General features: G+C 40.9%; 1 protein-coding gene and 1 pseudogene across 3 annotated transcripts; both read right to left on the bottom strand.

Annotated features, from left to right (window-relative positions):
• Positions 1-35,029: 35,029 nt before the first annotated feature.
• On the bottom strand, positions 35,030-138,249 carry GRAMD2B (GRAM domain containing 2B). Of its 2 annotated transcripts, none has more exons than XM_082652398.1 (14): positions 138,046-138,249; positions 58,997-59,116; positions 56,004-56,115; positions 53,888-53,954; positions 52,676-52,779; positions 48,319-48,414; positions 46,366-46,437; positions 46,171-46,251; positions 43,387-43,498; positions 42,612-42,734; positions 41,916-42,003; positions 40,905-41,009; positions 38,310-38,403; positions 35,030-35,289 (listed from the first exon to the last, which is right to left on the bottom strand). In XM_082652398.1, exons 1-14 carry the CDS (start codon positions 138,171-138,173, stop codon positions 35,248-35,250), a joined length of 1,344 nt encoding a protein of 447 aa, XP_082508524.1. In that variant the 5' UTR covers positions 138,174-138,249; the 3' UTR covers positions 35,030-35,247. The 2 variants fall into 2 exon arrangements, with proteins under 2 accessions (XP_082508524.1, XP_082508525.1); XM_082652399.1 differs by lacking the exon at positions 138,046-138,249 and adding an exon at positions 100,583-100,803.
• Positions 138,250-148,087: 9,838 nt separating this feature from the next.
• On the bottom strand, positions 148,088-148,498 carry LOC309820582 (large ribosomal subunit protein eL27-like; annotated as a pseudogene). Its single transcript has one exon. The product of its transcript is annotated as a large ribosomal subunit protein eL27-like (transcript).
• Positions 148,499-214,703: the final 66,205 nt, after the last annotated feature.

Below are 214,703 nucleotides of genomic sequence, written 5' to 3'. Positions count from 1 at the left end.
CTGCATTGGCAGGCGGATTCTTAACCACTGCACCATCAGGGAAGCCCTAGTGTCCCACTCTTCTGAGCTGCTTTCCATTCCAGCACTACTGGTTACCTGCCTTCCCTTCTCCCGTCTGATTACGCGGATCATTTCTGCTGCAGTTGATTACTATGCGCAAGTAAACCATGAGCCCCGAAATATCAGAGAAAAAATGATGGCTGTAATCAGAGTAGTGTCTTTTAAATTTAAAATATTAAATAAGCTTTATTTTCCATCCACTCCGCCCCTCCCCACAATAAGCATGCATGTGAGGTTACTCCATTTTTTAACAACTCCAGGGGACATTGTGTTTTACTTAACCATGGTCCAGGCACTTTTCAAAGCACTTAAATATAAACCCATTTAATTCTCATAACAGTTCTACAAAGTAGGTATTATGATCCTCATTTTACTAATGAGACAGGTACAGAGAGGGTAAGCAACGTTCCCCAGGTCTTACCGCTGATAAACGATGGGCGCTGAAACTGGCACCCAAGCAGTCTGGCTCCAGGTTCGTGCTCTGGTGATAGGAACTGCAGTCCCTGAAACTGTGGAGCTCTTACAGTGCCCTCCTTCCCTGCCTGCCTGTTTCTCAATTGCTGATATTTCCTTTTTCCTTTTGTATTGTTCTTTATTTTTGACATAATCACGAACTTAAAAATGGAACTTTTCCCCCCTAAACTGAGAATATGTTGTTGACCTGATTCCGCAACAACTCCAAATACTTTAGTGTATATTCCCCACAAACTACATTTTCCTACATAACCATGTACAAGCATCAAAAGCAGGAAATTGATGTTACTAACATTCTAATTCTTAGATCCATTCACCTGTCGTTTGAGCCAGTAGAGTCCTTTATAGCAAAAGGAGCCATGCTGTCATATCTCCTTAGTTTCCTTTAGTCTCTCCTTAACTCTTATGGCCTTGATACTTTGGAAGTTACAGACCACTGACTTGGTAGGATGACCCTCAACTTGGTGTTTCCTCATGATTAGGTTCAGGTTGCGCACCTTTAGCAGTACGATTGCAGAAATGGTGCCGTATTCCCCTAACTGAGTCCCATCAGGTGGTGCATGATTCCGTTTTGTCTATTATTCGTGTTACCATCGATATCTTGACTAGAGTGGTGTCCACCAGCTTTTTTCATTGTAAAGTGTTTCTCCTTTGTAAGTTAATATGTCTTGTAAGGAGGCACTTTGAAACTATATGTTCAGTTCTCCCTCAGACTTTCCATTTATCCACTTATTTGTCTCTGTTTTCCTATTTTATCCAGTAAGTGATAATCCATTTATTTCATTCCTTATTTGGATGCTCAGAATGTACTTCGATGTCCCTGATTTGGCCAGCAGGACTCCCTTCAAGCTGGCTTCTGTGTTCTTTGGATGTGTCCCCATTCTTTGGGCGCTTCTTTGCTATTTGAAACAAGATGTCTCAGGTGGTTCTTGTACTTTTCCTTCTCCAGCCCTGGAATCAGCCATTTCTCCCAGGAGCCCTGATTCCATTTAGTCAAGAACCGTATTTAGGAGCCAAGATCTGGTGTACGTATGCCTATTGACATGAAGATGTCACTGCTCCCAGGTCCTCACAGAGGACAGAGCTGGGAAATACATGTACAGTTGACTTTTTTTTTTTAAATAAATTTATTTTTTATTTTATTTGTTTTTGGCTGTGTTGGGTCTTTGTTGCTGCCTGTGGGCTTTCTCTAGTTGCGGCGACTGGGGGCTACTCTTTGTTGTGCGCGGGCTTCTCATTGCAGTGGCTTCTCTTGTGGAGCACGGGCTCTAGGCACTCGGGCTTCAGTAGTTGTGGCGCATGGGCTCAGTAGTTGTGGCTTGCGGGCTCTAGAACGCAGGCTCAGTAGTTGTGGCACATGGGCTTCATTGCTCCACGGCATGTGGGATCTTCCTGGACCAGGGCTCTAACCCGTGTTCCCTGCATTGGCAGGCAGATTCTTAACCCCTTTGCTACCAGGGAAGCCCCCCTACAGTTGACTCTTGAACAACAGAGGTTTGAACTGCACTGGGCCACTTACACTGGGATTGTTTTCAATGTCATTACTACAGTACTGCAAAATCCATGGTTGGTTGAACTTGCAGAATTGGAACCTCGTTTACAGAGGGCCAACTATAAGTTTATGCGTGGATTTTCCACTCTGCAGAAGGTCAGCACCCCTAATGCCCGTGTTGTTCAAGGGTCAACTGTACACACAAGTATGTCTATATTTACTTCTGAATCTGTCTGCTTATACTGAGAGCCAGGAGTTCACATCAAAACTTCCACATCCAGCCCAACATTACAGGGTTCGTTTTGGTTTTTTCCCTTTCAATATTTGCAGCTCTTATCTCTGATAGTAAGAAACTGCCTCTCATTACCCTTGATGTACTTTCTCATTGGAATAACCTGTTTCCCACCCTTCTGAGGACACCTCCCTCACCTCCTGGTTCTGAGGGTGCTGGTCTCATCTCCCGCATGGATGTCCTCCTCACCCACCTAATGGCTTTAGGCCTGAACTGTTCTGGAAGAAATGAGGTAGAGAAAGAGGAACTGGCCTTTCCTTAAATGTAGATTTTTTAGTCAGAATTAAAATGTTACTTGACTCTCCCCCACCTCGCTTGTTTGTCCAGGAGCTGAGCTGCCCAGGGGTTCAGCCGGATAAATGGGTGGCACGGGTCTGGGAGGTGGAACACCTGAGTTCTAGGCACAGCTCTGCTTCTAAGGGGCTGGATGCTCTTAGAGGAGTAATCTGACCTCTCCGTGCCCTAGCTGTCTTGTCTGCAAAATGAATACTCTGGACCAAAACTGAAGTAAAAAAATTGGTGTCCATGGGCCACAATCGATTAAGTGGTTGAGTCATCCTTGGGAGTTAGCTTTCAGAAAAAAATCAAATTGAAATTTCTTCAGATGGAGGCTGTGCACGCCAGTTAGCTACAGGTGGGCCACAGCTTGGATGATCTTTTCCAGTTTCACACATCTTCCAGCCCAAGGATCCTATGGCTTTATTCTTTAGGCTCTGATGAATCAGGCTTGCCCAGCTCTAACCCTTCTTGGCTAATGACAGCGTTTCTACCACGAAGAGCGAAACAGCCTATAGACTTCCAATAAGGGCCCTGCTATTATTCAGGATATGATTTTATCTCCTCTAACAGACTACAGAGAATGAAGGCTCAACAAGGTAGTTTGTCTCTCCTATTTAACAGTCCAGGTGTAAGTAGTCCAGGGTGGACTGGTGACCCCATGGTGTCTGGGCCTTAAGCTTCTTCTGGTTGCTGTTCTGCTTGGTGAAGATGGCTCATTGCTACCACCTACATAATTAGGGGAGGGCCCTCTTCCACTTACAGGTGTGACCCAGAAGTTGCATACCTCAGTTCCACTCACATCACATTGGCAGAACTTAGTCACATAGCACATACTATATAGCCAAATGGGAGGTTGAGAAACAAACCTTTGTTTTTGGGAGCCGTGTACTCAGACAAAACTGGGGTGTTCTATTATGTTGAGAGAGGGAGAGAGGACAGAATGGATACGGGGGAAAATTAGCAGCTTCCACCACAGTATTTGTTAAAAATATTCTCCTCCTCCCACTGTCTGGAATATCCTCTGTCACCTGCCATTTTACTTCCTTATGCTATCTGATGATCAGCCAGTTAAGAATTCATTTAGATTCTGCTATCATTTCCCAGGGCTATCCGTTATTCATCCCTTTGGTAAAAAAAATAGAAGTAATCAGCTTCCAGAAGCAACCAGTCAGGGAAATTTCAAAATTAGTTAGGACAGAGTGGGAGGTGGAAGAGATACGTTTGGACAAATGAGACAGTTGGAGGAAGGGTTGGCAAAGATTGGCAATCCTGTAGGGAGCCAAGAGGCCAAATGGAAAGAGTGGGACCTAGAAAAGTCAGTGCTGGTAAAAGAGAAGTGGGAAATGGGAGAGGGGCTGGGTGGGAACCAGATGTGAGCTTCCTCTGCATTACCTCTTTGCTCCATTTTTCTACTCTGACTCGGTGGATTCCTAATCTACCACATTGGGGCTGTCAGAAGAGCTGGATTCGATTCCCAACTCTGGAGCGTGTAACACTGGGAAAACCACATCTCTTCTAAGGCCCCCCATCTTCCTCTGTAAAATGGGCATAATCTTCCTACCATACTTCTTTTCCCAGAACCATTGTAAAATACAAATGCAATATCGGATACAAGAACTTTCTGGGTAAAGTGTAATAGACACCTGGTATTATTGGTTGAAATGATGGCACTCCCTGTGTTCTGTGTGGAGCTGTTCTAGGCCTGGGCCAGCCCAAGGGCTCTGATTTAATTAAGAGAGGCTTAGTGGTCTGGACCGATGGGGGACTGATGGGGGCATCCCTGATTCAGAGGTCATTCCTTTGGCAAATAGGGTCTGGGGGAGATGACATAGTCTGGGGGGTTAGCCCTACTTGGCAGGTCCGGGACCTGGGCTATTAGAGTAGACACCTATCTGGAAAGGAGGAGGGGGAGATGGGCATGTCCCAGGTGTATGGTCAGAGAGAAGCATGTTAGGCTGGGCTCCTGTAGCTGTGGTGGGATCTCCAGTGCTTTCTCTGATGAGCTCAGAGTCTCTTTAAGGAAGTCTTAGCCCAGGACGTTTGAGAGAAACCCAAGAACCATGACTGGAACTGGTTTGATCTTGGATTGCAGTGAGCCAAATACCATACCACTGAATTTCTCTCCTCTTGACCTGATTTGAGCTGGTGAACTCCTATTCAAATTGTTCCGCTTTCAGCTGCGAAAATCTTCTGAGTGGAAAGAGGAGACATTTTCTCCAGTTTAGGGATCATTTAAGTATGCAATTAACATGAGGACATTCAGCTGTGAGCCAGGAAATGCGCTTCACTCCTGATCTCAAACAGAGCCTGTGAGCCTCATGTTCTGTGAGAGGCTTTGCCCGTGTCCTTTTTTGGGGAGGAGATGACACATTGCCTTATCTTTTCTGGGGATAACATGAGGGGCCAGCGTCTTAGGGATACATCTTGTCTTATTTCAAATTGCAACTTGGAGAATCAGATGTTAGTTTTATACTACTTCCCTCAGAATTAACAGCTTTCATTAAAAAAATATAACAAACTGTGTTAAGAATAACCAAGACAACTCATTGAAGGTTTTTTTCTTGCCTTGAAGTAATGATCTGCCCCAACTTAAAAAAAAATCATGCGTAATCATTGCAATATTTCGTGGTGTTTTAAATCCAGACTCTGTCTACCCAAAACAGAGTGATTAAATGATTTTAACCTCTTGAAATGGAAAAGAACCTCTAAGGAAAAAGTACCAGGCTTTCTACAGCTTCTGGGCCGTAGACCCTGTGGGAACGACCCAGTGAATTTTTATTCCCGCAGTTTGCCCTGAGCAAGGAGTCAAAGAGAAGACGTCTTCTCACCTCTGCCTACCTCTGCCGTCGGCCTTAGTTGCCAAGTAAGTGGCAACTCATTCCAGTATCTCCTGTGAATACCGGTAAGCTGAGCCCGCATTCCCCATTTGTATTGTTTGACCTCTACACATTTACCAAGGACTTTCTCGTGACCACACTGCCTACCTTCCTCCTTGAGGGATTTCGTTTTATTCTTTCTCACAAAAGCTCAGAGCCACGCTGGCTGCGGCTGCTATGGCCTTCCCGGCAGCACTCTCCGCCTGGCCTCCCAGGGCTTCCCCACCACAGAGGGTCCCCACTCCCATCAAGATGTCACAGCCTATGTGCTGCTCAGGCTGAGTGACTGGAGTCACGACATCCCCTCAGTCCTGGGTCTTTATAAAGAACCTAGTCAGTGTGTTGTCCTCTTTCTCCCCCAGCAGCATTCATCTCTGTAAAGTACATCCTCTGAAGAAGGGAAAAGCCCAATTGTTCCCTCTAAGCTGCCTAAATGACTTGAAGGGCTTGGATTTTTAGTAGCTTCCAGAAACAAAAAGGGCTTTTTAACTGGACAGACCATTTCCTCCAGCGAAATCTCACTGGCTGGCCTTTGTTTACTAATAAGCAACATAGGGCTGCTGCTCTGCGGCTCATAGTCAAAGAATCACTACAGGAAATTCGCTTCTGGGTTATTATTGGACTTATAAGGTCTACTTCTGGTTTGTTATTTCTTTTCCTTCTGTGTTCCTTAACAACCATAAGGAAGGTTACAGAAAACTTTATATGATCATCCTCACCCCAATGTGAAATTGATTGCTCCCTCTTTTTGCACCCCCATGGTTATGATGTACCTGTAATTTTTATTTATTTGTTTGTTTATTCTTTTGGCTGCATTGGGTCTTCGTTGCTGCACGTGGTCTTTCTCTGGTTGTGGCGAGTGGGGGCTACTCTTCATTGTGGAGCATGGTCTCTAGGCATATGGGCTTCAGTAGCTGTGGCACGTGGGCTCAGTGGTTGTGGCTCGAGGGCTTAGTTGCTCCGCGGCATGTGGGATCTTCCCGGACCAGGGCTCGAACTCGTGTCCCCTGCAGTGGCGGGCGGATTCTCAACCACTATGCCACCAGGGAAGTAGGGAAGTCCCTACATTCCATTTTAACCAAGGGCAATACATTGTGGAGAAGTGACAAGATGAAGGAAAAGGGTTTGGGCTTCTAGGCGTAAATTGTGGGATGCTAAGTATACGGGGGAAACATGGAAGACAAGGGTTATCTAGTAAGGTTTAGTTTATGCAGACTCATCTGGGTGCTGTCTCTACCTCTGGTGATAAAGGTTGTTCTTTCCTTCTGGGTATGAGAGAGGAGGACACCTTCACAAGTCAAGTTAAGCTTTTAGGCAGATGGGGGATGGACAGAGAGCTTTTCCTGTGTCTGCTTTTTCTCAACTGCCTTCAGCTCAAAAGAATCCTTCTGCCAAAGTGGCATATTTTGGGGTGGCATATTGTGATCCCTTTCATGTTTTTGGTAGAATTTGGATGTAGTAGAGATGGCTCATTTCCTAATCCAACATCCATCCTCTCCCTCTTGTGGTGGCACGATTGCCTAGAATAAAGACAGACAGCATCTTCTAGTCTCTTGCAAAAAGGTGTGGCCGTGTGTGAAAATAGCTTGGGTTCCTGAGGACTTTTAGGTGCAGCTCTGGACTGCCAACCCCTAGGCTCTTCTGAAACAGAGAGATAATCTTCTATCTTGTTTATGCTGTTGTATTTTTGGCATTTTATTACTTGCAGCCACAACTAATTGTAACAGGTATGTTGGTTTAACATTTGCATTTCCAAGGGAAAGATTGGGAGTAGAAACCTAAATCTAGCTGGGATGATCACAGAAAACCATGCCAGTTAGAGGTGTTCTGAATCTTATGACAGCCTCAGCTGAGGTTATTTTCTTTGGTAATTTATTTCATATTTATCCACTTACCAATGTGGATCATGTCCCCTCTTTCCTTCTTAGCCTTTGGATTAGAAATATTAATAACAAATTAGTATATTAAGTGTTGACATATTGATGTGTCCTATTAGGCTGAAAATAGCTGTGCACTGACAACTGGCAGCAAAGAAGTCTGATATACCCATCTTAGTATTTTTCACTCTTAGGCATAAGAAAAGAGCAAGCAATTCCTTTTTTTTTTTTTTAAGGTTTTCCCCTTTTATATTTATGTCATCGGAAGCATTTTCTGTTTCCTGGTGTCCTTAACAGGATTTGAATTTCTTTACTGCCTAGTCTAATTTAGCTCATATGAATAAGAATTTCTTGACAATGGTAGGTTTCCTTATGTTGTGAACTAGTTGTTTCCTATATAGACTGGTTGTCTAAACTATGTTTCACTTACCTTAACCATAAAGGAACAAGGAAATTCTGTTGTTTTTCAAGGAGTGGTGGCTATGGTGACGTGCAGACAGTGTGGAGGGGGCAGTCTGTGAGCTATACCTCTAGATGAACAGGTTTGTGAGCCATGGCTCTACCAGAAAATGCTTTCCCTTCAGTTTTAAGTGAGTAATATGTTTTTTCCCCCCATTAAGCTCAGACAATCATGAAGTTAGGAACTTTCTCAATCTAATTGGAGTCATGAAACATTAAAATAAGAACTTTTACCTCTGCATGCCCCTGCCCCAAAAGCAGATTGGGTCATCAGGTTGGCCGTTTTGGGAATTGTTATTGTTAATCTCTCTTTTGTCTGTTCAGTTCATACACCCAGCTACAGAAGCTGAGACGGTGGAGGAGCCAGGCCCTCCTCCCTTCCAGCAGGAAGGAGGTTGGCACATGTGACAGACTTTCCAGGAGGAGGGAGGCGAGGCCAGTGTGGTTGGTCTGGAGTGAGGCAGGGGGTGTGGACTGAGACCCGTGGTGCACACTTTCATGGACTTGGAAGAGAGCTGGAATTCTGTCCCATGGCACTTTAATTATATATGTAGTTTTAAAAGCAAAAATGGAATAATTCTGTACCCATAATCATTTGTGACTTATTCTTTGAAATTATCTATACCTGTGTTTTGGGTCCATAGTCTTTCTGATGCACGAGTGTCCTTACCTAGGTAGCCCTAGCCTGTTTCCTGCTCCCTTACTGCCTTTGTAAGAGAGAGAACTAGTCTAGCTTTTCCTACCAATATAAAACAAATTAGGAAAAAGAAAAGCTGCCACTTTCCTGTGTATGCATCTATGAAAGTAGTTCCCCTGGAACTGAGTAAAAACCCACAAATGGGCATTTTCCTGATAGGAAAAGATTCTTTTTTTGTTACTGGCCTGTCTCCTGCCTTCTTTGAAGCCCAGAGAGAGGATAAAATTGAATTTGTACACAGTATATTGTTTTTAATTTTTACTTTTGGCTACGTTGGGTCTTCGTTGCTGCGTGCTGGCTTTCTCTAGTTGTGGCGAGCGGGGGCTACTCTTCAGTAGTTGTGGCTCGCAGGCTCAGTAGTTGTGGCTTGCGGGCTCTAGAGAGCAGGCTCGGTAGTTGTGGCGCATGGGCTTAGTTGCTCTGTGCATGTGGGATCTTCCCGGACCAGGGCTCAAACCCATGTTCCCTGAATTGGCAGGCGGATTCTTAACCACTGCACCACCAGGGAAGTCCTGTACACAGTATTAATACCGTTAGTTAAATTGTAACACCTTAAAATAACATTATCTATCTGCTCTTATTTTCTTCAGAATCACACGTAACTCGGTATTTAGTCAGAGTGATACTCTGATTTCTCTGAGAAATTAATATGCCCCTCTGCCCTTCAGCTGGTATATCAGTGGGGCATTTGGGGAGATAGTCTGTTTGCCTTGCATCACTAGGCTCTTTTTTTTGTCATTGTCACTATTGTCAGTTGATAATCACCAAAAGGGACACAGGGATTATGGCATGTGCCAGCCTGGGACATGAGTTGCTTTCAGAGTTTCAGCACTGAGAATCTCAATATCCAGTCCTGACTAGTCAAACTTCATAGCCTCAAGTGAAAAAGACAATGTTTTGAGAGGCAAGTACAGCAAAAATGACTGGCGTATTTTGGGTGGTATTTGATGGCAGGTTTACCCAAGACAAAGCAAACAAACAAAATAAGCCAGGGATGTTTTTTAATAGGTGGGTGATTTCCCAGGGTTTTCACAGGTGTCAGAGAAGAGAAATTCTTTTCAGGTGTGTTTGTGCGTTGGAAAGCTTTGCTTGGTTGATAGTGAGAAAAAGACACCTCCACATTCTCACACACACAGTCTGAGGGGAAAAACCACTCACAATCCCCACCCAGCTGGAATTCCCCACTTGATCCACTTTTTGGTGAAACCTGAGATCTGAGATGGGACAGCTGTTTCCAGCTGTAGTCTCAGGAGCCCAGTACATTCCGTGATTGGTGTGGACTTGTTGGGGCAGGCGGGGCGTGGCCACATGCACTGCAGATTCAGCCCAGGTTGCGATTTAGAGGATTTGGGAGCAGTATTCTTGGCAGGTATTTTCCTGAATTATCATAAGGAAAAAAACCCATCAAATCAATACAAAGAGGTTTTTGCTTTTAGTGCATTTTCTTTATATAAAACCTAAGCTTCCTGGTTGTCCCATGTGGAAGGAGTAAGACATTTGAAATATATTTTATTAAAGCAATCTGAGGCCCAGAAAGGGGACAAGAAACCTGCCATTTGTAAGATTCAGAATCTCGGGAAGCGGTAATTCCCAAGTGGGCGCTCTTGGGTGCAGAATCTGAATGGATGGGTGGAAGCCAGAGTGTGGATTTTCTCCACTGAATGGCTTCCAAAAATGCAGAAGGCTCTACTTAGCTGGGATAACTTAGAAGCAACGCCCAATAACAGGAAACTCACCACTAGAAAAATCCAGGGAGTTTTCACTTGAACACTCTAATGGATTCTTGAACAATTTAATGGATTTGTACTCCCAGGAGACGCTAAAGAAATGGGAAGTTTGGGCCCCTGGAACTCCTGTGTGTGAGGCTGAAATGAGGAGCAGCTTTGGTTCCTTACGTCTTTGGTTCCAGGGCACTGGGTGCTGGCTGTGCAATCCCGGCCTCAGAGGGAATTAGATGAGGGTCCCTGTGCTACTGCAGGAGCCAAGGGTGCCCGCACTGACCTCCAGAGCTGGGGCCGGACAGCAAGTGGCAGGCGGACACAGTTCAGCCCGAGATGAGATGGAAGGCCCCGGGCAGCCCTTGTGCAGCATTTGTTGCCAGGGCTTTCAATTCTGTAGTCCTTTCTCTGAAAAAGAAACCTTTTCTAGAAATGTTTACTTTTAGGAAGTAAACTTAGGGTGGCGAGACATGTTTCCAAGCCTACAAAGAAAAGCCTCGTCCAGTGATACAGGACTATTTACCTGGTTTGTCATTCAGAGTTTGGTCTCATTTGGTCCTAGATAATGAAAACGTATTTCAGATATTCTAAGATTTGAGGAACCTAATGAAATAGTAGAGTTTACTAATGTTTTTGTGCTCTTAAAAAGGAATAGTGACCAGACAGAGAACAGACTTGTGGTTGCCAGGGGAGAGAGGGTGGGATGGGAAAAAAAAAAGAGAGTGGTAATTTCAATTATCCCATATTATGGGCCCAGGAGTCATTCTGGATGTGTAATTTTTTAGATTGCTCTATCTAGGCTTGGGAAATAATCTCCTAATTTGTTCATTTGTAAACTTATTAACTGTGCTTTGCTGGATATCTGTTTAAACTATTATAACTTCTTTTCCTTGAATGCTGTTTTCCCAGTGAAGCATGTGTAGTTGTCTGTTAAAGACAATGTTGTGAACTTTGGACAGTTTCTGAAGGTGCAGAAAATGTGAGTTTAGACAGGAGACAGCGTAGCATAGTGGTCAGCAGCATGGCTTCTGGAACCAGAGCGTCAAATCCCTGGCTCCTCTAACTAACTAGCCCTGACCTTTGAGAATTTACTTAATTTCTCTGTGACTCAGTTTCACTACCTATCAAATGGGGTGGGGGACGTGGTGGCCACTAGGAAGTGCTTTGCAAACCTCCAGCTGCAGAAAGCATAACGGACCACGGGCCCCAGCCACTGTGCTCTGACATCCGTCACCGAGGTTCCATGAGGCCAGGGGCCCACGGCTGCTCCTGGCCTACTGAGCGTGGCAGGGATATGGGGCAGACCCAATCCTGGGCCACATGGAGCTCCTTTGTTTGCCACTTTGAACTAAGGTCTCTTTGATGGCTTTGCCTAACCCACCCTTTGTGATGGTTCCAGCCAATGTTCTCTGCGTTTCCTCTCTGGGCTCAGACTTACATTGTGGTCTGAGGTCTCTCCTGGCCTGGTCTGGCTCCCAGCCTTCCTCCCAAAGTGAGGTGGGGACTGGTTGGCCTCCAAACTATGTGCCAAGTTCAGGGCACCTCCCTGCTCTGGTGTTGGCACCCACAGGGCTGGTAGAAGCCTGGGTGATCCACTCAGAGAGGGGGACCCTCTCAGTGGGGCGCCTCTGCTCTCTTTTCTGCTGAGTGGACACTGCCTGGCTCCTCAGCCCTCACTGTTTCCTCTCCAGCAACACCATTTCTCACTTCCTTTGCTCTTTTTGTCTAATCATCTTCTGTTTCCCCACTGCTTTATGGCCTTTATACAGAGAGCCAGGCCTGGTCATCAGAAAACCAGAATGCTCTTTCTCTTCTGATAAACCTCCAAAAGTTGTATTTCTAGTTATTCTTCAGGCTGTTTCTCTCTCTCTCTTTTTTTTTTTGGATTTTGATCTATATATATTTTTAAAAATTTTTATTGAAATATAGTTGATTTACAGTGTGTTTCAGGTGTACAGCAAAGTGATTCAGTTATACATATATATATATATATATATATATATATTTGTGTGTGTGTGTGGTACGCGGGCCTCTCACTGTTGGGGCCTCTCACTGTTGTGGCCTCTCCCGTTGCGGAGCACAGGTTCCGGACGCGCAGGCTCAGCGGCCATGGCTCACGGGCCCAGCCGCTCTGCGGCATGTGGGATCTTCCTGGACCGGGGCATGAACCCGTGTCCCCTGCATCAGCAGGTGGACTCTCAACCACTGCGCCACCAGGGAAGCCCTATATATATTCTTTTTTTACATTCTCTTCCATTATCAGGTATTACTGGATATTGCACATAGTTCCCTCTGCTATACAGTAGATCCTTGTTGGCTATCTATTTTATATATAGTAGTGTGTGTATTTTAATCCCCAAATCCTAATTTATCCCTCCTCCCTTTCCCCTCCCCCCCACCCTGGGCTGTTTCTCTTTTTAATTGTTTGGTTTATTTTTGCCTCTTTATCACTACTGCTTGCTTTCTTTGAACTATCAGGGTCTGCGATAGTCTTGTTGCTTGAATTCTGGAGGGTTGAAATCCGGATAACTGAGGTGATATGAGTGAATTATGTAAGAGTAGAAACTAATGGAGCAAATGAACAATTTCTTGTTATCTGGGAGATGCAGAGAATCTTTTAAGCTCAAAACAAAATGTCCTGGATGCTTGGAATAGAATCTGGATATTTAAATCTTATGTGTTAGGACCAGATTCATATGAGATTTTTGATACCAGTAATACATGAATTGATTTACATTTCCCTAAAATCCAGAAAATAATAATTTCAAAATACTATGTGGACATCAGTTCTTATGAAAGATAACTTTGTAATGAATTTGCTCCCCCCTTAAAATATTAGCCTTCTATGTGCATTAAACTTCATACTGATGCAAGTTACCAGTGGCAACACTATAATCACAAATACTGCTTATACAATTGAGCTTAAACTTCAGGTCTCAGTAAAATCATAGGATCATTGCACTAAATGAATTTTGAAAGATTATTGGACCCAACACTTTGCAAAGGCAAGTTGTCCCAACAAGATCAAAATCAAACTTATTTCAAAATTTCTGGAAGATGTTTGCATAACTTGACGCAAAATGTAAATTCTTATTTAACAAAAAATGCAAACTGAGTTATTTAAAGAGTGGTCGTATTAATCTTGTCCATATAATGGTTGGTTTGTGACATATTTGATGCTTAATGAGATATGATATAACATGCAGTCTACAATAATTTTAATTTTGAGAGAATTTTGGAATTAGTTTTTTTTTTCCCTAGTGGTTATGAGATGTTTCAAAGCTTTGCAGTCTGGGGATTCCCTGGTGGCGCAGTGGTTAAGAATCCGCCTGCCAATGCAGGGGACACGGGTTCGATCCCCAGACCGGGAAGATCCCACATGCCACGGAGCAACTAAGCCCGTACACTACAACTACTGAGCATGCGCTCTAGAGCCCGCGAGCCACAACTACTGAAGCCCATGTGCTAGAGCCCGTGCTCTGCAACGAGAAGCCGCTGCAATGACAAGCCCGTGCACTGCAAGGAAGAGTCGCCCCCGCTCGCCGCAACTAGAGGAAAGCCGACGCTCAGCAACGAAGACCCAATGCAGCCAAAAATATAAATACATTTATTTTTTAAAAAAGGCTTTACAGTCTGGATTTAGGATAAACTCATGAGGCATGGCATATGGTAGAGGCAGAGGCTGGGATTTTGAATCAGAACACCTGGATTCAAATGTGTTTCCCTGCCATTTAGTCCCTTGGGAAAGTCATCTAGCTTCTCAGAATTTAGATTCCTCATCTGTAAAATTTTAATACTATATGGGAATGAATTTTTTTGGCCAGATTTTTCTGTGGCTTGAAGGCATATTATATAAAAAAGAGCTTTGTAACAAGTTCCTGTTACTATTTGCGTGAGGAAGACAATGTTCATATAATTTGTCACTCATAAGGAGAAACCTCGGGTTTGTTTTTAATTACATTCAATTATGAGGTGCTCAATTCCAACAGAAGTTGATCTTTTTTTGGGAGGGTAGGGCACATCAGTCATTCTGCTCTTACAAGTGATCCTTAATCAAGGAAAAACAATCATAAAGGGGGACTTATGCATATTATATTCCTGGTAGGTGAGGCTCAGCCTCTCTTCCCATGATGCCATCAACAGCAGCAATGCCAAGCACTCGGTGACCCTGTTACTGAAACGTTGTGCTCGTTATCTCACTGACTGCTGCCAACAAACCTGCAGAATTGAGTCATTATCTCAATTGCAGGCAATGTAACTAATGCCAAAAAGATAGGGAACTTTGCCATACCTCATTATTAGTAAGTCACAGAAGAAAAATTTGAATGTAGAGATTTGAGTTCCAGAATCTATGCTCTTAACACTTATAACTGCCTTTGAGATCACAAGTCACTGGGTTTAGGAATATTGTCATCATGGGTATCTCTCTTTTCCAAGAACTGGGAATATCAAGAAGCTCAGTGCCCTTTGGCTGGGCCAGTTCTGCTCTAAAAATGCAAAATTCTTCTTGCTGTTGTTCTACTGGGTGAATGGCATGAATTTCTGTGGACTTTACTTGACATTGTAGGGGAGGGAAAAACTTTTCCTCTACCCTCTTAGGTTTAGTCTATGAGACCTGCGAATTAAATTGATAAACAGCAGCTTCACAGGAGAAAAGCTATACAGATTTTACTGATGTAAATAATTTTACATGTATGAGGAACTTCACAGAAAAAAAGTGAAAACCCCAAAGAAGCAGTTAGACTTGGAGTCTTATATACCTAGCTTAGTAGGAGAAAGGGAGGGAGAGAAAAGGCATTCAGGGGAAAACAAATGAAGTTTTGGAAAGATAAAGGGACCCTTAGGAGACTAGATGGAGGTATGCTAGTCTTGCAACAATGTCTGTTTGGGTGTGATTAGATTAGAGTTCTTCTCAGAGAGGGGATTTATGACAATTGAGTTCTTTTGGGAGGCTCTGCTTTTTGGTAGATAAGGGATTTCAGGGACTCAAAAGCCTTCAGTGCAAAATAATTTTTATGCCCAAATGGGATGGTATATTGTGATCCCTTTTAGTATGTTTGACTGAGAATGAAGTTCTTAAGTTACCTAATAAAGTGATATTTAGAGTTATTATCATTTGGTGCAATCTATGAAGACGATCTTATTCACTTTGTAGCTGCTAAGCAAATTCCTTGTGGGGGGACTTCATCTTTGTGGAGGCAATGCATGAAGCACCCTTGGGGACAGAAGATTGGCCTCCAGGCTGGAGAGGCTGGCTGGCTGGAGGCCCTGCTGCCTGTGGTGTGTGCTTGGGAAGATCAGATGGTGTGAACAAGGACCTCTGCAAAGGGCAGACTCTGAGAGATCAGGGGAGAGGAGGAAAACCTGTGCAATACCACAAGTCTGGACAGTGCATGATGAATGCTTTCCCTGGGACCCCTCAAATTATCACGTTTATATCAGTACATTTATATGCCCAGAAACTTGTACTGGATCTTTTGAGGAAACCAATGAAGACAGTGGTATCCAGGTCACCAGCACCCACAATCAGAGAATTGGCAATACAGGTACCAAGAGGAAGTAAAAAATGAGGGCAGTAAACATGTCAAACAGAAAAATACATCCTTTTGAGCAAAAACTAAATATTAAAAAAAAATAATAAACCACTCATGTGATGGTTCATTTTGTGTGTCAGCTTGATTGGACTAAGGGATACCCTGCTACTTGCTAAAACGTTATTTCTGGGTGTGTCTGTGAGGTAGTCTTGGGAAGAGATGAGCATTTGAATCAGTAGACTGAGTGAAGTAGATCACCCTCACCAGTGTGGGTGGGCAGCCAATCCTTGGGGTCCAATAGAATAACAAGGCAGAGGAAAGGCAAATTTGCTCTCTGTTTTTGAGCTGTGACATCCTTCCTCTCCTGCCCTTGGACATTGGAGCTCTTGGTTCTCAGGCCTTTGGACTTAGACTGAATTATATCACTGGCTTTTCTGGTTCTCCTGTTTGCAGACAGCATATGATGGGATTTCTTAACCTCTAGGACCACAAAGTAAATCTCTTATATCTGCATATATCCTATTGGTTCTGTTTCTCTGGAAAACTCTGACTAATAAAATGCAGTAGGCCATATAATATACCTTAATATATTACAAAAGGAACAGTATCATCCAGACTATGTTATCTGACCATAATTGTCAATAACTTAGAAACCAGTAACAGAAGAATAGCTTAAACATCTCATATGTTGGAAACCAAATATTATTAAAGAAATCTTAGCTTTAAAAAACTCATAAATTTAAAAAGAAGCCCAAATTAAGAAATATTTGGAACTGAGTGACATGAGAGGTGAGGCAGTTACAGATGGGAACCCTCATGGCTGAAGTCAGGTTGACCTAAACTTCTGAGGTGCAGGAAGGCCAGAATTGTCATAGTTGTCTGGACACTAGAATCAGCCTGCTGTTAGAAAATTCCGCAAATTTTTTTGTGGTGTCTTTAGGATTTTCTATACATAGTATCATGTCATCTGCAAACAGTGACAGTTTTACATCTTCCTTTCCCATTTGGATTCCTTTTATTTATTTTTCTTGTCTGATTTCTGTGGCTAGGACTTTCAATATTATGTTGAGTAAAAGTGGCAAGAGTGGGCATTCTTGTCTTGCTCCTGATCTTAGAGGAAATGCTTTCAGTTTTTCACTATTGAATATGATGTTAGCTGTGAGCTTATCCCATATGGCCTTTACTATGTTGAGGTATGTTCCCTCTATGACCACTTTGTGGAGAATTTTTATTTTAAATGGATGTTGACTCTGTAATGGCCTGTATGGGAAAAGAATCTTAAAAAAAAGTGGATATATGTATATGTATAACCTATTCACTTTGCTGTACACATGAAACTAACACAACATTGTAAATCAACTATACTCGAATAAAAATTTTTTTAAAATGTATGTTGAGTTTTGTCAGAAGCTTTTCCTGGACTTCCCTGGTGGCGCAGTGATTTAGAATCCGCCTGCCGATGCAGGGGACATGGGTTTGAGCCCTGGTCTGGGAAGATCCCACATGCCATGGAGCAACTAAGCCCATGTGCCACAACTACTGAGCCTGTGCCCTAGAGCCTGCGAGCCACAACTATCGAGCCCGTTTGCTGCAACTGCTGAAGCCCACATGCCTAGAGCTCGTGCTCCACAGCAAGAGAAGCCATCGCAATGAGAAACCCACACACCACAATGAAGAGTAGATCCCGCTCACCACAACTAGAGAAAACCTGAGTGTAGAAACAAAGACCCAACACAGACAAAAATAAATAAATAAAATGTTAAAAAATAAAAAAAAAGCTTTTCCCGCATCTACTGGGATAGTCATATGAATATTATTCTTCAGTTTGTAAATGTGGTATATCCCATTGATTGATTTGTGGCTATTGATCCATCCTTGCATCCCTGGGATGAATCCCACTTGGTCATGGTGTATGATTCTTTTAATGTACTGTTGAATTTAGTTTTTAATGTTTTGCTTAAGATTTTTGCATTTATGTTCATCAGTGATATTGGCCTGTGATTTTCTTTTTTTGTGGTGTCTTTGTCTGGTTTTGGTATCAGGGTGATGCTGGCCTCGTACAATGAGTTCAGAAGCATTTATTCTTCTTCATTTGTTTGGGATAGTTTGAGAAGGATAGGTGTTAACTCTTCTTTAAACAATTGGTAGAATTCAACTGTGAAGCTCTCTGATTCTGGACTTTGTTCCTTGGGAGTTTTAGTACTGATTTAATTTTGTTACTGATAATCAGTTTGTTCATATTTTCTATTTCTTCCTGATTTAGTCATGGGACGTTGTAGATTTCTAGGAATTTATCCATTTCTTGTAGATTGTCCATTTTAATGGTGTGTAATTGTTCATAGTAATGTCTTATAATCCTTTGTATTTCTGTGGTGTTGGTTGTTACTTCTCTTTCATTTCTGATTTTATTACCTGGGCCCTCTCTCTCTCTCTCTTTTTTTTAATGAGTCTGGATAAAGGTTTATCAATTTTGTTTATCTTTTCAAAGAATCAGCTCTGCATTTCATTAATCTTTTCTATTGTTCTTTAGTCTCTATTTCATTTATTTCTGCTCTGATCTTTATGATTTCTTCTACTAACTTTAGGTTTTGTTTATCCTCCTTTTTCTAGTTCTTTTAGGTTTAAGGTTAGATTTTTTTTTTTTTTTTTTTTTGCAGTACGTGGGCCTCTCACTGTTGTGGCCTCTCCCGTTGTGGAGCACAGGCTCCGGACGCGCAGGCTCAGTGGCCATGGCTCACGGGCCCAGCCACTCCGTGGCATGTGGGATCCTCCCGGACTGAGGCACAAACCCGTGTCCCTGCATCAGCAGGCGGACTCTCAACCACTGCGCCACCAGGGAAGCCCAAGGTTAGATTTTTTACTTGAGATTTTTCTTGTTTCCTGAGGTAGGCTTGTATCACAATAAACCTCCCTCTTAGAATTGCTTTCGCTGCATCCCATATATTTTTGGATTGTGTGTTTCCGTTTTCATTTGTTTCCAGATATTTTTTTGATTTCCTCTTTGTTTTCTTCAGTGACACATTGGTTGTTTAGTAGCATATTGTTTAACTTCCACGTGTTTGTGTTTTTTTGCAGTTTTTTCCTTGTAGTTCATTTCTAGTCTCATACTGTTGTTGGTGGAAACTATATTTGATATGATTTTAGTATTTTTAAATTTATTGAGACTTGTTTTGTTGCTTAGCATGCAACCTATCCTGGAGAATGTTACGTGTGCACTTGGAAAGAATGTATTCTGCTACTTTTGGATGGAATATTCTATATATAGCTATTAAGTCTTTTGGTCTAATGTATCATTTAAGACCAGTGTTTCCTTATTGATTTTCTTTCTGGATGATTTGTCCACTGATGTAGGTGGGATATTAAAGTCCCCTAAGATTATTGTGTTACTGTTACTTTCTCCCTTTATGTTGGATAATATTTGCTTTATATATTTAGGTGCTCTTATGTTGTTGCCTATATACGTACAATTATTATATCTTCTTGTTGGATTGATCCTTTTGTCATTATATAATGTCCTTCTTTGTCTCTTGTTACAGTCTTTGTTTTAAAGTCTATTTTGTCTGGTATAAGTATTGCTACCCAGCTTTCTTTTTGTTTTCATTTGCATGGAATCCCTTTTTCCATCCCCTCACTTTCAGTCTGTGTGTGTGTCTTTAGATCTGAAGTGAGCCTCCTGTAGGCAGCATATATATGGGTCTTGTTTTTGTAGCCATTCAGGCACTCTGTGTCTTTTGATTGGAGAATTTAGTCCATTTACATTTAAAGTAATTATTGGTAGGTATGTATTTATTGCCATTTCGTTAATTGTTTTCTGATTGTTTTTGTAGTTATTTTTCCTTCCTTCTTCTTTTGTTCTCTTCCCTAGTAATTTGATGACTATCTTTAGTGTTATGTTTGGATTCCTTTCTCTTTTTTGTGTGTGTTTCTATTACAGATGTTTGGTTTTGGTTACCATGAGGCTTATGTATAGCAATATACACATATATACGTGATTATTTTAAGTTGATGATCTCTTTTTTGTTGTTTATAGCAGCTTTATTCATCATGACAAAAAAATTGGAAACAACTAAGACATCCTTCAATAAGTGAATGGATAAACACATTGTGGTACATATATACGATGAAATACTATTCAGCAATAAAATCTAATGAGTCTTCAAGCCATGAAAAGACTTGAGGGAATCTTAAATACATATTGTTATGTGAAAGAAACCAGTCTGAAAAAGCTACAATACTATATGATTCCAACCATATGACATTCTGGAAAAGGCAAAACTGGAGACAGTAAAAAGATCATTGGTAGCCAAGGGCTGGGGAGGGAGGGAGGGAGGAAAGGACAAATAGATGAAGCACGGGGATTTTTCAGGGCAGTGAAATTATTTTTTATGATATTATAATGGTGAATATACAACATTATGCATTTTTCAAAGCTAATAGACTGTACAACACAAAGAATGAACTCTAATGTAAACTATGAACTTTAGTTAAAAATAATGTATCAATACTGGCTTATCAATTGTAAAAAGAAAAAAAGGTGAATTGTGAAGCATTTTTTTTAAAAATTTAATTTATTTTTTATATAGCAGGTTCTTATTAGTTATCTATTTTATACATATTAGTGTATATATGTCAATCCCAATCTCCCAATTCTTCCCACCCACCCCCTGACTGTCCCCCCTTGGTGTCCATACGTTTGTTCTCTACATCTCTGTCTCTATTTCTGCCTTGCAAACTGGTTCATCTGTACTATTTTTCTAGATTTCACATATATGCGTTAATATATGATATTTATTTTTCTGACTTACTTCACTCTGTATGACAGTCTCTAGGTCCACCCATGTCTCTACAAATGACCCAATTTCATGCCTTTTCATGGCTAATATTCCACTGTATATATGTGCCACATCTTCTTTATCCATTCATCTATTAATGGGCATTTAGGTTGCTTCCATGACCTGGTTATTGTAAATAGTGCTGCAATAAACACTGGGGTGCATGTTTCTTTTTGAATTATGGTTTTCTCTGGGTATATTCCCAGTAGTGGGATTGCTGGGTCATATGGTAAGTCTATTTTTAGTTTTTTAAGGAACCTCCATACTGTTCTCCATAATGGCTGTATCAATTTACATTCCCACCAACAGTGCAAGAGGGTACCCTTTTCTCCACACCCTCTCCAGCATTTGTTGTTTGTAGATTTTCTGATGATGGCCATTCTGACTGGTGTGAGGTGATACCTCACTGTAGTTTTGATTTACATTTCTCTGATAATTAGTGATATGATTAGTGACATTCATGTGCCTCTTGGCCATCTGTATGTCTTCTTTGGAGAAATGTCTATTTAGGTCTTCTGCCCGTTTTTTGATTGGATTGTTTGTTTTTTTTAATATTGAGCTGTATGAGCTGTTTATGTATTTTGGAGATTAACCTTTTGTCTGTTGATACATTTGCAAATATTTTCTCCCATTCTGAGGGTTGTCTTTTCATCATGTTTATAGTTTCCTTTGCTGTGCAAAAGCTATTAAGTTTTGTTAGGTCCCATTTGTTTATTTTTGTTTTTATTTCCATTACTCTAGGAGGTGGGTTAAAAAAGATCTTGTTGTGATTTATGTCAAAGAGTGTTCTTCCTGTGTTTTCCTCTAAGAGTTTTATAGTGTCCAGTTTTACATTTAGGTCTCTAATCCAGTTTGAGTTTATTTTTGTGTATGGTGTTAGGGAGTGTTCTAATTTCATTCTTTTATATGTAGCTGTCCAGTTTTCCCAGCACCACTTATTGAAGAGGCTGACTTTTCTCCATTGTATACTGTTGCCTCCTTTGTCATAGATTAGTTGATCATAGGTGCATGGGTTTATCTCTGGGCTTTCTATCCTGTTTCATTGATCTATATTTCTTTTGTTGTGCCAGTACCACATTGTCTTGATTACTGTAGCTTTGTATTGCAGTCTTAAGTCTGGAAGTCTGATTCTTCTGGCTCCACTTTTTTCCCTCAAGATTGCTTTGGCTGTTTGGGGTCTTTTGGGTCTCCATACAAATTTTAAGATTTTTTGTTCTAGTTCTGTAAAAAATGCCATTGGTAATTTGATAGGGATTGCATTGAATCTGTAGATTGCTTTGGGTGGTATAGTCATTTTGACAATATTGATTCTTCCAATCCAAGAACATGGTATATCTCTCCATCTGTTTGTGTCACCTTTGATTTCTTCCATCAGTGTCTTATCATTTTCTGAGTACAGGTCTTTTACCTCCTTAGGTAGGTTTATTCCTAGGTTTTTATTTTGCAGTGGTGAATGGGATTGTTTCCCTAATTTCTCTTTCTGATCATTCGTTGTTAGTGTATAGGAATGCGAGAGATTTCTGTGCATTAATTTTGTATCCTGCAACTTTATACCAAATTCACTGATTAGCTCTAGTAATTTTCTGGTGGCATCTTTAGGATTTTCTATGTATAGTATCATGTCATCTGCAAACAGTGACAGTTTTACTTCTTCTTTTCCAATTTGTATTCCTTTTATTTCTTTTTCTTCTCTGATTGCCGTGGCTTGGACTTCCAAAACTATGTTGAATAATAGTGGTGAGAGTGGACATCCTTGTCTTGTTCCTGATCTTAGAGGAAATGCTTTCAGTTTTTCGCCATTGAGAATGATGTTTGCTGTGGGTTTGTTGCATATGGCCTTTATTATGTTGAAGTAGGTTCCCTCTATGCCTACTTTCTGGAGAATTTTTGTCCTAAATGGGTGTTGAATTTTGTCAAAAGCTTTTTCTGTATCTATTAAGATGATCATATGGTTTTTATTCTTCAGTTTGTTAGTATTTTGTATCACATTGATTGATTTGCATATATTGAAGGATCCTTGCATCCCTGGGATAAATCCCACTTGATCATGGTGTATGATCCTTTTAATGTATTGTTGGATTCTGTTTGCCAGTATTTTGTTGAGGATTTTTGCATCTACATTCATCAGTGATATTGGTCTGTAATTTTCTTTTTTTGTAGTATCTTTGTCTGGTTTTGGTATCAGGGTGATGGTGGCCTTGTAGAATGAGTTTGGGAGTGTTCCTTCCTCTGCAATTTTTTGGAAGAGTTTGAGAAGGATTAGTGTTAGCTATTCTCTAAATGTTTGATAGAATTCACCTGTGAAGCCATCTGGTCCTGGACTTTTGTTGTTGGAATTTTTTTAATCTTTTCTGACCACAGTGCTATGAGATTAGAAATAAATTACAGGGAAAAAAACATAAAAAACACAAATACATGGAGACTAAACGATATGTTACAAAATAACCAAGAGATCACTGAAGAAATCAAAGAGGAAATCAAAAAATACCTAGAGGGACTTCCCTGGTGGCTCAGTGGTTAAGAATCTGCCTTCCAATGCAGGGGACGTGGGTTCAAGCCCTGGTCTGGGAAGATCCCACATGCCATGGAGCAACTAAGCCCGTGCACCACAGCTACTGAGCCTGTGCTCTAGAGCCCGCAAGCCACAACTACTGAAGCCCGCATGCCTAGAGCCCTTGCTCCGCAACAGCAGAAGCCACTGCAGTGAGATGTCCATGCACCGCAATGAAGAGCAGCCCCTGCTCGCCACAACTAGAGATAGCCAGCGCATAGCAATGAAGACCCAGTGCAACCGTAAATAAATAAATAAATAAATTTATAAAATAAAAAATACCTAGAGACAAATGACAATGAAAACATGATCATCCAAAACCTATGGGATGTAGCAAGAGCTGTTCTAAGTGGGAAGTTTATAGCAGTACAATCCTACCTCAAGAGACAAGAAAAATCTCAAATAAGCAATCAAAACTTACACCTAAAGGAACTAGAGAAAGAAGAAAAAACAAAACCCAAAGTTAGAAGAAGGAAAGAAATCATAAAGATCAGAGCAGAAATAAATGAAATAGAAACAAAGAAAGCAATAGTAAAGATCAATAAAACTAAAAGCTGGTTCTTTGAGAAGATAAACAAAATTAATAAACCTTTAGCCAGATTCATCATGAAAAAGAGGGAGAGGACTCAAATCAATAAAATTAGATATGAAGAAGGAGAAGTTACAACAGACACTGCAGAAATACAAAGCATCCTAAGAGACTACTACAAGCAACTCTATGCCAATTAAATGGACAACCTGGAAGAAATGGACAAATTCTTAGAAAGGTATAACCTTCCAAGACTGAACCCGGAAGAAATAGAAAATATGAACAGAGCAGTCACAAGTAATGAAATGGAAACTGAGTTGATGATCTCTTAAGTTCAAACACATTCTAACAACATTGCAATTTTATCTGTCTCTCATGCTTAATATTTTTGACATCATTCTTTACATCCTTTTGTTCTGCATATCTCTTAACTACTTATTGTGGATAGAGGTGATTTTACTACTTTTGTCTTTTAACCTTCCTTCCAGCTTTATAAGTGGTTGACCTACTACCTTTACTGCATGTTAGCCTTTATCAATGAGATTTTTCTTTTCATAATTTTCATATTTCTAGTTGTGGTCTTTTCTTTTCCAGTTAGAGAACTCCCTTGAACTTTTTTTGTAAAGCTGATTTAGTGGTGCTGAACTCTTTTAGCTTTTGCTTGTCTATAAAACTCTATCACTCCTTACAATCTGAGTAGATTCCCAGGTAGAGCATTCTTGGTTTTACGTTTTTTCTTCTCATCACTTTAAATGTATTGTGCCACTCCCTTCACGCCTGCTAAGTTTCTGCTGAAAAGTCACCTGGTAGTCTTATGGGAGTTCCTTTATATGTAACTAGTTGCTTTTCCCTTGCTGCTTTTAAGATTCTTTACCTTTAATTTTTGCCATTTTAATTGCAATGTATCTTGGTGTGGATATCTTTGAGTTCAGCTTATTTGGGACTGTCTGTGCTTCCTGGATCTGGACTTCTGTTTCCTTTCCCAGATTAGGGAAGTTTTCACCTGTTATTTGTTTAAATAACTTTTCTGCCCCCCCTCTCTCTTTTTCCTTCTGGGATCCCTATAATGCAAATGTCAGTACACTTGATGTTGTCCCAGAGGTCTCTTCAACTATCCTCATTTTTTTTTTTAATTAATTAATTTATTTCTGGCTGCATTGGGTCTTCGTTGCTGTGCGCAGGCTTTTCTCTAGTTGCAGTGAGAGGGGGCTATTCTTTGTTGCTGTGTGCGGGCTTCTCATTGTGGTGGCGTCTCTAGTTGCAGAGCATGGGGTCTAAGCACCCAGGCTTCAGTAGCTGTGGCTCGCGGGCTCTAGAGCACAGGCTCTGCAGTTGTGGCGCATGGACTTAGTTGCTCTGCAGCATGTGGGATCTTCCCAGACCAGGGCTTGAACCCATGTCCCATGCATTGGTAGGTGGATTCTTAACTACTGTGCCACCAGGGAAGCCCTATCCTCAGTTTTAAAAATTAGTTTTTCTTTTTTCTGTTCACCTTGAGTGATTCCACTACTCTGTCTTCCAGTTCACTGATCTGTTCCTCTGAATCATCCAATCTACTGAATCTGTTTTTCTTTCTGGTATATTTTTAATTTTAGTTACTGTATTCTTAAGCTCTGTTTAGTTTTTCTTTTTAGTTTCAAACTCTTAGTTAAACTTCTCACGGTATTCATTCTTTCTTTTCCTGAGTTTGTTGAACATCTTTATGATCATTACCTTGATCTCTTTATTGGGTAGATTACTTTGCTTAGTTCTTTTTCTGGGGCTTTTTCTTGTTCCTTTTTTTTGGGAACACACTCCTCTATCACCATTCATTCATTCATTCATTCATTCATTTATGGCTGCCTTGGGTCATTGTTGCTGTGCATGGGCTTTCTCTAGTTGTGGCGAGCGGGGGCTACTCTGTTGCAGTGCGCGGGTTTCTCATTGCGGTGGCTTCTCTTGTTGCGGAGCACAGGCTTTAAGGCGTGTGGGCTTCAGTAGTTGTGGCTTGTGGGCTCTAGAGCGCAGGCTCAGTAGTTGTGGCGCACGGGCTTAGTTGCTCCGCGGCATGTGGGATCTAGTTCCCGGACCAGGGCTCTAACCCACGTCCCCTACATTGGCAGGCGGATTCTTAACCACCATGCCACCAGGGAAGCCCCTGTCACCACATTTTGCCTATTTCTCTGTTTTTATTTCTATGTGTTCTGTGGATCAGTTACATTTCCTGATCCTAGACCAATGTCCTTATGTAGGAGACATCCTATGGGGCCCAGCAGCACACTCCCTTCAGGTCACCAGATTAATATGCTCTAGGGTTGCCCCCTATGTTGGCTGCATGGGCCCATCTGTTATGGTGTGGCTGACTACTGTTAGTGCCCTGGTAGGCAGGGCTGGCGCCTGGTCTGGTTGGCTGCCAGGCCCTGCCTCATACAAAAGCTGCTGGCCTGCTGGTGGGGCAGGGTCATGGCATTGCTGGCTGCACATCTCAGGGAACCCTGGGGTTGGTGCTGGCCTATTGGTGGACAGGGCTGGGTCCAGGGGCAAGTGGGTTTCCAGCACAGGTGCTGACCAGCTGGTGGGCAGATAAGCCCTGATGCTAATAGGCTGGAGAGGACTCCAAAATGGCTCTTTCCAGGACCAGTGTCCTTGTCATAGAACAGGCTTGTCAAAATGGCTGCTGTCAGTATTTATGTCCCTAAGGGGAGTCCCATTTGCCTCCCGCTGCTCTAGGAAGCTCTCCAAGATGAGCAAGTGGGTTTGATCAGGCTCCTTTCAGATTACTGCCTCTGTGTTGGGCCTCTGAGCATGTGAGATTTTGCATGAGCCCTTTAAAAGTGGAGTTTGTTTCCTATCGCCCTCTGGCTCTCCCAAAAGTAAGCCCATCTGGCCTTCAGAGCCAGTGGTTCTGGGGACTTGTCTTCCTGGCGCAGGACCCTGGGTTGGGGAGCCCAATGCGGGAGCTCAAGACCCTTACTCCTTTGGGAAGACCTCTGCAATTGTGATTGTCCTTCTGTTTGTGGATTGCCTATCTAGGGATGTGGACCTTGACTATACTGCATCTCCACCCCTCCTACCAATATCATTGTGGTTCCTTCTTTATATCTTTGGTTGTGGAAAATCTTTTCTGCTAGTCTTCAGGTTGTTTTCATCAATAGTTGCTCTGTAAATAGTTGTAATTTTGGTGCACCCATGAGAGGAGGTGAGCTCAGGGTCTTCCTACTCTGCCATTTCATCTGAAGCTAGCAAACTTTTAACCTTCATTTAGGCTCCATGCAGAAATGGAAGATCTAGTTCTGATTGGAGCCAGTCATGTTCTTTCCTTCCCTGGATAAATCCTTCTTCTGGAGTGTACAATTTGATATAGAGATTCTTCTTCTGGAGACTACAACTTGACATAGTTGGATTACCACCCAATTTAATATTCTGCCTCTCAAATGTAGAAATGAATCAATTGCTCAGAAAGGTTTACAGTTGCTTCATATGACTACCAGTCATACAACTGGCATGATTATATGATTACATGACAGTGAAAGAACTGGCAAAACTCAGAACTTACTGCTGCAGATTTTAAATGTTTGCAACCTAAAATCAAAACCATAAAATTAAAGAGCATTTAAGATAATTAAATATATACCTTAAGTAGTACTAACAAGATAGAGCCCATACCTATTTTAGTTACCAAAGTTTAAAAAAATTTATGGGGAGATGTAAGTAGAAATCACCCAGTATTTCATTTCTAGTGAATCCCTCTTCCTCCTTGTTATTTAGTTTTCTTTACTCCAGGGTGGCTTCTGGATTTACAAGCGTTTTATTCTGTTCAGCAGCCACTCGGATTTGATTGTGCAATCAGTACTCTGCCTTCATTTTTCTTCTGTCAGTAAACTACCTCTGGAGCAAAAAAATTGGGTCACAAATGCTTATCTGTAAAGCTGACAGCATATCACATCCTTCACGCAACGTTACAGAGATCAACCGTGTCAGAGCCCCAGCATCATCATGCGACTGCTGTTCTTATTTCTTTGTTTACCAAGAAATGGCTTAATTTCCCCATGGGCGGCTTTAACCCTTGAATGGAAATTGCCACAGCCTTAAAAAGGAGGGAATGTGCAGTGGAAGGATGCACATTGCTCACTCACCACTGTTCTCCCCTAAAGTGGTCAGCAGAACCATTCAATGCCAAGCAATCTAGGAAATTTCTTCACAGCCCCCCGACAGCTGACTGGCTTGGACTGACTTCCTAACTGGGCATCCACTTAATAAACTGTGTTTTAACAAGTCCAGTGCTGATGGGGAGGCAGACCAGAAACTGTGGATATCTCTGTTTTTTCAAAGGGCAAATCTAAGAACTAGAGTCCTTGTTCAATCTAAAAGAGCCCATTCAGATTTTAATCTCTAAGTAGAGAATAAATATTATCATGAAGTTTTGTTCTGGGTTCAACCTCACAAATTTCCCCTCACCAAGGATGCCCCAGCTGAGTGCGTAACCTGGCAACAGCCTTCCATAGAGTGTCATTCCTCTGTGGCCATCCACTTGGTGGCAAGACTATTGCTTGGGACCTCTTCTAGCATGGAGGGGAAAGATTTCTCTTTGGAATAGATTTGTGTCCTAGATATTGATCTGCCTTCCTTGTCCGTAATGTTTCTGCCTTACCGTCATGGTGACTTCGCTATGCACCACATTGCTTCTGATCAAGAAGCTCATTTCACAGCACAAGAATTTCAGCAGAGGGCTAGTGCCCACAGAATCCACTGGTTTTTACCACATACTCCATTGCTTAGCAGCTGCTGGCTTAATAAGACAGTGACATGGCCTCATGAAGGCCCTGTTAGGCTACCAGTTAGGAGAGACACCCTGAAAGCATGGGGTTTTATTTTACAGGATGAAGAAACCAACATATGTGTGCCTCTCCTATAGGCATGGGTCCAAGAGTCGAGGTCGGAGTTAAGAGTAGCTCCTTACACTATTATGGCTAATAATCTACTTATGGGAGTCTTGCTTCCCATCCCTGCCATTTTGAGCTCTGCTGGTTTGGAGGTGTTGGTTCCCAATGGACAAATGTTTCAATTGAATTGGAAGCTACGACTGCCAACTATTTCTTTTGGTTTATTAAAGCCATTGAACCAACATGCAACCACCACCACTACCACCACCACAAATAACAACAAAGGGGAGTGGGAAGGAAGAAGAGAGAGAGAGAAAGGCTCTGGGAATTCAGACCCTTCAGGAATAAAGATTTGGGTCACCTCACCAGGTAAAGAATTGTGACCAGCTGAGGTGCTTTCTGAGGGCAAAGAAAAGATGAAATGGGTAGTGGAAGATGAAAGAAGATTATAAATATATCTTTGCGATTAGTTACAGGAATGAAGACTAGAGCAGCTATGCATATTTTCTTCCTTTCTTTGTGTATATATGTGTATGCATTTGTATGATATGTATTATAAATTTGTTTATAGTAACAATTTTCTCTTTTCCTTCCCTTTTTTATTATTTTTTAAAATTTTATTTATTTATTTATTTATTTATGGCTACGTTGGGTCTTCATTGCTGCGTGCGGGCTTTCTCTAGTTGTGGCGAGCGGGGGCTACTCTTTTTTTTTTTTTTTTTTTGTGGTACGCGGGCCTCTCACTGTTGTGGCCTCTCCCGTTGCAGAGCACAGGCTCCGGACGCGCAGCCTCAGCGGCCATGGCTCACAGGCCCAGCCGCTCCGCGGCATGTGGGATCTTCCCGGACCGGGGCACGAACCCGTGTCCCCTGCATTGGCAGGCGGACTCTCAACCACTGCGCCACCAGGGAAGCCCAAGGGGCTACTCTTCATTGAGGTGCACGGGCTTCTCACTGCGGTGGCTTCTCTTGTTGTGGAGCACGGTCTCTAGGCGCACAGGCTTCAGTAGTTGTGGCACGCGTGCTCATTACTTATGGCTTGTGGACTCTAGACCGCAGGCTCAGTAGTTGTGGTACTCGGGCTTAGTTGCTCTGCGGAATGTGGGACCTTCCCGGACCAGGGCTCGAACCCGTGTCCCCTGCATTGGCAGGCGGATTCTTAACCACTGTGCCACCAGGGAAGTCCCTCCTTCCCTTTAATATTCTACTCAAGCTTTGTTTGAGGCTAACTTTACAATTTAGTCACTAGAGGATAGAATATTCAGATGGCACTGTGACCAAATTTGAGGAATAATTTAAAATTAATTTATTTTAATTATTATTTTATTTTTAATTAAAACTCTTTGGGGAACTTTGAATTCATTATTTTTCCCATTCTTGGTCCAATTACATCTAGAAATGGCCCCTAGATTATAAGACCAGGAGACAGGGCCAGGCACCAGGGAGAGGAGAAGGAGGCAGCTGCCAGTGCTGGAGTCCTGGGGAAGGGGCCACTCCTTCTTCAGGCAGGAGTTAGGACAGGTACAGGTGCAGGATTGCCTCTGACGCTTCAGCTAGTTGGCTGCCTTCCTCACACCCTCCCTGAGGGCAGGGGATGGGTCACTGGGATCTCCCTGAAGCAGGATGTGCACCCCATCCCGGTAACCCTGCAGAGCTGCAGGGTAGGTGCTTGCCTTCTCCTCCCGCAGCCCTGGGTGATGAGCTCTGTAGCTTGGCTCAGAAAGGTGGTGGTGGGCCCTCCTTCCTTTTCCTCTCCCTGCCTTCCTGTTTCCCAGGGTCCCTGGTGCAGCCTTTAGGACTCTGCATCAATAACAACTCACTTATGCAGGTAGGACTGAGGCCTGAGACTTCTTCCTTGGAAAAGGGGTCCACGAGGGCAAGTTCAGCCTTGGTGTGTGGGGCTCGGCAGGGGCACGGGACGCCTCCTTGGTGCTCCCACAGTTAAAGATGGCAGGTCTGGATGGTGAGGGCGTGGCGTGGGGGATGGTCCGTTGGCACCTCCAACACGTCGAGGCCCCTCCTCTCCATGCCCCTCCTTTCTGCGGGGGAGCCGCTCGTGCAACCAGGATACATCATGGCCCCAGGGCCGGGGCTCATCGAGGGAGCGGTATGGGGATCAGAGAGGCTGGCAGATGTGCAGGTCCCTGGACACTTCGGAGGACCGTGTCACCTCCCCACCCCCGAAGAACTCCTTGAGTTGGGGGCTGTCGAGCGCGGAGATGTGCACCGTGAAGCGAACCAAATCCTCAGCCCCCTTTCGAGGCTTCTTGATCACCGAAGCTTTGAACCGCCAAACACCTGTGCGCGGGGAGGGGCGGGACCCGGGGGAAGCAGGGAACTCGTGGAGGAAGCGGAAGAGGTTGGGTGGAGGTTGTAGGCCGGGTCTCCAAGCAGCTTGTGGAAGTTGCTGAATCGCAGAGATGGATACAGCCAATGTTGGGACTTTGCATCTCATCATTTTCAGGTAAGGATGAGACTGTCTTCCTTTCTATGAAGTAGAGTGGTGTCTCGTTAGAAACAGAGTTGTGTTTCTTGTTGCGTGAGAGTTCAAATATGTATAGAAAGGGTGGTTATGGGGCTTCCCTGGTGGCGCAGTGGTTGAGAGTCCGCCTGCTGATGCAGGGGATGCGGGTTCGTGCCCTGGTCCGGGAAGAAACCACATGCCGCGGAGCTGGGCTGGGCCCGTGAGCCATGGCCGCTGAGCCTGCGCGTCCGGAGCCTGCTCCGCAACGGGAGAGGCCACAACAGTGAGAGGCCCGCATACCGCAAAAAAAAAAAAAAAAAAAAAAAAAGATCAAGAAAGGGTGTGAATGGATACTGCGTAGCCCACGGGGTGGCTAGTAGCCATTATTAAGGGATTCCCTCTTAGCTTGAAGCCCTCCCTTGTGATGCTAAGGTTGCAACACTTCAAACCGTATTGATGTTTTGCCAGCTGTTCTCTGTTAGATTCCGCTAACAAGGGGCCCTAGAGAGAGACTGCGCGCTGAACGGGAAGAAGGGATTGCTCCTTTCTGTTTACTCCCTCAGAGCTGCTAAACTTCTTCCTGTTACAGTGAGTGTCGCCTTATGCTCACTTCTTCGGTTTGGCACTGGCAGTTTCTTTCTGGAGCAGCAGCTGGAACCAGTTTGCAGTTTACCCAGCATTTGCAGAACCAGGCTCATTACGCCCCCTCTGAGACATTAGCGCCACCTGACGTGCCCCTGCTGCAGAGGGCAGAGTTTCAGCTCCACCCAGCCCCTCCCCAGCTTTTAAGCTTGGGTAGTTTCAGCCACCTGGCTCTTGTTCCCTCCAAACCTGAGTTTGCTACTTTCCTGCTATCTTTGTGTTCTGATTCCCTTTACTGTCACTGTTACCGAACCAAACTTGGGTCTGCTTGACCACGTGCAGTAAAGCCAATCTACTGACACACCACACTGGATCGTGGTGAAGGAAAGTGCAGTGTTTATTGCAGGCCAAGCAAGGAGTCCAGGCACCTAGTGCTTAAAAGGCCCAAACTCCTTGAAGGCTTTCAGGGAAAGGTTTTTAAAGACAGGGTGAGTGAGGGGGTCATGGGGTACGTGATCAGCTTCTGGACATTCTTCTGATTGGCTGGTGGTGAGGTTAATAGGGGGTCACTATCATCAGCCTTCTGTTCCAACAGGTCTGGGGTCTAAGTGCTCGTGGGCAGCACACAGTTAACTTCTTCCACCTGGCGGGGGTTTCAGTATCTGCAAAACAGCTCAAAGGACATGGCTCAGAATATTATCTATAGCCCTTGAGGGGGAACTAAGGTCCTTGACTTTGTTTAATGGCTGAACTATTATTGTCTTGCTTGACTGTTTTCCCTTATTTCTGCATTTTCTCACTTCTCTGATTAAAGTTACTCTTTGGAACTCGGGGAAGGCCTAGGAGGCTAAGGTTTTTCTACAGGCAGGAGGCAGGCAGAGGACGTGGGGGTTCTTTTATGGGAAGGCTCCATAGGGCCCCGTTCAGTTACAACACCAAGTTAACAGTTTTCTTTGTAATTGGAGTATAGTTGATTTACAGTGTTGTGTTAATTTCTGCTGTACAGCAAAGAGATTGTTATACATATAATTCTTTTATGTTCTTTTCCATTATGGCTTATCACAGGATACTGAATATAGTTCTCTGTGCTATACAGTAGGGCCTTGTTATCCATCCATTCCATATATAATAGCTTATTAGCTACTAACCCTAACCTCCCACTCCATCCCTCCCCCAACCCCCTCCCCCATGGCAACCACAAGTCTGTTCTCTATGCCTGAGTCTGTTTCTGTTTCATAGATAGGTTCATTTGTGTCATAATTTAGATTCTACGTATAAGTGATATCATATGGTATTTGTCTTTCTCTTTATGACTTACTTCACTTAGTATGATAATCTCTAGTTGCATCCATGTTGCTGCAAATGGCATTATTTCATTCTTTTTTTTTTTTTTAAGGCTGAGTAGTATTCCATTGTATATATGTACCACGTCTTCTCTATCCATTCATCTGTCGATGGACATTTAGGTTGTTTCCATGTCTTGGCTATTGTGAATAGTGCTGCTATGAACATTGGGGTGCATGTATCTTTTTGGATTATAGTTTTGTCTGGATATATGCCCAGGAGCGGGATTGCTGGATCATATCATAATTCTATCTTTAGTTTTCTGAGGAACCTTCATACTGTTTTGCATAGTGGCTATACCAGCTTACATTCCCATCAACAGTGTAGGAGGGTTCCCTTTTCCACATGCTCTCTATATGCTTACCTTTTTAGTGCTATTTTCTATGCCATTTTTTGACAATACCATTCTAAATAGTGTCATAATTTAAGTGCTCTGCTATTGAATAGTCTCTAATATTTTGCTGTTAAGGCTTCAGAGAATATTCTTGTATATAAATCCTTGACTAGATCTCTGCTTATTGCTCTGGTATAAATTCCTGGATAGAAGATTACTAATTCAGTGAAACTTGAACCATTTAAAGGCTCTTCACACAGTTGTAGAATTTCTCTCCAGAGGTAGCTGACCCACTCTTGAATCTCTAATGGGTTTTAACTATAGAGCATTGACATAGAACTTTTATAAAACTGGACTGTCAGACATGCAAACATTTTAAGAAATAATGAATATGGTTCCTATTAAGAGGAGAGTATACAATTTGCCTCACATGGCAGATGTGCTTTAGAAACTTTGTAACATTTAATTCTCACAATGACACTTTCCCCTGGTACTTTTATCCTCATCAATAAAATGGGGGAAAATGACCAAATATTTTGCTTACGGTCACATAACTCATAAAATGAGGACCCAGGAATCAAGCATTGGTTTTCTGATTTCACAGTTAATTTTTCTTTCCCCTATATCATTGCAACCCAAGAACTTGAATCAGTTTTTCGGAAGTGAATACTTGGGAGGAAAGAAGTATGGGTGAGTTGGAAGTAGTAGAGAGGAGGTGAGAAGCAATTAAAAAGCATATTGTCTCTGTTAAAACAATTTACAAACTGACAAAATACAGCGTTGGCAGGGCATTTTAACCAATGAGTATTTATTAAAAGCTAGGGGTGCACCAGGCACAATTCTTGTCCAGTAGGCCAACAAATACAAATGATGTAACCAATTCACTTATTAGCTTATCTGATTAAACAAAATACATTTCATAGAAATGATTATAAAATGCATCATAGATAAACAGAATATCTTTTATATTACAGATATTAGGGTACCTAAATAATTATGAATAAAAACCAGCCAACCCATATGGTAAATAGAAGTTAGCAAAACCACTAGTTAAATATTTTAGTCAGCAAGAGAAAAGCATGCTATCAATCATGCTGAGATGGGTTTCAGCATTAATTACAGACATCCTATTTCAAAACACACACAGTCCACCTACAATCTTAAAAATGCAGTTTTTCATCCTGCATCAAATCACTATCATACTTTTTGGTTTAAAGATTAGTTTTGGTTTCAACATAAGTTAATTTAGTAGTTTAGTCTCATGTCTCACAAATTCTTGACCTGGGGTGGGTGAAAATCAGTTCTATTAGTTATTAGAGGAACAAAACATAAAATGAGATAGTTTAATCCACTTTGTCCAATACTCTTGCCAATACTCAACTGAGAAGTTAAGATGATATACAGGTGACTTAAACCAGAACATAACAGCAGAAGGGAGAAAACCAAAAACTAAAATGTTATTTGTTTGAAGCAAGTCTGTCCATTAGGGCTTTTTTGTTTCTTTTTATCTTTTGGGAGAGTCATGGCAAATTCTTTAAAGGATCCTATCGAGTTTGTTGGCACACGATATATCCCTTAGTTTGAAGGTTGGTTAAGAGGGGTGTACAGGAGAGAAAAGGCAGGTGGGTAGGACTGAAGAGGCATGGAGTGGAGGAGTATGTCAGTACCGCTGACACAGTCACGATAACCCACTGAACCACAGTCGTCCAAGTCTGCCAGGCCCTTCCTGAGACCTCCAGAGATGGGTCTGTTTTTTTCAGGCAGCAGCCCTGAAAACTTCCTCAGAGAGTCAAGGTCAAATTTTATTGCACAGGAACCAAAATTATTCCCCTTCCCCCATTTCCTGAGCTGGAGACCTCCAAGGGCAAGCACGGCTGGGGCTGCCCATCTGCTTGCTCCTCTGGCCAGCAGGGAGCACTCCACCAGAATGCCTGGGGAGCACCTACTTCAAGGGAAGTGCGAGGTTTTGCATTGGTCCAAGCTTCTGGCTGGTCAGTCACCATTCTCAAGTAGCTTTTGTAAGTTGTTTTGTATCTTGAAATAAGAGAAAAGCTCCTGTTATTACATAGAATGGAGTATATTAAGGGCATATTTGCTATGGTCTATATAATGCTTGAGCTTAACCTCTTCTATCTTGAATAAAAAGCTACACATGGGTTCAATTTAGATTAGGCAAATAAATGCATGATTGTGGCATAAAATTCTGTTTGACAGACCACGTTAAAATGAAAAAAGATAGGCTAAAAATTTTTTGAAAGAGTGGCACAAAGATGAAAATGTCGGTAGAGACTAAGAGAAACAGAAGACCTGGCAACACCAGGTGTGACCCATATGTATTCAGAGACAATGAGAAACCGGGTTTGACAAAGCCCATGTGATGGTCTGAATCGGACAAACACCACAAATAATGTTTAACACTCCTATTAGATATGACATTTCCCACGGACCCTGCCTATCTGTGGATCTTAAGACCACAGTATAGTGTTGGGCATTGAAAATGTGCTTGGTAAATGTTTGTTGGGTAAATGAACTTTAAAGAATTCAGAGCAAGGGATTTTCAAGAGCCAATACTGTGAGGGAGTAGGGAACCCTGTGGAACAAAAGAAAGAGAACGGTCTTCTTTTGGAAGAACATTCTGTGATGTCCTAGAGATCTAATCAGTATGTGCCAGGAACATCATGTGTGCTCACCTTGACCACACACCACCACACACAGAGGGAGGTTTTATACACCAAGCTAAGGGCCAGAGATGCTACGTAACAAGACCAGTCACACAGTAAGTGGCAGAGTAGGGAAAAGAACAGACATCTGACTCCAAAGTTCATGCTCTTTCTTCTGCACTGCTCCACCATTAATGCCATTCCCAGTACTAAGAAAATAAGTATTTACTTCTTTACCTGTAAGAGGCATTGCCTTCATCCCCCAAATTCCTAATTCATATCTTCCCTAGCTTCCCACAGGACCAAAGATGAATGGAAAAGCAGGAGTGGGGAGGTAGAGAAAGAAATGAAATAAAAGACTGATATCCAAAATATTTAAAACACCTGCAAAGACAAAAACCCCAAAAGTAAAACAAAGGAGATAAATGGGCAATTTACAGAAGGAATATTACAGAAAGAAATCCATATGGCCAGTATATATATGAAAAGATGCTCAACCGCAGTAGTAATTAGGAAAATGCAAATACAAACCATAATGCGATTGGACTTCATACTCTTAGACTAGAAGGTAGTAGGGGGTCAGAATGGCCTAATGGTGCCCATCTTAGAGAAACTAAGGAGACATTTGAAGCTAATTAGTTGACAAAGTCCTGCGTAATCTGTCAGTGTCAAGTGAAAAGGACGACGGAAAGGGCAGTGATGGCATGAACAGAAATGGGGAAGTTACAAGAGGGCAGATCAGGCGGCTGAGACATGACCCAGTCCCTGCAGGAGAGTAGAAGGAAGTTGCTGGTACTGAGTAGAAAGAGCTGAGACCTGGCTCTGACTTTCCCGCAGCACACAGCTGCTGTCCCCCGACCATGCGCTGCTGCGTTACTACCAGCTTCCCTTAGGCTTGGGGGTGCAGATCGAGCAACAGCACATGGGTGTGGCCTGGTGGCTATTTTTATACTAAGATTCCTATCAGCAATGTGTGCAACTTATGACTTTTTACAACTTCAACACGTTCCTTTTGACCCTAAATCCCCTCTTCCCTTCTTCTGCTTTGGGACACAGGTTTCTGTTGGTAGTATAGGCCTCCTAGCCAAGTAGCTGGGCTCTGCACAAGACATGGCCAGCTGTCTGCCTGTTGTGGACGAGCTCTCCTGTTTTCCTGTCCCTCATTACAGAAAGTGGTGTCCCAGCCGGGCCCGGCAGGGGAGTGGGAAGAAATGCACGGGAGGGCAGCAGGGTTCCGTGTGTTTCCAGTCCAAAGAACACCACTGTGTGCCAGAGTGAGCGAGAGAGAAAATTACCATCCCGTTCTCTAGGTCAGCACGGAAGCCAAACATTTCTAAGCATTTCATCCAAAAAATTTTATCTTCAATTCTTAGCAACTGACATTTTAGAAGGGAAAACAGTTCTCTTTGCTATCCCATACCTTCTCTAGCTTAATTGTGGATTTAAAAGAAAATTTCCAAGCTTGCCCACCGATACAGTGATTCAGTGGGAATTATCTGTCATGCCTTGGTTTAGAACAGAAGTATGCAGACTCCTTCGCTCTCCATACTTCAGTGGTTAAATGCTAGATACCATTTAGTATTGCAAGACAAGCATAATTTGACTCATTTGTATTTCATGTTTCTTCCCAAGTGAGCATAAGTGCACCACTGTGGAAAGCCACCAAATACTTGGCATTTGTGGCAGCAATTTGAATTGAACAACTCACTCTAAACCTTTCCTTTAAGGATAAGGGTCAAAATAAAGCATGAGACAGGGACAGACATGCTGAAAGGAGAAATAAGAAATGTTAACTAGGTTTAACTCCGGGGATATTTCTGGGTGCCTACCTTCTCCTGTTCACCTCCCTACTCAGTGGGCTTATCCCCCAGGCCTAAGGTTGGATTCTGAGGAGCAGTAAAAGCAGAGGGCTTCGAAGCACAACTTTGAAGTCAGACCTGGTTCACATTCCAGTCCTGCCAGCTCTCTGGGTGTGTCTCCCGGAGCAAGTTCACTTGAAACTTGACTTCTTTTGTCAGATGGGAACAATGGCATGTATCATAGAGAGACTGAATGCAAATATTTTCTGTATGGCGACAACTAACGTGGGTGGAGCTGGGGGCTGCCCTCGCTGGTTGCGGGCACTCCTGACCGTGCCCCTCCCCGAGCCCTGTGTCAGCCGACACTTACCATTGGGCCCTATGGCACAGAGAATGATTTCTAACCAAGTGGGAAAACCACAAGGTCAACCAACAAGGAAGATGGGGTTGGAACCTATTTCTCAGTGGAAAAATCCCCTGGCTGCGTATGGTCATTTAGGTGGCCTGTTGCACAGCCATGCTTGTGTAACCCCTGCCCTGTGGCAGTGGACAGGCACTACTGCGACGCCCCCAACCCAGGAAAGAGACCTGTCACCTTTTCTAGTCTCATTATGTTGGCTGTAAGCTCTCGGCACAGGACCTCCACATTTAACTGTACGTGTGACCCCGGGCTGGATGGTGCTGTCTGTCTGTAAGAACACAGAGAAGAATTACTGTGGGCAGGGATGGCAAAGAAAGAAGTGGAATGAACACATTTTAAATTTATCTGACCAGAAAACTAGGTTATAATAGAAGACAGTGTGCATTTACCTTGTTCACATCAGAAAGGCCCTGCAGTAATCCTCAACTTCAGACTAGATGTTTAGGGGACTAAGTCTTCAAAGCTTAGCTGGAAATCTCTTAAGCTATTTTTGTTTAAGTGGCTACATTGCGCCTCAGCTTCCAAACACAAATCAGACAATTATTCTCAAGCACACAGTTTCTTAGACTACTTTTACTAACTCCCGATACCCTCTCTCTGCCCACAACTGCACGCATCTGCAAGGCTTACTGCTCTTCTCAGTCATGTATGTACTGTTTATAGGAGAAGCAACCATTTACACTAGAACTTTCATAATGTTTAGGAATGTCTTTAATCAAACTTCTGTTGATGTGTGACTTTTGCAGTGGCTTCTTTGAGACCTGCGGTACAAACATAATTGCCCTTGTCTAGTAATATAACCGATGTATTCACTATTTACCACTTGACTGTTAAAGGCATGGGCTCTTACTCTGAGGTCCACTGGGGTCCTATACCAGCTAAAATTGTAGGAAATTTAGAGATGTGTGTACATTTTCCCAGAGAGCTGCTCTAAAACCATTGATTAGATTTTCATGTTAAGGTTAAGAACCATGGTCTGTATCTCCTTTCCATTTCTTGGTTGTAATTTAATTTTAGATGTGAAGTTTTTAGATGGCATTGACTGGTCTAATTTATTTTACATAGGATCCATTTTTGAGACATAGGTACTTGGTAACTTATCGATGATTATCTAAATATTAAGAAAGCAATCAGATGTTTTTCACTGAGTAGTTCTGAAACAGTTTTTTCTTTGTCCTTGATCCATAGTATCAAAATCTTAGATCCGAAAAAGGAAACTGAATCTAAACCTTCTGATTTCTAAACGAGGTATCTGAGACCCAGAGTACTGATTTATCCACACGGAATTCTGACAATCCAGACCTTCCCGTCATGGGTATTCCCTGACCTCATATAATATGTGATCTTTGTGATTTTCCCTTTAAATGGTTGTTTTTCAAATTGCATCTCCTCCTGGATTGATTATTTAAATAGTAGAATAAGTATTCCATTTGCTTTCCATTAGTGGAATTTCCCCCTCATCGTCATCGTTAATTAAATGATAACAGGACATAAGGTACATTTTCCTAATAAAATCAACCCCTTATATGGTAGTGAACTAATAGTTTGCAATAATGTAGAGCTACCTCCTAGCTTTAAGTGTATTATTAACATTTTGAACAACACGTCAGAGAGTAAGGGCAGGGTATGAATTTATCCCAAACCATTCATTAGACTTATTACTGTTTCAAATGTATATTTATGGTTCAGAAATAATCTGTGTACCAGCATTGCATAAGCCATAGAACAAGACTTTTAGGTGACTGTTAAGACTGTAAAGAAAGGCCCTAGAATTGTATAGCATAATAGTTCTCAGAGTGTAGACCCCAGGCCAGCACCAGAAATTCGGAGAACGGGCCCTGCAATCTGTTTTAACAAGCCATCCAGATGATTCTGATACACACTGGAAATATCCTGACTCACTTCTCCGCTGTTCCTTGTAAGCAACCACTGGTGACTAGGTTTTTGTAGTCATATAGACCTGAAACCTGATTCTGTTAAAATTATTTCTCTGAGTCTCAGTTTCTTCATCTGTAAAATGGGAATAATAGCTATCTTATAAGGTTATGGTGAAGCTATGAGAGGAAACTGTATCTGTGTAAAGATCTACTGTAATAGATCTCTAGCACACAGTACTTACTCTGTAAAGAAATATCTCTACTTTTAAAACTTCAGGTAAAAGTATGCTCTAAACATGGAATACTTTATTTTACTTTTTAGAGAATGTGTCAAAATCCTCATGTAAATGGGTTTAAAGGAAAGACCACTATGGCAATAGATTTAATTAGGTTAGGCATGTTAAAAATACATGGTAGAAAATACGTGGTAGAAAATCTTCACAGACACGTTCAGCTAATTACTAGTCACATGGATCTTTATAGTGGTCAAGAGTTTTGTAAATAAGTGAGTTCATACAAAGAGTTATATATGATGAAATGTGCTGAGTTACTTGAATTGCTTCTTTTCTATGAATGTCTTTTGACTCATTGCCATTGTACAAAGATAAACTTGACTATCTTAATAAATGGGCCAAGGTCACAACTGAGTCTTAGGATAAGAGAACAAGATAATGTAAAATTAGGCTTGTTTCTTGCCTTATCACTGGCGACACTGTAGCAACTCAAGAACATGAAGAGTCAGGTCATTTCTTTCCATATATACACTTAACAAAATGTCTCATACAGAATGTATCCTCAATTAATGCTTGCTAAGAAGGATGCCAAGCTCAGGTCAAACATTATACTAATGTGAACAGCAAGCAGAAGACAGCACTGGAGGGAAGTGTCTTACTCAGTCTGATGGGTGTCCACAATGGAGGTTAGTGACCCCAGCCGCTCCTCCAGAGAATTAATTCTGTATCTCATGTAGAAGGTCGAGATGATTAGTGCACAGACACTGGAAAGGGATAAAAGAGAAATTCCCAATAGGTTAGTGGCCAGGACCTGATTGATGTTTATAAAACAGTAACCTCAGAGGCAACACTGTACATTTGAGGCAAGGTATTTTCCAAAATAACTTGGCTACAGAGACTTCAAAAGTCTTTTTTCAACAGACTGATGCTTGCACTAAACTTTAGAACTAGAAGGATATTGAAAATTCTCTATTTCCTCAATTTACAAATAATGGCATTTCAGTAGTCTCGCTCAAGGCCAGCCAATGGAGATTCCCGAGCTGGTGCTCATTCCTCCCACCAGGTACTGTCGAAGGCCCTGGCCAGCGAGTGTCCAGTCTTGTGACTCACATTCTCTGCTTTATCTGGAAACCAAACTGCAGATCCTCCTTGGTTCTGAGGAACAGCCTAGAACTGGGTCAGGTTATTTTCAGAAGAACAACTGGCTAGAAGCTACAGGCTAGTTACAGGCTAGAAGCTGAGAGGGAACTTAAAAAAGTCAATGCCTAAGTTTTCAATAAAGGGGATGACATTTTCACGTTGTTTTGGTCTCTATCCAGAGGACACGGGATAGATGGAAAAATAAACATGAACAAAGATGCTGCATAATCCAGGAAACCATTTCCTAACTGAGAGTATCTACTTAGAACTTAGTCTTCTGCTGGATTTGGCATATTTTGCTTTTCCTTCCTTCCTTCCCACTATTTATTTAAATAAGAAGGGGATGAATATGAAAAGGTGACCTAAGTTTAAGAAAAAAGGTATTGAAGTAGGAGACAAAAATTTCCCCCTAAAAGATTTGGGTCATATTAGAGGCAACTGAGATTCACAATGGCTCTTGGTAACGTGATGACATTATTCCTGTAGTAAAATGAATCATTAAGTCATTCATAATAAATACACTTACTTACACAATTGCATAGAATATAAGAATATGGTGGAGAGTCGGACATTTCTGAGACTTTACTCTGGGTATGATTCCAATGGTTTCTGACTGACCTGTTGGGTGGAAAACAAAAAGCTTCTGTTTAAAAATGATAACACATCTCCTTCGCGCAGCAGTATCCCTATAGGGAAGAAGTACTTGAGAGACAGAATTATTTCCAGGTAATAAAAATCAGAGGAAATACTAACCAAAGCCTTTGCTTCTCATTTTAACCAGTAGTTACAATTCCTTCCCACATGTTGCATTCAATACATATCTATTGAGAGCCTTCTCTGTGCCAAGCATTGCGATGGAGTGACTGGTGAACAATACAGACCCCATCCTTGATCTCCTATCAGTACAACTGGTAAGCAGTTATTATAATCATCAGTAAATAATAATAAAATAACGTGAGTTTTACTGGTAATTTTTGAATCACAACCTCAAAGTATTCAGAATAATGAAAGGTCTTCCACGAAGGCTGTTCACCTTTGTATGCCCCACAGTAAAGCATGAAACTGGGTATAGTTTGTTGAGTGAATAAATGAATTAACATGCCAAGACCTACAGCAGGAAGGGAGGGGGAGGGAATAGCAAAGGCAGTCATAAAGTGAAACATGAGGGCCCTTTAAAAATTACAGGCAGATGCCCACCCCTGCCCCCCAAATAATCCATTCCTCACCATGCCCAGGGAGACTCTTGGCTTTTCCTTCAGGCACTCTGTTCACAAGGGCATCTGCCCGAGTTGGTTTTGCTTCTCCCTTGGAGACATTCAGAACTGTCTGGGATTCTGTCACATGGAAATCTACCAAGATGAAACGGGGCTGGGTAAACTTTCTCCCCAGTGCGTTTAAACACATAGGATCAACCACAAAGCAGATCAATCCCTTAATATGCATAATCGCCAAAGAATATAAATGGATCTTCTTACGAGCTGGTTGAGTGGTTTGGGGATGAAATCCAATGTTCAAGCAAATAAAAAATAAAATGATAGAAGGGCAGTCTGTCCTTATCCCACTGACTCATGGGGATGATTCAGCTATAATAATTAATAATATTACTAAAGAAGAGGTAAGAAAATACTGCATGTTTCTGCCTTTCAACCACTCCAATATTATGTCTATTTAAGAGACTTTTTTTTTTCTTTTTTGTCACACCATGTGGCTTATGGGATTTTAGTTCACCGACCAGGGACTGAACCTGGGTCCTCGGCAGTGAGAGCGTGGAGCCCTAACCACTGGACCGCCAGGGAATTCCCAAAGAGACATTTGTTAAATGCGTACTACCACATAGGCAACTCCCTTTCCTTGAACTTTCAAACTACCCTTTGTTTAGAGTCCCTTCCTAATTGTTAGCTCAGAAGGTGTGTTGTTTTTTGGTGGTTTTTGGCTTTTGGTTGAGCTAAGGATGTTTTGTGGAGAATTAAATTTCAGTAAAGATACAGAAATCTCCCAGACCTCGAGAGTTCTCAGATTCAGGAGTCTGGGATCCAGAACTGCTGTATCCTTCCATGTCTTGCCTTCTTTGCCGTACCACTCCATCCAGATCTGAGAATTCGTCGTTGAAATCCTGAGGGGAAATAATGAAATGAAGAGAGAGGCCCATTTTCCTTTATTCAACAGACAGAACTTTGTAACCTCCAGGCCTTTCACTTAGGCCTGACCTATAAAAAATGGAAAAGAAGGAAGGATTACCCCATACTACTGGGTTTCCTCAACAGATCACGGAGTATCTGGTTACTGATTTTTTTGGGCAGTTAGAATTCTGTTAACAAACAGTGGCCAACTCGTTTGAAATAACAAATGTCTAGGAAAAAAACTGGGATGCTGTTGTTTGAAAAGCTTCTAGGGTAAAGCTAGAGAAGTCTCATTAGCATTTTGTAATGAGAAAACATGACCAAAACAGACATACACAAGGCAAATAAGTAGCTAGAAAGTTCTAGATGCATGTTCTAAATGCAGAGAAAGGTTTTCTCAAATTATAGTTTTAAAAAGATATTGGAAATAGAAAAGGGAAAATGGCTTTAGCAAATTAGACACCGGAAGGAAAGTTTTAGCTTTTTTCTTCCCTCGAACAAATCAAAACAGGGTCAGTAACATTACTTCTAAATGACAAAAGGGTGAGAGAGGAGTGAGGAGTCGGGGAAAAAGCAGGATGTTTTTACTGTGTATCCCACTTGTTCCCCAAAGTGCTTAGGAAATGAAGAGACAAGACGCGTCACTAAAATGTCGCGGTGAAGGCACAATTCGGCGAGCTTTTCACAATTTATTTAGCTGCCAAGTGAAGAAGAGGAGACATATCTTGTAAGCAAATTACCAACCTTTCACCTTCAACTAGCTGTCTCTTGATCATTTCAATAGTCATTTCAATGTCATGCAAGAATTTATAGGGGAAGGAAAATTTTAAAATTCAAGTCTCCTCAATTTAATAATTAATTGAACACCTACTACAGATCAGGCAGTATGCAAAGCTCCAAACACACATGACTGCGCCTGATCTCCACAGCCACGTCAGGAGCCTGGCATTTTACTGGGTGAGGAAGCTGAGTCAGAGCAGTTAAAGAGCTTGCCCCATGGCATAGCTCAGCTGGGTGGAACCCAGATTCGAAACCATGTTTGAGGGATTCCAAATCATAAGTGTTTCATTCTATTTTGTACTGTTTCTCACTATTTTTTAAGGTAGATTTTTTTTTCAAAAAATTGAGATAAAACTCACCAGTTTAAGTATACAAATGTAGTGGGTTTTAGAATAATTACATTGTCGTACAACCATCACCACTGTCTTATTTCACAATACGTCCATCTCCCCCCAGAAAGAAGCCCTTTGCCCGTTAGCATTCACTCCCAATCCCGTCCCTTGGCAACCACGAATGCATTTTCTGCCCATATGGATTTGTCTGTTCTGGACATTTCATATACATGGAATCATGCAACATGTGGCCTTTTGCGTCTGCCTTCCTCCACTAAGCATAATGTGTTCAAGGTTTGTCCATGTTGTATTATGTATCAGTAGTTCTTCATTTTTATGGTCAAATAATATTTCCCTGTATGGATATATTACATTTATCCATTTATCAGCTGATGGCTATCAGGGTTGCTTCCACTTTTTGGCTATGATGTATAATGCAGCTATGAACATTCTGGTTTAAGTTTTTGTGTGAACACGTTTTCAATCCCTATACTTTTTAACAGCTCTCAAAAAAAAAAAAGATTTGTAGGGCTTCCCTGGTGGCACAGTGGTTAGGAATCCACCTGCCAATGCGGGGGACACGGGTTCGAGCCCTGGTCCGGGAAGATCCCACATGCCACGGAGCAACTAAGCCCGTGCACCACAACTACTGAAGCCTGCGCGCCTAGAGCCCGTGCTCCGCAACAAGAGAAGCCACCACAATGAGGAGCCCACGCACCGCAACGAAGAGTAGCCCCTGCTCACCACACTAGACAAGGCCTGTGCGCAGCGACGAAGACCCAACGCGGCCAAAAATAAATAAAGTTAAAAAAAAAAATTGTAGATGTTGAAACTCTGGGCTCATACTGCTTCACCAAAGGTATTAAAACATTTAACGATTATCAATTTGGGAACAACCATTTGAACAACACGGCTAGGACTCTCTTGGGCTTGCATGATACCATCACAGGTATAAATCTTGTACAAATCGGGGGAGCTACTTCCCGTTCGAGATTTACTCTGTAGTCAGAAAGTCTAAGGGAATCAAAGAATCTCTACCTCTTGGGCATTACAGCTTTCTTCTTTTACAGTTATTTCTGGGTATCCCTCAGCTTCTCTACTAAGCTGTAAAGACTTTGAAGGCAAGAACTAGTTTTGATATTTCCTGGTGTCCTTATGGGTACACTAGCATGGTGCCTTGAACATAGAAGGCATTCAACGACTTGTGGGATGAATCATGCCCTACCTAAATAGACTGGTGAATCTCTCTAAAACAACGCTGACAGACAAACAGAGCAAGATTTGCTGAATACCTCCATGGACCAGTAACTGGCTAAAACAGCGCACTATCATGTTTCTTTTCTTTTCCAGGATGACTCTTTAATTACCTGAAAAAGTTGATGACCTCCTATGGTCCCCTCTTCTTCAGGACAGAAATGCCCTGTTTCTTCAACTTTGCCTCCAATACTGTGGTCCTAATTTCCTCCCGCACCCTGGTCATGGTGTAAGGAGAAGTGTGATTGTGGGACCTACTCACTTTCTTTTGCATTTAGATAGTTATGTAGGCAACTCACCAGAGGCAGAGATGAAGGGCGGTCTGCCTGGAAGCTGTTTTCAAGAGAAGATGGATTGGGACTGTTGCCGGTACTTGTATTCTGAAATTATCGAAACAAAATTAGTTTTACAAAATGAAAGAACCAGATCAACTACAAAACCATAAGAAATACAGAAGAGAGACAGCAGTTGAGGCTCAGAGAGGTTGTACTCACTTCTAAGTGTCCACACACAGACTTCAGTAGTTTGTAAGTTGAATCTCTGGAGAGTAAGGAGACAAATATGTACTGAAAAACAAAATAATAATTATTTAATTATTAACAGATACTGCTCGACTAGAAGTGAGTGTTCAGAGTTAAAAAATTTATCTGTATATTTTTTCATTTTCAAACACCATAGACTATATTCTATACCAAGTCTATATTCTCATTCCACTCAGCCACACGTTCAGTTTTTATTCCATTCCTGGAATAAAGTGAATATATTCTCCCACAATAGCAACAGAACTCTCAAACCCAACTTAAATAATACAGCAATGTAGAGCAAAATGAAATCTCCGGTGCTCTGACATAGGTGCCCCGAACAAGCATGGATGGAAAAGACCTGGATAGTAAAGAAAGGCCAGTTGTATTCGCCAGGTCCTCTTTTAAGCCTCTCCCTCCCTTCCCCGCCCCCCTTTTAGAAGGTATTTAACAATTCCCAAGGGTCTGCTTTCTCTGCTCTGACCTAGATTTCCATTGAAAATGTCCCAGCCACTCTAAAAGGCTCATTCTTTTTCAAGCCACTTCCAGATTCTTTCTTGTACAAATATGGAGATTTTCTGCTGAATGCTTATAAATAAGTTATGGGAAAGAAGTCAGAGCTAGACAAGTAATTTGGAGACAAATAACACAAGGAAAAATGATTTTACCATAAACCACACGTAGAGAAATAAAAAAGTTCACACTTTTTCCATCTATTTGAGCCACAGCATCTTTTCACACCCCCTTTCCAAAGTTTGTGATTACCCTCTCCTGCATTCCCATGAGAGAAACCGATACACTTCCCGAGCAAATACTGTATTCCAAAGTAGTTAACATTACGGGTTCTGGCATTAGACAGACCGGGTTGCAAATTTTGGCTCTGTTACCTACCAAGTGGGTGACACTGGGCAAACTCTTAGTTTCAGTTTTCTTAACAATCCCCACCCCTTACAGTATGGTAGTGTGGAATAAACGTGTAAATATAAGGAAAGCATTTTGTGTACGCCTGGCAAGAAGTACCTGATGCTTGTTAGCCATTCGTATTAAAAAATAATAATAATCTAGAAACATATTAACATATTTCCTAGCTCATCAGAATAGCCTCTTTTAATCTTTCCTTCTTTCTCCTTCCCCCTTTAAATTATTCAGTATGATTAGAAATGAATTGTAGCTTTTATGCTTTCATAAAAATAGTAGGTAAAATATTAAAAAAGAATTTCAAGTGAAACATGAGTAACCAAACCATTCTACTCTCTCTCTCTTGCCAAGGTGAAACACACATCGCTCTCCATGCAAATATTTCAGGTTGCCCATGTCTGGGGTAGCCCAACAATCAATGACAGCTCCGGAACTTCTGTACTGAAGAGGGGTAGTTAAGGCAACCTGGAGGCAAAGAGGGCCTAGGAACTGGTCCTCAAGCTGAACTTGAATAGCAAGCCCAAGTTTTACGTCTTTAGGTTGGCTCTGGGGAGGCACCCAATGGAGGTTATGGGGAGGCTGGTCAACCCCGCCCCAGGGACTCCTCATATTGCCCTGCCGCACCCTGTGAATAAGGTGGTGGTGATGGTGGCGTTTTAAATAATAATAAAGAAATGAAATATATCCCTGTAGCCTGACCTGACCTCATAGATGTTAGGGAAAAGGAAGTTGGGAAAGAATTTTACTTTTTTGACTTTGGTCAAGTAAGTATAATGAAGTCAGCAGGAAATTCAAAATTGGCAACTATTACATTAGAATAAATCACCTTGTCAGGGGAAACAACACTACACAAATGTCTAAAGGCTGTGATTTCAAAAATTCATCTTACAGAGTAACTCCTGATTCATGGTATTATGGTTCAGGGTCTTGGTCCTCCGCAAGAAGCCCCTAAGGCAATGAAACCCAGAGTAGGACAAAGCAGGGTGCCCGCACCTGCTGTGTACTCACCCTGTCTGTGACTGTCGCTATAATCAGGGCATTTGGCACCAGAAGGGCAGTTTTGGTTTTCTTTATCAGGGTTACCGAGAAAGCCGGAATAGAGATCTGAAACAGAATCACTGAGTTAACATGGGTTCAGGCTTCACAGAGCAGCACTCCAAATCTTCATGTTAAAGGAAAAATAAAAAAAGATAAAACCAGCAGCAAGCTCTCCAGCCTCCATGAAGAAAAGTGAATCTTAGAAGAGTGTCACCGAGGTCGTCTGGATCATCAAGTCTACAGAAGGGTTTGGTGGGAAACCTGGGACATGCGAATAGAATGCAAAATGTAGGCTCTTAAGAAGTTACATGCTTGTGGTCATCTACTTTGAGCTCATCTCTACACACCCTCCTCTTTTCTGTCCTTAGGGAAAAAGGCTGAAAAGCACTGGTATATAGTAGGCCCATTTTTGAACAGGGAGTCTGGGGCCTGAATTCTCAGTTCTATTACTATCCACATGACTTATTCAACCTTGTAAGGTATCCTTTCTTGGCCTTGGTTTCCTGACTTATAAAATAGAGACAGTCTTACCTATTTCCCAGGATTTTCTGTGGATTAAATGAGATAATAGATGGAAAATGCCTAGCACTCAATAAAAATGTCATTCATTTCCTCATCTGTCTCATAAAAAAGAGGATGGGTGAAATACAATCACCCTTAAGTTCTTTTCTGTCTCAAACAATAAAGAATAACAACAATGACAATTACAGCAGCTACCATTATCAATACCTATTTACCAGATGATAAGTTCATTTAAATATGACAGTCCTGTAATGTAGACATTCTAAGAGATAAGGATGTTTGTTTAGAGAGGTATATAACTTTCTCAAGGTCATAAATAAGTTACAAAGATAGAATTTGAACCAATCTGATCCAAAATAGGGGTTCTTTTTCATACAAGGTACTGCAAGAATGTACCAGATGCTGCGAAGAATAGTAGATGTTCCTGATATTTTTATGTTACAGCCCTTCAGCCAGGTTTGATCTCAGAGGAAAATGGATCACATCACTTTGATCCCTGAAAAGAGAGTCACCCCCACTCCTGGTAAAAAGAAAAGGGCCTGAATCCCTCCACAGGTGCACACACTCACATGAACATACATTTTGTAAAAATGCTTCACATATTCTGAAAGAGATCAACAAGGTCAGTGGGAAGAGGAGGGGTTTATGTTAGTACTGCCAGCTTGAAGGACCAAAACTAAGCTTTCAATTTTCTTACATTTTAATTTAGAACGTTTGCGTTCATATTAGGTTTATGAGATGGAGTTGTTCTACTGCCCCTCCAGGTTCCTGATGGGAAGACTATGAAGAATGAGGGGCTACAACACAGCAAAAATAAATAAATTAAAAAAAAAAAAAAAGAATGAGGGGCTAATCTAAATTAAACACTAAAGAAAAAAAACTATTTTGCCAAAGAACTCTACCCACGAAACTTTTTAAGTTGGGGAGATAATTCAGAAGTGATAAATTGGGATTACTTTGGGGAAAAGAATGTAAGATCTTCCAAGACAGATGATGATATAAAAATGAGCCTAATTTCGTTTCTCAGCAGCAACACACACACACAGTGATAAGGGGCTATAAATTTGGATTTTTGCAGAATGTAAGGCATGGAACACCCTTAAGAAGGAGTTTCTCTCAATTGCTTCATGAGTATAAGTGACAACTAGATAACATTTGAGAAATAAAGCATGAATCACTTCTCTGTTTGAGCCTAGATGCAATGTGATACATGCCTTTAATTTTACTAGCATCTAAAAATACAAACAGGGCTTCCCTGGTGGCGCAGTGGTTGGGAGTCCGCCTGCTGACGCAAGGGACACGGGTTCGTGCCCCGGTCCGGGAAGATCCCACATGCCGTGGAGCGGCTGGGCCCATGAGCCATGGCTGCTGAGCCTGCACGTCTGGAGCCTGTGCCCCACAACGGGAGAGGCCACAGCAGTGGGAGGCCCGCGTACCGCAAAAAAAATAATAAAATAAAAAAATAAAATAAAAATACAAACAGGCTGAGGAAAAGGTTCTGATTAAAGTTACACTTTAGGGTGCTTAGAAAATTCCCCTTCCTAGAGCAGATTGCTTGCTTGTTTTTAGTTCACATTGGATCATGTTGGACCAAGATCTGTTGGCAGTGAGCAAATTCTGCCTCAGAGCTGAAGCCCACATCTCCTTGACACCATCCTCAGTGGGTAAGGAATGTGCAAGTCACTATCATGGTTCTTATCTTCCCACCCCCTCTTGTCTCTTAGATTAGAGACAGCACATGCAAAAGCAATCCCACATGTCCTTGTCTTTAAAAAACCAGGTCACTCCTTTTAGCTTTTTTTGGTCAGTTCTTTCTTAGGTAGAGATAGGATTTTGAAACCATTGCTAGAATCATATTAGCTTGAAATCACTTACTGGCTTTGTGAATTCCCCATCCTTTAACAAAGGCTAATTTTTTAAAAAAATTATTTATTTTATTTATTTTTTGGCTGTGTTGGGTCTTCGTTGCTGCGTGTGGGCTTTCTGTAGTTGCGGTGAGTGTGGGCTACTCTTCGTTGCGGTGCGCGGGCTTCTCATTGTCGTGGCTTCTCTTGTTGCAGAGCATGGGCTGTAGGCATGCGGGCTTCAGTAGTTGCAGCACACGGGCTCAGTAGATGTGGCTTGCGGGCTCCAGAGCTCAGGCTCAGTAGTTGTGGCGCACGGGCTTAGTTGCTCCACGGCATGTGGGATCTTCCTGGTCCAGGGCTCGAACCCATGTCCCCTGCATTGGCAGGCGGATTCTTAACCACTGCGCCACCAGGGAAGCCCAAGGCTAATTCTTTGTTCACTACTGTTTTCAACCCCTGCTGCTTTGGTCAGAGGTGTTGGCTCTCTCTATTCCTGAGAATTGTCTTTATCCCATGGAATTGGAGATCAGTAATACCCAGTTCCCTTCCCCACTTCATGAACAACTGCTTATAATCCAGAAATCTAGAAATATGGTGCAATACTATTCAATATTGCTTTGCATTATACTGATTCAAATAATACTGTGAATCTAAACTATGTTTATCTAAACATAACTCTGTACAATAAAAATTACATGTTTGATGTTAGTCTGCTGACTCAAAACCAAAATAAAGAATTTCCATTATATTTGTTAAGTGGTCTTTATTTATAAGACTGCCAGTGGCTTTAGGGAGAATATTGAAATAAAATATATCTACCAGTCAAAACAAAAGGAGTTTTTAATTAGCAACTTCAAGAGTATAAAAGCTGCTTATTCATAATCACGAATCAGAATGATTAAAATCTTACTGAGGGCTTCCCTGGTGGCGCAGTGGTTGAGAGTCCGCCTGCCGATGCAGGGGATGCGGGTTCATGCCCCGGTCCGGGAAGATCCCACATGCCGCGGAGCGGCTGGGCCCGCGAGCCATGGCCGCTGAGCATGCGCGTCCGGAGCCTGTGCTCCGTGACGGGGGAGGCCGCAACAGTGAGAGGCCCGCGTACCGCAAACAAACAAACAAAAACTCACTGAGGTCACGCAGACCCCAGGTGTTTCTCTGCCACTTTGTTCTGGTGGCCTGACTGAACTGTGTGATGTGACATCACAGCTCAAAGGGAAAGAATGTCAGTGGGGTGGACTTAGTTTTTCCCTTCTCATGCCAAAGTCCCAAGGGCCTCGTTTTAGAAGGTGGTGCCCTGGGAAAACTGCCAACTTCTTCAGGCTATCCTCCTTAAAGGCTCAGGTATCGTGGGCCTCTGCTCCCCCAAATCTGTGTTTAGTGAGAAGGAAAAGATGTCCGTGTTCACCGGGGACTGAGGGTATGTGACTCCCCCAGACCAGGCCTAAAATGCTCCAAATCCTGCTCATTTTGTGCTCGTGACAGAGTGAGCTCTAGTAAGTATCTTATTTGTAGGCCTGTTTGCCTAGATATCTCTGATGGTAACTGTGAATATGGTGTAAAATTCAGATTTCTTTAAAGAATTGTTTTGGGTTTAATGTATGTCTTTGAAACAAATTATGACACATTCTCCATATGAAAAACTTTAAGAGTGTACTGGTGACATCTTGGTAAAAAGGATTTAAGGTAGGATTGTGGGAGATATATATATATATATATATATATATATATATATATATATAAGGAAATGAATGAGAGAGTGCTGTTTAGGGAAAAAGGGAAGTTTGGGTTATCTAGAGGCATTTAGAACCTGTAGTATTTGGAACTATAGTAAAGGAAACTTGGTCTAAAGGAATAATAATGACACAAATATTTATAGACTTGCTACATTTAAAACAATTAATAGTCACAATATATAAGGAAATGCAGGATTAGCTTTCTTTCTGAAAAATTATACCAACCTTAGTGTCTTTTCCAAAGACCTTGGAATGAAAACAAATCCAGTTTTCTGATACAAAGAGCTTCCCCTGGTATAATATTTCTTTCTGTAGAGCACAGGTAAAACCTGGGAAAATATATACAGGTATAACATCATTTAGAATTTCCATTTAAAATGAAAATTGTGTATATATGTTGGTGACTCAGAGATGCACAGAAATAACACACTCACATGCTCAAAAGATCTCTCACCTCTTTTTCAGTCATCTTTAGTGGAATAAAGCTATGGAGATGAGAGTTTGTTTTTTAATTCCAAGTCTTACAAACTTCAGTATAAACGTCAAAATGGAAAGGCAAGGGGCTTCCCTGGTGGCGCAGTGGTTGAGAGTCCGCCTGCCAATGCAGGGGACACAGGTTCGTGCCCCGGTCCAGGAAGATGCCACATGCCGCGGAGCGGCTGGGCCCGTGAGCCATGGCCGCTGAGCCTGCGCATCCGGAGCCTGTGCTCCGCAATGGGAGAGGCCACAACAGTGAGAGGCCCGCGTACCAGGGAAAAAAAAACTCCTCTCTTTGGGAAGGTGTGGGGAAGGTGTGTCATCCTTGTGCTAATGTTGGCACTGCTGCCCTTTCTACCCTGGTATGGTCACTAATGACTCCTTTTGAAATAGATGGTCTCACTGTGGGGAGAACACATGACCCACACCTTCCTGTTTGGAGATGGTGGGAGGAAGCCAGCATGCTGCCTAAGCATTTGTGTACTGAGGGAAGCTGGAATGGAACCCTGGGCCCCAGATGCGTTCAGCGGAGTGGAGCAGGTGCTGAACATTGTGCTGGGCCAGGTGTTTAGGTGTGACCACTGAGCCCTGCACAGCACAGGGGTTGACATGTCTGTCCACCTACGTCTGTGTTGTCTTCTTCTAGTGGCCTCTCTTGCTCTGGTCTTATTATCTTAAATCTCAGCACGATCCAATCACAACACATTTCAGCAGTGAGTATGCAAGGCGAGGACATTCTGGAATCCCCTTGGATGGTTCCATATCATATCACGTGGAGGAGGTCCCTTTCCCATTCTACTCCCTTATCTTTCAAGGTGCTGGGTGAAAGCTGAGTGAGGTCGGTGTTATTGTTACATCATGACTTTCAGAAACCTATTCCCCTTGGTGATTCAGTCCCCAGACTCTTTCTTCCCCCAAACCAATTAGCATCTTTTCAAAGTCAACCAAGTCAGAACTTACTTTGCCTCAGGGGTTCCTCAGTGGGGACATCCAGAAACAGCTTGTGGAAGTGCATGTTTGCCTTGTCCTACAAGGACGACAAAACACAGGCATCACCGCTCTTGTTCTTCTCAAACATCACGAATTTTAACTTCAATCTAAATTATGTAACAAATCTCCCCACCCTGAACAGAGAATCTTAGGAGTTCATTCTCCCTGATCTCATAGTCCCCAACCCAACCCTTCAGTGAAAAACGTGGAAGGCAGGGCACAAAGGTTTCATTTTCCAACAAGATCAGTGACTTGCTGACTGGACATATATATATCTATAATCGTGAAGTAGCTGGTGGTCAGCCTTCTGCAGAAGTGGCTGGACAAGGATGTCCCTAATAAGAAATGAGATAAAATCTCACCAGGTAGTGGATCCCAGGGCACTAAAGGTCCCAGTGAGTACTCTCAGAAGAGGGTAGTGGTTAAAAGCCCTGTATCAGATTACCCTGAGTTTAAGTTTTAGCTACACCTCTTCTGTGGCACGTGATCCTGGCCTAGTTACTTAACCTCTCTGGGCCAGTTTTCTCTTCTGTGCCAGTAGCTGCCTCAGAGGGATGCCGTAAGGCTTAAATGGGGTAATACGTCTCCGGTTTGTCACTGTGACTGTTACTGTTGTGAAGGTGTTCCCTTAACCAGTGTCAGGGGGAGGTGACAAGTAGGATTTCACACAAAAGACTTAACTCTCCAGGGCGGTAGAAGGCCCAAGAGTCTGAAATGCTGCAAATCACTTCATTTTCATCTGTTTCCACTTGTGACAACAATGTATAGACGGCAATTTACAGTTTGTAAAATGCTTTCACAAAACACCACCCCCAGCCCCACAGCAACCTGTGAACTGATGTCAGTTCAGGACCCTGTGCCTCAGGGATTATGAGCGACTTAACTGGCTCCACACAGCTACTAAGAGGTAGAGCTGGGTCCTCCATCCACAGGACCACTTTTCTTCAAAAGCATCCTAGCAGGCAGAGTCTTATGAACGGAACAGAGAGATACCACACGTTGGCCCTTGATGATGCATTATCCAAACTAGGAGTAGTCTCAGTGGCAGAAATGTCCCTACTATTGCCATAAAGAAGAGCTTCAGACAGGTCATGCGTATGACAGATGGTCCCCTCAAGTCAACTTGTTGATAGATGAACACCTCACATAAAGTAGGTTAGCTCATGCTGCTTCCTTGGAGTACCTCTTGCATCCAGAAAGTTTCCTTGATTAAAGCTAGGTGTTCTATCAGGGCTTTGCCGAGATCTTCTTTTTAATGGCTACAGTGAGCATTGGTTGCATGCTTGATTTAAAAATATCCTGGGCCATGGAGTCTTCGAAAATGTGAAATTAATAAAAATAAAATTTTAAAAAAGGTAGGGACTGATCTAAATTAAAGGTGACATGACAAATAAATGGAATGCATGGTTCAACTGGATTCTAGAGAGGGGGAGCAAAAAGTCTTTATAAAGGACATTCACTACTGGGACAACTGTGGAAATCGAAAATGGATTTTATATTAGTAATATTTTTGTATATTTACTATTTAGTTAAATTTCTTGGGTGAGCCAACAGTTTCTTGTTCTAGTTCTTAGGAGATACATATTCAAGTATTTTAGGAGTGAAGTGTCAAAAAGCCCCAAACTGTTGGCCCCAGTAAGTATGTCATACTCTAAGACACAGAACTGGGCTTTGTTACCCATCTGGGTGTATTTTGAAGCAGACCCCAAATTGCTTCCAAAAAAGAATCATGACCCTGTTCCCAGGTTTTCCTCCTCTGTGTGCAGTTGGGAAGCCTTCTATTCACACAGGTGCCTTATCACACTCTTTAATTGTAGTGCAAGGATGTCACACCTCTCCTGGTCTCCGCTAATTATTAGACAAGCACATGACTCTCAGTACTCACTGCCCCTCTGCATGTGCCGCATGGTCAGCTGTGAAATATAATGTTGATGAAAGCTCGCCCGAGGGAACTGCAGCTGGTCCTTTCTTCCTGATTCTCTAAAATCTGTGCCTACCTTAGTCCTGACCCTTGTGTTCCCTCTTCCCATTGGCTTCAATGCTTCTGTCACCCTCTGAGACAATACACATTTCATTCCCAAATTACCTGGCTGGAAGATGAGGCCTTTTTCCTTTCAATCTTAGAGTCATTCTTGCTTTCTGTTTTACAGTCATTCTTCTCACTTGCTAAAGAGGCACCATCAAAACTGGATTTCGACCTGAGGAAAGAAAATCCAAGAAGTCCGTAAGATGAATTTTTTACGCTACCATTAACTGTATACAGTGTAATACATCTTGATTATTATACCAGCTCACAAGAAAGCCTGGCATTGATTTTTCTCTTCTAGACATCGATAATCCCTCAGGACTCTAAGGACACGGTGTGGGAGACGGGGTGATTCCAGCAGGCGGGATCCCAAACTGAAGAAACCGTACCTTTTGGAAGGGAGAAGTATCGATTGAGCTGTGAAAGTAATTATATCATCTCAAAAGTATTTTAAGCAGTATAAGGAGGAGTACTGGAGGCTGATTATTGAAACTGCAGCTATAGTTCAATCCAGAATTCTGTGAATACTTAACAAGTGTCAATTGAGAGAGGCGTCATGTTAAATGCCTCGGGGCGCACAAGACAGTCCTTACCCTTAAGGAACCTGTGCGCATATCAAGCATCTTTTTAAAAAGGCAGTACATGATGCAGCATCAAAACAATACATATCATAGGCGTTAGGAGGTGGTATAGAGACAGTTAAGTCCAACAGGAGGTAAGAGAAGAGACCAGCAGGTAGGTCAGTGAGGGTTTAACACACTGGGCCTAACAGGATGAGCAGGAATTGGGTATGGGGAAAAGAGAGACAGAACATCCCAGAGTGGGAAAATAGAAGTAAAATCAGGACAAAAAAAAGAACATGTTTGGAAGTCCTTCCTTTGTTCTCATAAGGGCAGAGGTCAGAGCTCCCGGATTTCTTTCCAAGGTGATTCTAGTCCTGGCTCTTCCTTTGAGTAGAACTTGCATCTTTAACCGTACAGCGAAACCCAGCCATTTCAAAGTGGAATGCATGCATGATTTTTAGAGGTATACACATGGGAAAATTTTGTGATACAATTATGTAGATTTTTTTCTGTTTATTGGGGGGAAAAAATGGCACATGAAATTCATGATTCCATGATAGGATTCTCTAGAATGAGGCTCAGTTAAAATAATGTTTGGTTCAAAGTGAATTTAAGAAGACTCTTAAGCAATTTGGGTGGCATATGGGTGTGACAGAGGGACAGAAATGAAGTTAGAGAGAGACTTTGGACTCTGGCTTTCTCAGCTGTGAAGAGACTGACTACGTGATGTCCCAGGCCTCTGCTGCCCGCAACAGTTTTGAGTCCACAGTGCTCAAACCAGAGGCAAAATATCTCTCATCAATTCAAGGCACGGAGATTTGGATTCAGTTACTGGCCACTGAACCAATTCACAGATATAAATTTCTTTAGAATTCCAGGAATTACTTTTTTAAAAAAACTATGAGTAGACATTTGTACTCTACTTGAAAATAAAATTGTTTTTACAAATGTCAAATTACCTATTATTTATACTAGCCACTAATTTGAATTTATCACCTCTACTGATTCAAATTAATGTATGTTAATGGTACTGTCAAGGCAATGATCAGACCTTCTGAAGAACAATGGACTGTAAGCAAACGTGACAAAAGGGCAGCTGTACCCTTGATGATTTCAAGAGACACAAGTAGAAGGGCTTGTCTGCACAGCATCGGCTCTGAGGTAGGGGTGGGAGGCATGCTTATTTACATGCGTTATTTCTTTGTATCTTTTCAACTGTGTTAGTCTCACTTCATACAGATGACTATGAGCAGGACCTGAAACCTAGTGCAAAACATTTTTATTCAAAAATTCAGAATTGGGGCTTCCCTGGTGGCGCAGTGGTTGAGAGTCCGCCTGCCGATGCAGGGGACACGGGTTTGTGCCCCGGTCTGGGAAGATCCCACATGCCGCGGAGTGGCTGGCCCCGTGAGCCATGGCCGCTAGGCCTGTGCGTCCGGAGCCTGTGCTCCATAACGGGAGAGACCACAACAGTGAGAGGCCCGCGTACCGCAAAAAAACAAAAAAAGTGAGATGCATCAAAACAGTCATGCAGAAAAGATGGAGACAGAATTGGGAGTGATAGTCAGAACAGAAAAATCTGGGGGCAGAGTGAAGACTTAGGCTTGGTCCTGAGTGAGGTATAGATTTGCAGAGAAGCCGTGGGCTGGGTAGCCAGGAAGGAAGGGAAAAGCAGGAGTTATTTAATCATCCTTTAGCAGAGGACAAAAGACGTAGAAGGTAGGAGTTCTGACAGTTCTAATATGGGGAGGAGAGCTATTACTCCTCCACTTGGTGTGGATAAATGGCCACAGTTACCTGTAATTGATCGCTGGCTTAATCATTCTCTTTTAAGGGAACAAAAGCAACTTGAAGTTCCTCCCTCTTCCTTCCAAGTGAAAGCAAGCACATAATTGGTGCCCCTGAGAGTGACAGGGACCAGAGCTCCACATCTCAAACCGCCTGTCCCCTCACAGCCCCACGACCAAACTGAGCCCGGCTTCCAGCACCGGCCCCAGGAAATGGGCAGCCCAGGGAGATGTGCACACCCCGCCCGGGGATCCCAGGCAGGGTTTCCCTCCGCTCTTTTCCGTGGCTGCCAGGAAAGTGAGACAGCAGGTGTGCACACGCACAGGCCGAGCAGACAATCCAACCTGGGTGGCCTCAGCAGCAACCATGACAGGCTTTCCAGGTGCTTCTAACTCCATGCCAGAGAGGGGCCCAGCCCGGCTTTATCATGTAGCAAAATCAGTGCTTTCAGAAAGGGGCAGAAATTCTGCAGAAGGCTGCAGTGGGAAGGAGAAGAGAGGCTGGCGGGAAGAGCTGAGAAAGGAAGGCAGGTGCCAGTGCCTGGATATCAAGGAAAAACACCCCACTTCTTTCTCAGGGGTGTCATCTGCTTGTAGGAGATCTTCACTGTTAACCATCACCATAAAACTAGAAACACCAGCTCCTCCCAGCAACCCCTCCTCCCTGAAAGGCCAAAAGAACAGAGTCAAGGTGAGGACTCACCGCAGGGAAATGATTCTCTTCGGGTCTGCGGACTCGGTCTCGCTGGACAGAGCAGGGGACAGGGCTGCTGGCGACCTGCAGACCTTCTTTTTCTCCTCCACACCATTCTCAGCCTCTGAGCTGGAGAAAACACTTCACCTTAGATATCCAGAGTGGGGAGGAGGGAAAAACGATGACGTGACCTCGCTTTCTGGAGAGTGGAATGATCTTCAATGCCCGGGACTGGCTGAAGTCAACAAGGACAGCAGTGCCCTTTCCATCCCTCCATCCTACCCCCTCAGCTGGTGCCCCAGGGGGTGGAGCTCTGGGTCATGCCTGCTTCAGATACACGTGCAGGTTTATGTGCAGGTAAATGTCCAACTTTGCAGGGACTTTCCGGCTCCCAGGTATGCGGCCCGTGCCCTGCGCTGCCTGGCTCTGCCCAGCCCAGCATGGAGGTGGAAGATCACCCAGAAGCTGGGAGGGCCCCTGACCTGTGCACGAGCTCACGTGCGGCCTCCTGCCAGCTGTGAGCCTTTCTGCTGGGCACTCCCACCCCGTTTGTTTGCACTTACATCACTTATCATCTTTTGTTGTAGCTATATAGGTCCTGGTTTGGGTGCTTGCTAATTTCACCAAGCGCTTCTCTCAGCAATTACACTCTCTAATCCACACCACCACCCAGGCTAGGTGGGAATTATTACTCCCATTTCACAGACTAGGAATCTGAGGCTCTCACATAGTGAATTTCTTGCCCGAGTTTGCAGAACTAGTACCTGTCTGAGTTGGGATTCAAACTCAGGTCTGCCCATCCGAGAGGCCTTTGTGTACATGCCCATTCTCATATTTTCTTTCTTCGCATCCATCCACCCCCCAGCCACGCATCTATCCTCCGAGCCCTCTTACTAGACCATGAGAACTCCACGGTGGCTGAGTGTAAAGGAAGACAGCATTGCTGTGACAGTTTAGCTAATTTTAATCCTAACTTACCACCCATTTGGTATCTTCACCTGCAAAAAACCTCGCAGGCAGGAAATGTTATTGGTTACTTGAACCTTTGTGGTAGCTTGCTTACCACTTTTCACAGTGCATGGAAATTCCAGCCCACATTGGGAGTCCTACTGTCGTGTCAAAATCAAAACCATGTATGTCTGACAAGGTATCCAAGTCATAATCCCTACGAGTGGTTGATACTCTCATTCTGCATTTCTCCTTTTCTAGGTAGGTTAACATCTGAGGACATAGGCCCAACCTTCTATTTCTTCAGTTCTTTTCAAAGTACTTAAAGCACGTATGTACATGAAAAGGACTCAGTACATAACTGAATTGCATTATGTGATAAAAGGTACATGGAAAGCCTTGAAACATTAAAATGAAAACATTGCTTTGGTTTAAAATAGAAGATTTATTTTGTTTATTTATTTATATTTTTTTGTGGTACGCGGGCCTCTCACTGTTGTGGCCTCTCCCGTTGTGGAGCACAGGCTCTGGACGCGCGGGCTCAGCAGTTGTGGCTCACGGGCCCAGCCGCTCTGCGGCATGTGGGATCTTCCCAGACCGGGCACAAACCCGTGTCCCCTGCATCGGCAGGCGGACTCTCAACCACTGTGCCACCAGGGAAGCCCTAGAAGATTTATTTTAACATCAAATTTATGGACTCCAAGAATTTAATTTAATTTATGGACTCCAAGAATTATAGAACTGTTAAGGGCCCTTTGAGCACATCCCTGCCTTTTCCCTCTATCCCCCAAGACACACACATTACTCCTATTCTTCAAAAGCATAAGAAATCCACTCAAGTGAACTTATTTACAAAACAGAAACAGACTCACAGACATAGAAAATAAACTTACAGTTACCAAAGGGGATGGCAGTGGGGGCAGAGGGGTGGGTGGTGGAGATAAATTAGGAGTTTGGGATTAACAGATTCACACTACTATACATAAAATAAACAACACGCACCTACTGTACAGCACAGGAAACTATGTTCGGTATCTTGTAATAACCCATAATGGAAAAGAATCTGAAAAAGTACACATATATGTGTGTGTATATATATAGATATATCTCTGAATCACTTTGCTGTACACCTGAATCTAACACAACACTGTAAATTAACTATACTTCAAGAAAAAAAAATGTTATAAAAAAAAGTAAATCAGAAAATCTCTTTAAAAAGTTTCCATAGGAGCCTTCACAGAAATGGGATACGGTGAGGACTGAGCTAATAATGGGAGTGTGCTTAGCTTTAACATGGATTGATTAGATTTAACAGTGTAGAGTGGCACAACCTTGTAAAAGTGATACTACAATTTGCATTTATTTCTAATGGGCCTCTGGCTAGACTCTGGGGTTGGCTGGGATCAGAGCCAGTTTGTTCTTAAGTTGAATTCATTCTGATGCTTGACAATCCTCCACCCCCTTGTCCATTGGAGCCCTACTTCTAAAGGTCAGTATACTGTCTACTTGACACCCAACTAACACCTAACACCTACCTAACACCATACACAAAAATAAACTCGGGGATTCCCTGGTGGCGCAGTGGTTGAGAGTCCGCCTGCCGAAGCAGGGGACACGGGTTCGTGCCCTGGTCCGGGAGGATCCCACATGCTGCGGAGCGGCTGGGCCCGTGAGCCATGGCCGCTGAGCCTGCGTGTCCGGAGCCTGTGCTCCGCAACGGGAGAGGCCACAGCAGTGAGAGGGCCGCTTACCACAAAAAACAAAAACAAAAACAACTCAAAATGGATTAAAGACCTAAATCGAAGACCAGACACTATAAAACTCTTAGAGGAAAACATAGGAAAAACAGTCTTTGACATAAACCACAGCAAGATCTTTTTTTACCCCCCTCCTAGAGTAATGAAAATAAAAGCAAACAAATGGGACCTAATTAAACTTAAAAGCTTTTGCACAGCAAAGGAAACCATACAAAAGACAAAAAGACAACCCTCAGAATGGGAGAAAAAAATTGCAAAGGAAGCAACAAAGGATTAGTCTCCAAAATATACAAACAGCTCATGGAGCTCAGTATCAAAAAAACAAACAACCCAATCAAAAAATGGGCAGAAGACCTAAATAGACATCTCTCCAAGGAGGACATACAGATGGCCAAGGGGCACATGAAAGGATGCTCAACATCACTAATTATTAGAGGAATGCATATCAAAACTATAGTGAGTTATCACCTCACACCAGTCAGAATGGCCATCATCAAAAATCTACAAACAACAAATGCTGGAGAGGGTGTGGAGAAAAGGGAACCGTCTTACACTATTGGTGGGAATGTAAACTGATACAGCCACTATGGAGAACAGTATGGAGGTTCCTTAAAAAACTAAAAATACAACTACCATATGACACAGCAATGCCCCTACTGGGCATATACCCTGAGAAAACCATAACTCAGAAGGTCACATGTACCCCAATGTTCACTGCAGCACTATTTACAATAGCCAAGACATGGAAATAACCTAAATGTCCACAGACAGATGAATGGATAGAGAAGATGTGGCACATACATACAATGGAATATTAGCCATAAAAAGGAACGAAATTGGGTCATTTGTAGAGATGTGGATGGACCTAGAGTCTGTCATACAGAGTGAACTAAGCCAGAAAGAGAAAAACAAATACCGTATATTAACATGTATATGTGGAATCTAGAAAAATGGTACAGATGAACCTATTTGCAGGGCAGGAATAGAGATGCAGATGTAGAGAATGGACATGTGGACACAGGGTGGGAAGGTGAGGGTGGGCCGAATTGGGAGATTAGGATTGACATATATACACTACCATGCATAAAATAGATAGCTAGTGGGAACATGCTATAAAGCACAGGAAGCTCAGCTCGGTGCTCTGTGATGACCTGGATGGGTGGGACGCGGTGTGTGGGGGAGGGGGCAAGAGGGAGGGGATATAGGTATGCATGTGGTTGATTCACTTCATTGTACAGCAGAAACTAACACAACATTGTAAAGCAATTATACTCCAATTAAAAAAAGAAAAAAGAAGCTCTAAAGGAAAAAACAGGCATGCTTTTACATAAGTTACTGTCCTTGGTAGATTAAGAAGGTTAAAGGAAAATGGATATAACTTTTCTTGAATAAATTTGGCTTATTAGATTTTGATATTAAAAAAAAAAGAGTAGGCTCTAAGGGAAGACTGTCAATATTCTGAGTGGCAAGAAAAGCCACAGTCATTTTGTCTTTGCACCTTAGACGTCAAAATCTTCCTGTGGAACACAGCCACATCTAGATAAATATGAGCTTTTTCTTCTAGTAAAATTATTTCCAATGTCTATCAAAATAATTTCTTCTACAGAATGTTTCTGACCCATAGTAGCCTGTAAAGCATGTATTTGGAATAATATTTGGAAAAGTAAATAGGTTTTTCAAAACAAAAAAAAAGTTTCCACAAACCAGTCAAGTAAATTGAAAACAATAAACCAAAAAAAAAAAAAAAGAAAGAAAAAGAAATCCACTCAAATGAACTTATTTACAAAACAGAAACAGACTCACAGACAGAAAATAAACTTATGGTTACCAAAGGGGATAGCAGTGGGAGCAGAGGGGTGGGTGGTGGAGATAAATTAGGAGTTTGGGATTAACAGATTCACACTACTATATATAATATAGATAAACAACACGGACCTACTGTATAGCACAGGGAACTATATTCAATATCTTATAACAACCTATAACAGAAAAGAATCTGAAAACGTACGTATATATATATATCTGAATCACTTTGCTGTACACCTGAAACTAATACAACATTGTAAATTATACTTCAAGGGAAAAAAATGGTTAAAAAAAAGTAAATCAGAAAATCTCTTCAACAAGTTTCCACAAACTAGTCAAGTAAATTGAAATACAATAAACCACAAAAAAAAAAAGAAATCCACTCGAGTCCCTCTCTAAGTAGGGAGATGAAGTGTGTGTGTAACTTCAATAATCCACCTCAGCATTCATTCAAATATTTACAGAATTCTATGCTCTGCAGGGTCAGATTCAGACTTAGAGGCAGCACGGTAGCTGTCCTGCACAGCACGCTTGAAGACTCAGGAAGAGCCATGCCCGGCCAGAAGCACTCATGAAAAGGTGCCGTCTAGACGTAGCCCTACTGACACAGGACTTGGCAGAGAAATGGTGCCTCTTGCTCTGGGCAGGAAGAGCCCAGCACCAAGGAGCAGAGGAAGCGAAGTGGCTGGATTTCAGCCCCTCCTTGCCCCGCCCTTCCTGGCCAGGCACTTGTGTGCAGTGCTGGGCACTCAGCCCTCACCAAGTGGGTGGTCCTGATGCAGCGCCCCTAGCTTAGCACTGACAAGATTACAGAGCCTGCCTCTAGGTCAACCCACCCACACAATGTCTTTCAATGACAGAGCATTCAGGTATGTGCAGATTAAAATGACTTTTTTTTTTAAACATCTTTATTGGAGTATAAATGCTTTACAATGGTGCGTTAGTTTCTGCTTTATAACAAAGTGAATCAGTTATACATATACATATGTTCCCATATCTATTCCCTCTTGCATCTCCCTCCCTCCCACCCTCCCTATCCCACCCTTCTAGGTGGTCACAAAGCACCGAGCTGATCTCCCTGTGCTATGCGGCTGCTTCCCACTAGCTATCTATTTTACGTTTGGTAGTGTATATATGTCCATGCCACTCTCTCACTTTGTCACAGCTTACCCTTCTCCCTCCCCATATCCTAAGTCCATTCTCTAGTAGGTCTGTGTCTTTATTCCCGTCTTACCCCTAGGTTCTTCAGGACACTTTTTTTCCCCTTAGATTCCATATATATGTGTTAGCATACGGTATTTGCCTTTCTCTTTCTGACTTACTTCACTCTGTATGACAGACTCTAGGTCCAACCACCTAACTACAAATAACTCAATTTCATTTCTTTTTATGGCTGAGTAATATTCCATTGTATATATGTGCCACATCTTCTTTATCCATTCATCCGATGATGTACAGAGTCTCCACCTTTCTCTTCCCTAGACTGGCTCCTGGTCTCTAGCACTGGTTCTGCCCGGGAAAGCCCTCCCCAGCGGGCACAAGCTCCACAGAGCCTCCCATCCCATCACCTCAGCTCTGCTGCTGCTGGCTCTATAACTCACTAGACCCCTCATCAATTAATGATCCAACTACGAGAAGCAGGGAACTTCTGTTTTTTTCCACAGCACTCAGCTCAGCATTTTGCTCAGTGTGGTCATTTATTAGTGTTGACTGATGTGGGATTAATTCTGCGGCATCCAAAACAGAAGTGAAATTCATCAATGGGCCGATTCAACTTTAGGTTTTTGTTTACTCAAAGATGCTACGGAACTCAAGCAAGTTAATTACCAACACAGGCGAGATGATTCCTGGAGCACCCCTATCACAGAGGTCTTGTTGGCAGCAAACTGAAACTGCTAGGATCCAAAGAGCAGAGGCTCACCTGTGTTTGAGTGAGGAGGGCATAGGAGAAGGAACAGACCACTTTTGCAAGGCCTCTCAGTAACTTTAAAGTTACTGGCAGTGAAGCTGAACTCTCATTGACGAGGGAGATGAAATAACAGATCTCACTTAAGTCATGAAAATAAATCAGCTTGGGGCCTTCCCTGGTGGCGCAGTGGTTAAGAATCCGCCTGCCAATGTAGGGGACACGGGTTCGAGCCTTGGTCCGGGAAGATCCCACATGCCACAGAGCAACTAAGCCCATGAGCCACAACTACTGAGCCTGCGCTCTAGAATCCATGAACCACAACTACTGAGCCCATGAGCCACAACTACTGAGCCCATATGCCTAGAGCCCGTGCTCTACAACAAGAGAAGCCAATGCAATGAGAAGTCCGTGCACTGCAACGAAGAGTAACCCCGCTCGCCGCAGCTAGAGACAGCCCGCTCACAGCAACGAAGACCCAACGCAGCCAAAAATAAATAAGTAAAATAAATAAATTTATTTAAAAAAATGAGTGACAGTTTTAAGGAAGCATAGAAGCAGCAGAAGATGCTGGGAACACGGGATCCACCTTCACTTGGCTTTGGCAGGTTATTTCTTCTCCTATCTCCAACCCAATATAAGCACCAGTTATGGGCCCTGAAAGCTTCTAAGTAGGAATTTCAGAGCAGTAAGATAGACACACTTATACCAACCAAGCCTGACTTTGCCAACTAGGCAACAGCATTTTTATTACCAGCTAGGAAGTGCTGGTTTCAACAAGACACTGCCACACACTGTTGCACCACAATCTATAAATAAAAAACAGGTTGGATGATCCCTATCAACAGTCCAATATTCCTCACTTCCTAGACGTCATTAGTCTGATGATGACTTGATTCAGATTTCACAATTTTTCAGAATTAGAATTCTTACATGGGGTCAACTATCATTCCTCCTGAAAAGAGTCTCTCTGAGTTAGAGTAAACTCAACACTCCTCTGTTCTGTCATATCCATCTCCCAGGCCCTTTGCCTCTCCTGTTGAAGATGTGTTGTACTCAGGCATCATCACGTGTAAGTGATAATTAGGTTCTATCTCAGGTGAGTGAATAAGCTGTATTTCAGGTAAATGCAAACAAGTGCCTCACTGTGGTTCAGTCCAGGAAGCTGTGCTCCTTCCTAGTTACAGTGATAAAACTGTGCTTGTCTACCTTCAAGTTAAATTAGTCTAAGCTTAGGCATAAAAAAGGTCACTAAACTCCTTTATGGTAGTACCAGTGAGATAGTTTTACACCCACTATCATTTAAAAAACTCCCTGATTATCATTACTCAAAACCACAGTCTTGACCAACAAAGGTTAAGAAGTGACTTGAAGATAGGATATGTTTCACCAGAGGATCCCCAGAAGATAAAATCCTGGAAATGGGATGGAAACCCTGTACTGAAAACTAGGCTGCACCTGGACTCGCCAAGATCTGTAGCCTGAAAGACTCTTGTTTTTGGTGTGCTGCCCACTTAGTGGCTCCCTGGCTGGCAGGCAAGGGTGGCAATACTTGGGAAGCTGAGAGATGGGCTGTAGGGACAGAGGAGGACTCTGGGGGCTGCTGCACAGCAGCCACAGTAGAAACAGAGACAACACAGTTACCAAAAGCAGGAAGCAGAATGGGGTGCAGAAGGTGCAGGAACTGGTGATAGAGACCAGGACCTCTCCAAGACCCCTAAGCCTCTCCAACTGCAAAGTCAGCTCAGTCTCCCAGCTAGATTTTTCTAAATCAGGAAGAACAGTCTTTCATTTACAATTCTGATATAAGGATATCTTTGGAAATTTTACATTGTATTTATTGATCTACATATTTATTTCTGAATAGGTACTAGAAGCACAACAACACAATTCAAAAGTTACAAACGGAAAAACAAATCTCCCTTCTACCCACCCCTGTTTTATGCTGGCCCTGTTTCTCTCCAGAGGCACCTACTGTTCCCAGCTCCTGTGTGTACTTCCAGGGAGTCTGAATGCATATGAGTGTACTTTTAAGCACAAGTGATAGCATGTTATTCTAGACACCCCCCCGCCCCCTTTTTTGAAACTAACTTGGTGTTCTTTCCCTATTAGTACCATAGAGCTTCCTCGTTCTTTTTAATGACTGCATAGAGTTCCACTGTAATGGCTTACAAAATTTAACCAGTTCCTTATTGATGGGCATTTAGGTGATTTCAGTCTTATCACTAATACAGACAACACTGCAAAGAATGTCCTTATGTGACATATGTCCTTATGTTTTATTATGTGTGAATATATCCCGAGGATAACTTCCTGGAAATGGAACTGCTGTGTTAAAATGTACACAAATTAAAGAAAAATTTATAGTTATTGCCAAATTGCCTTTAGTAAAAGATTTTGTGACCCACACCCATAATATGTAGCAGTGTTTACACATTCTTACTAAAGTGTTACACTTAAAAAACAATTCAGGGACTCCCCTCGTGGTCCAGTGGTAAAGAATCCACCTTCCAATGCAGGGGACGTGGATTCGATCCCTGGTCGGGGAACTAAGATCCCACATCCTGCGGGGCAACTAAGCCAGTGCGCCACAACTACTGAGCTCGTGCACCTCAACTAGAGAGTCCACGCACTCTGGAGCCTGTGCGCCACAACTAGAAAGAGAAAACCCGCACGCCACAACTAGAGAGAAGCCCACGTGCTGCAACTAGAGAGAAACCCGAGCAGACCGCGAGCCGTAATGAAAAAGATCCTGTGTGCGGCGACTAAGTCCTGATGCAGCAAAAAATAAGTAAATAAATAAAAGGAAAAAATAAATGAAATAAATATTTTTTAAAAACCCAAAAAACAATTCAGAGTGCTTAGCAGAGTACCTAGCACATAGAATAACAATTTTACCAATGATTAGTGTTAAACTTTTTGATCTCTACATATCTAAGAGGTAAAAAAAAAAAAAAGTCCCATTATAGTTTTGATTTACATCTCTCTCCTGATGAGTAAGGTTGAGTGTATTTTCTTATATTTAAGAGTGTTTTTTATTTCCTGTTTTGTAAATTAGCTGTTCGTATGTACATTTTGCCAATTTTTCTAATGCGTTGCTGATTGAAACATTCAGGGAAAACAATTCTTATAACTGCATCACCAATTCTTGGCAATATCCTAGAATTGACTTTTTAAATAAATAAACATTTAGAAAAGTTAAATGGATATTAGGGCCCAGCATAACGTTAAAATAAAAATGTTAATGACAAATTAAGTTTCTCTTGATAGGCTTACTGGCAGATTTTTTAAAAAAGGAATGCCGAAAACACAGTATTCTTTGGTTTTGTCAAAACCTGTGATGAAAACCCAACAGGCTTCCCAGTCCAGGATGGAGAACAGGAGCACAGATGTTTGCCTCTCCTTTCCGAGGCCTGTTAAGATGAGGATTTATAAAAGAACTAGTAATCCTGCTTACAATTATGGTGGGAAACCATCAGCAGAAGAGTAATTTCCCCAAATTTCTGAAAAATGGAAAGTAGAAAGTAAATATTAACTCATGCAGCAAAGCAGAGGAAGCTGTATTTCAGAATTTGGGTATAAGTGGAAGATAAGAGAATACTGATCTGTTTGACAGAGTCCAATAAGGTGCTATAGGAGGACGATGTAAGAAGTTGCTGAAAACATTAGACTAAATTAAAGGTGTGTGTGTGAGAAATTTCTGCCCACCACTCACCTTGCCCACACCCCCATCCTCAAGACACAAATGGCAGACAGTCAGCTACTTAGCTTGTGAGGAAAACATATCAGAAGGGTTGTCAATTAAAAAACTGAATAACTTAGCTGCAGAAAATCAGGGTGCCTAAGAAGGGGGCTGGAACTCCAGAGTAAATCCCTTCTCTTCCTTCCATTTTGAATAAAGTGGTCCCAAGCTAAGTACCAACTCCCTATTCATATTCTTCCAAAACTACTCTAATCCCTTATTTTTTCCCTCTAGTCCCTCATTCTTAAATATGAAATGACAGCAAAGGATTGCCAGACCCTTGAAGAAAATCTGAAGTCTTAAAGAAAAGACCAAGATAAACTAACAAGAAAGTAAAACCCTTAGAAAATTGACTTCAGAAAACAGAAAAACAAACAAGCAAACAAGAAAAACAAAACCCCCAAACCTTCTAATTAACATCTTCAGAAAGAAGATAGAACTCCTAAAACAGATCACAATATTATGGAAAAGGAAACCTTCCTTGACTCCTCAGTTCTCTCAGAGTCCGAATCCCTAATAGCCTACAAGGCACTTCATGACCTGCCCTGTCTGCCCCACCTCATCTCCCTGACCCCCTTTTCTCACTCCACGCTCCCACAAGAAAATCTGTGCACTGGCTATTCCCTCTGCCTGGAACGCTGTTGCCCCCATAAAGCCATGTGGCTCTCTCCCTCTTTTCCTTCGAGTCTTTACTCAAATATTACCTTCTCAACGAGACCTATTTATTTAATCAAAGGGCTGGAAAATAGCATCAAGATACAGAAATTCAAAAGAGAGAAAAAGTAAGAGAGAAACACAAGACGTGTTTAAGCCACGCACTTTTTTTTTTTTTAACATCTTTATTGGAGTATAATTGCTTTACAATGGTGTGTTAGTTTCTGCTGTGTAACAAAGTGATTCAGTTATACATATGTTCCCATATCTCTTCCCTCTTGCGTCTCCCTCCCTCCCACCTTCCCTATCCCACCCCTCTAGGTGGTCACAAATCACCATAAGCCAGGCACTTTTATATCAAATGAGTAGGAATTCTAAACAGGAAAAAAAGGAGAAGTTATTATTAAAGAAAAAACAGGAGTGGTAAAAAGGTGAAAGAAGGGCAGAGGTTACTAATTTCTTATTCTCAAAAGTTGGGAGTCAAATTAATTTAACAAGAGATTTAGGTCAACGTGTTATTTAAAGAGGGAAATGTATGCAAATAGGAAGGAGAAAGAGTGATATGCCTATTTAAAATAGGGAGGAGGAAGAGAGGGAAGCAGGGCGTTAGTATAAGTGAGTTGACTCGTATGTTCCATTAAAACAGGAAGTTGAGACAGAAAGTTTAGAATATGTAAGCAAGAAAGAGCAGGATGAATACATTTTTATAGACAATGAAGTACCACTACCACTAAAACCAGGCATAGTTAAAACCAATGGGGGGGGGCAGATGAAAAACCTGGCATTTTTTTTCTGGAGTAAGGCAGCAGAAAGAAGCAAATTAAATTGTTGTGAAGTTTGATTCCTAATGAGAAAGCGCTGCTTTGAGACTTCATTTGGTTGGCAGTAGGAATTAATTGAAGATTTTTAGACAGAAGGAATGAAATGATGAGGATGAGATATTATTCAGTGTCCACCTCTTCCTGTACCTACATCACAAGAGGCCTGATGAGATATGTGCTCCTGGAGGGTTACGCTCGCATCAGTGTATAAGAATGGGGATGTGCTGGGATGGAGAGTAGAGACAGAAAATGCAGAGGCAGATGTGGGGAGGAGTTTGAAGGCAAGAAGCAGACAGGGCACTGGAGAGAGAATCCAGAGATAACACCAGGATGGGTGGGAGAGCAAGCACTGGAGAGCAACATTCAAGATAACCCAAAGGTTATCTGGGGAATGGAGATTAGCACCACCGTGCATAGTTACAGGGAACACAAGAGGAAAGTTGTGTTTGGTGGGAGGGACTTTGCAAATCTAGTTTGAGATATAATAGACACATATTGTTAGCAGGTAAAAAACTGTACTTGAAAACCAGAAGAGCCCAAAGAACAACAAAAAGATACTGTCCTTGCAGAGGAAGGGCTCTGCCAGTTAGAAACGATTTCTGTTGAGTCCCAAGCACATTGCAATAGCAGAGAGCGGTGCCTAAATCTCAGCTGCAATACCAGGGCTGGAGGAGTGGCTTAGCACAGCCATCAGTGGCCCCAACATGCCCCTTTAACCTGGTCCCATGAACAATCATGGGATTCATTTCTACCTTCTTTATATCTACTCCCAATTCTGTTTTCCTAAATCATTGCTTTTCCTTCAAAGCCTAAGGCAACTCACGTAACTCCGAAGAGTATTCAAATATCAGGATTCTGATTCTGAAGGGACAGAAACCCAACTCAAACTGGTTTATGTTTTTTTTTTTTTTTTTTTTTAATAAAAACTACCCACAAGGGCTTCTGTCACTACTTTAAGATGAAGTCAACAGCAGAGAACAGCTGCAGCTGCAGACGTGTCCCCTCAACATCGGGAACATTCTGCAGTGGTCTCCAGGGTCTCCCTCTCCAAGTCTTCTGGGACAATCAATGCCCCCATTCATCCTCTTAAGACACTGCCTCCATTATGTCATGCCCCTGCTCCAGAACCAACAATGGCTTTCTATTGAGCATCACAGTGAGGTATCTGGTTATGAGTCAAGACCCTCCAGAGTTTTGCAGTCTCCCTCTACTTTCTAAAAAGAGTTCTCCATTCCAGCCATGTTGATCTTCTCACCATAGCCTCACTTACATCGTGTTTCATCCTCCCTCTGTGCGTGGCTCTTGGCTCCTCTAGCCTGGACTATCCTCTCTGTGCCGCCTTTTTAATTTATTTATTATTTATTCATTCATTTTTGGCTGTGTTGGGTCTTCGTTTCTGTTCGTGGGCTTTCTCTAGTTGCAGCAAGTGGGGGCCACTCTTCACCGTGGTGTGCGGGCCTCTCACTGTCGCGGCCTCTCTTGTTGCGGAGCACAGGCTCCAGAGGCGCAGGCTCAGTAGTTGTGGCTCACGGGCCAAGTTGCTGTGCGGCATGTGGGATATTCCCAGACCAGGGCTCGAAGCCGTGTCCCCTGCATTGGCAGGCAGATTCTCAACCACTGCGCCACCAGGGAAGCCCCTGTGCCTTTTTAACTACCCACAACTATCCATTGTTCCATGCCCAGGACATGTCCAGTTATACACCCTCTTGATACCAGCCCCCATCTCTTTACTTCCAATGTCTGGATATAAGAAATTATGCAATTAATACTTGTTGACTGGACAACTTTGAGTATATATGGGGTGCGGAACAACCATCAGCATTTGAAAAAGGGCTTGGGCTAAAATTTTATCTCAAGACCTATGTAGTAAACTCCTTCCCAAGTGTGATTTACAAGTCCTATTGGAAGAGGGCCATGCTGAAGGTAGAAGAGGGGGATAAAGGTCGTCTTTCCACTTTCCCTTTCACTGAATCAGCATTGTGTGCATACTTATCTTTCAAACTAACCATTAATTAGGTGAGTAATAATTTGGAACTATATGGAAACTTGAATAGACTGTCTTCATTGCTGGAAGAAACAACAGTCGTAAGCAAAATCATAATCAAACTAAATAACTTCTCAGTAGTGGTATTTTGAGGCCAAGCACAATTGGAAAACAACAAAGGAAAATGACAAGAAAATGCATCAAGGAGACAGCAACTGACTTTTCCAACTTCCAGGAAAGGTAGATTGACGCTGCTGATAGTTCCGCTTTGTTATTTGCACCCTCAGCATGTAAATAGGATTTTGTATAATGCATTGCTCAGTACGAACAAAGTTTCTAAAAATATATATCTCCTTCAAGTTAGTAATTTTCTCAGGGGCAAGGCCTTTAAATATTTTTTGTATTTCTATCTCTACACCCTTTTTGAAGGTGTTCTTCCACCAGCAACTGCTGAATGTCAGAATAAGCCGCCTTTCATGTACCTAAGATACATTAGAGGAGATCTAATTAAGGCTTTTGGCCAAAAGGAAGTGTTTGGGAAAGACCTAGATTTTAAAAGTGTAATGAGGGACTTCCCTGGTGGTCCAGTGGGTAAGACTCTGCACTCCTGATGCAGGGGGGCCTGGGTTCGATCCCTGATTGGGGAACTAGATCCCACGTGCACGCCGCAACTAAGACGCCCGCATGCCACAACTAAGAGCTGGTGCAGCCTAAATAAATAAATATTTTAAAAATAATAAAAATAAAAAAAGTGTAATGAGAAACTTACCAAAACAGAAAGATAAGAATGCAAAAGGCTGGGGCGTGAAATCCAGGAACAAAGTTTTTTAAGAGGAAGTACAATATTAACAGATCGTCAGCTATTATGGCAAATATTCAAAATATCATAAACATCAAATAAGACTGAAAGGTACCTCAGGTACTGTAGATTAAGCACACACATAAAAAACAAAACCCACTGTCAAAACAACCCCATTAAAACCCAGAATAAAAAAATGTTAGGATCTCTAATTTTGGGTTTTTCAGAAGTAAGTGGAATCCATCACAGAAATGATCCATTTGGAGCCCCATTTTAAAGGAACGGAGGATCAAGAACAGCACAAAATTGGGAGGATGAAGATTTCAGGCAAAATTCACAAAAACTTTACAGTATGCAAAGGAGAAAAAAAAGAACAAGTCACTTGTATATCAGGATTGCCAATAAGAAGGTATTTGTAGTATAAGAACCTGGGAAGTGAGCAGGAATACAAGGAACTGAGTGTCTGAGGTGCTGTCCTTACAGCTGGAGGGATGAGGGTGAGGCTGAGCAGAGAACCTGAGTCCTGAAATGAGGCTCAGCTTTATGAAAATGCTACTCCTGAGAAAATTGTTGTGTATTTTCTTTTTTTCTTTATAAATTTATTTATTTATATATTTAAATTTTTGGCTGCATTGGGTTGTCTTTGCTGCATGCAGGCTCTCTCTAGTTGTGGCGAGCGGGAGCTACTCTTTGTTGCGGTGCATGGGCTTCTCACTGTGGTGGCTTCTTGTTGCAGAACATGGGCTATAGGCGCGTGGACTTCAGCAGTTGTGGCACAAAGGTTTCAGTAGTTGTGGCTCGCAGGTTCTAGAGCGCAGGCTCAGTAGTTGTGGCGCATGGGCTTAGTTGCTCCATGGCAGGTGGGATCCTCCCGGACCAGGACTCAAACCCGTATCCCCTGTATTGGCAGGCGGATTCTTAACCACTCCGCCACCAGGGAAGTCTGTTGTGTATTTTCTGATGGAGGGGTACTAGAAGAGAGTCATGTCAGGGGGACCCAACTTAGAGATACTCTTCCCGGAAAAAGAAGGAATGAGGACCCTTTTCCTTTTCCTTTTCCAGCAAAAGGAAAAGGGACGAGGGAGAGACACCCCAAAGGGAGACAGTCCTAGTAAACTTCATGGACAGAACAGTCGTTTGTCTTCATAGAAATTCCTCTTGAGTTAGACTTCCTTTCTCTTGTTACCATACCTACGATAATAACTTTTACTTGGAGAGAGAGAGAGAATGTATCATGTCAGAAATACATGTATTTAGCCAGAAGGGAATATTTTACCTATTAATAGCACAGTAATGTTTAAGGTTAAAGAAAACAGTAAAAATACCCAAGGCCATCAGAGCCGACTTGGGAAGAGAGAAATGTTTGCTTCTGTTTTGAGGAGCCCTGGTCCCCGTGGAGACGAGCTGCGCTACTTTGGCCCTTAGCGGTTGCAGGAGGCGTTTGGACTTGACGCACTGGAGATATGAGCTGTCTCCCACCACCCTGGCTGCCATCTGTGATGACTTAAGTGCTTTCTTTCCTCTATACCCTTCATTTCCTGGAACTCTGTCTTTGTGTTCCATGTGGGGGGAAACAAAAAGATCAAATGCCAGAGAGCCGAAAGACCGAGGTACGTAGGCACTGCAGCAGAGTTAAAAGTTTCCACAAGAGTCCAGAATAGCACCAGGGAGCCATCCAGAAATCCGTGTCTCCTTTGTTTTCCCCACACAAACTTGGCAGTACCATTTCCTGACTCCTGTACTCTGATCTCATTGCATGTGTATGAGGACAGCTCAGGATGTGCTGTGTAGGAATTTCCCAGAGGTCAGTTTCACACCTTATGCCACATCATCCCCAGTGATCAAAATGGACATGGAATCTCATGGATGTTATTAGCACATGTGACAATTCTCTTTGCTTGAACGCTAAGAGTAATATTATTGAAACTCAGGATTTCCTTTCTAATGAAAAATTAATGGGACTTAATTTCTAAAGAAGAGAGATACTATCACTTTTTTAAAATGGGATAACTCTACGTTAGAGAAAACAATTTTCTGTAAAAGGCTTTGGTTTAACCAAAACACTTCCAAACTAGATACACTTAAGGAAAGAACAGTTCATGCTACCCTATGGCAGAAAATAAAACAGTACATTTTTAGTTATTTCAATATGGAATTAATTCCATAATTATATCATACCATATATGATATAAATATCATATATCAGAATATTATTTATATCATAAAATCATACATTGATATATCATTATATATAATTGATATTATATATATCAAAATATGGAATAATTGTAGAACTAAGAACTCTACTGAAAAGAAATGTTTATCCTAGTATTTTAATGACAGCTAACTTTCACAGGATAGAAGAATTATAATTAATGTAATTTACACATGATAATTAGTACCTCTTTCAAGGAAGTAAGCAGTAAGTCTAATAAATCTTACATCTGATATCCTTATTTCCTGTCCTTTATTTCTCCCACTACAAATATGCATTTTCTCTACCTGTCCTAAAATATATAGAGAGAGATCTTTGGAAGACATCTATTCTTGGCCCCTTCCCTCTTCCTTGCCACTCTTTCCTACTGGATTTTCTAGATGACTTTACCCTTGCATTGCTGTTCTCAAAGAGCATTCACACCCATACCACGATACCATACTAGCCCTCATGCCAACCTTATGAGGCAGGTATGTAAGACAGGTGTTATCCATATTTCATAAATAAGGAAACTAAGTTGAGAGCTTTGAGCGACCAAAGAATAATAAGCTAACTGCTCTCATACTTTGACTATCTGTCTCCTACCAAACCTAGTCAGACACCAAGACCTGTGGATTTCTACCTCCTTAACATTTTTCCAGTTATGCCCCCTCCTGCTCTTTCGCAGTTCTGTCGCGTTAGCTAGGGTCCTCAGTGTCTCCCGCCTGGACCCCTAAACCTCCCCACCTCATCTGAATGATATGCAACATTTCCTCTGTCCATCTCACTCCTCCTTCCATCTATATGGAAGATCACTTTGCCCTGTGATCTTTGAAAAGCCCAAATATGATATGATATTCACATCATCTCCCCAACCCCACCCCATTTAAAACCCTTTTGGTTCTCCATTACCTACAGGATAAAGCTGAATTTGATTCTTTCTGCAGTCTGGAACCTCCTCAGTGGCATTTAACCTCTTGCCATGTTTTGCCCAGCCCTGTGCTTGGGCTGCCCGAGCCCTCTCTTGTGGCCTTGGTAAGCACTGGTCACCTTCCAGGATTTAGCTCTGGCTGGGGCCTTCTCCTATAGGAAGCCTTTTCCAACCCTCTTTGTGCCCTGAGGACTGACCCTCCTTTATCTAATGTTTCTCCCCAGTACTCTCAAAGGTATGATTGCCATGGAAACTGTATGCTTTAATATGGGGTTTGTTTAAGAATTATGAATGGGCTACAATTTGCTCATCTTTACTCTCCTTAGAGCATAAGCCCCGGAGGGCAGGGTCCGGGTCTTATCTCTGTATGGGGTGTTGGGGGGAGGGGGAGGTGCTCTACTCATTTCCCTTAAGTATTTCATGTTCCTTCTACCAGAATCAGAGGCCAGGCATTCTGATTTCTAGCCCAGAGTCCTTTTTGACTGCACCAGACCTTATAAATAGCGACAGGAAGGGATGTACTTCACTGTGAATTCCTGGACTCAGGAAGACTGGCATGGGAAAGGCCAGAGAAGTTTTCTGCTGGGGGTTGGGTCATGTTTTGGCAAATTTAAACTAGTCAGGGGCAGTTTCAGTGAGGCAATAGCCTGCCCTTCCAATCCTGCCAGACAAAGATCTGACAAACTGATCCTGCAAATGTTGGGGGCAAAGAAGAAACACTTCCACTGAGGAAGCGTCACCATTTCACTCACTAAACAGGGTGACAGGTAATGGAGTCTGCCTTAGGAAGGCCAAAAGAGCTGACATTATTGCTGGGAGGGGCCATTACACCTTAGCTGGCTTTACTGTAAGAGTTTAAAGGGCAACACTTGGTTATTGCAGATTCCGAGAAACAGGAAGAAAACAGGATTGCTTTTCTTCATTTTATGCCTCTGAACTGGATAAGCCTCCGGGAGAAGAATCAACTCCATGACCTGTGGCTTTCTAAGAGTAGCCCAAGGCACAGTTTCTGGGAATGGCGTCTTCATCAGGGATATTTATCATATTTCAGTGTCTTAGTAAGAGCCTGGCTTTCTCTCCTCCACACCAGGTCCTCGCTCTCACAGCATGTGTTACAGAGCTGTACCGCACAGAGCTGCTCTCTGTCACATCAAACTTGATTTTAGAAAACACATTTTTTTTCATTAAAACAGCTGGGGTTAAAGGAACTTAGAAACATGTATGCATTTTCTATTTGACCAATGAATCTAGGTGGCGTTGACAAGAGGAACAGTGGCAATGTTTGACGATCAGGCATATATTTCATCAGAAAAACTCAGACTGTCTACGTCTTGTGATTAATACTTAATTCACATCATAGATGAGTAATCAAAGGTACCCACTTACTTTCATAAATGATTACAAAAATTTCCAACCACCTACTATGAAAATATTATGACACAGAGTAGGAAGAATGATTATCTACTCATGGCCCATCCTGTTTCACCTGTATCTCTGCACACTCCTCCCACCCCATAATTACTTTAAAACAAATCCCATTACCTTCACGTCTGTAATTATTGCAATATGTAGCTCTAAAAGATGAGGACTTTTTAAAAAAAGATAAGCACAATACCAGTAACAAACTCAAAAAGGATTAGCAATTATAATTAACTAAAAAACATGTGAAATCTAGCTGTTCTTTGGGGAAGGTCTTAGCATTACAAATTATTATTGAAGAATAGCGGGGCAATTCTAAGAGATGCCAACTTGGTATACTGATTTTGAGCTGTAGGCACTTGAAGAACAGCAAATGCAGGGAGGCTTTCTCTCAATGTCACATATCTGCCTAAAGACAGATCCTCCTGAAGGAACTCAGTTGTCATAAATCCCCTCCCCAAGTTTCATCAACCAGGAAGGATGGACTCTTATCACAGAGAGGAGACTAGGAGCTCAAACCATACCTAGACACAAACTGTCAAAACTATCATACCTCCCCTTTATTCTATGTGCCCTTCACCTTTCCTAAAAATCATTTACTCTCCCCTGAGAGGCCTATATCTTCTCTCCTCTTTCTTTATTAAGATGGTGTTTAGTCCTAAATTCTATAGTCACCTGGAGTTACACATTTTCCCCCGGGGAATCTCCCATGTATACATGAGATATACATGTTAATAAACTTCTGTTTGCTTTTCTCTTGTTAATCTGTCTTGTATTAATTACAGGGGTCTCAGCTAAGAACTCAGAAGGGTAGAGGGGAAATTATTTTTCTTGCTGTTCAGTATTTAGGGCTGCAGTGGACTAAATCATCTCTGAAACAGAGCTGAATATTTGAGCATCCAATATGGGATTTGGGAGAGTTCATACTCCCTGTATGAGTCCACATGGCTGTCGCCAGCTTGGCAACAGAAGATACCCACCTTGGTATCTCCAATTGCTGGGGGTGCCTTTTCTCTTGGGAGCCTAGCTGCCCTGGTTACTCTGGGGAGAGGCAGAAACAGACATGACACTTCCTAATCTCGATACCTGGGCCAGATTAGGTTTTCTTGGGGGTGAAGGAAAACAGATTCGTAATTACGTGGGTCAACATGAAGCTAGTTGTAGTTATGAGCAGAGCATATCCAACTGGATGAGCTACCATAACTCTAGGTGGGATGATGGAGCCACACCTGTATCCTGCCTGTGTCTCATGCAGCAACTGCTCCTCTGCAACCTCTCCCGGCTCACATCCAAAGGACAATCTTGAGAGAAACCTGAGCAGAGCAGACACAGGTGGTGATGTGATAGGGAAACTGCCCATTTCCTCTGGCCCATCAATACTAGGTGTCAGCAAAGCCTCAGGCTGTGCCGGCACCCGAGACTGTCTGGGCTTTCCCACAGACATGCTCATTTGCCTTTGAGAATCTCCAGGGTTAGGTCACATCTCCTGAGCACAGAAGAGTGTCAATTCTGTACCCATCTAAAAAGCAAGCGGCATGTGGGTTTGAAACAAAATCTGGAGTTCTAGGTGCAAAGCTCAGTGCTCTCAAAAGTATTAGATTCTCAGAATTTGTCAGTCATAAATATACACCACAAATGGTACCTGACTCCGTATCTTTCCAAGAGGTTCTTGCCAATTCTTAGAACAAAAACCTATAGCATTTTGTTCAGGAAAAACAGCTCTTATGGAACAATGATTCCTACCCTCTCCCTTGAATGGCTTCAGGTACCAAACTGGCAGGTTACCTTAGAAAAGACACTGAGGAAACATCTTTTCAAAGCTGGAAAGACTGTTTGTCTTTAAGGCAGCTATCTGCGTAGTATGGTTTGCTCAATGGTGCGAGATCACGGGCAGGGTTCCCCTTTTGTAGTGTCCCTGAATCCCCTTACCACCACCCCGCGTGCCCCACATAACCGAGGACTGAGGAGGGGGAAGATGTTGGAAGGCATCTCTAGCTTTTACTTTTTTTTTTTTTTTGCGGTATGCGGGCCTCTCACTGTTGTGGCCTCTCCTGTTGCGGAGCACAGGCTCTGGACACGCAGGCCCAGTGGCCATGGCTCGCGGGCCTAGCTGCTCCGCGGCATGTGGGATCTTCCCGGACCTGGGCACGAACCTGTGTCCCCTGCATCGGCAGGCGGACTCTCAACCACTGTGCCACCAGGGAAGCCCTAGCTTTTACTTTTATGCATGTAACCACACCGATACATGCAGTAACTAATGGCATCTTTCCGTCACAGCCGAGAGAAAGCCGGTTTTACGGAAGCGAGAGAGCAAGGTTACTGTGCAGGAAAGTCATCGCTGTGTCAATACCACCACTGGGACAGCAGTAGGTGACTGGGTAAAGGATGTCTTTGGAGACTGAAGGGAAGAGAAATGTGAAAGAGGCTGTGGGAGGACTCTGTGCCCTCAAGGTTTTGCCTGGACCCTGTTTTGTTTTAACTGACAGCACCCTGGCTCAGGACACAAATACACAGGCTGAAACAACACGTACCAAAACCAGGACTGAGAATACAAATCAGGCTGAAGAACTTTTCTCACCTCCAGGACGTGTCATTTTAGGCGTACAGTTTGAGCCATACAGTTTCTGGTAAGATCAGTCTGTGAACCCCACAAATTAGTGGTTCTCAAAGTGGGACCTAAGGACCTTCTATTTCAGAACCACCTGGGGTTGGGGGAGGGGCCTTGTAAAAACGCACATTATTAGCCCAACTTCAGACCACTTTAAGTCTTATACCCATTACAATCTTGGAACCACTGAACCGGGTGTCAACCACGCCAAGATTATTGAGCCAAGTGGAAAGCAAGTCCATTAACTTTTGTTTCTTTCACCCAGCCGTTGTATGAGGAGTACTGAGTGTGGTAAATTTATCAGCACAAACCAGTACTTCTGGAAAAATACTGCCCCTTAATGACGAATATGCAATGCTACTTCAGGAATGAGGGTTCTACATTAGTTAAATGCACTCTCCAAAATCAAAATACAAACCATGTTAAGTTTTCTTTGGGAGACACAATTACTGGTGGTTTTTCTCTTATTTTTTTTTTAATTGGGAGTAAAATTGCTTTACAGTGTTGTGTTAGTTTCTGCTGTACAATGAAGTGAATCAGCTATATGTATACCTAGATCCCCTCCCTCTTGGACCTCCCTCCCCTCTTTCCACACCCCCGCTCCCACCCACCCCCCATCTAGGTCATCACGGAGCACTGAGCTGAGCTCCCTGTGCTATATAGCAGGTTCCCACTAGCTATCTACCTAAGCTCAATATCAAAAAACAAACGACCCAATTAAAAAATGTGCAGAAGACCTAAACAGATACTTCACCAAAGAAGGCATACAGATGGCCAAGAGTCACACGAAAAGATGCTCAACAACGCTAATTATTAGAGGAATGCAAATCAAAACTACAGTGAGGTATCACCTCACACCAGTCAGAATGGCCATCATCAAAAAATCTACAAACGGGCTTCCTGGTGGCGCAGTGGTTAATAATCTGCCTGCCAATCAATGCAGGGGACACGTGTTCGAGCCCTGGTACGGGAAGATCCCACATGCCGCGGAGCAACTAAGCGCTTGTGCTACAACTACTGAGCTTGCACTCTAGAGCCCTTGAGCCACAACTACTGAGCCGCTGTGCCACAGCTACTGAAGCCTGTGCGCCTAGTGCCCGTGCTCCGCAACAAGAGAAGCCACCGCAATGAGAAGCCCGCACACAGCAATGAAGAGTAGCCCCCGCTCACTGCAACTAGAGAAAGCCCACACTCAGCAGTGAAGACCCAATGCGGCCAAAAGTAAATAATTAAAAAAAAATTTTAAAAATCTACAAACAATAAATGCTGGAGGAGAGGTTGTGGAGAAAAGGGAACCCTCCTGCACTGTTGGTGGGAATGTAAATTGATACAGGCACTATGGAGAACAGTATGGAGGTTCCTTAAAAAACTAAAAATAGAACTACCATACGACCCAGCAATTCCACTACTGGGCAAATACCCTGATAAACCATAATTCAAAAGGACACGTGTACCCCAATGTTCACTGAAGCACTATTTACAATAGCCAGGACACGGAAGCAACCTAAATGTCCATCGACAGATGAATGGATAAAGAAGATGCGGTACATGTTTTTATGCTTCGATCTATGGCTTTCAAGGTTACTACAGCGAGCTTCTTATAATCATAGATGTTAATTTGTTTAAAAGTTCTTTTAAAAAGAGAAAAGGAAAAGGGATGACATCAGATTCTGAGACACTACTTACGCACAATATCTTAAACTAGAGTAGATTTCAAGTAAACATTTAGCGGGGATTTTTAGGCCGTAGGCATACAAGAAAATCTAGAAGACATAACATACATTTGAATACACCTTGGGAATGCATCTTAAATAGGCTTTTGAATGAGCTTGTTTCAAAATTATGACTGATGTAAATATTCAGGTAAAGAAAGCTGTTGAACATGAGATCAGGAGTTAATGGGTTACTACGCTAAATTTAAACCCTATAGCTTGACAATACATCATGACAAGCTATGAGTCTATCTTCTATCATTCAGATTTAGGTTGGATATTCTTACAGGCTTATTCTTTCAGAGGAATTTTAGAATCATTCTGTAATGTTTTCTTAAGAGAGTCATTGAGATTTTGTTTGGTTGCACTGAACTTATACATTCAAGGAATGAAGCTATGTTTATAATGTGAAGTTTTCCTTTTAAAGAAGGTAAGCCTCTGCATTTAAGTTGTCTCCCTTAGTAGTTGTATTGTTTTACTTTAAGTTCTTTTAAATCTATTTCTGGGAATTTTTATTTTTTGTTGCTTTTCAGTGTCTTTTCCTACAGTTTATTTTTTAAATTAGTATTAGTAAGAAAGGTAATTGATTTTTAAATATTTATTTATTTATTTATTCTTGGCTGTGTTGGGTCTTCGTTGTTGCATGCAGGCTTTCTCTAGTTGCGGCGAGCGGGGACTACTCTGTTGTGGTGCGCAGGCTTCTCACTGCGGTGGCTTCTCTTGTTGCAGAGCACGGGCTTTAGGGCGTGTGGGCTTCAGCAGTTGTGGCTTATGGGCTCTAGAGCGCAGGCTCAGTAGTTGTGGTGCACAGGCTTAGTTGCTCCGCGGCATGTGGGATCTTCCCAGACCAGGGCTCAACCCGCGTCCCCTGCATTGGCAGGCAAATTCTTAACCACTGCACCACTAGGGAAGTCCCGGTAATTGATTTTTTAAAATTTTTTTATTCGAGTATAGTTGACTTAAAATGTTGTATTAGTTTCCGTTGTTAATTTTTAAAGTATTTCAGATAATCAGTCAACTTATTGAATACTCTTGTCTCTAACTTTGATAGTTCACTTAAGTTTAAAAAATAAAATTTCACCTACACTCAGTGTACAGAAAGTCCAACCTCCTGTGGGTTACACTGACCTAGCTGCATTTAATGTTCCGTATTGTCTTCATCCTCTAACATACTGATCATGTTCCCTTTCTTGAGAACGTTGACACCTAGATCCTTCAGTGTCCAGGAGGATGGCATCCAACAACTTGGCATTAAGTCCAGGGATCTTTATTTTCACTTCACATAAATCACCGCCAATGCCTGGCTTTCATCATTGCTCAGACTGCTCCAACCAGAAATCCTCTGTCAGTGAGACATCTTTAATCTCCCACTGTCAGCCTGTAACCTCTCCTTCCGTTTCCCACCATGTGCTTTTTGCCCTCAGACACAGACCACAGTCCTTGATATTTCCACGTTCTTCTAGTTGAATCAATCTCTTCTGGACTTATTGCCTGGACTTATATATATATATATATGTATGTGACTGATCACCTTCAGTTTTCAGACATGCCTGTTCTTCTGCACAGCCATTCAGCATAAACACCCCAAGACCAGCTCAAAATTAGCCTTTTAAACTTCTAATCCCTGGATTCTGAGTGACGTCAAAGGGGGAAAAATTAGCCCTATGGTGGATTGGTTCTTTGCGGTCAGCAGGGCCTTCAGCAGTCTTTGGACATCGTCCTCTCCTATTCCTTCAACTTGCATGCCACACACTGTCCATGCTCTCAAGCCCCTAACCAAACACTACTCATCCCTTTTGATGAAAGGGGTCACGTCACTATCTTGCTGAGACAATTGAAAAATGAAGTATTCAGACAAGCAGGTCTTCACCTGACCTACAATCACCTTGCATCTACTGCATCATACATTCCTCCAGTTTCAGAAGACAAGGTCTCTCTCTTATTGATGTTCAAGCCCACTTTCTGATACCTCTGGGCTTGATCTATCAGTTATTCCATCTTTGTGCCACATCTTCATCTTTTCCTTCTTTGCTGGTTCTTTCTCCTAGTTTATGTACAGGCTCACAAAGCTCTCTGATCAAAAAACCAAAACCTTTGGGCTTCCCTGGTGGCACAGTGGTTGAGAGTCCGCCTGCCGATGCAGGGGACGCGGGTTCGTGCCGCGGTCCGGGAAGATCCCACATGCCGCAGAGCGGCTAGGCCCGTAAGCCATGGCCGCTGAGCCTGCGCGTCCGGAGCCTGTGCTCTGTAACGGGAGAGGCCACAACAGTGAGAGGCCCGCGTACCACAAAAACAAAAACAAAAACCTTTCTTAGACTTCACTTCCTAGAGTTACCTTCCTGTGTTTCCTTCACTTCTCAGCCAAGGCTCTCAGAGCCATAGTCTACCCGTGATGTCTCTGATTCCGCATTTTGCATCAACCCAGTCCACTATAGTCTGGCCTCCATTCCCACTGCTCCACTAATATTTCTCTGGCAAAGTTCACCAATGATCTCTATGTTGCTAAATGGCAAGCGCATTTCAGGAGTTCTCTTAATGCCGCTATTGGTAGTCCATATTGTTGACTATCTCTTGAGATTTTTCTTCCCTTTTTTTTTTTGTTCCTATACCATTTTGTTTGTTTGATTTTGCTTTTGTTTTATTTTTTGCTGTGCTATTTATTCTCCATCAACCTTGTAGCATCTTCTTTGACCTTCATCTCAACATAGCATCGCTCCTAGGTTCTCTCTTTGGTCCTCTACTTTTCTCTCCACTGGAAAATTCGATCCAGTCTCATGATTTTAACTATCACCTATATGCTGACATTTCCCAAATCTGTCTCCCAACGCTGACCTTCTGGGGTCTTTTCTTTTCTTTTTTTAAAATATTTATTTGGTTGGTTGCACCGGGTCTCAGTTGCAGCACACAGGATCTTCGTTGTGGCATGCAGGATCTTTTTTTTTTTTTTTAGTTGCGGCATGCGGGATCTAGTTCCCTGACCAGGGATCGAACCCGGGCCCCCTGCGTCGGGAGCGTGGAGTCTTAACCACTGGACCGCCAGGGAAGTCCTTGGGGTGTTTTCTGACACCAACAACCAATTCTCTGATTCTCCAGATACTAACTGGGTATCCAACAATTCAATTCAATTCTGGCACTAACTACCCAAAGTTAGAGCCAACCTCATAGGTTAAGGGCTTAGTTCCACAAGACTGCCCCCACTTCAGATGTCAGCTGTAAGTCCCAGGCCAAGTGGCTATAAATCAGGGGTTCCCATGACTCCCCCCCATCCCCCATCAGGTTCGATAATTTGTTGAATGGCTCACAGAACTCAGGGAAATGCTTAACCTACATTTACTTCTTTATTATAAAAGACAAGTCAAGAACAGGCAGATGGAAGAGTTGCATAGGGCAGGGTATGCGGGCATGTAGAGCTTCCATGTCCTCTCTGGGTGCACTGCCTTCCTAGCACCTTGGTGTGTTCAAGAGTTTTTATAGTACTTAATTTCTTGGTGCCCTCCCCTCCCAGGAGGTTAGGGATGGGGCCAAAAGTTCCCAAGCTCTAATCACTTGGCCTTTTTGGTGACCAGCCCCATCCTGAGGCTGTCTAACGGTTCTGCCCTAAACCATCTCATTAGTATAAACTCAGGTGTGATCAAAAGGGGTCATTATGAATAACAAGAGACAGTCCTTCTTAGCACTCAGGAAATTCCAATTCTAGGAACTCTGTGCCAGGAATTGGGGACAAAGACCAAATATATTTCTTATTACAGTACACACCTCCATCCCAATCTCAATTTTTTTTTTTTTTTTTTTTTTTTTCCGGTACGCGGGCCTCTCCCTGTTGTGGCCTCTCCCATTGCGGAGCACAGGCTCCGGACACGCAGGCTCAGCAGCCATGGCTCACGGGCCCAGCCGCTCCACGGCATGTAGGATCCTCCCGGACTGGGGCACGAACCCATGTCCCCTGCATCGGCAGGCGGACTCTCAACCACTGTGACACCAGGGAAGCCCCCAATCTCAATTTTTATAAAAGGGAACCCATCATTTTAGACCCTAAGCCTCCTTTTCCTCCTACGTTCCATGGCTTAATTAATGGCATCACAATCCATGCAGCTTTCACCTGGAGAGAGAAACTAAGAGTCATTCTACCTTCCTCTCTCTGTCAATGAAAATCAATCACCTGGTTCTTCCAATTTTATCCCTTTGACATTTCTCAAACCTATTCTCCCATTTTTCCTACTAAAACAATCTCATTTGGATTATTTCACAGACAGCGAATCCCTGCTTCCTATTTTGTTCTCCATCCAATCTATCTTAAACCTTGCTACTGGACTCATTTCTGAAAAAACACAACCTTGACTTTATCACATCCCTTCAGTGACTCCCTATGTCTTATAGCTAAGACCAAGCTCCTTCTCATGGCATAAAAGGTCGTCCTCTGTAACCTTCCTCCAATGCATTGCACCTGCTCAGGTACTGCTACTCAATATATAACTTATGTTCTAGTAATATTAGTTCTCCATAATCACCAGGTTGTTTCACATCACTGTGTCTTCATTTAGGCTATTCTTTCTGGATAAAATGACCTTTTTTTTTTTTTTTTGGCTAATTCCTATTCCTCCTTCAAAATTTAGATATCATCATTTCTTCTAAGAAGGCTTTTACTCAATCCCCACCCTGGGCTGGATGCTTCTCCACTATTCTCTTAAAATGCTTGTACATATTCTTATTTATCACAATAGACTGAAATTCATATTTAATGTCATGGTAAGATGTTGCTCAAGTTATAGTGAAATATGCTGTAATGTTCTTGAGGGCAAGATCCACGTCTAATACATCCTAATATCCCTGTAACATACTATAGTGCTTAATAGTAGGTCCTCAAAAAATGTGTTAAATTCCAACCTTTGATATAAATAAAAGTATTTTAAAGAATATAAAGTGCTTTATAAATGCTATAATAATTATTAAGTTGAAGTGGTAAGCTACTATCCCCGACTTCAAATCTGAGAAAAAGGGCTTTTTATTTTTTTTAATTAATTTTTATTGGAGTATAGTTGCATTACAATGTTGTGTTAGTTTCTGCTGTACAGCAAAGTGAATCAGTTACATGTATGCTTTTTTTTCTTTTTAACTTTAAACTGTATTCTGTATTCAAATGGAATATGTTTATTTTCATACCTGAAGTATACCAGAGAAACCTGCAATTCCATTGGTAATGAATTTGCTCCCCATTTGTGTTATAGGTTTAAAATTGTTACTTGCTTAGACCTTTCTACTATGAGTTGTCCAGAAGGCATTGTGGCCCTGTCACCTGCAGCCAAAGGGCAAAGCAGAGTTGTCCAAATGCAACGTCAATGCTGATACGTATCTAAAAATACGTAAGAGGAGAGTTGAGGTATGTTCCAGCGGCAGTCCCGCCTTAACCAGGTAAAAGTTTACCAAGGGGAAGAAATAAAAGCAAAAAAAATAATAATAATAAAAGAGGCCAAACCAAGTCAGAAAGCAAGGATTCTATTCATATTCAAAACACTTTCCTCAGTTTGTTCAGCCTGAAAGAATTCTTTACACAAAGGCTATAGAAGAGCACAGAGAAATAGGGCAGTTTCTTCAAAGACTCATACGCTTCAGGTTGGAAGGGATCTAACAAATCAGGTCATTCAGCCCTCTCTCTTTACAGAGGAGGAAACTGAAGACCAGAGAGAACGACTTCCCTAAAGTTTCAAAGAATCAGTAGTAGAGTCAAAGCCGGAAGTGAAGCAAAGAGAGCCAAGCAAGGAGAATTCTGAATGGGGGATCCAGGTCCTCCTGTGTTCTGCTCTCCTGTCCCAACCGGTCAACAGTTTAGCCACAGACCCCTAAGGGTTCACCAAAAACACGAATTTGGACTTTCAAGTACCCTATCCTTGTTCATCCCTCGCCTGGAATAACTTTTCCCTCCAGTTGAGGCGAAATTCTTTCTTACCCATCAGCCTCACTTCAGATATCACCACTTAGCTCAGTTCACCTCAAAAAACGCAGACTGCCTAGAAGGCAGGAGAAGAAGTGAGCCGGAACTCTCCTTACCATGGTGCCCCCACTTCAGTGACTAATCTGCATCTGGAACATGACCCTCAGTATCTCCCAGGGAGCTGTCCGGAGGTCATGCCCTACACCATTTCTATTAGCATTTGATAATTATTGTGGAATTTTTTATCACACAGTGTGTGTGTGTGTGTGTGTGTTGTGTGTGTGTGTGTGTGTGTCCCACTCTCCTCTCCCCAGTCGGGGAGCTCCTAAAGGGCGTCGCCCACACCTCACTCAGCCATGTGTTCTCAGCATAGAGTAAGCGGTTAAGAAACGCTTGCTGAATTACACTGGATTAGAGAAGAGTGGAGATATGTCACAGAGAAGTTACCAAACAATACAGGATTAAAATCAGAAATGAGATATGCTATGCTAATGAATGCATTCCGACCAAAAAGTCAAGAAAAGGGAACAGGAAAATATGCTTGTCTTTAAGTAGGCTCCAAGACTGATCAGGTAGTAGACCAATCAGCTCACAGATATTAACTATCAGATAACACTTAGAATAGGGGGGAAAAAAAAAAGGAAAGCTTCATTAGCTTCATAGCTAATTGATTGCTATCATATGGGAAAGTCAGGAGTAGTGCCTTGCATATACCAGTGGAAAAGTCCATCTGGTATAAAACTAGGATATGGGGAGGGGACCTGAGAGAAATGTAATTTGTGTACAAACTCCCATAGTGTGTAATGAAATGGAACAAAGAACAAGATGATTGTGATAGCTGAACCTTCAGTTACTTCACTGCTGAAACTCATGGAAATTTTTTTCAAAAATTGTTTTCTGGGACTTCCCTGATGGTGCAGTGGTTAAGAATCCATCTGCCAATGCAGGAGACACGGGCTTGAGCCCTGATCTGGGAAGATTCCACAAGCCGTGGAGCAACTAAGCCCGTGTGCCACAACTACCGAGCCAACGTGCCACAACTACTGACGCCTGTGCACCTAGAGCCCGTGCTCTGCAACAAGAGAAGTCACTGCAATGAGAAGCCCACGCATCGCAACGAAGTGTAGCCCCTGCTCGCTGCAACTGGAGAAAGCCCACGCGCGGCAACGAAGACCCAACACAGCCAAAATAAATAAATTAATTAATAAACTCCTACCCCCAACATCTTCTTAAAAAAAAAAAAAGTTGCGCAGCTTGGAGTTGTCTGTCGTGCACTAGTGTCCCATGGTTATAGTTAGAAAAGCAGGAATCTCCTGCTGATGCTTAATAGCTTGAGGAGAAGGTCTTTTTTCCTGCTAACCAGGTAAGCAGTCTGAGGAGAGCATGGGCATCGTTTCTGTGTTTGTGGGTATCCTGGTCGGGGTAAGATTGGGACTTACATAAGATTCCTCTTGGGACATCCTTAATGTTTATTAGCTTCTAACTAGTGTTGTAAGCCCAATGGCAGAATTTGTGCAGATCTCAGTTCTTCTGTTCATGGCTTTTTATTCACTGTGACTAATAAGCTTCCTAATGAATCCTGGCCAGACTTAAAAAAAAAAAAAAAAAAGAATGAGCTCCAGGCTCTGAAAGTACCCCGCAAGAAGAATTTCAAGAAGATTTCGTGCAACTGCAGCATTTTTGGAAAAGTTCTTGGGTCCCTTAGGTGACTACTTTAAAAAACAACAACAACAACATTCGTTTTTAGAAACAAAATTGGTCACATTACTTTACAGAAACACTCTGTACTTGTGCAAAGAAGAACCCAGCCACGGTTTTTAAAAATTGGAATCCATGAGTGACTGCTGTGCAAATCACCATGTAACGCTGCAATTGAAACAAAGTTCCCTATGGTCAGGTCTGAGCACAGATGAAGACAAAAGTATCCAGAAAGGCACCTGTGTCTGACAGTACACAGAGAAAGCACCAGTGCCCAACTGGTAGCTAAAGGTGCTCTCTCTACTCTGTCCTCTATAGATCATTAGAAATCCTTTCAATGTAAGAACTGTAGAAAGAAATGAAACGAGTCTCGGTTTTATAGTTGAGAAAGCAGACCTATAAAAGTTAAGAGACCTATGCAGGGATGCATAGACACCTAATGGGAGCCGCTCTGCCTTCTTCATCTTTGCTCTTCCCAAGTGAGGTTATACAATTAATCATTTTAGGAGGCTGGTTCAGATTAGACTGCCTGCCTTTGAATTCTGGCTCCAACACTTCAACAGCTGTTATAAACTTGGGCAAGTCACTGTGTCTGTTATGCACAAAACGTGACAATAACTGTAACCACCTCATTCCATGTATATATTTAAAACTTTGAACAATGGTTGAGCATGTAACAATGATATTGTAACTACCTCATTCCATGTATATATTTAAAACTTTGAACAATGGTTGAGCATGTAACAATGATATTACCTCATCTCATCTAAATATATCAACTGTTATATTTGATATGTTTTCCGAAGCTACCTGATTTGATATATTTTCTGGAGCTACCTAGTTTCTTCTTTGAAAGAAGATCAAATCTCTCAATAAAATATTCCTTTCCTCTACTCTGTTTTTCTTATGGGCAAAGGCCTCCTCTTCACCTTGGTGACTGCCATGACACTCAGCATGGTGCCCAGTACAGAGAACTACTTAGTAAGTGTCAGCTGACACACGAGCCAATCTCTCTGGTCCTTATCAACTGTTAAATATTGCCTTTCTCCCAGCCCATAAGCCATTTATTATTCTCTCATCGCAGGTTCCGATGACAGGTGTGACATTTTGTGATTTCAGAATTTGAGTTTAGAAAATGTGTTGTGATTCTTTGTAAAAATTTCAGAAAAGATTCTGATCAAATCAAGAACAAGTATAAGAAATCTACCAACTTCACATCAAAACTAGTCCAACTTTAGAAGAGAGGAAGGGAAAGAGGGAGGGAAAAAATATTCTTGACAGTTTGTACGGGCTCTCAGAGGACTACATTATTTGTTATACACAGCATCCAGCACAACATTTACATTGTTAGGATCCAATGAGGAACTATTTTCTAATGAATTATAGAAATAGTACAGCGATAATAAAAGTTGTCATGATGAAGAGTTTTTCTTCACCGTTGACATATGGCAACTCAACTCACAATACAGCTTTTACAGCACTACACGCTAGGGGTTTCAAAATAATTTGTAGGATCACAAGATAACTGTTTTCAGATAAGAATCCTTAACAGTAAAAGACACAAAAATTAGAGTATTTCTGAGGTTCTTCCCAGTTTTAAACTCATTGCACAGGATGGAAGACATAATTTGAAAAGTCTAGAAGATGACAACTATGGATATAATCATAAGCCTGACATACATGGACTTAAAGAAAACACCAACGTTTATATACAGCAGCATCTCCACTGGGGAAGAAGAGGCACGTCAGCCACCCAGCTCAGTGCCTGAGATTTCAGTGACAGGACACAGAAGAGCACAGGGAGAGGTGAGGAGGACCATCCGCCAGGAGAGAAGGGGGAGATCACATAGGTTAATGGTGAAGTAGCATTTTTTTCGTCATCTTTTCAATATGACTCAATCTTCTCCCCTCTCTTTCTAACTTTCTTCTATTCTCCCCTCATCTCCTTACTCCTTGTCTCCAATGTCACATTTCCGTTTCTCCATTTCGGTCTCTGCTCTTCTTAAACAGGTCTCATCACTACTGTGACTTCTATCTAGTTGTTCACAGGGTGGCCCACATTTATTGCTGCCTCATCTGACTGGGGGCCTGTCTAGGATCATCCGGTTGGACAGGGGCACAGAAGAGATTAGAAGATGAACGGGTAACTTGAGGATGGGCCAGTCAGACAGCAACCCTTCTTTCTAACGCTCTGAGTCCACCTGGCTAAGGTCACTTAAGAAACCTCTGTTCCGATGGATTTATTTATTCATCAATATTAAAACTGTGTAGGTCAACTTATTGGTAGATAATTCTTCTGCAAAGAAGTCTGGGAAAACAGTGGTTTATGGGAATAAAGTCCACCCTTTATCGAGCTCTCCTACAGTGTGCAGTCCAGATACTGTAGGATCACACTTAATCTTCCTGACCTCACAAGGTGCTTCATTGTGCCAAGTCCAACACACTTAGAGGCATATTGGAAGGTGGAGGTTCTAAGGAAAAATAAAACAACAAAAAACTTGACTCTGGCCTTAAATGACAAGACCGTAAGAACAAAACCCAAACCCTTGGCAAGTGGTTACCCCTGAGACAAGGAACTGTCAGGTGGGAGATGAGAAGAAGACCTTCCTTTTTCATTTTGTACCTATCTATGTTGTTTTAATTTTCTAGCCTTTAAAATATGTCAGCACAGATAGGGGAAGATTACGGTCTCATTTAAAATTTTCTTCTTTGTATTACTGTCATTAAAAAAAAAAACCAGTAACAAATGTTACATGCAAAATTTTAAGAGCTTGTAAAAACAGTACCCAAGTATGACAGTCTGAGTTATCTTTAACACTGCAGTTTGAGGGAGTTTTCAAAACCCTAAGTATGAATTTCACTCAGTCAACAATGCAACAGATATCTGTTATGTTCTAAAGGGTAAGGTACTGACCTATCTTTAAGGTGTTTGCAATCTTATTTCCCTGCTATGTGAAAGAACTTTCTCTTAAATCTACACCACGGGCCCTCATGCATTGCTGGTGAGCATGTAAAAGGGTGTAGCTGCTTTGGAAAAGTTTGCCAGTTCCTCAAAAAGTTAAACATAGAGTTACCATATGACCCAGCAATCCCATTTCTAGGTATATGCACAAGAGAAATGAAAACATCTGCCCATACAAAGACTTGCACACAAATATTCATTGCAGCATTATTCATCATAATCAACAAGTGGAGACAACCTAAATGTTCACGAACAAGTGAACAGACAGACAAAATGTGGTCTATCCGCAAAAAGACAACCCTCAGAATAGGAGAAAATATTTGCAGATGAAGCAACTGACAAAGGATTAATCTCCAAAATTTACAAGCAGCTCATGCAGCTTCATATCAAAACAACAAACAACACAATCCAAAAATGGGCAGAAGACCTAAATAGACATTTCTCCAGAGAAGATATACAGACTGCCAACAAACACATGAAAGGATGCTCAACATCACTAATCATTAGAGAAATGCAAATCAAAGCTACAATGAGATATCATCTCACACTGGTCAGAATGGCCATCATCAAAAAATCTACAAACAATAAATGCTGGAGAGGGTGTGGAGAAAAGGGAACCCTCTTGCACCGTTGGTGGGAATGTGAATTGGTACAGCCACTATGGAGAACAGTATGGAGGTTCCTTAAAAAACTACAAATAGAACTACCATACGACGCAGCAATCCCACTACTGGGCATATACCCTGAGAAAACCATAATTCAAAGAGTCATGTACCAAAATGTTCATTGCAGCTCTATTTACAATAGCCAGGACATGGAAGCAACCTAAGTGTCCATCAACAGATGAATGGATAAAGAAGATGTGGCACATATATACAATGGAATATTACTCAGCCATAAAAAGAAACGAAATTCAGTTATTTGTAGAGATGTGGATGGACCTAGAGTCTGTCATACAGAGTGAAGTAAGTCAGAAAGAGAAAAACCAATACCGTATGCTAACACATATATACAAAATCTCAAAAAAAAAACCTCATGAACCTCAAAAACATGATGGTAAGTGAAAGAAGACAGATACAAGAGACTGCATATTATATATGATTCCATTTATATGACGTGCCCAGAAAAGAGAAATTTACAGAGATAGAAAACAGATTAGTGACTACCTGGGGCTGGGGTAGGGGGTGAATTTTGACTCTTTTGTTTAAGTACATTTTATGTCATACTAATGGGAATTAGTATAAACGGGCCCAAGGGATCGTAATGGAGAGAGGATGTGAAAATGTTCTAAAACTGGGTATGGTGACGCTGCACCACTCAGTAATGTTACTCAAAGTCATTGAATTGTACACTTGAAATGGGTAAATTTTATGATATGTAAAATATGTCTCAATAAGCCTGTTAAAAATAATCTGCCTCAAAAAAAAAAAAAAATCTGCCTCTTGGGACATCATGTCCCATCATGAATGTGGGAACCTCTGACACACGTGGAATGACCAACGAGAACATATCAACTAGTTTACCTTAGGGAATGGAGTTTAAGTTGGTTCTGCTTCTCTCCTAAGGGTATATGATCAAGTTTAAGAGCATGGATAAAAACACGCTCTTTTCTTTAAGAAGGAAGAACAGTCATTCAGGTGGCTGTGGAGGAGTCTGTCTCCAGGACCTGTGCTTTATGCCACTTGGAAATGTGTGAAATGCCTAAAGCTGGGCATTTAAAGAACTAGAAAGATGTTGAAGGGGAGGTCTACTGAAGTTCAGCAAATGGAAACAACTCAGCAGTTTAAAGTTGAGGAGCCATGAAAGAAAACTCAGCGCCAGGATGTAGGATGTAGAAATCAATGGATCAGAGATAAAAGCACTGGACAACAGATGTGAGAACACCAAATCAGTAAGCAACATTTAAATAAGCTGGTAGGTCACTAAAGAGTTATGGCATGAGATCCTTTCAGCATAAACTAAAAACCAAGATGCCATGTTGGATTCATGGAAATGCTCAGCGGCTGTCAAAGTGCCCTGTAGGTGTAGCTGATGCAACAGAGGCTCACTTAATAGGACACTGGTGCCTGCGACTGTTAAGAGTTACTAGGCCTTTTGAATTTTGACTATTTTGTTTAATTATACTTTCTTTTTTTTGTTTTTTAAATTAATTTTTATTGGAGTATGGTTGCATTACAATGTTGCGTTAGCCTCCACTGCACAACAAAATGAATCAGCCATACACATACAGATATCCCCTCCCTTCTGGACTTCCCTCCCATTTAGGTTACCACAGTCCCAGACCTTCAACAGTGAGGACCACCACAGCTATGGCTTATGGAGCGCTGACCATGTCAGGCACGAGGTGAAGTGAATTTCTGACATTTCGCATTGAAACTTCAAGGCAAGCCTAATCAGAACATCTGGCTTAATTAAATTTAGTTATTTATTTATTTCTTGGCTGCGCTGCACAGCTTGCAGGATGTTAGTTCCACGACCAGGGACTGAACCTGCGCCCTCGGTAGAGAAAGCGTGGAGTCCCAACCACTGGATGGCCAGGGAGTTCCCACAGCTGACTTTATTATTCTTTACAGATAATGAAGCTTGGAGGTGGCTAAGCAACTCACCAGGGTCAAACTTCTAGGAGATAGGAAAGTCAGACTTCAGATCCTAGTTTCCTAGAGCCTGCATTCTTAACCTCTTTCTGTACTGCCTTGACAAATCAGCAATTTCCAATGATATTAACATTGAGCCATGGAGCTGATTTGGTTCATTAAATTTCTTTTCAAAACATTTAAAACCAGAACACTATTTTTCTCCATCTTTTCAATCTCCTCGATTGTTTTACCTTAATATAATTTTAATATTTTCTAATGCTGTAATTTTTTCTTCTTATCCCAAAGTTTATATTAAAAAGTATGCTGGTTGGGGGCTTCCCTGGTGGCGCAGTGGTTGAGAGTTCGCCTGCCGATGCAGGGGACACGGGTTCGTGCCCGGATCCGGGAAGATCCCACATGCCGCGGAGCGGCTGGGCCCGTGAGCCATGGCCGCTGAGCCTGCGCGTCCGGAGCCTGTGCTCCGCAACGGGAGAGGCCACAACAGTGAGAGGCCCGCGTACCGCCAAAAAAAAAAAATATGCTGGGTAATCTGTCAGAGTTGGTGAGCTGGAAATTAGAATTAAAGAAGAAAAATAATATACAAACACACATATGGAAAGATATATAATATATAGATAATTTACAGAGATTTTTCTTGCTAAATAGTCACTTTCAATGTTTGGACTTCAGCAAGCACTAAGAAGTCGAGCTATACTCAATAATTATTCATCTTTGCTCCTCTTGCTTCGGACGCAAGATCAGTCCCCAACTGCAACTCTTATTCTGTTTGTCAAGTACCCACAATATGCACAAGACTAAGGTAATTTATTTTTGCTTGAATTCACTCTTTAAAGTCAAAATATGTGCCCCAAATCATTATTATTTCTTGATAATCCCAGAGAACTTCCTTTTAAGGTAAACTGCTTATATTGCATACATCCACCCTCTCTTTCTCCACACATATGAAATTGAACAAATTTCTAGAATTCTTACATCCCAAATTATTAAATTTTAAATGTTTAGAATTCAAACTGCATTACAAGTGTATGTGGCATGTGACATAATTCATTATTCGAAATATGAATCAACTGCCCAGAAGTATTATCAGTATTAGTTTTAGATACTTTTTGAAATTCATTAAAAGTAACGAGGCCATTACTAAATGAGATCCGCCAGAGACTTTAAGAAATAAAAGTGTATCTAACAAAATGTGTGTCAAAAAAGTTAGGCTATGTTAGAAATATCTATGCAACGTGAACACAAAATTAAGAATGAAAAAGATAAAGTAGGGAAAAACTAGGATCTCGAAAGGAAATATGCAGCCAGAACTACCAATTCTTGGTTAAAAAAAAGGGGGGGCTGTTATTTTTAAACTGAATATGTATTTTGGTGGTGAGTAAATGGGCAGTCTCACTTCCAGCACAAAGATGAATAAATAAGTCACAGTTCTTGTGCAAGTAAATGTACCTAAAAATTCTACTGCTACTTACACCACCATGAGTAAACTTTAAAGTAAACATCAAAGATTCTTGTGATACAATAAAAAAAAAAATTCTACTGCTACTGACAGATAATTTGATTTGAGAGTATAACTTCCCCTGAGGTCGTCAAACTGAAAGTCAGCTGTAAGCATATTATATACCTTAATCAGCGGGGGATGGGATCCCAGCCTCCACAGCTCACCAACACATAGTTATTGAAAGTGATTATTTGCTGAGTCCTTTGAGAAATTCAATAAGAAAAAACGTGATTGGAGTTTGCAATCTATTTGGGGACAGTTAACTAATGTACACTGGACTACTGTGTGAGTATATGTTAATAACTTAGAGCAGTATTTCGTACACACTAAACGTTACATAAACATTAACAGTTAATACATAGTAATAGTAGTAGCGGTGAACTTCTCTGGGCTGACCACATACATACAGGGTGAGCACTGGTAAGAAAGAGGAGAGTATGGCCAGTGATTAGGAGAGGCTTTAAATGAAGGAAAGCTCGAGCTGATTTACAGAAGTATCTTAAGAGAGACAAGAGAGGGCACTGCTTGAGCAAAGTAATAGAGAGCTGAGGAGGGAAGAATGAGGGAACCTGATTCAGTACTACGTTTGGCACACATATTCCTTATTCTTCTGCATTATCGCCTCTGAATTACAGTGCTGCTAGCGTGGCTGGCTACAGAGGCTGTGCAAGCTGACCAGGATTAGGAAATGAGGTTGAAATGGTCTATGTGTGTCCAGATCATTACAGGTCTTAGATTCTTGGCAGAGGAGGCTGTTTTTGAAGAGTAGGTTACGGAGGGCCATCATAGATTCTAGAGCATAGGAGGAGGGATAAAGATTCAAGGTCAAGCTCTAGAGTTAGGAGTCCTGGACTTGAATTTGAGCTGTTCTCTTATTAACTGTGTCTCTGCCTGGCTAGTTACTTAACCTCTCAGAATCAGTGTTCTTACTTGTAAAATGGAGATAACGATAGTATCGACTGGATTCTGTATGACAATGAATAAGTGTTGAGCATACAGCCTGTCACATAGCAAGCATTCTCCATAATTGGCAGCCATTATTAATTAAGAGGCTAAGGTCCTAGGTGATGAGGCCCATGTGGGTGAAGTTACAGAAGCAGAGAATGGGGAGGAGCAAGCCGTTCTAACACTCTTGAAGAAAATGTCCCTTGGGACACTTAGCCTTCAACAACTTTGAGCTTAGTGATGATTAATCTAAGATGAAATTCAAAACAGACAAGTTAGACTGGGTTTCCAAGCATAAAAATTTTGCTACTCAACATGATTTCAAATATGGAATTATCACACCGATATATCACTGTGAAAATGTATCTACCTGTGTCTTTAAATTACTTTTATTCTGTTACCAGAGCAGGAGTTTAAGAGCTCAGAAAAAAAGAGGGTCTAAAATCTTAGATTGAATCAGAAGTGACTTTAGTAGGCCTGGGAATTAACACTTTGCGGGGGAAAAACCAAAGACTCAATAAACCAAAGACTGCCAAATGGGTACATATCCTAACTGTGGAGAAGATTCAGTTATAGGCCAAACTTTTTATAATATCTTGTTTGTGTATTTAATGTGGCAATGGCCACCATCGTCCCTTGAAGTACTGTAACATACATACATGGCTCCCCTCAACAGTGCTCTTGGAGTTACAGAAAGACGGATACCAAATCACATTCATTCTTGTATTGCCCACCATTATTGAACAAATAGTAGGTATTCCCATTTGTAGAACTGAAATGAATTTGTGAAACTGAATGTTCCAAATGAAGGGCTGGCTGTTCGGGGCCTTGAGCTTCAAGGTGGTTGTGTATCTTCTACATAATTATGTTCTCAACATCTAAAGAATTTTAATTTAACAAAATTAGTCTAATGCTATGGCAGATGTTTTCAATCAATCAGAATGCTCTCCTTGACTGAATATCTTGAGGACTGGGAGGGAATGTGAAGATTTAAAACTTAACAGCTGTTGGGTGGGCTTGAATCATTCTGCTTTGTGTAGCTGAAAATAATAAATAGTGCCTCTGGATGAGTTCTGATCCAGGAGTTTAGAGTCCTGGGTTCCAGTCCTGCCAGTGCCACTTACCACTCCTGTCACCTCAAACATCTATGAAATGGTGACCAGACTAGCCACAACACCTCTTCTTCAGGGAGGTAAAGTTTATAAAAGAATGGTTAAGGAAATACATGTCATTTGCTGGTTCATCTTTTTCTTGGTCTTGAATTATTAGTATAAAGTAAGGATGTTATTTCTGGGTAAGGAAACAAGAACATTTTGTGAGAGTTATACCTAGAGCAATTTTTCCTCAATCACCTTTTTTCAGTCAGTAAAGTGCAAAGAACATGAGCTGAAGTAGCCAAGGAAAGCAGACACTTGAAGAGAATATGACCAAAGCCTTTGAAACCACAATTCAAAGCAGCTAATAAAAGCTATTCTTTTTCTAAAAGGTCGGCCCAAACTTCAATAAATGGGTGGAATATGCTTTACCAACACAAGTCTTTATGTGCAACCAGGCTGTGTTCCTAAAAATGAGTAAATGCTGAAATAATGAATGATGAGGACTGAATTTTTTAAATCTTTTTTGGGGATTGAATCTTTACTATTAAAAAAGTCTGTCATCTTTTTTATACTAGTAGCAATAAAGCATTTTAGATACCCGACAGCTTGGTACCATAAAAATTAAAATTGGGCTTATTTAGATATTTACCTTAGTCTCACTTAATGTTATAGTGATATAGAAAATGACCAAACACTTAAAGATTCTTTTCTTTTTTAAAAGAAAAGTTTGGGAATAACAATCACATAAATAACCATACTTCTGGATTTTAAAAAGTACGTAAGATAAATAAATTTCACTACAGGAAGCTAATCCTTGTGATCAAATATTTGAGTTTTCAGCTTCTTAAACCAGAAGAGTTTATAGGTCAAACAATGTGCAAATCCTATTACGCACGTGAATCTTTTGGGAGGATAGTCACAACCCAATATCTGATGTTTTATGTTCACTATGTTCCCTCACCCCACTCCCACACCCTCCCTCAAAAAAAAAAGCGTATAACAAGTTTGTGTTAAGTACTCAACAAAGGCAGGCAGTCTTTGAGGGGGAAAGATAAAGCGTATTTCATATTTTCCACTACTTTTCCTCTCTCGTGAGGGGAAACAGTGAAGGGGATGGGGGGAAAAAAACACCCTCACGCTCCGAATCGAACGACAAAATACGCATCTTTGTGAAGCTAGTGACCAGACGACATCTACGGGACAGCTGCATCTTCACACAAGTCATTAAGATGTAAGACAGTTAGAATAAATGTTAAGCGCTGCTTCTTGATGTGGCTTGGAGCTCTGAAGAGTCGCCCCAGACCTCCCTTGGGATTTATAAAACACCAGTCGTGCTCTCGGCTCAAATAATTCCCATCCCCACCGGACTGCAAGCTGCAGTGCGTTTCTGAAACGCTGCCGTGCCTTTTCTCTACTACAGAATCGGGGGCAAAAAAGAGACCGGGCGCCACAGGAAGAGTTCAAGCCACAGTTCTGTCCACGTTAAAAGTTCCAGAAAACCGTTCCCATTCCCAACTCTTCCCTGGCAGAGAAGTTCGGGCAGCGCGCGTTCTACCGCCGCGGCTGGGATCCAGCGGAGGGTACTTACTGGGCTGAGCCAATTTTGCTCTCTCTCTTCCCGAGCACTTTGGCAGGCTTTGTGTCGTCCACATCTTGCTGTAGTTCAGTCATCAGGGCCGCGTCTGGAGGGCACCTTCAGACAGTCTCCTCCTCCCGCTTCCCCCACTCCCACCGTCCGGGGCGCAGGCCCAGCGAACCCGCCGCGCCCTCCCTTGCGCCCTGGGCCGCTCGGCGCATCCGGGCCGGCCCTGCCGGGGGCCGCCAACCTGGACACGTTCGAGCCGGCGCGATTGGTCCGAGCTGGCGGGGCAGAGCTGGGAGGGAGGGAAGGGGAGGGTCGAAGCGAAGTGACAACCTCTTTCTCCAACCCAGGAGGCGGAGGAAGAGAAAAAGGAAACCTGTTGAACTAGTCTTGCGGGCAGAGGAAGCTAATTGGCCAAGCAGGTGAAACATATGCCTAACCCGGCGCCGTATAAGTAGCCTCCTGGTAAACTGGGCTTTTTTTCTACCCCGACTGTAAATATGGTGTATGAAAAATGGGCGGCCGGCTGTAGATGCTGGAAACGGCAGGACTGAGTGAGGCTCTCTCTCGCACAGATGCGCTTTGTGGTCTGGCCTGTGCCCCAGCTTAAATTATTCAAGCAGGGTGTAGTCTCTTTGAGGACTGCCTGTCAGAGCTTAAACAATACGTCGGTTCAGTGACTGAGGCAATAAGAGGTAGTTCCTGGTTGACCCTTCCTAGTTGGTAGGGGAGGAGGGGAGCGTGGAGAAGCAGCCATCAAAACCTCACCAGCAACTTGCTTGCTACGCGCCCAACCAATAAAATGAAGCCACTTCTTCCCGCCTTGCTGGTTCTGTCACGTTTTGTGTTTGAAGCATCCAAGGACTCATTTAAGGAACTTTGAGACCTGCCATGTTCTAGCCATTATTCTAAACACCCATTTAGTAGAGTGGGGAAGGAGAAGAAACTTCCCTCTGCCCTTCTAGATTCTTCTGGCTGGTCTAAGGGTTACCTTGACGTGAGATAGATTAATACGAGAAAATCAAATTTAATTACCTGCGTCCAGGGGGCTCCCTAAGAAAATGAGGCCCAAGGACAAGTTAGGCAATCGAGGCTTATGTGCCACCTGAGAGAAGAGAATGGGGCAGGGGTTTGGGACTTCATAGCGTTGACTGAAAAAAAACCAAAATTGCACAACCTAAAAGTTGAGAATTATGTTTTATTTGGCGGACTTGCTGAGTACTTAAGTCCAGAAGACAGCCTTTTGGAGAGCTCTGAGGGATTGCCTGGAAGAGGTAAGAGAGGAGCCAGGACATATACGAGTTTTGGCAACAAAAACCGGGTAGTCAAAAGATTACTGTTAATTAAAGAAAAACCAGACATCTCAAGTTAATGAATTTAGCACTCTTCTATGTATGGGGAGATGCAAGAGTCTGGACTTATTGAAATCATTCCTTTGATATGCACCTTAACTGTCTGGGGCCAGTGTCCTGCTTTTTTTCCATCCTGAATCCCCTCAGGGTGCACAGTTGTGGATGGCTCCATTGTTTGAGGGAAAGAAGGCAATTCACAGGAAGATGAAAATGAGCAAATGGGTGGCAAAAACTGTTTGCTGGGTCATACAGAAACAATGGAACACAGAGAGGAATTTCAACAAGCAGACTTTGCTAGGTTCCTCCCTGTCTACACACCTAGTTCATATTATACTGTAGTAATCTACGGTGACAGCTCCCTTCCTGGAACAGGTCTTCTATCTAAATTTTTTTAGGCAGTTAGGAGAAAGTTCAAAGATTCTTCCCCAATCTTTTGGGCCTTGCTTCTTTTTAGCTTGAAATAATCTGCATGCCAAAGGGATGCATTTTGGGGTGGCCAGCTTTGCTCCCCTGCAATAGCAAATAACGTATGTGTTGGTAGATTTGTAATTTGCTACAGAGTAGTTGAGACTAAAGAATAACTAATACAAAACCTTATTGTTGGAGGCCTAACTTTATGGCTGGGATAAAATTACTAACATTACGCTCCAGGGCTGCCTTCGGATTTTCTTCTAAAATTAATTTTAGATTTAAGAATAATTACAGGGCTTCCCTGGTGGCGCAGTGGTTGAGAGTCCGCCTGCCAATGCGGGGGACACGGGTTCGTGCCCCGATCTGGGCGGATCCCGCGTGCCGTGGAGCGGCTGGGCCCGTGAGCATGGCCGCTGGGCCTGCGCGTCCGGAGCCTGTGAAGTAGTCAATAGCCCTTTCCTAGTGGGGAGGAACTAGAAAGGAGCTAGTACACAACGTTATTTTACTTAGTGGCATTTGCTTGAGTTTAAAAGACATTGTCAAACAGCTTCCTAATTTGTTTATTCTTTGGGCTATTCTACAGTAAAATGGAATGCAGTATTTAAAAGGCAGCAGCAGTAAAATGATAGGGAAACTTCATTGTCATGTGATAAAATAGAGACATAAGATTATGTCTAAAATACATTTTGGGGGACTCTTTGATTTGGCACCAATAAAAAATCCTACCCTCTATTTTTCTTCCTCCAAGCCTCTGGGAACATAATTTCTTGTTTCTGACATCAAAGTTCTAGCCAATACTTCTTCCAGTTATCGAAGCAGTTCTAGTAGAAAATGCCTAACCCACAACCTTTCAGGAGGTAGGGGCTTCTATCCAACAGCTTAGAGTACTGTGAACAGAGAATGTTGCCTGACATTCCAGTAAACAAAGTATGTTGCCTGCCATCCCTGTTCTGTAAGGATCAAGCCATTAGCCACTGCAGGAACCCACTTATGGTGTGCCCTATGGGGAATTCAGGATGGAGAAAACCAGGAAGCTATCTGTGCTTTGGATACTGGCCCTAGATACTAGATAGTTAAGATGTGTGTCTAAGGAATAATTTCAGTAAACCCCGAATCTTGTAACTCCCCATACATAGAAAAACACTAAAATCATTAACTTGAGATATCTGTTTGTGATTAGCAGTAATCTTTTGATGTTCGACTACATGTTGTTTTGGGGGTTTTTTTCCCAGCAAAAAAACTTGTATATATCCTGGCTCTTCTGTTATCTCTTTGGAGCAGTTCCTCATTGTTATCTGAGAGACTGTCTCCTGGACCATAGTCCTCAGTAAGATCCTCGAATAAAACTCAACTTGAAACTTTTAGGTTGTGTAGTTTTTCTTCGGTCAACAATATTGATCAGATTGCGATCTCTTTTTAACATTGATCAGAAACACTGTGCATCTGTCCATAGTTTTGGGGCAGAGTTCAAATATGAGTTTGGAGATTTGAGTGGCTATTTGGTTGCAATGTATGGTCAAGAAGTTACCTAATTTATAACACAGGGCGGGGTATATGTTTATTAGCCAATATAAGTACATGTAAAGTGTCATTACATGCCTGTAATTTTATGTATATTGTCTGATGACATATGTTTTAGAAAATGTTGATGCTCTTACCAAGATGAAACCTGGAAGTGCTGTAATAAGTTAACTACACAAAATATTTAATATACATCATAAGTCATAGAATCCAGGAACACTCTTCAGACCATTCCTGTTTTCAATTTAAGGTTACTATGCAGAGGAGAAAATGGGGGAAAAGTGAGAGAGTTCAGAAGAGAGCTATACATGGAACTTCCCTGGTGACCCAGTGGTTAAGAATCCACCTGCCAGTGTAGGGGACACAGGTTCGAGCCCTGGTCCAGGAAGATCCCGCATGCCGCAGAGCAACTAAGCCCATGTGCCACAACTACTGAGCCTGAGCTCTAGAGCCTGCAAGCCACAACTACTGAAGCCCATGCACCTAGAGCCCAAGCTCAGCAACAAGAGAAGCCACTGCAATGAGAAGCCCGCACGCTGCAACGAAGAGTAGTCCCTGCTCGCTGCAATTAGAGAAAGCCCGCAAGCAGCAACGAATACCTAACGACGATGATGCAATACAGCCAAAAATAAATAAATAAATTTTAAAAAATTAAAAAAAAAGAAGAGAGCTGTACGGTGACACTGAAGAACTTAATTATAAGACATTTTTTAAAAGTTGTAGAAATGAAAGTTGAGAAGCATTATGTGCAGGGGAACTTTATTGAGTGATTTCTGTCAAATATGAGGGAAAATTTCCAAATGAATACAGCCATTAAACATTGGAATGGGAAACTCTAGTAGGCTATCTCCTACTATATCTCCTACTACAGAGGCCTTTGAAAATAAAATCTTAAAAAATCAAATAGAATGGTTTTAAACCAGTATTTCCCAAGCCAAGTTATACTGCAGATGGGGAAATTTGAAATACTCTATTTCTCTCTCTAGGGATGAAGCAAGAACTAAGTTTAGCACCTGTGTTGAGAGGAAGAGGCAAGATCGTAAGGGCTTACTGCTCTAGGGGCAGATGGTAGTTGGGAAAAACTAGTATAAATCTGATTTTGTGAGAAAGCAGAAGCAATAAAAAACTCTTCCAGGTCAATACTCTGTTTTTAAATTAAAATAAATGACACCATATAAACAATAAATTAAAATCTACACTGAAGTTTTAAAATAGATGTCTATTTTCTGTGTGGTAAATGTTACAGATCACAACAATGGGAAGTGGGGAGGCCTCTGAGACCAGCCAGGATAGTGGTTTTCACACCAGATTCTGGGGTGACTGGTGAGGGGATGGGCCAGCATTTGAGCTTAGGTCTTCTGACTGCAGTCCCCACCTCTAACCACTACTCCAATATACAGCCTGTCCTGCTTCAGTCAGAACTCTTCCACTTGTATCTCTCTCATTTATTTCTGTTCTGTATTAGTTTCAGTTTGAGGGAAGGGGTTGTCTGCCACACATCCAACCGAATTAAAATATCAAATCCCTGCCATCATTTTTCTGAGCCCAAGCTTCAGAGAGTTTAGCGACTTGGCCAAAATTACAGTGGTCCCATGAGGATGAAGACCCAGCTTTTCTGACTCCCAGTGGGTGCTTATAAAGGGTAGTAGGAAAGTGAACAGTGAAAACAAAGCTTATTAATGGCAGAGACGTGTGCCTTAGAGGAGGGTGTGCGTGAGGGGGGCAAAGCCCAAGGATCCTTAGACATATATAGTATTTGTGGGAAAGAAATGTTTGAATCTAGAACTACCTTTGGTGGCTGCATTTTGCAGTTACCTATTGCTGCGAAACTAACCACCTCAAATCTTGGTGGCTTAAAACAATGATGTATTATTGTCTCTTATGGTACAGTGGATGGATGGGGCTCAGCTGGATAGTTCTCATTTGGGGGCTCTCATGCAGATGCAGTCAGAGGGCCCCCAAGGTTGGGGGGGGCAATTCCCCCAACGGCAATTATTTGAATGCTCTTCTGAACTGGATGTGCGCTCTCATATCTGATGCTTCAGCTGAGATGGCTGGAACAGCTGGGGGCTATCTGAGCATTTTAGTCTCTCTGCATGGCCCCCCACATGGCTAGCTTGGGCTTCCTTACAGCATGGCAGTCCCAGTATAGTTGGACTTTTTAACTTGGTGATTGGCTTCCTTCAGAGCATATGTTCCATGATATCAAGATGGAATCTGCAAGGTTTCCTATGAGATAGCCTAGGACATCAGGCGTCTTCACCTCTGCTGCATTCTGTCGGTCACAGGCGAGCCACAGGGCCAGCTCAGGTTCAAGGCAAAGAACTACCCAAGGTGTGAATACCAGGAGTGCAGCTCACCGTGGGCCATTTTTGGAGACCAGCTACCACAGTGCAGATAAGAGATTAGGTCCTCTGACTCCAGACACTTCGTCACTGGGCACGTGAGTAAGTGGGCATTTCTAATAGCATTGTTCTAAACATGTGAGATATAGAAATGGACAAAACAAGCAAAAACCCATACTGTGGTGGCTCTTACATTCTACTTTTTTATCAAAAATAAAAAAGTAACACATAAATAACACAGTTTCAACAGATAAGAGATATAAAGAAAATAAAATAGAACATCAGGGAGAGTGAGGGAGGTCTGTTTTACATAGGATGATCAGGGAAGCCTCTTTGACAGGTGACATCTCAGCTGAGACTTGAAGGAGGGGAAGGAGGAAGCCATGTGAAGTCTGGGAGCAAAGCTTGCCAGCCAGAGCGAAGGGCATGGGGAAAGACCTCCAGGCAGGGCTGAGCTTGGCGTATGCTAGGGAACAGCAAGAAGGCCACTGTTCTACACCGTGCCTGGCGTATAAGGAGGGAAGAGAAGGTTGCGGGGAATGGTCTCAGAGAGACACTATCTCCTCTGCCCATTTGTTTATTATCTGTCCTCTCCTACAAGAATGGAATCTTCTCAAAAATAAAGGACTTGTCTGTTGTGTTAGCCACTGTATCCACAGCGCCTGGTTCATGTTAGATGCTCAATAAATATGTGTTGAATGAATGAATGAATCGTTGGGTGATTGTTTCCAACCAGAGGTTCTCAACCATACTCATCTGGAACTCTAGCTGACCTGAGATGTTGATTTGAATAATATTGGTCTTTTTTTTTTTTTTTCAATTATCACGGGGAAAAAAAGAGTGCATGAAAAAGAAATATAACTTAAATCTCTCCCGAGCCCTCCCTCCCCGTTTAGAAAGGAAAACCTTTGGCCTGTGCTACTTCTCACTTGTCTGCTAGTTGAGTGCAAGTGCTTCAAACAGGTCAGAGAGGTCCCATGACTCCCAGATGGTCTAGCTCCGGAGCAAGTCCAAGAATTACTGTTTATAACCCACAGGCAACACTTTAAAGTTATGGAATCGCTCATATTTTCTTAGAGAAACATCCATACAGCTACTTCCTTTCCCTGTTTTGGGAACTAATGGCCATGCTGTCGATATGAGGACTGGCCTTTCTCTTTCCTTGCACGCTGGTTTGGCATGTTCTGTTTTCCTCCCTGTGAAATGTTTTGACAAGGCAGTCCATGCAGGGCAATCAGCACATTGTTTTGAAGCAGGTAATATTGAAGTATTGTTAAAGTAGTTTCTGCAAGTTACATTTTTCTTTATGTCACCAATATTGCACACTTTTAATTGCTTTTCATTCTTTTTGCACATACTTTCATATTTTCTGACAATTCCTATTAGCATTTTGTTATCTTCCAATCTGTTCTCGATGTAGCACCATTCATTTCAAAAATTTATCCAACAAATAACCTGGCAAAGAAGGAACATGAGAGAAGGAACCAACAAATACCTCAGGCAAATAAGAAAGTTTTTCTATTTCTCTCAAATAGCTACATATTCACTTTGCTTTTATTTTGTGGCTGAACCTTATAAATAAACCCTACATTTGAGGCAAATTGTGCAGTCTGTCCTCCCTCCCTTCCTTCCTTTCCTCCAATCAGCACTTTTTGGATGCCTTTTATGTGCTAGGCTATATTCTGGGTGGTGGAGATATAAAAATAAATAAGCACCTGCTTGCTATAAGTGAGTTTGCAGTCCAATGGGAGAGTTCAATATACAGATATTTACAAAACATACATACACAGAACCTTAGTCAAAAACTGCTACCTTCATATGTCACAACCAGACACTTGGACCAAGTGACATCATTCTGTAAAACGGTGGGAGGGGCGGGAGAGGGCCCTTTGATTCTTCAGGTTCTACTGTTTTGGGTCACACATGAGCCACGCCCTCCCCCGCCCCTCCCCCCAGACATCTGCACAACTTATTGAAAAGGCCCTAGACTGGAAGTCAGGAGGACTGGGCTCCAGTCCAAGCACTTTGCTTGGTGCCAGAATATGAATCTATTCATGAAACACAGCATTGAAGTAACAGAACGCTGGCCTCAAGGGAAGGACCCTAAACCTCACGGTTATAGCTACATCACTTTCTGCCTTACACAGACTAACTGTAAGAACCAGGGGGAAAACAAAACAAAACATCTTTTACACAGAAATGTTGCATTTACCAATTGCAAAACGACAATTTTAAATAAATTTCATGAGGAGAGAGTAATTATGCAAATCTATTCCTCTGGGAACCTAAGGCCTTGACCTCCTTCCTGGAGGGCTTTGTTCTTCTTTGCATTCATTTCTACTTTTAAAAGCATACCAGATGAAAACAGAATGTTTCCCTGTGTGTTAGGATCACAGGCTAATTAAAATCAGAATCTAATTTTTATTTTTAGTAGTAGTCAGCAAAATGAAAAGTTCATCCTTCCTCCATATCAAAAAGTATATAAGTTCTTTAATAAGACACATAATAGAGGGAGATTCAGACATTGGAAGTGCTTGGTGCTATAGAGTCCCAATCTCCCAGATTTCAAAAAAATAATTGTATAAATTTGTAGTAGACACTGCCAAGAAACAGGAGATGAGAGCCGGTGGGAATGGTCTTGGTTCCTAGCTTCTCAGTTGTCCACCACCCCATCCCCTGCACCAGGTGGTCCGACAGTATTTGCTTTTCTGCTATTGGCATCCAAGGGCTTTCCTGTGGTATCCTGTCAGTAAACAAATCCCCTTGTTTGAGCTAGCTGAGTGAGTTTATCTGGCAATTAAAGAGCCCTGGGAGGAGTAGAGGAGTCCGGTTTCAGACTGATCTTGAGTCCTAATATGCATCATACCACCTCGGAAGAATGACTTAATCTCCTCTAAGCCTCAATTTCCCCATCTGTGGGAAAAGAATGGGAATAGCAGTAGTATCTATCTTATAGGACCCCTGGGGAGTTTAAAGAGAAAATATATATAAAGGAATTAGTACACTATGCAGGTACATAGTAAGCACTCAAGTCGTATAAACTACTAATTATCATTATTACTTTATTACTGACCAGGATAATATTTTAACAAATTGAGGGTATTGCCCTCCCTTAGTTCATCAGCCCTCAGTATGTAAAGACAGTGTGTGTAGTATTATTACATGCTAGACAGATTTACAAAAGCTAGAGATGTACCTTCTCTTCCTCTGAGTCCTCAGCCCTCTTCAGGTTGATTTCTTATGTCAGAAGCTGAGGCTACAACCTTATATCAGTGGCACTGATATGTTTAACTTGCTGGAGCTCAGCTACAGTCTCTCATGTGTCCTTGGGGTTTTTTTTCTCTCTCAGATGTCTTTGCCACTGTAAAAGCTTTAGCTTAACCATTAAAGGAGACAATGGAATTGAGAGTTAATCAATATGAACTCTTATGGACTGGAGGCTTGTGATAGCTAAGGTGACTGACTGTATGTCCTGGTTTGCTTGGATCAGTCCTGATTTAGTCCTGCAGTTCTGGCATAATTATGATAGTGCCCCTTTCACTCTCCAAAGGTGTCCCTGTTTGGATAATTTATTGATAGCCAGTGCACAGTACTGGCCAGAGTGAAATATCATGTTAGTTCAGTTGTTGGGCTAGGCATCTAATGAACCGGACTCTTGGATCTGATTGGCTGCTCAGTACAGTACCCTCTGTCACTCACTGTACTCCCAAATTTATTAAATGACCTGAAAGTTACCGAATGCTGGGGTGAAAATCAATGTATGCAAGAATGTCAAATGACCACAGTTACTTGAAAAATAACTCAAAGCTCATGCTCCATTGGTGTCAAATCAGGGGCCTGCGCAGAGTTGATAGCTTCATGACCCAACCAAGAGTTTAGGTCTAAGTGACTCCCTGTTATTACTTATCTTGGCTTCGCTAACCACAAGGCAGAATTTTTGCTTAGACCTAACTGAGTCAACACTTATGTTGATGCTGAGGTGGTAAACATTCTGATTTAATTCTCCAGATGCTTTCTTTAATCATTTTGCTCTAGAAGAAAGAAATGGGTCATATGACTCTTCTACAGTAAGAATTTGAAGGCTGCTGCTTCTCTTAAGCTGCAGGCTATGGTTTTCAGTTTACCACCTAGTGAGCTAATTCCTCAGATCCTTGGGTACCTAATGGTTAGTAAACCGCCAATGTAAACTTTGTAAAGAAAAACCCTAGCACATACCAGAAAACAAAAAAAAATCAGGTTTAGGATTCCTTTACTTTTTTATTTATCATTTTCTATTTTTGTTACCTGCTTTATTTAAAATGTGGATAGTGGTTACCTTGCGGGTATGGACGAAGAAGGGGGTAGACGACTTTCAAGGGCGCTAGAAATGTTCTATATGTTGATCTGGGTAGTGGTTATGTGGGCGTATGCATATGTAAAAGTTCTTGAGTGTACGCATTTTAATGTATTTGAGTTAAACCTCAATTAAAAGAAGTAAAAAGAAAAGCCTCAAATCTTTTTAGGCAGAGCTGGTTAAAAAAAAAAAGATTCTGGTTAATAAAATAACAGAAAGAAGAAACGAAACACCTACTTACCTAAAGATTTTATCTCTTTTTTTTCTCTTGTATATCAATATGATCTTTGTCTCTACTTCTTTCTATGGATATATATCTTATTATCTCTGTCTTTGATAATTAAACTGCAAATTATGGCAAAAGAGTTTTTGAATAAGACTTTTTCTTCCTACTTCCAGTCACATGTTTATTTCAGTATGCGACATTACAAAGTTTTAAACTCTTTTAACTATGCACTTTTTGCATAACCCATGAAATAGCTACCAAAAGCTTCCTGAGCAATACCAGTCACTGCTTAGGAATAGTATGCAGCTTCACCTCTTGATTTCCAGTTTATCATGTGATCGTTTAATAAGTTCGTTGAGTTATATAATCAAAAGGATCAAGAGAAGCAAATGGCATTTACTATAAAATAAATACTCTGCAAATTAGAACAGATATTTTAGAAAATATTTGCTACCCTCAAATATCCTCTTTTGCTTTGCTATCTACCCCCAAATGGTACTCTACTAATGTGTAGCCAGCATACAATGATCTAAGATTTAGGTCAGTTCAAGGACTGAGATTATATTCAGTTAAAGAAAAAGTAAGGGGGAAGGAGAGGCTACAATTAATCGAGTGCCTCCTATGTGCCATACACTGTGCCTAGCATAGACTAGTTAGTCTTTACAACAACCCCATGAGGATTTTCTTATTGCATCAATGAAGAAACTACGGTTCAGAAAAAGTAAACAACTCTACAAAGATCGCACAGCTAATAATTCAGGTGCGTTGATTTCTGAAGCTTGCTCTTTTTGTGCTATTTCTGGTGATGCCACAAGAGGCGAATTCTGAAGTGATTAAAAGATTCCAAGGGCCTTTGAGATAATCTCATCAGTCCCACTTGTTGGGAGGTAAGAAACTGGGTCTAGGGAGGTTATATTGTGTCCATCTGGGCAACACACAGCTCAATTTCCTCCTGGAAGCTCCCTTCACTTCTCTCCTCACCTCCCCACCTCATCCTGCCCCACTAACCTACCATAGTCAGAATTAAAACCCTTTGTATATATTTTGTGGTATGCAAGGGTGAGTGGCTTCTGGAGCCTGGATTTAAATCCCTGATTTACTATTTATGAGCTGTGTGACCTTGAGTAAGTTACTCAACCTCTCTGAGCTTCAGTTTCCTCATAGTGAAAAAGAAGAGAATAATAGTGCCTGTCTCATAGAGTGGGTGTGATAATTAAATGAATTAAAACATGAATAGCCCTTCCCCCCATCAACCCATGTTGGACATGTGCAGTGAGCAAGCAATTTTATTATAAGACATTGAAATTTTGTTGTTATTCATTGCCACAGTACAACCTAGCTCACATGCTTCAGGATACCTCTGGTCAGGCTCTATATACAAGACCTTTCTTCAAGACCATGCATACATTCACTAACAGTGGAAAAAAACAGGTAGATTGATATTTATGGTATGTTTCATCTGCTTGATTTACAAGTGGAACAATTTATTGACATGTGGTTAAAACATTCATTGCATTAGATCATACTTTCCCTTTCTCTTTCCCTTTAGAAGACTACTAGTGATAGACATTATAGAAATTTAAGGGCCCTGGAGATACAGAATCAGTCTCTATCAGAAAAACAAACTAACAAACAAAAAAGCCATGGATAGCCCTTTAGAATGGGGTGTGGCATGTAATAAGTGTCTCATGAATGTAAGCGATTAGTTCTTGTCATTATGCTGCATAATACTTTTATCTTGATTTATTGTTACATGTATACAGGCTCGTCTTTCCAGTGGGATTGAGATGGTGTCTGGCACATCTTGGTAATTCTCCCCTCAGTGCCAAGATCAGTGTTTAACAATTCTAGACATGGAACAAATGCCCCTTGGATTGATTTCATTTACCTAGCTGATGACTTTGCAAATTTTCCACATTTTCCAAATTTCACCAGTTAGCGACTCCGTCAAGTGCAGAATCCAAGCCTCCCAAACATTATTCTGCTACACTTGACAATCCTGATTATTGATTTCCCAGCTGGCATTTATCCCCGGGGTTCCTCATTGCTTTTGGAAATCTAAAAGTACGGGGGTAGTTGCATACGCCCATGATTCAATTCAGGAATTAGTTATTTCTTTGTTATTCCTTTAGGGGATTAACATCAAGCATGGACTGCCTTTCTAGCCTTGCTATTATGTGGTTAATGCAAACTGGGCTAATGTAACAAGCAAGTAAATCCTAACGTGCTTTCTACCGGCAGCTTCCCATTTCCATCGCACTGTTTCTTCAACTCCCCCTTCGAGCTGCCAGGAGGAAAAGTAAGGCCTTTTTCTCTTTTTTGCTTCCCGTCACATTCTGCTCTCTATCAAATATTCCCACCACAGAGAAGTCCAAGGCTTCTTTTCCTTGAGTTGTATCGAGACTGTGGAATCCTGAAATGTCCCGATTTCAGGGAAGGTCACTATTGTTTTTTGATTTACAGTCAGAAAATTTTACCTCTGCATTTCAGTAGCACGAGACTATTGTTTTCCAAAGTATGATATGTGGAACGTCGTGACAAGCTTTCTAAAAATGTGGACTGCCACAATCGGACATTAGCATTCCATCCTCTTCTGGCAGAGTAGTGGATGTTTTTTTTTTTAAATGACAAATTCAGCGCTATTGTTTTAAGATTCAAATATTGTTCAGCATCTCTGAGTTTTGGAAAAATAATGCTGTTATTCTACTGTGAATTTCATAAGTTGTTCCCTTCCAGATAGCCACTTCCTTATTAGCAGAACCAGGGGGATGAATATATTTAGAAAGCCTCCCTGACCTTTGCGAAGGTTTGGAGACATTTGAGTCATTCAATGTGAATCTTTCGGTGTGTCAAACTCGACATCAGGAGATATGAAGCTGCTTTTAAATAAGATAAAACTCATCATGCAAATGCTCTGATGTATAAAATTACAAGAGAAATGTAACTTTATGGAATATTAATTTTACATTAAGATGAGTTTACTTCTAGAAGAGAGAATAGGCAAAACATTCTCTGATGTAAATTGTACCAAGGTTTTCTTAGGTCAGTCTCCCAAGGCAATAGAAATAAAAACAAAAATAAACAAATGGGACCTGATCAGACTTACAAGTTTTTGCACTGCAAAGGAAACCATAAAAAAAAAAAAATGAAAAGACAACTTACGGAATGGGAGAAAATATTTGCAAATGATGCAACTGACAAGAGCTTAATCTCTAAAATATACAACAGCTCATACAACTTAACAACAACAAAAACAACCCCATCAAAAAATGGGCAGAAGACCTTAATAGACATTTCTCCAAAGAAGGCTTACAGATGGTCAGTAGGCACATGAAGAGATGCTCAACATCGTTAATCATTAGAGAAATGCAAATCAAAACTACAGTGAGGTACCACCTCGCACCAGACAGAATGGCCATCATCAAAAAGTCTGCAAACAATAAATGCAGGAGAGGGTGTGGAGAAAAGGGAACGCTCTTGCACTGCTGATGGGAATGTAAATTGGTGCAGCCACTGTGGAAAAGAGTATGGAGGTTCCTCAGAAAACTAAAAATAGAATTACCACATGCTCCAGCAATCTCACTCCTGGTCATATACCCGGACAAAACTGTAATTCAAAAAGATACATGCACCCCCTCTGTTCATAGCAGCACTGTTTGCAATAGCCAAAACATGGAAAAAACCTAAATGTCCATTGAAAGATGAATGGATAAAGTAGATTTGGTACATGTATACAATGGAATACTACTCAGCCATAAAAAAGAATGAAATAATGCCATTTGCAGCAACATGGATGCAACTAGAGATGATCATACTAACTGAAGTAAGTCAAAAAGAGAAAGACAAACATCATATAATATTACTTATATATAGCATTTAAAATATGGCACAAATGAACCTATCTACAAAACAGAAACAGAATCACAGACATAGAGATCAGACTTCTGGTTGCCAGAGGGGGATGGGGGGAGGGAGAGGGATGGACTGGGAGTCTGGGGTTGGTAGATGAAAACTATTACATTTAGAATGGATAAACAACAAGGTCCTACTATATAGCACAGGGAACTATATCCAATCTCCTGGGATAAACCATAATGGAAAAGAATATAAAAAAAAGAATGTATGCATGTGTATAGCTGAGTCACTTCGCTGTACAGCAGAGATTGGCACAATATTGTAAATCAACTATACTTCAATTTAAAAAAAAAAAAAGATGAGTTTACTTTAGTCCGTATTGTATATTTTTTCCTGCTGTCTCTCCCCCTAGGGTCTAAACTGTGTGAAGACTGGTTCGCTGTCTCTTGTTGAGCCCTTTAGGTATTCCTAGTACCTATGATTAGTGCTCAGTAACTATTTCTTGAACAATAAATGATGACAACTAGAAAAACACTACATATTACAGGGAACATCCGATGTAGAAATGCATTGTGTTCTAAATGGCATTTTATTATTTGGGATGCAGAATATATTTTCTCATATTAAACAGTAATTTGGAAGAACTTAGGTCCCTAGATTCACTCCTAAAGTTGAGCTTATCCCATATTGTAAATTCTATTGTTTTAGCTATGCTAGGAGCAAACTTTTTTGGGGTTAGCTCAGGAATCAAATCATCTTTTTTTTTTTTTTTTTTGCAGTATGCGGGCCTCTCACTGCTGTGGCCTCTCCCGTCGTGGAGCACAGGCTCCAGACACGCAGGCCCAGCGGCCATGGCTCATGGGCCCAGCCGCTCCGCGGCATGTGGGATCCTCCCGGACCAGGGCACGAACCCGTGCTCCCTGCATCGGCAGGCGGACTCTCAACCACTGCGCCACCAGGGAAGCCCCCAAATCATCATTTTAAAACTTGTTTATGTGGTGATGGAACTTCTTATCCTACAGTGAACTCTGCACTGAATTCAAGAATAGGTTTCCCTCTATGTAATTTCCTTCCTGGGTGAATATTAGTCAAAGGTGTCTGGAGAGATGAGGAACTGGCTGTTAAGGGGTAAACATTGTCTTCTCCAGGGCTTTGGGGGAGACGCTACCCTAACCCCTGGCCCTACAGAGGTACTCTCTTTCCATTAAATTCCCCACTCAATTATGAGGACTTCTAATTTCTATACGTGACCTTCTCCTTTTAGCCACACATCCTGTATAATTACTTCAGCCCCCTGAGGAAAATAGTATAAAAAACTCTGGAACTAATTTTGAAGCCACTACAGATCTACAGGCCTTTATCCAAAACCCATGAAGACAGGTGTACTTTGTAATTCAGAGAGATTTTTGAATTTTAGGAAGGCAATATGACACATGAGCTGCAGGTTATATAATATCCCCAGCTTGTAATTCAACACAATAATAGTTCTTCAGCTAAATGTGTGAATATTCCCACTAAGTGAGATAAATAGATATTGCTTATAGCCTTACATCACTTCAATTCAGATTCTGCAAGCAAAGTCATAAATGTTTTTTTGGTTTTCAGAGCTCTTTCTCAGAACTGCTGGTAGGGGATTGTGGAGCTGTAATACCGGAGAAATTATTTCTCAAAAAAGAGGTTGTCCCCATCCCAGAATCCTGGACTGGGTTCTCAAGAAGCAGGGCTCCTACTCTGGGAAGATTGGGAGAATTACCTCCTTTGAGAAGGCTGGCATAGCCCCTGGGATGGTATTTACCAATGCCTCCTAGCTCAGCCAACCCTTGGACTCATTAGCCACAGTTTATTGCTAGTAGGCCCATTGCTTATGAAGCCAGGCTTTCTGAGTTGGCCGAAAGAACTGTCACTCTTAGAGAGAAGACTTCTTTCCACTTGGGGAAGGGCGACAGGAAGGCACAGGGATGGCCGTGGCCCCCAGTGGGGATGGTGGCAGAAGCCCCACAGATACATGTGGGGGGGGGGGGAGGATGCTACTGAAGGTGCTGGAAGGGAGGGCCAATACTGCGGCAGGGTGGGGCCTGAAACCTGACTCCCCTGGGATCCCCACCTAGCTCTGGTTGTCCCTATGGTTGGTTCAGCAGTCACAAAATAGTGACTCTCAGCTAAATATGACCAACCAGTGTGTTTTGTCAGAATTCTGAAAGCCTAACAGTGAACTGGGAACTTTCCAATCTGCTGTTGGCCCAATGGTCCTTATTATCTTACTTCCACGATTTACACATTTGTGCCATCTGCTGGGATTAGAGTGTCTGACCTCGGCAGATGACAGTGGGGTCATATGGGTTACCTCAGTATTTAGTTTTCTGAGCTTAACCAGCAGCAGAGATATCGAGTAGATATGGTCTACCCAAGACATGCCCTTAGAAAACTGTATAGTAAAGTATCATAGCTCTATTTGATAGTAAACTTTCCTGTTTAAGTACCAGTAAAGAAGGTCTGAATCTGGAAGTTTCCATAAAACATTCCCTCTCATTCTAGAAACTGAATAGCAGGCTCTGTCCTGCTGCTTTTGACTTTTCAGTCCCTGACATTGTTTTTTTTTTTTTTTTCTTCTCTTTTTAAACTTCTGGCATTCTAGCATTGATTAATACATGGTTTGCTAATAGATTTTTGGGGGATTAGTCTTAGCAACAAAAAAAAAGCTTAAAAAAAAAAAGAAATGAAATGAACTGAGCTTTTGTTAATGCCAGTGTGAGTTCCATGAAGGCATGTTTGTGAGTTCTCTGTTGCCTGGAGCCTTGCTGGGAGGTTCAGTGAGTCTAACCTGGAATTTCCCCAGAGCTTCTCTCCTCTGCATCCTGTCAAGCTAGGCAAACTCTAAGGGGCCTTTTAGCTACCACAGGTCATTTTTCCAAAACATCATGTGATCCAACTCTAAGATCATAGTTGTTAAATTCAGATCAAGATAAAGTAATCATATCTTGAAATGTGCTGATTAGGTAAGTAATTAGAAATGAACTTCAATAATTAAAATTAATAGGCAAGAAGAGGTTGTACTTAACCACCTTTGTTTATTACAGAATTTAATTCTGAGACTAAATGTTAACCATTAAAAAAAAATCCTTCTCTTCAATATATACCAGCCTGTGTTTCTTTCCTAATTACAAAATACTGTTATTCCATTTTTCCAAAGGAAAACTATTTTCTAACCATGAAAGATATATAACTCTATTATGAGAACTGTAACCAAGAGCAAAAGGATGATTCCAAATAGCTCACTTTAGGAAAATGGACTTGAGGCTCCTTCATTAATGTACTTTGGAGACCCACAGTTATAACTCTAATGGCTTTATCCCAACAGTATCCCAAATATTCTTTGTGCTAGCCTTAAGCTGTTTCATAGCTAAGGGTTATTAATCTGGCTGGCTCATTCTTAGTAAGAATAAAAACATATTTGGGGATCTTCAAATGTAGAAAAAAACCCATGGGTTTTACTTCATAGAATCAGTTTCTTGAGATTAGGAAAAACTTCACAGGTCTTGTCTAGATGTATGTTTGAGTCCCCTCTATACTTCTGACCCAGTCACCCCACCAGACTCTAAGTGGGATGAGAGCAGGAACCATGGCTATTTCATTCACCTGTGTGTAGCTTATGTTGAGCTTTCAGAGTAATTGTTTGATAAAAGGAATGCAGAATGTTGAATGAAACTATCAAAGACTTGAAAACCTCTGGGAACAAGGAACTCATTACTGTTCAAAGCAGCCCAGTTCATGCCTGGGCAATTCTGGTTGCTCAGAGTTCTCTTTTGTAATGACTGGACTGTCATCTCTTCCCACACGTTTGTTCCATTTTAGCCCTTCAGGCTGCACAAACTTGCTCTACCACTTGCCAAAACTTTAAATATCTGAATTGACCCTCATGCCCCACTCTCTCCACCTGGCCTCTGAGCTTTGCTTCTGCAGGCTAATATGCCTAGTTCTTTCACAAGCCGCATAGATCTGAGTGTCCCCATGTGTTCTCAGATACTCCCCTCTGAGCATGCTCTAGATTATCGCCTTGAAGTAGGCAGGATGGTCAGAGAAGGCCTGACCTGCATAGGATGGTTACCTTCTGCATTCTAGAGTCTATTGATGATTTTTGATATCAAATTAACCTTTTAATTTTTTGGAGGAATCAATTTTTTCAGCTTTTCAGAGAGAACTTCTAATTCAGTCTTAGCAAACCCTACCTAAAAGGCAAGCAAATTAAATGGGAGATAATTATTATCTTGGAGGCAGGTTTAGCCTGCTAAATGGTTCATCTGTTGTGTCTTGTTTCCAAGGTGACTTATTTGGATTCAAGATAATTTGGCTCTTTGTGAAGATTAGATGTAGAGAGTTAGATGGAGCATCTCTCCCTGGGTGATCTCTGCCAGGAATGTTCCCTCCATGGCAGCCAAGCCAATCATCGGGACTGCCAAGTCTAATTCTGGGAAACTAAGGTCTCCCCATGTGGTTGCCTGATAGTTAAGGCAGAACTGTGAAGATTTTGAAAGGCTGCTGCTAAAAAAGAATTTACTATATATTTTCTCATAGGGCTAAAGGTACAATTTAGCAAAAAGAATTTATTGATTTTCATGAACTTTAGTATTGCCTGAAGATAATTTTTAAATCAAACTATTAATGTGGAAGATGCAGGTACATGTATATGCAAATATGTAAGCATTTTTACTAGAAATAATCGATTGGTGAGATAATATGTTTACATTTGGGTAGAGAAAATTGTAAAAGAAAACAAAATTTTTTGAAGTTATTTGAATCCTCTGAAATTATAGTCAGTTTATAATTTGGGGGGAGGTAGGGATGATGGAAAGTGGGAGAAGAAAGAGGGGGAAGCTGATGGGCGAAGGCAGGGAAGGGGAAAGGAGTGGGGGGTGTAAAAGGGAAAGGGGACAGAGAAGGCAGAATGTTTAAGAATTTCCAAGTGGGCACAGAATCGTTACCTGTTTCCTTGTGTGCACTTTGAGTCTTGCACTGTGATATATTTGGTAACTCACTGGTCAAAGTTAAATAATTCTTATGTAATAGAAATGTATTGTTCTGGGGAAAAAATCCCTTCCACTTCCTGTTTTGAATGTATTCTAGTTGATTTATGGTGGTTATTGGTTCTAAAAAGAGTTGGGACAGCCAACAGATCCTTTCATGCTTCCATGAGATAGAAGATAATTCTTACTCAGTATTTGCAGGAAAGAAAAGGACTAAATTAGAGTCCTCCTGCTGAGGGTTTACTTCTCAAGGTTACATCTTTGGCCATCACATCTGGGCTAATGAGAACAGCTGGGCTGACAGGACACAGAAGCAACCTAAATGTTCATCAACAGAGTAATGGATAAAGAAGATGTGGCACGTGTACATAGTGGAATATTACTCAGCCATAAAAAGGAATGAAATTATATCATTTGAAGAGATGTGGATGGACCTGGAGAGTGTCATACAGAGTGAAGTAAGTCAGAAAGAGAAAAAGAACTATCGTATATTAACGCATATATGTGGAATCTAGAAAAATAGTATAGATGATCTTATTTGCAAAGCAGAAATAGAGACACAGACATAGAGAACAAATGTATGGATACCAAGGGCGAAAAGGGGTGGTGGGATGAATTGGGAGATTGGGATTGACATATATACACTACTATGTATAAAACAGATAACTAATGAGAACCTACTATATAGCACAGGGAACTCTACTCGGTGCTATGTGGTGACCGAAATGGAAGGAAATCCAAAAAAGAGGGGTTATATATATGTATGGCTGATTCACTTTGCTGTACAGTAGAAACTGACACAGCAGAGTAAAGCCACTACACTCCAAAAAAAAAAAAAAAGAAAGAAACAGCTGGGCTAATAAATATTTCAAGGGTGTGTCATGAACTCTGTTCTTGGTGATAACAATTTCATCATCTGTTCATCTGGGAGGATTCTTCCTTGAATACCAGGGCCAAAAGGTAAGAGTCAAAGAATTTGTGATTCATCTATCCTTCTTTCTACTGCTCCTCCAGAAGATATGCTGATGGCAGGAAAGGAACAAGGGTTTACTTGGAGGGCTGGAGAGTGGAAGGCCATAATGGTGGTAATAGACGGACTTAAGCTAGAAACTCTTGGGACCACTGCAAAGTGAGTAGGCCTAATTGGCCCTAAGACTATTGAATCAGTCCTCTTGCCAGGTTTGTGGGTGTCAGCAGACTTCTGACTTGAGAACCAAACCTCACAGTGTCCCCCTGGCTCTGAAATCCTGCTGAGTCTATTCCAGAGTCTCTTAGTCCTCTTCCTCTTTCCCTCGAGGATCTGTTCTCATTGGATGGTGACTTTGAGATCTTCATTTTCCACCCCTGTGCACAGAAGAGGTAACACAGCAGGCCTGAGACTGGTCTTCTAAGAAAGACCTGTTGGCAAGGTTGGCTTTTAGCTGGCATTTTGGAATTTGGATTCTGGGGTGTTCCCACTGTTCCCCAACTGATAAAAGTGGCTCCATGAGCCTAGACTATGGAAATAATATGATTTATGCCCATCATCTGCTTTTTTTCTGGGAGTTTAAATTTGGAGTATGTACTGATACTAGGCAGAGGGTGCCTACATGACCAGCTGCCAATAAAAACCTTGGGTCCTGAGTCTCTAATGGGCTTCTCTGGGCACATCGTACACATGTTGCTACATTTTGGTTGCTGGGGCGAGAAGTGCATTCCCTGTGACCCTCTATGTGAGGGAGAGAGCACGAGGAAGCCTGTACATGGATTCCTGACTCCACCTGCATCTTTTTCCCTTTTGGCCCAACTTACTATGTCACTGTAGTAAATCTTAGCCATGTGTACAACCATACGCTGAGTTCCGTGAGTCTTTCTGTGAATCTCCAAGTGTGGGGTGGTCTTGGGGACCTCTGAGGCAACTCCCTTTCCTACAGTACTCCTACATCCCTATCCTAACCCTACACAGTTCCAGTGAAAGGGTAAAAGGGAAGCATTTTTTAAAAGTTAAATGGCAAATAAAGAAAATATTGATCTAGAAGATCTGGTTCAATAAAAACATGCCAATCCTTTTGAAAGTCAGGAAGCCATATTTATCAGTCATGGAAAACTTATTTACATACTTTGTACTTACAGAATATGAACTTTCAAAAAAAGAAATGATTTCTTATGATCTCTCACTAGCATCTTACAAAATAACAGCTTAATTGACATATAATTCATACACCATAAAGTTCACTCTTTTGAAGTCTATATAATTCAGTGGTTTTAGTATCACTAAACAGAGTTGTGCAACTGTCACCACTAATTCCAGAACATTTTCATCAGTACAAAATGAAACCCTGTAACCATTAGGAGTGAATCCCCATTCTCCCTTCTCCCTAGCCCTTGGGAACCACTAACCTACTTTCTATCTCCATAGATTTGCCTCTTCTGGACATTTTGTATAAATGGAATGATGTGGTCTTTTGTGACTAGCTTCTTTCATCCATGTCATGGCATGTAACAGTACTTCATCCCTTTTTATGACCAAATAATATTCCATTCTGTGGATATACCACATTTTATTCATCAATAGATGGACATTTGGGTTATTTCTCCTTTTTAGCTATTATGAATATCCATGTACAAGTTTTGGCCTGGACACATGTTTTCAGTTATCTTGGGTATATACTTAGGAGTGGAATTGCTGGATCATATGAACTTTATGTTTAACTTTTAGAGGAACTGCCAAACTGTTTTCCAAAGTGCTTGTACCATTTTACACTCCCAATAACGTATGAGGGTTCCAATTCCTCAAACATGCTCACCAACACTTGTTAGTTTCTTTTTTGAGTATAGTCGTTCTACTAGATGTGAAGTGGTATCACGTTGTGGTTTTAATTTGTATTTTCCTAGTGACTAATAATGTTGATCACCATGTTGCATCTTGTTGGCCATTTACATATCTTCTTCGGAGAAAAAGCTAGTCAAATCTTTTGCCCATTTAAAAATGAGTTGTCTTTTTATTATTGAGTTGTAAGAAATTCTTTATATATTCCAATACTAGACTTTTACCAGATACATGATTTGCAAATATTTTCTTTCATTCTGTGGATTGTTTTCCACTTTCTGGATGGTGTCTTTGGTATTTACTTTTGATGAGGTCCAATTTATTATTTTTTTTGTAACTTAGGCTTTTGGTGTCATATCTAACTCCCCACTTTTGGTAGGGATTTTAATCACCCCACTTATTTTAGGATGTCTACATCCATTAGCCCAATTCCTTTACTCCCTGATGGAAAGAGATTAAAGGTGGGAGGGCTTGCAGTACAGTGAGGTAGAAAAGAGCATGGGGTTTAGAGTCTTAAGATTGAGTCCAACTCATCTGTCATGGAATTTAAGTACTTGATTTTTCAAACTTCAGTTTTCTATCTGGAAAATGGGGTAATTACTATTTCATAAGGCTATTGTAAAATTTGAATGAGCTAATTTGCAAAAAGAGCTTAGCACTGTACCTGGCACGCAGGAGGCATCTAATAAATGTTAGGTTGTTCTTTTCTTAAGAGACGGTGGAACTGAGCCTGGACCTAATCAAGAATTACCCAACAGAAGTAAAGCTATCACTCTGTTCCTAATTGCGCATTTTGGAAAGGCTGCTAAAATTATATAGAACTGCAGATTTGCTTGTGGTTGTATGGTTTTCTGGCACTACGGAAAAGCCCGATAGGCACACAGTAGGAGAATTTTATTTCTTTTGAATTCAGTAATAAACAAAGCAATTGTTCTTTGGGATCCAAGGAAGAGCCCTAGACCAAAAAACTGTGGTGTCAGCATAATTGAACGTTTCATCACGATATGTGTTTCTTATTATTTATCATTAACTAAGGGCCGTTTATATAACTACATGGAAACTAACAAAATTCCTTCCCTGTCACGTAGGTAGAGGACTTTAAGAAAGGTCACTTGATAACTTCATTAAATATTTATCATACTTTACAGCATTACCTTAGAACTTTCATATTAATAGCCCAATCATTTAGTATTGACATGAACAGAGTGGTTTAGGGCCACAATAAAACATACTCTGTTTTATTATGATAAACACAGATAACGGTCAACCTAAAACTGTGTTACTTTATTCATCATCAAAAGTTCAATTCTTGGTCAGTAATTGGCATAATTATATTTCCTAATGGGGACAATTTAGCAAATATTAAAAACTCTTTTGAGAAAACCCATAATAAGCCAATGCCATGAAATATTTAAGTTATGCTACACAGTTTGCTTTTTTACTTGTTCCTATCTTAACTTGCAATCCAAAAAAAAAACATTTAGGGATTACTCTGTCCTTACTAAGGACAGAAGACTAACCAATAACCTTAGTGGGATACATAGTCTTTTTTACTAAAAATTTGGCAATTCAGTAGGTGATCTAGAAGCAACATGCTGTCATTAATGGGAGAATGACAGTAGGATACAATGAAAAATTTTCAATCATTACCAAAGTGGATAAAACAATCTGTGGGATGACAGACCAAGTTAGAAATCAGCCAAAGGTGTATTAAATAACATTTATGTAGTGCTTATATATGCTAGGCAGTTTTCTAAGCACTTCTCAAGTCCAGTTACTCATTTAATCCTTACAACAGCTCTGTGAGGTAGGAGCTATCACCCTCCCCACCTTTAACAGGAGGGGTAACTGAAGCACAGACATGCCAAGCCACTCAGAGGAGATGGGCCTCCAGGCAATCTGGCTGAGGCGCTGGTGTTCTTTACTACCCTTCTATGCTACTTCTCAACTCAAAGAGGAATTAGTAGCAGTAGAGTAGTTTTTGGATTTCTGGAATCTCTACTTCTTCAACCCCTGCCAAATGTGGTATATAATAATGCATATAAATAAAAGATCTGATAACTTTTTTCTCTCTTTTAAAGAGGCTACCACCTTTATGTTTTATTCTAAAATCAAATTCTACATGAAATATGTCACATACTGTAGTATGTATGGATTATATAATGTGGTCAGCGTGTATAATGACAATATGAACGTCCCCCCCAAATTATGTCTATGTAGGGGATAAGTTTCATTCCCATATTTTTCAGAAATCAATCATTTTGGAAATACCTTTTCATACCATCACAATAGCTTCTTGCATAGATTTGTTAAGCTGTTAGTAAGTACTTTCCCATTTCCTGGTATGAAATATTGATGACAACATTTAGCAAATTAGTCTTGGTTGAAAAATAAAGCATTATGTTAACAACAGCAACTGGGGCAGACTCAGTTTTGTACGGCCTAAAGTCTATACAATATGGCGGAATTCTTTCAGAAGAAAAAATACGTAATTAGGTGCAAAGAGTGAATATTGAATTAGGAGAGCTTTGTTCAAATGATAGGCCCTAAAGTTTCAGCTTTATTAGCTTCATGGTAAAACACCACTTCAGATAGTAACTAAAATAAAATTTAAAAAAATACCACAAAAATAAAATAATACCTGAAAAGAATTCTTTACTTTTTTCCCCCAGAAGGAGCTTGTAATTTTAAACTTATATATATCACCTCATTTGATTTTTTTTTTTTTCTCCTTTTAATTTCTCAGTTGTCTGGAAAAAAACCTGATCTCTCCATTTTGTAAGATGAGGAAAAAGAGAGGCTCAGTGATTTGTTCCTGGTCACGGAAGTCTGTCAGGGCTAGGCCTGGGCTCTTTCCATTATTCTTTCAGCAGATGAATTTGGAGAGAGAATATTTTTCATCAGAAATGAAGAAGCCTCTTCTCTTAGTGTCTTTATCGTTATTTTACTGGAGAAGAAGCTAAGGTCGGACAAATTTACAACAAAGCCAAAGCCCAAATTCTCGAATTCTTGAGTATAGAACATTGTTTCACCTTATAATCCGGTAGCACTGTTGGGAAAATGTTTCATTTTGATGTGAGACAGAACTTGACCGTTTGAACTTGTCTTTTCTTTCTAGAGATAATTAATTTTTTCTTTTCCTAGAAGAACTGTAATTTTGAGGAAACTACTTTGAGGAAACTACTGGTGGGTGTTTTCCCCCTACCTTATTTTCATATTTCTTTGAGATCATCATAACACAGACGTCAGTCATACAGGACAAGTGAAATCACTCGACTGCTGCTTGGCTCTTCAAGTTTGGACCTTAAAGTCCTCAAGTTTCTCCATGTTTCAAATACATAACAAAGTATTTTTTTTAGCTTCATCCCCGCCCCGCCCCGTGTTTAACTCTCACTAAGTCGTTTGTAAGTTATAAAGGAATGTATGGGGATAATAAAACAAATAGGAAAAAAAAAACCCTTAAGGTTTGACACAGGGCTCAGTGGATTATGACTTCCACTGTGTTTCTATAGTAACACTTTGCCTACCTTGTAACTATAATAACAGCAATTCTTTAGTGTCCTACTTGCCAGCCACTGTATATTACGCATACCTAATCCTCACAACAGTCTTAAGAGGTAGGTGTTATTTGCCCCATCTTACAAATGAGAAAACTGAGGTTTGGAAAGGTTAGATAACTAGACCAAGGTGACGCAGTAAGTGCTGGAATTGTGATTCAAATACAGGTCTGAGTAACTCCAAGGCTACTGCCCTTTCATCATGTATCACCTTTCGGATTAGAAATATGTGGTAGTTTTGCTGTCACCCACAGCTCTTGTGGTGGTCAGCCTCCAAGATGGCCCATGTGATCCCCTCCTCTTGATTTTCTCCCCCTTTTATGATCTCCATCCCCACTGAATACACAGGGCTGACCTGTGTAACCGAGGGGATATTGCAAAAATGCAAAACACTTGTTGGTTAAGTATTGCTTGAGGGAAATGTTATCCGAGGCAGAGAGAAAACAGGCACAGAGGCATGAAGATATGAAAATGTGAGGCATGTGTGAGGGATTATTTATTAAATTAAAAACCAATGTTTTATGGAATTATTTCTTTTATATCTAATTTAATTCAATTTTATAGTAATTAGGTTTATTTTTAAACTTTAATTCAGCGCAGAATTAAGCTAAAATTAAACTTATATTTAAATTTATGGAAACAGGAGTTTCAGCCTGTATTGCTCCTTGTAGCTTTTCAGTTGTGTAATTTTTCCCTCTCTTTTCCCAATGGCGAGGATGAAACACTTGGGACCACAGTGAGGCAAATACCAGTTGCGATCTAATAATGAATCACTGTGGAAGAGTGAAAATGTCCTGGACTCGGAGTCAGAAGATCTGAGAGGTCACCCGACTTTGCCATTAGCTGCTCTCCCTGCACTGAGCAGATTACCGACTTATGGCCCTGACTGGTCTGCTGCCCCTCAGCCTTCCTGGGGTGAGGTCAGCAGCGCCCCAGCAAGGGTCAGCCGTGCTTGCCAGCTCAGGGAAGCTCTTTATTCATCCATCACCCAGCACCATTTTTTTTTTTTTTTTTTTTTGCTGTACGCGGGCCTCTCACTGCTGCGGCCTCTCCCGCCATGGAGCACAGGCTCCGGACGCACAGGCTCAGCGGCCATGGCCCACGGGCCCAGCCGCTCCGCGGCACGCGGGATCCTCCCGGACCGGGGCACGAACCCGCGCCCCCCGCATCGGCAGGCGGACCCCCAACCACTGCGCCACCAGGGAAGCCCCACCCAGCACCATTTATTCATCCATCTAACACTTAACATTGTTTACTTTGTGCCTGGAACTGTGCTGAGTGATTGGTTAGGAATAAGAGGCAGAGAGTAAGGAAGAAAGACAGATATAAAAACAAGCGAGGTTCAGTGTGTGATAAATGCTGTAATGGAAATAAACAAAAGGTACAATGTGAGCCCAGAGAAAGGGAGATAGGGTGGGGTTGGCTTTCTGGAGGCAGTGATACCTGGTCCAGCTTTGAAGGACAGCTCAGAATTGACTCTGCCCCCGTGTTGTAGGCAGAAAAGAAGGTTCAAAGGTCCAGAACTAGCACTTGTGGCTGGAGGGTGATCTCCCTGGGGCATGAAGAGGGCAAGAGATGTGACGGGAAGCCGACAAGATCACAGTGTTCCCTCACAGTCCAAAGGACAATGCTCTGAGATAAATGAACGCACTTGTATGACCTGACCACTCCTGCTGTCAGGTTTCTTTATCGCAGGAGCATGCTTGGAGTGAGGCTTGTTCACGGCACACTGTTCTGCCCCTATGGGTTTATTGGATGGAATAAACCAGAAGTTTCTTTTTCTCCAGGATTATCCTGGCAGCTGTGAGTCTTTCACATTTGGCAAAGTTTATTTTGTCCCACTAAACATTTGAAATGTGCAGTTTATTTCCAGATCTAAGTATTGCAACATGGGGATTAAGAGGAAACATGCTGTGGGAAATTATAATGTGGAGAGTTAGGTTAATAATTTAATCTTCAGGGTACATGTGCCTTGCCTACCCTCTATGTTTGCCCGACTGTGTGTCTGTCACCAACAGAGACTGGAGCCCCTGGAAACAGAAGCTGGGTCTTTAGCCATTTCTTTACTCCACAAGAGTCTCTCCTCATTGTAGAGTTTCTTCTTTGTGCCAAGTGCTGGGGCTACAGAGGCAAGGATGTATTCCTAGCCTCTAAGAGCGCTAGGTGATAAGTGAATATTACCATTATTCCTCTGTGGATCTCCCCCACTGCCTTATAATAATCACAGCTAGTGTCAGAACATTTGCTGTGTGCCAAGCGCTTTCTGTATTATCTCACTTAATACTCTCCACAGTCCTATGATTATCCCCATTTTGCCGTTGAGGAAAGTGAGGCACAGAAAGATTGCACGGTTCAGAAAGTGATGAAACCAGATGTACACCAGGCAGTCCTTCCTAGACAGAGCATCCCTACACAGAGATTATAGAAAGTATTCCATAACTTTCTGTTAAAAGAAATTACCCACCATAGTTGTTCTTTTATCACCACTCAAAAGTACATAGAGCAAATACCATTGTCTTTTTACAGATAAATTTAACTGAAACTCACAGGATCATATAATGACTCAGTGTAGAAATCAGAATCCCAGAAAAGACTTCAGTCTTTCAGAGAATGATGCCTACTGCTGAAACAAAGTGTCCCCTCTGGGGTTGTAAAAATCACCTTGGGTGCAATGAAGAAACTGAATGAAATGACCCTTGAAGATGGATTTGATTTTCGGAAATAGCCCAAATAATTTGAGCCAAGCCAGGTGAAGAAATTGGTTAACGAGGTTGGATAATGCTATTTCAGTCATGTAACTGGCTGTGCATTCACTATCTGAACTAATGTTATCGGTTCAATTATGCCGTACGGCAACAACAGAAAACTTCTCTTCCTTTTCTGTTACTTGCTTTCCTCACCTAAGCAACATAGACAGTAGCCATAATCCATCTACCACAGTGAAAAGCCACCAAAGTTTATAAGGTCACATCTGTAAAAAGTTCCCACGAGTAAGCCACTGTGCAAATAGCGGAGACTATTATTACTATTATTATTACTGCTGGTTGATACAGAAACACTCATTCATCACTTGTGGACTTGTTGGCAGATCTTTCCATTTGCCCTCATCTAGGCCCATACACATACACATGGAAGCCAAAGCCTAGAACTTCCACTTCAATGACCCTTGGCTGGTTTTGTTTTGTTAAACATGGAGGCGAGAGAGGGAGAGAGCAAGAGAAGGAGAGAGCAAGGGAGAGAGAGAGAGAGAGGGAGAAAGAGAGACAGAGATGAAGGCATGTAAATGAACCTGATTTTTAAAAATCTGTTACAATAAAAAGCTTTTAATGAAAATGGGACTTTAAGCTGAACTCATCCATAATAGATTTCCACGAGGTTTTAAAACCAAAAGGCTCAGATCTGCTGGAGAACACAGATATAGAAGCAGTTAGAATCAGCAGCAGATCAATGACTTTTTTTTGTGGTACGCGGGCCTCTCACTGTTGTGGCCTCTCCCGTTGTGGAGCACAGGCTCCAGACGCGCAGGCTCAGCGGCCATGGCTCATGGGCCCAGCCGCTCCACGGCACGTGGGATCTTCCCGGACCGGGGCACGAACCCGTGTCCCCTGCATCAGCAGGCAGACTCCCAACCACTGCACCACCAGGGAAGCCCCAGATCAATGTTTTGTGGGCCTAAAGCTTATGCAAATTTAGGGTCTTCTTTAAGAAAAATCATGAATAAAAAATTAGGCATGAAAGGGAGTATTTATTTAGAAAGAGAAAAGATACCAAATTATTAGTTTGGAAATAGCTGACAAATTCCATCAATACCTCCAAATCCAGAAAACTAATGTAACACTCATAAATCAACTGCCTTCCATACTCTATGCTATTTTCTTATTTTTAACTGATACTTGTTGATCTCTTCATATGGCAAGAATTTTGTAATATTTTCAATAGAGAGATAATTTAGTCTTTTCTCTAGAAAAAGCTTAAGTTTTATCGATAGGTTAGACATTTTCTTTCAGAGTCAAGCCTATTCTCGATAATGTCATGCTAAGATGTACTATGTGACGCATACAGAGACAATGGCTGCTTTTAGTATTACCTTGGGTTTGTGCCCCACAAACAAGGGATTCTGATAAATTGTGCAATAAGCATAAAGTCTGGTATACTTCTATCAGCTGCGTCATCAAGTATCAAGTCCTAATAGGAGAGAATTTCTGCTGTGACTTGGCATTAGTGAGAACAGAATCCATATAATTTACACGTGTGGTGATGGGAAGAATTTGCCAGAGATCACCTTCTGGCTCTGCACATTTCCATGTTTGTTTCTCTTCCATTCCCTTCATACTTCTGATGCATGGCACTTGTCAGACATGTTTAGACGGTGGTACCATCTCCGGCCCTGTACTTCTGTGTCACCAAGCAAGGTGAATTTGCTTATTGGAGTATTTCTGGAAGCCAGGACAACCAGCAATAACTTATATGCACATAGAAATGATGGTAAATCACATAAATACATTCCACTAATCTCAAATTAAATGTATCTCCAAACGACTTCCCCTTAGCTCACAGCGCCAAAAATGCCCCTGGCTACCTGACTGGAGAGGAATGTGACAGAGGAAGAATTGGAATGGAGAGAGAGAGCAATTATAATTGTAGTTAGAATATTATCTGAAAAGTTGACGGAAATGTATGACTACATGAACATCTTGCTAGGGACATTCCCAGGGCCTTGGAAGGGGCCCAAATAAATGAGGGTAGAAGCTGAAGCTTCTTTGGTTTTATAATAAACATTCCCCTGATGGCAATACATTCTGGTAAGTGGTTAATATGGAATATGGTACCGACAAATAAGAAAAGGCTGCTAGTTCTGAGGGTGGAAGTAAGGGGGCAAAGGGGAGTCTCCTTTGATGTTATACTAGACCTTTCAGGAGGTGCATCTGGAAAGATGAATAGGAATTTTCAGATGTCCTGCATGTACAAAAGCCCGGTGACATGATCAAACATGTGTATTGAGAGAATACTGAGTGCTCTGTATTAGTAGACTGTGGAGAAGAGCCTGGCACAGTTTGGGAAGGAGACTGTAGGTCCCTTCACTCCTGGCAGTGTTAGCACTGGGGTGTGCTATGCTCTCCTTCTTGGAAAATTCTAACTCTCCTATCAAAGAGGCCTATTCCTCTGTATGTCACCTCCTATTCTAGCCTCCACAGCCCCGCTTCACTACACCCTGGTAGCCTCAAGGCTTGGCAGAGTTCACCAGTCCTGCTCCCCTGACCTCACCCACTAAGAACAGATTTAGTCCATTCACTGAAATACCTGCCTTGTGCTCAGGACACTATTATCTTTCCCCTTAACACACTCTTACTTTCTTTGATTGCTACCCCCTCACCCCTGCTCCTGGAGAAGGAAGCCCATTTCCTAGAACTCAGCCTCCCTTCAGCTTCTAAATATCACTCTTAACCCTACAATTCCTATGATGAACACAAGCTGAGGCCATGAGCTCACCTAGTAAAAATGGGTCAAGATATGATGTCTACTGTGTTCCTGTTCTTCAGGTACCAAATAGTGCTTCTATCCTTTCCCTGAAATCAGAAGTGGGATTGGCTAAGAAAAAGCAAGGCTCTTGGGAGGGTAGAGTGGAGGGGAGGAAGGGCCAGCATCTCCTCTTCTACTCACTGGTGACAACTGGATGAGTAGAGGAGTAGAAGCAGAATCTTTGGAGCCACTAAGAGGAGGCAGAGTGAATGTGATTCAAGGCTGTCTTGGACCTGCCAAGGTCACTGTCCACAGCAGCAGCCTGGAGCGGTCCCCAAACCATAGCACGGGTAGTATGAGTAGGCCTGGGCTGGTCCCACAGCCCAGCTGGTTTCACATTCCAGCTTGGTACTGCCTCATATTTGCCCTCTTTGGTTGTCACCTTGGACCTTGTTTGTGCCTCCCAAAGCCCATGGCACCCCATTCAACACATTAGCTCCACCGGGCAACTTTCATCTTTACCTAAAACTGAAATAGACTGATACTCTAAAAAGAAATATTTTGGAGAAACAAATTTATTAAAAGCAATAGCTCTAATGGTAATTTGCATAGTAAATATCCAAAAACTAATTTTAAAAAATACCTGATTTTTATTTGCCGAATGACTAATTTATGGAACTATTAATTCTCCAGAGCCTTTTCCAGTCTGTTTATAAAGCTTAAAGCAATTCATGTTTTTCAAGGCTGTCCAGTGTTCTGTATTTTGGGAAATGATGACTTGTTGTGAACTTTGAATGTTGAGGTACTGTGCGCTTTATGAGTGCCAGAGATTTTCAAATGAGGATCATCTTAGTGGAGGCCAGGAAAGTACTCAATAGTTTCTACAACTTCTTAGAAAACCTCAATAAGAAGGAAACTTTTTTTTTTTTTTTTTTTTGCGGTACGCGGGCCCCCACCGCCGCGGCCTCACCCGCTGCGGAGCACAGGCTCTGGACACGCAGGCCCAGCGGCCACGGCCCACGGGCCTAGCCGCTCCGCGGCACGCGGGATCCTCCCAGACCGGGGCACGAACCCGTGTCCCCTGCATAGCAGGTGGACCCCCAACCACTGCGCCACCAGGGAAGCCCAGGAAACTTTTTTAATCTGAGAAAGGCTGATAAAACCTGAAATGTTAAAAGCATTCCCTTTTAAATTAGGAACAAAATGAGAATGCCTGGAATTACTATTTATAGTCAACATTATAATGGAGTTCCTTGCTTGTATTATAAAATAAAAAAGATTTAAAAGGGCAAAGTTCAGAAAGGTAAAAAAAGTTTTAAATTTCAAATAATATTATTGTCTACAAAAAACTCAGTCTACAGATTATTAAAATTAATAAGAAGATTTAGTAAGAATGTGGAATATAAGATCAATTTAGAAATTTAATTACATTTCTGCACAACATCAACAAAATCAAATTAAAAATATATTTCTAAAAGCAACAAAGTTGTAAAGTATCTCGGAATAAATCTAACAAATGATGTGTAAGATCTTTGTGTAGAATAATCTAAGCTTTATCAAAGGATATTAAAGAAGACCTAAATAAATGGAGGCCACACCATGTGTATGAATAGGTATATTTAACACCATAAAATGTCAAATTTCCTCAAATTGAGCAATAGATTTGATGCAATTTCAACTTTTAAAAAAAGTTTTTATGTGACAAGCCAAATTCTAAAATTTAAATGGTAGAGCAATGGGTCAAAAGTAGACAATCAGGGCTTCCCAGGTGGCGCACTGGTTAAAAATCTGCCTGCTAATGCAGGGGACACGGGTTCGAACCCTGGCCCGGGAAGATCCCACATGCCGCGGAGCAACTAAGCCCGTGTGCCACAACTACTGAGCCCGTGCTCTACAGCCCGCGAGCTGCAGCTACTGAAGCCTGCACGCCTAGAGCCTGTGCTCAGCAACAAGATAAACCACCGCAGTGAGAATCCTGTGCACCACAACAAAGAGTAGCTCCTACTCTCGGCAACTAGAGAAAGCCCAAGCCCGCGTGCAGCAACGAAGACCCAATGAAGCCAAAAATAAATAAATAAATTAATTAATTTAAAAATTAAAAAAAAGAGTAGACAATCACTTCTGAAGTGAGTAAGAAGTCTTGTCTCATCAGATAACAAAACTTTTATTATAAGGTGATAGTAATGAAGACAGTGATATATGACAGAGCTGGCATTGCAGATTAATGGGGAAAGGAAACACTATTCAATAAATAATGTGGGAGAATTCTTTATCCATATAAAAGATTAGATGAAGACCTAATTCACACCAGAAACAAAAATAAATTCCAAATACAGAACGGACCCTAGTTTTAAAAGAAAACATACTTTTAGAAGAAAATACATAAGAACATTCTTATAACCTCAGAGTGGGGACGGAATTCTTAAGTCACAGGAAGCGCATATCATTAAGAAAACAAGATATCACCTCACACCAGTCAGAATGGCTATTATCAAAAAGACAACAAAGAACTAGTGTTGGTGAGGATGTGGAGAAAAGGGAACCCTCTTGCACTGTTAGTGGGAATGTAAATTGGTACAGCCACTATGGAGAACACTGTGGAGTTACTTAAATAACTTAAAAATAGAACTACCATATGATTCAGTATTTCCACTTTTGGGTATTCATACAAAGAAAACAAAAACACTAATTTGAAAAGATGTATGCACCACAATAGCAGCATTATTTACAATAGTCAAGATATGGAGGCAACCTAAATGTCCATCAACAGATAAATGGATAAAGAAGGTGTTTTATATATATATATATATATATATATATATACAACATTAACATAAGATTTACAGAAAAACATAAATGTAGCTTTTGGCCAACCCTATATATATACACACACATACATATACACACACAAAATGGAATATTATTCATATACCATAAAAATATTGAAATTTTGTCATTTTTGACAACATGGATGGACCTGGAGGATATTATGCTTAGTGAAATAAGTCGAATAAATCAGAGAAAGACAAACACTGTGTGATTTCACCTATATGTAGAATCTAAAAAATAAACAAATGAACAAATATAACAAAACAGATACAGATGCACAGATACAGAGAACAAACTAGTGATTACCAGAGGGGAGAGTGGTAGGGGCAGGGGAAAAATAGGTGAAGGGAATTAAAAAGTACAAATTAAAAAAAAAAACAAAAAGTACAAATTACTAGGTGTAAAATAAGTTACAAGGATATAAGGTATAGCACAGGGAATATAGTCAATATTTTATAGTAACTTTGTATGGAGTACAATCTATAAAAATATCAAATTACTATGTTGTACACCTGAAAATAATATAATGCTGTAAGTCAACTATACTTCAATGAAAAATAAAAGTAAACAAACTGATAAATTGAAAGTAAGAACTCAGACATAATGGAGAGCATGAACAGACAAGTCATATGCTGGAATAAAACATTTGCAACACACGTAGCTAACAGAAGATCAGTATCTGGAGTATTTCAAAAACTATCTACAAATAAGGAAAAGATAGTACCCTCTCTCAACCCCTTTGCTTTCCCAAAGGTTCATAAATCCACGAGCAGGAATTTAACAGAAGAGGAAATGAGAATGACTAATAAACATGTTGAAAAGATGCTCCTTTTGTCTTAATAAGGGACATGCACATTGAAACCATTTACACTGAGATGCCATTTCATACATTCCAGTTTAGAAAGAATTAAAAAGTCAAACAATGGCAATGTTGAGGAAGCGGAATAATGCTGGTGATAGCATAAATGACACAGAACTTTGGAACAGAGTTTGACCTAATGAGTAAAGTTAATCATGTCCATATTATAGCCCCACAGTTCCTCTCCTAGGTATATATATCTTAGAGACACTCTTGTACAAGCACACTGGAGACATGGGCAAGACTGCACATTGCTTGAATGAGCAACAAACTAGAAATAACCTACAGAGAGGCCAGAATACCCTTCTAAAGGGAACGTCACATCATGATACTCCCCTACTCTAAACCCTCCAGTGATTTCCCACCAAGATTAGAACAGAATTCTAAACCCCTTCATCCTCTACTTGTCTCTCTGATTTCATCAGGTGCCACCCCGCTGAGGTTCCTCAGGACTCAGCTCACTCCCCTCTTCAGGGCGACTTGCTGCTTCCCGATCATGTCATGCTTGTGGCTCTTTTTTCATCCTTGAAGTCAGCCTAAATATCATGTCCTTGGAGAGTCCCTGACTTGCCACTCAATCTAAATTAGTTTTTCCCACCTTATTCTCCATATCTGCCCTGTAATTTTTTCCTATAAAAATATACATTAATATTTTGAATTATGTATGCATATATACATTCATTCATAATTTTTTTTGCCTGTCTTTGACATTAAACTAATAACCTCCATAAGCACAGGGACTACATCTATCTCACTTATGATTATATTTGCTGTGCCTTCCACATAGCCTGGCATATAATAGTTATTCAACAAATCTATGTTGAATTGAATGGTTGAATAAAAAGACTGCATAAATTGTATCTGTGCCTATCTGAGTGGTTTGCTGATCTGAGGGTACATATGATTTGCTGTAGTTCATGGGAAGGATAATGGAATGCCACAACAGCCACATAAATTCTTAATGTTAAGGTAAAGGGAAGTGTTTATCTTTTTTTGTTGTTTTTTTTAAATTGAAATATAGCTGATTTACAATGTTGTGTTAGTTTCAGGTGTACAGCAAAGTGAATCAGTTATATGTGTATGTATACATATATATATATTCTTTTTCAGATTCTTTTCCCTTATAGATTATTACAAGACACTGAGTGTAGTTCCCTGTGCTTATATAGTAGGCCCTTGTTGGTTTCTGTCTTTTTTTTTTTCCTTTCTTTTTTTTTTTTTCATGGGCTCTAGGTGTGCGGGCTTCCGTAGTTCTGGGTCGCAGGCTCCAGAGAGCAGGCTCGGCAGTTGTGGCGCACGGGCTTTGTTGCTCCGCGGTATGTGGGATCTTCCCAGACCAGGGCTCGAACCTGTGTCCCCTGCATTGGCAGGCAGATTCTTAACCACTGCGCCCCCAGGAAAGTCCTATGCATTTTAATTTGATTTTATTTTTCCTCGTTAGAGCTTGAGTTCCAAGAAGAGTTTGCATTACAGTCAATGTAAGAGGAGGATTAGGCAGACGAAGCAATTAAAGAAGCACTCGAAGTTCAGCAAAATATGGAAATAATGCAAAGTTTTACATTTTCAATCACTGGAATTGTACTCTTGCCCAAATGACCATAATGCAAGTTATGTAGATTTATTTTAATGATGGATGGAAAAATTAAGCCAACCTAAATAGATGTATTAAGCAATATTTTGCATAAATTCAGACTCTTGATCTCTAAAACTTCTTTTTAAAAATTATTGAATTTGTTTTCCTCACTTGACAGTCTGATGTGCGAATGCTATTAAATGAAGTGTGATTTTGTTATTTTGTATTTAATTTTTAAAGGCTATAATTTTGAGCTTTTTTTGTGTAAATGATTTAAAATGATTAAAAAATAAATCAAATGATTGACTTTCTGGATATAATATGGAAAAGTGAAGTTCAGGTGTGGAGCTATTCCTCTGCCTTGACTTAATTTACATAGAAGTTACATTAAAGTTTACATCAGACGGAAAGTAAATTTTAGGTGGTAAGCATGCTATAAGGTACACAGAAGTAGAAATATAATGTTGTAAACATGAAACCGATGTAATGATATAGACCAATGTCACCTCCATTAAAAAAAGTTTACACCAAAGTTGGATGAGGTATAATCTATAAAAATTTGAATCATTATGTTGTATATCTGAAACTAATATAATGTTGTAAATCAACTAAACCTCAATTTTAAAAGAGTTGCATAAGGAACTTTTTCTTGTAATTGATGCCACTTGCACTTGATTTCTACATTTTATAAGTTGCTAGAGAATTATTAGATAAAATGAAAAAGAGTAGATAAATGAATTTTCATTAAAAATATATAATTATCAGAGTGGTGTGCATGTAGATATTAATACTTACAGCTAAAGAAGATATGTTCTGAACCTAGTCAAAGCTGCTTTAAATCACTGTACAGTAAGTTGCTGGATCAGAGCATAGCCAGTACTATTTTAATATTTAATTTAGAAAGGTCCAAAGAAGAAAATTATTTTAATATTTTAATAATTACTGTTTTGACAATAATACAGTAATTTTGACACCAAAGTAAGGTTTTTGGTTTAACCATTTGGCTTCACTTCCTATGACCCTGAGAGTGGGTCAGGAATTGAGTAACTGCATAGCTGACCAGTTTTCTAGTATGTACTGAAAAGTACTGAAGAAGGCACTAACAATTATTGTCCCTTAATGGTGGTAAGAGTTCTATTTGCTCAGCAGATCATGTCCTTTGCTATGTACCCCCTTAAAATCCACCAGCCCAGGGGCCTGGGCTGTGCCTTCTCTTTCTACCTGGTAGAATCCTCCCTCCGGGGATGAGGAAGGGGCTCTCGAAGCAACACCTGTCGGGTGGCTGAGGCCATCAGGGGGGCAGACGGGATGTACCCACCTGAGAAACACTGAGCCGGGGCTGTCAGGGATGCTGTTCCGGGCCTCCGCATCCACCTTGCTTGGGCTGCCTGGAATCTCAGACTGGAGCACTGTGTCATTGGATGATGACAGCCTTTTCTTCACCATTGTGGATTTGTCAATCGCCAAGTCAAGAAATAAACTCAAGGGCTCAATTTTCAACCTCCCCAATAATGTGAAAATCTCTGCGTTTCAGCCTCTCTCAGTTCCTGCACTGCAGGAAGCTACTTCTTCACATGACTCCTAATCTAGCTGAGGCAATTTTTTTTTTTGCAGTCAGTTAATGAGTAACATGTAAGTATGACAAGAGTGGTTTTCATCCTACCCATTTGCTCTGAAGGAGAAATAAACGTGTTTGGCAAACTCAGCTTTCAGGTTACTAATAGGAACACCATATAACTCTGGATTTAGGCAGAAAAGTCTATGGAAAAGGAAAAACTTAAGACAACGAGATGCAGAGCCAGGCAGGATCTAAACATTAAAAGTAGGGGTGCTTTCTTTAACCTCCTGAGCCTGAACAACAGGGCAAGGAATGTGGATGTGCTTTATGCCTTTACCATACAGGAAATAACGAGCCCACATTTGGTAAGACACATGGGAGCCTTAAGGCTATGCTGCTTGGTCTTTGAGACCAGAAGAGTTCTGGAGTTCTTATGGAAGTGATATGTACAAAGTTTGGGGAGTCTCAACATTCAGGTTGTGTATTTTGCTGGTTATAGGAGGCTGAGCCCTCTACCAAAATGGTGATGACAACAAAGACAAACAAATAAAAAAATCACTAGGAGGCAAGGGCTCAGGCTCCATCCATTGCTTCTGGCTGTCTAACCACAGGTGATCCCAGCCCTGCTGAGCGTGGTATCAGCCATGTGTCTCTCACTAGATTAGAATGAAATCATATAGCAGAATATTCTATGTATTATCATTATTGTTATTTATAACCCTACTAAAAGCAGGAAGGAAAATAAATTTCCTATGTGATGATCTTCAGCTTCTTCAATCACTTAATGTTTATTCACAAGAAAAACATCGGTTTTTCGCCAGTGTTACTAGTGGCAGGGAAGGATTTGGTCTGATGTAGCTGTGTTCTCTCTTCTCCTCCTTTTGTGATGAGTCAGTGACATTGGAGAACGACGGGCTTAAGTGAAGTACACAGATTCTGATAGTGGAAGAGAGCAAAGTTTCCTGGGAAATCAAACCTTTAGCCTTGCTCTTGTTAGCACTTTGCTCTAACCAGCTGATAACCAGCCAGGGGCAGGTTTGTGTTGCTCCGTGCGTAGTACTGACTCTAAGCACACTTTTGAAATTAGATAAAGTGTATGTTTCAGTGGGATTTTACTGATGCCTAATAAGGTGATCAGTTTATCCCAGTTTGTCCAGGATATTCTTAATTTTAGCCCTGAATGCCCCACATTCTAGGAACCTCTTAGGGTTGGGCCAATCAAGGCAGGTGGTCACCCTGGTTCCATGTGTTGTCTTGCTGCAGTTGTGATGGTGCATTGCACCCAGCCTCCCTCCTTATCCTTTTCTGATGGTGCAGTATATGTATTTTTCTTTTTCCCCTTATATTTCCCCTTATGTTCCCCTTTTGTGTTGTAATTATGTTGGAAAGATATTAGATAAGCTAAATTATACTGAAGTGTATTAATCGAACCCATTACGACCTAGAGATTATCATACCAAGTGAAGTCAGACAGAAGACAAATATCACATGATATCACTTATATGTGGAATCTAAAAAAAATGATACAAATGAATTTATTTACAAAACAAAGACAGACATAGAAAACAAGCTTATGGTTACCAATGGGAAAAGGTGGGGGAAGGATAAATTTAGAATTTGTGATTAACAGATATACATTACTATATATAAAATAGGTAAGCAACCAGGACCTACTGTATAGCACAGGGAACTATATTCAATATCTTGTAATAACCTATAATGGAAGAGTATATCTATCTATCTATCTATCATCTATCTATCTACAAAACTGAATCACTTTGCTGTATGCTCAAAACTAACACAACATTGTAAATCAGCTATACTTCAACCAAAAAAAAAAACAGACCCATCACCATACCTCATATAATAGCAACAACCTATAAGGTAGTTTCTGCTCCTTATAAACAAAAAAGTCTAATCAGTACAGATATTATAACTAATGAAACATGTTACAGGCAGGTTTAGATTTTAAGTGGGGGCAATGCTTAGCTCAGGAAAAAATGTCTCTGAAGGAGGAAATCCCAGGGTTAGCAGCCAATCTTGGACATATTTTTCAATAGAGGAGCTTTCTTTTCAACAATATTTTATCAGTAAGGCTCCATGCTAGCTGCAGTGAGTGATACAAAAATATTTTAAGAAATAGGTCCTTGCTCCAAAAATGGAGCTAGGAAGATAAAATACATGGAATTGAAAAATTAATTAACAGTAAAAGAGGGAAGGGCTTCCCTGGTGGCGCAGTGGTTGAGAGTCCGCCTGCCAATGCAGGGGACACGGGTTCGTGCCCCGGTCCGGGAGGATCCCACATGCCGCGGAGCGGCTGGGCCCGTGAGCCGTGGCCGCTGGGCCTGAGCATCCGGAACCTGTGCTCTGCAACGGGAGAGGCCACAACAGTGAGAGGTCTGCATACCGCAAAAAAAAAAAGAGGGAAGAAGGCAGTCTAGGGGAGGTAGCTTCGAAGTAGTGGAAACAGTATTGACTGAGCTCTTATGTAAGATGTTGAGTTCATTCCTTATCATAAGAAATTGTGCCAGAGATGAGATTTGCTGAAACTCTAGAGCATGGGTCACAAACTCAAATGTCTTCAAGAGCCAGAAGGTAAGGAAAACCGTGAGGCGGGAGGGAGGCATAGAAGTCAGCAGAAAGTGCTAGAAAAAGAGGAGCGCTCGTGCCTTCCCTAGAGCTTGTCAGTGTTAAACTACAGATACTGATGGGAGGGTCTGAAGGCAGGTGTGGCTTTTCCACTGAATTTCACTTCGTGATATGAGATGCCCATGAGCAATCTTTAAAAATTTGCTAGTAGTTAACATCTGGACTTTATGTTCAAACAGGAATAAGGTTCTGATGGCACATGGCCACTAAAAGAAAATGTGACTGACTGATTGCTTTATTTAAATGGATGGCAGTTGACTGCTGTGCATCAGTCTACACTTGCAGGCACAGAGCTGCCATTATTTGACCCCTTTGACCATTTAGATGTGGCCTCCGATCAAAGCACTTCGAGCCTTTGCCACAGCTTTCAGTTTTATGTGTGAAAATTAAAACAAAGACCAGGTGATCAAAGAGAAATAACTGGAGTAGGACATTTTTGTCAATATAGCTATAAAAGGAGCAGAGACACTGGCAAAAGAATGAATAATCTATGATAACAACCAGAATGAAAACAAAGGTAGCAGAGACCTTTTATAGCCTTCCATGGAAAGGGAGATCAATAAGCAAGACCAAACAAGACAAAAACTGACAACTAGCAGGCAGTTTTAAGTAAGACCAGCAGTGATGGAAACACCTCATTTTTCTTTTTTTTTTTTTTTTTTTGCGGTACACGGGCCTCTCACTGTTGTGGCCTCTCCCGTTGCGGAGCACAGGCTCCGGATGCGCAGGCTCAGCGGCCATGGCTCACGGGCCCAGTCGCTCCGCGGCATGTGGGATCCTCCCGGACCGGGACACTAACCCGTGTCCCCTGCATCGGCAGGCGGACTCTCAACCACTGCGCCACCAGGGAAGCCCAACACCTCATTTTTCTGATGCTCTCCAATAAGTCACAGTGCTATGTCTTTATAAACAGAGACTGTAGAAGAGTCTGACATAGAAAAGAGAACAAGCAATGTGGGCTCTCCCACGTGGTGAGTTCAGTTAACATCTCTGGACTTTTTTCTCTTCTACTACGTGAAGAGATAGTAGGCTAGATCTGGCCTGCTGACATGTTCTGTTTGGCCTCTACCATGTTTTGTAAGTAGAAATTTCCTATGCATTTCATAGAAAACATGGTTATCTGGCCTTGCCCGGAAAATCAGACCTGACAAGAGTATGGCAATAGTTGGCTGGTACTAAGCTGTAGAGGTCCCTTGTGATGGGGCCGACCTCTGTAGTTTGCCTCAGTCTCCAGCCTTCCTCAGTGCCTCACTCTGCTTGCTTTGTTTCACTTACTCTCATAACCTGCATTTGAGTTTGAAAGCCCCACCCTAGATGATGTTGAAAGTCTTCTCTAGTTCTAGTTTTCTCCCCTTAAACCTGGCTCATTAAAGTTTTCCTGTAAGATTTTTTTCTTTCTTCAATGAAACAAGGTCCATAGTTCCAAGGATTTCATCTTGTGCAATGATGGTAACCTTTGGTTATGAGAAATGGAATATTTCCTGCCATATCAGTAAACAAAGGATGTCATAGTCATCAGCGATTGCAGCCACCACCGATGGTGAGCTGGTGAGCCCTGAGGAAACTCAGGATGTGAAAACACTGGATTACTGGCCCCAGATAGCTGAGGTGCATATCAAAGGAATGATTTCAGTGTGCCCAGACTCTAGCACCTTCCCATACACAGAAAAGTGCTAAATTCCTTAACTTGGGATATCTGGTTTTCTTTAATTTACAATCATCTTCTGATGTCCAGACTACCTGCCTTTTGTTGCAAAACTTCTATATAACCTAGCTCCTCCCTTTGCCTCCTTGGAACAGTTCTCTCAGGGTTACTTGAGGTGCTGCCTTCTGGGCTTGAAGTCCTAAAAATTGCTGCTGCATAAAACTTAACTCTCGACTTTTACGTTGCGCATGTTGTTTTTTTCAGTCGACAGTTATTACATCCAACCATTCTGAAGTCCACAAATAAGGAACAAATATGCCTACTGGTGTCAGGCTAGATAGGAGATGGGGATTCATGCCTGTATATTCTCCTCCTCCTAGAGCTGTGGGAATTGGATTTTGAGGCACAAGACCAAACTGAAACTACCAGATAAACAGAGCTTGAAAACCAGCCTTCCAAGGAATGGAATATAAATTTCCATTTATAAATAAACTAGATTTCCTCTACAATTAAGTAACATAAATATTTGTGCTTTAAGATTTATCTGATGGATTATGCTTTGTTCAGGCTAGTATTAAAAAAATTAGTTTGTATACTCTACACACATACTGCTGCCATTTGAGCAAAGGAACATATGGCCTGGTGAAGTTACATGGAGATTCAGACTTCATCGTGGAATAGCCGTATATGGCAAACCAGTGTTGGGTGTAATGTGAATTTACCCACATTCCTGGAGTGGGCTGTGTAATGTTGTGGTTTAGGGTGTGGGTTTGGGGGTCAGGTTGCCTGGATCAGAAGGGTGGTTCCATTATTTCCTTGCTGTGTTACTTTGGAAAGGTACTTAACCTTTCCAAGCCTCCGTAAAAATGGTAATGAAAATAGCATCATTAAAAGACTATTGTGAGAACTTGATGATAATGTAAACTTCAAGCATGAAGCCTGTGCATAGCAAGCATTCAGAAAATGCTACTGATGAGGAGGAGGGAAGATTACAATTTGAGCTGGTCATATTTTCTCTAAAGCTGAGTGGATTATTATAATATAATTGAAAGATATGATTTCCTTTTCAGAATGTCACATCAGCTGTGTGTCTGCACGTGGCTTGTGGAAGACTTAACTCCAGCGGGAGAGTGTTGACATTGGTGCTAATGGCCCCACCAAGCAGCCTAGAATACTCCAGTCTAACTAATGGATGATGTCATATCTAAAGTCCCTTCCTCTTGCTTCAAGCTCCTTTATTCTGTGGTTTCTAAGATTGGAGAGGGATTAGTTCCTCCCCTAAAGTTGTGAGCCCTTCTCTGAGAGGATATAGAGAGACTGACTGTGTTGCCCATGATGGAAAACTATTACTGTCTGCAGTAATAGTTTGGTCATTTTAAAGAAAGTAATAGTAATAGTTTGGTCATTTTAAAGAAAGTTTTGCTCCCAGAAAGATTAGAAAGTTGATTTTGCTGTTCCAGAAAGGTGATCTTGCTGTTCCAGTAAACATGGCCATATCAGACTTAAGGCAATCTTTCTTTTCATGCATTTGGTCTCTGTCATATTAGGGAAAGAAATTTGAAAACCCAAGTTCTCTGACTTGGAGCATCTGCCAACTTCCAGAGTGTAAACACTCCCACCATGGCTGATTTTAAGCTACCAATGTGATGCCACTGAACATGGCTTTAGGAAGAGGTGCTGACCACTAGCTCTTGTGAGCCAGTACAAGCTGACTCCCTCACTCTGCAGTAAACATTTAAATGTTTCAACTTCAGGGCATGGTAAATGTATGAATATGGCCCTAGAGTTACCATATTTAAAAAACTGTGTCCTTTGATTTAAATAGCATTATCATCTGACAAATTGCATAGGATTTATAGTATATTCTGTCTTGTTTGATTTTACACAAATTGGTAATAATTTCCAGAGAAATATTTATGAACATCATACGATTTTTTAATGCCCTCATAAGGGATTTTTTGGTATTATTTTTAGTGTGGTTAAATAATGTGGTTGATGTGGTTCATAATGTTGTACCATAAGGTTTTAAAAACATACTTTTTTGGTTTATAAGACAAAATACACAAAATATAAGGAAGAAAATTTAAAAATCATCTGTAATCCTCAGTTCCCAGAATCACAATGACTATTTCATCATCATCAAAATTATGTTTTACTCTAAAGGAATGTCAAATTGTTTGGTAATCCTGGAAATACATCCAACATTTACTAAACGGATTTTTATTATTTTTAAGGGGCCTTGCATTCAAAGTGAGGAACAGACAATCTTCTCTGTTCCCTCCCCACAGCTGGAGCACCAGGGGCCAGAGGAGTTGACATAGGGCCAGAAAAGACATGTTTGGAGAAGTCCATGAAACAGATTTGAGCAAGATTTGTTTGGGAGTAAACATAACACTGGCCAAAATGTTTCTGAGATTAGTCTAGAAACTAAATGGTAGATAATGAGATTCTGAAAGAAATAGGGACCTAAAGATATTTCATGTTATAGATGTATCATTTGTGTTCAGAAGGGTCAGATGACCCACCCAAGGTCACGTGAATAATTAGTGGCAGAGCTGGGGCTGCCCTCCTGGCTCTCTCTTCACTCCTGGCCTGGTAATCTGGCTCCTGTTCCCACCGTGCGGCTCTGTAGAATTCCTCCTCCTGTCACTCACGGGAGAATGAAAACATATGAGGGAGTCTCAGCAACAGCCCATCTGTGTCTACTGTTGTCTTTATACAGGACAAGAGAGGAGCACGATTACATAATCTACAGCCTTTCATTTCCACTGCTATTGTGTGAAGTAACAATTTTTCTTTTACTCTTAGGTATTAACTTTTTTAGGCTTTGTCGTTAATCATAATATTTAAAAATGTCCCCAATTCTCTGAATTTTAGGGATTTTCTCCCCATATTTTGCTATTGGATTCCAGGGCTAGTAAATATTTTATTTAAAAACACAGATTCTCCGTGTTTGAATTCTTATGATGCAACTTAATAGCTTCAGTTTTCTAATCTGTAAAATGGGAATAATAGTATTTGCCTAATAGGTTTGTTGGGAAAGTAAATTAGTTAATACTTGCAAAGACTTTGAATATTGTCTGGCACATAATAAGCACTCAGTAAGTTGCTATAATTATTACCAACATTTATAATTATTTTTACCAACATTTATAATAAAATCATAGGGCCTTATAAAAAGTAACTAATTATCTGTTTTTGAAGGTTTTAAAAACAGCTTCAGATACCATGTACGGAATGTAAAGTCCACCTGTTTAAAGTGTATAATTTAGTGGTTTTTAGTTTATTTACCGAGTTACACAACCACCACCATCATCTAATTTTAGAACATTTTCCACACTCCAAAAAGAAACCTTGTACCCATTAGCAGTTACTCTCCATCCCCCCACCGCCTCCTTCCTCTGCCCTCAGCAACAGCTAATCTATTAATGTAATTGCTCTATATGAGACATTTCATATCTCAGCTATAGAGAGGGAAAGTACCTATTCTGGGTATTTTATATAAATGGGATCATTCTGTATGTGATCTTTTGTGGCTGGCTTCTTTCACGTAGCATGCTGACAGGTTTTGTCCACATTGTAGCGTGTGTCAGTAATTCATTCCATTTTATGACCAAACGGTATTTCATTGTATGGCTATACCACATTGTATTTATCTATTCTTCAGGTGGAGGATATTTGGGTTGTTTCCACTTTTTGGCTTTATGAATAATGCTGCTATGGAAACTTGTGTACAAGTTTCGTGTGGCCATATATTTTCAATTACCTTGGTTGTACACCCAGGAGTAAAATTGCTATGTTTGACTGTTTGAATAACTACCAAACTGTTTTCCAAAGTGGCTGCACCATTTTAACAGTCCAACCAGCAATAGATGGGGGTTCCAATCCCTCCATATGCCTGACAACACTTACTATTTTTTTTTTGATTATAAACATTCTAGTGGATTTGAAATGGTGTATCGTTATCCTTTTGATTTGCATGTTCCTAATGACAAATGATTTTGAGCATTTTTTCTGTGCATTTATATCTCTTATTTGGAGAAGAATCTATTTAATCCTTTGCCCATTTTCAAGTTGGGTCGTCTTTTTTATTATTGAGTTGTATCCTTCATATATTCCAGATATGAGTTCTTTTTCCAAAATATGATTTGCAATACTTTCTCCCATTCTGTAGTTGTCTCTTCACTTTCTTGATCGTGTCCTTTGAAGCACAAAAGTCTTTAATTTTGATAACATCCAATTTATCAATCTTCTTTTATCATTGTGCTTTTGGTGTCATACTTAAGAAATAATTGCCTAACCCAAGGTCTTCTAAGAGTTTCTTCTAAGAGTTTTAGCATTTACATTAGTGTAAGGTCTTTGATCCACTTTGAGTTAATTCATTTTTTAAAGTTAATTAATTAATTAGTCTGCATTGGGTCTTAGTTGCGGCATGCGGGATCTTTGTTGTGGCATGTGGGCTCTTCGTTGTGGCGCGTGGGCTTCACTCTAGTTGTGGCATGTGGGCTCCAGAGCACTCGGGCTCCGTAGTTGTGGTGCGCGGGCTTAGTTGCCCTGCAGCACGTGGGATCTTCATTCCCCGACCAGGGATCAAACCTGCATCCCATGCATTGGAAGGCAGATTCTTAACCACTGGAACATCAGGGAAGTCCCTGAGTTAATTCTTGAGTGTATTATGAGGTAATGGTCCAACTTCATTCTTTTGCATGTTGTCCTAGCACTTAACTCTTTTGCCAGTTTCCCTAACACTATTGTTGAAAATGAATTGACCATAAATGTTAGGGTTTATTTCTGGCTAACTATTTAACAATATTATTAGAAACTTATTCACAGTGGGTTAATTTGATCACCACTGTTTCTTTTGAAGACATGTGTTTTTATATTTTTCACATAGTCTACATAAGTCCAGGGCCAGGATAGTTGGTATTTTCCCTTTATCCTTCTTGGTAATCCTTAAATCATGTTTTTTAGGTGGTTGTTTATTTCACCTGTTTGTAACAGTGGTATAACAAAGAATATTAATAATGATGATTCTCTACAAAATCTTCAGGCATTTAGAAGAGCATGAAATACTATCTCTTAAATACCGGCGAAGAGAAAGAGATTCATTTACTAATACGTTTCTATTTACTGTTGATTACTTCTCTTCAATTTAGCATTCATCTTGTAATTTTTTTAAAAACAGTGACGAATAGTGAGGCTGGGCCGAATTTACAACAGCTGACTGTGATGGTACTGTCTGTGATAGTTTAGTATTAAAAATTTATTTCATGGTATCTTTTAAGATGTGAGTCAGGATATAAGCATGCAATTTATGGAAGAAGAAATGTTCATGGCTAATAAACAAGTGAAAATATTCTCTACTAGTTATAAAAAAATGCAGACGATGACCCAATTGGGTAACAAATTGGCAGAGTTTTTATAAAGATCACCACATTTGTGATGATGGTTGGTAGGCTTTTTGTTTTGTTTTGTTTTGGTATTTTTAATAACTGAAACAAGACAGACCTAAAACTGCAGCTTCTGGAAGAACCATTTGTTCTTGCCGGTCTCGTATCTCTCCTTGAACTTGACCTTGGCTTCTCACTGGGCCTTGTGTTTGAGAGCAGGGTCTCTGAAGACATCCTTGTTGACAACAATTTTGTCCAAGGGGATATCCACAGACTACCTTGTGGGCATGAGGTGATTATAACTATAAACTTTCATAAAAGACTAGATCTTTGACCCCTTGGTGATTTTCATCTTGTTCATGGCAGCTGTCACTTTGCAGGGATAGCAGTCGATTCCAGCCACCAGAGCATGGCTCTAGGGTCGGTCTGAGGTACCATCATCAGTGTTCTTCACAATGACTTCTTTGCGTCTGGAGTAGCATCCAGCCAGGATCAGAACCACATTCTTGGGTTTCATGAACTTGCCCATTTCAGCAGCACCACTTGGGACTACAGCCGGTGGTAGGCTTCTTAACATGCATGTGTGCAATGCTGGAAATGATTCCAGAAAGGAGTTCTCACCCTCATTTTGCAGAGGAGGATGCTGAGGCTCAGCAAGTTTCATGAAGCCATCTCATGTCTCACAGCTTGTACGTCACCAAGCTGAGACTCAAACCTAGGTATAGCTACTGACCAACCCCTCCATAGCCACAGGGAGAGTTTAGCCCAGACTGGTTAGAAGTCATTGTGAGATTTCTGGTAAACCAGAGTTTGCATTCTGCCTTATGCACCTGTGAAAACTCTGCAGAGTAAGGTGTGGTTTGGTGATTGGGCTGGGCCATCATGGGGGCTGAAGAAACAGACTGTTTTTCTGAGAAACTGTGTTCCAGTGGTTCTTATTAGGTTTTCAGGGAGGGAGGGTAAAGAGTGGAAGCGAACTTATTTGTTGTGTAATTTCTATATGCCAAGCACTTTATATATAGAAACTTATTTAATCTTCCTCTAATGCTGGAAAACACGTAATTTCTCACCATTGTGGAGATAAGGAAACCAACCTGAAGAGAAACAGTTTCTTTTCCTAGCTTACACCTTCAGTTAAACAGCAGCAGAGCTGAAATTTAAATGCAAGCGTATAGAATCCAAAGCCATATGTCTTTTCACTATTATACACATTCTCTGCTAAAGGAAAATAGAACACATGGTTCCTAGTCTCTTCAACCTACTTACATATTATATTATGTTTTCTGCATGACTCATACAGTGTTTGCTTTCACGGTATCTGTGTGTACCTACCGCGATGCCTTCAAAAGTCATTCTGGAGACCTTTTATTTATTGCCCCACGTCTGAGCTGAGCCTGAGCACCTTCCCATAAAAGAATCTTCTGCAGATACGATTCTTTGAGGGATGTTTAAGCAATTGTAGTTGGAATTGTAAAGGAATTTTCAAAAAATTCAATACCTCTCCATATACATGGTGCGCTGCTAGTAGTTTTACAAACTTTAAACTAGAAAACACAGTAAAAACCAAAAGCCTAATCTACAGTGTCTGTTTACAAGGAAGTCAAAGAAGGTAACCTAAAACCTAACCTATCTTTCTAGATTAAAAGGAACTTAAAACCAAAATTTGGGGCTTCCCTGGTGGCGCAGTGGTTGAGAGTCCTCCTGCCGATGCAGGGGACACGGGTTCGTGCTCCGATCCGGGAAGATCCCACATGCCGCGGAGAGGCGGGGCCCGTGAGCATGGCCACTGAGCCTGCGTGTCTGGAGCCTGTGCTCCGCAACGGGAGAGGCCACAACAGTGAGAGGCCCGCGTACCACAAAAAAAAAAAAAGAAACTGCCCGCAATGGGCAACCACAGATCTCCATGTGGAGCCTTTCTGTCCTTGACATACCCAAAAGACATTTTACATAGCAAAGAGGCAACACTCTACTCTCAACTACCTTTTCCAGGTCTGGGACCTGTCACTTACAGTTCTACGTCTGGATCCATGGGCTTCACTGCTTTCCCCTGGAGCCTACTCTCCTAGGGCATGAGTTGTGCTCGGAATGTCTGCTGGGTGCTCCTCTTTGCTGGCAGGCCCTGTTGTCTTTTCCACATCTTCCAGAGGCCAGCTGATCTTCAAGAAGCTCTGAGGAGTGCCAGGAAGGAACTTTGAGTTTACTCCTGATCTGGTCAATAACAACCCTTTCAGCCAAGTGGCCTGTTCTTCCCTCACAAGTGCTGTATCAGAAGGTTTCGCTTTCAGAGTACGGTCAGAGGGACGGGTCAGCCACACCTGAAACCTATATGTGAAGGTGAGCAATTGACCACAGAGACATTCTATAGGACTGCTAAGATAATAACTTCTCACCTCAGGAGCTTCATCTTATCTTGAGGCTGCTGTGGGGTTACTTTCATTGACCCCTTATTCACGGTGATCTATGTCTTACTACAATCCTGATGTCCTTCCTCACTTTAGAAGACAGTGAGTATCTGCTACCTCAGAGGTTCCACCCTAATTCTCCCTAACTGGTCCTCAGTTTACGTCCAAAAGTTCACGACTGTACATTATTTAAATTAAACATGCCAAATATAACAACTTTCATATTCATTTGGATTAAACATACCCAACATAACAGATTGGATATTATCAAAATATTGATAAAATATCAATATTTTATCGCCCATGTCTCATCTGTGCTTTCTATAATCAGAATATACTTTTTTTAAAGAACATGTTTTATACTGTATTCATCATAGGAGTTGATCTTTTTTATTCTTCCTTCTTTTTAGCTGTTCCACCATGACACTAATGCAAACACTGAAGTTGCTCATTAACCAGGAGAATAATAAAATGACATGAACATTTTTTTTTACTCTATTTCAAACAAAAGTCTAATTGGCTGAACTCAAATGTAAATATTTTTAAATATTTAATTCATTTTAATCTAAGACCATTGCAAAACAAACTGTATGTGGGGAGAAGATTTATTTGTATAGGAAATACTAAGATGAAGATTTACATAGAGAAGAAAGACTGCAATTTGCTTGAGTTCAAGACTAGATACTAGAACTAGAGACTTCTATGCATGAGATTATTAAAAATGCACATAACTTTTATTCTCTATCCTCCTTTTCCTACTCTTTCAAGCAGGATGTGCTCTTCTGTCCTGTGTTAGATTGAAGGCATTGATGATCTCAATTAAATTAATGGCTTCTCTGTATCCATACTGTTTGTCTGATAACTTTGGAGTACCTGCCCCTCTAACATGGGCTGCCTTTGTGGCTTGCTTTGGCCAGTACACTGTGATATTGTGACAGGTCTGAGTCAAGAAGCCGTGCCTGTTTCTGCTTCCCCTTTGGCTTCTCTATGGTCACCATGACAACATGCCTGAATTAGGGGCATGCTCCAGGTGAGACCACGTACAGCAGAGATGAGTCATTCCAGCTTTCACAGACCACTCAGCTCCCAGTTGACCTGCCATCTGACACATGACTGAGCCCAGCCAAAATCTAATTGGTCTAGATCAGTAGAACTAATCACTAGATTAGTGATTAGTTAGATTAAATCACTAGAACTACCTGCTAAGCTGTGGATCCATAAATAATAAGTAGTTGTTTTGAACCCATATGTTTTGAGATGGTTTGTTATAGAGCAATAGCTAACCGCTTCAGATTCTACATTCATATTATTAATACGGTAAGATGATAACAGCGCCTCCTAGGAGCAATTTTATTTTAACTGTTGTCAACTGCTTGAGCTACACGAAAGTCACTCTGAGAGGCTTCGGTTTCAGTAAGTGAGCAGGGGGAACTTAGGTAGTGCAGTGGAACCTTCCTGGGATAACAGCTGAATATGTTTCAGAAGCCTCTTGTCATCAGAGATAAGGAAAGGTGGGTAGAGGACATCTTTTACAGATCTTAAAATCGTACTTGGTAGACCTGCACACGGTTGCCACCACGTGCCCCTCCTCCCCAGCCTCCCCTTCAGTCCTCCTATGGAAAGTCCTCCACGGAAAGCCTACAGAAGCACCAGCCGGCTACTCACTTTTGTCAGGTCTGTTCCAGACGCGCTTCTCACCTCTCCCTCGACCGCTCTCCAGGTTTTTGCATTGAGTCTAGCACGCCTTCTTCAGTGTAAGACGAAGCTGGCTTCCAAGCCAGCTCATGCCTGCCGTGTTATGGGCCCTCAGACACGCTAAGGTTTGATGTCTGTGTGCTCCAGTTTTCTTCTCTGCAAAACTGTAATGAGAAAGGGCCCTCGTCAAAGCTCTGTTCTTTGTCTCCGAGGCTTAACCTTACAGTTAGGGAAAGAAATTAGGGAAAAACAGAAGCTATTGCTTTTTGAAAAGTTAGTTCAATGTACTTTTGGCCACTGGTAAAAGATACTTTCTACTGATTTAGAAACTTTGAGCTTTGAGCCAAAGCTTTGGCAAATATTAACCCTCATTTTACTGTCCTTATTATTAACAGCCAGATAAATGAAAGTTCAGGAATTTTACATGATGTGAAGGATCCAAAGTCACACACGTGACTGCAGGTGAAGCCATAAATATAGTAACAACTTGATCATCTACTTGGTACTTAAAAAAAAAAATCTACCTCCCACTCTGTATTATGGATATGAAACACAGTCATTCTTAGGCAACTTCTCATAAACCACATGGGTACTATTCAGACATATAAAGGAACTTGAGGCCTTCTATAGGCATCTCATCAACCTGAATGCTTACTATAGACACCTCATAAACTCAGCTTTTAGGAAAAGGGTAGGAACAGACTACGCAGAGGGGAAGGCTGGTGGGAAAGTTGGGGTGATGTTAGTAACAATAGCAGTATCTTAGCAATGGTATATTCTGTTATAACAAGTTCCAAGCTAGGAGACTTTATCCCCCTTGTCCTCAGATGTCTCATCTGTAAAATGTGGGCTTGGAGTAAATCAGTGCTTTCCTATGGACACTTTTTTTACCGAGTCCAAGCTCACTCTGCTCACCACACGACAGGCCAATAAATCGGGAGACGAGGTGTTGAGGCAAGGAATACGACTTTATTCAGAAAGCCGGGCGTCCATGAAGATGCTGGACTAATATCCTAGAGTATCATCTTATCAGGGTCTGGATGCTAGTTTCTTTTATAGAACAGAGAGGGGGAGGAGGTGAGGAAGTAAAGTAAAAAGGCCATAAGTCTTGCAAAACAACTCATGGTTTGGCCAGCCTCAGGGAGGGGATACGTTAATTTCTTCTTTCTTGAAGCCATTCACAGGTGGGCAGGGTCAAAATATTTCCCTGTGAGTTGAACAAAGGCACTTTAGTTTAACATTTAGGTAGAGGGGCAGGGTTACCCAAGGGAGGCCATTATGTATGCCAATAGCTATAGACAACATCATTTTAGTGATTATAGTAGCAAAAGTAACTGAGAGCAAAGATTAAAGTAAAAGAAACAGATCCAACATGGTGTCAGATTTTGTTCTTCCCTGTTACACTTTCTCCAGCCTGTATGAAAGTTGGGAAATGCTGGGTACAAGTTCCATTCCTTAGAGAGCTTTGTGAGGACCTACATTTAAGAAATCTGTTAAACTTTATTTTTTAAAATTTTATTTATTATTATTATTTTTGTGGTACGCGGGCCTCTCACTGTTGTGGCCTCTCCCGTTGCAGAGCATAGGCTCCGGACGCGCAGGCTCAGCGGCCACGGCTCACAGGCCCAGCCGCTACGCAGCATGTGGGATCTTCCTGGACCAGGGCACGAACCCGTGTCCCCTGCATCGGCAGGTGGACTCTCAACCACTGGACCACCAGGGAAGCCCTTATTTATTATTTTTTAAGATTGAAGTATAGTCAATTTAGTGTTTCAGGTGTGCATCAAAGTGATTCACTTATACATACATATATATCTATATCTTTTTTCAGATTATTTTCCATTATAGTTTACAAGATATTGATTATAGTTCCCTATGCTATACAATAGGTCCTTGTTGTAAGAAATTTGTTAAACTTTATTAACTCAGGCTTAATAGAGATCCCGGAAACCTGTGAACACCTTAGAAGAACCTCATTTTGGAAATGTGGAGACAGGTGATTATTAAGATTTCCTTTGACTGTAAAGACATCTGAGCTAATGGAAAGATTTTAGTTCTGTTGTAATTTACTGCAGAGTCCACTTTTACCAAGGAATGAAATAGGGAAGAAAAATCATATTTTGTTAATTGTCTACTCTGTTGGGCACTTAGATATTTTAAATATTCCTCAATTTATTCCTTGCAATAACCATAGGGAGTATTATTATTCTCAGCTTATCAATATTGTTCTCTAAGTGATATTCAGCCTTATGGCTCTAAATTCTGTTTGTATGCTGATGACTATCAAATCTTATAATCTCCTCCTAACTTTTCCCATATTAAATAATGATCTCAGACTTACTGTTAGCAAACCAGAATCTTAAAGTCACAGCTCTCCTCCAAACCTTGCTTGTCCCATTTTACCCTAAGTAAGTTGCTTCCCCACCCATCTGGTTGATCAGACAGCAATTTAGGTGTTGTTGATTTCTCTCACCCCTTCACTCCCCACAAGCACTCCACCAGCAAGTCTGATTGGCCATACTTTCAGAGCACATCTAGAATTTGACCACTTCTCTCCATTCCACTCTTATCTCTAATCCAGCTATCATCATCCCTTATCTAGATGACTGCAGCAGTATTGCAATTGTTCTCTCTTCTTCCACTGTGCTCCTCTACCAACAGGAACCAAGATGATCTTAAAAAAGAAAGAAAAAGAAACAATATTGATTTCCTCCTTAAAACGTTCTGATGATTTCCCATTTTATGTGAGAAAAGCAATCTATATTGCAATCTAGGGACTTTCCTGGTGGTCCAGTGGTTAAGACTTCACCTTCCAATGCAGGAGGTGCAGGTTTGACCCCTGGTCAGCTAAGATCCCACATGCCTTGTGGCCAAAAACCAGAACATAAAACAGAAGCAATATTGTAACAAATTCAATAAAGACTTTAAAAATGGTCCACATCCAACAAAACAAAACAACTTTAAATTGCAATGTATGGTCCTGATCGGGTCTTTGCTCACGTCTTCAACCTCATTTGGCTGACGCTTCCCTCAGCTGTCTTTCTTCTTGATCTGCAACATAGCAGATGTTCCTACCCCAGGACTTTGGCACTTGCTCTATCCTCTGCCTAGACAGCTGGATCTCCATCTCTTCTTGTCATCATTCACTCCTGGTCCAAATGACACCTCTTCAGGGTTGCCTCCCCTGACCACCCTGTCAAAAATAATCCTACCTTGTGTAGAAACTGTCACATCACTTTGCTTTATTTTTTCAAAGAGTTGCCACTCTCTCATTATTTTGTTGATTTACATGTTTCTCTCAAGTAGAATGCAAGTCCATGAGATTTCTATCTTGTCTGTTTTGGTCAACCCTGTATATCTATGTTAGTAGGTATCACAGTGCCTGCTATATATCATTACTCAGTAGGTATTTGCAGGATTAATAAAAGAAATACGTTGTCTTGGTCAGCTTTCCAGCTTTTTTTCTGTTCAGTACACATTTAAAAATACTTAAACACGTGTAAGGCTACGTACATGTCCTCGAGCAGATTTCAAACAAATGTACTCTTCAGAAAAATTCTGAAATGAGATTATCGTCACACAGGATTTTTTAATGGGAAGAAACTCTGGAAATAAAAAAGGATAAACTGTTAAAGAAGTTAAACACTTTTGCATAGAGGCAGTGGGAGTTAGGACAGAATAAACTGATGATTCTGGTATATTTTTGAAGTCATGGTTTTTTGGGAAAGGGCAGAGATAAGAGCTACAAATGGTTAAATACAGCTTTCAGGAATTTGTCACATAATTCTTTCTTAGTCCATCACTCATTGCTGGTGAAGCCACTACTCACAGTGGATTTCCTTCTTCAAAACATTTGCACTCAGAAAGGAAGATGCTAAGGGAAAAACAAGCCCTAGATCTGCCTTCCCCAAGACCCACTCAGAGCAAGACTATTACAGCTAAAATAAATTCAAGGAGAAAGTGTCACACTGATGCTGAGTATTGATTTTGGTGTGTTATACCCTTCTTCTAAAAGTTGGGGCGATGTGGAGGAGAGAGATAAAAGGGAAAATGAATATACTGTTTACTTAAAGGGAAATATACATGGAAAGCTCCATCTTCAGAATCCTGGCACCATCTAGTGGTTAATGAATCCCGTTTTAGAGACCAGTCATTTTCTTAAATGGTAGTTCTCAGACTTCCCTGGTATGTCTCAGAATCGTACAGTGAACTCACGCAAATACTCCACTCCTATAGATGTTGATTCTCTAGGTTCGATGTGGGCCTTGGGCATGAGAGTTTTTAAAAACAAGTTACGCAGGTGATTCTACTTTAGCTGATGGTTTTAAAACTACCTTTTTGGAAATAGCCGCTTGTTTGTATGACTTTCCCTCTCCTTTCCTTTCTCTCTTGTAAGAAGTATTTATACAGGATATTTTACACGATAAGATCAAAGTGAATTTTGAGCAATACTGTTGTGAAATTTTGAGGATTTTGTGACACATTCAAATTTTGTGACACATTCAAAGTTGTGTGTGTATGGAGGTGTATGGAGCGTGTGTATGGAGGTTGGGGTAGGGTGGCCCCAAACCAGCGTGGCTAATAATTGCTCTGGTCAGCCAATAGCCAACTACATGGGACAGATGTCATTTGTAACCTATTTTCAAGGGTCCTCTTCAATTGTCCATCATCTTCTGTCCTATTGATTTTAATAATTAAAACTTTTTACCCTCTCATTTTGAAGGTTTAAATCATCTTAGATTTACAAAACATTTGCAAACATACCAAAAATTTTCATAATCTTTCATCCAGTTTCCCCAAGTGATAATACCTTACAAAAGCACACCACAATGATCAAAATCAGCAAACTAACATTGATACAATACTATTACCTGGCACGTAGACTTCATTTGAATTTTTCAGTTGTTCCACTAATGCTCTTTTCTTGGTCTGCAATTCAATCCAGATTCTCATGTTGTATTTAATTAATGTCTCCTTAGTCTACAATCTGTGATGCCCCTTAGTCTTTCATTACACTTGATTTGATCCTTTGAAAAATACTGAACAGTTATTTTTAGAATATCAATTTGTGTTTTTAAAAAATTTTATCTTATTGAGGTATAGTTGATTTACAATATTAGTTTCAGGTGTACAACATAGTGATTCAAAAATTTTATAGATTATACTCCATTTTTAGTTATTATAAAATATTGGCTATATCCCCTGTGCTGTACAATATATCCTTGTAACTTATTTATACATAGCAGTTTGTACCTCTTAATCCCCTATCCCTATGTCTTGAAGATATACCACATCTTCTTTATCCATTTGTGCTGATGGACATTTAGGTTGCGTCCGTATCTTGGCAAATATAAATAATGCTGCTATGAACATTGGGGTTCATCTTTTCGAGTAAGTGTTTTTGTTTTCTTCAGATATACGCCCAGGAGTGAAATTGCTTGACCACATGGTAGTTCTATTTTTAGTTTTTTGAGGAAACTCCATTGGCTGCACCAATTTACATTCCCACCAACAGTGTAGAAGGGTTCCCTTTTCTCCACATTGTCTCTAACATTATTATTTATGGTCTCTTTGATGACAGCCATTCTGAGTGAGGCAAAGTCTCATTGTGGTTTTGATTTGCATTTCTCTGATGATGAACAATGTTGAGCATCTTTTTACGTGCCTGTTGGTCATCTGTATGTCTTTTTTGGAATTATGTCTATTCAGGTGTTCTACCCATTTTTAAATTGGGTCATTTTTTGATATTGAATTTTATCAGCTGCTTATATGTATTTTAAATAAATTTATTTATTTTATTTATGGCTGCGTTGTGTCTTTGTTGCTGTGCGTGGGCTTTCTCTAGTTGTGGCAAGTGGGGGCTACTCTTCCTTGCAGTGCGTGGGTTTCTCATTGCGGTGGCTTCTCTTGTTGTGGAGCACGGGCTCTAGGCACACGGGCTTCAGTAGTTGTGGCTCGTGGGCTCTAGAGTGCATGCTCAGTAGTTGTGTTGCACAGGCTTAGTTGCTCAGCAGTACGTGCAATCTTCCCGGACCAGGGATTGAACCTGTGTCCCCTGTATTGGCAGGCGGATTATTAACCACTGCACCGCCAGGGAAGTACCTGCTTATATATTTTGGATATTAACCCCTTATTGATCCTATTATTTGCAGATATTTTCTCCTATTCAGTAGGTTGTCTTTTCATTTTGTCAATAGTTTCCCTTGCTGTGCAAAAGCTTTTAAGTTTAATTAGGTCCCATTTATTTATTTTTGCTTTGGTTTCCTTTTGACTAAGTTCAGGTTATCCATTTTTGGCAAGAAGTGATGTTTGAGTTCTTCTCTGCACTGCATCATGAAACACATGATGTCAATTTGTCCCATTACTGATTCATGAGAATCTGGGATTTGCACAACCACCTTGGGAGCTCCTGGAATTTCCCAGGAGACCTTTGATATAAGGCTTCCTAAGACTTCCCAAGGAAATGGATCTTCAGATATGACCTTAGACATGGAACAGCAGCGACAGTGGCACATTGATTCACATTTGGTTGGCTGCCCTGTGATTTCACCTGTGGCTGTACTGGACAATTCCATGCAGGCTTCCACTAATTTTAAGGTGACATTGTCTTCCATTAAGTGCTTCACCTAATGCCTCGGGGTTTTCTTTGGTGTTACAAGTGTTGTGAGGAACTTTCTAGGCCATGGTATGTGCCCAGCATGGAAGCACAGCGAGGCTAACACCTTTGGGAGCAACCCTAGCTGGTGGGATAGTGGCTTCATTATAAAGGGTTTTGAAAGGCAGGCTCAGAATTTTATCCCCCAGACAGAAGTGTTTAAACGAAGCGTGATAGCAGGGAGAATTTTAATTTGGATCCTCGATACTTTGGTGGCAACACGGAGATTCGATTGGTATAGGAAGTAAATGCGGGCAGACACAGATACCAGGAGTCAGTTAGAGTTGTCCTGATTAGAAATAAATTGGGCCTAAATTTGGCAGCAAAGTGCTGTAGAAATTTAAAGTTGGAGACATGATAGTAACCTAAAATACACCAGCCAGTTTCCTTACTCATTTGTTATGTTACATAACAAAACAAGAGGTAACTGAGATGGGCTGTGGGTACTAGTCTCAGTTATCTCTTGCTGCAAAACAACACTTCCTCAAATTTAGTGGCTTAAATCAAAAACTTATTTGTTCAAAAAGTTGGGCTGGGCTCAGCTAGTCAATTCTTTTGCTGCTCTTACCTGGGGTATATTCAAGAAGTCTTCTGAGGGCTTGTTAGTACAGATGACTCGTGAACAACATGGATTTGAAGTACGGGGGTCCACTAACACGTGGATATTTTCCGTAGTAAATTCTACGGTACTACGTGTCCGAGGTTGGTTAAACCTAGGATGTGAAGGAACCTCGGCTGCAGAGGAACAGTGTATGTGGAGCACTGAGTTTAAATTATACGTGGATTTTCAAGTGCGTGGAGCCTCGGTACCCCTAACCCTCGCATCATTCAAGGATCAACTGTACGTTAGTCAGGATTCTCCAGATAAACAGAACCAATAGGATATATATAAACATACTGGAGGAGATTTACCATAGGAATTGGCTTACAGCCATGGAGGCCGAGAAGTCCCACAATCTGCTACCCGCAGGCTGAAGAACCTGGCAAGCCAGTGGTATAATTCAATCTGAGTCTGAAGGCTGAGGGCAGGAGAAGATGGGTGTCCTAGTTCAAACAGAGAAAGAATTTGCCCTTCCTTTGCCTTTAAGTTCCAACGGGTTGGAGGATGCCCGCCCGCGTTGGTGAGCTCAGATCTCTTCACTCAGTCTACTGAATCAAATGCTAATCTCTTCCAGAGCTGCCCTCATAGACACAACCAGAAATAATGTTTTACCAGCTCTCTGGGCATCTCTTAGGCCAGTTGAGTTGACATGTACATTAATCATTCTTACCGAAGCAGGTTTGTTTTGCCCGATGCACAGCACGCCAAAATGCTGAGACAGTGAGGTTTGCAGCAGGGACTGGGTTTATTCAAAAGGCAGCCAAGTAAGGAGACCTAACAAATCTTAAATACGCCACCCCGAGGGTATTTATGTGATAAAGTAACGCGGTATTCATGGGCTGGATCTGAGGCGTGGGGAGCGCTGATTGGAAAAACGTGCCGTAATTGCCATTCTGCGCAGGCGTTAAGTCAGCTCCACCCCTCTGCACGTTCAAACGGGCACGGAGCAGACACCGGCGCAGGCTCAGTTAGAGGTTAGGAGGTCCTATCCAGTTTTAACCAGCTCAGCTCGAATTAGACACAGCTGGCTGCACGTTCCTGGAGCGTGAGGCAAGCAAACGTCTTACTGCTTAGGTTATGTGCTACTTAAAGGACAGGCAAGTTTTAAAATGACCTTGAGTAGTGAAGACGGGAGAAATGGATTTCACTCAACCAGGATTTCCCCATCACAGTCAGGGACTTCAGACGAGAGGGCTTGTCTTTGCTCCACACGACATCCTCCTCCAGCAGGTGGGCTCAAATGGAATCTCCCGTGGAATCAGCAGGTACAGGAGAATGAGAGCAATGTTACAAGGCCTCTAGAAGCCTGAGCTCAGAGTCACAGTGTCACTTCTGCCTACTTCTATTGGTCAAAGCAGTCACAAGCTGACTCAGTCTCTCATTGTGAGGAAAGAGACCCCCCCTTTTTTTTTTTTTTTTTTAGGTGATACGCGGGCCTCTCACCGCTGTGGCCTCTCCCGTTGCGGAGCACAGGCTCTGTACGTGCAGGCCCAGCGGCCCCGCGGCATGTGGGATCCTCCTGGACCGGGGCACGAACCCGTGTCCCCTGCATCAGCAGGAGGACTCTCAACCACTGCGCCGCCAGGGAAGCCCGAGACTCCCATCTGAAGGAGCTAAAATAACTTAAAACCACTTTTAATTTAATCTAGCATATTTTAGTAGCCATTGAAATGAATTTTGGGTGTCATATCCTCTTATATGTGGATTTGGTTTTAAAACTAGAATTCATATTAGTCATGTTCTGGCACAAATCATTTCTACTCTTTTTTACTAATACCTTGGCAAATATTCCAACGCCTCTATTCTTTTTTTGGCGGTACGCGGGCCTCTCACTGTTGTGGCCTCTCCCATTGTGGAGCACAGGCTCCGGACACGCAGGCTCAGCGACCATGGCTCACGGGCCTAGCCGCACCGCGCGTGGCATGTGGGATCATCCCGGACCGGGGCACAAACCTGTGTCACCTGAATCGGCAGGCGGACTCTCAACCACTGCACCAGCAGGGAAGCCCAAAATGAGTTATTTTTTAGACTATTTTTGTGTGTGTGTGTGAATTGGGTTTGTTTTTTTTTTTTAAGGAGGAAGAAAAGGATATTTTGTTTTCAGAATATGGCATCAATATTTATGGGAATGTTTTGATAATTGAAAATGTTTTAAATGCAGGGAGTTTTAAGAAGCACTAGTAATACTCCAATAAAGATGTTAAAAAAAAAAGTCGAGGAGGAACTAGCTGTTGAGGCCTAAAAAAAGAGCTGTCAGAAGTAATAAGAGAATTGGAAGATTATCATATCAAGAAAATGCAAAAGAAAAAAGTTTAAAAAAAAAGCACTAGTAAAAATTTCAGTATCTTTTTTTCGTTGTTGTTTTTGTTTTTTGCGGTACGTGGGCCTCTCACTGTTGTGGCCTCTCCCGTTGGGGAGCACAGGCTCCAGACACACAGGCTCAGCCGCTCCGCGGCATGTGGGATTACCGGACCGGGGCACGAACCCGTGACTCCTGCAGCGGCAGGCGGACTCTCAACCACTGCGCCACCAGGGAAGCCCAAATTTCAATATCTTAAATATTGGAATTAGCTGGTAACAATGGTTTAGTAACTTACAAGCTTTCATAAAGCGAGAGTTCACCGTAATGGCAATATCTAAAACTTGCAAAGAGAGTTTTTGATCACCTGTGTTTAAAAGAGGCAGAAACAGAATGCAGATGTCTTTTTATGCAAGGACTTTTTGGTTAAATATCAAACAGTGTGTGAAAAGGTGTGGTAAAATCTGACCCCTTACAGAGGTGCTGCCTTCACAACCACGGGGATCTGGAGGGAGAACCCCACAGGCGGAGAAAGAAAGACTGTGCTGAAGACACGAGGCAGAACCAGCCTAGATCAAAACCTTTTCAGAAGGTCAACGTTTATTTTCTTTTGAACCAGGATCCCTGGCTCAGTTCTGGGCATTTCTTTCCAAACCTGCTCTTCTGGCTTATCTCACAGGGTGCTTTTTTACTATTCTGCTTCTCTGCTCAGACAGCTGCTTCTTGACAATTGACTTCAAGCTGTTTCAAAAGGTCATCTTAGTCACTGTTTCCTCTTTGGACTAAAGCTCTTGTATTCTAACCCTGGGATCCATGTGTTTTCCTCAGAGCACTTGTTTGTTTAGATGCTCCTGAAACAATAACAAAAAAGGGGTAGTTTTCTATGGCAGTGACAGTGAACACACTGTTGCCACAAGTGAAAACAAAGACGAATCTCACCAGTGTAACTTGGAGTGAAAGGAACCGGACACAAAAGAGTATACACTGTATGAATCCATTTACGTAAAATGAGAATATAGGCAAAGTTCATCTATAGTCTGAGCAGAATAGGGGTTACACAGTGGGGCTTTTGGGGTGCCTCGCTAGGTACTGGTTACATTGGTGGGCTTGCTTTGTGAAAATTTGTTGTGCATTTGTTGTGCATTTATGATTTTTGCACTTTGCTATTTCTTTGTTACAGTTCTTTAAAAAATAGAACACTAAAGGAAAAATGGTTCTCATTGACTCTCAAGGGAAATCTGAGATTGGGTATCTCTAGTGGTTTGTCAAGGAAAGAATCGTTAAGTTGGCAACATTTCTTTATTTTTTCAGACCCACTTTATTGCAGTGTTGATTTTGATTTTATTGGATTTCGGTCTCCATCTAAACCACACTTCGGAGGTCAAGCATCCAGTAAATCAGTGGCAATCAGAAACAATGAAAACAATACAAAGCAAAGCAAAATACAGCATGATTAGTATTGCAGTGCCGTAGGACTGTATTTTATTGAAAGAAGAATCGCCACGCTCCACTAAGCCAAGAAGCCCTAAGAGGAAACTGAAAACTAAACATTGATATCACGGAAGCCAATGTTATCTAGACAACCACTCTTTTTGTTCCCCACCTGAAAACATAATCTAAGACGATGCCATTTGATATTTCTTGGTTGATTCTGTTCAGCAGAGAGGTGTATATTCTTTCTTGAAAGGGAAAGGGAAAAGGAAGTCATATATACTGATAAAACTAATGAAATACTTCATACTTGCCAAAATTCACATTTAAATATTATTTATACGTCCTTTTATTGTTTTCTAGAACAGTACTGACTGCTCCCACAGTTGCTGCCTCTTCCAGGACATTTGTGGATTGTAATAGAATGTTGGACATAATGCCTGAATTCACTGTTCCCTCCTACTAGTAGAAAGAGTGGAAATAATATCAATGACACTGTCCTTAAGACTCTATCCCCTGCATATCTGGGGTGTTACTTTCAAGCTGGAAATTGGAGGATGAAAAATAAATTAGCAATTTCAATTGCTGCTGTTGTATCAGGGATACAACTGTGATGGGTGGAAATATAATTCATCCCTGGGATCCAGAATTTAAGGTAAAATGAGTGCTTTATCCTATCTTGTGAGACTGGTCCACAGGTTGAGGGATTGAATTTAGTTCAATAAACTTTTATTGAGTGGCAGTTACTGTATAAAACATTAGGGATAAAGCCAGAATTGTGGGAGAGATAAACATATACATAAAAAATTATAACACAATATAAGTGCCATTATATAGAAATTTAGGAATGGCTTCATTCACACAGAAAAAAGTGACTATCCTGGTGCTACAGATGCTATAGAGGAAGATCTTAAGAGCACCGGGAATTTAACAGGTAGACAAGGTGGGGAGGACTTTATAAGTAGTAGGAAAAGCACAGAGGCTTGAATTTCCATGCAGTGAGCAGTAAATGATGAAAAGTCTGTTATGTTAGGGGCTGGGGGAAATGGGAGGCTGGGAATGGAGCAGGAAACCTAGGCTAGAGACAGGTTTGGGGGCTTGGATGCCCTGGGAAGGAGTTTGGATTTTACCTAAAGAGCAGCAGAAGGATTGTAAGAAGAGGAGAAGCATGATCCTCCCTGTGTTTTAGGAAGATAAGGTCAGCAATGATACGGGTGGTGGGTTATAGAGGGGAAAGCAGACAAGGAGGTCAGTTAGGAACTGTTGGAATAATCAAAACTCTGAACTAGACTAAGGAAGCAACTTCTTGGAAGGCAGAATTCATCCTCTATTTAAATGTCATTGCACACAGTTGATGGAATACTATAAAAGCATGAAAACAACAGTGTTGACTTATTAATATAGAAAGATGTCCAAAAGATATTGTTGAATAAAAAAGTTTACAAAAACATGAGCAATAAGATTCTGAATCTATGTATGTATGTATCCATCCGTCCTTCTACATAAAAACAAAATGAAAGATTATATAGAATATACTAAAATGTTACCAATACTCTTTACTTGCTAGTAGGCTTTCAAGGAATTTGAGAAAAAGCAACTCAGATGCCCAGTTAAGAATTTAGTACGTAGAAGCTTAGAAAAATGTTCTTATTCACTGAAACCTGGTGGATGGTCTGGCATTTCAAGAGGAGGGGGGGATATGCAGAACCAAGAGGAGTATAAAGAGGGGTCAAAAGATAACAAACAGAAATAAAAAATAAAAATATGAGGACAGGGCTTCCCTGGTGACGCAGTGGTTGAGAGTACGCCTGCCGATGCAGGGGACACGGGTTCGTGTCCCGGTCCGGGAGGATCCCACATGCCACGGAGCGGCTGGGCCCGTGAGCCATGGCCGCTGAGCCTGTGCGTCCGGAGCCTGTGCTCCGCAATGGGAGAGGCCACAACAGTGAGAGGCCCGTGTACCACAAAAAAAAAAAAAATATGAGGACACAATATAGAAATGGGAACTGAGAAGAGAAGGCATGGGAACAATTTTATCTAAAGTGTGTGTTAAAGTTTACCTCTGGATATGTTTCAAATTGTTTCTTATTGTCAGGAGTCTAGGATGTTGCTCTTTGAAGATGGTGGTGGTGGTTTGAATGGTTTCTTAGGGACACTTCCAGCTCTATGATTCCTTGTATCATCTGGTTCCACTGTACCAGTGTGTGAAGGGAACTAACAGTATTATTGTAAGTATTCTTTCCTGACTTTTTCACAAGACAGAATTTGCCACAGATGCAAGATTGAATTGATGCTTTTGGATAATATAATTTACATGCAATTGTCTGGGACCAAACTGGCTTTACTAATTCAGAATAAAACCTCATAGAAGGGTTGGGGTTTGAAGAGGTAGCCAAGGAAAGGAGGAGTTTAGAATTGAAACAGAAGAAAAGGAAAAGAATCACTGAGGTTAATTTGCAGGAGGATAAATATATTTATGATGAAAGAGGTCAATAGTCATGGTACTGTTTGCTATTTCAGTGTTATAAGAAAATGAGGTTCAAAGGAAGAGGCTCAAAGGGTTCCATGATTTTTAATGTTAAGCCAATCAGCAAATGTTAAGCAATGTTAAGCCAATCAGCAAAGTCCCTCTTGGGTTTGTACTATGCCCTTGTGAGGATCACCTCTTGAAAGTGCTCATCCTCCTGGGTCTTAGGACCATCCAAGCTCACCTTCTTTTCTTCTTTACACCCAGGCATTGGTTGCTTGATTTACATATTGATTTTCACCACTCATTCTTTCAACAGTGCTTCTCTCTGGTTATTTAACTTCTTTTTGCTTCTGTTCCTTCATTTTTTTTTTTTTTTTTTTTTTTGGTCGATATGTGGGCCTCTCACTGCTGTGGCCTCTCCCGTTGCGGATCACAGGCTCTGGACGCGCAGGCTCAGCGGCCATGGCTCACGGGACCAGCCGCTCCGCGGCATGTGGGATCTTCCCGGGCCGGGGCACGAACCTGCGTCCCCTGCATCGGCAGGCGGACTCTCAACCACTGCGCCACCAGGGGAGCCCTGTTCCTTCATTTCTAAAGGAATAGAGTAATCCTAGATTGTTAAAAGATATTTAAAAATCATGGAACCCTTTGAGCAGATAAACTTAGAGATTTTCTGGCTGAAGTTGGGGTGGAAAGGCAGAGCTCCACCTGGCTCTTCTTACTCTCCCAGCGCTCTCTAAAGGGGCTCCACAGAACCCAGTTTGAAAACCACTGACCTGACTCTGTACTTCCCAGAGTCAGGAGAGATTACTGGGGCCTGGAGTATCTTAAGGACAGTAAAGACCCTGTTGAGATGATATTTTGCTTTTCCCATAACATTTTCAGCTGGGTTTCTTAAAAAGAACAATTTGTGTTACTGTGGTCATCTAATAGTTGGGCCCCCAGGGTCAGTTTTTGTGTTAGAGAAAATGAAATAGAGTTATCAGAATCAGGAAGACTGTTTCCTTATCTGCCACTGTCTTGCTGAATGGCCTTTTGAAAATTGCTCAGGATCGCCCTTTATTTCCCCCTCACTTTTCCATAAAGGTGCTGTGAAGACCTCCGACTGGGATGTACACCACTTTGAAGTTCTCGGAGAAAAGAGGGAGCTGGTATATGTCTTTCAAAGTGGTCTCTTTGTACCTGATTGAGTGGAGGAGATTTGAACTCTTCTGGACCTTGATGTCTCTGAGTGTCTCCTTGTCTGGTAGAAAACTCTTAGCTACTTCCCCTCTAAGGGCTTGAGTAAAGAGAATTGGTATTGCATCTTTTGTGGAAAGCATTCTCTGCTGCCATTTTGGTCCTCCCCTCTGAACATATTGAATGAAAGGAGTGTAGAAGTGTCCTCCTTTAAGGAAAAGAATCATCTCATTGTTCTGTTGCTATATCAGAGATGCAAGTCGTTTCCAACGGATGGCCCTTCCTTGACCCTCCAAGGCTGCTGGTTAGCACAGACTGCAGAGATCTTGGAGGAACACTTTAAGGGATTGATTTGCGGCAGCAGAAACCTCTTATGTCTACAACCTAACTGACCTTTCTTGGATTCACTCAAAAGCTGTATCTGGGAGTTCTGTTTTATAGCTTTTGAAGTAATATATCTTCATTAGGACTTAGAAGTAACTATATTTTTCTGAAGTTCTAAGAAGGAAGCAATTTGTCCTGAACACAGTGGATTTGATCTTTAGAGAGAGGTGAACAGCTAACTTTTTTTCAGCAGAAGCTAAGGATGATGAATGAATTGTGCAGTGCTAAGAAGGCATCTTCACAGCAGAGAGGGTTATCTTTGGAAGGATTTTAAATCAACACACACATAGTTACCTGGCTAAGAAGCCCTTGCTTGTCTCTGAGTGGTGACTTTTTCATAGGAGAGTTCAGAAGACAAAAACCCCAACGTTGTATATTGCAAACCTGAAAGAGTCAGTATCCAAATTGTCAAAGGAATATATCTTGCAAATTATAATTCCTTAGGGTCTTTGTCAAAAGGGTAAGCCCTCCTCACCAGTCTGGTACACTCTATATAAGATATATGAGTTTTTCCCCTCTGGAGGTGTGCTGTTAAGTGAAGGCATGCACAATTATTGCCTTTTCCTTTATATGGGTCTTTTTATATTTAGACACTCCTGGTATATATGGGCATTGCCATCTAGTGAGAGTGGGGTGTTGGTGGCAAGATTTGTTTTACTTACCGCCAGAATTAGAGGTTTGGTTGGTGTATTAGTATGGAATTTGAGTCATATTACTACTTTGATTAATTGCAAAGGTTTACATTTTTGTTTCTGTAGAATTTTTCTGGTCTAGCCATTAGTCCATTTGATGCTAGTCTTTGTACAAATGAAAAAACACACCCAATCCCTTACAACCCCCAAAACCAAGAAAAGTATACAGGTGTATAGCACTTCTGTGGAGTGAGAAAACATGATTCCTTTTATAATGGTCTGATTTATAACCTGATTTCATGGAAGTGTTAAAAATGGCCTATATTTGTGGCTGCACACTTTTCTATGTACTTGATGTACATTATGTTATTTATCCTTTAAACAACTCTACGTGACGGATACTATTACTACTTCGTTCTTCGGAAGAGGAAACAAAGGCAGGGAGAACACAAGTAATTTGCTCAAGATTGCCCAAGTAGTGTGGCAGAGCTGGTGTTCAAACCCAACCCTCATAGTTCACTGGCCACACTCTGGACGGGTGCTCTCTGCTGCTGCCTTAGCCACAAGGGAATCACAGCATGGCCTGTGATTATTGAACATCTACTACAGTGTGGATTGACAGGGGAACAGAGGCACAAAAATGTCCTATAAAGTTCCTAGTGCTAGGCTTGGGATAATATATCCATTTGGGAAGATGGCATACATACCCGTGTGACTTAAAGCCAGATAAGTACAGGCTAAGTCTAAATTAATCATACTCCAGAGTGTGTAATTTAGAATCATTAAAATGTAAAAAAAATTGGAAGATTTCAGAGAGTTGAATAAAGATGAGTTAAAACTAGCTTTCTGGTACAGAAAGACCTAGGAAAAACACGTGGGTGAAGAAAACGATAGATACTCGCTGTGGAATCCACAGAATTATATATATTTTTTTCTTTTTCTGTCTAGGGTAAAGATTCCCTCCTTCATGGAATTCATCAGACGTGGCTAGACCATTGGATATTTGGTTTGAGGAGACAACCATTGGCACAAGGTTGATGAACTTTCTGGAAACCCAGACGAAGTGAGTCGAAGTTTGTGGAAGTTCCTTCCTGCCAGCCCTGGGGCAGCTGGGAGCGGCCTGGGGGATACCTTCATGGCGGATGATGCAAGAGCCAGGAGCACGCCTCTCAAGGCCTTGGCTTTATATAATCTCTTCCAAACGTAGATACAACTAATGAAAAGGATGGAATTCCCAATTAATAACAACTGAATTTTTACCATCTTAGCAAAATGGGAGCTCAAAATGTAAGTCAAATTACTATACCCATAATGTTGACGCTGAGTTTTTGGTCCTAGCTAATGTTTTCACAAGGGATAATCATTAACTCATGGAAATGAGGAATTCTTGATTTTTTTTTTTTTTTTAAAAAGAGAGTGTCATTGATGGGTTTATGGATCATCTCTGCAGAGATCCATGCTTTGAAGATGGAGTCTTCGAGCACCTGAGCCCATTGTGAAAAGGCAGACAAGACTAGAAACATGGATTATAGGAGAAAAATCAAACGAGGCCCACAAATCTAAGGGACCTATTCTGAGAATTTAATACGTGTCTGAGTTAAAAGTGCTCAGACTTACAAAGGAATAGGTTCAAATGTTCCTACATAAAACAAAGTACCTTTTTTAAAAGTACCATTGACAGAAAAGCTGGAGCCTGCTATTAATCTTCTTTATCTGGGAAAGGGCTGAGTTCTCTCTATACATGGCAATTTTCTCTGGACTTGGGCAGGGATATGCATGCAAAAATAAAAATTTTCTTTTCCCCAGGCTAAGACTTTGGGAGCCACTTTTTATAAAGCTCTAGAAACTCAGATTTATTTCCTTATTAGCTTTACATAAAGAGAGTTTATGTATCAAGAATCACTTCAGGAGAAGGAGAAAATAAGGGGGTGGGTAGGTGTCAATATTATCACATCTGTTTACCTGCAGCATCTCTGGTCTCTGACATGACCTGCAGCTCTTGGGATTTCTCCTTTCTGGCCTCTACCTTGAAACCTTGCTGTGTTGGGATAGGGGTTGCCTTGGTTTCAATCTCCTTGCTTATGCTTAACAAGTGCCTACCTCTCTTGCTTTCCAAATTTCCTGTTTCTTTGGGCCACTGACCTTAATGAGCAAGGATCCTCAGACTATACTTATGTCTGGAACATACTTATTAACCTTTCTTTATTATACAGCAATATGTATTATAGAAAAATACAGGTGAGAAGAAATAACAATCAAAGGAAAACAGGGAGAAAATATAAAACCAACCATAATTCTATCATCTGGAGGCATCCATCATTTATTAGCCATTCTGTGTATATCATTCCAGGATATGTTATCAAAAAGGGCCATACAGTGTAAACTATTTTAGAATCTGCTTTTCCTACTTAATTTCCATATTATCCCTAACCTTTATCAAACCAGTATAAAAGGCTGAATATTATTTTGTGTAATGGATGTAGCATAATTAGTTTCATGTTTTCAACATGGTCAGACAGTTTATTTCTAAGGACTACCCTTTTGGCTACATCACCTGCACAGTCACAATGATCTCCTTAGGCTAAATGTCTAGAATTGGGATGGCCAGGTCAAGGCATGTGCAGAATTTGAAGTCTCTTGGTAGATTTCCAAACCGCCGTGTGGAATGTGTGGCCCAATTTTGTCACCCACCGACAACATCTGAGAGCTTGGCCCTTTGCCTTGGCTTTCTGACTTGCTTTCCTGGATATGGTTTTCTGTATGGCTCTCAGACACGATACAGATCCCCCGCAGGCCTTGTGTGGAGAAAACAGAACAATGCAAAATAAAATGACAAGCAAACAACAAACAAACCTGCTAGGAAATGGTGTTTAGTTTGAGGAGAGGTTGTCCGTCTGCTTGGTTTAATGCATTCTTTCATTGTCCTATGTGCAAAGCACAGCTTTCACGGGCCACAGAGGTTGAAAGTGCTAAAGAGTCTTACCCTGGGGCCAGCGGTGGGTCCTTGATCCCTCAGTCCTCTGAAAATACGTACTCTTTGCTCTAGGGCACGTCAACTTTTTTTGTGTGTGTAGAGAGAGTTCATAACTTCCTTAACTTTCTAAGGGGCTTGTAGGACTGGCAAGAATGAATGAGTCAATGTATTAGCTTCTTGACTCATTAAATGAAAAGAGAGTAAAAGAAGAAAAGAGAGAGATGGTTTTCTCTTTATAATTAAAATATTGCTAATTTGTATCAGGGTGCTCTGAGAGTTATCTTTGAACTCATGATTGTTGGAATCCGGGATAAAAATGGCTACTCTACAATTGCCAGGAATTTGCTTCTGCGCCTCCTCTAAGAATGGAGATGGGGGAGATTTGCCCTTCATTTTGGGAGAGGTCACTTTGGGAGTTAGCCCTCAGGGTCAGACAGCCCAAGGCAAAACCTTCTTCTGGCCTTGGCCCTGCTCCTCCTAACAAGGGATTCCCTAGTCCAAATGTGAGACTTCAGCCAGATGTAACTGTGTAAGGGGAGGGCCAGCAAGCATCAAATGTGTGCAAAATTGTTTTGTTTTTTTAAAGAATTGAGGACATTTATGAAACAATTGAAAATTAGAATACCTTCTGGATATTTGATGATATTAAGGAATTATTGTTACTTGTTAACTAGAAAATGGCATAATGGATATCTATCTTTCTATTTACACACACATACACAACTTTTTTATTGTGGTAAAATACATATTTTCTTTCAATTGCGAGGAGAAGGTGGTTTCCTGTGGCAGACTGAAAGCAAAGTTGAGGATGAGTGCGTGATGGCGCGGGGATGGAAGAAAAGACTGATCCTCAGTTGGCTGGAGAGCAGTTTTTAAGCATTACAGTTGAGATCTGAATTTAGGCTTTATTTCCAGAATACATGGAAGTGCAACTACTGGATTTTAAAAGAGATTCTTTGCTTATTATCTAGGCTGTTTCCTGAGCTAATATGCAGTACTGGAATTCCAGACATGAATCTTAACCATCCAGAATTTCTCTTCCAAAATGCAATATTCATCATTACCAGGAGCCTATAACTCAAATAAGGTTAAAAATAAGCAAGGGCAGTGCTTAAAACAAATTCATTAAAAAAATTTTCCTTAGGCAGTTTTATACCATTTAAACCCAAAGTTGTTGGTAACTGAACATTCCAAATATTTAGGGCCTATTTCAGGTTAATGGCTAATCCATCATAACAATAAATTTCAAATAACAATAATTGATTAAAAATAAATTCTAAAGAAGTTTATCAGCTAAGAAGAGATCTAGAAGGCAAGATTTATAAACATACCTCAATTTCAAGGTCTGAGCAGCTTTAATGATACAATGCTGCCACCTGGTGTTTATGCTCTTTTACTGCAGTAAGATATGTGGAGATGACACGTAAGTACTGCTTCAGGGAAAGGTTAAATTTTCGAGACAGTAATTATTTGCAATTTTATCTGAGAATGAGTTGAATGTATTTCCCATAAAACACAAAGTTAATGAATCAAAAAAGACTTGAATTCCCTTCATAGCATCACAAATGATAAAGGAGAGATGGGGCATCTGCCAGTTATCATTGACACATTATGATAACTTTTCTCTCTGTGCTGGTTATTAGAAACAAAGCCACCTTCACAATCAGAGCAGTGTCATGGCTTGATCTAACAATCGGTAGTTTAACTTAAATCCTGTTTGGAACCCAGAGGAGGAGCTTGGAAATAGAGAATAGGAGCTTTAAACAGAGAACAATATGGGGGTGTGGAGAAGGTCAGAAAATTCTGAAGGGGGGGGCACTTGAAGGGACAGTTTGAGAGCTCCAGGTTTTTAGCTGTAACCTATCTGAAGCAAGCTATGTCACACCCTGCCCACAGATGAGATTTGTTTAGCTCACAGAGATTTTGTTAAAAATTGCTTTAGACTCCAACAATAAAAAAAGGATTTCTGAGGTCTTTTTGGAAATCAGCATCTCCAGATGATGGGCTAACATTCCCAGCTGTATGACTGTCTACAGTGTATGTTGTTCAGTTTGCTCCAGGTCTCACCAGGCAAGTTTTACTCACCAGCCTGGACTGTGTCTACAGCTTCTAGATTTTAGTGGGAGAAAAACTGAAATTAAGGCTTTTAGTGTTGATAAAGGGACGTGAAAGTATCTAGTCTACCCCCTTTCCTTCCAAGAAGTGAAAGAGGAAGCTGGCTTGCCCAAGGTCACATGCTTAGGGAGACCTAGAGTGAGAGTTCAGGACTTCCTGCAGCTTTGTGTATTTACCTGGGAATGGTTTCAATTTTGGGTGACCTGATGCAAGTCATTTAGCCACAGGTGCCTTACTTGTCATATTTATACAGTGGGTTCAGTGTTCCTTTTAACTTTCCCAGAAAAATATTTAAGTTGGCTTTTAACATCCTACATGCATGGCACACATAAGTGTGGCAGGACATAAAAGCCACATAGATTACAAATAAATAGAACAAGGAATTTCTTGGAGATGATATACCTATTCTGTACTGTCTAATATTGTAGCTACTATCCACATTTGGATATTTAGATTTAAATTAATTGAAATTATCAATAAATACAATTCAGTTTCTCAGTCTTACTAGTCACATTTTAAGTGGTCAATAGCCATATATGGCCAATGGCTTCCATATTGGACAGCCCGGATATAGAATGCTTCCATCATCATAGAAAGTTGTTATGGGCAGCATTGATGTAGTTGAAAATGCCTATTTTTGAGACCTTTCCCGTAGCCTTATATTGCTTTTTCTTCATGATAAATAGAATTAATCAGAACTACTTAATGCGCGAGAGTGGAGAATTAAAGCCAGGGGATGTTCAGTCTGAAAGTTAGATATGGAAGTGAGAAATTTCTATGTTAAAGGAAGGAACAAAATGCACCAAATGCAGGTGTTGAAGCAGAATGTGTTTCGCCACAGAATGAAGCCTTATGCTTTTAGGAGCAGACCCTGATATGTCATTGCTCTAAGCTTCATGCCGTTGCTGCATGTACAAGTGCATCCGTGTACAAGTGCGTCTACGTACAGCTGTGGTGGATGGCCACTGGTGATGCCTGCCCAGCCTCCAGTCTACCTTCCTTTGGTACCAGCTTTGGGGACCTTGCACTCCCCCACTCCACGCAGTCTCCATGGGAATCTCAATCTGAGCAGAATGACATAATATCGAAAATAGTTGGATTTGACTCATCCTTCTGGTGATTCTGAGGAGACCGTCCATTATTTTCCCAGCCTTACCCTGGTTTTCATCCTTCCTGAGATCTGGCTGCTCATCTTGCCCTTCCATTTGATGTACGACCTCATTTCCTTCAAAAAAAGTTAAAAATTATTTTCTTTCCTAAAGTTAGCCAGAAACATTTTGTTGCATTCAACCAAATAATCCAAACCAATAGGATGTTGTTACTTGGATGTCATGGGGGAGGAAATGAGTATGTAACGTGGGAGGGAAAGAGGGATTCTTCCAGGTGCAAAACAAACAAAAAAAGAATGAAGGGAACCAGAACAGCACAGTGACTTTGAGTAGGTCATACAGAATTTGTGCTTAGTGAGCTGTTGTGAGAGAGAAAAAGGCTTCATCTCAGTCCCTTCATATTTGGTCTCAGGAACAGGGAGGCAAACAGGGGGAGTACAAACTGCCCCATGGTTTGTACTCTGTGGCTATTAGTCTCTGTACCACTGGGGCTGTTCTCTCTCCATTTTTATGGATCTCACTTTAGTTCAGAACCGTAAACCCTCATACCCAGAGGGGTCCTGTGATGGTCTGATTGCCCTCCCTTCAGTCTGTCCCTTCTGTAAGTTTATCTACATACATCTCCAACCTGTCACTCTCCTAGCATGTGGTTATACTTTTAAACTGTGTCCTTTTCTGTGTACTCTGGCAAGCTCAGTGTTATAAGGTACTTTGGAACATTAACTGAACCAGACAGCAACAAAGTAGATTCCTACCTTTAGGGTTGAAGTAGTTGGATGAACAGTGTGGCATCTGGGACTGCATATACGCAACGTGGGGAGCTCTTAATGAAGGCTCTGGGTCTACTAATGGCCACTCCTACTACTTGGCTGAGAGTGGTTTATTTATCTTCCTGAAGGTCTTCACTGTCTTTTCCTGATTCCTTACGCACTCTAAGTTTTACTGTATTTCTGTTGACTGCCAGCATATTTTCTAATGAGGGCAGAGGGGGTCTGCAGCAGCCTTGGTTGTTCATTTCCAATAAGCGGTTAGTGGCTGTAGCAGATGTTTCTGCATTTACACCAAGTGCAATAGAGTTTCCTATCAGTAGCACACAGAGAGGGGAAACCTTTAAATTCATAGCACACCAGGGCCAGAGAAGGACATTTATAGCATTTACTTGAAATGCTGTGCAGTCAAACTGCAGTGAGTTTTAGAGGGCACTGACACGTATGAATGCATTCTTAAGGAATTTTTGTGGGTTAGAAATGTTGGGTTGTGTACTGGAATCTCATGCTTAGTGACCCTCCACTTTAATAATTCATAGCCTTTTTTCCCCCCATCAATTACTAGCAAAAAAAAAAAAAAATTGGAACAACATAAACCAAACAAAAACCCTGCAGATAAAGAAAGAGGCTCACCATTTGAACACCAGTTTAAACAAGCCATATTGCTATGCTTTTGTTGCCGTATTCCTATTAAATTGTTACTCTCTTACGCTTTACTAATTTTGAGGTCTAAACCAGTCATATGTGTTTTAACTTATGCTTTGTGAATTAACAGCCAAACTCAAATCAAGGTCATGAACATCAGTAAAAATGTAAACCAATAAAAATGGGAGGATTATTTATGCAGGACCACTTAAGAAGAGGAGGAATTACTCATCATTATTTGAGATTTCCAAAATGAGAGAGTACCCGCAAATAATCAACGTGGTAATATGTTATTTTGAAAGCCCAATATCAATATGTGTGATTCAGCTGTAATCACTACTTGAATAAAAGAGGAAACAAAAATGATAAACATAATTGAGGGCAGAAGCCCTTGATTCCATGATAGAGACCCACCCCTTAGGACAGTGTTGTCCATGTCATCAGATGAAGGCTATGGGCTTCCAACACCCAAATCTTCCCTTCTGGTAGGCTGTATTTCTTATGTGTCAGCTCTGTGACTGGAAGACGGCTGATCACAGACTGTAGTTATATGAATTTTTGGTGCTGAGAATGTCTAATGGCATTGGACAAGGACAGCTGCAATATAATGTAATGTTCCTGTCCTCCATTTCATGCTCTACCTGATTTTTTTCTCTCTCCCCGTAACATTGATTGATTCGGTAACGTAGAATGTTTGCTTTTCAGCTGGCAGATCTAATTGTAAATAAACAGCTGCTCGCTGCATTTAGACAGTGGATGATGTTGGCAGGTACAAGAGCAGGGTGTGCGGGATGATTTAAGGCCTGTGCAGTGGAGCGCGTGGGAGGCTGGGGAATGAGGCGCAGGCGGGAGGCCTTCAGGTACAAAGTCCTCTGTGGCTCAGAATAACCTCGAGGCTAAGTTTTTACATTGCAATGTAAAATAAGGACTGGTACATGGGTTGTGAGGGCCTGTGATGGCCAAGGTTATGGACTAAATATGAGAAAAATATAGGCCCTCTGTTTTCCAGGAGTCTTTTGTGTTTTTGAAGAATGAAATCAGATATTAGACTAATTATTGATGATTGTTTCCCTGGACAAGGTAGATTTAAAAATTCTGAATGAAAAGAGCAAGAAGATGAATATGTGGAGAGGAATTCTTCCTGGTCTATGAGATGATGTGAGAACAGTAACAGCAGCAGTAACAAAAAATGCCAGGACCTCAATGCACGTCATTGCCCTGGTTATTGTCACGTCTTGGCCTAGATCAACCTCAGCATCCTCACGTCTGGGACACTTAGCACAGGGCAACAGTGTCTTTCCCGAGACACTTAGTATTTTGCAGTCTGAACAACACTCCTTGTAAGCTTAGGAAGGAACATTGCAAGTATCAGCCATTATCCTTGTGTCAGCCAAAGTTGTAGCATCACTGGTCACTGGAACCTAAGATCTATAGTGGTTGTCCTTTTGTTTTCTCTCACATGAGGACCTCACTTGGCCGGTGGCTTCCTGTCACTGTTGTCATCAATCTGAGTCCCCTCCTTCTTGAGTGGATATGCCCCTTTCCATGGATCAGAACAATCTTAAGCATGCCTCATTTTTCCTGGAGGGGGAGTAGGGTCCTGGACTGTTAAAAGATGGATGTTGGCGTGGAAGGGGAGTTCTCCGGGGCTAGCTAAGGAGGGACCAAGGAGTGACTGAATGGAGCCAGGTCAAGGTGTCCCTCTGACCCAGGACAGTGGTAGGCCACTCTTCCCCATGACAGAACTAAGGATGTAACATGCGCTTAAAACAAGGAAAAATCTCAGCTGTCTGACTGGACCAGCAGCGGGAATGAGTGAATGAGTGGAGAGGTGGGTAGGCACAAAGTGCCTGGTGGCATCAAAAAGTTACAGCATCTCCCAGTACCGACCTTCAGTAGCTTCCTAGCCCTGTGGAGTGAAGACAGGCTCTGGGAAGATTGGCAGCACAGTTGTGAGGTGACCTAGGAGTGCTCCTGTTTTTTTTCTGGTTTCTCCTCGGTTTTTGTCATAGACTCTCCCTCTTTCTTGCACTTTATATCAGAATATTCTGGTTGTTTTATGTTCTTTTTTTTCTTCCTCTCTCCCTCTACTGATTTTCCGTTTGTTTATTTTTATTTATTTATTTTTTTTGCGGTACGCGGGCCTCTCACTGTTGTGGCCTCTCCCATTGCGGAGCACAGGCTCCGGACGCGCAGGCTCAGCGGCCATGGCTCACGGGCCCAGCCGCTCCGCGGCATGTGGGCTCTTCCCGGACCAGGGCATGAACCCGTGTCCCCCTGCATCAGCAGGCGGACTCTCAACCACTGCACCACCAGGGAAACCCCGTTTGTTTATTTTTTGTTACAAACAATGTTTAGGTCTTTGCAAACTTTCCTCTAGTCTTTTTGTTCTTACCTGTCTCAACAGAGGCCCTGTCCTCCTTCAAGTCCGACTTCCTGTTCATATCTTCTTTCAGGCATTCACAAAGCATATTGACATGTTAAAAGTCAGCTGACAACTCTCCCTGGAGGGAAACGGTTTTCTTCCCTAAAACGCTTTATACGCGGGAAGGGGAAGGTGAGGTAGCTCACTGGTTATCTCACTTAATCATCAAACCCCCCAATGAGGCATTTACCGACCTTTACCTGCATTTAACAGCAGGACAGTCTAGGCTGAGAGACTTAGTAACTTGCCAGTGGCTACAGAGCAAATAATGAAACCACCTGGATTGATTTTAATCTGTTGGGCTCCAAAGGCCACATTCGCTCCACTACTCGTGGGGCGTGGTTCAGATGCTTTCCAGATGCAGAATGTCTTGCCACTTCCAGCCCTCTCAAGGTCCAGAGAAGCAGTATTCACAGGCACGGAGAAGGAGGACAGCTTAAACTATAAACGTGCATGATATTCTAGTTTATAAAAAGCTGTTGGCCTGGCCTCAATTTATTCTTCTGAAACAGCCTGATGATCCGTGATGACGAGGATTTGAATCCATAATGTGAATTTACTTAACAAGGTAATTAAATATTTAAAGTCAGTTCATTTAGAGGCTAGAAGGGATTCGAGATAACACACACATAGATTTCCGTCCCTATGTTAGTATGCACAGCAGCACATTCTTAATTTTGGTTATAGCTGTTTTGCAGTTCTCATATCTGCATTTGCCATGGCAATTAGGACTGGAGGGAGCTTGTGTTGTCCTTGGAACTGAGAGAGAAGAGAAATTATGATACTAAATAATACAAAATGGGCCTAGTCCTCACTGCAGTAGAAACCACTCAGAAAAGTTAATTAAACTCAGGAAACAGGCTGCAAGATAATTAAGTTTTGGCCTAATTTTACACTGCAGGCGTTCTATATTGTTTTTGCAAGGGTCCAAAGGAACATATGATAGAAAATCTCCAGGTTGTGGACTTGATTCATAAAGGATCATTATCTGTAGTTAAATGGCCAGATAAAATGGTAATGTGTGGGCAGCAAATTGTATTTTGTAAGGTAAAATTGATCATTGTGCTACACATAGAAGACGTTCATAATTTTTTAAAATTATCAGAAGTGAGAGTTGTCAGTATATCTTGTGTAGGAAATGATAAAGGTATAAACCCCAAATCCAAGGCATATGACATTGTGTTTTCTAAACTAATGGCAAATAATCAACTTCTTATTGTATTGTGTGAGCTTGGGTATAGATATATTTTATTTATTTTTTTATAAATTTATTTGTTTTTAAAATTTATTTTTGGCTGTATTGTGTCTTTATTGCTGCGCGTGGGCTTTCTGTAGTTGTTGTGAGCAGCGTTGCGGTGCACGGGCTTCTCATTGTGGTGGCTTCTCTTGTTGCAGAGCACGGGCTCTAGGTGCGTGGGCTCAGTAGTTGTGGCTCATGGGCTTACTTGCTCCTCAGCATGTGGGATCTTCCCAGACCAGGGCTCGAACCTGTGTCCCCTGCATTGGCAGGTGGATTCTTAACCACTGCGCTACCAGGGAAGTCCCACTGTGGGTATATTTTAAACCCAAAGGCTGGAGGCAGCCTTGATCACTACCTTATTACCTCGTGTATAACAGAATAAGAAAAAAACCTGTCACAAGTCAAGAGCCAATTCATCATCTCTCCTTGGTCTGTCCCCATGGGAGGAGAGGATGAGGGGATGTTTGCTTCCTGACTGAACTTGCTTTTCACAAAGTCCTGCTGAGAGTTAGTTACTCAGTATGCTGTGGCCTCCAAGGGCATTGCTAATTGATTACATTTTCAACTGTCCAGTATTTATTCTAGTTTTCTTATGCCGTTGTGAACTCAGCACTCCTTTTGGACAAAGTAGGGAATTTATTTAAAAATTGACGTGGGATTTACCTTGCTCCTTTCATCTACATTTTTTTCTTTGCCTTAAAAAAAGATTATCCTGTAGGACAGGAGGAAGATAAACCAAAATCTATCTGTTGGCTGCCACAATGAATCAAGTCAATTTTATTTCTCGTTTACTCTTTCTGGGATGTTCTGAGTTAAGACAACTTGCCTTTGGTAAAATTAGATCAGTGGCCGTTCTTAACGTTCAATGCTATGCTGTTTCCCCTGCTGGCTGACCCCAAAAGGGACTTTCCAAGGTTCCTTCTTTCATTGTGTATAGTTTTACTGACATTTTGCTGATGACCTGGAATTTCCAAATGCATTGGAAGGTAAAGAAGTCAGTAGGACTAGACATATCATGGTGATCACTTTGTAATGTTTAGAAATATCAAATCACTATGTTGTGTGCCTGGAACAAACATAGTATTGTAGGTCAAGTATACTCCAATGTAAAAATATGTAGACATTGGGAGGAAGTGCATCAAAATGCTAGTGATGGTTATGTCTAGAGGGTGGGGATTATGGGTAATGTTGTTTTTTACTTTATGCTTTTATGTATTTCTAGTTGTCTGCATTGAACAGGTATTGCTTGTAAAGTTAGAAATAAAACAATAAATGTCATGAAAAATGAAAAAAACAGAAGTCACCAGGGCAAAACAGGATGTCAAATGAGATATTTCCTACTATCTCATAATTTTGGTTTAAAAGCCCAAAGCTGAGGACAATTGGCAATGAAGGGGCCTCATCTTCTATAGTGGGTGACAGGGAATGATCAGACCTACACCCCTTTTAATATTTATTAAGGAGGGGATTTGACTCTGCTGTCCAGTCAGGCTCTGGAAGTGAAGATCAGAGTTCATTGAAGGAGATCATCTATTTGCATCATTTACATCATGAGCTACCCCAGCCGTTCAAACTGCTGATCTCGATAAGGAGCAAAGAGAGAGTTAAAGGAATGGTTAAATTTCCCCATTCTTAGAAAACCATTTCAGATGGAATTAGAGAAGTTTCGGAGGAGGAGATCCATGGCTGTTGTAGCATACCTAGTTTATTACGGTGGATAATTACACTCCCTGAACCTACATACCTGCTGCCTGTTTTTTTTTTTTTTTTTTGCGGTACGCGGGCCTCTCACTGTTGTGGCCTCTCCCGTTGTAGAGCACAGGCTCCGGACGCGCAGGCTCAGCGGCCATGGCTCACGGGCCCAGCCGCTCCGCGGCATGTGGGATCTTCCCGGACCGGGGCACGAACCCGCGTCCCCTGCATCGGCAGGCGGACTCTCAACCACTGCGCCACCAGGGAAGCCCCTGTCCCCACTGTAATTGAGAAAATGGTGACTCCATCAAGATTACACAGCTGGCAGGCAGCTGAGCTTCTGACCCGGACACCATTCTACCTCTTGTTGTGCTAAAAGCATTCTGATTGCCTCAGCTGCACAGTCTGCATCAGAGAGGTGGCTCAGTCACTGTGTGTTGGACCCCAAGTGACAAGAGGCCTAATGCTTCCTGTCACTGATGAAGCGGTGGCTTCAAGATGACAGCTGTCTTGCCAGGGCCCTGAGGTGGGAGAAGGGGAGTGCCCTAACCCCAGGCTTGACTCCAGGATCACTCCAGGTGATCTGGCCCTTGCCCATCTTTGTTAGAGCACTGGACCTCACACCCATGTTTGAATCCACGGGTCGTGGGACGATACAGCACGTTCTCCTTTGGAAAATTACTAAACATAGGTTTAGGAGCACCTGGAAAGGCTGGGAAAGCCTGACGAATTCTGAAGGAAATGTAGAATATTTTTATTGGCAGGTTGGAGGGTAAGGTGATGAGCCCAGGAAAATAGGTACTTTTAATCCCCCAAGTGAGAAAAACAGAGCCATTAGTTTTCCTGACATAATTATCTTTTCAACTGTTCAAGTCATGGAGAATGGCAGGTACTGTGTCAGAATGGACCCAAGTAATTTAAAACAGTTGTGAGTGGCAATACTAGAACTTACACTGCTCACCATTATTTAGGCAGGTATCTGGAGACTACATGCAAAATAATATAGAGTACTGGAGGTAATTGGAGAGACCCCTGATATCACTGAAGATCTGAAAGATGCCATGTAGGCAACTCTTTTGCTTTTCAACTTCTCCTTGTGGTCATTTTAAATGATTTGGAGAGACTAACTCTAAATTGCTGCTGATGTAATGAAATTGTTCCTACCATTGTTAACACAGGACTTGAGACTGTTTCAATCCTGGGAAAGATATCCAGTATGCCCTGTAATATTAGTAACAGGTTTGGCCTGTGCATTTATCTCTACATCTGTATGTAAAAAAAAATCACCAGTGGCAATTTACATCTACCTGCACAGGAGAGTAATAGATTTTCACTGTCTTGCCCCAAGGGTGTGTAAATTTTCTTGCTCTCTGTCTCACTATTGATAAAAGGGATTTTAAATCACATGGAAACTTGAAAGCTTTGCTTTCACCTATTACAGAGATGATGTTTTAATTAGGGGAAACAGGGGAGCTGTTTTCTGTGCTTTCTCCTTCTTTATTGAGTTTATGACCTTCAGGGGATGGATGAGTAAATATAAGGAAGCTCATGAACCCTTGCCCGTAGTCACCTCCTTGGGCATTCCACTATTTGTAGCTTAGAGAAAAACAACCCCTTAGACTAAAACCAAAGTTCTCCGCCTTAAAACTCCCTCTTATAATTACAAATTACTGTACCTTTTATAACAAGACTTTTATTTTTAGCGGTGGGCTTGGAAAGGGGGAAGCCAGTAGGATTTTCCTGTTTCCTTATTAGGAAGAGGCATTGCCCCAGCCACTCATGCAGCGAAGTGATTTGAATACTGTATAGAAGTAGGGCATTCCCTCTTTATTGATTTGTAGCCGTTTCTGCTTGTTTTATATTCTTTTGGTAATGCCTAAAAATGTCTGTTACTGTGTTAGTGGTGCTGCGGTGGGATCCAGGAAGAGGTGTCAGTTCCTGGTCACTAAGGGACAGAAGCTGACTACAGCTTATTAGGTGTACGGCAACAGCAGAGAAGCAGGCTTCCATGTGGGTGGGTGCGAAATGAATCTTGTGGTCTTCAATACATTAGAAGTACAACTTCTGGAAAGGGAAAGGGTTGAGGAGGCTAGCCCATGTTACGACTTGGGGCAGGCACGTAAACCATCTGACTTGATTTTGCAGAAAGGGGCGACCCCCAAATGCTGGAGGACTTGTGATAATCCAGTTGACTTGGGGCACGTAATGGGTTTGGATTTTGAAAGGAAACTTAGATATTTCCTTGTTCACCTTCTATATGTAGAAATGAAGACCAAGAGAATTTAAAGTGATGGCCGAGTCAGGCTGGAAACAACATCTCCTGATGGCTGGTCCAGTGCATTTCTGGTGACTCCTTTTGAATATCATCTATAAAGCCTCTTAAGTAATATCACTGAAAACATCAATCTATGTTGATAATTATTGACTGTTATAAAGAGTGAATAATCACAACTGTGTCTTCTAACAAAAATGTTGCTATGGGGCTTCCCTGGTGGCACAGTGGTTGAGAGTCCGCCTGCCGATGCAGGGGACACAGGTTCGTGCCCCGGTCCGGGAAGATCCCACGTGCCGCGGAGCATCTGGGCCCGTGAGCAATGGCCACTGAGCCTGCGCATCCGGAGCCTGTGCTCCGCAACGGGAGAGGCCACAACAGTGAGAGGCCTGCGTACTGCAAAACGAAACAAAACAAACAAACAACCAACTAAAAAAATAAAAACTGTTTAAAAAAAAAAATGTTGCTATGATCACCCTTTAGTGGTGAGAGGTGGCATGGCGTCTGGCCCAGACCTTCTGGGATAATACTCCAGCCCCACCCCTGACTACAGAGAGGTCTTAGCCTCCCTGGGTCTCAGTGACCTCCTCTGAAAGTGACATTTCCCCCTGCCAAGACAGTGTGTTATCAAACTCTAGGGTATTTGCCTATCTGATAAGTGAACAGTGTTATCTCTGTGTGCTTTTGACTTAACATTTCTTTTATCATGAGTGAGATTGAACATTTTAAAAAATGCGTGGATTAAATAAATATGTAAAACAGTAGAGTGTCAAGCACAAGGCAAGTGGCTATTGTTAGCCAATATCATTCTTTACTATCTTATTTTAATGAATAATACATTAACATGGATCAAAGATCCAAAGGTATAAAAGTATAAAGAGTGAAAAGTCAGCCTCCCCCTCTATCCACCAACCATCCAGGTTTTTTTTTTTTTAACATCTTTATTGGAGTATAATTGCTTTACAGTGGTGTGTTAGTTTCTGCTGTATAACAAAGTGAATCAGCTATACATATACATATATCCCCATATCCCCTCCCTCTTGGGTCTCCCTCCCACCTTCCCTATCCCACCCCTCTAGGCGGTCACAGAGCACCGAGCTGATCTCCCTGTGCTCTGTCAGCCGTCCAGTTTTGCTCCCCACTGGCAGTTATTTTCATATAGCTCTTTCCAGTAATTTTATGTATGCTTAAACAAGTGTGAATATATATCTTCCCTCTTTCTTTATCCAAATGGTAGCATACTATACACAGTGTTCTGCCCTTGCTTTTATTTTGTTCACTTAATATGTCTTTGAGCTTATATACATATATGTAAAGAGGTTCTTGTTCACTTCAATAGCTGTATCATGTAGGATGGACTTACCATAATTTATTTTACTTGACACCTGTTAATGCACATTTAAGTTAATACCAATCTTTTGCTATTTTTAGTTATATTGCAACAAATAACCTTGGATGTATGTTATCTGCATATATCTGTAGGATAAATTTCTAGAAGTGGAATTACTGAGTTGAAGGGTGTGTGCGTTTAAAATTTTGGTAGATTTTGCCAAATGGCCCTCCACAAGGGTTATATCTATTTACAAAATGTATTTGCAAATGATATGACCGATAAGGCATTAATATCCAACATACATGAACAGCTCATAGAACTCAGCATCAAACAAGCAAACTTCCCAATTAAAAAATGGGCAGAAGAACTGAATACACATTCTTCCAAAGGGAAATGCAGATGGCCAACAGGCATATGAAAAGATGCTCAACATCACTAATCATCACAGAAGTGCCAATCAAAACCACAATGAGATATCACTTCACACCTGTCAGAATGGCTACCGTCAGAAAGAACACAAATAGCAAATGTTGGAGAGGATGTGGAGATAAGAGAACACTTGTACTCTGTTGGTAGAATATAAGTTGGTGCAGCCACTGTGGAAAGCAGTATGGAGGTTCCTCAAAAAACTAAAAATAAAACTACTGTATGATCCAGCAATTCCACTTTGGGGTATATATCTGAAGAAAACAAAAACACTAGTTTGAAAAGATGCACCCCCAATGTTCATAGCAGCATTATTCACATGGCCAAGATACAGAAGCCTCCTAAGTGTCCATCAACAGACAAATGGATAAAGAAGATGTGGGGGAATATTACACGGCCATAAAAAAGAATGAAATTTTGCCGTTTGTAGCAGCATGGATGGACCTGGAGGGTATTATGCTTAGTGAAATAAGTCAGACAGAGACATACAAATACTGTATGATATCACTTATATGTGGAACACTAAAAAATACAACAAACTAGTGAATAGAACCAAAAAGAAGCAGACTCACAGATACAGAGAACAAACTAGTGGTTTCAGTGGGAAGGGGGGAGGGGCAATACAGTGGTTGGCAGTGGGAAGTAGAAACTATTGGGTGTAAGATAGGATCAAGGATATATTGTACAACATGGGGAACAGAGCCAATATTTTGTAATAACCAAAAGTGGAGTGTAACCTTTAAAAATTGTATAAAAATATATATGGAAGAAAAACAAGTAAATAAAAAAATACAAATTTTTAGTGTATAGTTTGTAATGCACATACTATATTAACCAAGTGTAGGGACTTCCCTGGTGGTCCAGTGGTTAAGACTCCGTGCTTCCACTGCAGGGGTCGTGGATTCAGTCCCTTGTCAGGGAACTGAGATCCCTCATGCCGCATGGTGCCGCCAAAAAAAACTAACACTATATTAGTCAAGCATATATGTATATAATTGGAAAATATACAGTTGACCCTTGAATAATGTGAAGGTTAGGGATGCCAAACCCCTGCACAGTCAAAAATCCATGTATAACTTTTGATTCCCCCCAAACTTTACTACGAATAGCCTACTGATGACCAGAAGCCTTACCAATACCATAAAAAATAAACACATATTTTGTATGTATCATGTACTGTATTCTTACAATAAAGTAAGCTAGAGAAAAGAAAATGTTATTAAGAAAATTGTAAGGAAGAGAAAATACATTTAGAGTACTGTACTGTGTTTATTGATACCATAAGTTTATGTCATCTGTTTACAAGATGAATCGTCTATCTGTACCTACATCAATATTGTCTTATATGATACAAAACACTGTAGATGTTATGTGTATTACTAACACTAGGCATCAAAAATGAAAAGGTAATATGAAAAAGAAATTCATATTTATTTACAGGTATAATGATTTGTACATTGATGACGAAGAAGCAGCAATGTGATTGTTTTATGGTAGCCCAGTGTGATAGAATTGCTTCATGGTGGCCTAGCCTATACACTAATGAATGAATTGTTAGACAGTTGTTACGGCATACAGTATTACGTTAATATGCTTTTTTAAAAAATTTATTTATTTTTGGCTGCATTGGGTCTTTGTTGCTGCACATGGGCTTTCTCTAGTTGCATTGAGTGGAGGCTACTCTTCGTTGTGGTGGGTGGGCTTCTTATTACGGTGGCTTCTCTTGTTGTGGAGCATGGGCTCTAGACGTGCGGGTTTCAGTATTGTGGCACGCAGGCTCAGTAGTTGTGGCTCGTGGGCTCTACAGTGCAGGCTCAGTAGTTGTGGCACTGAGCTTAGTTGTGGCACAGGGCTTAGTTGCTCTGCGGCATGTGGGATCTTCCCGGACCGGGGATCGAACCCGTGTCCCCTGCATTGGCAGGCATATGCTTAACCACTGCACCACCAGGGAACTCCAACAGTAATATTCTTAATACAGGATTGGAAACATTGTTACATTAAAAAACCCCACTTATCTGTGATGATAGGGTGATACACAATTTCTCCAATTATGAGAAAGAGAGTCATACTACATGATAATGTAATTCTTTGAAAGCAAAGTTATAAAACAGTAAGAAAATTAACATTATTAATTTATATTAAATATCACCCCTTATTTGAGGATGGACTACTATCTACATATATTTTATGCATTCGTGACATACCTTTTTGTTAACTTTTTCAGTATTTCTAAACTACATGGTTTGTGAGTTTTTTCAAATTGTTGCAAATCTCCCAGAATTTTCCAATATAGTTATTGAAAAAGATTTGCATATAAGTGGACCTGTGCACTTCAAACCCATGTTGTTCAAGTGTCGACTGTAATTCATATTTTTATATTAGAAGTGTGTATTAAATTTTTTTTTTTTTTTTTTTTTTTTACTGAAGGGGTGTGCTACAAAAAAAAGTTTGGGGATAATAGTCACAGTTCACTGAACCAGCCTTTCATTAATAGATGTTTAACTTTTTTTCCTGTAATGATTTTAAAATACGTATGCAAATTCTTTTTTTTTGACATTCATTTTTTCGAAAGGTGAAGCTTAATTTAGGTCCCCTTGAATGTGGGCCAGACTTGGTGATTCACCTCCAAAGAACAGACTAAGGTGGAAATGGCAGTGTGTGACTTCTGAGACTATGTCATACAAGACACTGTGGCTTCACCCCTCTCAGATTACTTTCTGTGCAGGACATCAGCTACCATGTTGCAAGGACACACAATCAGCCCTGGTGAGGAAGTGAATCTCTCATCAAAATCCAGCGCCAATGCGCCTGTCAAGTGAGGGAGCCATCTGGGATGTGGATCCTTCAGCTCTAGTGAAGCCCTCAGATAACTGCAGCCCCCATATAACTTAACCACAGCCTAATGAAAAAAGCTTGAGCTGAACCATCCTGTTGAAGTTTCCTCAAATTCCTGACCCACTGAAGCCATGTGAGATAATAAATGTTTACTGTAGGTTTAACCAGCTAACTTTTTAGGTACTTTGCTGTGTAGCAATAGATACCTAATATGCTTCTTAGTTTTTATTGTTATAAATATTGCTATAAAGAAATCTATGTGTGTGTTTGTGTGTATTTACATATTGGCATTCTCGTATGAATATATTTGTGGGATAAATTTCTGGATATAGAATTATTGCGTCAAGGGGCTTATATCCTAAACATTTTGATATACTTTGACACATTTTCTCCCTCAAAGTGAATAAATTTATGCCTCCTTTTGTGCACAACATTGCTAACACCTGGGAATTAAGTATTTTTAATTTTTGCCCAATTGATAAATATTTGTTTTAATTTTCATCTCTTTAATTGGCAAGTTGAATATTTATATAATTATTTGCTCATTTGTAGATCATATGTTTTGCCCATTTATCATTCTGGTTCTTATCCTTTTTATTGTTGATTTGTAAGTGCTCTTTGTTGTCAGAAAATTTACTTTTTTATTATAGTGCTATAAGTCATTTTTTCAAGTTTTGTTTAAACTAAGTGTGTATTACTGTGTGCTAACTAGTTTTCTGTATAAACTTATTTTTACCAAATAGGTGACCAAGCTTATTTATTCTTTTATTTATGGCTTCTCTAGCTGTGACATGTTTGGAAAGGCCTTCTCCATTCCAGTACTGTATTGAATCCCTGGATTTGTCTGGTACTTCTATTTTTTTAAAAAGTATTTCAATGTGTGATCCATTCGGAATTAACTTGGAGTAAATAGTGAGGTACATGTCTAGCTTACAATTTTCTTTTCCCTTCTAAATGTTTAATAAATTGCCCCAACACATTTTCTGGTCTAGCATTTTTTAATGGAAATATCTCCTTTATCAGATGATAAATGAAAAATAGTATTTCCATTGACTGAAAACTTGACACCATGAATAAAGTAGAATATTTGCTGGGCTTCTGAAAATGTAGAACAATATTTGAGCTAAATAAAAGTAAAAGAGCCTTTCTTTCTTCCTTCCTCCCTTCCTCCCTTCCTTTTTTTTCTTTCTTTTCCAGGTGAAATAGGATTTGGAATTAGGTAAATCATGAAAAATTATACTACTTTAAAAATTAAGAATTGCAGAATTATATTTAAATTATAAATGTAATTATTTTCCTCTCTTAATGTATCTGTAAAATGTGTTATTTTATTACAAGTGTGGTACATTATTGTGTACAGCAAGCTCTCTTTAAGTCCCTACTTGGGCATTTGAGGTTGTTTCCAACTTTTTCCCCTAATATGGATAAAATGCTAAAGTGAACAAAATGGTGCCTTTACTATTTTCTTTGGGAGAAATCTTCTTCATTTCTATACTCACTCAATGAGCATAACAGTCTCAGATGGGTCAGTACCCTGACATATGGCCAATGAAAACAATGAAAGAATGTGGTTTGATCTTTGTAAGTGGTTTCTTTTACGCTTGGGGAGTCCCTCAAGAGATATAAATGTGCACATACTTACAAACCAAGGCTTTTCCTTCCCTTTTTAAAATTTTCTTAAAAATATATAATTTTGGGGGGAAAATAGGCTAGTTTCTGAGATGTTATTATGGTCCTCATAATATCTATTCAGAAAACTAGAAAACATTGATTCCTATTAATTTATTATGAATGATAGGAGAACTAATAAAAATAAAACAATACCTTTTGTTCTTTGTTCTGTTATTTTGTTCTATGATTTTAGGTAGCTATATTCACCCTAGGAAATCTTTTTGATACTTTTGCAATCTGAGATATATAATAAACCATTTATATCTTTCGCTGTTTCAGAACCCTGAAGCCTATATTTGAAATTTGGAGTAAGCAATTTCTGCAACAGCAATGTTTCTTTTTTTTTTTTTCCTGGACTAGTTATATTGAAAGCTGACTTTTCTCTGTCCTCAGAAGTATTGCTACTAAACTTTATGAATTAAATTTAATACTACAAGCCAAAATATCTGTGTTTTTCCACTTTCTGCAACCATAAAAATATTACTGGTAGAATTACTTTGTGAGTCAAGCCTTAGGCTCTGAATGTCACTGAGTTTCTCCAACCTGGAGATTTTTCATTTTCAATTAGACTGAAGAACAGATACAATACAGGTGGAAGAGCTTTTAAAAAGTAAGGACTGTAAGTACAACCTTTCTCTTCAAGGTAGAAAACTACTGAGCTCTTCTGTTAACATTGGTTTATACAAGAAATTGGAAGGGCTCTTCATTTTTCTGTTTTTTGAAAAAAATTAGTTTAAATTAAAATGTGTCCTGTGTATTCTACAGGACATTGAAATCTCTGTGTACTATTATGGTGCCAACATATCAAGACACTTAATGTGCAAAAGCCTTGAGCTTCCTTTTGCTATTTGTCTTACTGCTACCGCACCTGTGATGTAGGAAGTGGAAATCCATTTTATTTCTCTTACAGTCAAATCTATTTTATAAAATGGGAAAATTCATCCCAGGGAAGAAGGGTAACATTCATGGCTTGAAAGATCTTTGAATTCTTCTTATGTATGATGGTGCATATGTGGGAATAGTAATTATCATTTTCTGCATTTCATCATCAGGTAGCCTGACCTTGAAATTAAGAACTTCAGTAAGCTTAGTAAAAGTAAGTTTAGTAAGAAGGCTAGAATGTGAGGACACTGGTCAAGGTAGATTAAACAGTGGTTTAACATTTTAAGCTGGTCAGTCAGGAATGCTAATTGAGCCTTGGTATTGCTAATTGAGAAAGTTGGACTGTATCAGGTAAGTTTTTTTTCTTCTTTTCTGTGGTTCTAAACTGATATACAAATTCATGATATGTATTTTCTAAAAGGAAATTCATTATACATGTTTTTGAAAGGGGGGTGTACCAAAAGTCAATCCTGACTCATGATACTAATCAAGAGAATCATTTCAATTAACGATTGAAAGTGGAGAACTGTACTTTTCATGCATCTTAGTAGAGATATTTAAGTGGATCACAACAATCAAAAGAAATTAAGTGGAACATATTGACAGCAGAGGTACACTTGGTGCCTAGGGCAGGGGTCCCCAAGGAACCGGGCCGCACAGCAGCAGGTGAGCGACAGGCGAGCTAGAGTAGCTTCATCAGCTGCTCTCCATCACTCCCCATCGCTCGCATTACCTCCTGAACCATCCCGCCCCCCAACCCCCCGGGTCTGTGGAAAAACTGCTTTCCACGAAACCGGTCCCTGGTGCCAAAAGGGTTGGGGACTGCCGGCCTAGGATACCTTGATATTCTTTAATATGGATGTTACAAATTATATTTTATCAAAAAATTGTGTAAAATATTTTCAACTATTCAAAATAAGAGGTTTGGTATGTGGACTAAATGCAATATTTTACTTTATTCAGAATTACTTTTCAATCATGACTGTGAAATTACGCATAACTGGATAGTATGCTCAGGACATGTAGAAATCACTTAAGGTGGATTGTCTATATATATTTGAAAGTTCTTTTTTTCTGACTTACATGTGGGAATATTCCTTTTTTTTCAGCATGACTTTTTCCTTTTTTAAAAATTACTATTATTTTAAATTTGAGTACTAATTTTTTTTAAACAAACTCTAAAAGTAATAAATATCTCCAGCCCCTTCTGAGCAAAATGAAAAGCTTTAGCTGCCCTCTACAGGCCACTGGATGGCAATGCTATATGATTGCTCTAAAGAATTTAAGTTCTAGCATTCAAAAAATCACACAATATTGTTGCTGTTGTTATTTTTAAAATCAACACATTTAAATTTGCCAAAATGTTTTATCAGTTTCTTTGTTCATGTACTTATTTCACACTTCTAATTGGAAGTTTCTTCTTGTCAGTAGTAGCACTGTCCACTGAAGGTCTGTAAATTGCCAGTTTTTTGAGCTCTTCTGAATCTGATGTGTTATTTTTTTTTCTTTAACATCTTTATTAGAGTATAATTGCTTTCCAATGGTGTGTTAGTTTCTGCTTTATAACAAAGTGAATCAGTTATACATATACATATGTCCCCATATCTCTTCCCTCTTGCGTCTCCCTCCCTCCCACCCTCCCTATCCCACCCCTCTAGGTGGTCACAAAGCACCGGGCTGATCTCCCTGTGCTATGCGGCTGCTTCCCACTAGCTATCTATTTTACATTTGGTAGTGTATATATGTCCATGCCACTCTCACTTTGTCCCCACTTACCCTTCCCCCTCCCTGTGTCCTCAGGTCCATTCTCTACATCTTTGTCTTTATTCTTAACATGCTCTCTGGAAGCCATCTTGATCTGGATATTTGCTCTTAATATTGGCAAAATGAGTTCCATTTTCCTGTAGTGCAGTTTACTCGTTAGATTTATAAAAAGGCTTCCCCTGTATAGGAGAACTTCTTAGGAGGCATAGAATTTAAAATTTAGACAATAAATCCATTTGTCTCTAGAGAGAGTCCTGTATCACATTCTTTTAGTGTTGAAATTTTACTTGGCCATGACTGCTGACTTCCAGTAACTATTAGCTGGCTGTTTTGGGGTTTGGTTTGAGGAACTGTAGTGGCCCCCAACCTTCCCGACGTGTGTGTGTGTATCACATAATACTCAATGGGAAGGGGAGAGCACTAGGACAGAATATTTATATTTTTCATTAGAGGATATTAATTCATTGAGAGTGGGACCAATGTACATTTTACCCAGTACGTAAAGAGTTTCACGTGGAAACCCAAGCTAATTGGCTCTGTATTTCTGATGTCTTCCAGTGGTGTTTGAGGGCTCTTTAGAGTTTGGATCCCAAGCAGCTGCCCTGTGACCCATCTTTTAAATCTGCCTCTATTGTCTTCTTCTGGTTTTAAGTCATTTTGCTATGAAGGCTACAGTTTAATGAAAGGAATATATCAGTAACTTTTGCCAAAATGGATGTGAAGAGTCTCTGAACTGCCCGACTGTCCTTCTAGTTTTATTTTTCTGGGTAGCAGTTGGTGTAATGCAATCTTTTCTTTCTATTAATAATATGTTATGCATGGTCACATCCCTGGTAATTAGACTTACAGTTTTCAATTAACAGCATTTTTTGATGATACATTATTATCCTTATTAGTGAGGTCGTAGACTATATTATAACAAAGACTGAAGACTCTATTGTCAGCATAATCTTGAAAGAACCATTTAACTTTATGAAATGTATCTGGTGAAGGAACTTCATACTTTAGTTGATGTATAATTTAACCCCCGTAAAGAACCAAATGATTCTCTTTTCCCTCCGCTTCTTAGAATAAAATGTCCAGCACTTCAGATGGTATGAATATTTCTCTCAGTTAAAATGAATAACATTGTCAGAAAATGAGATCTGAATTTTAAAAAATTGAGTAGATCAGCAGTCAGATATTCTTATTCAGCAATTTATCATGTCTTTGGATGAAATTTATAGTTCTATGTGAAACTGATTAACTCCATTAGATTTTAATTATTGTTCCAAGATCAATACTCATACGAGCTTCAGGCAATTCCATTCACTCACCCGAATAAAGAGGTGGATGTGGGGTGGACATATTCTTTTAGTTGACATTAAAACACTCTAGTTTAGATTGTTGTAGTTCATTTTTTTTTCCTACTGTTCAAATATCAATACAAAGATGTTAAAAGCTATATGGATCAGAGGAGATTTGTGATAGGTTTTAATCTAAACTGCCCAGCAGCTATGGAACGATTGATTTTATCTCCTTTTGTCTTCCCAACTCAGGAGGCAGGCTATAGTGTGATCTGTTGCTCTGAGAGATTTGCCAGTGGCCTCTGTGATGTGGGAGGGAGGACCAGGTCAGGTGTGGGTACTTCTCTCCAGTTCTGCTTGCTTCCTCCTTACTTAAATGAGACAGTCAAGTTTACGAAGAAGGATCAGCTGCACCATTGCTCTTCCGAGTTATTATGTTTCCCCAAATGTAACCACCATTCAGGCATCTAACACCACTTCTACTGGACTTCTGTTAATTTCATCTGTGTTTGAACTTTATACATTTTTTTAACATCTTTATTGGAGTATAATTGCTTTACAATGTTGTGTTAGTTTCTGCTTTATAACAAAGTGAATCAGCTATACATATACATATATCCCCATATCTCCTCCCTCTTGCATCTCCCTCCCACCCTCCCTATCCCACCCTTAATCAAGACAGTATGGTACTAGCACAAAACAGATATATTTAATTTTGATTTATATTTATATATTCAATATAATTTGAATCATAACATGCATTCTTTCGCGTCTGGCTTTTTCCCACCAGCATGATGTGTCTGAGGTTCGTCCTGTTGTATAGTTGTAGTAGTAGCAGCTCATTCTTTTTCATTGCTGTACAGCAGAGGTTGACAAACTTTTTCCGTAGAGGTCCAGAGAGTAAACATTTTTAGCCTTGTATGCCATATGGTCTATGTTGCAACTCCTGAACTTGGCCATTGCAGTGCAAGTGCAGCTGTAGACTATTCTGTAAATGGGCATAGCTGGATTTGACCCACAGGCTGTAGTTTGCTGACCCCTGCTGTATTATTGAGAGACTATACCACAATTTATCCATTCTACTGTTGATGGGTGTTTGGGTTGTTTTTGGTTTTGGGAAATTATGCCTAAGGCTGCTGTGAATATCCTTATATGTCTTTTGTGCATATTTTAGTGCTTTTTCTGTTGTGGAATTGTTGGATAAAAAAGATGCGTATGTTCAGCTAGGGCAGATATTGACGACATGTTTTCTGAAGGGATTTTACTGGCGCGTATTCCTACTGATAGTGTTCCAGATGATTTAAATTTTTACTACCACTAGGTATTGTCATTAAAAAATGTGATTATGTAGTGGTATCTCATTTTCCTTATGACGAATAATGCTAAACATCTTTTCATATGCTTATTAGGCAATTTGGATTTTTTAAAATATTCAGGATTTTTTGTCCAATTTTTGAAAATTGGTTTGTTTTTTTCCTTATGGATTTGTAATATTTCTTTATGTGTTCTGGAAATGAGCCATTGGTTGGAAATATATATTCAAATATCTTTTTCTATTTGGTGACTTACCTCTTCCTTATAATGATATCTTTTCATGTATAGACTTTCTTAAGTGTAATGAAATCCGATTTTTCAACGTTTTTCTTTAAGGTTAGCTCTTTATGTGCCCTATATAAGAAATCTTTTTTATACTAAGATCATAAATATAGTCTCTTGTGTTAACTTCTAGAAAGTTTATTATTTGTCTTTTGTATTCAGATCTGTGATCTAACTGGAACTGATTTTTTTGTGTATGTATATGGTATAAGGTAGGGGTCAACAGGACCATTTTTTCCATATGGCTACCCAGTGATCCAACATCATTTATCAATAATCTCTTTTGCTCATTTTAGTATGCGATTAAATTCATCTATGGAGTTCTTAAATTCAGTTATCAATCAATAAAGCAATTAATCATCTTCAGTGAGACTACTGCCAGTTCCAGGCCCTGCTTTCAGTTTGGCTGTTTTTTTGTGCAATGAGTCAGAAAATGGTATGAGGGGAAAAGAGGAGGCTGATGTCTAGAAACTTCCAATGCACATGCACATTTCCGTTTCTCTCTGGGATTAATTCCTTCAAGTTCTGTTGACTTAGTTGATCTCTTCTGACTCCACATACCTGTTTTATGTGTTTTATCCATGTTTTATACTTGTTTTCTGTTGGAGGGTTAGTCTGATACAAATTACTTTGACATATAAACCATACAGTTTTAAAACCTTTTGTTTCAATTTTTAAATTGGATTTGGGCAATTCAATCAGTGGAATATAAACCAAATCCAATTTACCATATTTAAAAGAAATTTTCTTCTTTTTTCCCCACTCTGTTGTAGACATATACTACGGGAAGATTTTCAGGTGCATAAGATATTTTCCAGGTTTTGGCCTTGTCATTCCTGATTGAGAAGATGTCTGTTTTACAGTTGTTCAACTTTCTTTTCTTATCTTCTACCCATTTTATGAGTTTAAGTCCATACTTGAGAGTGACAATAACCGCTGTCATGCAGTGCTTATCAGTTACAAATCACATTCTAATCCATTATCTCATTTAGTCCTCACAGTATGAATATCCTGTGAAGTACGTGTCATTACCTCTCTGTAGCAGTTGCGCAAACTCAGACTCACATAGGTTATGGACTTTGCTCTCAATCATGTTGTCAGTAGGTGGCAGATTAGGGGTGAAATCCCTGCCTTCCACAGCATGCTTTCCCCGTCCTGTTCTTACCCTAAGAATGACCTGGCAATTGGCTGGAAAACAAAGCTCCCAATACCATTAAAATAGTGTTTACTCTCAAGGAGTTCCCCATTTAGTACATTATATTATGTTGCTTCTTAGGACGTACTGTTGTTATTTTTCAAAAATGCTAAAAGCTAAAATGTCCTCAAGCTTTAGTAGAACCTGGAAAGTAAAGATATGAGTAGAATAGAAAAGAATATTAATCAAATTTGGAAAGTGCAGGGAAGGCAGAGCCAGTATTTTACTCTCCTTACATTTTTAGAGAGTAACGATGCCTAGTTTGACTTCAGGGGATATAGGACTAGTAATGCGCATTTCACAGGAGAATCATTTTCTGCACAACTCTTAGAAATTTTGGGAAACCTCTGTCACCCTGACATTTTTCAGATTCTTTAATGCTTACATGTCTTTTCCTTTAATTTATGTGTCTTGGGAAAAAAATATATTTGAGAATTAGAGTCTCGGCGTTTTCATCAGGTGAGACACATCCCAGAAAAGTACAGACAAGGTTAGAAACAGACCCAGGCTTTGACAACAAGAGACTCCCTCATGTGCATCTGCAGGGTGGCACAAGGCTTGTCTGTGTCTCCCTGGGGAGACACTGTGTCCCTAGGTGTGTTTGGAAGCACGTGGGCCTGCTTTCAGCTGTTGCAGTGCCCTGGATGGGGCTACTACTGACATTTAGTTCCCCTAGGGCCTTGAAGTGGAGGGACTTAAATGCCATATTAGAGTTTTGTATTTTACTGTGCCAGCCACGGTGAGTAATTGGAGGCTGAAATTATCGTTGGGAAAAGATTAACCAGGTGGTGTTTTAGGGTGACTTTCAGGGATAGAGGCTGGAGGCCGGGCACCAGGTTAAAGGTTTTACAGACACTCACACAAGCAGAAACCAGGAGTTATGTTAGAATATGGGAATGGAGAGAGAGAGGGTTGGTTACATCTTCAAATCCATCTTACAGCATTTGTGAGGGGAATAAAAGGGATGTGTTCCATATGTGTTCCGTATTTTGGGGGCATGAAAGAGGGGAGGAGTGAGGCACTGGGGCAGAGGAGAAACAGCGCAAAGGGAGGAGGTCTTCACTTCAACCCCACCTGGTTCGTCTGATGCTCAGTAGGCTCTTGCTTTGAGTATACATGGAACCCTAGGTGCTGCCTCTTGGTGAAGACACCAGTACTTCATTCACATATCTTACAAAAAAGGACTGTTTCCAGGATTGACAACATTGTGCATCCTGTGTTCAGACCATGTAGTTTCCACCTTACTGGTTAAAATCCCTCCGTCCTGATGCAGACCACACCAGTGCCTGGGCGCCTCACCACTAAACAGCTTCGCACAGAGGGCTCCAAAGTAAAATTCCGTAAACCAACCTGAGATGAGAAAGCAGAGTCCTGGCCAGGGTGCCAGCACAGGTCCAGGCTTAGGGGAGCCTGCAGGCTCTGCCTACCGTCAGTATTCCAACTCATCTACACTGACGGTTTTGGTGGGCATAGAGGACAGGGGCTGGTGTGGCACATGTGTTAATCATTCTGTATTCCCTAGCATCTATCCTTGTACCTTGCTCATAGTAGGTACTCAATAAACATTTATTGATTGGATTGATGGGATTTGGCAAATATATCCAGAAGCAATTGTGGGATATAATATGCTATTTATGAGCTAATATGTTTCCCATTCAGCCACACAAATGTCTCTTAATTACATAAAGTAATCTTTCATTTTAATCTGGATTTTTGTTGTTGGTTTAACAGCGCTCTTTTTAAACCTGTTGTTTTAACAGGTGTGTTTCAGTAGGGCACAGTTTCTAGCAATTTAAATTACTCCCATATTCAGTATTTGTGGCAAAGGAAGCCTCAACATTCTGACAAAGGCCGGGGCTCACAGTATTTGAGTTTTAAAATCTTTCTTAGAGAAGTAGAATATGCACAAATGCCTTGCATGTGTTCCAACAGAGTGTGGGCAGAACTGGGATCATGGCCACGTGCAACAGAAGTCCTCCATTTGCATATTGATTAATTTCTAACTGTGAAGCTCTCTGTTAGCTTAGTGTTAATGTACATATGTATATCTGGGTGTATGGTAAGACATGTTTGTGTTTGCACAGGTAGTCAACATGGCTTAAAAATAATTTTGGGAATTCTTTAGTTCTATTATTGTTCTTAGTTTACAATATTATCACCAGTTCCTGTGTTTTCAGTGTCTACGGTAGAAATTCTAAACACAAACTGAGTTTGAGTGCATTACAGAAAGCACCATTTTGGCTTTCTGTCAATTTTCCTTCCTTGTGGTTTGCAGTTAAGGTCTGGAACAGGTAGTGCCTGGGATGTAAACAATCAGGATGCGGTGGTGGTGGCTGAGGCTGGGGACTCAGGTCCTGTTCTGGGCTTGGTGTCATTGAGAGGTCAGTGCACTTTGATAACACCTCTGAATGATTTTTGTCCCAAAGTGGTGGACTTGCTCCTGAAATTTTGATTTTCAACAGTGTTACTAAAAGCAGAGCTCTGCTTTAACTTTGCTTGGGTCTGCATAATTTTAGAGCATTGATTATTCAGCTCCAGGGAAATGCATGTCTGAGAACATAGACTTCAGAATTTAAATCTTGACTCCATCATTGAGGAGTCTGTGATACTGAGCTAGTTAAATAACCTCTCTAAGCCTTAATTTTTCTCACGTGTAAACATGGGGTTAATAATAGTAGATGCCCGAAGGTCCAATGATAGATTAAATGCGTGGGCAGGTCTTAGCTTAGCATCTGGCAGTTAGTAATTGCTCAATAAATGCTAGCTATTATTATTATTTCTAGTAAGTCTACTGGCTCTTAGGTCATTTATCTCCAATGGCAGAGATGTCAGATACTTTCATAGATAGCATTTTCAAGAGATAAATTACACAGGGTTCGCTCAACCTTAGAAATGCTGTATAAGACTTGAGTGATCTCCCTTTTCAGTCAAGAAATAGTGCAAACAAAGGAGGTGACAGAGGAACACGTGGGGTGTGCAAAGCTGTATTTCTTAATTAGAATTTGAGGCCATTCTGAAGCGAGCAGAAAAGATAACCTGTGTGTGGATGAAGTGACACTGATTCAGCACAGATACGTGAACAGCTACTAAATGTAATCAGATATTATGCAAATCAAACCTCTGGTGTAGCATTCTAATGGCAACTCTCCTGTAAATAACACTCATTTCAGGATCCTACTTGTTCTCATTAAATAAGTCCAAGGTTGTCTGCATTCCTCAAAAAGGAAAACTGTCAGTAGGAACTCTGTCATGCTTCATACTACAGCTACACCTGTTTCTTTGATTTGATTGAATATATATATTTAAGGAACCAAGGAGATTTTGACTTTCAAATACAGGAGTTAAATACCCCTCCTTAAAAATCACATTGGAATCACAGTTCAAACTCATATGTAGAGAGAGCTTTAGAAAAGGTCAAGATGTTAGTGCTGATTTCTATGCAGAACCCAGATTTTCATTTGGGATTTTTTTCTTTTTTACAACCTAAAGGAAAAATATGGCAAGAGAGTTGAAATCAAAATTTTGGTTTTGCTTTGGACATGTGGTGATGTAATAATTTTCTTATGATTCTTGGAGAACTTTAAGACATAAAAGTTCTTTTTTTAAAAAAATTATTGAAGTATAGTTGATTTACAATATCATGTAAGTTTCAGGTGTACAGCATAGCGATTCAGTTATACATACATGCACATATATTCTTTTTTTTTAACATCTTTATTGGAGTATAATTGCTTTACAATGGTGTGTTAGTTTCTGCTTTATAACAAAGTGAATCAGTTATACATATACATATGTTCCCATATCTCTTCCCTCCTGCGTCTCCCTCCATCCCACCCTCACTATCCCACCCCTCCAGGCGGTCACAAAGCACGGAGCCGATTTCCCTGTGCCATGCGGCTGCTTCCCACTAGCTATCTACTTTACGTTTGGTAGTGTATATATGTCCATACCTCTCTCTCGCTTTGTCACAGCTTACCCTTCCCCCTCCCCATATCCTCAAGTCCGTTCTCTAGTAGGTCTGTGTCTTTATTCCTGTCCTACCCCTAGGTTCTTCATGACATTTTTTTTTCTTAAATTCCATATATATGTGTTAGCATACGGTATTTGTCTTTCTCTTTCTGACTTACTTCACTCTGTATGACAGACTCTAGGTCCATCCACCTCACTACAAAGAACTCAATTTAATTTCTTTTTATGGCTGAGTAATATTCCATTGTATATATGTGCCACATCTTCTTTATCCATTCATCCGATGATGGACACTAAGGTTGTTTCCATCTCTGGGCTATTGTAAACAGAGCTGCAATGAACATTTTGGTACATGACTCTTTTTGAATTATGGTTTTCTCAGGGTATATGCCCAGTAGTGGGATTGCTGGGTCATATGGTAGTTCTATTTGTAGTTTTTTAAGGAACCTCCATACTGTTCTCCATAGTGGCTGTATCAATTTACATTCCCACCAGCAGTGGAAGAGTGTTCCCTTTTCTCCACACCCTCTCCAGCATTTATTGTTTCTAGATCTTTTGATGATGGCCATTCTGACTGGTGTGAGATGATATCTCATTGTAGTTTTGATTTACATTTCTCTAATGATTAATGATGTTGAGCATTCTTTCATGTGTTTGTTGGCAGTCTGTATATCTTTTATGGAGAAATGTCTATTTAGGTCTTCTGCCCATTTTTGGATTGGGTTGTTTGTTTTTTTGTTATTGAGCTGCATGAGCTGCTTATATATTTTGGAGATTAATCCTTTGTCAGTTGCTTCATTTACAAATATTTTCTCCCATTCTGAGGGTTGTCTTTTGGTCTTCTTTATGGTTTCCTTTGCTGTGCAAAAGCTTTGAGGTTTCATTAGGTCCCATTTGTTTATTTTTATTTCCATTTCTCTAGGAGGTGGGTCAAAAAGGATCTTGCCGTGATTTATGTCATAGAGTGTTCTGCCTATGTTTTCCTCTAAGATTTTAATAGGTTCTGGCCTTACATTTAGGTCTTTAATCCATTTTGAGCTTTTTTTTTCTTTTTTTTTTTTTTGCGGTACGCAGGCCTCTCACTGTTGTGGCCTCTCCCGTTGCGGAGCACAGCCTCCGGACGCGCAGGCTCAGCAGCCATGGCTCACGGGCCTAGCTGCTCTGCGGCATGTGGGATCTTCCCGGACCAGGCCATGAACCCGTGTCCCCTGCATCGGCAGGCGGACTCTCAATCACTGCGCCACCAGGGAAGCCCCGAGCTTATTTTTGTGTATGGTGTTAGGGAGTGATCTAATCTCATACTTTTACACGTACCTGTCTAGTTTCTCAGCACCACTTATTGAAGAGGCTGTCCTTTCTCCACTGTACATTCCTGCCTCCTTTATCAAAGATAAGGTGACCATACGTGCGTGGGTTTATCTCTGGGCTTTCTATCCTGTTCCATTGATCTATCTTTCTGTTTTTGTGCCAGTACCCTACTGTCTTGATTACTGTAGCTTTGTAGTATAGTCTGAAGTCAGGGAGCCTGATTCCTCCAGCTCCGTTTTTCGTTCTCAAGATTGCTTTGGCTATTCGAGGTCTTTTGTGTTTCCATACAAATTGTGAATTTTTTGTTCTAGTTCTGTGAAAAATGCTAGTGGTAGTTTGATAGGGATTGCATTGAATCTGTAGATTGCTTTGGGTATTAGAGTCATTTTCACAATATTGATTCTTCCAGTCCAAGAACATGGTCTATCTCTCCATCTATTTGTATCATCTTTAATTTCTTTCATCAGTGTCTTATAATTTTCTGCATACAGGTCTTTTGTCTCCTTAGGTAGGTTTATTACTAGATATTTTATTCTTTTTGTTGCAATGGTAAATGGGAGTGTTTTCTTAATTTCATTTTCAGATTTTTCATTATTAGTGTATAGGAATGCAAGAGATTTCTGTGCATTAATTTTGTATCCTGCTACTTTACCAGATTCATTCATTAGCTCCAGTAGTTTCCTGGTAGCATCTTTGGGATTCTCTATTTATAGTACCATGTCATCTGCAAACAGTGACAGCTTTACTTCTTCTTTTCTGATTTGGATTCCTTTTATTTCTTTTTCATCTCTGATTGCTGTGGCTAAAACTTCCAAAACTATGTTGAATAGTAGTGGTGAGAGTGGACTACCTTGTCTTGTTCCTGATCTTGGTGGAAATGGTTTCAGTTTTTCACCATTGAGGATGATGTTGGCTGTGGATTTGTCATATACGGCCATTATTATGTTGAGGAAAGTTCCCTCTATGCCTACTTTCTGCAGGGTTTTTATCATAAATTGGTGTTGAATTTTGTCAAAAGATTTCTCTGCATCTATTGAGATGATCATATGGTTTTTCTCCTTCAATCTGTTAATATGGTGTATCATGTTGATTGATTTTCGTATATTGAAGAATCCTTGCATTCCTGGAATAAACCCCACTTGATCATGATGTATGATCTGTTTAATGTGCTGTTGGATTCTGTTTGCTAGTACTTTGTTGAGGATTTTTGCATCTATGTTCATCAGTGATATTGGCCTGTAGTTTTCTTTCTTTGTGACATCTTTGTCTGGTTTTGGTATCAGGGTTATGGTGGCCTCATAGAATGAGTTTGGGAGTGTTCCTCCCTCTGCTATATTTTGGAAGAGTTTGAGAAGGATAGGTGTTAGCTCTTCTCTAAATGTTTGATAGAATTCGCCTGTGAAGCCATCTGGTCCTCGGCTTTTGTTCATTGGAAGATTTTTAATCACAGTCTCAATTTCAGTGCTTGTGATTGGTCTGTTCATATTTTCTATTTCTTCCTGATTCAGTCTTGGCAGGTTTGAATTTGTCCATTTCTTCCAGGTTGTCCATTTTATTGGCATAGAGCTGCTTGTAGTAATCTCTCATGATCTTTTGTATTTCTGCAGTGTCAGTTGTTACTTCTCCTTTTTCATTTCTAATTGTATTGATTTGAGTCTTCTCCCTTTTTTTCTTGATGAGTCTGGCTAATGGTTTATCAATTTTGTTTATCTTCTCAAAGAACCAGCTTTTAGTTTTATTGACCTTTGCTATAGTTTCCTTCATTTCTTTTTCATTTATTTCTGATCTGATCTTTATGATTTCTTTCCTTCTGCTCACTTTGGGGTTTTTTTGTTCTTCTTTCTCTAATTGCTTTAGGTGCAAGGTTAGGTTGTTTATTCGAGATGTTTCCTGTTTCGTAAGGTAGGATTGTATTGCTATAAACTTCCCTCTTAGAACTGCTTTTGCTGCATCCCATAGGTTTTGGGTCATCATGTCTCCATTGTCATTTGTTTCTAGGTATTTTTTAATTTCCTCTTTGATTTCTTCAGTGATCTTTTCGTTATTAAGTAGCATATTGTTTAGCCTCCATGTGTTTGTATTTTTTACAGATCTTTTCCTGTAATTGATATCTAGTCTCATAGCGTTGTGGTCGGAAAAGATACATGATACAATTTCAATTTTCTTAAATTTACCAAGGCTTGATTTGTGACCCAAGATATGATCTATCCTGGAGAATGTTCCATGAGCACTTGAGACAAATGTGTATTCTGTTGTTTTTGGATGGAATGTCCTATAAATATCCATTAAGTCCATCTTGTTTAATGTATCATTTAAAGCTTGTGTCTCCTTATTTATTTTCATTTTGGATGATCTGTCCATGGGTGAAATTGGGGTGTTAAAGTCCCCTACTATGAATGTGTTACTGTCAATTTCCCCTTTTATGGCTGTTAGTATTTGCCTTATGTATTGAGGTGCTCCTATGTTGGATGCATAAATATTTTCAATTGTTATATCTTCTTCTTGGATCAATCCCTTGATCATTATGTAGTGTCCTGTCCTTCTTTGTCTCTTGCAATAGTTTTTATTTTAAAGTCTATTTTGTCTGATATGAGAATTGCTACTCCAGCTTTCTTTTGATTTCCATTTGCATTCTTTTTCAGATTCTTTCCCCTATAGATTATTACATAATATTGAGTATAGTTCCCTGTGCTATACAGTAGGTCTTTTTTGGTTGCCTATTCTATATATAGTAGTGTGTATATGTTAATCCCAGCCTCCTAATTTATCCCTACCCCCATAAAACATAAAAGTTCTGATCTCTTTGTTTTATTTAATGAGCAGAAATTAGAATATATAGATGTAAATGTCTACATTTGAGGCAGGAAGTTTGAGAAGTTATTTACATTGTGTCTGTTTTACTCTCAACTCAAGCAGATTACCATCTCCTTAAAATGGAAATTTGAGTTGAACTTTACATGAAGAGACATCAGGTACTGACTGCCCGGAGAGCTTCCTTGTGCAAACACACTCTTCCCCTGCATGGAAAATCTGTATTATCTTTGGCCACTTGAAATAAAACCAGTTATTTTGATCCAGAATTCTGAGATCTAAGGATTTATGCCTTGAGCACTCTTTATGATATTCTCTTTAATAAACTTAAAAAAAACTTAGTAAAATGTGAATTTTTCAGTGGGAGTAGATGAGTATTCTGATTCAGAAGCCATCATGCCCCCTGCAGAAATAATGCATTTTAGTGAGAGAAAAATGAGTGACACTTTCTGTTTCTTGTGCGAGATTAACCAAGGGTATGTGAAAAATTGTTTCTGAGGAGATTTTCACGAGAGGCAGAACAACATAGTTTCTGAATATTCAAGGTGATATGCTGCAAAGGGAAAAAAAAATCTACCCTTTCAGAGGAAATGTGTGTGAGGTCATTGTCTTAACCTTGGTGAACTCCAGCGTATCAGGGGCAATGTAATAATTAAAAACTCATTTCACAGCAGCTGATTAAGCTTTGATTCACAATTACATTGTCTTTCAAAAGTCTCCTCTATCCGAGCATTTTGAAAATATAATGGCTTCATTATTTGTTACATTTCCAAAGTTAGAGCTTCAAAGGAGCTGCAGAAACTTTCTCAATCATCTCTAAAGTCATGAATAAAACATGCATACACAGAATTTTAAGTTAAAGTAATTAGACCACATTAGAATCTTAAAAAAAAGATTTAACATCCATGTCACTGTGGAGAAAGATGCCCTTCATTAAATTACATCTTCCTGTCCAAAGATGCTGCTACTTTTAATGTAACATTAGAAAAATAATTACTGTGATTAAGAGAATTTTAAAAAGTAAATGTTAGAAATTTCAGACCACAACATTTTCAGAGTATCATTCTAATAAAATTTTTTTCTATAAATTATTTGAAATTAACAAGGCAATATTCTAAAATTTATACCGAAATAACAAGTGTAAGCAGGAGGCCAGTACTTAACTGAAGACTGGATGGTTTTCCTATGGGCAGCAAGTAAGTATGATCTTCAAACTAGCACTTGTTAGATTGTGAGATAAAAACATCTAAGGATAGAGTGTTTATTTATCTCTAGATAAAGGTGGTAAGCTAAATTTGAGACCTGGGAGTACTCATTCAAGAGACCTCCAAATTTAGGGAAAATGCTAGCAAACCAGGAAAGATCAAGTTGGGTTCAGTGAAGGAAAATGGAGATAGGTAGAGAGGAAATCCTGTGGCTTAAATATCACAGTCGTATTTCTATTTTAATTAAGTGTCTTCCAGATACATAGTCACTATATTAAATATTTCCTACCCAAACTGTGCCTCTTGGGTCAGTCTCCCATGGACAAGACACAACTCTATTGTATAATGGAAGTCAAAGGCAACACAGAATTATTTTTATCCTATAGCATAATTTTACCCCTTAGCATAAAAACAAACTGTCAATGATGCTGGCCCAGGGACAGCAGTTTGAGAGTCACTGGGTTAGGACTATGCTTTTTAATCCTGGTTGCACATTAGATTCACCTGTGTCTTGCTCCGGACATTCTGATTTAACTGGTCTGGGGCAAGGTCAGGTCCACAGCAGGTTTAAAATCTCCACAGGTGATTTTAATGAGTAGACAAGATTGAGAACCACTGAGCCTGCCTGATCACATCATAATCAGGCCCAAGTGTACCATGCAGGGAAACCTATTCACTAGACTTGAAGCTCTATGTAATTTCAGCTTTGTCTGCTTCTGCACAAGTTGGCTGTCTAGGATGCTTCTGGGTGATACTCTGTTTCTCTGGAGCAGATAGTTTTGGATGACCAGTTTATACCAGGTGGCTGTTACTTGCACTTGTCTGGGTGTACAGAACTGTCAGCATTGGGTTTGTCAGTCTCTCTGGAGTAGTCAGTTTCCATAGGGGTTAGGCCTTCCCTTGATGTGTCTGAAGGGGTTGGGTGACCTGGTCAGTCGAGGGCTTGGGTAAAATGTCATATTTCTCTAGTAGCATCTTCTTATTGCAACCCTGCAAAGACCTGCATTTTGTTCTGTTTGTTTGTTTCTGTTGAGAGTGAGAGTGGAGGTATTTAGCTGGTATGCACTTTCACATCAAAGTCCTCAAAACTTGGTGACTAGGCCTCCAAGAGAGACCAGCTTAAGCTTAGGGGGAGGATGCTCCCCATTCTAGAGTTGAGAACAGGGCTAGATGTGGGGGAGATTTCCTCCAGCTCATACCCCAGTCTGGACTTCCTTCCCTGTCTCTCAGCAGCGCACTCGGACCCGGTTCTGTCTGTGACTAGAGCAAGGAGCTCCTGACTGCTGGACTAAGGCAGCTACCCCACCTCACCTCCGAGTCTTTGAGGATGAGGAATGCACTGAAGGTGTCCAAGAGAGAGCCCAGGTTCGGTAGGTAGAATGATCAGCCATCTTTCTGCTTAGGACTGCCCCAGTTTTAGCTCTGCAAGTTCGATGCCTCATGAAACCCCTCATGCCAGGCAAATTAGCACTGTTGCTCACCCCATAGGGAAGCCTGAATATGAGTCCCACCTTAGCACTTCTTCAACTGTAAAATGGAGGTCGTAACATGAGTTGCTGCGATGATTAAATGACAACATGCAGAGAGCTAACAGCACAATTAGAACCCAGCACAGTTCCCGCTTAATGAAGGGCATTTTTTAGTTCCATATAACGGACAGCTGAAACGATTTAAAGCAAAGCTCATCATTTTATATAATAAAGTCAAATAAGAGACCTAGGAAACCTTACTAAACACAAGGGAGGTTTAAGGGTGGAGGAGCTGATATCACTCTAAGAAGGTTACGGATGATGTAACATTTGGGAGGTGTCTTCAGAGATGAGTGGAATCACGACAGGGAAAGAACGGAGGAAAGTGTTTCAGGCATAGTGAACAGTGAGACATGGTAGAGGCAGGGGAGCATGAATTGTGTCAAGGGACTGTAGAATTCAGGTGATTTGGCTGGAACACATAATGGTAGTAGCAGATAAGGTTAGAAGGATAAACTGAGAGGTTTCAAGCCAGGATGCAGGATTGATTACTTTAGTACACAGTTGAGAATTGTTGAAGGTTTGTTGTTGTTGTTTTTGGTTTTAGTGGCAAAAGAATACAATAAGGAAAAAGAAAAAAAAGAACACAGAAGGAATAACTCTAAAGAATTTATAAGCATTTTCCTTCAAGTTAATACTGATCCCAAGAATAGCTGACAAATATTTTCCAAGTGATTTTCAGAGTAGAAATCAGTGCCCTTGAGAAACTGCCTTGTTAAATATGTGCTTACAAATATGGGAATCAAGGACACTCTATTCTTCTCTCTTTAGTAATCACTCGAAGGGCTTACTCTCCTAAAATAGCTATCAACTTGTGAGATGTCAGTCAATCATTCAAGTGGTTTTCACGCCATTTCAGCTATTTGCCCAGCAGCGCATCATGCAGTGAAGATAGAAAACAGTGTATAAAAGGCACATTTCCTGCCCACAAGTAATCTAGTCCAGTCGGGGAGGAAAGATTGACCCACATGTACAAATTATCAAGTGGATCCCAGCAGAACAGTGTGTGAACAACCAAGTGATTCACTTTTAGATCTTACAAAACCAGGTAAATTCCAGTACAAAGGCCTGCTAGTACTCTGTTTTCTTCATTCCTCCACCTCAGTTGTATACCTAGCATTTGACTAAGCACATATAACGGAATGCAAATTGCTCCCAGGGTAAATACATCAGGCTGTTTTTATTTTTGATCACAAATACATAAATCACAAGATGCCTCTTAAAGTTCATCTTGAGAAACAATATAACACAGTCTGTGAGCAATTCAGAGTGATTTACAATCATCTCATTTAAAGGCAGATCTACTCTAAGTAAAAAATGGCTTTTTCAGGAGGGATTGAAGTGAGTTATTTGCTTTTTTAAAAATCACGAACTCAGGTGGTTAATTTGTACAGTTTTGAAAGCTGGCTTCTTGCCAGTCAACTTAAAAAAATTTAAACAGGGATATAAAATTCAGTTTATCTAAAACTAGTCTAAGAGGGAATTTACCTTTCAACCTAATTTTTGAAATAATTTGATTCAGGGAAAGTTTTTAGAGCTTTTAAAAACATTTAAAACAAAAACCTTTAAGAAAACATTTCTAGCAGTTTCTGATATTAGGAAAGTGAGAGCATGTCCAAAGTGCTTCCAGCCAATTATTGATAAATTTCATAGGGTCAGCCAAAGTATATGAGCCTGTATCTGCCCTCAAGGAGTTTTCAATAAAGTTGTGATGACTTATTTGCATAAAAGTTGAATATTAGGCAGCCTCCAGAAAGTTGTCAATGATTGGAAAAGATGTTAAACGTATTAAGAAAGCTTGTTAGTGTGTGTCTTTTAAAATTATTGAATTCAAATGACACCTTAGATCTAACATATATGAGTCATAAGTTATCAAAGTTCCATTTTGGGTAGAGTTAACGAAGACTAGCAGAGAGCAAAGCCCTTCCATGGGTATAATGAATATTAGGAATTTTTATTGAAAGAACTTGGATGCATTGCGATTAGGAAAGTGTTTCACTGCAAACAGAACTAAACTCTACTACAGCCACATGAACAGAGAAAGATGTTTTGTGTGTGTACATAAAAAGAGGTCCAAAGACAGGGCCATGATATCTACAATATCACCAAGCACTCAGGCATCTTTATTGCCATCTTTTCTCATCCTTCATGGTTGAAAGACAGACACTGGACCTCAGGCCATCATATTTGAATACAAGAAAGTAGAAAAGAGAAGGCTGAAGGGCCAAGGGCTGAAGAGGCATGCCAGTTTGCCTCTTTTAAGAAGCTTTCTCCAAAGCCCCACCCAGTAGCATTTGCTTACAGATCACTGGTGAGAACTGGGTCACAAGCCACCCATTGGTGCAGGGAGCAAGAGAAGGTGTTCTAACTTTCAAATTGTGAAGTTGAGAAGGGAGCTGTGAATGGCTTTTGTGTAGGCAGCACTCAATCTCTGCCCTCCTGACTTTTTAATATCATTAAGTTAGAGAGAACATATACTTGTTTTCCTGAGACACCCCTGGTTTATTCCTAACATCTTGGTGCCCCACCTAATTTAGCATTTATACAGTTTTTCTTTTTTCATTTAAAAGAGGAGATATTATTATTGTTATTTGCCTTAAAATAAGCTGGGAAGTGTTAAGTAGACCTCCATTTTTTTTTTTTTTTTTTTTTTTTTTTTTTTTTTTTGCGGTATGTGGGCCTCTCACTGTTGTGGCCTCTCCCGTTGCAGAGCACAGGCTCCGGACGCGCAGGCTCAGCGGCCATGGCTCACGGGCCCAGCCGCTCTGCGGCATGTGGGATCTTCCCGGACCGGGGCACGAACCCGCGTCCCTTGCATCAGCAGGCGGACTCTCAACCACCGCGCCACCAGGGAAGCGCTAGACGTCCATTTTATGTTTCTAGATTCTTCCACGGTCTTGTCTGGAAGTGTGTGAGACCTACTAGCAGTGTGTTGGCAACATAACCAATATCTCACTTTCAAGACCATTATGCAGGGTACTCAGTGATAAAAATTGTGTCCTTGGTCACTAATGACTAGGGACGGCTAACTCCTTCCAGTCTTGAGTAGTGGTAGGAGAAATATTTTGGGCTGTTGCCCCTCCAAGCCCCTTAGTTTACTAGCCAGCTGTGCAGTGGCCAGTGCTTCAGCCTGAAACACATGAAGCTGCTAGTCTGCATTCCGTGGGGCCAGTGGGAAATTATGGGTTGGATCTTCCTGAAACAGGTACCAGAAATAGAAGTGCACAGAGAGAATCGTCTGAATGTTCTTGCATAGTGATTTTATCATTCATTTTATGGTATAGATCTACAAATGCCTTAGTTTTGGTTCTCTCAGAGGCAGACCTTAGACAAGGATTAGGGTAAATGTACTTTATTTGTGGAGTGTAGGTGACATCTGTAGGGTAGTGGGGAAGGAAATTAGGGCAGAAAGGAGGCCAATAAAAGGTGCACAATTAAGCCATTTACTGCAGCATGCTTAATCCTGTGGAGAAGCTCTGGAAAATGGTACAAAACACACATTTCAGAATTATTTCATTGAAGGAGCACCGTGTTGGGGGTATTTCTGCATCTATCCTGGAGTACATATAGTTTGATTCCACTTACTGAAAGTTCAAAAACAGGTAAAGCTAGTCTAAGAGGTTAAAGTTAGGATAGTGGCTACCCTGGTCACGGGTGGAGGGAGAGGAAGAAGGAATGTAATTACTGGAAAAGTGTATGGGGTAGCTTCTGGGGTGCTGGTACCATTCTATTTTTAGATCCAGGTGCTGGTTAAAAGTGTGTTTAGTTTGTGAAAATTCACTGAGCTGTGCATTTGCCATATGTGCACTTTTATGTGTGTATGCTATATTTTAACAAAAGTTTACTTTAAAAACCTTAGTGATCACGAAACAAAGTCCATGAACAAATGTCATGAAGGAAAAGATCTTAACTAGCAGGTGTATGAAGACATCAACCTCCAGTTTTTAAAATATACCCTTCTCAAGATTAAAGCAATGCTTCTGATGGGGCAATGTGCTTTAAATTATTTGGCAGTATTCAACAAACACATGAAAATGTGCTCAACATCACTAATCATTAGAGAAATGCAAATCAAAACCACAATGTGGTATCACCTCACACCGGTCAGAATGACCATCATTAAAATACCTAGAAACAATAAATGCTGGAGAGGGTGTGGAGAAAAGGGAACCCTCCTGCACTGTTGGTGGGAATGTAAATTGATAACAGCTACTATGGAGAACAGTATGGAGGTTCCTTAAAAAACTAAAAATAGAATTACCATATGACCCAGCAATTCCACTACTGGGCATATACCCTGAGAAAACCATAATTCAAAAAGACACATGTACCACAATGTTCATTGCAGCACTATTTACAATAGCCAGCACATGGAAACACCCTAAATGTCCATCGACAGATGAATGGATAAAGAAGATGTGGCACATATATACAATGGAATATTACTCAGCCATAAAAAGAAATGAAATTGAATTATTTGTAGTGAGGTGGATGGACCTAGAGTCTGTTATACAGAGTGAAGTAAGTCAGAAAGAGAAAAACAAATACCATGTGCTAACGTACATATATGGAATCTAAAAAAAAAAGGTACTGATGAACCTAGTGGCAGAGCAGGAATAAAGATGCCGACATAGAGAATGGACTTGAGGACACAGTGGGGAAAGGGGAAGCTGGGATGAAGTGAGGGAGCATTGACATATATACACTATCAAATATAAAATGGATGGCTAGTGGGAAGCTGCTGCATAGCACAGGGAGATCAGCTTGATGCTTTGTGTCTCCCTGGAGGGATGGGCTAGGGAGGATGGGAGGGAGGCTCAAGCGGGAGGGGATATAGGGATATATGTATACACATAGCTGATTTACTTTGTTGTACAGCAGAAAGTAACACAACATTGTAAAGCAATTATACTCCAATAAAGATATTAAAAAAATAAATTATTTGGCAATGTTATTATTTTTATAATTGCAGGGAAAAACTGATACCTTTTGGAATTTACAATTTCTAGAATAATTTCCTAAATAAAATAATGAATTTTTAAAAACTGTAGTTATCACAGAGTTAGAAAATAACAAAAATTTTTGTAACAAAACTAACATACGCAAAACAAAACAAAACACCAGGCTGTCAAAAGCTGTTTCTCTTTTTGCTGCCCATCATCAGTCAGATGGTGGAACTCCCTTTGAACATTTACTTTTAAATCAACCTAGATGTCTCACAATGACATTAGGCATTTTTATAGATAAATACTCTAAATCTTGTTGTATATTATTCAAAGTCAGTTAGAAATCTTCAACCAAAATTCAACAAACTTAACACCCAAACTTCAGCTTTTAAGCAAATTTCAATAACTGAAAACAACACTTACAAACAGAAAGACTTTGAAAGTTGTCCCTAAAAAACAACAGAGTAACTAAACAACTTAATCAAAGCTAGTGGCTTTGAATTTTAGTTTTGAAATTTTGTAAAAGCGATTGGCAGTATCTCAATTTCTTGGAAGAATCTTTTGAATGAACTCTATTTTTAGTAGGGTAAATTCGTATACGGGACTGCAATGAAAGGAGAAGGCCTAAGGTTTTGTTGCATTTAAAAGAATCAGAAACAGAAAGAGAAATAATTTGTACTTTGTATGGAGGTAAAAAGACAGTACCTATGAAAATATTTGGGCTCAAATATTTATGCAATACATTTCAATAGGAAAAAATAGAGTTTAGACTATCTTCCATTCAGCAGAGTTTGCTCTGAGCTTACCAGGTCCTGCATCCTCCTTAGAGAGAATACAGTCTCAATTTAAAAATATTATGGTCTATATGGAAGAGTCAATTTAAGGTGTCAACAAGTTTATTAGCCATAAATGCAAATTTAACAGATTTGCAGACAATTTTATGAAAAATTAAAAACAATAAGCTTACTTTAAAAATACATTGCTTAGGAAAAAAGGTAAAATGATATCATAAACAGATATGGCCAAGAAATTGAACAAAGTGAATATGTACTAAATGCTTAAATCTATAGGCATAGCTTGGAGATATTGTGGGTTCAGTTCCAGACCACAGCAATAAAGTGAATATCGCAATAAAAGAAGTCACACAAATTTGTCGGTTTCCCATTGCATATGAAAAATCATACTTACACTACACTGTAGTCTATTAAGTGTCCAATAGCACTATAGCTATAAAAACAATGCAAATATCTTAATTAAAAATACTTTTTTGGTAAAAAAATGCTTATCATCACCTGAGCCTTTAGTGAGTCATAGTGGTAACATCAAAGATCACTGGTCACAGATCACCATAACAAATATAATAATGAAAAAGTTTGAAATATTGTTAGAATTACCAAAATGTGACACAGAGACATGAAGTGAGCAAATGCTGTTGAAAAATGGCACCATTAGACTTGCTCGACTCGGGTTGCCACAATCCTTCAATTTGTAAAAATCATAATATCTGCAAAGTGCAGTAAAGTGAAGTGCAATAAAATAAGTATGCCTGTATGTAGATATACGTAAATTAAAAACTTTTAGAAATTATTTTTGAGAATAATTTTTGATAGCAATATTTTATAAGACCATTAACACAATAAAGCCAATTTCTTTGACCAGTAAAGAACTATTCCAAAAATTATATAATTATTTTTAGTACCCTTTTTAGTCAACATTGTCCTAGTCTTGACAGTGTATGGTGTTGTCCATTTAATTAAGCTTTTCCCTAAAAAGCTTACTGTTCCCAGTACAACGTCCTCATCCAGTCATATCTTATCTACTCTTTGTAGTGATCGGTAATGTGTTAAGACTATATACCATTCCATTATATTACTTCTTTAAAATGATTTGTTTTTCAGATAAAGCAGAAGTAAGAAGTTCTATTTTCTATTATTTTGACAATTGTGTTAAAGTCCCTGACTCATAATTCAGACACCTGTGCCATCTCTGCATCTGGTTTTATTGATTATTTTATCTCATGATGATGAGTCATATTTTCTTTTTATTTATTTTAATATTTTGAGTGTATAAGAACAGGAGAGACTGAGGTAAATAATGTTCATTTTCTCGAAAGAGCACACCTTTTATGAGGCCATTAATGTGGTAGGTTGGGCCACTCTAGTCCCTGGTGAGCTGGGTTTGGGCTTGGTTTTTACTTTCATTACAATCTGTGCACCTCAGGCTTCAAAGTCCCCCAGAGGTGGAATATTGCTGCTTTCTGCTCAGTGTGAGGCCTGGAGTCTCTGAGGGTGTCTTTTAACTCTCCTGCCCTCAGACCACAACAGGCCCAGTGTGCCTGTGCCTCAGTGCTGAGTCTCTGTCAACACTTCTGCCCCTCCCCGCAGTGGTAGGCTGCAGCTGTCTTGTACTCAGGCAGGATCCCAAGGGCTGGAAGGTTTCTCTTGACCACCTGTTTCACCTTCAGACTCAGGCAAGCCCTATATATCTGTGCCACAGAGGAGCTAGCTCTCTGTCCATTCTCCTCCTTTAACTCCAGTCTTTCTCATGACCACTTGGTTTAGGCCTGTGAAAAAGTTGGTGAGTACGTGTAGACTCTCTGTGTCCTGGGGCTCCCAGGGACCCTGAACTGTACCAACCCATACTTTGCTTTCAGGAATTTATTAAATTTTTGGCGTTTTTTTCCTCACCCCTATCTATGGTACATTTCTTCTCTTCTTGCTTCCCTGTCAGAAGTGAAATATTTAGTGGTTCTTATCTCTACTTGGAGGAGTTTGTTACACTGTGGGTTTCAGCTTATTAGTTTTACCTAACAACCCTAGCTCTTTGATGGGTTCAAAAAATTATTATTTGTGTATTAGTCAGCTTGTTCTCATTGTTTGGGTGAGAGTAACTTTCACTTGTGACTTTCTCCGTTAGGTGTGGACAAACTTTGATTCATGGGCCAAATCCTGCCCATCACCTGTTTCTGTGAATACAGTTTTATTGGAACAC

This window comes from Grampus griseus (genome assembly GCF_964374135.1).
Source record: "Grampus griseus genome assembly, chromosome: 3".
NCBI lineage: Eukaryota > Metazoa > Chordata > Mammalia > Artiodactyla > Delphinidae > Grampus > Grampus griseus.
The sequence above is the reverse complement of the archived record's forward strand: the minus strand, read 5'-3'. Positions and strand labels throughout refer to the sequence as shown.

Excerpts from the sequence above, each read along its gene's own strand:
- GRAMD2B (XM_082652398.1), bottom strand. The coding sequence starts at position 138,173 with ATGGTGAAGAAAAGGCTGTCATCATCCAATGACACAGTGCTCCAGTCT. Across the intron at positions 42,735-43,386 it reads TGAATCTGAGAACTCTCGAG|ATTTCCATGTGACAGAATCC; the intron begins GTCTGGGAGATT and ends TCATCTTGGTAG. Across the intron at positions 38,404-40,904 it reads GTGGACACCCATCAGACTGA|ACAGACAGCACCATCCAGCC; the intron begins GTAAGACACTTC and ends GTGTTCTTACAG.